Here is a 288,358-nt window from a genome sequence, read left to right on the forward strand (position 1 = left end):
TTTCTATGAATTTTAAAATCATTACAATGGTCACCAACCTACCCCAAATTGGTGACCACTTCCTTCCCAATTTTCCATCTAGGGTTATGGACTTGAAGCACCATAAGAAGAAACTACTTTAGTGGGGTGAGTCAGTTAAGAATGTCCAAAGGTAAGGAGTGGTGTTAAAATCTCTACCAATGCCATGTGATGTTGTTGCTAAATTCTTGATCAATTATATCACTTGTGAAGGATGCTAAAAGTATGTATTTTCCCACCATTCCTACCTCATGTTACACTTATTCTATGGTGTTCTTGTTAATATTTTTTATTATCTATTCTACTCCTTGTAGTGGTCCTATGATTAGCATAATCAAGGTCATGTTGATTCTCTAGTTTACCACAAGTTAATTAAGCTGATTATTGACTATAACATTCATTTGGCTCAACCTATTCTAGAGTGGTATGCTTTTGTCAACCAAACTAATAAAAAAACCCTAAACTCCTTGTCACTGATAATACCCTTGAAGCCAATTCTTCTAAGAAATGGAATTCATAATCTCCATCTTTTCTAGGCCCAAAGAAATGTAAAGTCCTAAAACCCAATATTCCTAAAAATAAAATGGGAAATGAAAACCAAAACCCCATCCCACATCCTATGATTACTTGTCTAAAATAGAAAACACCTAATAGGTTACAAATATTAGCTAAAGTAGTTGGGTCTATATGAGATATGAAAATTTTGGGTACAAAGAAACCTTAGACAAAGAATGACCAACTTTTAAGAAATTGAGAAGCCAACAACATAAGAAAAAAATGCAACAACACCAAAAAGAAGACTTTATGAATAAGGATCTAATTTAAAGATAATAAGAGGCACCTAAATATTCAAAAAAATCTTTGGAACAAAGAGTCGACGAAGAAATTGAAGACAATGAGAATACTACTCAGTTTTGTGAAGAAATTGGCGAAGAGATTAGGGAAGAGGCTCAACAAATTAATATGAATACTTAGGTTACTGAAGATGAGGGCATTCCAAAAAATCAACAAGAGAATCCTATGATTGAAAAATTATAGGAATATGCTCAACAAAAAATAGAGGAGGTATGCTATGCTTCACTTGTGGGAAATACTCAAAAATATGAGGATATATTGAAGGAACATCTAACCACCAATACTAATATGATTGTTAACAAAGATACACAAATTGAGCATCCTCTTCATGAATCCACTCTTGCATTTTTTAATCTCAGTGGCCATATACACCTTCCTAGTTTTACAGTTCAAACTGATTTCAATCCAATTGCTATAGGAATTAGTGGACGTTATGGAGTTCCTGAAGCAAAATAGGGTATTCCACTTCTCTCTAATACATAGTTATGGAGGATTGTCACTCAACTCCAACAATCCAATCAATAGCTATAGTTGCAATTACAACCATTTTTTTTCTTAAAATAGGGTGGCCACTAATACAACTCAAGCTAAAGAGAATACAAAGATACTAAATTTCAATCCTATTGGGTCCAGCTTATCACCTCATTAACATGAGGACATGCAAATTAGTTAGGCTAGGGGGAATGATGGGTTTGCAATTGTGCTTTGTTCTTGTACATTTTCTATGCATATTTTCCTTGATTTAAGCTTTTCCCAATCCCTACAATGCCATTAATCATTACATAAAATAATATATTTAATAAAGTTTTAGGGTATGGAATATTTCCTGAAAAAGTAAATGATTAAAGTAGAAATAATGATATCTTGATTTATTTTTCTATTGGAATGAATAGATATGGGACCAGTCAAGCAATAAACCCTCAAGCATGAGTAAATGTATAGTTGGGGACCATTGTTTTGTTATTACATTTTGAGAAAATAGTTTTGTAAATTTTTAAACAAAATGATTAAGACCTCATGTTTGATTATGTTTTGTTAAATACTTGAGGCCAGTGGCCAAACCAAATTATTTATTTATCTATATTTAGGAAAGAGTCCATTAGCCATAATATTCTAGTTGTTTGATTAGCTAGATGTTTTGAGGCTATATAAACAATTATGTAATTACAAGATGGGGAACCAAAAAAAGGAATATATTAAATTATGTTGAAATCATATGATTACTTTTGGTTGATGAAGTAAATCTTCTATAGAAGTTTGTGTTTATTTCTTACCTATACTATAGGAAGGACCCCCTCTAGGAAACGTGGTGAGATTGTGTTACTAAGTTATGTGTCCATTTACATTTTAGTTTGTTGAGTGATTGGTTTTCATGAATGCATGATTATAAACTAGTGTAAGCACAAGTTAAGTTTGGAATTGAATGGCATCTTTTATTGTAGAAGTAATTTTAATTAGTGTTCTTAGACTTCAATTTCACATCTCCTTGTTCTGCTTTATTCATAGTTACATACTATGTAAAATCCATCTACCACTTTCCATTCTTTTCCATACTCTATTTGTTGGCTCTATTGCAAATCAATCAACCTTCTATCACAAACTCTCACCCACCTTACCAAATTGTCAATTTTTTGGTGCATTTCCTCATAATATCATTTGAGTTCCTATTGCAAATCATTTCCTGAATCACTTCTTGTCACCATTCAATTTGCAAATTATTAAACTAAAGTCCTGACACCTAAAATGTTATTCAATTATATCTTTTAAAGAATATGAGTGTATTAATTAAATTTTGATTACTTTATGAATGATTTGAGCATGAGTAAGAATAATAATATTTCCTAATTTTATAGGATAATGTTATGATTTTATGTAATGTATGATTTCAATAAATGAACTTATAATTTCATGGACATAAATATAAGGATTTGATCTGTAGAATGCTTAATTTAAATTTTATTGTCTCTTATGATTTGCATTTCATTCCCACTTAACATGTTATCTTCATCCCTTTGGTAAATTACTTAACATTGATAGTAGTAAACTAAATGTTAAAAATAAGACCAAATCTTAAGTTAATTTGAAACACAATCTTACCCAACAAAAAGTATCACATGGGAGATATTGAGCCTATCAAGAATCTATTACATTTGTATAGTGTGTCGGTCCATGTTAGAGGACTTGGTCCTTGTTAGAAGCCTCAACCCTATTAGGAGTTGCTATATATTATAAATACAAAATGTATGCTAGATAATCCCACAGTCCAAACATGGAATATCCAATATAGTTTCTTAATACAAAGAGATTGATCCAAAAACCTCTTTACACTATTGTTGATATCTTCATTATCTGATACTACCTTTTTTCTTACAAAATTCACATTCCTCTAATAAAACATCAAATATTTCACATCACATAATAATATACATCATCATCACAACTTTTCATTCACAATCTTTCCTTTATACCTTTGTAATTATTATATTATTGTTTAGTTGTCCTTCATGCATTATTACACTTCACAAAATACATTATTGTGTTTCATTGTCTTACGGTTAACATCTAGGATCTCATCCTTAATTAGTTAAGTAATTAATTTAAAATAAAATAAAATTCCTTAACCCAAAATATCCAATTACTTGTTATGCTTTCTTCTACTTGTATACTATTGTAACTAGTAAACTATCCATAAGTCATTTCACATTGTTTGTAGTAACCTTTAGGCTTGAACATGTCATCCTTGTTGTCTTAGGTATTCATATCCAAATTTTCATGTGTTGATGTTTCCTCAATAGATTGTGCTAATCAAAGCTATTGGAAATGTAACAATAGATAGGTGAGTAAGAGGTGTTAGGTAGAGTGAATCAGGAACCATTTAATTCTTTCCTCTTAGATTACTTTTTCCTTTATTTTAGATTGTCTAATCTATTTTCATACATGAACATAAATAAATAAAGAAATCAACACCATAACACTTTGATACAATATCTAGTAATCCAAAAATGCTCCAAGGAGAAGGTAAAAATGGGGTGGGGATGACACCTATAATCCTTCACTACTGTAGTAGTAAATTTTTACAATTAACACTTACAATTGATCACTTATTGTGATCTAGTCTATTAGGAATATAAAGGACCACTAGGTCTACCTTGTGAAAGGATTATACAATACAATGAAGTATGTACTCTATTAGGAGATTTTATAAAATGACTACTAGGTCCACTTCGTTAGAGGATTTACACCATGCACTTGTTAGGATGCAACCATCAGGGTGATACTTATTTATAGACTAATTTGTTGATATAGATCCTTTGAAGATTTTAATTACCTGACTATGATAGATGTGACTTTTCTCTACCCTTTATATTTCTTGGTAGCTTGCTAAATAATCTTCTCTATCTTCTTCTTTTATTACATTTTCTCTTTCTCCACTTGCTTGCATCATTGAAAACACATTATATATTTCTTATAGAACCATCAAATCAATATTTTCATTTCAACTCAACTTAAAATAAGAGGTATTCATTCAATAATCAAATTACATCTTTAGGTCATCTTATGCTAATGCTTAGATTAAACTATGCACTCAAGTGACATGTTGATGCTCAGGCGATACAATGAACTTCAATAATACTCTAGCACTAATGTAATAATGGATGCTTAGTTCATCATAAATACTCTATGATAATTTCTTTCTTGATTCAAACTATTGATTTTCTTTACACTACTAACTTATTTTACACTATGATGCCTCTTTCATATGATGGTGTTTGGTCAATACTGGGAACTAGGATACTCGATTTACTCAAGCTACACTAAAATATGTTGACTGAAGGAAAGGTTGGTCGCATTGTTAACTAATCTTTCTAAATGACTAAGAGTTTTTTCACTAATTGATGATATGTCTTTCCATAGGGTCAACAATCTCCCCCTTTGGCATTAGTGACAAAAACACTTATCATACATGATTTTATCATTAATCCAAAAACTCTTAATCAAAAATTTTAGTCAAACTCCCCATTTCCATATGCTTGGGTCTGGAACTTGGTTTGGACTAAAAATATGAGGCTTGGTTAGAACTTAATGAATTTTAGTTTTTCATAATTATTTTTGTTCATCTGTACATCTACTTTATATAATTTCTCTTTTCAAATACATATACATATACATAGATGTTCCCCCTATACATTTTCCTCTACATGTTCCCCCTTCTTTTTCTTACAAATGCCAAAAAGACATCTTGACAAGGTTATAAAAAAATGATTGAGGAAATCATGATGCACCTTCAAAATTAGGGACATAGTTCTATCCCACTTTTCTTGCAATACCTTCAAAATGTGTAGTTCAATCTGAATTTCCATTGATAATTCCATCATGAGATATTGAGAGGTTTGTGTCATGTACCAATTTCTTTGGATGTGCAAGATGTTTCTTCTTTACATCCATGTGGAGAAGCACCATACTCTAAATATCTATTAGTGATGCTTTAATCTTGGCTTCTTTCCTTAGTAATTCAACCTATAAATCTATTCAAAATGATTGGAGATGGTAATCGATCAAGTGCCAATTTACTAGCACTATTCTTCAAGTCCTCAACAATCTTGGCTAGTTTGTCCTTTATTTCCTTGGTGAAATTTGATGTATCACAAAATTTTGCAAATAAAGATAGAAAATTATTTACAACACCTTCTAATGTAGAAATAAGAGTTGACAATTCCACTTGATCAATGGCAAATTTCTTGGTTACATTTTCTAAAACTTTATTACTAGAATTTATTTCTACCATTTGTAGAAGTTTTTCCTAATCATCTAAATCTTTATTGAACTTATATACAATATTGATCAATTGTTCAATGATAGGGAATTTTTTGTTTTCCTCAACTGAAATCACATAAAAAAATATGGACCCTTGATGTCTTCAATAACCTTTCCTCTATCTCTTTTTTCCTTGTGTCTCTAAGTTACTGAGCCCTTTTCCTCCATAACTTTCTCAAAATCTCCATTTTTTCAACAAATAGATTACATTGATCCTAGTTTGGAATCCCAGTCTCTTTATAAAAGTCAATCTCTTTGGTAATCTTTTCTTTTATGTTGCCCTTGGCACTCAAAGAAAGTATAGTTTATTTTCCTTTTCCCTCATCCTCCTTTTCACCACTCGGTTGATTCTTTCTTTTTTCTTTGTTTCTTTCGTCAACCATATTCTCATCCTTATTTGATTTTTTATTAGTTATGATTTTCCTAGAGGTAGTTAGAGTTTTTTCTTCCATTTCTACTTGGGTGGATGTGGAACTTTCTTTCTCCTTCTCTTTAACATATGTTTTCTCTACACTCAATAGAACAGTGACTTGATTTGGAGAGTTAGGTAGGGAAGATATTACCTCAATTGCCTAAATTTTTGAATCTGATTTGTGAGCTGCATCTTTACCTTCCTTATTCTCTTTCTCAAAAATAGTTATCCCAAAAAAATTTGTGGATTGAACAACTTCTTCTATTTTATTTCACAAAATTTTAAAAGATTTGAATCTAGGAGTTTTATTGTTTTGATGCTTGGTCATGGCATCCTTGATTTCTTCTTTAGTAAAATGTTGCATGGAAATTTTCAATTTTTGTTTTGTGATGTCTCTTTCTATTTTGACAACATTTTTCATCTATGTGTCACTTCCTTAAGTAAGTCTTCTGGAGCTTAGATTTTTAATTCATTTGCATCATATTTACATTTGTCCATCTGCTCAACCAAAACATCTTCTATTTTTTATTGTTTCTCCTTTCTCTTGGATTAATATTTGAAGTATTTGTATCTAGACATGTCACTTTCTTCCCTTATATTTAAAAATTATTTCTCAAATGATGGTGGGGGATTCTTTTGTTTGATGCTCTGAGCTTCTTGTTCCTCATCATCATCTTGGAGCCTTAGTTTTCTCCCTTGTCTCTTGGAAGTAATAATCAAAAGAGTAACTTCCTTCTTAGGATTAAATTTCTTTGATGTGGGTATGTGCAAGATCATGGTGTGCCAGAAAGTGGCAATTTGAAAAAATTTGTAGTTTTGAAATATCTCAAACCATTCCAAGATCTATTCCATTTTTTTCCCCACCCACCCTAATACTAAATGAAAATGATTAATATCTTTATAAGGTCTACTATATCTTTTGATACCAAACCTATTTGTTCAACTTTAAAAAAATTCTTAAAATGTGCTTTTGGCCTATTTTTATGTGATTTTTACTTCAAACATGTAGCTAACGACTTTTTTTCACGAAAATTTGATGAAATGAAAAGGGTTTCTTAAGAATGTTCTTATCTTTCCATAAATGTAAAGTTTTTCAAATTATGAGTTTAGTAAGTAATTATTACTTATTTTCTAATGGAGTTACGTATAAAGTGTTGACTAACACACTACTTGAAAAATAACTATAACTTTCAAATGGTACAACATTTTTAAAATCCAAAAGACACATCACATTTAATGTTTCTTCTATTATAAGGGAAAAAAATGAAAATTTGAACTTTGTAGAGTTTTGAATTAGTAAAGGTGCTCAAACATGAGAGTTTTTAATTCCAAAAATACTAAAGTCAAAAATTAATTAATTATTATTTATTTAGAATAAAAATACTCAAAAATATGTGTCACATCTAGGCATAAGTCTACTACTTATATCTAGAATATTATTAAAAAATATTATCATTTAATTTTGAAGGTGGTCAAACATACATGTACTGAAATTTTTGTAATATTGCATTAAAATTCAAAATTTTGACCAATCAATTTTTTTTTTTTTTTTGAGATAAGTCTTAGTAGTTTAGAAACTAGATTCAATTTTCTAGATATTATTTTCTCTCAACTTTTTGATATAAAGTTAATAACAAGAAGAAAATTGCACATCAAGTTGACATAACCTTGATTTTCTAATTTTTTATTGCCACTTAAGAGCATAGTTTGGTTGACCATGATCTTGTACATAACCATGTTGCCTTGATCATTACTTCTCCCTTCTTCCACATATTCTTCCTCCTCTTCTTCTTCATCCTCTCCTTTTCCCTCGATGAGAATAAGAGGGTCTTTCTTCTTGTCAAAATTCTTTTAAATATTTTCCATTATTTTCTTTCCTCTCTTTTGTATTTCAGGATTCTCTATTTCTAGAGATATTATGGTTTTGGCCTCTTCATAGGTGCTAAAGTAAGTGACCTTAGGATCAACTAGATCATTCAATAGAGTCTTAATTGTGTCCCTAGTACCACCAATATTTACTTCATAGCTCAATGGTTTTACCCATGTAATGGTAGGTCTAATTACTTGATCATGAGTTTTGTCATAGTCAACTAGGAAGAAAATATCTTGTTCATGCTGGTCTACCAATTGTTGATCAATCCTATATCTATTCACCATATTTTCTTTAAAATTCTCAAATTATGCATCCATAATTCCTTCAAAATTTTCTCCTGAATAATTGATGAATTCATTGATCTAATAAAATGATAAGTCTATCCTTTATCCAGACCACATTTCTCTTAGAACGAAAGAACTTTTGCACATAGAAAAATAAGCATACCAGTAAAGATTAAAACTTACAAACATTCTTATTTGATACCTATATGCTCTCCATGTTCTTTCTTAATTGAATCAGTTGTAACTCGACCAGGTCCATAGACAAATTATTCTTCACAAATTTGTATGCTAGGTCAACCGCCTCATAGGGTATACTGTTAGGTGTGCTTGAGTTGTAGATTTTGTGATAAATTTCATGGATCCCAAACATTATTTCCATGTTTGTAGCATAATTCAACTTCATTCCACTACCATCCCATTCTGCTAGGGTTTTCTTTGCAAGCTCTCCTTGAGCTATGGCTTTGGTGGTTCTTGATCTATCCCACATAGGGTAACCCATGACTCAATGCATCATCTTCTTTGTGATCTTCATTGGTTGCTCAAGACAAAAGGAAATATCATGAACCCTACTCAAAATGTATCTAATCCACTTAATTTGGAAATTTTATGGTATATGCAGTGCATGAGTGAAACCCTTAACTTCCAAATGTCTATGTTCATATTTCAACACTCCATCCTCACACATTGCACCAAATGCTTCATTTAACTTGAAAGAACCCAATTCCTAAATCATGTAATGCTAAAATGACCTAATATCATGAATTAATATAACCTATTGAGAGATGATTGAGTGAACTCCCATGGGGTATTTTTCCTTAGCAATTGTAGGATAAATCTTGAACTTTAATGCATCACAAACCACATTCTTCACCAACATATCAGAACCCTTCTTCTCCTTCATGCTAGAGATGGATGCCATTTTTCTTTGTGAATGAAGAAGTTTAGTGGAAGATAACCTTCCCAAATTATGCTACTAAAATTTTCCTCAAGAACCTACTCTTAATTACCTGGGCTTCAAAATTGCTTTCCTCAAATTGATCTCTAAATTCATAGTGAGAAAATAAACCCTTTACTTCATCTTTTATTTAAATTTTTATAAATAAAAAAAATCAACTTTTCGAGCCTAAGAAATGCTTTGTAATTGGTAGGTGAGATGATTTGGTTAGGTCTTTGAACTTGAGCTCTGCATGAACTATCCATCATGAAGCTCGATTACAACTAGTTTCCAATCTGACTTAACATGGTAATTCTTGATAGCTCAACTATTATTAAGGTTCTTTAACTTGGTTAAACTTAGTTTCTCTCACTTGACATTGAGCATGTCTTAATATGTAGATTTGGAATATCCTTTCTTACTTATCTAGAACTAATGTAGGATCAGCTTTGGATTCATAATTCCATCCATCTCTATATATGCTTAGTTGGATGTGGATGTTTCACCTCGCTCATTAGTTTTGATCATAGTAGCTCCATTGTCTTGCCTTGTGTTTTCCTCTCATTTTCTTACCCATTTTATAATCATCTAAGTGATCTCTTCAACCATTTTTTCCCTCCATTTTCTTCACCATAATTTTTTGTAGCTTGATTCATATAGTTTTTTCCAAACAACCAACCTTTTTGCATACATAACATCTCACATTAGCATGTCTTTTCCTGAAGTGAATTTTGGTATAATTTTCTCCAATATGGTCATATTCTCCACATAGATGACATCTTCCCCATTATTTTTAGTGCCAACCAATAAATTCTCTTTGGCTGGTTTCATTGTGCTGATTATTTAGATTCCATTGTTTTGATGTATATTCAAAAGCTTTGTGACCATGCTTGTGACATGTAAAATATTTTCCTAAATAAAATTTTATATGATTATGCATACATTTTCCTTGTGTCCATATGATACAGAGGAAAAGGGTAATGGAATTTTTACACAAGATGGGTTATTCAAATTTTGGTTTACAAACCCACAACTTCTTAAAGTGCTTAAATGGATTTAAGAGACTAAACCCAACCAAGGTGATTCTAAACACAAACCAATGATGTATTTGGTTAATTTTATGTATATAATGATATATTAAAGTGATTTAAAACTTTATTGACCTATCTCCCACTCACAAAGGAAAAAAAACTCCAAATGGGCTTTATGAGGCCTACAAATCAGCATTTAGTCTTTTTTGTCTTCAAACACAAAACTTTCCCAAAAGACATGGAAAATTAAAACCATATTAAAACACCATATTTTCCATTTTATAACATAACTTAAGCTCAAGTATTGGTCTTTTGGACTAAATAAGAGTATTCAGCCTGTATACTTGCAAATACACTCAAAACTTGGTGATTTTACAAAGGAACTACCATTTAGACATATCCCCAAAGTCTCAACTATTGGAAAGTATCAATAAATATTCCAAAACCTCTAAATCTAATAGGAATTAGACCCAAAACATGTACAACACCAAAAGCCCTAATTTGGTTGCTTCAAACCCTTAATCTATGGTTTTCTCCAATCTCACTCTTCCAAACCTTTCCAAGATCAATTGGTGATTTATTCACCATTAAATACACCATATAAAACTATTCCAATCATAAAAGTATTGTTTCATTGAGCCCAAACCCTTGCTGCTATACTTGTGTTATTAACTTTCAATGGAAAATGTCGTGCTACAGCCTGTGATCACACTTTACATTTAATCTTCTATAAGTTTTATGTTAGATTCATATGATACAAGGTTAGTTATCATAATTCAATGGATTCTGCACCTTTGAGTTTATGGAATGGTTATTAGTTATAAGAAAAACTTCAAAACAAAGGAAGGAAAGCTTGGAAAATTAGTCTAATCTGCTAGAAGTGCAAGTACACTTATGTAAAATGACTCTCAAACCCTCTAAAACGTGTAACTAAGCCTTCAAATAAACTATTGAAAATTACAACACTATTCTATTTTTACATCTCAATCCAAAGAAGAAGTATTAATGCTAAAACAATGGATTTGTTGATCCAAACATGTATTTCATTGAGTCTCAAGATTGTTCATACACTCTAGGCTTCCTTTCTTGTACAATGAAATTCCAATTACAAATAGGAATCAAAAAATAAATTCCCCAACCTATTATAACTATTTTGAGGGATTATTTAAGTGGTTTAAGAACTAAAACTCCATTTCCCTCGTAAATGACCACTAGTCATTATGGATTGAACATATCAACTCTTAAACCATGGAAATGAACTAAAAATTATTAAATATGATTCCTAAATAAGGATTTCATCCTTTTAGCACCCCAATAGAATTTTAAAACTCCTAAATTCACCTATAGACTTATCCTTAACCTTTTAGGCCTAATATGCCATGTTTTGGCAATTACATTCAATATGTGCACCAAGTGCATTATTACAAGTTATTCTATCTACCATGGATAAAATTATTACATCAAATGGCTTGATAGTCATGTTACAATATTGAAAAGACCTTATAGACCTTGTATCACCTTCAAACTCATTAGTCACCTAAGTGAGCCTTCTTGTCTTCAAGAGGTGCCCTGCACCATACTCCCAAGGATCAAAATAATCCTCAAGTTCTTTGATATTTATTGTGTGTATTTCACATGGAAATTATATATCCTCCTAGATGAATACTTATTCCTTCATCTCAAGTTCTTGATCTCATGCTAGGTGTTCAACCATTTATCATTGGCTTCTAGGTCTCCACCTTGATCTTTCATAAGGTCATCAATATAATACCCCTACAAACCTACAACAAAAGGATTAGAAAAAAAATCCATGAAACTTCTTGAACTAAAATATATATTTTTTTTATTCCTTCTTCCATTAAATTATTCTCATCTTCTAAGATTTCCATTCTTGGAAAAAATTTAGTCATTATGGTCTCCTCGTGATCATTAATTGTTGTTGCTTGTACCATGGCATCTTCAATTGACCCTACCATTACTTTCTCATCATATTATTTCCCTATTCTTAGGTTCTCTATTTCTAATCCTCCTTTGCATTTCCATTCTTCCTCTAATTCTTTCAATCTATCCCACAAATCTATCTCTTTCTTAGGTCCTTGTAGACTCATTGTTCCATCTTCTTCAACAACTTGTTCTACTTCACAATAATCCTTTAGAACCTTTATATCAGTAGGTTCTCTTAGAAACGTCTCCTTTATTAGCCTCTTAATGGGCCAAACAACCTTTCTTGTCATCTTCATGTGCCAACTAGTGGCCTTCTTTACAATCTTTGTCTCCAAGAGCCTCAACTCTTCATCTTGTTATGGATTCTCTATCTCTAAGACCTATACTGACTCATATTCTTAATGTCATTCTTCTAGGCATTTGACCACTCCATGGTTCACCTTCAAGATTTTTTCAAAAGCCTGCTCTCCCATCTTCATAAGGATTCTTTATTTTATCACATCCTCCAAAGGGAATATGACTACCCCAACTTGTATTACCTTGTCATTACCATGGCTCCCATCATTGTTTTCAACATCTTGCTTTGCTATAACATTATCTACCTCCCCATGAATCTTTGTCTCTTGTGACTCCATCTTTTCCAAGTACTTCTACAAACTTATTGATTTCATTCTTATCTCCTTCTCTTGTCCTTCCCATGGGAAATCTTGTTCTTTTTATTCAACCTCTAGGATATTCATCTATTCCATGTCTTTCCTTATCACTTCAAGATGCTTCTACTCCAAGGTATCTTCCTTTTGTATCTCTACAAACTTTTCATCTTAAAATTCCTTTTGCCTTAGGAATCCAACCCTGTCAAACATACTAGTGTTCCAAGCCACCTTCCATGTTTCTTGATATTCACTCAATCATTTCAAGGCTTTCATTTTTCCATCATCCATGAAATGGTAGTTATTCTCTACTCCATCATGTAGGTTACGCCTCTCCACTTGCTTGTCCTCCCAAGGATCAAAAGACAATCCACTATAGGTATAATATCACAAAAAATGACATCCTCATATGATCTAATATTGAAATGGACATATGTCTTCTCTCTCACATCAATATTATCCTCACTATTTAGCCCTTGTGCCCTATAAGATGTACTATTTACCACTCTTTCTAGATTCCACTTGTTAACCATCTCAAGTGAAACAAGATTTGGGAATGAACCATTTGAAATAATAACATTGCAAATTTTACCTCTAAATCTACCTTATGTATTGAATATTAGATAGATCTAATTGTACCTTGTATCCTCAATGATTTAATGGACAAGTGTGATGTGGTCCAACTAAGTCCACAAAGGTAAGAATGTGTAAGGGAAAGACAATGTTCCCCAAACCCACATAACAACAACTATCTACTCTACCACTCCAACACCCCCCCAATGGCTATGGTGGATGTATTTAACTTACCTAAAATAGTTTTAAGAGGTTTCAATTGGTTTTATATCCCCAACACAATCCTTGCACTCAAATCCTTCAAAATTTCCTAGTAGGCTAGGTTTCTAGGGAGAAAGATAACAAGTTTTCTCCAAACTTTTTTAAAGGACTCTAAAAAAAAAATTCTTTTTAGATACCCATTTCCATCTTCTTCAACATATATAAAATCTAGTAAAGGTTGTTTTGGACCATCAACTAGATCCCCAAACTAGGCACCCTTTTTAGGCATAAAATAGGGTGATTTTACAAAGAAAGCATATGTTTCCCATAGTTCCAAAGCTTCAAGATTTTAAAAATCCTCCAAAATTTTCCCAATCAAAGGAAAATCAAATCAATTTGACTCCCTGAGCTCAAAAAATAAGAAACCCCTAGTTTAGCCTCTTACAAACCATCAAATCTAGGGCTTTCACAATGTGTGACCTCCCAAGACAATATCAACGAACTGAAGATTTATTCACCATGTCCAAGGTATATTCATATGATATCTACTGTAAAATACCTCTCTCTAATTGATAGATCTATGATTGCCACACTCTAGGCATGCATTTCATGCACCTACAACTGCCAAAAACTCGTTAGAAGCCTCCATTTATACAAAATATTGCTCAATTATTGTTAGAATATCTATTTACATCAAAATATAGGATCATTACATGTGGATCAGTTCCTAAATCCATGGAAGGAACAAATGCTCTCTAAATAACCAAAACTTGCACAATTTGTTGCAAAAGTTGCTTGCAATCAACACTATTGGCCAAATGATCTTCTACTTGACATAAAGCACTAGATAATGGTTAGATATAATTTAAATGGATTCAAAACACCAAAATATAAATGATAAAAAAATCCAAACAAAAAATCCAATGTAAAAGTGCTCAAAAATGAAGTTTTGATTGCATTCCAATTGCCAAATCTGTACAACGCTGATGGAATCTATACAATACCTTCAATATGATGATCCAATGCCATTACTAGGATATATAGGATGAAATTCAACTTTCCCAATCATATTCCATATGTTGGAATCCATAACAAAGGTTAAAACACCCAAATATTGATTTTCCCTCATAATCTAGTATACAACCATTAGGATTCAAAATTTGAGTTTTAAAACCTTATTAATTTGTTTGAACTCATACTTTATTGCTTTATACCACTTAGGAATTATTCTAATCCCCCCCCTAGGACCTATTTTATCCCTCTAACCAATCTATATCCCTTGTTAGCACTATTGGCCACCCATACATCATTTTATGCCTAAATCCTTTATTAGGATCTTTAGGAGTTTTCATGTTAACATTAAATTGTTCATTACATTTAACCATTATAGGATTTAATATATTTCAATCCATTTTCAAGGATATCATAGATCCTTTTCTTTTTTTTGCATCCAAGGTGTGCCTAGATTTTTTCTTAGGTGCACCTACAACATACACCCCACCTCGAAAAAGACTCTTGCCACAAGAGTGAAGGGGAGTTGTCTGCAAGCCACCCATTCTCCTAGATGAATGTGTGCAACTCTTCTTCAGAAATACTCCACTTGTGCCACATATAGTTCCTACATTCAAACTATTAGAATAAATAAAACCATCAAATTTAGGACATTTATCAGTTTCCCTCTCAATCTATCATTTCTCTCTCATTTGAGGATCCAATGAACACCAAAGAGAACCAATTAATATCCTCTTTTTCACACACCATTTTCTGCAAATCAAAACTTTTGTGATCAGCAACATGACTCTTCATCATTACCAAGGATGCCTTGTGTTTCAAATTAGGTACATTTTTTGTTTGATCTTCTATGGTGATATACTTCTTCTCACCAAAACATACAATCCTTCCTCCATCACCATTATCAATTAGTAAAGGGTTAAGGAAAATTTTTAGACCATCTTTATGCATAATGTACACATTTGCCAATCCATGATGTATAGTATCCCTAGAGTCTATTCATGACCTTCCAAGAATAATATGACAACATGTCATAGAAATCACATCACAAAGAACCCTATCAATATATGATCCTATTGAAATATCAAAAAATACTTTTCTCTCTAACAAAAATGTTTTGCTCTTCATTCACCCATGAAGCCTTATATGGTCTCTCAATGGGAAAATTTTACAATTTCAATTTTTTTGCCATCACATAAGAAACAAAATTTTCAAATGATCTAGAATAAATGATCATTTTACAAACCTTACCATGATGTAATATTTTTTCTTAAATGTGGATACTGGAGCCTTCTTTTTCTACTGCATTCTTCTCACCATCAAGGATTTTCCTTCCTTGTATGGTCCAATATTTATAACCTTGCCTTTGTCTTCCCATTATTCTTCCCCTCCTTGTGCCAAGTGAACTCTCTTCTCTAACTTCTTGTGATGATCCTCCTTCTCAAGATACCTATAGGATTGATTCCCAATACCTCTACAATTATAGAATTTTCAAGTGAATGCACCATTGTCTCTACCGTAACCAAATCTACCACTTCCTCTTTATTTTGAATCAACATTGTTGCTCTTGTCCTCATTAGCTTGTTCCCTCTCATTAGCAGATTTTCCTCCTCTGCCACCAACATTTAATATTCCTTAATAGATCTAGGGGTTCTAAGACTTAATTCATCTTGGATGTTGAATCTAAGCCCCCCCCCCCCCCCACCCCCCCACCCTAATATAGTGGTAGATCAAAAAAATGCTATAGGAACTCAGATTGTTGAAAATGCTACATGAATTTAATAAAAAAATTTATGTGTGCTTTCAATTTTAATGTTTGTAATGAAGTCCTATGTATGGTGGCATAAATGGAGTACTAATTCAATTAACTCTCTAGGTATAGCCACTTAAGACATTGTGTGTTTTATTTTTAGTTGAGTCAATTTTCTTTAAGTCAAATTTTTTGAATGTTTAATAATTGAGCCAACTAAGCATTGGAAAAATACAAGAAGGTGGTAACAGTTTTCGATTCCTTATGATTTGTAAAATGACTCTTTGTTATTTATTTGTGGATAATGTTCCATCTTCCTACATTAGAGATAGGAAAGTATTGAAAAGGTAGATTTTTGAATGTAATGAAGGTTATCGAATATAGAAAAGAGGAATAGAAAGTTTGAAGTTTCTATTTTCTGATGATTTACGAGTTGGATGTGTGATTTTTGTTTTCTTTCCAGAACTTGGGAGACTACATTCTGAGAATACACTAATGTTCTAATTCATGCATAACAATATACAATTTAATTAATTTTGAATCTCATCTAAGTTTTCAAATTTTGATTTCATTATAGAGAAGTTGATTTACTGAATTGGTGAATATAATTATATGTTATTTTTAGGGCTACGATATTCCAAGGGAGTCTTTTAAACTCTCTACAATTTGTTTTCTCAGATCACAGAGGAGTTATGTATTATATTCCTTTTGTTTTCATTGTACTTTTTTGTTCTTTCATTCGTAATCATAGCCATGTAAAATTCAATCTCTAAATTTGGTGAATATGGTCAATGTATTCACCAATATGTTTTATGTCATAGTTTTTATGAGATGATGAGAATAATTGAGCTGAACCATGAAATAATAGTTTTGGTTCATTTTTAGAATGTTATAATCAATGACTAATTCAGATTCAAGCTTAGTATTTTGCATGTAGACATAGAATGTGGATTTTTTAACATAAGTTGATATTGATTGGGGGTTAAAGTTGCAGTTAGGTAGATGTCCATTTTATATATTTGAAATTATTCAAGTCATATATATCCCAAATCAAATAGGGAGGTGGTTAACTTATATCAAATTTTATAGGGAATCGTATTTTTCTATAAGAGGTCAATGAAATTCCTGTTATAGGTCAATAAATGAATAGATATTAAGATAATCTATTAGTCTGCAATCTGAACTAAGCTGTGAATGGATCCTAAAGGTGTATGTGCCCCTTGAATAAACTTAGTTGAGTGATTTACTTCCTCCTAAGTTTTCCAAGGTGAGGCTCTGCATCATTTTTGTTATTAGAGCTAAAGAGTTTGCAAATTATGTGAAGTTACATGTTGTACATTCCTAATCAAGATTATTTAGTAGGGTTAAGAAAAATGGTGACCAATGCAAAGTTAGTTAAGAAGGTTGAGGAGAAAGAACTTCTTAAGAAAGAAAATAGAGAAATGAAGGGGATATTGGAAGAATTAGTCAGTAATTTGGAACACATGAAGAATGTGGAACTAAGAAGAAAGAAATGAAAGAAACAGAAGAAGAGGAGGAGGAAGAAGTCTTAGATGATGATGAGGATGAAGTATCTTTGATTGAGAAATCATTTTTCAAAGCTTTGAAGGCTTTGGGAGGAAAACCATCTAAGTTACCTATGTTTATAGGAAAGATGGATGTTGAATTAGTATTGGAATGGATTGAAGTTCTAGAGAATAACTTTGAATGTGATAAGATATCAAAATCACAAAAATTCATGTTGGCTAAGTCTAGAATGAAGGAAGCAACCCTTACATGGTGGAATTTTATATAAGCAGAAAGAGTAAAAGAAGAGAAGATGAAATTTGTTCATGGAGGAAGATGGTGTCTTGTTGGAATTCCTTTTAGAATAACTGGCCACGGGGGGAATCAGTTTTTCAAGGTCTAGATGTACAAATAAAGATTTTCACAATTCAATGAACCCATAAAACATTCTTAACTATGCATGCATTCATTGTGTGTTAACTAAAACTGATATATTATAATCAAATCTGTTGGCATTATGATACATTTTTTTCATTAGTTACAACACTTATTGGATTCTAAATGCTTACCGAGCTCTCACCGGAAGCCAAGCTTTACCTAGTTCTCAGTGTTTACCGAGTAATCAAGGTGAACAAAGAAGTCAGTGTTTACCGAGTAATCAAGGTGAACAAAGAAGTCAGTGTTTACCGAGTAATCAAGGTGAACAAAGAAGTCAGTGTTTACCGAGTGATCAAGGTGAACAAAGCAGCCAGTGTTTACCGAGTGTTCAAGGTAAAGAAAGGAATCAGTTTTGACCGAGTGAAGATGTACTAAGATGTAACCGAGAACTTCATGATAACCGAGCTCCTGATGTTATCAAGGAAATTAATTTTTACCGAGCTCAAACGGATATCAAGGAAACTAACTATCACCGAGTCACAAGGTTCTATCAAGTGTTTCCTTTGATCACCGAGCTACAATTCAGATAGAAGTATTCACTGAGTGACATCTCTTCTACCGAGTCTCCAGTGGTTACCGAGTTCAGAACTACTCGAAGTGTTTAGTATGGACCATGCCTTCACTTCTACCGAGTGCATGACGATGCCGAGTAACACAGTGAACGTCAAGTATCAAAAGGACACCGAGTCAGTTCAGTGAACCCGAGTTTTTACCTTGGGCCGACTTTGTATAGAGATTTGCACTTGTTGTTTTGGGCGACCTTGCATGTATTGTTTAGCCAATCTTGCATGTATTGTTTATATGGATGGTATATATATGCAATGTATTGTATCATTCAAATATAGATGTTATGGCAATGGTAATGAATGGAAATGTGAAAGTGTGAAAGTGTGAAAGTGCGAAAGAAATACATGCGTGCGAAAGTATGTGGGCTGAATTGTGAAGATATTCAGCAAGGTCAAATTTTGGATCTGAAAAGTTTTATCTATCACATCAAGGTGAATCAGAGCATAGCGGATCTTATCAGCAATCAGTTGTAATCAGATCCACTATTTCATTCTAACAGGTGAATCAGTTTTTGTAAATCCTTTAACAAGGTAGACTTAACAGTCTTTTGTAAATCTCCTAACAGAGTGCATACTTTATTGTATGTTTGGAAATCCTCTAACAAGGTGGATCTAGCAATCCTTTGTGCTCCTAACAGGGAAGATCACTAGAAGTGGTCATTGTAAGCCTTAACCGGCCAACTTCATACTGCAGTAACGAAGCTTGTGGGTTTCATCCCCACCCTAGTTTTACTTTCTATTTGGAAGGTTTCTAGGTCACCAAATCTGTGTGTTCAAGTGTTGCAAATGATTTTGTTTCATGCTTACAGTAGGTTACTTGGATGAATGGTGAATATATCAGCATATAGTTTTATTGTTTAAAATTTTAGAAGTTACTGATTCACCCCTCCCCTCTTAGTAACTTATCATATCTTGAATATTTCCAACAATTGGTATCAGAGCTATAAGGTTCTCAAGATAAAAGTTTCACAGCTTGAGCAAAGATCAAAGGAAAATGGAGATATTCAGACTTGACAAAACTATTGAGAATGAAAAGCTAGATCTGAAAATGGCCATGGCTCAACTCAATGAAGCAAAAGAGCATCTTTCACAATCCTTGAAAAGAAGAAAAGAACTTGCAAAGCAAATGAATGACCATCAGTATGTTGAAGAAAAGATTGAAGATCTCTCACCATCAAATAGTTTAGATGAAGCTGACAAAGCAATCAAAGAACTCTTAGAAAAGAATGGATCTCTGCAGGAAGAAGTAAGAAAGCTCAAAAGGGAACAAGAAATCCAGTCCATTAGGCTATGCAAAATCTTGGAGCAAAGGAACAAGGCAGCTGAAGACTTAGAGGTAAGGAATAATCAATCCTCTCAGCTTGAAAATCTTGTAACTCAATTATCTAATGCAAATGAAGAAATTATGAATCTGAGATCTGAGAATGAGAATTTGAGAAATGACTTAATTACTGAAAGACAAATCAATGCAAGCTTACAAAGTGATCTAATCTCTGAAAAACAAGTCAATGAGAGAATGGTAAAATCTCAAAAGGACATGGATCAATTGAATCTGCAAAATGAAGAAAACTTTCATAAACAAAATGGTAAAGCAGGCCTTGGATACAAGGAAGAAGGTGAATCCTCCAAACAAGGTACTCAAAAGAATCAAAAACCTACTTGCAGCAACTGTGGTAAGTTAGGTCATACATCTAACGGATGTTGGAGCAATGGAAAAGGCAAATTTAATGGAAAGTGCTACAATTGCAATCAACATGGACACAAAGCCAATGAATGCAAAAAGAAACCAAAATTTGAAGCTAAATGTCACAAATGCCAAAAGCAAGGTCATAAGGCATCACAATGCAAATTCAAATCATTTAATCCAGCTGAACAATTTGTCAAAGCAATATTTGGTTGGGACTACAACACTTGGTGCAGATGTCATTATTGTGGAGAATATGGTCATACTGGCATAAATTGTGCAAGGCATCACCTAAGAAAAAGGGATACCACTGTAAGATGTTATACATGTACAGAACTTGGTCATATATCTAAAAACTGCATGAACATAAAGAAAGTCGAGGATGAAAAGAAAATCAAAGTGGAAAATATTCGGAAGCAAATGAAGCAGCAATGGATTTCTAAGTCTACCGAGCCAGATAATTCAAGTGATGGAATGGTCACTCAAGAAGTGAGTGACTCTACCATTTCCAATTAAGACTCATCAGGATAAGATCAGGACTGTATCTACAAAGCAATATCCTAAGCAGTCCTAGAATGAAAATATGATCAAATCAGTATTTCAGATACATCAGGATCATGGTCGGTACATGACCTTACCGAGCTCAGTCAGGTGCAATAAGGCCTCTTTCACCAAGTTGCACTTACCGAGCATGGTTGTTTCTTCTCTTACCGAGTTAAGAGCGGTTTAACCTATTTTCTTTTGGTCACCGAGTTGCGAAGTTTAAGCCGAGCTAGTGGATGACAGCCTGTCGATCGCAGCTACCTCCGTACTGAACATTAATGGCAAATTTTTTCATCAAAAGGGCAAATTTCAACCTCATTTTTCACCGCGAATTCAAGATTTACAAAAACAGGGCTTTCAAGCGAATTCAAGTGAGTTGAAGAGATTTTCCAGCGAAGTATTCTTACAAAATCTTCTTACTCACCAAGCAGCAATGGCTTCCGCAAGCACCAGCAGTAGCAAGGTGAAGAAAGGATCTAAAATGCTTGTGAAGGGAACGGAATGGAAGGCACCGATGTTCAAGCTTGTTCCTGCCATCGCTGAATCACTTGACCCGCATGTAGCTCAATCACAGATTCCTCCAAAGGTACTTCTAATCAATGATATTTGTACTCATTTCAAGTGTACTATACAAGAAATAGGGACACTAGATATGGATAGCACCCTAGCCCAGTTATGCGTGGATGGAACCCTAAAACCTAAGTTCAAACATTTGGAAACCAAAGGCTTAACCCATATCCCGCATCTGCCAAGAAGTTTCCAAGTGAAATGGGTAAGGTATATCTTGAGCCGAGTACATAATGGTCAGTTGTGGTTGGAACAACCAGTTTTGATAACCAAGAAGATGATTCACAAAATCACGGGTCTCCCAATGCTCAACAAAGCCAAAACCACCAAAACCCTAGGACGGGATGAGTTACAGAAGAAAACCCAAGCTGAATGGGATGGCAGAGGTTTAAAACTCAACAATGTTTCAGATATAGAACTAAAATTTGGTATTTATGTTATTGCATACAAACTATATAGTTCCAGCAGGCTGAATAGTGTACCTTGTGAGGCTGTAGATTTGGCATATAAAATTGTAAAGAAAAATATGGAGTTTGACCTAGCTGATGTGCTATTAAAACAATTCAATAAAAACATGGAAAGCATAAGGACTGCAAAGACAAACCCTTGTAAATTTGGTTCTTTGCTAGTTTGTTTATTTTTCTATGTACAGAAATTCTTTCCATCCAAAGGTATAGTTGTATGGAGGAAAGATACTCCAATTTTGTATCAAATAAATGAATTCATAGTAGAAATGGGTATGAATTTTGACAAAGTAATGGATAATTATTTTGAAGATTTCAAGGAAAGGATGAACAACAAATTTAGAATACCTCCAAAACTTGTTGAAGAGTATAAGGATGATGTCTGTTTCATGGTTGACTGTGACAAGGTATACATACAGGCAGTTAGACCTCGAGTTGCTTGGGTGAAACCTCTTCCATATGAGGTAAATATTGATGAAACAAGGGATATCATTGAAGCACTGGTAAATGAGCCAGTAGACCCAAGGCAACGAATTTTTGGTACTTATGATGAAGCAAAGGCCAGAATTGAACTAAAAATCAAAATTCCACAGGCCATCAGCAAAGGTAAGAGGAAAGTGGCCAAACTGAAAACTGAAATGAGTCCTCTTATGGTCACCGAGGGAAAAGGTGAAGATAAATAAAGTGAAGAAGAAGAAGAAGGAGAAAAAGAATCAGAAAAAGAGCAACCGACAAAAAGGAAAGGCAAGGTAATCATTACCAAGCCCAAGAAGCAGCCTACTGCAGTATTCACTCGGAGAACGAGAAAAGGTATTCAAGAACCTGTATTGGTCAAAGCTGCACCTACATTCGAGCAAAGGCTCAAATCATTGGAAGAAGGAGCTGGCATCGCAAATTTCAAGGCATTAAGATTTGAGACAAGGACTGATGCAGAGAAAATGCAAATTGAGGAACTGGTACTTAACAAAATGGGAAAATGGAAATACTCCCCGGACCAGATTGCTCCTCATATCTCTAAAGAACTACTGGAGAGAGTACAACCAAGATGGGAGTTAGCCACCAAGACAGTAAAAGATATATATGAGCAATCCCTGAAGAATCTTCGGCCTAGTCTCACTGGAGCAGAGGTAAAATCTAAATTGAAAACCTATGAAGGTAAAATGATGATCAGATTCCACACTTGTTTGGTTTTGATCAAAGATATAGAGCATGTTGTAAATGATGCTACAAACATGTGGAAAAACATCTATCATCTACATAAGCCCAGTGTAGACCCAGTAGAAATAAAGGATGATGACAGCGGTAGCAGTAGTGATGAATCAGATAGCACTCCATCCATCACAGTTACACTAGGAGAGTTGCATGCAATGATGGAAGAGAAAGAGGAAGAAGACAAAGAGGAAGAAGCTGAAGAGGAAGATAAGGAGGATGATACGGTAAAAATTGCAGCAGCAGTTATTGCATCCCTTCCTCACTCCCCAGCCAAACCTATGACATCATCAAGGTTGGAGTCAGCTTCAGCAGGTTCATCTACACCAGATTTACCATCTACACCTACCATATCTCAACTCCAGGTATCATCAGTAGAAGTGACTACCACTTCATCTACCGAGCTGCATCCCTCTTCGACTATCGAGCTGCACCCCTTTTCATCTACCGAGTTAGCCTCCTCGACTCCATCATCATCAGTTGGTATTGCTGTAAGTTCTCAAATTTTGACAACTCAAATTTGTTCTACAATTTTGTCGCCATCTACTTTAGGCACAGTGAGCTCAGATACTATATTACCGAGTGTATCACCATTTTTGGCCAACACTCAAATTTTTGACCCTGTACATACTTCTATTGGCACTCAAACCTCAAGCATCCCAGTTTTTACTGCTAGTCCTTCTGTCTCTACTGTTGTGTCTATTCCAAAGGTCAAACCAGTCATCTCAGAAGTCAAACAAAAGCAACCATTAAGACTTATGATCACTGGAAAGGAAATTCCTGAAGACATTGACTTGGACACAGAGATAGTAATTCCAAAGATCGACTTTGATAATGCTACCATTGAAGAAATGAGGTATGCTAGTCAACTTATTGAGAAAAAGGCTACTCAGATGCAGTTAAGATTAGAAAGGGATAAGGAATATAGGATAATTGAGGAAGCCTGGAACATAATTACTGAGGCTATAGGTGTTGATGTTGATACTTCTCAACACATTTTGATTCAACTAGAAGAGGCAGTTAATAAATTCAATGAAGATGCCTCCAGACAAGAAAAGCTAATTGAGCGTGCAGAAAAGAAATTTGATAATAAGGTATTAGGGCACATTGCCCAGAACATTGCAATAAATCAGGTTGCATTAACCTCAGTTTTGGCAGATATGGAAAATTCTTTTAATAATGTAACATCTCTTTTTGCTAAGCTTTGTGATGTTACCGAGTACACTAAAGGAATAAGAGAGAAACTAAATAAAATTGATGAAGATCTGAAGGTAAGCGCATAGAACTTGAAGCTTGACCCCAGTTCAAGCTCATCTCATCACCTCAGAATCAAATTTTTGTCAGAGAAGCAGGCAAAGCTATTGAGGGAAGAGGCAAGGATCCGATCTACATTGATAGATATCCAAAACATGATCCTTCCCATCATGGATTCAATGCAGAAGCATATTGCACATTCAAAGACATTAATCCATGATAATAACTTCTCCATTGCAGATCATGTGATTGAACTTTCGGCTGAAGTTCAAATAGCTCTTTCCACTTGCAAAATTTTGCAAGAGAATTGGGATAAGACTCTCCAGCTTATTCTCCAGGTACATTCAGAGTTCATCTCTCATTTTGGTGTTTCTATATAAGTATATATATTCTTTTATTCTTTGGCATTATTGTCAAAAAGGGGGAGATTATTGTTGGATATGTATACTATGGGTGAATAAGTGTTTTCAAAAAAATTGTACAAAGGAAGAGATATACAGCTCATGTAAATAATGTATGTACATTCTATGGGGGAGTTGTATATAACAAAGCTATTCTATGGGGGAGTTGTATATAACGAAGCTATGTATATTCAGAATCAGTCATCAGCATGTCAGATAAATTTTGTCTCATAAGTGTTTTTGTCACTAATGCCAAAGGGGGAGATTGTTGGCATTATGATCATTTTTGTCATTAGTTACAACACTTATTGGATTCTGAATGCTTACCGAGCTCTCACCAGAAGCCAAGCTTTACCTAGTTCTCAGTGTTTACCGAGTAATCAAGGTGAACAAAGAAGTCAGTGTTTACCGAGTAATCAAGGTGAACAAAGAAGTCAGTGTTTACCGAGTAATCAAGGTGAACAAAGAAGTCAGTGTTTACCGAGTGATCAAGGTGAACAAAGTAGCCAGTGTTTACCGAGTGTTCAAGGTAAAGAAAGGAATCAGTTTTGACCGAATGAAGATGTACTAAGATGTAACCGAGAACTTCATGATAACCGAGCTCCTGAGGTTATCAAGGAAATTAATTTTTACCGAGCTCAGACGGATATCAAGGAAACTAACTATCACCGAGTCACAAGGTTCTATCAAGTGTTTCCTTTGATCACCGAGCTACAATTCAGATAGAAGTATTCACCGAGTGACATCTCTTCTACCGAGTCTCCAGTGGTTACCGAGTTTAGAACTACTCGAAGTGTTTAGTATGGACCATGCCTTCACTTCTACCGAGTGCATGACGATGCCGAGTAACACAGTGAACGTCGAGTATCAGAAGGACACTGAGTCAGTTCAGTGAACTCGAGTTTTTACCTTGGGCCGACTTTGTATAGAGATTTGCACTGGTTGTTTTGGCCAACCTTGCATGTATTGTTTAGCCGACCTTGCATGTATTGTTTATATGGATGGTATATATATGCAATGTATTGTATCATTCAAATATAGATGTTATGGCAATGGTAATAAATGGAAATGTGAAAGTGTGAAAGTGTGAAAGTGCGAAAGAAATACATGCGTGCGAAAGTATGTGGGCTGAATTGTGAAGATATTTAGCAAGGTCAAATTTTGGAGCAGAAAAGTTTTATCTATCACATCAAGGTGAATCAGAGCATAGTGGATCTTATCAACAATCAGTTGTAATCAGATCCACTGTTTCATTCTAACAGGTGAATCATTTTTTGTAAATCCTTTAACAAGGTAGACTTAACAGTCTTTTGTAAATCTCCTAACAGAGTGCATACTTTATTGTATGTTTGGAAATCCTCTAACAAGGTGGATCTAGCAATCCTTTGTGCTCCTAACAGGGCAGATCACCAGAAGTGGTCATTGTAAGCCTTAACTGACCAACTTCATACTGCAGTAACGAAGCTTGTGGGTTTCATCCCCACCCCAATTTTACTTTCTATTTGGAAGGTTTCTGGGTCACCAAATCTATGTGTTCAAGTGTTGCAAATGATTTTGTTTCATGCTTACAGTAGGTTACTTGGATGAATGGTGAATATATCAGCATACAGTTTTATTGTTTAAAATTTTAGAAGTTACTGATTCACCCCTCCCCTCTCAGTAACTTATCATATCTTGAATATTTCCAACACAAATCAACTTGCTGAAATGTAAAGCATGAAACACAACACATCCATCAACAAATTTGACATAATGATTTAATGTGGAACCCCAATTTGGGAAAAACCACTAGTAACATGCTACTCCTTTTTTACTCTTCTGAAGTGATGCCATATTAAAGGTTACAATACACACTTTTAAATGTGACCCGATTAAGGGATTTCGTCACCCTACAAAAAGTGAGCCTTTCTAGAGGACTTTAGGCCATTCACTTGGAATGTCACCTTGTTAAAGGATTTTCTAATGACTATTAAGTCAACCTTACTCAAAAATATTTACTCTATGTTGATACAATTGTTAGAAAGAAATAGTAGAGCTTTGATCTAATACAACTTACAACCTTACTTATAGATTAAAAATCCCTATTCAGTCCATAACTCTACTTGGCTTCCAATCTTTGTAGCTTTGATAGCTTGTTCACCCTTCAAGAATTCATCATCTTAAGCCTTCTTGTTTAGTATGCTAGTGTAGAATTCTTCACTTGGGTCACTTGATGAAGCCAAACCCCTTTTCTTCTTCTTATCAGATTTTTCACATGAAATTTTTTCTCTCACTCTTTGCTTCATCACCAAACATTCCTATATATAGGAAAGTAAAAAACTTTTCTTGCTCATTATCCATCATCAAAATTAGGGTTTTCAATGGATTAGGTAGGATACAATGTATCTACCCCATATCTTGTCTTTTATAGAAACATCTCTTAGAATCCATTTGAATTTGCCTACAAAATGGTTTATATAAGATTTTGTTCCACCAACTCATTAATCTTATCTTCCTCCTGATTCACAAGATCTAAGAAAAAAAAATTGTTGGCTTTTATTTGGTGAATCTTTAATCTTTTTCATAATGTAGCAGCTTGGCATTATCAATCTTCTAATGCTCGACACATACTACATTACCCAATATCAACTATAAAAGCACTCGACATCAACAAGTCTCAACATCAACTAAAAATTACTCAATATCTACTAGCTTACTTGGCATCCACTAGAATTTTCTTTCACTTAGCACCAACTAAATTTTTGCTCAGCTTGAACTAACTTTTCTCAGCACCTACTATCTACTTGGTTAAGCTTGGTAAACAAACTTTGTTGAACTTTATTCTTCTGAACTTTCTAAGTGTAGCCAGTCATTTTGTAACCTCAAGTAGATCATCAATACACTATTTTGTCACTATCTTGACTAAATCTTATATTTCAATACATAATCATAACTCAACCTTTTCCTCTAGGTACTTTTGGTACATCTTGTTTATCAAATCCTCCACATCAATCAACCAAGTGATAGTACTTAAAACATATAAGAAATTGTCTTATGAACATGTAATAGGTTTGACATCAATGATAAAAAAATAATTGAAATGCATATTCCTCTTCAGCAATCATTCTAATCAAATGATCTTTTCAATCAGATATCAACAATCTCCCTCTTTGGCATTGATGGCAATCCAAATTGATCAACCTACCAAACAAATGATGAACATCTTGTTCCATCAAACTGACTAGGTTGAAACAGTAAGCCAATACCAAAAATAAAACTTGTATTTGAAATTTCCTTGAGATTTCTTCCTCTATTAGCAGCTCCCTCTTCTAATTAGGTTACAAAATATAACTCCCTCTTTTCTAATCTTTCCTATTCTAATTTCTTTCTACTTTCTCCCTCTTTCTTTCTTTTAGTCTTCTAATCTTCTGATGATGTACTCTCTCCATTGTTTCTCTTGCACTTGATTAGTTTAATGTACCTCCTCCCTCTTTGAAAGCAATGCCAAAGACATATACTCAACACTTGGCATCATTAATATATGTAGATATAGGCTTTTGTAGGTTCTTCAATTTTCTTCCTCTGTCACCTTGCTTGTGATTAATTTGTAATTCCAGTTCTGTAATTACTTTAGGCAATTCCTAAAGTAAGATCCATTACATCAATTTGTATGAAATGAATGTATGCTTGTTTGATACAGGGTACTCCTTTTGTCTTTTAGATAGCCTTTGATAGGGGTATCACCCCTAGTTTACCTCTTAGATACCCATAAGCATCCTTAGGTAATGCTTTTCTAAAGATATTAGCAATTTTCTCCTTTATGTTAATATATTCCATCTTCACCTCTTTATCTTGAACCAATTCCCTTACATAATGATACTTGATTGCAATGTGCTTTGTCTTTGTATGCATCACATGATTCTTTGATGTATTGATATCACTTGTGTTATCACAATAAAGTGTCACTAGTTCTACAATTTCTTCCTTCATTCCCTAAAGTGTTTGTTTGATCCATACAATGTTTTTCTAGTTAATAGCATAAGTAACATACTCTACTTCAATAGTAGATTGGGAAGTACAACTCTGCTTCTTGTTAATCCTTGTAACAAGTCTTTTGCCTAAGAGGAATGCTCCTCCACTAGTGCTCTTTCTATTATCACTATTTCCAGCCCAATCAACATTAGTGTAGGCTTTTAGTTCAAACTTTTCATTCTTCTTATAGTATAAACCAAATTTTTTTGTTCCTTTGAAGTATCTCATTATCCTTTTCATAGCCATCAAGTGATTCTCTCTAGGATTAGCAAAGAATCTTGCAACTATCCCCACAACTAATGCAATATTAGGTCTATTGTGTGCTACATATTGAAAATTTCCCAATCATGGATCTATATAATGTTTTATTTACCTTAGTTGAATCATCATTCTTTGATAGCTTGAGTGCTATCACCATAGGTGTACTTACTGGTTTTGAATCTTCTAGTCTAAATGTCTTCAATATCTCTTTGACATATTTTGACCGAGTGATATATACACCATATTTCATCTGAAATACTTTTAATCCCATAAAGAATTTGATCTAACCAAACATTGACATTTAAATTCTTGCTTCATCTAATTTGCAAAATTCTTACACAAAGCATCTTGTCCCACAAATATGATATCATCAATAAATATTTCAGATAACAGTAGACCTTTTTCTTTACCTATCTTCATGTACAAATTGTTGTTATCATCTGTGATTTCAAACCTAATCTTAACAAGAGAAGTATGAAGTCTCTCATACCATGATTTTGGTGCTTGTTTCAATCCATATATGGCTTCATGTAGTCTACATACCAAGTTTTTATTATTTTTATCAACAAAACTTTCTGGCTGTTCTATGTAGACTTCTTCTTCTAATATCCCATTCAAAAATGCAAACTTAACATCCATTTGATAAACTTTGAAACCTTTGTATGTAGCATAAGAAAGCAAAATTCTAATTCCTTCCATTCTTACAACAGGGCCAAATGTTTTGCTATAGTCAATTCCTTCTTGTGCATACCCTTTGCAAACTAGTTTTTCTTTGTTTCTTGTCACTTCACCATTCTCATCTAACTTATTTCTAAATACACATTTTGTACCAATCACATTCTTGTCTTCTAGTCTAGGAACTAGACTCCAAGTCTTGTTCTTTTCTATTTGTTGAATTTCTACTTCCATAGCCTTGTACCAATTATCATCTTCCAATGCATCCTTCATTATCTTAGGTTCCTTCATGTTTAACAAACATGATTCACTTCTCAATCTATATCTTGTCATTGGCCTTGCATCTTTATCTCCAATGATTTGATATGTAGAATGATGTCTTTTGACATATTTGGATAGTCTAGGTTCAGTTCTTGTAACTACACTCTATCTCTCAGCTTCACTATCACTATGTTCTTCTCTGTCAGGTGTTTCAGCACCTCTTTCATGTGTTCTAATCTCAGAGTTAGATTGTGCATTTTCCTCATTCTACAACTTGGCATCTAAATGCAACTCGACATTCACAGGTTGTGACTCAACAAGTGTTGAGACTTTCTAATGGTTTGTAGCATGATTTGTGGCATCTTCTTTAGCAGGAATTCCTTCATAATAGTATACAAATGATTTGTACACTTCTAGTTCTTTTTTAGGTTTAGCCTCTTGTACTTTTGTAAACTCATTAAAATTCACATTTGTACTTTCCACAATTTTGTTAGTGTTAATATTTAAACACTTGTAAGCTTTACTTCTTGTGGAGTAACCAAGGAATATATAGGTCTTCTTTGCTTTTTGCATCAAAATTTTAACTTCTAACATCTTTAATAATATAGCATTTGCTTCCAAACACCTTAAAGTATTTCACATTAGGTGGATATCCGTAGCATAGTTCAAAAAGTTTTGAATGAGTACCTTTCTTGACTTGCACATGGTTCAAGGTGTATATAGCAGTACTTATAGATTTTCTCTAGTATTTCAAAGAAACATTCTTCTCCATCATGAGTGTTCTGGCATAGTCTATTATAGATCTATTTCTTCTTTTAACAATTCTATTTTGTGGAAGGGTCCTAGGTGCAAATGTTTGTCTTTTGATTCCTCTATCATTACGAAATATCTCAAACTCATTTGAAGAAAATTGTCCTCCTCTATCTAATCTCAAGCATTTTAGACTCTAACCTATTTCTTTTTCAACTCTTGTCAAGTACCAGTTAAATATTTGAAAAGCATCTAATTTTTGTTTTAGAAACATGACTGCCATTATCTTAGAGTAAATATCAACAAATAGCATTATATACTTATCTCCTTTGTAGCTTTATAATTCAATAGGTCCAAACAAGTCAGTATGAACAATTTCAAGTATTTCCTTAGAGGTATAAGCTTTACTTTTAATGCTTGACTTTGTCATCTTGCCTAGTTGACATTGTTTGAACATTATATTTTCTAGTTTCTTCAACTTAGGCAAACCTCTAACTCTTTTCATGTTACTAATACTAATTAGATTATCAAAATTAACATGACATAATCTCTTCTACCAAAGCCATAAATTATCAAATTTTTCAATAAGACAAATAACATCTTCTATATCTAGATAGAATAGATTACTTCTAGTTTGATCACCTTTTCTAATCAAGTTTGTATTTGTGTCATGTATCTTGGTAGACTTATTTTTCAAATTCAATTTTGCATCCCAAATTATTCAATTGTGACACACTGAACAAGTTATAATTCAATCCTTCAACATAATAAGCATTGTCACATGAAATCTTGTCTATTAGTTTGATAGATCCTTTTCGTTTTATCAAACATGGTGCATCATTACCAAATCTTACACTATTTCCATCATAATAGGTTAAGGTAATGAACTTACTTTTGTCTCTAGTTATGTAATGTGAGCATCCACTACCAATGATCCATTTATCATTCTTGTTCACACAAGTCATAAGTGTAGTTGCCTCATCCTCATCAGATTCATCATTCATTGCAACATATACCAGTTCATCATCATTTTCATCAGAGTCATGTTCATCAACAATGTAGCATGACTTCTTGCTTGTCTCTATAGTCTCTTCCATCATCTTCTCTTTTGTTTTTGTGCTTGTTTCCATCTTTGTATTTCTTATTCTATGTACATCTTGTAGCAATATGACCAACTTCATTGCAATTGAAACAAATGATAGGTAACTTACATTTGAACTTTCCTTTTCCTCTATGAAATCTTCTAGCCAACAATGCTTCCAATTTTTTAATGTCTTCCTCATTTGTGTTACTATCACTAGATGAATATTTTATCTTTCTTTTCTTCTTCTTTTGCTTTACCTCCTTAGAATCCTTCAATAAAAATTTTTCTTTGAAAGCTAATTCAATACTCTCTAGTCCATAGATGTCAAAATTAGATAGCTCAAAAGTAGTGAGTCTTCCTACTAGACCTTCAAGGGTTAGATCATTTCCTAGTATACATCTTAACTCTTGGATTGCAGATACTCTAATGGCATATACAGGTAACAATGTCCTCAAGACTTTACTTAGCACAGTATCATCATCTAATTTACTAGTAACATTTTTTATTGCACTAACAACTTCTTTTATTCTGGAAACATATTGAGCAATATTCTCACCTTCTTCCATTCTCATGTCATTAAACTTACCTTTGAGGCTCTTTGACTTGGCTCTTTGAACATTTTTGTCTCCTCCATAGATGGTGTAGGACATCTTGCATTTTATTTGCATTGTTAAGGCCTTTGATATCATCAAATTTAGCATAGCTTAGGGTAGAGGCAATCTCCAACATTGCTTGATTGTGTTCTTTCTTTTTCTTCATATCTTCAGTAGTTAGGGCTCCCACTAGATTAGCATGCTCTACTGCAATGCAATATTGTGCATAATCTTCAAGTCCTCCAAGGTGTAGCTTCATCAAACTTTTCCATGCAAGAAAGCTATCTCTATTGAGCTTGGATGCCTCTCTTTTTGACATCTTGATCTTTGTGTTTCTAGTAGCTTAAAGCTAATACTCTTAAGCAGATGGCTCTTATACCAATTGTTGGAATTATTTCTAGAATAATTGAGAGGGGAGGTGAATTAGTTATTCAAGGTATAAATGTACAAATAAAAAATTTCACAATTCAATGAACCCATAAAACATTCTTAACTATGCATGCATTCATTGTGTGTTAACTAAAACTGATATGTTATTGTCAAATCAACTTGCAGAAATGTAAAGTATGAAACACAACACATCCATCAACACATTTGACACAATGATTTAATGTGGAAACCCAATTTAGAAAAAACCACCAGCAACATGCTACTTCTTTTTCACTCTTCTGAAGTGATGCCCTATTAAAGGCCAAACCTATTAAAGGTTATAATACACATTGTTAAATGTGACCTGGTTAAGGGATTTCAACCACCCTACTAAAAGTGAGCCTTGTTAGAGGACTTTAGGCCATTCACTTGGAATGCCACCTTGTTAAAGGATTTTTCCAATGATTGTTAAGTCAACCTTACTCGAATGGATTTATCTTATGCTGATCAAATTGTTAGATAATAATAGCAAAGATTTGATCTAATACAACTTACAACCTTACTTGTAGATTATAGATCTCTATTTAGTCCTCATCTCTTATTGGCTTCCAATATTTGCAGCTCTGATAGCTTGTTCGCCCTTCAATCATTGATCCTCTTAAGCCTTGTTGCTTAGTACACCATTGCACAATTCTTCAATTGGGTCACTTGATGAAGCAAAACCCCTTTTCTTCTCCTTATCAAATTTTTGCATCAAACTCTCTCTCTCTCTCTCTCTCTCTCTCTCTCTCTCTCTCTCTCTCTCTCTCTCTGTCTGTCTCTGCTTCATGATCAAACATTCCTATATATGGGAAATTAGAACATTTTTTTGGCTCATTATTCATCATCAAAATTAGGGTTTTCAATGGATTAGGTAGGATACAATGTATCTACCCCATATCTTGTCTTTTTTAGAAACTTCTCTTAGAATCCTTTTAAATTCACCTCAAATGAATTATATAAGATTCTATGACACCAGCTCATCGATCTTATCTTCCTCTTGATCCACAAGTTCCAAGAAAACAAACTTGTTGGCTTTTATTTTGCAAATCTTTGATTTTTTCATAATGCAACAACTTGACATTATCAATCTTCTGATGCTTGACACATACTACGTTACTCAGCATGAATTGTATAATCACTTGGCATCAACTAGATTTTACTAGTGCTCGAAATCAACTAAAAATTACTCAACATCTACTAACTTTCTCAGTATCCACTAGAATTTTCTTTCACTTAGCTCCAACTAACTTTTTTCTCAACTTGAACTAACTTTTCTCATCACCTGGTGTCTACTTGGTCAAGCTTGGAAAATGAACTTTGTTTAACTTTATTCTTCTAAACTTTCTAAGTGTAGCCAATCATTTTGAAACCTCAAGTAGATCATAAATACATTATGTTATCACCATCTTAACTGATTCTTGTACTTCAATACATAATCACAACTCAACTTTTCCTCTAGGTACTTTTGTTACATCCTATTGATCAAATCCTCCTCATCAATTAACTAAGTGATAGTACTTGAAACATATAAGTAATTATCTTACTATAATGTAGCAGGTTTTACATTAGTGACAAAACAATAATTGAAACACATAGTCTTCTTTAGTAATCTTTCTAGTCAAATGATCTTTTTAATCAGATATCTGACATGTCTATGATAAGAGAGACGTATCTCCCTAAAGATTATGAAGTACACTTACATCATAAAAGGAAGAATCTTACACAAAGAGATATGGATATCTATACTTATACAAAGGAATTTCAAAAGTTGGGTTTAAGATCAAAATTTGTAGTACTTGAGAGTATCAAGGTAGCAAGATAACTAAATGGTTTAAGGATGAACATATAAGAGGAGTTCAAGTTGTTTACGCCTAAAAAAAATAGCTAAGTATAATCAACTAGCTTTGAAATTGGAGGAGAAAATTAAGTGGAGACAAGAGAATAACAAGAAAGGTAGAGGAAGGCAACCATTTAGAGGAAGAGGCATCTTTAGAGGAAGAAACTCAAATTTTCAACCCCAAATGGAGACATTTAATGAAGTAACCAAGTTTGATAATTTCAAAGGAAGCTTTAGAGGTAGAAGGCCAAATTTCAGAGGAAGATCACTAGGAAGAATGAATGGAAAAATAAGATGTTACAATTGTAACTTAGAAGGTCACATGGCACATAAATGTCCAACAAAGAAAAGCTCTAGTACTTGTGCAAAGAGGAGAATACACTTAACAGAAGAAGCTAATTTGCAAGATGATTCATAAACTTATGGTTATCTAGAAAGGGGAGAAACACTTATTATGAGAAGAACACTATTGAAGATGCCTATAAAAGCACAACCACCACAAAGGAAGTCCATTTTTAGAACTACATGTAAGTCTAGAGGAAAGGTTTTCAAGGTATTGGTAGATTCTCATTCTACAAAGAATTTTGTAGCCTTGAAATGTTGGAGAAGTTAAAGTTATCAAGAACACCACATCTATATCCTTACCAAGTTTCTTGGATGAATAAAGGACAACAAATTATAGCGGAAGAGCAAGATTGGGTTGAATTTTAGATTGGAGCATATAAAGATAGATTATTGTTTGAAATTGTTAATATGGATGCATGCCATTTACTTTTTGGTAGACCATGGAAATATGATCTCAAGGCACATCGTGATGAAGTGAAGAGTACATATACCATTACAAAGAATAGAAAAGTCATAGAATTAATACCTCTAATTAAACCAAGTCAAGAAGAAATAAAAGCTACAGAAGCTAAGATCATGGTAATGGGTAAGAAAGAATTTTTGAAATAAGTTAAAGAAAATAAGTGTCCACTATTTGCATTAATTCTAGTACTCAAAGATAAATTATAAAGTGATGTTGAAAATCAGATTGAGGAAAAAAATAGAAATGGAACATTAAAACTTAAAGGTGGAAGTGATAGAAAAGAAGAAGCAAAAGGTAGCAAAAAAGGTTAAACCAATTCTAGATAAGTACAAGGAAATCATAGCTGATGGAATACCAAGAAGTCTTCTACCTATGAGATAAATGACAAGGAAAATTGAAGAGTTACTTGAAACTAGTTTAATTGGAAATAGTCTAAGCCCATGTGCAATACCTTTAGTCCTAGCACCAAAGAAAGAAGGAACATGGAGATTATGCATAGATTCAAGAGAATCAAAATAGATCACTATAAGGTATATATTTCCAATGCCTAGAATAGAAAATTTACTTTATTGTTTGTGTAAGGCAAGATATTTTTCAAAAATTGATTTAAAAAGTGGATATCATCAAATAACAGTTAGGCTAGGAGATGAATGGAAAACAACATTCCACAAATGGAAGGTAATGCCATTTGGATTTTTTAATGCTCCTAGTACATTTATGAGACTTATGAATGAAGTTCTCAAAGATTTTATAGGGAAGTTTGTGATAGTATATCTAGATGACATTTTAGTTTTGAGTGACACAAAAGAGGAGCATTTGAAACACTTAGATTTAGTATTGAGGAGGCTACAAGAACAAAAGTTGATGATTAATTTTGAGAAATATAGTTTTATGCAAGAGGAGCTAGCATACCTTGGATTTGTAATCTCAAAAAGAACACTCAAGATGGATCTAGATAAGGTAAGTGCAATTATTTCATGGCCAATTCCTAAAACTATTGTAGTGGTTAGAAGTTTCCATGATTTAGCCACTTTCTATAGAAATTTCAGTTTGATTTGTGCACCTATTTTTAATACCATAAAATGAGAGTAGAAATGTAATTTTTTTTGGATAGAAAAAGCTAGTGAAGCCTTTGAACTTCTTAAGAAGAAAGTAGCCCAACAACCAGTCCTTGTATTTCCTAATTTTGGTAAAGTCTTTCAAATAGAATGTGATGCCAAAAACGTAGCAATAGGAGGTGTAATTTGTCAAGAGGCTAGACCTATAGCTTTCTTTAGTGAGAAAATTAATGAATCTAAACAGAAATATTCTTCATATGATTTAGAAATATATGCTTCAATTGGAAATGGAGGCACTATTTTCTTCCCAAAGAATTCATTGTATACATAGATAACCAAGTCCTTAGTTTCGTAAATAGTCAAGAGAAATTGAATCATATGCATATGAAATGGGTGGAGACATTGCAAGCATTCACTTTTTCTATTAAGAACAAAAATAGAGTTGCAAATAAGGTTGCTAATGCATTAAGTAGAAGAACTTTGACTATGTCACAAATTCAGTTGGAAACTACATGAATTTTGAATTTGAAAGATAGGTATGTTAGTGATTCTAATTTCAAAGAGATTTATCAATCATGTACTAATCTAGATGATAGATACAATCATGAGTATACTGATTTTCTAATTGAAGAAATTTTAGTCTGAGATGAAATAGAGGCATATGATACTTCCCTCTATAGTAGAGTAGTACAAGGATGCGATATGCTTTATGGTAGAAATTGACAACACTACATGGAAGCAATAATTCCCAGAGTTAAATTTATAGAACCTATAGGATAAGATGAACATAGAGCTCATAGAAGGGTATGCATAGAGTTCCCTAGATGGGGTACATATGAGGAGAAGATAAGAATAGTTCATTTAAGACTATAAAATAAAGAAAGAAAGAAAAAGGTTGAGAAAGAGATAGATTCTATTCTTAAGAAATTAGGCATGTCAAGGGAAGAATAAAATGAGATTAAAGGTATTGCACTAGAGATGAAGGATAGTGGACAAACTAAAATGTTGGAAGCAACTACCATTGTAGTTGCATGTCATTCAAAGGGTGTGATAGTAGCACAACCATATGCAAAAAGCCCAATTGCACCATATGTAGTAGTTGCACCAATGCAACCAATTAGATCAAGGAGTGATCAACATAGAAGTTAGCCAGAGGTTGAATCATCTATTGTGCAAAGGAAATTAAAGAGATTGGTAAAGGTGAAGAATGAACTAGCATTGGCAACCAAGAAAATAGTCAAGAAGACCACCAATGAACCTAGAAAGAGAAGAAGAACAATGCAAGTTAGTGATTTTGAGGAATCAAAGGATGAAACTAAAGATAGACTAGTAGTCATGGATGTGCAAGAAGGAAGAACAATAGCTAGAAAAAAAGCATGGAAGCTAAAGTTAGAAAACCTTAACATGCAAATTATTAATGATGATAATTATGTATAGAGGAATATATATTATGATTTGTATAGTAATATGGATAGAAGGTAGTTAGAAAGTTCCATTGTAAGGAACATGATTTTGAGGAATAAAAGATTTAAGAATATACAGAATAAAATACTAGAGGACTTGTATAATAGGCTTATAAATAAGAAAAGGAGAATATTAGAGGAAGATATGAATATGAGGATCACAATGATAAATAAACTATGTGATGTTGATTATGAGGAATGAGATATAATTTTGAAGGGTATTGAGTGCTAGGTAAGGAACAAAATAAGATCAATTATTCTCATGGGAAGCAACTATGAAGATGTTAGGAAAGAAAATGATAAGGCAGTTGTAAAATATATGACTATAGTGCCTAAGGTGAGTGTGCAATCTCAACCTAAGAATCCAATATATGTACAAGCACATACACCTTCTGGATAAGAGAAAGAAGAAAAGAAGACACAACAGGCATCCTCACTACCTCACATTGTTATGGGTACTAATTCCATGCAAGTGGATAGAACACACATAACTATGAATTCAAAGGAGAATCCTTTTGTAGCATTTGGCCAATCTATTGTTGGCAATATTACTACTTACCCTAGCTCTAACAATGAGGAGGATGTAAAGAAGAAAGAGGAAGAGGCAATAAAGAAGGAAAGGATTCAAAGAGAAAAGATAAAGAAGAAAATTAAAGAAGAAGAAGAAAGGAAGAAAGTAGAAGAGGAACAAAAAAGAGAGAAGAAGAATATAAGAAAATAGTTGAGGAAGAAGTAAGGAAAGAAGCATAAAGGTTAGCTAAAGAAAAGAAGAAGACTGAGGAAGAGATGAAGAGCACAAAACTAAAAGTAGTTCAAATCCTTTTAGCAACAACTCTAGTAACAGCAATAATAGCATCAAAAACCAATCTATCGATGACAACAATAGTGACCTTAGATGATGAACATCATAAAGGCTTGATAAGAGCATTGAGTAAATTGTTTGTGAAGAACAAATCTGTAAGTCTTTAAAGAAGACATTAACTAAAGTCTTGAACAAAATGAAGATGATAATTACTACAACTATAGCTATTCTAGAATTATAGTTGAAGGCTATGGAATTGTTGAAAACCATTGATAAGGAATTCACAACTTTAGTAGAAGTAGCTTTAACACAAGCTTAGGAAAAACATGATGCACCACTATTTAACATAGTGTGCACTAATATGAGAAATGATTTGAGGTACTTGATGGAAATATCAAAGGATTAAAAGAGAATATTGATGAAGGGAAAAGACTATATAGACAATGTGCACAATCACACAAGTACCTTAAAGACTTTGAGAGTTAGATTAAAGGTAAGCTGAGTGAACTTCAAATACTTTTTGTCAAGTTACAATTTCTAGAATCTAGAATTGAAGACTATGGAACACAAGTGGAGAAGATACATGATATGATTAGAAACTTGGAATCTAATAAAGAGAAAGTAGAAAGGAAATCCTCTAGTATTAGAGAAAATTTTTCATCAAAAGTCAGCATTTTGTAGAGGCAACTTGAGGAATGTCTCACAGATAAGGCTTCCTATGACAAGTTTTCCGAAACTAACTTGAGTACAATTGAAGTGGCATCCTATGCACTTTTTGCACTAATCAATATCTCATAGACAATGAAGAAGAAGTAGAAGAAAGAGATAGAAAGACTAAAGGTTGTGTACATAGATTGTTTTTCCATAATAATAGGTTGATCAGTAACAGATCTAAGTTTTATGGATAAAGTTTTTGAAACCTTTGCCATTGATGTCAAAAGGGTAGTATTATGTAGATATTTTTTAGTAAAGGAAAATTGTATAGATGTATATGTAAGGGGGAACTTATGTATGTATTAGTTTAAAGGAGTGATCAGATAGTTTTCCTATATGTTACCATCAATGCCAAAGAGGGAGATCATTGGCAATATGGTCAGATTGATGTCTTAATAGTTGTCAGTTATGGAAACAAACATTTAGCATTTTATTTATGCATTTTGAGTTAGAAAATTGTATGTGTTAGATAGTTTGAAAAAGAATAGTGAATAGATGTTAAGTGTAGGATGACTCATCGAGAGTTATCTCATGTGTAGTTGATAGAAGCTTTATTAAAATGTCATGATGATGTGTACTAGTGTGCAAGTATGTATGGACAATATAGTATGAGATATGGTTAAAATACTAGTCCAAGTATTTTATAGTGTGGAACAGAGCATAGAATAGAATTGGACTGTACGACTTCAAGAATTATTTTAGTTATGAAATAATTACTAAGTTGTGATGATTTGACTATGTGGATATTAATCTATAAGTTATTTTATTATGTCAAGAATGTTAACACATGAAGGCTGAGTGAGCATAGTTTTGTAAATATGAGTGGTATAAGTAAAAATCGTATCTTGCGAAGATAAGTGTGCTATCTATGATAGACCAGAAAGTGTTATATGATGTGGACTATTTTATAGAGATCTTGAGAGAATTTCAAGCCTTATGTGATGCAAATTCTAATGTATGATCAGGACATACGTGCAAAGTACAATAGAAAACAAGTATTGTACGTATATCTATTCTTGGGAATAACTAAATTGTATAATTGCACGTTAGGACAGTGGGCTTTTCTTGCATAGATTTTATTTGTTCTACCAACTCCTAATAGGGCTAAAGAAACTCCTAATATGGTTGAGGCTTCTAACATGGCCTAGTCCTTGAACAAGAACTCAAGACACTATATGTACTTCATAGACTCCTAATGGGGTCAATATCCTTAACATGATCCTATTGTTTAGTGAATCATCTAGTGGGTATCATCCCCAATAGGGTTTTCCCTTGGCCAGGATTTCTCTTATTAAAAAATAATCATGTTATGAATTATCTATGTCCATGGTTATATTTATTGTTCAACATTGTTGGTTTACTATCATATGAAAGTTATAAAGTAATTAATAGTATTCAGCTATGGGAAAAATTTTATAGAATATTGATTCACCTACCTCTCAGTATTATCTATTTCTAACAAGGAGTTTCTAATCATTAAGTTGTCTTTGCAAGGATAGGTGCTAGAAGTAGTCTCTCCAAGTTTGAGTTGTGGTGATGCTCATGTTAGAACATGCATGCCAAGTGTATTGTAGTCTTCTTAATTTGATAATACATTATGCAAGTTTTGGAGGATGGGTTTTTTCTTCTATTAGAGCTTTCCCATGATAATCACTATGTCATGTGTTTATTGTTATTTTTATTGTTCTTTTATTTGTTCCTTTTAATATTTGTGATACTTACAATGAAATTTGGATAGTTCATCTCTTAAGATTAGTGTAGGAAGCATTTCTGCATATCATTTCTTCCTTACATCTAATATTAGAGCCTAGCTAGTTTTTGTTCTATTTTTTGGGTATAGGGTTTTTGGAGCTAATCAAGATTTGAGTGGGAGCTTATGTAGAGTATTTCATTTCTATATTATAGGATTGAAAAGATGGCACACATTTCAAGGAGAATTAATGTTGAAAAATTTTATGGTGCAAGCTTTGATATGTAGAAGCTAAAGATGGAAGATCTATTAATTGATTGAGATATATGGGATATGATTGATGATAATAAGAAGAGGCCCAAAGATCCAACTTTAGTTACACAATATAATGTGATAGAAACTAAAGATAAAGGTCTCATCAGATAATGTCTTGTAGACACAATTATGTGTAACGCCCCGCTAAGGGATCCAAAAGAATTAACCTAAAGTTTCACTAAGTTTGCTAAACACATTTTTTTTTTTTTTTTTTTTTTTAAAGTAAGAAAGTATGAGATACACATCAAACAAGTAGTAGCGGAAGCAATAACATGTAATCATCGACAAACATACATTGCAAGTTACATTTCTTAAAGATCCCATGACGTTGAGTCACGTTTAAATTTAATTAATTCTAAGTCTAACAACTATCACATACATAGAAAAGAATAATCAGAAACTCCAATGTCCATAATATACATTTGTTCCGAATGCTCCTTGGCAAATTAATTCGAAATGCTCATTCATCCACTGTACATGTCACAGGGTATGAAAGGCTTAAAAGAATATACATATGTAAAGATCAAGATACAACATCCTCAAATCCATGATACAAAGTACAGTAAAAATATATGAAACTATTCACCATACATGATACATCCATACATCCATAATGATAAAACATCTATCATAACATCTAACCATCCATCATACTAATCCAAGAACATAGTGTAGGTAAATGTCAATCACGAAATCTCCAGCCACGGTGACCACGGAACGGATCTCAATGGTAAGAGTAAAAGCACTACCACCCGACCGCGTGAAACCTAAATGGTCCACTCCCACCGCGCTGAGGAGATAGTCTCAAGTCCCAAATAGGATAACAAAACCTATAATCATAAATATTCTCTAAGTCCAGGAAATCCTATAAGTATGCTAACTCAAGGGTTCCTAAAAAGATCGACATCTATATCCCAGAGGTACCACAAGACACGTAGGAAACCTAATATGCAAGCGGGAAAGTGTCATCGCAAAAGTCATGTAGAAGTTACCCGAGCAATCCCTTAGGAATCTCAGGTCCCTACTGATCCTGCGGCCACTAGTATCCTCTCGTACTAACGAGGCATACTATGGAATGCAAGGTCGTAACCAAGCGTCCAATCTACCCCATCCTAGTCTGTACTAGCACTCATGGCATGGGAGAGAACATACAATTATCTTGTTAGGTTCATTTTCTCTCATTTAGTGTAAATGTTTTCACTTATTAAAAATGACTTACAATGGGTTTCTCAAGGCAGCCTCTTAGGGCTCCGACCCCCATTGCAAGCCACTTCCCGACTCTACACATAGATAACCTACCCTAGCTCATGAATCAAAGAATCATAATAAAACCATCTCAGTCCTATGCGAGCAACTGAAAATATCATAAAAAGATAATCCACAAAATATATCAGTTCTTCATGAGCAACAGATAACATCAAAGTAATCAAGTAATCACGACAGTTCTCTATCAGCAACTGGAGGCATCAATGATAAGTCACAAAATCCAATGGTTCTCTAATGAGCAATCCAGAAAGTAATACAAGTATAACTGATCGAGACTCAGAAATGGTTATCAAATATAACTGATCGAGACTCAAAAATGGTTAAGTTAGGTATTCTCAAATACATACATCTCAGCTTCACACAAGGAACTGGAAAGCAATCACAAACAGTAAACACAATAATGTCATAGAGCACTTCATCACATTACCATGGTCAGGTTAAGAAAGATCGAGACCAAATCATCAAGACATCACGTTCACAAACCCCGAGCCTCTGGTAACAACCTGAACTGGTCAACGCTAAACCAACCCCAAAACATTCAAAGTACAAAGTCAACATCAAAGTCTCAGAGATTGGATCTGAAAGTATATTATTTAAATTAAGGTAAGGTTTGTGTTTTAGTTCAATGTCGAATTCAAGTAACAAAGTTTTCACAACTACCCTTTTTCGAATAACCCAGTTCTATAATAATTTACATTAAATCAGTATCCAATTTTATAATTTAGTCAAATAACATTCCTTATTAATTAACTTAATTAAACTAATTTTAATTAAATTAATTAATATTTATTAGATCTAATTAATTATTTTAATCCAACCAATAATTGTTAATTTATTAATATTTAAACAAAATTATTAATAAATTACAATTTACAACTATAACAATGCAATTAATATTTATTTATTAAATATTAAAAAAATTTAATATATTATAAAAATTAAATATATTATAATTTTTATTATTTAAATTTTTTAATTAAATAAAATTCTTTTTTTTAATAATAAAAAAAATATATAAAAAAAAAAATTTTAAAAAACCGAATTCCCAACGTTTATAGCCCCTCGGCTTTGGCCGCAGGCCTGCGGTCGCAGGGCCTGCGGTGGCAGGTACTCTGTACCTGCCGTCGTAGTACCTGCGACGCAGGTACTGTCGGCCTGCGCCGACAGTGGGGGCGGGTACGGGGTACTTCCCTCCCCCCCACTAATATTAATATATACTTTTTTTTTTTTAATATATTTTTTTTATATGATTTTATTTTATTCGAAATAAAATAAGTTTTTATTAAAAATTAATTTTGTTTAATTTTTAATACAAAACAATTTCTTCCAAAAGATAATTATGTAAAATATAAATATATATATTTATATATATATTTATTTATTTATTTTTATTTTATTTTATTTTTTTATCTAGAACTTTTCAATATCATTAAAACAAAACCCTTATTAAATTAGATCTTAATTTCTAAATCAAGAAAACAATGGTTCAAATTAATTCATCCAGTCTCCATGGATACAAAAATTATTGACGAATAATTAATAACTTCACAAGATTTGAAAGCTTAAAACTTTTATCACAGAGAATTTAGATCTACAAACCCTAGACACGAAGAAGACAGGAAGGGATAATTGCATATTTAATGGATAAAAAACACAAGACCCTACCTGATCCTGATGCTATTATGCAACCTCCAGAAAACTGTATGCGAATTCGCTCCTCTCAATAACCTTCCCCTTCAAGACTTTCTTCGTATCAGCCTTCTGAAATTTGCTTCCAAAAATTGTCTTCCTCCCAAAAATTCTCGTCCAAATTCGTATCCTCAAAAAAAATGAACCCCCAAAGTTGTGATAAGCAAATTCTCCTCAATTCGGGGCACTAATTGTGCGTTTACCCGAGAAGACTCTTTGCACAACTCAGTTAACTCAAATTAACTTTTATTATCTTTTCTAATTCTTTTGCATTCAACTTTCATGCACAATAAGTTGAATGTTTAAATAACTTTATTTAAAATTTCACTTGACTTCAATTCTTAATTAATTTATTACTTTAAATCTTATGTGCACTTTTAAGAAATTAAAATAACATTATTAATTTTTATAATTTAATCTTTTAATTTAATTCTTATATTTAACTCATGATTAGATCATGCGATCTAGAATTCTTAATAAATTTATATCTTTCAACTTTTTAATTTATTTTAGAACTTAATTGATAACATATTTAATTAATTTAAATAACAATAATATTTAGCATTTATTTAAAAATGAACTCCAAATATATTATTATTAAATTAAATAAATATTATCCTGTTCTAAATATATCTTAAACTTTAATTTCCAACTTTAATTCTTTTATTTAATTAATTAATTAATTAATTAAATATAAAGATATCATAATTAATTCCTTATTAAATTAAATCATTAATTAGTCTTTTTAATTAGACTTAATTAATAGAAAATACACCAAGGACTCATAAAGCAACATACAAAAACCCATCATAGAAAAATACATACCAAATCAAACACAAGGGTTATAATCACCAAATTACATCATTTGATGCATTCGGAGGGTACTTAACTCAGATACTTGTCCTAATTATCAATTAGGACAATTGGCTAAAGGGTTTAGGATTTGGACTTAAGAGTTTATATCCCCTCTCTTACCATTGAGACAGTGCGATAGGGTACGCTCATCCTGACAATTCAGGGAAGTCGATACCCGGTACCTGCAACCTGCATAAAATCCATGCATGTACAAACACAATATTCTAAGCTAAACAGGCAATGGCAGAAAGTGGTGCATCATGTAGATCCCGACTAGCAGGTGACTACGACTCCCTTCCTTAACCATATCAGAAACACCATACATAAATAAAACAGCACGCACACCATACACATGCAGTATGGGGTAAGTATCCATAAGAAACACATGGAATAATGAACCATCTAACTAATTATCATCGATAACTGAAACCATTGAATAATCATCATACATGCATGAAATATAGAGTACCAAGTAATCTCATCATATAATAAGCTGAGTGTAAACATCATCTGATAATCTCTAAAATAATAATACTACTCATCAAACATAAATTGGCTTAAAGGAGTTTGGCAATCATATCATAAATGTAGCTCGAAAAAAAAATGTAAACTAGGGGCAGGCACTACATCCACCCCCCCTAGACTTAGGCTTACTCCTAGATGCCTATAAACAAATAGGGATATAAATCCCGTAATCTAGATGCATCCTCCCATGTAGCTGAAGAGTCATCAGTAGGGTCCCATTGGACCCTTACCTGCTCTATGGTTCGACCCCTGAGGGTCAACTCCCGCTGCTCCTGAATACGTATTGGCTCCAAAGCCAGCTGCCCGTCCTCTACCTGTAAAGCATTCCAATCAAGAATATGTACAACATCAGGAATATACTGTCTAAGTACTGAAACATGGAAAACATCGTGAATGCGAGCAAGGCTGGGCGGTAAAGCAAGATGATAGGCAACTGGACCAATCCTCTCAAGAATATCGAATGGTCCCACAAAGCGAGGTGCTAGCTTCGAGCCCTTTCCATAACGGATCGGACTCTTCCATGGACGCACTCTCAAGAAAACCTTCTCTCCCACAGAAAACTGCTTATCTGACCTATGAGCATCAGCATACTTCTTCTGCCTATCCTGTGCCGTTGTCAAGTGCTCTCGGATAAGCACCACCTGTTGCTCCATGTCACGAAGCATCTCGGGGCCCAACAGGATGCGATCCTCAAGGCTATCCCAACTCAAAGGTGTACGACAAGGGCGTCCATATAAGGCTTGGAAAGGTGCCATGCCAATAGAACTGTGATACTCATTGTTGTAAGCAAACTCCACTAGGTAGAGATAGTCCTCCCAATGGGTCTGCCTATCCATCACGTACATCCTCAACATATCCTCGAGAACCTGATTCACTCTCTCTGTCTGCCCATCTGTCTCTGGGTGATATGCTGAACTGAAGTTCAACTGCGCTCCAAGATCATGCTGTAGTGATGTCCAAAATGCGGAAGTGAAAACATGATCCCTATCCGAAATGATCTTTCAGGGAATACCATGTAGTCTCACAATGTCACGCATGAAGACATTAGCCACTGAAGCTGCAGTGTAGGAAGACCTGATTGGTGCAAAATGTGCCACCTTGGTCAACCGATCAACGGTGACCATGATAGCATCATGACGACGAAGAGTCATAGGTAATCCTACTATGAAATCCATAGAGATGATGTCCCACTTCCATGAAGGAACGAGATTCGGTTGCAAAAGTCCTGCCGGATGCTGGTGTTCTGCCTTGACTCTCTGACACTCAAGACATCTAGCCACAAAATCAGCAATGTCGCGCTTCATCCCGGACCAATAGAATAAACGTCGCAAATTTGCATGCATCTTCTTGACACCTGGATGTGCCGAGTAAGGTGCACGATGGGCCTCTGATAGGATCAATATGCGAAGCTCATCCAGTAGCGGCACATAGATCCTTCCTGAAAGTCTCAAAAGGCCATCTGACTCTAGGACATAGCCTGAAAAATTACCCTCCAAGGATCTCCCTGAATTGATCTCACTGCACACCTCCAGATACCATGAATCAGTGGGGAGTGCCTGAAGTATCTGACATCTCAAATCGACACTAAGAGTCATAGATGATATCACATGTTTCCTGCGACTCAAAGCATCAGCTACAACATTCTCCTTCCCCTGGATATACTTCACCTCAAAGTCATACTCGCACAAAAACTCCATCCAACGCCTTTGCCTAGCATTCAGATTAGGCTGCGTGAATATGTACTGAAGACTACGATGATCGCTATGTAGTTCAAATCTGTGTCCCAACAAGAAATGTCTCCATCTCACTAAGGCATGAACTACTGCTGCTAACTCAAGGTCATGTGTAGGATAATTCAACTCATGATCCTTGAGTTTGCGTGACTCATATGCAATCACTCGACCATTTTGCATTAGAACTGCTCCAATACCCTCGAGGGAAGCATCTGTACACACCATGAACTCACCTTCTGGATTAGGTACAGCTAAGATCGGTGCACTGGTCAGAAGCTCTTTGAGTTTCTGAAATGCTTCTACACACTTTTCTGTCCAAAGAAACTTCTTTCCTTTCCTCTGAAGGGAGGTAATAGGGTGTGCTATTCTGGAGAAGTTTTGAACAAATCTGTGATAATACCCAGCTAGACCCATGAAACTATGAATCTCTGACACAGTAGTGGGTGCAGGCCAATCTACTATTGCCTGGATCTTCGCAGGGCCTACAGAGATACCTTCGCCTGAAATAACGTGTCCCAAATACTGTATCTCTGATTGAAAGAAATCACACTTTGCCGCATTGGCATAAAGTTGATTATCTCTCAAGCACTGCAAAACTAAACTCAAATGTTCCTCATGTTCCTTTTGGGACTTAGAATATATCAGAATATCATCGAGGAACACAAGAACAAATCTATCAAGATAGGAACGGAACACCCTATTCATTAAGCACATGAAAACTGATGGAGCGTTTGTCAGCCCAAAGGGTACCACTGTGAACTCATAATGCCCGTAGCGAGTTCGGAAGGCGGTCTTATGAATATCAGCCTCCTTGATGCGAAGTTGATGGTATCCTGACTTAAGATCAATCTTAGAGAACACTGTAGCTCCCTTGATCTGATCAAATAAATCATCAATCCTTGGTAAAGGATACCTGTTCTTTATTGTCACCTTATTCAGTTGTCTGTAATCGATGCAAAGGCGCAAAGAACCATCCTTCTTCTTCACAAAGAGCACTGGAGCTCCCCATGGTGATACACTAGGTCGAATACTACCCTTGGCCAAAAGTTCCTCTAACTGCAAACGCAACTCACTTAGCTCCTGAGTGGTCATACGGTAAGGAGCTCTAGAGATAGGTTCCGCTCCTGGAGTGAGCTCAATGCTAAAATCAATGTCTCTCTTCGGAGGCATGCCTGGAATCTCACTCGGAAAGACATCAACATACTCCTGTAAAATAGGGTGATCTAGGGTCTTCCTTGTAGATTCTTCCTCATCAAGCTCATTTACCGAAATGGAAAATACCTGACACCCCTTACGAAAGCTTCGCTTAAGTTGCATAGCAGAGATCATCCGTAGGGATATAGGCCTCGGTATCCCCACAATCTCCACATCCTTCCCTTGGTCATCCTGACACAAAATGGTCTTCTTTCTGCAGTCAATACTAGCCCTATGAGAGCCAAGCCAATCCATACCTAAGACCACATCGTAGGAGCCAAGAGGAATAACTCGAAAATCGACTGAAGTCTCAAACCCTCCTATGCTAAGTCCACACTTGTGAACTACCGAATCTGTGGAAACTTTAGCACCTGAGGCTAGTTCCACTTGCCAACCATGGTCTTGCTTAACCGACTCCAGCTTACACTTATCAACTAGAGATGGAGAAATGAAAGAATCTGTAGCACCTAAATCAAATAATACAGAGAGAGGTGTACCTCGGATAGCTCCGGTAGTCTCAACTATTGTCCCCTGATGGTCTGCCTGACGGTGATCCACCACTGCAAATACTCTATGAGATCCACCTGTATTTCCAACTGTAGGCTCAGATGCTGCTGGCCTGGGTCCTGAATACTGAGATGCTCGCTGTGGGCAGTATGCTGCAATATGACCAATCTGTCCACACGAATAACATCCCGTGCCTCTGCCAGATCCTCTCCCTATAGGTGGTGCATTCGACCGCTGGTGGCTACCCCTGCTAGCAAAAGACTGGTTGCTCTGTGCAGGCCGAGATTGCTGATTCTGCCTATTACGTTGAGCATTGCGATTGATCCTAGGGTTGGATCCACCGCCACCACTCTGTGCCTGAGGGTAAAATCCCTTATGCTGCTGAGGCTACTGCTAAGAATGCTGATGAGAATGTGGCTGAGAATACTGATTCCTCCTAGGGAAGGGAGGCTTCCTGATTCCACCGGAATTGTGGTTGCCCTTAGGTCCTGCTATAGTAGGCGCTCCCAAAAATCCTCCTTGCCCAAAGTTGACACTCTGCTCTACCAGGATAGCTCGATGTACCGCATCCTTGAGGGTCTTAGGTTCAAATACCTTAACACCCCCAATAAAACGGTTGTTCAAGCCTCGAATGAAATGTTGTGCCAACTGTGCTGGGTTGTCACTGAATCCCGAAAAAGGCATGAGCTCATAGAACTTGCACTCATACTCTACAACGGTCATAGTGAACTGTCTCAAGTTATGGAACTCATTTTCTCTATGCTGCTTCCATTCCTCTGGTAGGAATCACTCATGAAAACTCTCCAAGAAAATCTCCCAAGTGACACTACCTATGTCAATGCCCAACTTTTTCTCCTCAATAGTCCACCAGGTGGCTCCAAATAACTCTAGATTGGTAATGGCAAACCTCGCTTTGACATTACTGTCAAAGTCCTGCATAGCAAAAATCCTGTCAAGGGCAATAATCCACTGCTCAGCTACATACCTAGAACCTTGCCCATTAAAGGGTTTGATCTTGGACCTCTGAAGATCCTTCATCTGAGAAGATACTATGAATCTATGTCGGTCCTTCTGAGGACTCCTAGATCTGCGTCTATGCTCATGTCCAACCTGGTGTGCTCTATCCTGCTCAAGAACAGGAGGTAAGCGATCAATAAGGGTCCGCATCATTTGCCTCAGATCAACCTCCTTAGAGTCGGCATGTCCCTCATCGTGGTTCTCTTCCTGATGCTCACTGACATGCTCTTCCCTATTCTCTTCCTGAATGGGGCTCTCATGGATAGACTCATGAACACTAACATCTCTGCCTCATCCATGACCTCTGCCACGGCCAAGGCTACGGCCCCTAACGGAAGATCTCGTCCCAGATACCATCCTACAATAATATCCAAGACACAAGATGCTAAAATAACCATGAAACATTCTACTAAAATACATAGATAAAAGACACATGTTTTGCAAACAAGATATTTTCAATTTTCAGTTTACCTATAATTTCAGTTTAAGTATAATTTCAGTTTTGAAGTTTTGAGTGTTGAAGTATGAATAAAATAGGTAACTAATAGTTTATATACAGTTTCAGTTCAACTAGCTTCAAGTCTTAGTTTAAGGTTTGCATTTTTATTAAACTAGTTAACACTAGTGGCGTTCCAATATACCCAAAGCTCCCAATGTAGAAACTTGGGCTCTGATACCAGATGTAACGCCCCGCCAAGGGATCCAAAAGAATTAACCTAAAGTTTCACTAAGTTTGCTAAACATGTTTTTTTTTTTTTTTTTTTTTTTTAAAGTAAGAAAGTATGACATACACATCAAACAAGTAGTAGCGGAAGCAATAACATGTAATCATCGACAAACATACATTGCAAGTTACATTTCTTAAAGATTCCATGACGTTGAGTCATGTTTAAATTTAATTAATTCTAAGTCTAACAACTATCACATACATAGAAAAGAATAATCAGAAACTCCAATGTCCATAATATACATTTGTTCCGAATGCTCCTTGGCAAATTAATTTGGAATGCTCATTCATCCACTGTACATGTCACAGGGTATGAAAGGCTTAAAAGAATATACATATGTAAAGATCAAGATACAACATCCTCAAATCCATGATACAAAGTACAGTAAAAATATATGAAACTATTCACCATACATGATACATCCATACATCCATGATGATAAAACATCTATCATAACATCTAACCATCCATCATACTAATCCAAGAACATAGTGTAGGTAAATGTCAATCACGAAATCTCCAGCCACGGTGACCACGGAACGGATCTCAATGGTAAGAGTAAAAGCACTACCGCCCGACCGCGTGAAACCTAAATGGTCCACTCCCACCGTGCTGAGGAGATAGTCTCAAGTCCCAAATAGGATAACAAAACCTATAATCATAAATATTCTCTAAGTCCAGGAAATCCTATAAGTATGCTAACTCAAGGGTTCCTAAAAAGATCGACATCTATATCCCAGAGGTACCACAAGACATGTAGGAAACCTAATATGCAAGCGGGAAAGTGTCATCGCAAAAGTCATGTAGAAGTTACCCGAGCAATCCCTTAGGAATCCCGGGTCCCTACTGATCCTGCGGCCACTAGTATCCTCTCGTACTGACGAGGCATACTATGGAATGCAAGGTCGTAACCAAGCGTCCTCTCTACCCCATCCTAGTCTGTACTAGCACTCATGGCATGGGAGAGAACATACAATTATCTTGTTAGGTTCATTTTCTCTCATTTAGTGTAAATGTTTTCACTTATTAAAAATGACTTACAATGGGTTTCTCAAGGTAGCCTCTTAGGGCTCCGACCCCCATTGCAAGCCACTTCCCGACTCTACACATAGATAACCTACCCTAGCTCATGAATCAAAGAATCATAATAAAACCATCTCAGTCCTATGCGAGCAACTGAAAATATCATAAAAAGATAATCCACAAAATATATCAGTTCTTCATGAGCAACAGATAACATCAAAGTAATCAAGTAATCACAACAGTTCTCTATCAGCAACTGGAGGCATCAATGATAAGTCACAAAATCCAATGGTTCTCTAATGAGCAATCCAGAAAGTAATACAAGTATAACTGATCGAGACTCAGAAATGGTTATCAAATATAACTGATCGAGACTCAAAAATGGTTAAGTTAGGTATTCTCAAATACATACATCTCAGCTTCACACAAGGAACTGGAAAGCAATCACAAACAGTAAACACAATCATGTCATAGAGCACTTCATCACATTACCATGGTCAGGTTAAGAAAGATTGAGACCAAATCATCAAGACATCACGTTCACAAACCCCGAGCCTCTGGTAACAACCTGAACTGGTCAACGCTAAACCAACCCCAAAACATTCAAAGTACAAAGTCAACATCAAAGTCTCAGAGATTGGATCTGAAAGTATATTATTTAAATTAAGGTAAGGTTTGTGTTTTATTTCAATGTCGAATTCAAGTAACAAAGTTTTCACAACTACCCTTTTTCGAATAACCCAGTTCTATAATAATTTACATTAAATCAGTATCTAATTTTATAATTTAGTCAAATAACATTCCTTATTAATTAACTTAATTAAACTAATTTTAATTAAATTAATTAATATTTATTAGATCTAATTAATTATTTTAATCCAACCAATAATTGTTAATTTATTAATATTTAAACAAAATTATTAATAAATTACAATTTACAACTATAACAATGCAATTAATATTTATTTGTTAAATATTAAAAAAATTTAATATATTATAAAAATTAAATATATTATAATTTTTATTATTTAAAATTTTTAATTAAATAAAATTCATTTTTTTAATAATAAAAAAAAAATATAAAAAAAAAAATTTTTAAAAACCGAATTCCCAACGTTTATAGCCCGTCGGCTTTGGCCGCAGGCCTGCGGTCGTAGGGCCTGCGGTGGCAGGTACTCTGTACCTGCCGTCGCAGTACCTGCGATGTAGGTACTGTCGGCCTGTGCCGACAGTGGGGGCAGGTACGGGGTACTTCCCTCCCCCCACTAATATTAATATATACTTTTTTTTTTTTATATATATTTTTTATATGATTTTATTTTATTCGAAATAAAATAAGTTTTTATTAAAAATTAATTTTGTTTAATTTTTAATACAAAACAATTTCTTCCAAAAGATAATTATGTAAAATATAAATACATATATTTATATATATTTATTTATTTATTTTTATTTTATTTTATTTTTTTATCTAGAACTTTTGAATATCATTAAAACAAAACCCTTATTAAATTAGATCTTAATTTCTAAATCAAGAAAACAATGGTTCAAATTAATTCATCCAGTCTCCATGGATACAAAAATTATTGACGAATAATTAATAACTTCACAAGATTTGAAAGCTTAAAATTTTTATCACAGAGAATTCAGATCTACAAACCCCAGACACGAAGAAGACAGGAAGGGATAATTGCATATTTAATGGATAAAAAACACAAGACCCTACCTGATCCTGATGCTATTATGCAACCTCCAAAAAACTGTATGCGAATTCGCTCCTCTCAATAACCTTCCCCTTCAAGACTTTCTTCGTATCAGCCTTCTGAAATTTGCTTCCAAAAATTGTCTTCCTCCCAAAAATTCTCGTCCAAATTCGTATCCTCAAAAAAAATGAACCCCCAAAGTTGTGATAAGCAAATTCTCCTCAATTCAGGGCACTAATTGTGCGTTTACCCGAGAAGACTCTTTGCACAACTCAGTTAACTCAAATTAACTTTTATTATCTTTTCTAATTCTTTTGCATTCAACTTTCATGCACAATAAGTTGAATGTTTAAATAACTTTATTTAAAATTTCACTTGACTTCAATTCTTAATTAATTTATTACTTTAAATCTTATGTGCACTTTTAAGAAATTAAAATAACATTATTAATTTTTATAATTTAATCTTTTAATTTAATTCTTATATTTAACTCATGATTAGATCATGCGATCTAGAATTCTTAATAAATTTATATCTTTCAACTTTTTAATTTATTTTAGAACTTAATTGATAACATATTTAATTAATTTAAATAACAATAATATTTAGCATTTATTTAAAAATGAACTCCAAATATATTATTATTAAATTAAATTAATATTATCCTGTTCTAAATATATCTTAAACTTTAATTTCCAACTTTAATTCTTTTATTTAATTAATTAATTAATTAATTAACTATAAAGATATCATAATTAATTCCTTATTAAATTAAATCATTAATTAGTCTTTTTAATTAGACTTAATTAATAGAAAATACACCAAGGAATCATAAAGCAACATACGAAAACCCATCATAGAAAAATACATACCAAATCAAACACAAGGGTTATAATCACCAAATTACATCATTTGATGCATTCGGAGGGTACTTAACTCAGATACTTGTCCTAATTATCAATTAGGACAATTGGCTAAAGGGTTTAGGATTTGGACTTAAGAGTTTATCTCTCCTCTCTTACCATTGAGACAGTGCGATAGGGTACGCTCATCCTGACAATTCAGGGAAGTCGATACCCGGTACCTGCAACCTACATAAAATCCATGCATGTACAAACACAATATTCTAAGCTAAACAGGCAATGGCAGAAAGTGGTGCATCGTGTAGATCCCGACTAGCAGGTGACTACGACTCCCTTCTTTAACCATATCAGAAACACCATACATAAATAAAATAGCACGCACACCATACACATGCAGTATGGGGTAAGTATCCATAAGAAACACATGGAATAATGAACCATCTAACTAATTATCATCGATAACTGAAACCATTGAATAATCATCATACATGCATGAAATATAGAGTACCAAGTAATCTCATCATATAATAAGCTGAGTGTAAACATCATCTGATAATCTCTAAAATAATAATACTACTCATCAAACATAAATTGGCTTAAAGGAGTTTGGCAGTCATATCATAAATGTAGCTCGAAAAAAAAATGTAAACTAGGGGCAGGCACTACATTATGATAAATATCAATGAAAAATCTATTGCAGAGAAGTTTTGGAAGAATCTATTTTAGATCTATCAAGAGAAATCACTTGTGAACAAGAATTTTTTAAGGAAGAAATTATATTCGTTGAGAATTGAAGAAGGTGGAAAAAATTTTGATCAGCTGGAAAGCTTTATTATGATGGTGAATCCATTGACCTCAGTTGGGTTGCCAATAGAAGGAGAAGAAAGGTGCCAAATATTTCTATATATTTTGTTCGACTCATGGGACAACCTTGTGATGGCCATAAGGAGTAGTTTAGTTCTCTTAAAGATGTAGTATGTCACTAGTTATCTACTTTTGGAGAAGATAAGAAGGAAGGTCTCTCAAAATCCAAAAAAAACTATGAATATTTTAGGAAGACCAAAAGAAAGAGGCAAGAATGAAAAGAAGTATGGTTTTTTATAAGTCCAAGACTAAGGAGAGATCAAAATCTCCTGGCAATTTCAAGGTAATCTATTGGAATTGTGGAAAACCTAATAAATTCTTAAAGGACTACAAAGAGGAAAATTCCAAGAAGAAGGAGAAGTAAGATTATGATTCTGAGACATAGAAAGAAGATGGATGTTCATTTAACATGTGGGTAAAAGTACAAAGTTGTGTCACCTTTCAAGCTGACTTATCAAAACAATTGAATTTGAGTATTTCTATCTAAAAATCAATTTTTCTCAAACATATGATCTAGATAAATTCATTCTAGATAAGTCTCACACTTTTCCAATTGGAAATGTCTATTAAATACTTGTTTTATACTAGTTTGTATCCAATTACTAAAGAAATTAAATTATCTCAAAAAAGTGGTATTTCAATAAATCTTACTATTTTTTATGATATTTTTTTTAATAACATATAAACACCATTTTATAGAGCTCAAACTCAAGAATATTCTCATATAGATTTTATAGTGTTTTAATTAGATGTAGTAAATTGTAATTAAAAAATTCTAATAGTACATATTCTAACATACAAAAAAAAAGCCTTTTTTGAGAAAGAAAAAAATATTAAATCATATAAAATAAATTAAAAATTATATGACATTCTATAGGAGATAGTCCTCTTCTAGAATATATAATTTTTCTTCTAGTTAGAATAGATTTGTTTTCAAAAATGTGGTGGCAGATGAAAATTATCAATTTTAGGTGAGTTGAAATTTGAATCATTATAAAAGAGAAAATCTAGGTCTAAAGTTGATTTTTATTTTTGAATATTCTAGCTAACTATGTTATCTATAACATAATCTGAGATCAAAGGGAAATAAGTTTATTTCCATATAGTTTTGTGGTGCAAACTAGACACCTAATTTTCAACATTTTTTATCTGCTAAAAAATTATCTATAAAAACTAGGAAAATATTTCAATTCTTATTTAAAATAATTTTAAAAAAATTATAATCCTAAACTTCATCTATTTCTACACATTTCATTAGTTTACTTCATTTTCAAATTCAAAACAATCATACTAGTTTTATGTCATTGAAAGTGAATATTTCTTGGCAACTCATGCATGTGACAGTGCATAGTTAATAAACTCAGGTGCATCTTTCCACATAACTCCTAATAGAAACTAGTTTAGTAAGTATAATTTTTTTGTTGGTGGTATAGTTTATTTGGGTGATAACTTAGTTCCTTATATTTGTGCCTATGGAAGTATTCATGCGAGACTTTATGATGGCATAATTAGAATACTTGACAATGCCTTGCATATCCCTGAACTAGCAAAAAAATTGTAATATGGTAGCAAATTAATAGATGTGGATGAGCATGTAAAATTTTCTAAAGTATTTGTGAAAATAGTGAGAGGTGTTATGGTGATAGCTAGAGGATGTAGATTGGGTACATTGTACTAACTTGATGCATGCATAATTAAGTGCAATAGTGTTTCTAATAATATTGTGACAATGATCATTTTTAAGAAAAGGAGAGGGTTTGTCCTTCAATAGATGGTCATGGTTTTTGTGTACCCAAGGGTTCCATATCCATCAAATCAAAGTCATATAGAGAGGTCCATGTTATGGGTATGTGCAAGATCATGGTGTGCCAAAAAGTGGCGATGTGAAAAAAATAGAGTTTTAAGACGTCTAAAAGTGCTTCAAAATCTGCTCTAACTTTTTTTCACCTATCCAACTACCAAACCTAGAAAGTAAGGCCTGAGTTATATTAGATATCTGATAAAAAATGATATATTAGTATAACATAATATTATAATAATAATACTATAATACAATTATATTACTATTATATTATAATAGTATAATATATTATGTAATATAATATAATATAATAATAATATTATTATATTATAATAGTATAATATATTATAAATAATAATAATATAATATAAAATATAATATAATATATTATTGTAATAATATAATAATTATATATTACTATAACATAATATTATTATTATAATATAATAATTATAATTAAAACTATAATATAATAACATTATTACTATATTATAATAGTATAATATATTATGTAATATTATATAATATAATATTATTATTATAATCTTCACTGATTCTTTCCCAGTTGACCTTGTTGAATCAATTTTAATAAAATAGTATAGTGGCTTGCCACTTTTGCTTTAAAAAATAATAATTTATTATTATAATATAATAATAATAATTATACTATAATATAATATAATAATAATAAAAGTAATATATTATAATATAATATATAATATATCTAGTATTAGCAGAATATTTTGATATTGTATCGGATATTCAATATTGTATCAGATATTTGATATTATATCGAATAAAATATTTTTAAAAAATGACAGACCCGCAGGCTATATTTGGCTTATTTCAACACTAGTATTCAAGGGCATGGATCGAATATTGGATTTTAAATCAAATATTAGATATAAAGGTTTTTAAAATTTTTTTAATCATTTTTAATGTAAATTCAATAGATTTTATCATGGTTTTGTTAGTTTTTGTTGAATCTAGGGTTTTTTTGAAAAAAATTGTTAAAATTAAAGTTTTTTAAATATATATTACATTTTGCAATTCAATAGGAATGGTTGATCAAAATGATGACACTAAGGTAGGGAATAATATTCCTCATAAACCCCCACCAAATGATCCAATGCCCCCACAAAACCATCCACCAAATGATCCTCTACCCCCTCAAAACCCTCCTCAAATCAAAGATTTGATAAATGAAAATCTCATTGAATTGAGGGGTTTGCGAAGAACATATAATAATGTACCCATATTGGCTCCTATGTTATCCATGTTAAATACCATAGTGGATAACATTGAAACCCTTACAAACCAACAAAATGTCGCTTTTCGTACATAAATGACACCATACGTGCAAACTTTTGGGATCATTGGTGGATGATTTTGATATCCCTCCACATAGCAATTTAGATTTGCCATTTTATTTCCTTACAAAATTATGTGTAGAATTTGTGTTGAAACTTAAAGTGAACTATTGGAACATGAAGCCCAACATGGGTGTAGGACGAGGAGCTCCTTAGGATAGACCCTCTTTCTAGCGAAAGAAAGCTGGCGCCTTTGTAGCCCCCATTGATATCTCCCACCCTCCTCGAGTGCAACATCCTAATATTATGGCAGAGGCTAGCTCTCAGACCATTAGAACCATTCATAGGTTGAGTAGCCTAATGATATCTTAGGCTAGGTCAGTCCTGCCTCCTCGTGTTGATGATGTTGGGGCCATTTCATGCTTGGCTAGCTCATCACATGTTTGTGTTCCTCACACTTGCATTGTGTGCAATAATCTTTGCATGGGTCCCATAGGTGATCTTCCTAAGTATCATTTTGTATTAGATGAGCATACACCAAACACATGCACAGAGGCTACAAACCCTAATGTGAGAGAGGAGGGGAATGCAGAGGCATGGACTCCTTCGGTGTCGGTACATGTATACATTTTTTTGTTATGACATATATGATTTAAAGTTAATTTTTATAATAGAGTAATTTTAATTTCTAAGCCATACTGACTTATATATGTATGTGATCTTCATTCGTGTTTAGTTGATGACCAAGGAGGAGCTCAAATAGATAGATGATGCCACACTCTCAGCCATTTCATTTGGCCTTGAGACATCTATGGTACATTATGTTGTGTTCGCATTATTTTTTCTATTTGATATTGTAGCATATATGGTTGCTAATATTTCTTTTATCTTGCAGGTACCACCAGTCCCAGGGGGACAAAGTGCAGGGGATGAGCTAGCACGCATTGAAAAAGGAAATGTAATTAGGTTCTTTCTATTTGATTAAATATCGATGCATTATTGTAAAATGTTTGTGGTAATGAAATTTAATTACATTCAATATTGTATGTAGGGCTTGGCTACTAGCAATGAGCCTGTACAGATTTTGTGTTGTAGATGATTAGGCATTTCCATTCGCACTGAGAGCCCGATTGTATGTATAAGTATCATTATTTTTTATTTTCCTTATATTCATAAATAAATTCAAAATTTATTTCTATGATATTAAAAATGACTATTTTGTATCTAATAGGAGACTCCTAGTGCAGATGAGGTCCGATGGGAGAGTTATGTAGATCTGATGATGCAACCACTCTATCTCGAGGAGGAGCCTACAATAGCATCTTGTAGTTTGAATTCATGATTAAATATGTTATAAATTTAACATGCTATGAATTATAATGTTATAGTTTAATTTGTAGATTCATTTGACAAATTTATTTGAACATACATAGCCCACAATTAGCAAGGTACAAGCATTGTTGAGGGCATACAAGAAGACTTTTGACTAGCGCAGGAGGTTGGTGAGAGAGGTATTTATTATGAAATTTTAATAGTATAAATCTTCATTACAAAAAATATCATTATGCATTTGAGCAATTCAATGTTAGATACAAAGAATCATATAAATTTAGTAGTTTAACTTTGGGTTTTCCTTTTTTGTTTATGTAGGAGGCATTCGATCCACCTAGTGCAGTGAAGAGGCTACATTTTGATCATCCACCAGCACCCTAGGATAGTGTAGTTGTCATAAGATGCATCATGAGACATTTTGAAATGGAATATGCCACATTGTATACAGAACCATTGATGTTATACACATTTTGATGGCATGATCAGCCATATTTTGTATATGGATCTATGTATTTTGATATATATTTGAATACTTTGTCTATGGATATATGATCTTGATATATATTTGTGTAAAATTTTCTCTTTGGATACATGTATTTTGATATATATATTTTTCATTTATGTGCACAATGATATACATATTAATTTAGTATCTAGTATTGTTCAATTTATCATAGATCATGTGTATTGTTCATGTTTATGGAATATCATTAATTTTGAGTATGTTTGATGCAAGAGCATCCAGAGGTATAAGGGCAATCCTGTGTCACCCAAAAAACTGTACTTAGACTTAGTTTTTGTTTCATGTCTTTACATTTTTGGATACCCATTTGGGTCAAATAAAGGTTCCAACTCTGACAGTTCAACTATCAGTGTGCTAGAAAATCCCAAAAAAATAGGAGCATGCAATTTGGCCATCATTTTGGTGACCTAGAAGGTGTGAATTGGCCAGATGAATGTAATTGTGATTTAGAGCATTCTAGAAAAATAATCAGGTCAAAAGGCCCCACGACTTGAAAGTTATTACAGTTTTTCGAGTTTTGGAGACCTCTTAAGAATGCTTCAAAGTCAGGTTAGGGGCATTAAATGACCTCGAAAAGGGCCAAAAAATGGGGGACAAGCATATCTTGTCCATAGGGCTATAGAGCGCTTTGAGAGCTTTTCAAAAATGTAAACGGTTCGTCAATCGAAGCTACGGTTCAAAAGTTATGCCTCCTGGAAGTTCGATTACCATTTCTGGATTCTTCTAGATTTGCACCGACTTCTAACGCAGCTTTCAGAACCTTCTATTTGGTTGTTGGATGCCCACTAGCACTTTCTAGAATGTACTCCTAGTCCTTAACCCTCCGGGGTCTATTTAAGGAGATTTCTGGCATTGTAAAAGGTAGTTTGGAGTGGAGTTTGAGAGGAGGTACTAAAAGGAGAAATTATCTCCAGATTTATGCTATTGTAAGCCCTTAGGGCATGTTTTGAAGTTTATTTTCTCTACACTATTTGTACTAGCTTATTTACTCAGTTAATATAATTTTCCCTTTCTGTTGGTTCCATTCTGTTCTTGGGTTGTGTCCCCATCAAGTGGTATCAGAGAAGGTTTTCCTAAGTGTGTAGACAGAGCGCCGACTGTGAGGCAGTTTGCACCAGGACTGTGTGGTTATCGGCTCGAGTTAGAAGATGCCTCCACGAAGAGAGCGTGGTGGAAGGGCTAGATCTATTAATCTTGAGGAGGTTAGACCCCTCCAAAGGCAGGTGCAGGCATTGCAAGAGGAGCTCCATAGAGGAGCAAATGTTGCCGCTGGTGACAACAGTGAGGATGAAAATGAAGAAGAAGTAATGGGACTAGAAGAGGAATTTGACGGGGAAGTTTTGAATCATGCAGAGGAAAGGCTTTTTGGAGCCATTACTAAGTTTGGGAAAAGACCCACAATTGAAGTGGGTGTATTTTCAGGAAATCTGAAACCAGATGAGTTGATCGATTGGATCAATGAACTGGAAGAATACTTTGAGTATGAGGATATCAGGGACCCCGACAGGGTTAAGTTTGTAAAGGCCAAACTAAAAGGCCATGCCAAAATTTTGTGGCAAGAAGTTCAATTGGAAAGAAATAGAAGAGGAAAGGAGAAGATCGCAAGATGGGATTGCATGGTGGAAAAATTGAAGAAGCAGTTCATTCCTGTGGACTACGAGTTGGATCTATTTAAGAAGATGCATGCATTAAAGCAAGTAGGAAGATCAGTCCGAGAATATACAGAGGAGTTTTACCAACTCTTGATTAGAGTGGGACATGCAAAAGAAAATAAGGAGAAGGTTTCTCATTATATCAATGGGTTGCGACCTAGCATCCAGGAGGAATTAAGCCTGGTAAGAATGACCAGCGTTGAAGAGGCATACCAATTTGCCCTACAAGTTGAAGAGAAGTTGAATAAGAGGTTTGAAGGAAGACAAAGAGGGTGTGGTCAAGGAGGAAGGGGAAGCAGTAGATCATCTGGAGGCTGCAATAAAAATCAAAAGAAAAATGAAGATGAGGGTACTAGCAGGAACCAAAGGAATGAGGGTTTCAACCACTCCCGTGATCAAGACTTTGGAAATCAGAGAGGAAGAGGTAGGGGACATGGACAAGGAAGAGGAGGCTTTCATGGTACCTATTTCCATTGCAATGAAGAAGGTCATCCTGTCTTTGAATGCCCTCAATGACAAGGAAGGATAGATAGGAGAACTGAGGGCCAAGCTAGGGTTGCTCATGTGGATGAGAATGCATAATCATCACATTCAGAGGATGCAGAAAGAGGAGAGACCTTGGTAAATGAAAGAGTCCTACTAAGCGGTGAGAATGAACCAGGAAAATGGAGGAGTTTGTTTTGTACCAGATGCAAGTGTGAGGACAAATGTTGTGATGTGATCATTGATGGTGGTAGCACTGATAACTTGGTATCAGAAGAGATGGTCTCTAAGCTGAAGCTCAAGAGGGAGAAACATCCCCAGCCCTATCGAATTTCTTGGTTAAAAGATGATCATAAGGTCCTGGTAAGTGAACAATGTTTAGTAAAATTCAAAATTGGGAGTTACCATGATGAAGTTCTCTGTGATGTTATTTCGATGGATGTTTGCCAACTATTGTTGGGTAGACCATGGCAGTTTGATAGACATGCAATACATGACGGACATGCAAACACATACTCTCTGACAAAGGATGGAGTTCGTCACAAGTTGAAGCCCACGAAAAAGGAAGGTGAAAAGGTATGTAGCAGTGTTAGGATTTGTCTTGTTGATGGAAGGAAGTTTTTAGATGGCATGAAACATCAACATATGTGCTATGCTTTGATTCCTAGGAAAGATAAAGAAGGTAGTAGTGAAATACCATTTGAAGTTTCAGATTTACTAGGGGAGTTTGGAGATATTATCTCTGATAATGTTCCAGATGGATTGCCACTAGTAAGACAAATCAGTCATCAGATAGATCTGATTCTAGAAGCTAGTTTTCCTAACAAGGCTGCTTACAGGATGACTCCTACTGAAACAAAGGAGCTAAATAGGCAGGTTCAGGAGCTATTGAGGAAGGGCTTGATTTGAGAGAGCCTGAGTCCATGTGCAGTACCTGCAGTACTTGCACCAAAGAAGGATGGAGAGTGGAGGATGTGTATAGATTCCCGAGCTATAAATAGGATAACAATCAAGTACCAATTTCCTTTGCCAAGAATGGATGATCTTATGGACTACTTGAGTGGAGCTCAGTACTTCAGAAAGATAGATCTAAAGAGTGACTATCATCAGACACGGATTTGAGAAGGAGATGAGTGGAAAATAGCCTTGAAGACCAAGGAGGGTCTTTATGAGTGGTTAGTCATGCCCTTTGGATTGATGAATGCCCCAAGCACCTTCATGCGGCTCATGAATGAGGTACTTAAGAAGTTCTTGGGAAAATTTGTTATTGTCTATTTAGATGATATTTTAATTTTCAGCAAGACTTTGGAAGAACATTTACTGCATATTCATAGTGTCCTTGAAAGGCTAAGGGAAGAGAAACTGTTAATTAATCTAAAGAAGTGTGTCTTTGCAAAAAGGGAGTTAGTCTATTTGGGGTTTTTTATATCACCCGAAGGTCTCAAAATGGATCCAGAGAAGGTAAAAGCCATCTTGGAATGGCCTACTCCAAGGTCTACTACTGAGGTAAGATCATTTCATGGTCTAGTTAGTTTTTATAGGAAGTTTATTAAGAATTTTAGTGGCATAAGTGCACCCCTAACTGATACAATAAGAGGGGATAGAAAAGAGTTCAAATGGACTGCAACAGCTGCGAGAAGTTTTGAATTGCTGAAGAAGAAGGTGACAGAACAGCCTGTGTTGGCACTTCCAGATTTTAGAAAGGTTTTCCAAGTGAATTGTGATGCTAGTGGCAGTGCTATTGGGGCTGTATTAAGCCAAGAAGGTAAGCCTATTGCATATTTTAGTGAAAAATTGAATGATGCAAAGAAGAAGTATTCTGTTTATGATCAAGAGTTCTATGCAATAGTTCAGGCCTTAAAGAAATGGAGGCATTATTTATTTCCAAAGGAGTTTGTTTTGTATACTGATCATTAGGCATTACAGTACCTAAATAGCCAAGGTAAATTGAATCAAAGGCATATGAAGTGGGTAGAATTCTTGCAGAGTTATACATTAGTGTTGAAGCATAGAAATGGAAAATCTAATAGGGTTGCAGATGCACTAAGTAGGAGACAGTCATTGCTTACAGTAATGCAGGTTGAAGTAGTTGGGTTTGATGAACTCAAGAATTTGTACCCCAAGGATCCTGATTTTGTTGAAGCATGGAAAGCTTGTAAAGAACCTGTTGCTATAGATAGAACCAAGTGGTTAGACTATTTGATTCAGGATGACATGTTGTTCAAGGGTAGTCAATTGTACATTCCAAGGAGTTCCATGAGGGAAAATCTGATTAAGGAGAAACATAGTAGAGGGATGGCAGGACATTTTGGTCGAGATAAGACCATTTCCATTCTTAGAGAACATTATTTTTGGCCTCAAATTTCATAGGATGTGAAGAAGTTTGTACAGAGTTGCCAGGTTTGTCAAGTTGCCAAGGGGTTTAGTCACAATACTAGCCTATATCAGCCATTGCCTATTCCATCAAGGCCATGGGAGGACATAAGTATGGGTTTTGTTCTTGGATTACCAAGGACAGAAAGGGGTAATGAATCAGTATTCGTGGTGGTTGATAGGTTCTCCAAAATGGAACATTTCATTCCATGCCACAAAACTCATGATGCTATCCATATTGCAGACTTGTTTTTCAAAGAGGTGGTAAGACTACATGGTCTTCCAAGGAGTATAGTTTCGGATAGAGATACTAAATTTGTAGGGTATTTCTGGAGGACATTGTGGAAGAAGTTGAGAATAGACCTAAAATTCAGTTCCACGCATCACTTGCAGACTGATGGTCAAACAGAAGTGGTAAATAGAAGTTTGGGAAATTTGCTAAGATGTTTAGTTGGGGATAAGCCAGAGGGATGGGATTTGATTCTACCATAGGCAGAGTTTTCTTATAATAACTCTATAAATAGGAGTATTGGAAAATCACTATTCCAAATTGTATATGGGAGTAGCCCAAGGACTGCACCAGAATTGAGAAAGATAGAACAAGGGGAGAGGGCAAGTGCTGAAGCAGAAGAATTTGCTGAACATATCAAGCATCTACATGAGGAGGTTCAAGCACACATTACCAAGATGAATCAAGAGTATAAAGCTAGGGCTGATCAAAGGAGAAGACATAAGGAATTCCAAGTAGGGGATCTAGTCATGGTGCACTTACGAAAAGAAATATTTCCAGCTGGTACTTACAATAAACTGAAAAATGAAGAAATTTGGCCCTTGCAAAATTTTGATGAAACATGACTCAAGAAATGCATATGAAGTGGAGCTGCCAGATGGTATTCACATTTCTCCCATTTTCAACATTGCAAATTTAATAGAGTATCATGATGATGGTGCAGATGATGAGCTCGTGTTGGAGCCATGTCCAATTCCTGCTTCTAAGAAGGAGGAGATAGAAGACATTTTAGATCATCATGTGGGTAGGAGTACCAGAAACAAGCAGTATGAAGAGTACCTTGGAGACTCCTCAATATAGGGTGGCTATGGATGATGGATGGTCTCTATGGATGGAACAAGGGTGTCACTGTGGTTCACCTGCCCACCTAGAGCTAATGGTGCTGACAATTCTATTCCAAGATTAGTGGTTTCAAAGTTATGCTCTGGTGCACCTATGAACTGAGGCACACTACGAGTTTTTGCATCAAATGAGATCACTGTGCCAAATGCAAACATAATGTGATATCTTTAAAATGAGATAGGTTATTTTCAGCATCAACATCATCATACTATAGAATTTGACATTTCATTGATAGTCCTCACTAGCTCCAAGTTATGACCCTTGGAAGATCGACCTCGAAATGCGCTTAGAGCACCTTGGAGACTCCTCGGTAAGAGGTTGCCGCAGATGATAGATCATCTCCATGGATAGAACGAGGGTGTCACTAGGATTCACTCACCCACTTTGAGCTAATGGTGTTGATGATTTGATGCCAAGATTAGCAGTTTCAAAGTTATGCTCTGGTGCACCTATGAAATAAAGCACACTGCAAGTTTTGGCATTGAGCGAGATCACTGTGCCAAATCCAAATGGAATGTGATCTCTCAAAAATGAGATAGGTTATTTTAGGTATTAGCATCACTGTCCTATATAATTTTACATTTCATTGATAGTCCTCATGAACTTTGAGTTGTGACCCTTGGAAGATTGACCTCGAAACACACTTAAAGCACCTTGGAGACTCCTCAATAAGGGTTGGCTACGGATAATGGATGCTCTCTGTGGATAGAAAAAGGGTGTCACTAAGGTCCACCCACCCACCCAAAGCTAAGGGTGCTAATGATTTGATGCCAAGATTAGCAGTTTCAAAGTTACACTCTGGTGCACCTATGAATTGAGGCACACTACAAGTTTTGGCATCGAGTGAGATCGCTGTGCCGAATCCAAATGGAATGTGATCTCTCAAAAATGAGATAGGTTATTTTAGGTATCATAATCACCATCCTATAGAATTTTATGTTTCATTGATATCTCTCATGAGCTACGAGTTATTACCCTCGAAAGATTGACCTGAAAACATACTTAGAGCACCTTGGAGACTCTTCGATATGGGGTGGCTTCGGATGATGAATGATCTTCGTGGTTAAAAAAAGGGTGTCACTAGGATTCACCTAACCACCAAAAGCTAATGGTGCTGATGATTCAATATCAAAATCAACAGTTTCAATGTTATGCTCTAGTGCACCTATGAACTGAGGCACACTACGAGTTTTGACATCGAGGGAGATAGTTGTGTTGAATCCAAATGGAATGTGATCTCTCGAATATGAGATAGGTTATTTTATGTATCAACATCACCATCTTGTAGAATTTGATATTTCATCTATAGTCCTCACGAGCTTCGAGTTATGACCCTCAGAAGATTGACCTCGAAATGCACTTAGAGCACCTTTGAGACTCCTTGGTACAGGGTGGCTGTAGACGATGGATGGTCTACGTGGATTGAAAAATTGTGTGACTAGGGTTCACCCACCTACCCAAAGCTAATGCACTAAAAATTTGATGCCAAGATTAGTAGTTTCAAAGTTACACTTTGGTGCACCTATGAATTGAGGCACATTATGAGTTTTGGCATCGAGCAAGATTACTGTGCCAAATCTAAATGGAATGTGATTTCTCAAAAATGAAAAAAGTTATTTTAGGTATCAACATCACCATCTAGTATAATTCAACATTTCATCGATAGCCCTCATGAGCTTTGAGTTATGACCCTCGGAAGATTGACCTCGAAACACACTTACAACACCTTGGAGACTCCTCGGTATGAGGTGGCCATGGATGATGGATGATCTCTATGGAAAAAAAGAGGGTATGACTAAGGTTCAATAGGTCACCTAGAGCTAATGGTGCTGACGATTTGATGCCAAGATCAGGGGTTTCAAAGTTATGCTCTAGTGCACCTATGAACTGAGGCACACTATGAGTTTTGGCATCAAGCAAGATCACTATATTGAATCCAAATGGAATGTGATCTCTAAAAAATGAGATGGGTTATTTTAGGTAACCATCTTGTAGAATTCAACATTTCATCAATAGCCCTTACGAGCTTCGAGTTATGACCCTTGGAAGATCAACCTCAAAATGCACTTATAGCACCTTGGAGACTCCTTGGTACGGGGTGGCCACGGACAATGGATGATCTTTGTCGCCAAAATAAGGGTGTCACTAGGGTTCACCCATCTACCTAGAGCTAATGGTGTAGATTATTCGATGCTAAGATCAACGGTTTCAGAGTTATGCTCTGGTGGACCTATGAGCTAAGGCACACTGTGAGTTTTGGAATTGAGCGAGATCACTATGTCGAATCCAAAAAAAATGTGATCTCTCAAAAATGAGATAGGTTATTTTAGGTATTAGAATCACTATCTTATAGAATTCAACATTTAATTGATAGCCCTTATGAGCTTTGAGTTCTGACCCTCAGAAGATAGACCTCGAAATGCACTTAGAGCACCTTGGAGACTCCTCGGTATTGGGTGGCCATAAATGATGAATGGTCTCTATGGCCAAAACAAAGGTGTCACTAGGGTTCACCCACCCACCCAAAGCTAATGGCACTAATAGTTTGATGCCAAGATTAGTGGTTTCAAAGTTACGTTGTGGGGCACCTATGAACTGCGACACACTGCAAGTTTTGGCATCGAACGAGATCGTTGTGATGAATCCAAAAAAAATGTGATCTCTCAAAAATTAGATAGGTTACTTTAGGTATTAGCATCTCCATCTTGTAGAATTTGGCATTTGATTGATAACCCTCATGAGCTTTGAGTTATGACCCTCACAAGATCGACCTCGAAATGCACTAGGAGCACCTTGGGGACTCCTTTATATGGGGTGGCCACGGATGAAGGATGGTCTTTATGGAAAAAATAAGGGTGTCACTAGGGTTCACCCACCCACTTAGAGCTAATGGCACTGACGATTTGATGCCAAGATTAGTGGTTTCAGAGTTATGCTCTAGTGTAACTATGAACTGAGGCACGCTATGAGTTTTGGCATCGAGCAAGATCTCTGTGCCAAATCCAAATGGAATGTGATATCTTAAAAATGAGATAGGTCATTTTTAGGTATCAACATCACCATCCTATAGAAGTTGATGTTTAATTGATAGTGCTCATGAGCCTTGAGTTACAACCCTCAGAAGATCGACCTCAAAATGCACTTAGAGCACCTTGGAGACTCCTCGATATGGGGTGGCTGCAGACGATAGAGAGTCTTTGTGGCCGAAACAAGGTTGTCACTAGGATTCACCTGCCCACCTAGAGCTAATGGCACTGATGATTTGATGCCAATATTAGTAGTTTTAGAGTTACGCTCTGGTGCACCTATGAATTGAGGCACACTATGAGTTTTGGCATCAAGTGAAATCACTATTCTAAATCCAAATGGAATGTGATCTTTCAAAAATGAGATAGGTTATTTTAGGTATTATCATCACTATATTTTAGAATTTGATGTTTCATCGATAGCCCTCATGAGCTTTGAGTTATGACCCTCATAAGATTGACCTCAAAATATATTTAGAGCACTTTGGAGACTCCTCGGTATGGGGTGGCAACGGATGATGGATGCTCTCCATGGACAAAAAAAGGGTGTCACTAGGGTCCAACCACCCACCCAAAGCTAATCACACTAACAATTTGGTGCCAAGATTAGCGGTTTCAGAGTTATGCTCCGGTGCACCTATGAATTGAGGTACATTTCAAGTTTTGGCATCGAGCAAGATCGTTATGCCGAATCCAAATGGATTGTGATATTTCAAAAATGAGATAGGTTATTTTAGGTATCAGCATCACCATCCTATAGAATTTGACATTTTATCAATAGCCCTCACGAGATCTGAGTTATGACCCTCAAAAGATCGACCTCAAAATGCACTTAGAGCACCTTGGAGACTCCTCGGTACAGGGTGGTCGTGGATGATGGATGGTCTCTATGGCTGAAAAAAGGGTGTCACTAGGGTTCACCCACCCACCTAGAGCTAATGAAACTGATGATTTGATGCCAAGATCAATGGTTTTAGAGTTACACTCTAGTGCACCTATGAACTGAGGCACACTACAAGTTTTGGCATCGAGCGAGATCATTGTGTTAAATCCAAATAGAATGTGATCTCTCAAAAATGAGATATTTTATTTTATTTATTAGCATCACCATCCTATAGAATTTGACATTTAATTGATAGCCCTCATGAGCTCTGAGTTATGACCCTCAAAAGATTGACCTCGAAATGCACTTAGAGCACCTTGGAGACTCCTTGGTACGGGGTGGCCGTGGACGATGGATGGTCTTCATGACCAAAATAAGGGTGTCACTAGGGTCCACCTGCCCACTCAAAGCTAATGGTGCTGACAATTCGATGCCAAGATCAGTAGTTTTAGAGTTATGCTCTAGTGCACCTATGAACTGAGGCACACAGTGAGTTTTGGCATCGAACGAGATCGCTGTGCCAAATCCAAACAAAATGTGATCTCTCAAAAATGAGATAGTTTATTTTACATATCAAGATCACCATAATTTAGAATTTGACATTTAAACAATAGCCCTCATGAGCTCCAAGTTATGACCCTCGAAAGATCGACCTCAAAATGCACTTTGTTCACCTTGGAGACTCCTCAGTATAGGGTAGCTATAGATGTTGGATGATCTCTGTGGCCAAAACAAGGGTATCACTAGGGTTCACCTACCTACTCAAAGCTAATGGTGCCGATGATTCAATGTGAAGATCAATGATTTTAGAGTTACACTCTGGTGCACCTATGAACTGAGGCACACTACGAATTTTGGCATTGAGCGAGATCAGTGTGCCAAATCCAAATGGAATGTGATATCTTGAAAATGAGATAGGTTATTTTAGGTATCAAGATCACCATCGTATAGAATTTGACATTTCATCGATAGCCCTTACTAGCTCTGAGTTATGATCCTCGAAAGATCAACTTCAAAATGCACTTAGAGCACCTTAGACACATTCCATGACTAAACCATGGAAACTAATATCTCATGTCTAAAATATAGAGACTAATAAGTATGAATCTAATCCTTAAGTAGTCTAGTCAATTCAATATTATATTATAGATCTCTTTAGATGGGTGTATAGATCTCTTTAGGTGGGTGTCTTCATGTTGGAGTGCTTGAGATAGGTTGTTTTTGGTCAATCATCTTGCATGGTGGAGATCTCCCCTCTAAAGGGTGGGAAGTGTTCCTAAGAGTAAAAATCTTATAGAAAGTTTATAAAAATTGAAAAACCACCTCTTTATAAAATTAATATATCACAATGATGTAAAAGAGATAATCATGGGAAAAATTGAATTGATCTTTTCTTTTCAAGTACTAAATTATATCATGTAATTTAAATCACTAATCATAAATAAAAATAGAATAATTCAATTTTTTTGCATGTATTTGGATGTGTATGTGTTATTTTGAATAACTTGTCTTTTTCATTATTACAAAAACCATGATATACAAAAAACTTCACATTTTACATCATAATGCATCATAAATCATAGGAATTCTCCTCAACACCCCCCCAAACTCTTCATGAGGTACCTACATTCCAATATTGTAAAAAAATTAGTAACTTATTGTATTAAACAAGATAATCAGTGGTTCACTGAATCATTTTGAAGAAAATAACATAAGAAGTAAATATACCTAGTCAAGTGTTCCAGTAGGGTCCTCTCTCTATTTTAGGCTCTCCAATAGGGCTTCATGATCAACATTAGTAATAGTAAAAAGTTCTTTTACTTTTGGTATTCCTTGATGCTTCAACAACTTTACATTTTTTTCTATAATAAGATGTGAATATATGAGAATTATTTGTGCTACTAATAGTCTTTGAATTTTGGAATTTCATTCCTTCTAAGAATGTATGTCCCCAGCCATGTTCCAATGACAACCATTGAACCAGTAGGATATGTGAATCCATCATCATCTATGATCAGTTGTTCTTGTTTTTGTTTACCTATTACACAACTTGCTAACCAATAATCAGATTTCTCATCATTCCCTTGTGGTACAACCAATGCAAAGACATCTTCTAGCTGAAGTAGACCTAATAGATGGTTATGATCAAGTGAACTTTCCATGTCATCATTTTTGATTAAGGGTATGATAGACAATGGAGTAAGATAATGTGGAGACCATGTGTCCACCCACTCACTCAACTCATAGTGATCCCAACCACACTGAAAACAACTAGGACAAAAGCAAGCTAGCTGTCATGTCCAAATGGTCCATGTACTAGAATCAAAGCTCTAGAATGAATGCATTTTTTATGAGTTTCTCACTATAGTACAATATGATCTATCACCTATGGACCCTTCCTCAACCAACCAAAAGAAATTTCATACTAGTGAATCAAGAGGCCCCCTATGATAATGTTAAACTACACAATTCAACAATGCTATGAGCATCAAAAAGCTTTGCTACTAAAATCTTCAGTTGCTCCTTCACTAGAGCTCTCTTCACACATGCCCTTGCTCCATCATGTTTCGCTTTTCCATGGCTGGACTCAAAAAACTCCAAATATGAGGCACCCCACTCTCTACATGCATCCTACACAACCAATAAAACATGCGAGCATTCTTGAATTGACCTATACAGTTATCTAACCAAATGATATGTCTATCCATAGCAATTGCATGCTCATGTAAGAAATCAAAATAATTCTCGAAACAATGTTGCACAAACATGTGAGAGTGAGATCTATCATCACTCATATAAAAATGATACTCTCTAATAATCTTTCAATTATCTTCTACACTATCAAGAGAATGTCTATATGTTATGTGAATGAAAATAACAATATGAATGGATTTGTAATATTGAGATTGTGTCTCATTTTGAGGTTGCAATGTGTAGTTCTCAGCAAAATCAACAACTGATATAATAGTGCCAATGCGAAAAGTCTCCTTACACATTCTAAATTGTTGATCCAACCACTGAGATCTATGACTATTTCTTACGTACTTGTAGAAAAGATTTTCCTTGAAACCTAAAATAAAACTAGCCATGATATCTTTTCCAACCAGTTCACATCTAGAGCTCTCACCCTCACTCTTCAATGTGTATTTCACCATTTCATATGCTTTTTTTTTTCACTATTGCCTTTCCATGATCTTGTTCACACCCCTCATGGAAATATGTGTCAAACTTGGATAAGCTGCCACATTCTGAAGACTTCTTGTTTAAGCAAGCATTTCTATAAAAGAAACAACCATCAACTCTACAACATAAAAGTTGATCTAGCAAGTCTCTTGATGATTTTTATAGCCCACTAGCACCACAATCCTCCAACATTTCTTTACTATGCAAAGTAGAACAAATGGAGTGTAATAGTTTATGGTGCATAGAACACTCAACATGATATTTGCAACAACATGTATTTCAAATTTTGAGTGGCACACAATAAAATGGCATCAAAGATTCAAAAGCCCTTTGTGATATATGCAGACTTGGATGACTCTCTCTAAATTGTTTGAATAACATAGTTTGACTTACCTCCAAATAATGTTTAGGATGTGGTGTGTGGTCTCTGATGCCAATTCTCAACTTTAACTTGTCTATAGCATTGGGTGATACTCATGAGCTAGAGTGCCAAAATTGTGTAATTTCTTCATTCACATCATTAGATAGCTTCTTATCAAAATGTGGAATTCTCCCACCAAATGCCCATATTTCATTTTGAAGAGCATCATCAATTTTCTCTCGTCAACTAAGTGCTCTTCTCAAAGTAGTACAATTTCAATTCAAATCAATATAGTTTGCCTCATATATCAACTCTTTCTCAAATGATGACTTACCAAAAAGGTTGTAATAACCCTTTGAGCAGCTCTATTATCCTTCTCCCTTCTATTTTTTCCAATGCTATTTAGAGAACTAAAAAGATTCTTCACAATAATGACATTTCTTTCCAAATTTTTATTGACATGAATCTTCAATTTGGAAAGCATAGGTCTCATCTTTTGCATCTTTAATAAGTGCATGAAAAGTTCACATTGCTCCACCACTGTCTTGTTGCCAAAAAACATCTTATATAGTCTCGAAGCCCATAATTGAATGGTTCTTTTTTATTTTTTCCCTTCCAAATTGGTAATAATCATTTCATCAATTTCAATTATCCATTTTGGTGTTCTAGAACCTTTGTGTCAATTATAATTAGGAGATATGTAAGGTTCTTGTGCATTAGGTTCCTCTATATTGTCATGTTCAGCATGGTCAACTATGCAATTTACATTATGACTTGGTAGCATTTCGTCCTCAAAATTTTCATTCTCTAAATTTTCAATTTTGGCATTATCATTTTCAGTTGGTACATTTTCATTCCCCAACTATACATATTCATTATCTGACTCTATGATTTTACCTACAACTAATTCATCATCAACTTGAGTGACATTTAACATACTTTGTCTTTTCCTTCAATGTTCTATTTTGTCCCTTTCCATATATGCAACAATGTCTTCATTGGATACCTCCTTTTTGTGTTTAGACTTTTGACAGCTACTACTCCCCATTCAAATGACAATATTGGATACCTAGGGTTATATTATAAAACTTTTTTCGATTGGTTGGGCCCCAAAATGTGACTTTTTTAAAAACCAATGAAAAAGACCCCCAAAAAGTGATGTTGGCGGGTTTGCAGTGAAAACAAACATTTGGGGAGATCATGCCAGTATATCGAATCTTTGATATGATATTAGATATCCAATTTCATATAAATCAGATATCCGATATCCGTCCAAAAAAAAATTGGAGGGAAAAATGAAATTGTGGGTTATCATATAATTGGAGTTTGTGAGTTATAAGTTATTTCAGTTATATGACTATGTAAAGATATAATATTATATAATATATAATATATAATAATATATTATGTAATTATTATTATAATCTATTAATATCATATATATCATTATATTATATTATTATTATTTTTACTATATTTTTATGAAATATAATAACATAATATATTATATATATGTTATTAATATATATTATTATTATTATCATCAATAAATTATAATTTATAATATATTATTATTATTATTATGACTTATGTTATTAATATATAATAATATATTATGTTATTTTTATCATAATCTATAAATATAATATATATTAATATATATGTCCCTAGGGGTCCTAGGACTCCTAGGGAGATATTACAATCGTTCATATGGGTCAAACGGGGTCATAGGATGACCTATGACCCCCTTCGACACATTTCATGATGACATATTTCCTTAGGGGTCCTAGGACCCCTAGGGACATATTATAATCATTCATATGGGTTGAAAACCCTATGACCCCTTTCGATCCATTCCATAACAACATATATCCCTAGGGGTCCTAGGGGTCCTAGGACCCCTAGGGACATATTAGAATAATTCATATGGTTTGAAGGGGGTCATAGGGTGAACTATGACTCTTTTTTACCCATTCCATGATGACATATATCCCTAGCAGTCCTAGCACACCTAGGGACATATTAGAATCGTTCATATGGGTCGAAGGGGGTCATAGGGTGACCTATGAGCCCCTTCAACCCATTCCATGATAACATATGTCCCTAGGGGTCCTAAGACCCCTAAGAAAATATTAGAATCATTCATATGGGTCGAAGGCGATCATAGAATGACCTATGACCCCCTTCGACACATTTCATGCTGACATATGTCCTTAGGGGTCTTAGGACCCCTAAGGACATATTAGAATCGTTCATATGGGTTGAAGGGGGTCAGAGGGTGACCTATGATCCCTTTCAACTCATTCCATAATGACTTATGTCCCTAGGGATCCTAGGACCCCTAGAGACATATTAAAATCATTCATATGGGTCAAAGGGGGTCATAGGGTGACCGATGACAACCTTTCAACACATTCCATGATGACATATGTCCTTAGGGGTCCTAGGACCCCTAGAGACATATTAGAGTCATTCATATGGTTCAACCCATTCCATGATTACATATGTCCCTAGGGATCCTACGACCCCTAGCAACATATTAGAATCATTCATATGGGTTGAAGGGGGTAATAGGTCGACCAGTTCTATGACAACATATGTCCTTAGGAGTTCTAAGACTTCTAGGGACATATTAGAACCATTTGTAACAGTCGAATGGGGTCATAGGGTGACCTATGAACCCCTTCCACCAATTACATAATGAAATATGTCTCTAAGGGTCCTAGGATAGCTAGGGACATATTAGAATAGTTCATATGGGTTGAGGGGGGTCATAGGGTTACCTATGACCCCCTTCCATCCATTACATGATGACATATGTCCCTAGGGTTCCTAAGACCCCTAGGGACATATTAGAATTGTTCATATGGGTTTAAGGGGGTGGCAAGGTGACCTATGACCCCCTTTGACACATTCCATGATGACATATGTCCCTACGAGTCCTAAGACCAATAGGGACATATTAGAATTATTCATATGGGTTGAAGGGGGTCATAGGGTGACCTATGATCCCCTTTGACACATTTCATGACAAGATATGTCCCTAGGGGTCCTAGGACCCCTAGGGATATATTAGAATCATTCATATGGGTCGAAGGGGGTCATAGGGTGACATATGACCCCCTTCAAAATATTATATGATGACATATGTACCTAGGGGACCTAGAACCCATAGGCACATATTAGAATTATGAACATTTTTGACCCATTCGATAGACATATTATAATTATTCATATGGGTCAAAGGGGGTCATAGGGTGATCTATGACAACCTTCGACACATTCCATGATGACATATGTCCCTAGGGGTCCTATGACCCCTAGGGACATATTAGAATGGTTCAAATGGGTCGAAGGGGGTCATAGGTCACCTTACGACCCATTCCATGATGACATATGTCCCTAGGGGTCCTAGGACCACTAGGGACATATTAGAATCATTCATATGGGCAGAAGGGGGTCATAGGCCTTTCCACCCAATACATGATGACATATGTCCCTACTGGTCCTAGGACCCCTAGGGACATATTAGAATCATTAATATGGGTCAAAGGGGGTGATAGGGTGGCCTAGACCCCCTTCCACCCATTACATGATGACATATGTCCATAGGGGTCCTAAGATCCCTACGAACATATTAAAATCGTTCATATGGGTTGATGGCGGTCATAGGGTGACCTATGACCGCCTTCCATTTATTACATGACAAAATATGTCCGTAGTGGTCTTATAACTCTTAGGGACATATTTGAATCATTCATATGGGTTTAAGGGGGTCTTAAGGTGACTTATGATCCCCTTCGACACATTCCATGATGACATATGTCCCTAGGGGTCCTAGGACCCCTAGTGACATATTAGAATCATTCATATGGGTCAAAGGGGGTCATAGGCCCTTCAACACATTCCATGATGACATATGTCCATAAGTGTCCTAGGACTCCTAGGGACATATTCGAATCTTTTATATGGGCAGAAGAGGGTCATAGGGTGACCTATGATCCCTTTCAATCCATTCCATGAGGACATATGTCCCTAGGGATCATAGGATCCCTAAGGATATATTAAAATCATTCATATGGGTCGAAGGGGGTCATAGGGTGACCTATAACCCGTTTCCACCCATTACATGATAGGGTATAAAGGGGTCATAGGTCACCCTATGAACCCCTTTGACCTATATGAATGATTCTAATATGTCTCGAGGGGTCCTAGGACCCCTTGAGATATATTAGAATTGTTCATATGGGTCGAAGGGGTTCATAGCATGACATATGACCCCCTTCAACACATTCTATGATGATATATGTCCCTACAGTTCTTATGATGGCTAGGGACATATTAGAATCAATCATATGGGTCGAAGGGGGTCATAGGGTGACCTACGACCCCTTTTGATACATTCTATGATGAGATATGTCCCTAGGGGTCCTAAGACCCCTAGGGACATATTAGAATCATTCATTTGGGTTGAAGGGGGTCATAGAGTGACCTATGACCCCCTTCAACACATTCCATAATGACATATGTCTGTAGGGTTCCTAGGACCCCTAGAGACATATTCGAATCATTCATATGTGTCGAGGGGGGTCATAGGGTGACCTATGACTCCTTTTGACCTATTCCATGATGACATATGTTGCTAGGGGTCCTAGGACCCCTAGGTACATATTAGAATTGTTCATATAGGTTGAAGGGGGTCATAGGGTCACCTATGACCCCTTTCGACACATTCCATGATGACATATGTCCCTAGGGGTCCTAGGACCCCTAGGGACATATTAGAATCATTCATATGGGTCAAAGGGGGTCATACGGTGACCTATGACCTCTTTTGATGCATTCCATGATGACATATATCCTTAGGGGTCCTAGACCCTCTAGGGACATATTAGAATTGTTCATATGGGTCGAAGGGGGTCATATAACCACCTTTGACACATTCCATGATGACATATGTGCTTAGTGGTCCTATGATCCATAAGGACATATTAGAATCATTCATATGGGTCAAAGGGAGTCATAGGGTGGCCTATGACCCCCTTCCACCCATTACATGATGACATGTGTTGCTAGGGGTCCTAGGACCCCTATGGACATATTAGAATCATTCATATGGGTTGAAGGGGCTCATAGGGTGACCTATGACCCCTTTCGACCCATTTCATGATGACATATGTCCTTAGAGGTTGTAGGACCCATAGTTACATATTAGAATCGTTCATATGGGTTGAACCATATGACCCCCTTGCACCCATTACATGACAACATATGTCCCGAGGTGTCCTAAGACCCCTAAGGACATATTAGAATCATTCATATGGATTGAAGGGGGTCATAGGGTGACCTCTGACCCCCTTTAACCCATTACATGACTACATATGTCCCTATGGGTCCTAGGACCCCTAGGGACATATTAGAATTGTTCATATCAGTCCAAGGGGGTCATAGGGTGACCTATTACCCCCTTCAACACATTTCATGACAACATATGTCTTTATGGGTTCTAGGACCCCTAGGGACATATTAAAATTGTTCATATGGGTCAAAGAGGATCGTAAAGTGACCTATGACTACCTTCGACACATTCCATGATGACATATGTCCCTAAGGATCCTAGGACCCCTAGGGACATATTAGAATCATTCATATGGGTTAAATGGGGTCATAGGGTGACCTATGACCCCTTTCGACCCATTACATGATGACATATGTCCCTAGGGGTCCTAGGACCCCTAGGGACATATTAGAATCTTTCATATCCTATGACCCCTTTCGACACATTCCATCACGAAATATGATATTAGAATCGTTCATATGGGTCGAAGGAGGTCATAGGGTGACCTATAACCCCTCTTGACCGATTCCATGACAACATATGTCCCTAGGGGTCCTATGACCCCTAAGGACATATTAAAATCATACATATGGGTAGAAGGGGCTCTTAAGATGACCTATGACCCTGTTTGACACATTCTATGATGAAATATGTCCTTAGGAGTCTTAGGAGCCCTAGGGACATTTTAAAATTGTTCATATGGGTTGAAGGAGGTCATAGGGTGACCTATGACCCCTTTCGACCCATTCAATGATTACATATGTTCCTAGGGGTCCTAGGACCCCTAGGAACATATTAGAATCATTAATATGGGTCGAAGGGGGTCAAAGGTCCTTCCACCCATTACATGACGACATATGTTCCTAGGGTTCCTAGGACCCCTAAGGACATATCAAAATTGTTCGTATGGGTCAAAGGGGGTCATAGGGTGACATATGACCCCCTTCAACCCATTCCACAATGATAGATGACCTAGAGGTCCTAGGACCCCTTGGGACAAATTAGGATCATTCATATGGGTGAAAGGGTGTCATAGGGTTACTTATGACCCCCTTCAACACATTCCTTGATGACATATGTCCCTAGGAGTCCTAGGACCCCTAGGGACATATTAGAATTGTTCATATGGGTCAAGGTGACCTATGACCCTTTTTCACCCATTACATGACAACATATGTCCCTAGTGTTCCTAGGACCTGTAAGGACATATTAGAATCATTCATATGGGTTGAAGGGGTTCATAGGGTGACCTAAGACCCCTAGGGACCCATTGGGAATGCAACGAAAGGGGTCACTAGGGGCCGTAGGGATGTATCTTGTCATGAAATGCGTCGAAATGATGCATTTTATGAAAATATTATATTTAATAATCATATATGTTATTAGATTATAGATTTAATAATAATAATAACCATATAAATTATTATATATAATAATTTAGTCATATAATACTACTATATATATTTAATAATAATATATATCATATATATCACTATATTATATTTAGTTATAATAATAATAACTATATTTATAACTATATTATATTCAATAATAATAGTCATACATATTACTATAATATAATAATATATAATAATAATAATATTAATGTCCACAGTTTCCCAAAATAAATTTCCCTCTACAATATTGTAAAGTTTCCCTCTTAAATTTATTACCTCTTAAATTTCTCTCCCTCCAAATTTAAAATTGGAAAAAATCCGCCTTCTCAAATTTTCCTCCAAATTGGTTTGTAAATTTGAAATTAGATATCTAATTAGGCCCGGTATTTACCAAGTGTATTTGGTCAACCCAAAAAATGTGTTTGAGAAGAGTTTAAGTGACACTCAGACTTTGGGTAGCCAACTTACAATGTTATTTTGATCAAAATTGAAAGAAACAAAAAGGGTTTTTTTATATCACTCTTGAGATTTCATCGATATAATTGCTATCAAATTCTGAGTTAAATAAGTATTTATTAGTTAATTTTCAATGAAGATATTTGTAAAGTGCTAATTGACATACCGGTTGAAAAATAGTTATAACTTTCAAACGGTATAACATTTTTAAAATCTAAAAGTTGTGTCACATTCTATGCTTCACCTAGTATAAGAAAAATAAAAATAAAATTAAACTTAGTAAAATTTTCTATTAGTTAAGGTTGTCAGACATAGGAGTTTTTCTTTTGGAAAAGTTTTAATAGAAAATTCATATTTAATTATTTATTTGGAATAAAAATACCCAAAAATATACACCACATCTAGGCATGAGTCTACTTTTTATATCTATAATTATATTAAAAAAATATTATCATTTAATTTTGATGAAGGTGGTCAGGCACACACGTACTTTTTATTTTTGCCCTGAAATTTTCGTAGTACTACATTCAAATCCCAACTTTTGACCTATCAAATTTTTATTTTTATTTTCCAGATAAGGCTTAGTAGTTTATAAACTACATTCAATTTCTTATAGATTATTTTCTTACAACTTTTTAATATAAAGTCCATAACTACTTGAAAATTATGTGTCAAGTTGTCATAACCCTAATTTGCTAATTTTTCATTGCCACTTAAGGCCATAGTTTGGTACACCATGATCCTGCACATACCCTTATGGTACCAAAGACTCACTCACATAGGTGAGAAGGATCTACAGACCTTAAAACATAAAAACTTTGTTGATGGGTTGAATGGTTATAATCTTGAGTTTGATTTGTGTGAACATTGTATCCATGGCAAAAAGAACCACATCTAGTTTTACTCTAATTCTCATAAGTCCTCATGTATTTGGGATCTAATCCATTCAGATGTATTTGGTCAAATTGATTTTCATTCTATTATTTGATCATTATTATGTTTCTTTCATTGATTATTTTAGTAGAAGAACATGGGTTTATTTTCCTAAGAGTAAATATTATTTTTTTAGTAATTCCAAAGAATTTAAAGCAATGGTTGAGTTGGAAACTAGAAAGAACATAAATTTTTTGAGAACTAGTAATGGTGGTATATTTTTCTCGAATTTTTTTGATGCATTTTGTAAAGATTGTGATATCAAAAGATAGAATAAAATTCCATATTCTCCACAGTAGAATGAAGTTGCAAAAAGAATGAACATGAGCTTGATGGAGAAGTCTAGGAGTATGTTTAGTGGATCTTGACAAGAATAAAAGCTATGGGCTGAAGTTGTAGCCACTTCTTGCTACTTGATAAATAGGTCTCCTACATCAACTCTTATTGATAATATGCTAAAAGAAGCATGGTCGGGACATTGTAATCTTTCAGTTAGACATCTAAGAGTTTTTGGTTATGAGGCATGTATTCATGTGCCAAAAGGGAAATAGGAAAAATTGGATATATTTATGGTTTGAAAGAATACTAGCTTGATGAAACTATTGAACAAAAGCAATTTCTTTCTAAAAGTGTTATTTTTAGAGAAACTAATCATTCTTCTATTATAGTGCAACGACAAGAAATAGAAGAAAAATATGTGATTCAACTTGCTACTACACTTGAGAAAGTTAAGTCAAGGCCCTTAGAAAGACAACAAGATGAGGAGAGCTATACTAGTTTAGGATCATTAGAGGAAGAGGGAGAACCTAAAACTAACGCTAATCCTAAACCCAATCTTTCTCAAAGTTGTAGTAGATAGAGGAAACTACTAGAAAGGTATGAATATTATCTTGATAGTTCAAGTTGTATATTTTCTTTGAATGCTAATATTTCTAAACTAAGCTCTGCATAAGGGCCTCTTAGTATGAATAATTCAAAGTCCTCCAAAATAGCTATGGATGGAGAGAGGAAACCTCTTGAGAGGAATGACACATGAGACCTTGTACCATTGCCAAAAATATAGAAGCCTATTGGTAGCAAATAGGTGTTCAAAATTAAGATGGTTTTAGATGAAAGTGTTGAGAAGTATAAAGCACATTTAGTCATACAAGGTTACTCCCAGGTTGTAGAAATTGATTGTGGTGAACTTTTTTTTTGCTATAGAAAAATCAACATTCATTCAATATTTACTTTCTATTACAATAACTTATGATCTAGAAGTTAAATAAATGAATGTTAAAATAGCTTTTCTTAAAGGAGATTTGGAGGAAGAAATTTATATGACATAGCCAGAGAATTATGTGGTGAAAGGTAAAAATCATTTATTTTTGTAAGTTGAAGAAATACTTGTATTAGAGTTCTTATTGGTAAGCAACATATCTAATGGGTTTAAACCTAGTGCCAGGAAGCATAACACATAGACAATCTTAAGGATCAGTTAAATCCTATATTCAAAAAGGCTAAATCTTAGCTTTGGGACAACATTAATGGAGTCCTTAGGACTCACTTCACATTAGGCTCTGCAAGAACAAGGCACACAAGCCTTAGGGATTGATCTTATTTACTTGATATTCTTCTCTTCAACACTATAACCTATAGAAGAAATGGTTAGTGTTTTTCTATGATTTTCTTATAAACTTCCTAATCATAGTAGCTAATTATAATTAAAAGGAAAGGGAAAAAAAAGTATTGACTAACAATTCTAGTTCATCATTACATAAAATGGTAAATTGGTTGTTTATAATTTGTGTATTCAACAACTATATGAATCATTAGTTTGCAACTTAAAAATTGATGACTGGTGTCTTATCCATTGTTATATAGAGTCAAAATCAATAGCTTAGACTTATTTATTCAACTTGTAACTAAATTAGTCAACAATAAGCTCTAACTTTCATTCTTATCATATCTTTCTTATAAACTGTAAATCTTATCACTTATAGAAAGCAATTACTTAATGGTTTGAATTAACAACAATTAGTAAGAGATACACAATTCATTCAAACTGAAACAAACTTGTTCATTTCAATCTCAAGATCAAAATTATATAAAGAAGGAGACAAAACTCAAAGACATGAATATATAGAGAATTTCTTCTTGTATCAATTTCCTTTAAACTTTTTTACAATACAACAAAGAATCAAAAGTAACTTAGAAATTTGATAACTAATATATGATATTTACTATACTCTGGAGTATACAAAACTGATTACATTCAGATAATTACCAAAATTGGACAAACTAAAAAATAGGTCATATAATCATGAAAATTTCTACAAACTCTTGAACTCTACTCTACATCTTGGAAATCCTTATCTAGAGGATTGCAACAAGCTTCAAATGGGAGGGCAAGTGTCAAAACTATACAATCAAAATAAAAAGGAAAAACCTTTCAAAAAGTTACATTAATACATTTGTTGCAGTTGGAGAATAGATAGGAAAGTGGGTGCATAAAATAAATGTCATTTATGGAAAGACCCCTTTCTTTAACTTTTGTTTCCTCTTTGATTTCCTTCTGTCTTCTCGTAATAGATTCATAGTTTTCTCTGTCTAATCATGCTCCTAGGATGGTAGTGTTACAAGGTAGGGTTGTCATTACACCAAAAGATTGACCTGTCAATACCCGATACAACAACTAGATTTATAGGAAATAGGAGGCAATTAAGTTGTTTCATGATTCTCAAAAGGAAACATTGGTTGTTAGTCCAACAATCCTCCCCTTAGTGTTACCCAAGGAGATTTGAAACTATGACTAAGCTCTGATACCACTTGTTACAAGCTAGAGTTATCATCACACTTAAAGATTGACTTATCAATGCCTGATACAACCACTGGACTTATAGAACACAAGAGGTGGTTAAGCCATGTCATGAATATCGAAGGGGAAATTTGGCAGTTAGTCCAATAGATAGAGTTTTGATGTTTGCAATCAAATCCCAAATAACTAAATCTAATTCTACCTTTGGTCAACTAGCATCCATTACTGCATTTAATTCTTCTACACATTTATTCCACTTAGAATCAATAATAGTCTTCACTTGTCTAGAGACTTTACTCATATCTAATTCAAATCTAAAATGAAAATCAACTAAATCATATACAACACTTATATTAATCTCACTATTATAATATGCCAAAAACCTTGGATGCCTCAAAACATCTTCAAAAGAAGAAGACCATTCCTACCATTCCTTAAGATCTCCATTACTATCTATTATACTAGGATTGAAACTTCATATTCCCACAACAATCAAATTTATTTTTCCTTATATTAATTGCAACTTTTTTGTGAAAAAACCATGCAACTCCCTTACCCTATTTATCATCTTTCTGGTATTAATGATTACCATCTTTGGAAAATCCTTTTTCTAGGGTAGAAGAGGGACTAGATTATCAAATAATTGAGCATAGGGACCCCAAGTTGTGAATAGATGGATAGAAGGTCTAATGCCTTTGAGCATTTGTATTAATCTCCTTATAAGCTTATGTAGTTGTTTTGCACAATAAAAGGTCTAATGCCTCTGAGCATTTGTGTTCGTCTCCCTATAGGCTTATGTAGTTTTTTTGCATAATTTGTGAAAGAATTTGTAAGCCACCAATTTTGTGCATAAGGAGATTTTGCATTGTGTTTATCTCCACCTCCTTAGCACCATCCCATTCATCAGTATCCATATGTTGGGCCTCTCCTACAATGTTAACCTTAGCTTTAGTCCAAATTTCACTATCCTTTACCTTTGTAATAGGTCTAGTTACAACCCTTAGGCTACTTATTTCTTCTTCCATGTTAGCAATTTTGTTTTCAAAGACATAAGTCCTTCTCAACTGCTTTTCATATTTTTACCTTGCATTAGTGGATATACTATAGATTGTGTATAATTGTTCTTGCAATGTATCCATTTTCCTTTTCCCCATTAATGATGTTGTATTCACCAAATTGTTGATTCGGTCACTAGATACAGTAGAAAAATTTCAAAAAATTAGATTTCCCTAGGGGGACTCCTTTATTTCCATATGAGTTGGTTCATCATCATCTAGATTCATGCTCCAAAATTCCATTTTTTTGTTGTCTATGTTGAATCCATAGCCTTGCAACTCACCAATGATATTAGTTTCTTCAAAAGAAACTAATCTTTCTTGTTTCCTTATCTAATCCAACATAAAAGAGGAACTAAGTTCCCAACCAAGAAAGAGCAAAATTCCACTTCTTGTCACTAATTGTCTTACCTCCTCAATTGTGAAATTCTCACTATTGGGATCATAATCTTGCAACCTTTGTACTAGTTCTATAATTTTCTTAGGCAAATCCCTAGGTTACAACTATAGGGAAAGTTCATTATGTTTTACCTTATAAAGGAATGACTTAAATTAATCATAATTTACAAATTTTCATCCTTAGTGAACTCTTTAGACTAGATTATTCTTTTGTCCAACATTTGGATTTGTAATTCAGTCATGTTGGGGACTTTTTCATGCTCACCTACCTATTTGACTAGAAAATTGTGACTAATTGTATCAAGAATTTTCATCCTTGAGGCATAATTTGCACTGACTTTCCTTTGACCTTGTCATGGATATGAATCATTTTTTTTTCCTTGAGCCCATGAAGAGCTCTCTGGTTGGTCATCTTAAACCTCTACAATTATAACATCCTCCTATTAAGGAGGTGGTGTTTTTGCTCTATCTCTCAATTCTATAGGGAATTGAGTCATTAGCTCATCAAAATTATCTAGGCACTTATTGTATCTATCAAGGTATAGCACATAATGATGAAAACCCTTGAATGATGCATCTGTAGCCTTCATGGATTCTTCTATCCTCATTATTGTCTTCCGATTCAGATTCCTCTCCCTACACACCTCTTTTTGTAGACAGATCATAATGTGATCTTCTTCCCATAATGGTTTGTTGTTAGGAAGGGTGTACTTCCTCATTTATTTAAGAGAAGCCCTCACAAAATTATTTGGATCATACATCCTAGCTAGGGAAAATGGAAGCTTGAATTTAGCTAAACACTGATCTATTTCTTCAATGGCATCTTTTCCTATTAGAAAAATACCTATTTTAGTGTTTTTGGGTACAAAAGAGCCTTTCCTGATAGCAGGGCCTAGATACTCTTTGTTCATCATTAGTGATTGCTAGAAGAATTCTAACTAGCCTAGTCCTTCAGGGATATACCTAGGTAATATATGAGAAGGCTTAGGAAAATTGAACACTCTTATAATTGATAAGTTTTCAAATTTTAAAAAACTAGCCCAATCATGGCTAAGTATCATATCCTCATTTGGGCAAGTAGATGGTCTAATTAACATTCTTACCCCTCTAGGTACTCTTTCATTTGTATCTATTAAAATATTCATTTGGAAATTAAAAATCATTATAGAAAGAAATAATACCAGCATAGGGATAAAACCTTTGCCAAAAGTAAGTCCATAATTGCATAGGCAAGGTTTCTCCATTCTCCTCAGTATCCTTGATGAAGTCTAGACTAATGTTCCCTATATCCATGAAAAGGATGATATGCATCAATAATGAATAATGGAAAAACTTGAATTTTTCCATGTTGCCTTTTTGAGCTACCTCAATTTCCTCATGCATTCTATCAATGAAGTATTCCACAAAATCATAATAGTTATTATGATTTGGATCTTGGATATCCAAAGCTATGATATACTCATAACCTAGGACATTCATGGTACCATTAACTCCTAGTACCTCCTTAAACCCAAATATGGTGTATTTGAATTTTTTTAGAAGAATTATAATGCCATTGGTTCCCCTACCTTCTTGGGAAACTCTCCCTTTTGTTTCTTTGATTCAGGAATGTGCCTCCTCATGATAGTTCTAGTGTTCAAACTTTTGGAATTCTTGAAGGTTTCATTCATTTTTTCCTCAATTTTATTTGTGAAGAGCCCTCCTGCATCAATTTTTTTAGTAAAGGTCTCCCTATCCAATCTATAAAGTATACTCATATCCTTTCTGTGAAAGGCCTTGTTAGTCAGATTATAAGACTTAATCAATGCTATCACCCAATCAACATGAATTATCACCTATGACATTATTAGTTTTTCCATGTTCCTAATCCATGGGTTATAGATTGGAGACTTTACAAACCTATTTTGATAAAAATAGTAGAATAACTCATTCCCATTAGTCATAGGCACAATGGCATCCCTATAGAAAGAGTATACATCTTTCAAGACATGAGCATTTAGATTTTGAGCATGTGAGGTCCTTGGGAGAAAATTCACCCACTCTTCTACATATAAAATTGCCAACTTTGGCTTTCCTTTCACTGTGGCGTTTGGAAATCCTCCCACATAAACCAATGCTATAATATTTCCTTCCTCTTGTGCCATGATCTTTGTAACTAAACTTTTTGGAATAATTATCTATTAATACTAGCTTCGAGAACTCTAAAAATTCCTTCAAAGTTTTAGCACTCAAATTCTTGTTCTTGACTTATGCAAAATACTATAACTAAGGAATTAGTTGCGTCAATGTTTTAATGGATATAAAAATTTAGAGGAGCATATATGTATCTTAATGTCAGCATTTGTGGGAAATCTCAAGCTTTCCAAAAATGCAAAGCCATGACATGTACAACTAGCCATTTGATTATTTTATGGATCTTTTTGACAAGGAATAATCTCTAAAATCATAATGGGGTTCCAATAGTCACTTTTCACTCATTATTTCCTCCTTATGACCCAACATCTTTAGCTGACATCTTACCTTTTTTTGCTACTTTGTAGTCTATTCTCTACTATTTACAACTAATCGTATGATTAAGTGACCATACAGTATGATCCTTCATTTTGATTCAATAATGTAGTCTCCACCTAATGTTAGCATCGAAACCTAACATCAGTAACCATGAGATCACCTTCAATTCATGATGTCATGGCATTGCACATAGTTAAACATTTTAAAAAATTTCTCTTACAACTTACCAACTCTTACATTTAGCTTCAACCTTTATTGCATTGCATGGTTGTAGCCAAACTTCCTTTTATTTTTACTGACTATGCAACCAAGTGACCAAACCCTTCTAACTATCTTTTTTGGGTCACTAAGTAAATAATCCTGATCCCCATTGGTGATGTGATTGGGCAGACAAACACTTATGTATCTTTTGTAACAATGATCTCTAGGTCACCACTGGCTTCTTTTACCAGTTAGGTAACATCACAACTATTTCCTTCAAAACTTTTTCTATTTCATGGTTAACCATGGACCTTTATTAATTAGATGCCCAACCAAGTGATCAAACCAATCTCCTAGTCACATCCACACTTTGATAAAATACTTTTTTAGGGTAGCTGCTAGATCAAGGTAACCTTAACTACCTTGCTCATTCACTGTTAGAAAAAGACTTTACCATTGACCCACTATGACAAAGAGATCAAAGGTCAATCTTGACTTTGCTAGGTCACACACTTTTTTGTTGTAGTTTGATTAGGGTCCTTGACCATACGACTAACTATAGTCACATTGTCACACATTTAAAACAAAAGATATAAAGTAAACTACCACTCTTAGGTATTTGAAAAATTAAAAAGAAAAGTGGCAAACCTAAAAACAAGGTTATTCTTAGGGTAAAGCATAATCATGAAAATATCAAAGAAACCCTAGGTACTTGGCACAAATAATAAATCCCAAAATAAGGTTTTTAGCCAAGAGATGAAAGCATACTTTGATTAATTTAATTTTCTCAAAGGTTTAGACAAATTGATGACATAACTTGGGCAAAAAGACCTATTGGAAATGATAGCCAATAATTTCTATGGTTTAAAACAAATTCCTAGGATGTAATACTCTAAGTTTGGTACATATGTGTTGAGTTTGGGATTTGATCACTCTAAATTTGATCACTCTATGTATCTCAAGTCTGATGGTGATCATTTACTATTTATTGCCTTATATGTTGATGATATGTTATTTATTGGAAAAGGAAAAGGTTTGAATATAGTAATAAAATCTTAGCTCTCAACAAAGTTTAAAATGAAAAATCTTGGTGTAGTAAGGCACATTCTAGGAATGGAGATTACAAGAGATAGACAAAATGGAAAGATTTGGCTAGGCCAGAGTAAGTATGATGGTACTATTCAAAGAAGAATCAATATGAAATATTGTATACCATTGAGTGTTCTTGTTACTATGTGAATTAAGCTTTCTATCTTAAAATGTCCTACATCCCCATTGGAGATGGAAGAGATGATTTAAGTACCATACTAGAGTGTTGTTTGAAGTTTGATATATGCTATGGTTTGTACAAGAAAGAAATTTCCAAAGTAGTTGGATTACTTTCTCATTACATGTATATTCTAGGAAGAGTACATTGGGATATAGTAAAAAGACTTTTCAAATGTTGAAGTTGATGAAAGATCATCCCCACAACTCCCAAGAGTCACTTGCATGGAAACACCTATCACAGAAAGAGAGAAGAAAAAGCTATCGAGACTGGAATTTCTAGATCCCTAGATGAGATATTCTTGATGAGAAAATAGAGAAATTGCTATTATCAAAAGTGAATGAATAAAATTACAAAGAGATTAATCGTTACAAAAGAGATCAAAACCCTAAAATGTAAAACCTAGGTTGCATGATAATACTTAATAAAAGAATTAATTATTATATGCCCAAAGTTTAGCTTAAGTAAACTAGAGGTAATAAGTGAGTTAATAATTAAACCAAAATGATTTAATAAATAAGGAAATGTTTCATTACTCTAACACCCCACTTAAGATAAGGTTAGGGGGTAGATGAAAACCTAGAAACTACCACTAAAAGTAGATTTGGGTTTTGAAAACAAAGCTTGATGAGGTATCCAAGAACAACCAAATTTCCAAAAAGAGGAGAAATAGATAAAACTACATGGGAAAAATCCTACTTCAAAAGATATGGGAAGAATGTTGAATGAAATAGTGAAGGATTAGGGATGCCTCCAAACTAGAAAATCTCTTGAAGCATGAAGTTGAAAACATTGCTAAACTGTTGATCTGAAGAACCTCCATTGTATGCAACATGATCATGTAGAGAAGATTAAGTCTAAATAGATTATTAATCAAAGATGGAAGGTATCTTCATGGCCTCCAAAGCTAGGAATGAAAGAATTTTTATATGGTAAATGATCCATCTCATTGAAATGCATTGGTATGCAAACACTACAATCACCTAGTATGTAGGATCAAATAATAAATACATAGCTTACTCCATCGAAGCAAGAAATTAATAGAACCAACATAACCACCATATTATGCTAAGAGGTAAGACTTGAATACTGAAAATGAATGCAATATCTCTTGTAAAAAGAATAACTTGGAACAGCGAGAGTACAAAAGAAGTACAAACGCTTATAATGATATGAGTCATCAACACATCACAAGGCTAATGTCATGGAAGGAACATTCACTTGACAAAGGAAGGAGGTAAATATGGTCAGCATGAAACCCCTCAAGGAACTTTATAATGTAGTGTAAGTGCAACAAAATAAAAAGATGTCCAAGATCCTGAAATGCATTAGAGTGACACTTTATTTGAGTGTGTTTGCAAAAATACTTCAAAAGGATGCCAACAAAGATCAAAAGAGAAATAAGGATGATACAAGAGATAATATAATGCATGAAAAATCATTTGAAGTAACAAAATTGATCTTCAGACCTAAAACAACCAAAATATCCACTAGAATACAAAAAATAGGAAATTGAATAGGATGTTCTTGGAGCAGAATATGGAAAATAGAATATCTCAAGATATGTCTCTTGGAGTGAAAAATATAATCTCTAACTTTGATTGCATAAAATGGAAAACAAATAGCTTTAAAACTCTAGATAATTTGCACAATCATGACAAGCTCAGAATTAGCTTTATGGCAATATCTTGTTTGTGGAAAATAGAGTATAGATGAACTAGTTACAATTGAAAAACTACAAGTAGGTCAAAAGAGAGTCGAAAGGGAAAAATAAAAAATCACTTCCTCAAGACTGTTTCCAATAACCTTGGGAAGCGTACCCAATAGTAATATAAATTACCTCAAGAAGCATGCAAGTTTATACCAAAAGCTATCTCAGGAAGTGTGTAGGTTCTGTAAAAATTACCTTGAGAAGCACAATAGTTTTGTACTATAAACTATCTCAATTTCCATGCAAAAAACATCATTTTTTGTACTAGAAACCTCAATTTATGTGTCAAAAAATAAGAGTTTTTATGTAAAAAAATAAGATTTTTAATGGAAAAAAATATCAATTCTTGTGCCATAAAACCTCAATTTCTATGCCAAAAAATCATAAATTCACCACGTTGAGAAATGTGCCCAATCTGGGAGCAATAATTTTTTTGCATTTGATTGTCTGAATTGGACAAATTTTATATAAAAATATAGGCTTTTGGGTGCTCTAAGCTCAACGGTGAGGTCCCTTTGGGCTCAAAATGCACCAAAAAAGGTGAGCCCCTAGATTCAATACAAAAAACTATGAAAAATGAAACCCTTTGAAAGAAAAAACCTAGATTTGAAATCCAAGCCAAACCCCTAAATAAACAGAACATGGCGTAAACATCTAGAGCTCTAATACCATGTTGAAGTTGATGAAAGATTAACCCCACATCTCCCAAGAATCACCTATGTGAAAATACTGGCACAAAAAGAGAAAAACAAAAGCTATGGAGGTTGGAATTCTAAAATCTACAGATGAAACATTCTTGATGAGCAAAAGAAGAAATTGCTATTACTAAAAGTGAATGAATAAAATTACAAAGAGAACAATCGTTATAAAGGAAGTCACCACCCTAAAAGGTAAAAGCTAGGTTGCATGATAATAATTAATAAAAGAATTAATTATTATATGCCCAAAGTTTAGCTTAGGTAAACTAGAGGTAACAAGTGACCTAATAATTAAATTAAATTAATTTAATTAATAAGAAAATACTTCAATACTCAAACATAGATAATTGTGAGGTGCCTCAGATTACTCTATATATATTTTCATGGAGTTAGGAATGAACATTCGTTGGGTATTGAAAACTATGTGGATTCATACTAGTCTATATATATTGATAGAAGAAGATCCTCTAGTTCATATGTGTTTACATTATTTGATGGGGAAATCAATTTGATGAGCAAGTGCTAGGTTGTGGTTACTTTGTCCACTACAAAGGAAGAGTATATGTTAACTACTCATGCCTACAAGGAAGCCATCTATATGAAGAGATTTTTTTCATATATAGACTTCAAACAGGTTCTAGTGACACATTATAGTGATAGTTAGAGTGCAACTTTCCTAGTGAAGAACCCAAGTTTTCATTCCAAGACAAATGATATTGATTAACAATATCATTTTGTGAGATACATGGTTGAGGATGGGAAGGTGAAGTGGGAGAATGTAGAAACTTTGGAAAATTTTGTCAATGCATTAACTAAGCCCATGAACATAGAGAATTTCAGGTGGTGTCAAAAGTCTATGGACCTATTGACGAATAGCAATTAAGTTGATGATAGTTTGGATCCCCTAAATCTTACAAGGTGTTTGACCTATGGGAGAATGTTGGGAAATGTATCTCAACCTTGAAATTCTTTTTCCAAATAAGTGTAAAATTTTTTGTTAGCAATGTTCCCATGTTTATGAATAGGAAAAAGGTGTATGAGTTGTTAAAAATGTGCTCTATCCATTACAGATTATAGGAGGTCCATTTTTAGAGTAGGAATGACTCATTTAATGACTTTTACAAGGGTCTAAACAAGTGAAAAAAGTTTTGGACATGAATACTATTTTGGCTTGGTTATTTTCCCATCATGGAAATACAAATGTCAAGAATGGGAAACACTTGGCATGGTAGTTTAGCCCATGGTTTTTAAGCACCACTAGTGGTTTCCAAGTTTTAAAATCACTATGTAAGGAGGGCTTATGAAGGATTTTATAATTGTTGAGTTTTTTTTGCAAGGATGGGTGCTAGAAGTAATCTCTCTGAGTTTGACTTGTGGTGATGCTCTAGTAAGAACTTGGATTGCAAGTGTATTGTATCCTTCTTGTTTTGATAATACTTTATGCAAGTTTGAGAGCATAGGGTTTTTCTCCTAGAAGGGTTTCCACACAATAATCATTGTATTATGTGTTCATTTTTATTTTTATTGTTTTTTCATGGATTCATTGAAATCTTTGTACACTTAAGTTGAAATCTGCAAAGTTATCCTCTAAAGATTAGTGTAGGAACCATTTCCACATACCTTTGTTTCTTACAAATATATAGAGTGAATTGTCATGCTAGTAGACCCTTGCACCTCCCCTCAGAGAGTTGTAGCTAGGAAATGCTCTACCCATGCTATGATATATGGTTTTTCACCATTCAAGACAAAATTGATAAAAACTAAATAAAATTCAAAGAAGAAATGGTAATCATTTGATAAAGCACCTAACTTGTACACCTTGTTCATTGGAACTCTCATAGAAAATGTACACTCCAGTAAAATGTTTTGGTGGATTTATATGATATAAGATCTATGATTGGATAGAGAAGAGCTTAGAGTTCAATTCAGTCGACTCCACCAAACTAACTATAGTAGATATGTTAGTTTATCAAGCAATGTATGAGTGGAATACTTGTAGAAGTTTACAATTTTAACTAACTTAAAGAATAGAGAATTCTTTACCAGAATGTTTGACATACATACCATCTCATGAAATTAGGTTTATTATTCAACTTTCTTTATTATTTTAGACCAAGTATTTTTCCACATATGCATAATACTTAAGTTAGGAGAATGATAAAACACATTGATCCAATCAAGTAACAAAAAACTAAGAGTAGAAGAAAACAACAGTCATTTTCCATGGTATCTAATGTGGAACACATTTTATATTTTAACTTATCTATTATTATGATTAAGGGAATTTTTTAAAAGAAATGTTGCGCACAACAAACTATTAAAAGGATGGGAAGATGTGAAGTTCTAGGTGAACAAATCTATAAGCTTATAATAAGTGGGTGTTGAGATAGTCGCAAATGCAAATGAGCTTGAGAAAGAGGAAGGAGACCCTTAATGTAACTCGTTAGCAAAAAGTTACAAGTTTCAATTTTTTTAAAAAAATTATTAATGTAAATTGTCATTTCTATTCAAGGTTAAGAAATTACCTATTTTTGCATGAAGTTTTGAGGTTAATTAACCTCTCCCAAAATGCATAAAAGGAAGTTAGTTATTAAGCCTAAGAGGAGTTATCTATGTGGAAAAACTGATAAATACAAGGTGATTTGTAATGTAACAAGGGAGAGAACTTTTTAAAAGGGGAATCTCTTGTGAAATATAGAGGAGCTTTTCAATAAATCATGTTCTCATATTATGTAAAGTTTTTTGGGTTTGTAATTTCTTATAAATAATAAAGGATGCATTTATTCATAGGTTCAAATGTCTTAAGGAATTATAATTGCTAATTTATCATATGCTAAATTAGTATCTCCTTTATGCATTTGTGTGAGTTATGTAATTGATGCAAAGAAAAACATTCATCTCTTTGTATCTTGATGTGAATGCACTAGGATAGTTTATCTTTCCATATGTTAGGGTCTACTATCTAATCTTTTTCATTACCACATGTGCTAAAAAATCCTTCTAGATTATTATCTTTTAGGAATCAAATTTGGTGTTCAAATGTATATCTTTTTGGTTTCTAATTATTTTTTATCCTATTTAGTTTCATGTTCTATCCTTCCGTACTTTTAGCTGAAAAGTACACCAAAAAAATACACCCATCTTGTGTGGGAGCTACCCCTCTAAAATGTAGAAGAATATTTTAATATGGTAGTGATAAATTATAGTCTATCCTACTATTGGCACATTTGTAATTATTCATAGGGAAAACATCCTCATCTAAAGAAAACATTCATAGTAAAAATGATTTTTAGATACTTGAAGGCTACACCCAATTTTGGGTTATGGTTTGATAGAACAAATGACTTTACCCTATGTGCATATATTGATGTGGATTGGGTAGGCAATATGGATGATATAAAGAGTAAAGGTGGTGGAGAATTTTTGTCATGATGAAGATTGTTTTCTTGGCTAAGTAAGAAACAAGATTTCATTTCACAGTGCATAGCAAAACTAGAGCATATAGTAGTAGTGAACAATTGCAATCAGATTATGTGGATGAAGTAGATGTTAAAGAATATTGGACTTGAGACTATAAACCTTGTTTTCACAAATTTTGATAATAGAAGTATGGTGAGTATGTTTAAGAATCCTATGTTACATCATAATACAAAGAACATATATTAAGTATCATGTTTTGAGATAGATAGTTGCAAAGAAAGAGATCACACTATAATAAATGAGTACAAAGGAGTAGATAACAAACATATTTACAAACCCTTTCTTGAGGGATACATTTAAGTATTTGAGAGGTATGCTTGAGGTTATGCCCTTGCCTACTCCTAAATAAATGATGAAGTGATTGGATCAGTCCAATGGTATAGAGAATGATTGGTTATATGGATAGAATGTTGATGCTTCATCTATTGGAGAGTATCTATGTTAGAGTTATGTCACATGAAGGACTCTTGATAGCTAGTCTTTAACAATATCTTTGGAAACTTGAGTTTGATGAAGACATTTTGGTAGAATATTGACATAATGATTCATTTGTTATTGATGTCAATTAGGGAGAAGATGTACATGAAACACATCTCATGGTACATTATAGGAGAGAAAATGTGCACATCCAATGGAGAAACTATTGATGCCAACAAGGAAATATATCTATGGGTGATAACAATACTTATGAAGAGTTGTTCCTGATACTTAGATTTGATTAATGAAGAGGATTTAAAAAGAGAGAGTATAGTATCAGAGTTGTATGTTTAGTATTCTTGGACATTAGATATTTTTCATCTATATTGTTGTCAATGCCAAAGGGGGTGATTGTTATCATAAATGCTGGTGATATTACTATGAGGGAGTATTCTAGAATTGTTGGAGCATTTGGGAGACTACTAGTATGATCATATATTAAATTCATGGCATTGTTTGTTATTGAAGCCAACATACTAAAGACTGATAGAGCAACAAATAGTGTTTGAGATCACAAGGTTCAAGGATGGAAGATGAGGTCAAGCACAATTGAAGAAATATTATAGAGTGTCTTGGTGTCATGGGTAAGAGAACATGCACAAAATCAAAGACTGGTGTTAGTTATTTGAAATTTACAAAAAATAATATATAGACATGGTGTAATGACCCTTACCAAAAAAAACCTCTAAAAATCACCAATTCTAAAGTATGGGATTTTGTCAAACACTTGGCATGCAATTTGAACTATAGTGTTGAAGAATGAAACTGAATATGTACTATGGAAATTCCATCAAATAGTTGGCAAAAAAATAACTATACTACTGGAAAGTAAGGACTGAATATGGACAAAGTGTTGAGCAACAAATCCACTCAACTTACGAATGCAAATTAGTACCGATATATTCACTCAACAAAGATATAGATTCTTTTACAATAGGTTTGTAACTTCTAGACCAAAAATTTGGCACACAAAATTCTACTTTACAAATCACTTACGCAGTTGGGTACAATTTCAACAACTTAATCTAGAAATCTTCATGACATATGGACAACACATGAAATCTTAATGCCAATAACATGTACAACTGTGATTGATTATTTCAATCCCTTTTAGCAAATGCTGATACAACATGTACCTATAGCAGCAACTTAATGCAATCTTATGCAACAATGAATAACTAATTTTACAATGCTTGGAAGACTAAATTTGCATGCCAACGAATACCTCAAATGCAACTACAATGATTATAACAGACTTGTTGTGTGTAACAACCAGAAATGCAAACCCAAAATTAACAAGAAACCTATTATATTGTTGGAAGCCACCAAGAACAAGTCCATCTTCTTATCTCCAACTATGATTCTAATTTAATCCGCTAGGACTAGAGAATAACACCCAAAACTCCAATGCAGGTCAAAAAAGAGACTTTACATGGGAAAGAGTGAAACTCAAGCATCTTACTATAGCAATTTTACTATTCACTAGTTACTGTAGTGCGATACTATTCACGCAGGTACTGTTCACACAAATACTGTAGTAGCAGATGAAAAAAAACTTGCAATCTACTCTTAAAACTTTGAATAATTTGTTAATAATCTCTCCCAACAAGAATTCCAATTTGTCCCAACAATCAACCCTCCAAAACTGAAGTAAAAACCTCCTTAAGATATTGAATTAAACTCCTCAAAATAAATCCGATATCAGATTTGCAATGAATCTTCTTGTGGAGCCCTCCAATTGAATAATGATGCAATCCTTCACCAAAAAGAACTCCAAAATATCAAATCTCAGTCTGAAACTCAATAAAGCTCAACATGAAATGGTTGAATACCACTTCCAATGTGCAACCCTTCAGAAGGTCTTTCACTTCCTTAGTTATGCAATCTCTTGAGAGGTATTGTTCTCAAGGATTTTGTTGAATATTTGCAGACCTAGATGGTGCCACAAATGCTCATAGAGACAAGTCAGTAGAACCATCAAATCAAGTCCGTCCATATGAGAGGCCAAGCCCTCTATTTATTCACTTTTCTAAGAAGTTACTAAGAACTTCTAGAAGCATCCATTATAAAATCCCATTATAATGCACTTTTATAATTAAATAACATTATAAAATAAAAAGTGCAATCTCAACTTAGAATTATAACATGTAGTCCGCGTATAAAAAGTAATGATAAAATAATATCTCCAAGAGCGTAATAAGAAATCCAATCCTCAAATAAACACCAAAAAGTCTACAAGAGTCTGTGATAGATTGATCGAACATGCAAAATGATGTCAACCAAAATGGGGACATTACACATGGTTCCGGAGAAGTGGTTTATAATTAGATTATATTTCCTAAAATATATAGAATCTGGTATGACACACTTAGATAGAGGTGGAAAACATGATGTTGATGAAATGGTTGAGTGCACAAAGCTTGAAGTTGCATGTGTGAAGATTTTTGAAGACTGTGAGTCAACAATGTTAGGTAATTTCAAAAAGATGCAATGTAATATGTATTATTTTATCTTAATATGGTACCTATCATAATTTTTGGTGTGAATAAGTATTTACTATTTACACTTAATTATGTTTACTTAGGTTAATGCATTATTTTATTATTTTGCATTATTTTATTAGTTTATTTAGGTGAGACACTTAGGATTTTGTGTACTCTTGTAGATGTACACAAGTCTAATTAAGCACATGGTGTCTACAACATGAGATTTTTCATCATTCACTAAGTTGTCATATTGATAATATAGTTATTTGTACTCCTAATTTAGCACATGTTGTCTGCACCACTGATTTGTGTGCTACACCATTGTAGGCTTATCCTCACATCATCACACTTACATTTGTGCTTAATGGAGGATAACCCATATTTGGTGGACATGTGCCTAGTTGTATGACTTATCATGATGCCAACTTCTATGCATTCTAGAAGCTCTCCAGAGGCCTTTATATATAGACACTCCTAGTGTACTCTTGATATGGCATATATGGCATATTGAATGAATATATCATCATTCTGATCATACTCTCTCTTTGGTCTATTGTTGTGCTTGTGTTTGAGTTCCTTGGTCTTGGGTGAATTTTTGCCTAAGCCAAATTCTTAAATGGTATTAGAGCTTAGGAAGATTCTCTACACATAGTCATTTGATACCATTCATGCTTCAGCACCTTGACATGAATCCAAAGAATCTGCAAAAATTAGGAGCATCTAGAGCTGGATTTGAGCTCACCGTTGTTTCTGAAATGTTGATTCGGTGAAGATCAACTATAAATTTGCCTATGCTGGGCAAAAGTTGATCATGAGGGATTTTCTTTTGCAAATTGGAACCCATAGGGCCCGATTTGCAGTTTGAGTATGGTCATTTTTGGATCTATTTAGTTGATTTTTCAAATTTGAATTATATTATTTCTCTGCAATTTTTTCCATCTGGGTATTTTCGAAAAATTATTTTGCTGTTTTCCCCAGAGATTTTTTTTGCAAAATTGGGGTGTCTAATCCTGGTTTGACAATTTTGAGTATTTATTATTGCAGGGAATATTATCATTTTGCGGGCATCTATAATTAACTACTGGCTAAATAAACCCGTGGGTTGTACACCAAATATTCCTCTAAGATTTAGCAACTGCAGCCCATAGGAAACATTTTGGCCATCTAACTACCTACCAATCCACCAATCAGATAGCTAGCACTGGCGGGCTCCTTTTATTTTGATATCCACAACCGTTTGCTTTTATAGACTATGAAATCTTTTGACCCCATGCATGTGGGACTAAAGGCACAAAAGTTGGCACATGCAAAGTGAAAACCTAACAACGATAAAAGTTTCTAGAAACATCAAAGTTTCATCTTTGCCTACCACAAAGACACTGTGCACCACACAGCACAACATAATATGCCTGTAGCGAGACACATGTTGAGTAGTCTTTGCAACATAGGCCCACAAACACTGCATCAATAGCCACATGACATTCCCCTACAAGATATGCATTGACATCACAGTGACCCACCTGCATAGTCACTGCCTATGTAGCAATCCAGTTAGATAGTGACTCAAACTAATGTAAGAAATATGTGGTTTGCCATTTTAATTCCACACATTATACCATCATTACATAGTCAATAGTCTATGCCAGCCCTATCATTGTCCACATTTGCAAAAATCCATACAGTTCGTACAAGACATATGGCAAGCCATACATTTTTTGTGTGGTGCTAACATCATGCTAATGTCATCATAGGGCAGAAGGTTACTGACATCATCATTGCACATGCTTAAAATTGATGGTTTTTTTACTATCATTCCGAGCCAAATTAGAGCTAATGCAATGGTCGTATGACTGTCAAATTTAACACCATCCTTTGCTGATGCAACCCCTCTACAGATAGATTTTTGTTTTGGTAGTTTAACTTTGGGAGGCCATAACTCGAACAGCCCAACTCCAAATTAGGTGTAATTTTTTTGAAATTAGGTATAATTTCCTAAGATTTTCAATGATGCATCTTTTTTCTAGTTTTGGTGCATGGATTTGTTAGAATTTACATTTTTTGATGACTATACCTGCATAATCCTACATTTTTGCAACTTCAAACAGTTCATATGGGCACATATGGAGTTGAAAACAGGTTCTATTTTTTTTGAAAGTGCATTATTTTTTGTCTACTTTCCATATTTGTAGCTAAATTGTAGTGTTTTGTGGACAAAAGTGTCACTTTCAGCAATAGGACCTTTTTTTTCTTTGTAATGCTTCAAAATTGTAACACATTGTAAAGTTCCAAATTTGCAATCCATAAAGAGGTTGCAACAAGAAAAATCAGAATTGTATGAAGGCCAAAATTGGCAAGTGGCCCATTGTAATTGCACTATTGATAAAGTGCCCAAAGCATCTATTTTTGGGGAGGGTTTCTTGATTTAGTGAAAGGGGTGGGTGTTCTTGGTGTTGTGTTCTCTCTTTTCTACACTTTTCTTTCATTTTCTACATTACGGGCAACTTTAAATTTCCAAAATTAACTCCTCATAATTATGCTACATGGTCCATTAAATTGTTGTATCACTTAATGCATAATGGACCTTCACAATATGTAGATGGTACTCTTCCTAAACTAGCAGGTGATAAAGTATCAACAAGTGATATTTCAGCTTGGGTATCAATGGATAGGAAAGCCCTAGGTGATATATGTTTGGGGGTAGATGATAAGGTCATGTATCAAATTAAGAAGTGTTCTACATCCAAAGAAGCTTGGGATACCCTCAACAACCTATATGGTAAAGAGTCTGAAGAGGATGTTTTCAAAATTGAAGATAAGCTTGTCTCACTAGATCCAAAGTCATTTGATTCAATACATGATTGAATGAACTAAGGACAAAGATTATTGATTGTGGGAGTTCTATCAAAGAGGATAAATTGATCTATCTCATACATAACAAGTTGCCATTGGAATATTCCACATTTATATCTTCTTTTAACACCTCAAAGACTACATTAGGTTTTGCCTATAAGAAAGTCACTTTTGATGAATATACTAATCTATTGGATACTGAAGAAAAGAAGTTCAAATCAATGGGGATTCTCAAATCACCTCAGTCTAAAGCATTGCTATCCAACAATGAGGGTCCTCAAAATTTAGCTAGATAGTCTTCAAATAAAGGAAAGGGAAAGAAGAAGTGGAAGAACAAATTAGAGGATGTAGAAAAGAAAACACCACAATCAAATCAATAAGGCAAGTCCTCAAATTCCAACAAGGGGGATAAAAATAAGGAGAAGAAAAAGTGTGCCTATTGCAAGAAATCGGGTCATGAAGAACATGAGTGTTATCTTAAAAATATTGATGAGTTGATCAACATCAGAAAGAAACATAATGTTCCATTGCCTAATGCTTATAAGGATAAAGGATCTTCTTTAGATTCAAAAGGTAAAGGGAAAGAACTCATGGAAAATTCAAACTCTTCAAAGGAATGGATATTTGACTCAGATGCCTCATATCACATAGGTTCTTCAAAGGAGGATTTTTCTTCAATGAAGCAATCAAAGGTATTGCACATCTTTATAGGAGATGATACCAAAATGGAAGTTGAAGTGAAAAGAAACATGGAAATGGATAATGGAGAGTTTCAAAATGTTCTCTATGTTCCAAACCTAAGTTCAAATCTCCTATCAATCTACCAAATGACTCACCTTGGAGATGGACATAGAGTTGAGTTCATTCCAGACCTAGTACAGGTGCACAGTCTTAAAGATGATTCCTTGGTTGGAGTGGGGAAAATGAATCATAACAAAAGGTTGTATTATTTCTTCCATTTTGTGCCCTAGTCTCCTTTAAAGGCCTTGTTATCTCAATCAAATTCAAACATCCAATTATGGTATTAGCTGTTTGGTCATCTCGACTTTTTCTATCTTTAGCAAATTTGCACAAAATAAATGGTCAAAAGTCTACCCCAAATCAAATTTTCTAAGGGTGAATGTTCAATAGATTCAGTGGATATGCATCCAAAGGGGAAGTTATAGAAAGGGAATTCTTCAAGAGCACTAGGTGTTCTATAGATGGTTCACATGGTATTAGCAGGTCCTTTTGCATTCAGTTAGGGTTGCTACATACTAACCTTCATTGAAAAATTTTCAAGATACACTTGGGTCTTCTTTCTTCATAATGAGAATGAAGTGTTGGACAAGTTTCTAGCCTTCAAGACTCATGTAGAATGGAAACTAAGGAAAGCCATCAAAGTTCTAAGAATAGACAATGAAAGCATGTATGTGAACAAAAGACTAAAATACTTTTACAAACTCAAGGGAATTGATCTTCAAAATCTACTAGCATTCACTCCACATAAGATAGATGCTGCAGCTTTGAGAATCTGTGCTCTTAAATCTATGACAACTTGCATGATACAAGACAAGTCTCTAGATCCATCATTAGAAGTCAAAGAAAATGATAGTGCCACTCACATTCTTCATCAATCTCCTCATCCAACCTTAGATGGCAAGACTCCTTTTGAGGCATGGTGTGACAAAAAACCTATTGTGGCACACTTCAGATTCTTCATTTTCCTATATGGGCAAAGCCATCTTCTAGGGGATGAAATGCACAACTACCTTGGCCTTGTATTTTCATTGGTTACGAAGATAGTGTGAAGGCAGACAAACTATTGGATCCTAAGACACATCAATTTTTTGTGGAGAAGGATGTACTCTTTGAGGAAAGTTCACCAAGCCTGTCCTCTACTCCTCTTTGCACATCCAGAAACTAATAGTGACACCAACGATAGTGCTTCAACAAATTCAGACATGTCAGGTTCTATTGATAGTTGTAGTGAGAGGTCACTACATCAGTTCAGTCTACACACATACATTACCATAGTGATAGGTCTAGCACAACAAGCTACATCCAATCTTCTAGGTATAGGTTCAGTAATAGATTTGGGGGAAAATATTGATGATCTACCTCTTCTTCTTGATGCAATAGCTTCTTCTTCATTTGTCATGAGGGCTCCATCTAACTCTCTTGTTCATTATCTACATGATCGATCGTCATAGATTGAAGTGATTGTGGATACTTATGATCAGCAATTACAAAAGGGTTCTTCATCAGCTAGGGAGATAGATAGTTCTTTGAGATAGGTTCTTTAGCCAATTGAGTAGGTTCCAGAGACATCATTAATCCATGGGATTCTTTCCACACAAAGTGGAAGTGCCTCATTTGTACCCTTGGCATTGTTTCTTCCTAAGGGGAGGAACACCATTCTACAATCTTGGATCAACTTCTTCATAGAGCAGTCATTGGTAGGCATTCTTCTTTGGGGGGGGGAGAGCCTATTCTATCTCTCTTCCTCTTCTCATCATTCTCTTATGTATATACTAGATGTATGTCATAATGGGGGGGTCCTAATTACTCCATCCATCCATGCATCCCTATTCATCTCTCTTTTTGGGGGAGGGTTTTCCCTATGAGGTTTTCCCTCTTTCTCCACTTTATGAGAGATTGCATATCGTTATGTACATGGGTACCTAACATGGCCTTGTAGCTAGGACCCATTATGCATTTCATCCTAGATTTCATAAGCTTAAGGGCATTCCCCTAAGTTGCACTTAAGGGGGGGTGTTGGTGTAAATAAGTATTTACTATTTACACTTACTTAATTTTACTTAGGTTAATGCACTATTTTATTATTTTGCATTATTTTATTAGTTTATTTAGGTGAGATACTTAGGAGTTTGTGTACTCTCATAGGTGTACACGACTCTAGTTAAGCACATGGTGTCTACAATATAAGATTTTGCATCATTCACTGAGTTGTCATGTTGACAATATAGTTATTCGTACTCCTAATTTAGCGCATGTTGTCTACACCACTGATTTGAATGCTACACTGTTGTAGGCTTACCCTCACATCATTGCACTTACATCTATGCTTAATGGAGGATAACCCATATCTTGTGGACATGTGCCTGGTTGTATGACTTATCATAATACTGACTTCTATGTATTCTAGAAGCTCTTTAGAGGCCTTTATATATAGGCACTCCTAGTGTTTTCTTGATATGACATATATCGCATATTGAATGAATATATCATCATTTTGATCATACCTTCTCTTTGGTCTACTATTGTGCTTGTGTTTGAGTTCCTTGGTCTTGGGTGAATTCTGGCCTAAGCCAAATTCTTATAATAATTGTAAAATGAGAAATCCCCAAGGCTCACTCAATAAATTAATTTGAGAACTTTGTATAAAGGAATGTTATTTTCTTTATGATTATGGATGTACATGTGAGACAACAAAGAATCTAGGAAAACAATCTAGTCCCACAAGAGTTTTTATTTACTAATCATATTTCTCTAGAATACCTTAACATAGAAAAGAAGTTGAATAGGCACCATGTCAAGTAAGTCTCTTTCTTATAGGGATATAATTTTTCCTAAAACATAATTTTGAAAAAAAAAACTAGGTTGGTGATGCCTTTAGAAAGCATGCTATATTATTCACCACCATGAAAACAAATGTCACTTATTTTGATGTCATTAAGGATTTATATGATTGACTAATGATGATTTCTAAGATATTATATATTACTTAAAGGATTTGGTTTTCAATAAGTGAGATCATGTGGAATGTGACTATTTTATTAGGGTGGTTACCTCTTTAAAGAGAAACAACTATGTATATTAGCTAGTTCTATATGGGAAAATATTATTAGAGAACTTCATAGTAGTAGATTGGATGGGCACTATGGAAAGGACACACCAATAAACTTAGTTGAAAATAATTATTAGTGGCCAAAGATAAAGAGGGGCATCATTAAATATATGGCAAGGTCCAAAATTTTCCAAGTGGCAAAAGGGCACTCACAAAATTAGGCATATACATACCTTTACAAGTACACACCAAACCATGGAATGATTTGAGTATGGTTTTGTATTGGATCTTCCATGCACTTAGTGAGGTAGTGATTCCATTTCTATAGTTGTTGATCAATTTTTTAAAATGTTGCATATAATTGCCTTTGAAGAGACCAATGATGCAACTAGGAAAAAATAACTATTCTTCTCTGAAGTTGTTTGTTTACATGATCTTCCAAAGACCATTACATCTAATAGAGATACTAAGTTCTTGAGTCATTTCTGGAGGACTCTATGGAGTAAATTGGTGAGAATGTTACAACTCAATACTAACTATCATCCTCAAATAGATAGGAAAACATATGTAGTCAATCAAAGCTTGACAAACTTGTTGTGATGCATCAATTGTGAGAAGCCTAAATAGTAGGACTAGTCATTATCCTAGGAAGAATTTTCATATAATAGTTTTGTTAATAGATCAATAAGAAAATATCTTTTTTCTGATTATCTATATGGCAAGAACCCTTAAGGTACTACGGATCTTGTGCCACTACCATCGGGAGATGAAATTATTGATGATGGAGTAGCTTTTGTTGAGCACCTTCACCACCTCTAAAATGATGTTAGACACAAGTTACACAACAATAATTTGGAGTTGCAAGATTAGTGAAAATTCTACTCAAATACTATATATGTATATGTATATGTGTGTATGTATGTATGTATGTAGTTAGAAATGATAGTCCATCAAGATAATTGAGAGGGGGTGAGCGGTGAATCAGTTATCTAATAACTAAAACATTTATCAACATTAAACAATCTTATCCATTCAACCAAAGTAAACAACAACCATAACAAGATGCACATAAATAATTACACTAGATATGTTAACTAGGGAAACCCTTGACTAGAGAGAAAACCCTAGTGGGAATGATACCCACAAGATAATGTACTAATATAAATATTCCTTGTTAGAGGGTGGACCCTATTACATATGAGTCCCTGTTACGAGACTTTGAATTTTTATTAGAAGATTACAGTCCTTTTAGGAGTTGCGTGAACCCTGTTAGGAGTTGTAGAAGACAGAAGGACCCACTATCCAAACAGCTTCTGGGGCAAGACCATTGAACTCACTATCCAACGAAACTCTCAACTATTGCTTATAGAATAATTGTATGCTATACTTTAACTTCTATCCTCTATCCTGTCAACCAAACCAGTCACTATAAATGACCAGGTCACAAATATTGTATCCAAGTATCCAACTTCGGATCACATAGTAAAACCTTGGCAACAAAGTCTCCTTCAACTTCACTCTACTCTTCTTATCTTCACTTTTTTCTCTTTGTGCGGCTTTTAATCATTCACATTCCTCCATACATCCATACATGATAAAGGAAAATGTCCTTTCTTTATACCAATTCCATAAAACAATTCCCTCAGTTGGTTATTACACCACCTCAATTGATTATTATAGGACTACATTATGAACATGTTACACTTAGTGATAACATTTATCATCTACTTTGCAATTTGAATAAATTTTAGTACACGTAACATTATGATGAGAGAACTTAGTCACATCATCACCAACATGTCTTGTTCACATCTTTAATTTTTGCTTCTTAGAATAACAAATTTGTTAAGAGATTTAACAAGTTTACTAGAGCATGACTCTGTAAACTCTATCTTATAGCAGTCTTCACGAAAACTTGCATAACTTCTTCGAGACTTAATATCTTATGCTTCTGAAGTTAGCTACATATACTAGACACATAGTATAATCTTCATTTAACCTCACTACTGAAAGTACTCAACGATTTGTCTATACCAACTTGATCTTTACCAATGTTCTTTTGTCAAATACCACAAAAAATTGCTATGTTGACATCAATGACAAACATAGTCATGAATGTAGCATATCATCATGATAATGGTCAAATCATATCTCTACAATACTCCCCCATAGGAATATAACCAATATTCATGCTTCTAAAACACACACACACACACACACACACATTGAAGGTCACTTGGCGATGATTTACTTAAGGTATGAGAGGTTCCCTACTAGTGTATGTCATAAATTGAAATATAAAAATATTGAGCCTTGCAAACTCATCAAAAGATCAATGATAATTCTTATGAGGCCAGCTTACAAGATAACCTCAACATCTCTCATGTGTTTAATGTTGGTGATTTGTATTCATTCCATAGAGATGTTCTAGAGATAGATGATGTACAAGCAGTGGCTTGGTGAAATCACCTTGCCAACAAGAAGAATGAAATGATTGCCAAAATTCTTGACAAATAGATTACCTCCACAAGGCATGGTTAACATAATAGATACTTGATATAGAGGGATCGGTTATTATAAATAGATAGTACATGGTTATATGAGTGCACAGTAGTGCAATTAGATCCTACAAAGTTGTAGTAATTCAAAGACTGATGGGTTAGCCATGTTTCTTTTAAGAAGGGGAGAATGATGCATCAACTTTTGGGGGTTAGAACTTTTGACTTAGACCTGGATTTTCTCTCAAATTTTTATAGCAGCTTCATTAGGAGGAGTTAGGTTGTCTACCATTTGAGCCCTTCTCCATTGTGTCCAGCAAAAGAAAAATTGTCTAGGTCCCTGAAAATCCATTTAAATCTTAAAATTCTCTTTCGGTAATCTTTGTACTTTTTTTAGTTTATTTTTTGTAATAAGTTTGAATGAGTGTTTCCAAATTCAAAGTTTAGTTGGGAGGTTTAGTTGTCATAATCTAAAGAAAGTCCAATTTTATTTTCAGCTTTCTAGGAGCCAATTTCAAAAGTTAGCTAAAATGACAAATTCCATGATTTGTAAGAATTTGTCAAAAGGAATACTTTCTTGTTTTTTGTTATCTAAAAAGCTGCGAAACTGTATAAAAGGATGGTTACTGAATGAAAAATATGTGTATTTCATTTGTATTTTGTTATCTGTTTTCCTTCTACAAGAGGACTTATCTGGGTGCTACATCATTATTGTATGTTTACATAAGAAACAAAACTCTTTATTTTATGTGCCATAGTGATTATACAATACACTATATATCGTTCTCTTTTTCACATTGTTTATATTGATTGATGGAATTTAATGCAATATAATTATTTAAAATCTTATCTCCATGTTTCTCATATTAAATACAGACTATATAATTTAACATGCTCTTAAAAAGAGTTGTAGATCCCTCGTGTTACTTCCAAATCTACTGTCCACATTTCAGTTTATTAAGCTAATGCATTAGAGTTGTATCTGGTCTTTGGAGTGACTGTTTCTTCTATAAATGGAGGCATTGTCATCTTCTTTTTATATGAATAACAAAATCTCCTTTCCCTTATCTGCCGTAGCAGTCGTATTTGTGAATATTTTTGCACTCCTTTTAAAATAAATATATAAATTGCAACTTTAAGATAAATAGTAACAACTTGTTCTTTCTATTCAACTGTAATTGTTTAGCTTTCAAATTTTATGCACATATAATCTGATTATGTAGACTCCAAACTTATCTCAGATCCAGTTTAAAAAATTGGAAATATATGAACATTAAGGTTCACGGAATGTTATAAAATACATTATAAATAGGTGGACACAGCTTTCATTTACAGGGAAATGTTCAAGGAAATATATTTTGTGGGTGCCACCAAGCAGAAAGCTTCAGGTCCATCAAAATTTAATGCATTGTAATTGTTATTTGATAACACAAACGTATTCTTAAGATAACAGTTCCCACTGTTTCTTAACAACGAGACGCGTCTCGTCAGAACATTTGTTATATATCCTTCTATGATTCAGTTCCAATTATATATCGATTGCCACTCTACTATTACTAATATTAAATTTCTAGAAATAAGCCAAAATCTTAGTTTTTATAAAAGTAACAGAGTCATGATTTTTTTAATATGGAAGAGCCATTTACTGAAGTTAACCGTACAATCAAGAGTAAAGTAATTATCAAATTTTCATTTCTTTCAAAGTGTATTATAGATAGCTGTGAATCCCTTGATAAGATGCATATATGTATTCATTCATCTTCTTCATTGTCATCGAGAGACAAGGCTCAGCACTGATCACATTGTACCAAATGAAATCTATTGATTGAGCATTAATGATTAACACAAAATTTGCATTTTCATCATCCCGCATAATTGTTATGGCTGATGCCGGCCAATCTCTGGATCCTTCTCTCTTCTTGACTGCATGATTTCATAGATGATCGATTATTTTTATGTAAGCTGAGAAGAAGCCTCTCTATCTGAAACCCTCCGCCCAATTGAACCTCTCGCTTGAAATGGGAGAAATAGCTTTCAAATACGGTCACTGTCACCTGCAACCGGAATCGCATCATGAACAAAAATTCAACTTCTAGAACGTTCATTTCCTTCAATGTTAAGCCTCCCACTTTTGCAAAGTAGTCATTACTGTAATGCCTGCATTGAAAAATTTATATTCAAATTAGCAATAAGATTCACATTTGATCAGGTTGAAATACCCAATCATTGAAAACAAAAAGAAAGTTTCATAAAAAACTCACTCATCGTCAAGAAACTTGGTGGCAGCCATGACACTGGTAATGGTGAGCATGTGAATGTTGTGAGTGGTTAAGCGGAAGTTGGGATTGTTGAGAATGAGGCGATCAATATAAACATATGCCACAACAAATACCGAAGGACTGCAGCGGACATATTTGAACATCCTCTCTAAGTACTTTTGTAAGCTGATGGCAGGAACTTGTGTTGCAGAGAAGACACACAGATCATTTTCAATGGAAGTCTTCTTTCCAGAAGAGAGCATGAGCCTTTCATGACGGGCTACAAGTCTATTGAGTAGGGAGGAAAGCACTGAAATAATCCATGGGCTTGAATCGCTCTCACCACTACAAAGGTCGGAGGATGAAACGGCTGAGCATAGCACATCTGAAGTAGCTGCTTCTCTCATGTTTAACACCATTTTGATTGGGCAGCCTTTAGTCAAGCAACAGAACGGTGAATTGGCTGGGGATTGAAGTTTGGGCAATGATGTAGTGGTGATCTGTGAATCTTGGGTAGAAGAAATCATATTTATAGGTATATAAGAAAGGGAGAGAAAGTTGGAGGAGTCTTCCCTCATTTCAACATGTGCTCTTAGAAAGGGAGTTTCCTTGTGCCGAAGTGACCGACATATTGTGAATAGGATTGATTCCGATCTGCATGTGATTGTGAAGAGATTGTATCAAGTTGTTCAAAAACAACCTTCGGCGAAGGAGGTAAGGAGAGGATGAGGTGGACTTTGAGTTATCAATACGATCCACCTTGTTAACTTTAAATAAGGTTTACATGGTAATTTAGTAAAACAGCATCTCTTTTGAGAGTGCAGTTGAAAGACAATAACGTGAGTTGTAATTGTATTTTGGGTAATAAGAGTGGCATGGTTCAAATCTCGATCATCTTGTCGCCCTTGACTGTGAAAGTTTCAACGGGGGAAGGACATGTCCTATGCTTTTAGATCCACATTGTCTACACACAGCCAACCAGTACAATGTTATATCTTGTACTATAAGTTAAATAATGTTGCTGGAATTTAATTAATGTTCCGGGTGTCTAAATCATGGAGATAAGGTTTGTGACAACAATGTCAGCACTCAAACACTAATTGATCATATGTTTGCTTCTACGAATGTCGAATTGCCACACATGTCCAATGCAATGGGGAGGAAGGGTTAACATATTAATCATTAGGGTTTAAGAGTTAGGTTAGATATTCTGAGTGTGTAGATGGAAGGTGATCTGCACCAGGCAGTATTGTGGTTGTTTTGTATTCTTGGTATGAAGTTTGTGGTTGCATATTGGTGCCAATTCGCTTAGCTGCAGGGGGTGGACATGAAGTTCTACCAAAGGCCATAGGAGATGGTCTTGTGTGTCGCCAATAGATTGGGGAGAGAGGCATGATGGACACCTAGGTGAGGGACAAAGGTTGTGATGTAGTATGAAGGAGTGGACTAAGGAATGGGAAGCACCATGGAGGTGACCAACATAACTCCATAGATGGGAGTTGGTTGATAGTGAAAAAAGGAATCAGTAGAGGTGTCGATGCGAGTGACAAGGCACATATTTGTCTTTCACCTCATTTCCATTGGGACATGGAAATATTTGAAGTCCGGCAATATGGTGCAAGGGCACCACCTTACCCTTAGAATTCATATTATTGTAATGGGTCATCTATTAAGGTTTTCTCAATAATGTTTTCATGTCACCTCTAAGAAGATTGAATTGGGTAAATTGTATTAAAAACGAATCCAAAAGTAAAAAGATTCTTATACTTTTCATAGCCAAATGAAAATGGTAATGTAACCAATCCGAAGATAGTTGTAAAATAGTTTGTAAACTATTAAGATAGTCTTTAAAAGACATCTCATAATGTAATGGAGTGACCATAGAAGAGAATCAGTAAGGGTGAAAAGATAATAGTTTGATAGAGAGTGAGTGAATAGAAGGAAATGTAAATGGCTCTCTAGCGGCAGCCAAAGAGCCATCCATTTTGTAATCTGTAGATGGTTATATGTAGTGAAAATATGTGTTGTTTTTAATGGTGATTTAGTTTTTTTTATCAATTCTTGTTAGGTTCCCTATGCTTTTGGTTTAGTACGATGTCTTTTATCGTAAAGTTTGTGATTGTTCTCCATCAGATTGGTATTAGAGCTCAAAAGATATCGTGGTTGTTTTGTATTCTTGGTAAGAAGTTTGTGGTTACAAATTGGTGCCGGTTCGCTCAGCTGCAGGGGGTGGACATGAAGGTCTACCAAAGGCCATAGGAGATGGTCTTGTGTGTCGCCAATAGACTGGGGAGAGAAGCATGATCAACTCCTAGGTGAGGGATAGAGGTTGTGATGTAGCATGGAGGAGTGGACTGAGGAATGGGAAGCACCATGGAGGCGACCAACATAACTCCATAGACGAGAGTTGGTTGATAGTGAAAAAAGGAACTAGCAGAGGTGTCGATGCGAGTGACAAGGCACATATTTTTCTTTCACCTCATTTCCATTGGGACATGGAAATATTTGAAGTCTCGCAGTATGGTGCAAGGGCACCACCTTACCCTTAGAATTCATATTATTGTAATGGGTCATCTATTAAGTTTTTTTGAATAATGTTTTCATGTCACCTCTAAGAAGATTGAATTGGTTAAATTATATTAAAAACGAATCCAAAAGTAAAAGAATTCTTATACTTTTCATAGCCAAACAAAAATGCAAATGTAACCAATCCGAAGATAGTTGTAAAACGGTTTGTAAACCGTTAAGATAGTCTTTAAAAGACATCTCATAATGTAATGGAGGGACCAGGTAAAAAGATAATAGTTTGATAGAGAGTGAGTGAATAGAAGGAAATGTAAATGGCTCTCTGGCATTTTGTAATCTGCAAATGATTATATGTAGTGAAAATATGTGTTGTTTTTAACAGTGATTCAGTTTTCTTATTGATTCTTGTTAGGTTCCCTATGCTTTTGGTTCGGTACGGTGTTTTTTATCGTAAAGTTTTTGATTGCTCTGCATCATGAAGTGACCGACATATTGTAGTGGCCTTTTTGTTAGGGATCCGATTCATAGCTAGCTGTGAATAGTTTGTCCTATTGAAAGAGAGGCAACTTCCAAGACAATGTCTGGAATCGGATTCATTAAATAATGGGAGTTGTCATTGAATTTTCCGTATTCACAGTGTTGTGAAGGACAAGGTTCAAGCTTCAATGATCCAGTTATCGCCCTCCACTATGAAGGCTAAAACTTTTTAAAGATACGCAATGTCTAAACACGCCCAAAAAGTGAGGTATTATATAACAAGACTTAGTGTTTCAGGATTCCAAATGTTGGAGGTTAGGTTTGTCACAACGAGTTCATAATATGTTTGCTCGAACGTGGAATTGCGATGCATGTTAAACGGGAAAGGTTTTAATACATTGGTATAAAAAGAGACTATTCAAAAAAAAAATTTAAAAAATCTATTTTTATTATTATTTAAGAAATATAATTTATTTATTTTTTCAATTTTAATTATTAAAATTTATAATCTATTAGTATAAAATGAAGGTATGAAAAAGAGAATTACGAGCTTACTAAATATATAGAAAATAAATTAATATAAATTCATAAATTTAACTAATTAAATATATAGAAGATTTAACTTCTGCACTACAACTCCTTATATAATTTTCTATACCCCAGAGGGCCCTTGCTGCCCCCCCGCCCCCCCCCCAAAAAAAAAGATTTGGCGCAAGCCTGTCCATATCTGTTTATAGTCTTATATATGAAATCACAAGACACCCCTATGGAGGTAGGGTCTGGTCTCATGTTGGACTCTTCTAGGTTGCCTGGCATTTCTAATGATCTAGCCTTCTAGCACCAGCCCCCCTCCCCATCCCTAGGGTACCTTTTGTTGATGTGGGCTCCAAGGAAATCACAATCCCAAAGTCAGATTGGAAAGGGGTTGGACCATGGGTTCTAAGGTATGTACAGAACATGGGGAACAACCAAAAGTAGTATCGCAACTGTAAGGGCTTGAGATTCACTACCAGACTTGGTGTTTGACTCAATATCCTCTAGGCTCTCTCTGAGTCTGGTTGGCAAGTTTGTACCTTTTAGACCTAATGTGGATATGGTCTAGAAATGGAGTTAAGCTAAATGGAGGTTGGTGGGATTTCTCTTTCTTCTTAGCTTGACAACCAAAGCTAATAGAAACACAGGTTTGGTAGGCTCTTGGCACTATGCTAAGCACCTTTTATCGATAGCACAATGGAAGCCAAGATTTAATCCAAACCTTGACCTACACAAGCTTGCCCTTGTCTAGATCTGATTGCTAGGACTCCCCTTGGAAATTTGAGATGAGAAATCTTTCAAATGGATTGGGGATTCTTTTGGGTACTTTATTAAACCTGACATCAGCACCAATATCAAAGCTAGATTGGGTTTCACTAGATTCTATGTGAATGTAATGGTGAATAAACCTTAGCCAACCTTAGTGGCTCTAAAATTGAAATAGGTTACTTGGTCTCAACCCATCTTTTATGATAATAGCATCCCTTTCGACTAGAAATGTGATATGTTCAAGCACTCAATTGTTGATTGTAAAATCTCCCTTAATAATGAGAAGTTAAAGGAAAAGTCTCCTCCCCTAGAGTGGTTGAAGTTAACTGCTCAACGAAAACCATGACAAGGTGTTAGAATAATGTTGAGTCACCTACGACCCTTGGGAAGGTTTTAGATATGGATTTGAAGTCCCCTTAACCTATGGTAGGCAAAGAGTCTCTAGAATGAGGAAGAAAGGTTGGCCAAGGAAATTGAGCGGTAGATATCCCTTGATGCCTAGATAAATAACCAACTTAAGGATAAGGAGAATCACTTGGATGTATTGGCTGCTAGGATCTTGAAGCTCATTGAGAAAGGTGGAACATGTCTTGAAGAAGGGGAGATTCCCTCAATGCAGACTATTGTGGTTATATCTCAAGTGGTGGGTGTAGAGAATACTTTCATGGGACTATTGGAAGAGGTTGAGAACACTCAATTGACTTTGGACCCTTTCCAAAACCCCTCCAGAAGGAAAAATAAATTTTCCCCACTTGAGCGATAACCTAGTGGTTTTCATCCCATGTATTGTTGAGGTTCATTCACTAGACCTGCCCTCCTATTGAGCTCACAACAGGTGGTGGATACCCTGGATAGTAATGCTAGATGGACTATACCTAGAAGAAAATTGAGACATGCTAGAAAGGTACATTTTGGTCTAACTATGAAAGCTCGAGACCTCTAGCCAAGACCCTTCACCAAAAGAAGGAAGTGAGGCATTTAGTGCAGGGCAAGCAAAAGACCTTAGAGGAGATACAAAAAAAAATGAAGATTATTTCTTGGAATGTGAGGGGGTTCAATAGCCCCAGGAAGCATAATTAAGTCAACCAAAAGATCTTTGAATTGAAAGCTAATATTATTCCTTTGTAGGAGGTTAAAATGATAACTCAAATATTTTCTAAAGTTGTTGAGTATGTTTGCTTGGGTGCTAAATTATCTTACATCATTACTATTGGGGCATCAATGGGGGGGGCATAGCTACTCTTTGGAACCTTAACAATGTTATGGGTAAGGAGATCCATCTAAATCCCCATTTTACTATTGTTGGTTTTGTTTCCAAAACCCATAGATGAAATATATTTAATTTCTATGCCCTTAATACTCATAATGAGAGAATTAAGATATGGGAGGACACGATTGATACATTGAACTCAAGGAGGAGTGAAAATATGTTGTAAACGAGGGATTTTAATAACCCTGTTTATCCCTTGGATGAAATGGGAGGCCTAGAAGAATTCTCTGAAATTATGTATTATTTGGTAGATTTTTTGGGGTGAAATGACCTCCTTGATATTGATATCCAGGGAGTCCCCTTTACCTAGTCAAGCATTAGAATGGAGAATAATCTTATCTAGGTTAGATTAGATGGTGCTTTAATCCTTGCTAATTGGGACATTCTCTCGAGTACCACCCTAATAGCTTATCCTAGGACAATATATGATCATCCCATGCTTTTCTTTTCTTGGAGGCTAACTCAAAAGGTCAAAAGAAGACCTTTTAGATATAAACTAATGTGTCACCTACACTTGGAGCTGAAAGATTATATCTCCCAATGGTGGAATCTCCTAGTTCAGAGTTCAAAAATGCTATGCATTGCTATTAAGTTAGAAAGTATATTTTTGGCAATCATTTTACACAAGGTCAATGACAGGAATCCATTGCACAATTCCTCTCTTGAAAAGCTAATCTTTTTGGGATCAACTCTAAGGTTTAGTATTTGTCTTGCGATGTACCAAAATCAACTCAGTTGAAGATAAATGTGATTGTTCATGAGGAGGCCTTTGCTAGTTCTAATTTAAATTCAAAATGAAGTAAATCTGTTTTCTATCAGAAAATCACACACAAAAGAACAATATTTTTGTATTTTCTATTTTTTTAATGAATGCAATTTTAACAGTGTAATTAAAATGAGTTCCTGTTCCAACAAGGGGTTAGCAAAGAAAATAATGAAAATGAAAGCAAATAACATGAAATTGAAATAACTTGAAATTGAAATCCTAAACGGACATAAGCTATAGAAAACAACATGCTAGGAGTTAAACTTTTGAAGATATCGATAGGAAATAAATGAAAACAGGAGCAACACTTCCTAGAATCCATTGATGCAATCATCGATTGGAAGTTTCAATAACCGAATGATGTTTCACCCTTCATCAAAATCCCAAGGCCATGAAAAATGTGCTCATGTGAGACAAAGAGTTATGTAGGAAAAATTTGTGATCTCTCCTCAAGCTAGATATGTTAGTGGAATTTGTAAATCTATAGCAAACACTAGAACTAAAAGATCACACAACTAGAAACAATGCAATAAACATTTGGCTCAATCATAATCTCATGAATAAAATCAACAAAATTATGACACATTCAGCCAAGAATCACTACACTCCAAATGAGAGCACCAAAAGCATATTTTATTGTATAATAACGGTAGCCTTTGTTACATTTTACAATGGTGTATTTATAAGAAATTGTCTCCTCAATTTGTTTTGAGAGTGAGAGATTTCTTCATGCAATAAAATGCTTTAAAAATATTAAAACAAACTAAATATATATAGACTAACACTTAATCTAGTGCTTAGAGGGACTCAATTCATATTGTATTCATTAATTGGATAGATGAGCCCTTTACATGTCAAAAATATAGAAAGCATGAGAGAGAAAGTAGGAGAAAGCCATTGGTTGAAGTGGAAGTGCATGGAGGTGCCAAAAATAGAAGCTAGTCCTTCACTAGGCATGTGTCAAAGTTAAACTACTATCAGAATGTGCTCTCGAAGCATGGAAGGTGCTATTTTTGGAACTAGTGTTGGGACTAAAGATGGAGTAACTAAGAGGGGGGGTGAATCAGTTACTACAAAAACTAATCTGCAAATCCTTTAGATGTCTAAATAACTAGTTACTATTGATACTTGATAAATATTAAAAAATATGCTACAACTCTGTAACTTAACTTGTTACTGATCTTCAAGCATTTATGCATGCAATAAACACAAGAGACACCAGATTTAATGTAGAAACTCAATATGAAAAAAACCACCAAGTAACTAGTTACCAATTTTTCACTCTTTTGAAGTGTACCCTGTTACTAGCCAACCCTGTTAAAGGTTACAATACATATTGTTAGGTGTGACCCTGTTAGAGGATTTAATCACCCTATTAGGAGTGGCCTTGTTAGAGATCTTTAGAACAATTCAACTGAATTGTCACCTTACATTAGAGGATTTAAAAAATGGCTGTTAAACCAACTCTGTTAAGAGATTTGAAATCACTGCTTCAATGATTAGCAAGTAACAATGAATTGACCTAAATAGGATGCAACTAAATTTGCTAATTACAGCTCTCTATTCTACATCATTAGATCCTTCTTGATCAAATATGGCTTTGCTACTCCTCAATGATCTCTGATCATCCATCAAATTCACTTTCACAATAATCAGTCTTCCTCCTCATTCATATTACATTAAATCCATCACTTACACTTAGAATTCACAACTTGACTTCTCATATATACCATTTAGATTATCAAGTTGGCTCATTCATAAGTTACATTTATCAATAAACTATACATCAGTTGGCTACATATATTACTTTAAACAAATAAACGTTATTTCATAAATCAATGAAATCCTTCATTGTTGACCCTGCTCGGTAAATATTGCTTCAGAAATAATTTCCTAAGCTAACCGACTTGACTTGGTTAACATTGCAACATCTACAAAATCCTTTGGTTGTCGAGTTAACTCGGTAAGGACTAAATTCCTTCACTGTCTGTGAGAGCTCAGTAAGAACTATTTCTACCATATTTTCCTTTGATGACCAAGTGAGCTTAGTAACAACTAAATTTCTTTTTTTAACCTTGAAAGCTCGGTAACAACTATCTGCTCGGTAGACACTATAAACCTTCTTTACTGACCTTCTAAACTCAGTAGGTTCTGCCTTTTGCCTTGCTAACCATCTGAGCTCGATAGAATCTGTCTGCTGACTAATATGACATTTGTGTGACATCAAAGACAACACACAATTGAACAATTGTATCCAACAATCTCCCTCTTTGGCATTGATGGCAACACAATATGTCATAGCAGAATACAATTTGAAAATAGGTCTATACTGACAGAATACTTCACCCTCTTCTTCAAATACAATAATCTCCCTCTTTCATAATAATCTCTCCCTCTTACAAAAACTCTTATTATTTTTGCAAATCTCATAAAGATATGATAGTATACTCTCCCTCTTTGACAACACATGCCAAAGACAACACCAATCAAATGAATAGCATTGTACCCTATGTATTGATTCATATGCAATGTCTTCATTGGTTTGCTGCATCAACTTCAATTCTATTCATGTTGATGCATCACTTAAATTGTATTTTAGTGAGCTTCAGATAGGGGAATGATCCCTAACTTACCTCTTAGATACAAGAATGCATCCTTAGGTAAAGGGTTTGTGAATATGTTAGCAATTTGTTCCTTTATATGGACATATTTCAATCTAATTTCCTTTTATTGTACCAATTCTCTAACAAAGTGATACTTTATAGCAATATGCGTGGTCTTTGAATGCATCATTGGATTCTTGGATATATTAATTGAACTTGTGTTGTCACAAAACATAACAACAGGTTCTTTGATTTCTTGCTTCATACCTTCCAATAATTTTTTGAACCACACAACGTTTGAGCAGTTTACTACTGCTACAACATATTTAGCCTTTGCTATGGACTGGGATGTACAATTATAATTTTTACTTGTCCAAGAAACCAACCTCTTTCCAAGAAAGAAAGCTTCTCCACTTGTACTCTTTCTATCATCAACATTCCCTACCCAATCTGCATCAGTGAACACTTTTAAATCCAAATTTCCTCCAAGTTTATACCATAATCCATAATCTTTAGTTCCTTTTAAGTATTTCATGATTCTTTTGATTGCCATCATGTGATTTTCTTTTGGTTTTGCTAAGAATCTTGTTACAATTCCTACTGCAAGAGCAATGTCTGGTCTTGTGTGAACCACATATTGCAATTTGCCAATCATAGATCTATACAATTTCTGATCTACTTCCTTTGATTCATCATCCTTGGTAAGTTTAAATCTAGTACACATAGGAGTTCCAACTAGTTTGTAGTCTTCCATACCAAACTTTTTTAGTATCTCTTTGATGTATTTAGATTGAGTGATGTAGATACCATTATTACTCAGATGAATTTGAAGACCAACAAAGAATTTGATTTCTCCAAATATTGACATTTCAAATTCTTTGTTCATTTGTTCTAAAAATTCTTTGCAAAGATCATCATTTCCTATGAACAAAGTATCATCTACAAATATTTTTGCCAAAACAATCTTATTATCTGGTCCTTCCTTTATGTACAAACTACTATTGTCATTAGTTCTTTGAAAATCAATCTGAATAAGATAGTTATGCAGTCTTTCATACCATGCTCTAGATGCTTGCTTCAAACCATACAATGCTTTATGCAATTTGCAGACCATGTCCTTTCTATCTAGATCAACAAAACTTTCAAGTTGTTCAATGTAAACCTCTTTATCCAATATTCCATTGAGAAATTCTGATTTGACATCAATATGATAAACTTTGAATCCTTTGTATGCAGCATATGCTATTAAAGTTTTGACACCTTTCAATCTTGCAACAGGAGCAAACATTTCTCCATAGTCTACACCTTCTTCTTGAGAGTATCCTTTGCATACTAGTCTAGCATTGTTTCTTGTCACCTTACCATTTTCATTTAACTTGTTTCTTAATACTCACTTAGTTCCAATCACATTATTGTCTTTGGGTCTAGGTACAAAATTCCATGATTTGTTTTTCTCTATCTATTCTATCTCTTCATTCATAGCTTCAATCCAACTTTCATTGCCTAGTTCATCTTTGACACTTTTAGGTTCAAAATCAGCAAGTAAACAAGTTCTTTTGAACTTAGTTCTTGTCATTTTTTCTTTTGATTTATCTCTAATGATATGATCTGGTGCATGATGCTTCCTGACATACTTGGCTAACACAAGCTCCTTTCCTTTTAAGTGACTTGCATTGTTATCCTTCTATGCTTCAACTTATGGTTCTGATTTCAGTTGCTTGGGCTCGGTAGATGTTGATACGGTAGCTTCTATTTGCAACTCAAGTTCTTGCAACTTGGTAGGTATTAGCTCAATTTGAACTTCCTACGACTTGGTTACTGAAGATTTGGGAGTTGAAGATTTCAGATTGACAGGTGTATTTGGCATTGTATCAGGTTCAATGTAAACAAATCTCCTATAATCTTCAAGTTCCCTTTTGTTTTCTTCTTCAGTTCTTTCTACAAACTCATCAACTTTCACATGTGCACTTTCTATGACTTTGTGAGTAGATAAATTCAAACATCTATATGCTTTACTTTTGCAAGAGTATCCCAAAAATATTCCTTCATCACCTTTTACATCAAATTTACCTTTTCTAGATTCTTTGCTTCCAAATACTTTTAGGTAACTTACATTGAGTTTGTGGCCATACCATAACTCATAGGGGGTTTTGAATGAGTCCTTTTTCAGTTGTACTCGATTCAAGGTATGAACTACAGTGCTGATAGTTTCCTTCTAGTATTTGATAGAAATGTTCTTCTCAATCATTAAGGTTCTTGCATAGTCCATGATAGATCTGTTCCATCTTTTTGCTATTCTATTTTGTTCAGGAGTTCCAAGTGCTGAAACCTATCTTTTGATTCCCCTTTCAATGCAAAATTTGTTGAACTCATGTGAAATGAATTCGCCACCTCTATTAGACCTTAAGCATTTCAATCTTTTGCCTGTTTCCTTTTCTACTCTGGCCAAATACTATTTGAACTTTTCAAATGCTTATGATTTCTTTCTCAGTTACATGATAGTCATCATTCTTGAATAATCATCAACAAAAAGAATGGAATTTTTTTCACTAATATAGCTTTCAATGCCAATAGGTCCACACAAACTAGTATGCACAATTTATGGAATTTCTTTAGATTGATAGTTCTTGCTTTTAAAGCTAGTCTTTCCCATTTTGCCAATTTGACAATTCTTGTGTAAACCAATCTTAGTTTTCTTTATGTGAGGAATGCCTCTTACTTTCTTGAATTTACTTATTTTTACCAAGTTGCCAAAGTGTACATGACATAAAATCCTATGCCATAACCAAATTTCTTCAATTTGAGCAATAAAACATGAACATTCACCAAGTTCAAGATAAAATATTTTACCTTTTGTTTGAGTGCCTAATCCAATTAGCTTACCTTTTCCATTCAGCAGTCTTGCTTTTCCATGCATGAATTTGACTTTAAAACCATTATTGAGTAGTTGTGCCACACTCAACAAATTTTTCTTTAGTCCTTCTACCCAATATGCATTATCACATACAAGTTCCCTTGTCAGTGAGATTCTTCCTTTTCCTTTTATACAACAAAGTTCATTGTTACCAAATCTTACACTACCACCATCATAGTCTTCAAAATGTTCAAACTTAGTTTTATCACCAGACATGTAATGAGAACAACCACTATCTATAATACATGTATCATTTGTTCTCATATGAGAAATGAGTGTCATTTCTTCATCATTATCAGACTCATCTTTTACAACAATGTAAACAATTTCATCTTCTTCTTCATCATTGGAATCTTTAGCCATGAAACATGTTTTCTTACCTTTATCCTTGAATGATTTGAAGTCTTTCTTTCCATTGTACTTGTGACCTTTCTTCTCATCCTTGTTCTTCTTATTTGGGCACCTAGCAGCAATATGTCCAATTTCTTCACAAGAAAAATAGATTAGAGGAACCTTACCTTTGTATTTTCCTTTGCCTCTTGAATATTTCCTTGCTAGTAGAGCTTCAGCAACCTTAGGATCACTATCTGAACTCTATTTTGATTCTTCATCACTATTTGACTAAGGATCTTTTATCTTCTTTCCTTTTTCTTTGAGTGAAAGCTTGGCTTCAAATGTTGATTCAATGTTCTTGGTAGCTGGAACATAATTATCATAGTTGTCTAGCTTGAATGCAGTCAATCTTCCAACTATGGGCTCTAAATTTATCTTATGATTTGCTTCACATCTTGTTTCTTGAATTGCAAAGACTCTAATTGCATAAATAGAAAGTAGACTTCTAAGAACTTTACTTATAACTATATCTTCCTTGATATCTCCTCCAGATGCTTTGATTGCACTAACACATGCTTTAACTCTTTCAACATATTTTGCAATGTTTTCATCTTCTCTCATCCTCATTTGAACAAATGTCCTCTCAAACTTTCTACTTTGGCTCTTCTCACATTATCATCTCCTCTATAGATCTCTTTTAGCTTGTTCCACATTTCAAAGGTAGTTTTGCAATCCTTGATGTCATTAAATTCTTCATAACTTAGAGTAGATGCTATATCTATCATCATTGTTGTGAGTCTTCTTTTCAGCAATATCATTGATAGATAATGTACGAGCAAGGTCTGTATATTTTTTATCAAGATACTTCTGTCTTGAATCACCAATAGAAGCCAAATGAAGTCTCATCAATCCCTGCCATGCTGAGAAGTTGTCCTTGTTAAGTCTTAGAATTTCCCTCTTGTAAAACATCTTGATCTTTAGCTTAGATCTTTGAAATCTTTTTCTGAAAGCACCAAGAGGTCTGATACCAATTGTTGGGACTAAAGATGGAGTAACTGAGAGGGGGGGTGAATTAGTTACTACAAAAACTAATCCGTAGATCCCTTAGATGTCTAAATAACTAGTTACTGCTGATACTTGGTAAACATAAAAAAATATGTTGTAACTCGGTAAATTAACTTGTTACTAAACTTCAAGCATTCATGCATGCAATAAATACAAGAGACACCAAATTTAACGTGGAAACCCAATATGGGAAAAACCACCAAATAACTAGTTATCAATTTTTCACTCTTCTAAAGTAAGCCATGTTAGGAGCCAACCAGGCTGTTAAAAGTTACAATACACATTGTTAGATGTGACCCTGATAGAGGATTTAATCACCCTATTAGGAGTGACCTTGTCAGAAGTCTTTAGAACAATTCAACTGAACTGTCACCTTGTTAGAGGATTTACAAAATGGCTATTAAACCAACTCTATTAAGAGATTTGAAATCACTACTACAATGATTAGAAAGTAACAATGAATTGACTTGAATAGGATGCAACTGAATTTTCTAGTTACAACTCTCTATTATGCATCATTACATCCTTCTTGATCAAATATGGCTTTGCTGCTCCTCAATTATTTTTCGTCATCCATCAAATTCCCTTTCACAATAATTAGTCTTCCTCCTCATTCATATTACATCATATCCATCACTTACACTTAGAATTGACAACTTGATTCTCATATATACAATTTAGATTATCAAATCGGCTCATTCATAAGTTACATTTATCAATAAACCATACATCATTCAGCTATAGATTAAACAAATAAATGTTATTTCATAAATCAATGAAATCCTTCATTGGTCGACCCTGCTTGGCAAATACTGCTTCAAAAATAATTTTTTGAGTTAACCGTCTTAACTCGATTAACATTGCAACATCTACAAAATCCTTTGGTAGCTGAATTAACTCGATAAGGACTGAATTCCTTCACTATCTGTGAGAGCTCAGTAAGAACTATTTCTACCATATTTCCCTTTGATGACTGAGTGAGCTCGGTAACAACTAAATTTCTTGTTTTAACCTTGAAAGCTCGATCACAACTATCTTCTTGATAGACACTGTAAACCTTCTTTACTAACCTTCTAAACTCGGCAGGTTCTGCCTTTTGCCTTGCTAACCATCTGAGCTCAGTAGACTCTATCTGCTAACTAATATGATGCTTGTGTGACATCAAAGACAACACATAATTGAATAATTGTATCCAACAACTGGCAATTAACTGTCAGCACACTACAAAATTATAGAGCTGCGAACCTATGTACCTGTGGACCTATAGACCGACATGAAAATGCAGAGCTGCTGAGCTATAGACCTATGGACCTTGACTGGGTGAAAAAATCAAAATTTTACTGAGTATCAAAATTGAAATTATGGCATCTGGGTTTTGTTCTTCTTTATCCCAAAACTACGTTTGGATGTTTGCCCTTGAATTTCTCTATCATCTCAATAATTTTAGCCTCATCTAGAAGATCTAAAGCATCATATTTATCCTTCACCTTTTGTCTGTAGTTGTCCATCTCAATTAGAGTCTCTACAAAGTCTCCAAGTTTGGTGTCCAACTATAATAGGGATTCTTCTATTCTAAAGGCTTGTCTAATATCTTCATCACTAGATGCTTCCTCTAATGTCTTCTTGAAATTCTCTACTACTACCTCAACTGGAAATAACTTCTTTTGTTCTTCATCTTCAAAAATGTCCATGCATGCATCACTATACAACTTTTTTGCTTCCAAAATTTTCTCTTAGGCTTGTTCCTTGAGCCAATGGATCTCCTTGTGTAATTTTTCTATCACTTTATTTCCATTTTCTATCTTCTCTATGCAATCATCAATTATGTCTAGGTCTTCTCTAGTATATACATCAATCAAAGTGCAATACCTTTTCTCTTTTATAACTTGAATCTGCAAATCCTTGCTTTATACCCATATCTCATCCATGATACTAAAGTCCTACCTCAAAATTTCTATGATCTTATTCACATTCTCCCACGTAGCATGTAGTAACTTCAAATTCCTTGTGACTGTGGTAACACCTCTATCCTCAAGGGTTTCTTTCCATTCCTAAAAAGCTCTCAAAAATGGATTGAGCTATACACCTTCCCCTTCTCTAAGAATGATATTTAGAGTCTGCTTAGGGTGCTCAAGATCAAGAGGACCAACAACTTTAGCTAGATATCCCATTAGGATCTCAACTTGCCTCCGAAGTGTTCAGAGTTTAATCTCATCTTATTCCATGTGCTTGAGAACCTCTTTGACTCCCATAGTCATCATCCGTCAAGCTAAATCCTATGTAGGACTTCCTAACATAACATCCTTTACTTCATAATCCTCAAGACTAACAGCTTCTATATCTATACCTTCAGGAGAGAGAGCCACTTGTGCAAATAAATCATGGTTTTGCATTGTGGTGACAAATGCTAATGGTGTTGCATCATGTAATGGAGACTTAGGTTTATTCAAGATCTCTGCAATATCATAAATATCATCCTCTAAAGCATGGAACTGAGGCTTAGCACTTCTTATTATCAACTTTCAGAACCATCTCAAGATGTGTTTATCTATGACCATGGCTATAGATGATGAAGGGGTGTGTTCAACTACATCCTTCCCTTTATCACTCTTGCTTGGAGTTGTCCCCTATTGTGAGGACTCTCCTTCTTTAGCTTTATTTTTTGTAGATCCTATAGCCTACTCCTCAACATTTTGGGAAGGTTGTTGCACATATTGTACCATCTGTCCCTCCTTTGACACTTTATTAGTAGCCCTCGGCTCTAGTTGCTCTTGTGGTGAGGTTTCCTTTTGAACTTGTTCCTCTTCTAAACTTGGAGGTGGGGGAGTTACTAAACCCTTACCTACCACTGTAATCTATGGCGGAGATGGAGGAGTAAGATCAGGACCTTGTGTATCTAGTGGCATTTGCATCCAGTCTTCCTTTTGTAGTTCACTTGTAGGGGTGTCTCTAATCTTATCTCCAACCAAATCTATACCCATGAGCATGAAATAAAAATATGTTATGCAAAAAACATCCTCACCTCCTTCCCTTTGCTCATTCACCCAGTGCTACACTTCATCTTCGAAAGAAAAGAGTTCTAATGGCTCTACTTGGGTAGATGGCGGGCTACTCAAAGAACTCTTTCTTCTTTCTAAGTCTATAGCTTTCGCTAACTGAGTTCTTCTTTGTGGAGGTACCCGTTCCTCCTCTTCTAATTCTATTTCTTCCTTATCTTCTTCTTCCTCCAAAATAGTCTCAAGAATAGATGGATTAGGTACTAGTCTTCTACTGATCCTTTTCCTTTTCTTCATCATAATCTTGATCCTCTTATGTTTCTTGGGGATGGAAGGAGAAGGGGGCTCTTCGTGTACAAGAGGAATGGAGACTTCTAGAATTTCTCCCTCTTCTAGTCGGCTTGACACAATAGGAGGCAATTGAGGTTCATCCTAGATTTGAGTAGCTATAATACATTGGGACTCTTTTGAGATCTATTCACGCTGTTGGGAAGACACATGTTCTGCAATCTACTGTATCTGAATCCTCTAAGTAGAGGTTCTCTTCCTCTTTCCCTTCCAATATCCAACTAGATGATCAAGCTGGTAGACTATCTCTGGCCTAATAAGAGACTAGAGCACAAAGATAGGAACTATGACTTTCCTTCCTTTACCCCTTTCTGGATGAGCATGTGCATGGAAAATTACAGTATCAGGAATTGGATCAAGTGGAAAAGGTTTCTTGATTCAATCCTTTGTCATTATAATGGCATTTCTCGCTCGATGATCAATGCCATATCCTTCCTCTCTATCAACCTTTGAATTTAGAATTGATCTTTCATTGACTTTATCTATGTTGAATAGGGGATCTAGTAATTCTTTAGATTCTTGTAGCATTATCTCATCAAGAATATTCAAATGGAGAGCCTTTTTTTATAGATACAAAGTCATCCTACAATAGTCCGTGATGCAGACATCGTAGTCATTTATGGTATTCATTCAATGATCTTCAATGACATCCTCATGATGGAAGTCCTTTCCTACCTAGCTTTCCATATTACCAACATTGTCAAAGTATGGCCAAGAGTTGTATTCTTCAAGATGATAGTTCTCCCATTCCCACTCGAAGGTCAAAATATCTTGTTTCTGCTTCACCTGATACAACCCAATGACTAATGGCCATTCCCAGTAGGGTCTCCATTGCCTCTTTATCTTCTCATATGCCAACTCAATTCTCCTATAGATCTCCAATAGTACCATCTTGTCACTTGGGTATCTTGGGAGCTTCTTAGGATTGAAGGATGCAACACCTACCTAAAGATATGTGAATGTCTTGAACTGGATGAAGTAGGCTCTGATAGCTGTGATATATGCTTTGGCTTCATCAGATAACCTCTTACTATAGTCTCCCTCAATGAATTGAATGATTGCAAAGATAAACACATCATTCACAATTCTATATTCCTTGCTCTATGTTGAGAGCTTCTTCTTCAGCAATTGAGGGTAGACTATGTATGGCTAGGCATTGGGTCCTACACAATGTCTTTCCTGTACAACTTAGGATAGTTTGTTTCCCTTCTTGCAAGTAGGTACACCATATAAAAATTCATGCAAAACTTCTTCTTGTCCTTCACCATGCTTAGTTGCTCACACAAGTTTTCACTTAGTGTGATGGCCCAATCTAGTGGTATCCTTGCATGCTTGATGGTTTCAATAAAGTTGACCATAAATGTAGTAAGATGACCTTCTATAGGTAAGCCCATGACTCTACTCAGGAGAATGATAAGAGTATCTGATGTCATCTTTCATGTATCCCTGAGTTATATCCATTTTGTTGGTTATCTTTCCTTGAGGAGGCTTCTCAATGAGGTATGAGGAATGTATGATGTCAATGGCCTCTTGCTAATGCTCCCTATACCATCTTTTAGTTGGTTCATAGGAGAGTTGGATAAACTGATCTTCTCTAGGAAGATGGAAGACTCTCTCAATGTTATCAGGTCATAGATCCAACACTACTTCTCCAGTGACACTCTTAACTACCCTTTCATCAGGAATAAAATGCTGAGATAGGGTCATGATTAATTTAGCTAACTGTACAGTCCCTAGATGTGACATTGCATTCACTAATTTAGAATGAATCAATGTAGATATCATGGTTAAACTCTTTGTTAAATTGTTACAAACTCTCAGACTTCTCCCAAGTTTGTGTGTCTGAGATTGGTATCCCCAATCTTAGCGTAATCATCATGGAGCCTCGACTTCAAAGGTACACCCTAGAACTTGAAAACTATGGGTTTGAGTGCTACTCTGGATGTGGACACCATTTGATCACATTACCTACACATTACAAGAAAAGCTTTCATTAGTCACAAAATAGCGTAAAAGCAAAAACATAAGTAAAAAAAAAAAAAAAAGGTTCCCCTTTGGGGATTTATTTAGTTCTATATTTGAAATTTTTATTTTTTTAATTTAAAAAAAAACATTTTATGAATTTAAAAAAAAATTAAAAATATTTTGCAAAATAAAATTTAAAAAAAACAAAATATGGCGCGTTTATAGTGATGTCGCGCAAGCACATCATGTGGGTTGCAAGGATAGTGCCATGTGGGCATCGTGGGGGTGCCACCACGGGATCATGGCTAGAGGTAGAGTCACGTAGGTGTCATTGCATGAGTGCACCCAAAGGTAGCACTATGTGGGTATTGTTGTATGTGAGCATGCCCAAAGGAAACACCATGTGGGTTCCACCATGTGCAAGCATGCCCAAAGGAAAAACTACACGAGCACTATAGTGCATGAGCACACCTTGAGGGTGTCATGCGGGTGTCACTAAGTGAGCACACCCGAAGGGTGTACCGTGTGCACACACCCAAAAAGGGTGCTACGTGGGCGCCACCATGTGAGTGTGCCCAAAGGATGCAGTGTGGGCATGGTATTACTAGCATGCGGGGGGAAGGCTTACCCTTGCTCCACCAAATGATAAAAAACATTTGAGAAAAAATGAGAGAAGAATGGGGTTTTATAGCCCCACGCCAGGTCAAGGTGCATGGCACACCTTAGCACACGCATCGATGCATGGCACACACTCTGCCCACATGTGCAAGTAAAGCTATTATTTTATTATTATTATTATTTAAAAAAAAAAATTAATTAAATTTTTTTTTTTTCAAATTTGCATTTCAACTTTTTGAGTTTTCTAATGTGTTTATTTTTTCAATTTCTAATTAAAAATTTTTTTTTTGTGTTTTTTCAATTTTTTACTCTAAAATTCTAACTTTTAACCAAATTTTCTTCTCCTGACTCTCAAACTGTGAGTCTGGGAGTCAAAAAAGTAGGGGGTTCCCATTCCTAGTGAGGAATGGGGTGTGTGTTGTGGATACCAAAACAAATAGCCCAAAAAAAAAAGAATAAATGACCAAGGCATTTCTTCATTAGCAAACATTCTTCTGACATGTGTCAAACACCAACCAAACTTTGAATGTCTCTGGCATCTTTCAGATGACTCTTCAATCAAAATATCAGAATTTGAAACCTTCAAGCTCAATGTGTGTGTTGTGTATTAATTCCCTTTAATGTGTTAGGATGTAGTCAATCAAAGTTTTCTAACTTCTCAAAGAAATCTTCCACTCCTCCCAACTCCATCATTTGGAATCTCGAAGAAGGTTTTTTATCAATCAGTTTGAGGACTCTTTGCAAGATGCCATGTTCTTTTAATTTCTAGCCTTTTGAACAACTACTCCATGTCATACAAAACATTACTTTTGATGAGACAATGCTTTGAATACAAGATACTTTGTTTTGAGAATGTATCTTTTTCCATTTTACATCTTTAGAATCCTTCAGACTTAACAATATATTTTCTCTCTTTTTTCTTTTTTCTTTTTTCTAATAAATTTTGTATCTTGACTACGCTTAGAGTATGTGGTTAGAACATTGGTGTCATTTCTCAGATTTGATCTCTTGTCAACATCCCTTGCATTCCTTTTTTAGAACTTTTGGGAAACTCTCATGCGAAATCAATGATCTTAGCAACCTTTCGAGGAGACCCCTCCTGTTTGAACTAGTTGAAATTTGGATCATCTCTTGTTATCTTTGACTTCAATTCAACAACACCAAAAATAATCAAATCTTTAATTTTGCAAAGTGTTGAGAACTTGTTGGTCTAGTCCTCTGATTTCCAGATTGAAAATCTTCTATTTGCACAAGAAATATCCATTACTTGGTTGGTATAAGGCACACAATCCTCCAAATGTTTTGACAAAGAATTACCTCTTCTTGAAACTAGAACCAAAGAGTGGTTAGTGAAATCTTTGAGAAAATCTCAAGTACACCTTAACTCCTAAGACTGATACAACTTTGAAAGGAAACACACGACTGAAAATGAACACACAACATGAAAACAAACACACTTGTAGAAATAAAAATTCTAAGCTAAATGCAGAAAGAGAATCTAACTAATTTTTTAATTTATTCTTTTATTTCTTTTAGGCATCAAATACTGTTTCAAAAACTTCCCATTTATAGGTAAAGGAAGAAATTCTCCTCGTAAGGAACTAAGCCTAAAATTGTTTTCTCCCAAATTTTTTTTGATTTGATAAGGGATTTTCTGCAAGAATTGAAACTTGGTATGGCTGCTTGGATTTTCTTTTGCCTTATCCCAAAGTAGGAAAAGGTCAGAAATCCTGAATGATTTGATTGTGGCCCTTTTGTTGAACCATCTTTTCCCAACAGCCTGATGTTTAGCCATATGCTCCAACATAGCTATCCATTTTTTATCCATCTCTAAGAGATTCATCAATCTGATTTGTACTTTGTCAGCATCTTCAGCATAGCCACTCATGAATTTCAAAATTGAAATTCTGCGATTAAGTGGGAACACTAGTTCTTGCCCGTAAACAAGAAAATATGGAGAAGTCCCCAAGGCATTTTTGACTCTTAATCGATCTATGCCTAGGGCATATTTGAGTTGTGTATGTTAATCCCTAGGATTCTCCTTCAATAATCATTTTATTACCATGATCAAGTTCTTGTTTGTAGATTTTTCTACCTCATTTCCTTGTGGGTAGTAGTTTGAAGAGAACTTGATAATGACTTTGTTTTCAAATTCCCATTGGGTCAAGAGTGCAGGTGTGAAAGTAGATCCGTTATCACACACAAGGGCAAATGGTATTCTGAATCTAGTAACAATGTGTTCTTCTAAAAAGTCTGTCACCACCTTTGCAGTGCAATTTTTGAATGTTTCTGCTTATGTCCATTGTGTGTAGTAATTAGTAGCTATGATAATAAATGCATGTCCATTTGATGATGGTGGGTTGACTAGACCAATGAAATCTAGCCGTCACTTTACAAAGGGTGATATTTTGTACACAGGTTGTAAGGACATTGCTAGATTCCTTTCTCTGTTGGCATTGGTTTGACAGATATGACAAGAGCATACATGCTCAAAAGTGTCTTTGAATATTGAGGGCCAAAAATAACTTGATCTTAGAATCATGTGGGTCATTGATTCTGCCAAACCATGTCCTATATCATAGTTATCATTGAAGTGTTCCAAGACTTCTTTTTCTTCTTCACGACCTAAACATTTTAGATAAATCCCTTCATAGTTTCTCTTGTACAACTTGTTGTCATGCAACATATAAGATTCACACTTAATTTTAAGTCCCCTACATTGTGAACTGTTCATCCACTTTTGGCATTAGCCTTGTAGGATATAAATAAAAAATATATTGATACCAAACATCTGTCACCACTCCTTGATTAATACCAACTTGCAATACAACCATCTTCTTATGATCATCCTCATTCATTTCATCATCAAACTTGAATTCCTTTTCATTTCCATCTTGGTTATTAACTATCATTTTTGACAACCCTTGAGCTCTAACTAATCTCATAGATTGAATTTTGAGATCAAATTCTTGAAGTATGGCCATCCACTTTCCTCTCCTTTCACCAAGTTCATTCTGCATCAAAAGCATCTTTACTACTGGATCAGGTACAAGTGCATACACCTTACTTTTGAGTATTTAGTGATGAAACTTCTTTACTACCTTGATCAATGCAAAAGATTGTTTATCAAGGTTTGAATAACTCAGCTCTACATTCTTGAAACGATAACTCATAAAAGTGATTGGTCTCCCACTTCCTTCTCTATTTTTTGTGTCAAGATCCCTAAACAAGAATTTTCAAAAGCAAAGAAATAGATCTTGAAAGGTAACTCATAATCTGGACTCACCAAAATTGGGGCAGCTGAAATGGCAACTTTGATATCTTCAAATGATTTCTTTATTTCTGGAGACCACTATATTTTAGCTCCCTTCTTGAGTAAATCATTAAGAGGACAAACTATCTCTGCAAATCCACTTATGAATTGTCGCACAAATTTTATCTTTCTAAATAAAGACTTCAATTCCTTTCGACTATGTGGAGGGGCTAACTTCATAATAGATTCCACACTATCTTGATCAATAGAGATTCTAGCTTCAAAAATAAGATGTCCCAAGAGCTTTCCTTTAGTACTGCCAAATAAACATTTCTTGGGATTGAGAGATATTCCATATTTATGACACCTATTGAATACCTAACTTAGATCAGCAATGTGAGTACTTTGATCTTTTGAAAAGGTAGTTGAGTCATCCATGTAAATAACTATGCATCTATTAATCAATCCTGTGAAAACTTCATTCATCGCTCATTGAGATGTAGCTCCCACATTAATTAGTCCAAAGGGCATCCTTCTATAGGAAAAAGTTCCCCACTTCATTGTGAGAGTCGTCTTTAGCCTATCTTCTTTGTCAACCATCACCTGATTATATCCCGAGTAACCATCCAAGAATGACATCATTTTTGAACCATTTACAATTTTTAATACCTCATCCAGAGAGGGTAGAGGATAGTTATCCTTCTGAGATGCTAGATTCAAGTTATGAAAGTCAACACAAAGACAAATCTCTCCTATCTTCTTCCATACGAGAACCAAAATTTCCACCCATGTGGAATGGTAGATAGGAAATATAATCTTAGCATCCAGTAACTTCTTTACTTCTTTCATGATCAGTGGTTCAATGAGAGGATTTACCGATCTTTGTCTTTGTCAGAATGGCTTGACATCGGCCTTCAGTGGAATGTCATGTGTGATAATATTAGGATCATAAGTCTTCAGCTCTTCATAGCTCCAAACAATGACATCTTTATACTCAGTGAGTAATTTGAGCTTGTCATCCCTTTCCTGTGAGTTGAATTCTTTTCTTATTTGTACCATTCTTGGCTCTTCATCAATACCCAATTTGTATGAGTCACATTCTTCGATTCCCTTTTCTTGAGTTTCCCTTCTAATGAGTGTTGATTCATCACGATCAAAGATGCATTCAAGTTCAACCATTCCTTTTGGAATAGTGTTAGCTTTTAAATTCAGAATCCCATCTTCACCTTCAAGTCCATCATCTTCAAGTCTTTCATTTGGTGTATCATCAATTTCTTGTCTCTCAAAATGGTGACTACACATGATAAATTCAAGTATATGTTGATCATCTTGAAAGACATGAAAGCTTGTGATATTATCAAGGATTGATGGAACAATAACCAATTCTACTAAAAATATTTTCAACTTAGTTCTTTCAACTGGTTGCAATGCACTAATTGATATGGTGAGAGCATCCACTACCATGTTCTTTCTTCTTGGAATGGACATGATGTTTAAGGCTTCAAAGTCATCCAATATATCCTATACCCTTTTCCTATAAGCAAGTAATCTTTTTTCGTTGCAAGAGTATATGGATTTTACTTGTCATATGACCAATTGGAAATCCCCTTCAATTTTAAGAGTTGTGACTCATTTCTTCAGTGCAAAGAGGAGTCCTTAGATTAATGCCTCATATTATACAACATTGTTAGTGCATCTAAACTGTAACCAATACATGGCATAGAAATACCTACCTTTTAGGTTGACCAATTCAATACCTACACCAACTCCTATCTTGCACCTAGAACCATCGAAGTGGATTGTCTAAATTGCATTTTCCTTGGGTTTCCTAACTGTATGCTTATTTTTCCTTAACTTGTCTTTCACTTGAACCTTGTATGATTGTTTCTTAGGAACCCATTATAACTTTCCTGTTGTAGGACTTGATGAGTCTCCTTAGTAATCCGTAGATAGAGGAAGTGTGTGTTTTTCTTTTTTATCTTGAATTTTTGCTATTAGCTCTTTGATTTCCTCAAATTTAAGTTCTGGATGAATGACTACTGAAGTCCATCCTTTACCTTTCACATATCATTTTCTTCTTTGGACTTTGATCATCCCTGGAGGAGGAGAAGGCAAACCTCCACCATCAGAAGAGGTATCACTATATGACACATTTAGATCTTCACTTTCTTGTTTAGTATTTTCAACAAGGTGGGATGAGTTCACAAAATTTTGACTTTTTATGAGTTCATCTATTGAGTTCTTTGTATCTTTGTTTTCCATCATGTGTGTTTGTACTTTCACTACTGCTTCTTGGCATGAAGAACAATCGAATTCAAAGTGTCTAACTTTGTGCAACTGACAAAATCCTAGAAGGAGGAGAATGCTGGGATCAACTTCTTCTCCTAAACATTGTAAAATAGTCACTATACTATCCATGAATTGTGTCACAATTTCACTTTTGAGCATTGGCACCTTAGGTTCTCCTTTCTGATCTTGAGGTGTATTGTTTGGAACCATCTCCAATACCATCACTTTGTATGAACCCAAATCTGATTGTAAGAATGCTATCTCATTCCAAGAATTGTAATCTGTGATCATTGTTTTCAATTTGGGCTGAGCATTTATCTTGATTTGATTGTTCAATCCTTTCCATGGCAACCACAATTGAGTGAAGTTTGTAGAAAACTATCCTCTTAGACATTTTTTCCATTCTTTGCTCAGAAGTAATCCATATGTTTTTGGGATGTCAACCACATGTATATCAATAACATCTTGAATTCAAGGGTCAATTGTTAACTATATCCACACATCTTTCAATACTCCAATGAATTTCACCTCTATTTTACCCAACTATATCACCACTTGATTAGAGGGTTGAGGACTAACTCCTAGCCTTTGAGCTATTGATAATGGAGTTATGTTACATGAAGCTCCTAAATCAATGAGGTAATTGTGAAGGTTCTTCCCATATATCTTGATGGTAAGAAAAAATAGGGGTACCTCAACTTTATCTTTGAACATAGTGGGCATCACTTCTATAGCACTTACTTGTTGCAGCACTATCTTTTGAGGGACAACATTTGTATTGTGGGAAACCTTTGTATTATCCAATGTCTTCATGAGCGCTTCTCTTTGTTGTGGATGATTCTATAATATGTCAAATATGGACATATTGGCTTTAGTTTTCTTTAAATCTTCTATTGCATTGTACTTTTTAGTGGACAAAGTGAGGTGCTTCAGTATTGTTGGTACATTAACTGGGTTTTGATACTATTCTCCTCCTTGCATTGGTTTTACCGATGGTAGATTGTTACTTACTCTTGGATCAGGAGGAGTTGGTTGCAACCCTGGAGGGATCCCATCTGTCAAAGGATCCTTTCTATTTCTAAGATTGTATGTATTTTGATTGACATTTCGAATTGAAAACATCTCATCATGTTGAAGGTCTAGTTCTTGACTAAACGTGAGTGTGAACTCCTCATTTTCTAGTTGTTCCACTTGTGGATTCTGTGTAGAATCATAAGATTCCAATAGCATAGCATTGAATTGAATAGGAGAAGGATTTTCATTTACTTGTGATTTTTTATTCACCTCTTGACTACCATTTTAGTACATACCATCATTGTTAGGCACATTTTGGATATTATCATACTAATTGATATCAACATATTGAATGTTGTTGTTGTTGTTGTTGTTGTTATCAGTAGGAATGCTTCCATTATTCCGTCGAGTGTTCCATTGTTGATTTTTCCTTTGGAAGCCATTATTGTGATCAAAAGGATTGAAGTTGTTTCCTCTACCATTGTTTCCTACATTGTTCTTGTTATTCCCATTGAAGTTCCTATTGTAATTCTAATAAAAATTATTGTTGTAGGGGCTAGTATTATTTCTTTGGAAGCTATTATTTTTTCCTTGTGACAATCTAAGACATATCAACTCATTGTTCATTTGTGACATAGTCTTCTTCATTTGACCAACTTTTGAAATAAGATTGTAATCCATTTCCATAGGAACCATTGCTTTCTATTCAAAGAAAGCTATTTTTGGAGGCTTATACCCTGGATATGTTATTGCTTGAGTTTTTGGAGTGGGTGGCTACTGTAATAGAACTGGAACTGGCTAGGCATAGTAGGTTCTCCCATGGGGTGTATTGGTATTATAGGGACTGCTTGTGCTGTAAGAATCATTCCTCCTCCATTAAGATTGGCTTGCTTTGTGAACATGATCACTTTTGCAAAGACTTTATCCAATGTGTCAATATTTTCTACAGAAAGTCTTCTTAGAAAGATCATAGTAAGAGGGTCCATAGCATTCAAATAAATTTGAATAGCAACTTCAACTAGTATGGTGTATAGCAATTCCAACTTGTGGTAGGCCATATGAAAGCAATGGTTGAAGTGGGAGATTGTCTCAATTGGGTCCCTTTTGATTGATATGAATTGTTGATGTATCATAGCTGGATTGATGAATCTTTTGAATTGTTTCAAGAACAATTTTTCAAATGTATCCCAATCTCCAATACATCTGGGTGGCAAATTAACGTACCAATTGAAGGCCATTTCTCCCAAAGAGTAGGGAAATAAAGGAAGGACCACATCCTCATTAGCAACTTTCTTTTGGTTGCAAATCTACTTGAATATCTTGACATGATCTTCAATAGTTTGAGTCTCACCATAGATGAATCTTGGGATTCTTAGGGAGGTCATAGAGTGCACCTCTCAAGTTTATTGCTGAGTCTATAGAATTTGCAAAAAAGGCCATTGGAGGGTTTGATGGACCCAATGTTGGTTGTTGAGGAGTAGCTATTGGAGTATGTGGTGGTCCACTAGGTAGTTGGAGTGGAGGTGGAGTTGAAGAAGATGATGAAAGCTTAAATGGGAGTGGCTAGACTTGGGATGTTCCCTTGTCACTACGTGGTTTGCAGAAGTGGGTAAGCTCAAGAAACTCATGTGCACTTGGCATAGACCTTAATGCTCATTGAGGTAGGGATTTGGGATCAATATCCTCCAGCTTGCATCAACTCTTAGAAAAAGTGCACCTCTATAGAAGTACACTTTCTCACTATTCTAAATTTTGCATACTACAAAGTTTTACGCAGCTACACACCTGTGAATCTATAGACCTAGGAACCTGCATAGTTGTGGACCTATGGAACTACAGAGCTGTGGACCTAAATTTTTCAAAAACTTAGGAAATTTTATGAGCTTTTGTGAAGTGCAGATTATTATAGAAGTGCAAAATTCAGAAACTTTAACAAATTTTCTTCCTTTCCAAGAGTCAAAGGGGGCCCTCCTTCTATCACCACTTCTATTGGGCAGTCATTTTACATGAGGCCAACAACAAGAATCCATTGTGCAATTCCTCTCTTAAAAAGCTAATATTTTTGGGATCAAATCCAAGGTTCAATATTTGTCTTGGGACGTACCAAAATCTGCTCAGTTGAAGATAAATGTGATTGTTCACGAGGAGGCCTTTGCTAGTTCTGATTTAAACTTAGAATGAAGTAAATCTATTTTCTATCTCAAAATCACGTACAAAAGAACAATATTTTCTATTTTCTATTTTTTTAATGAATGCAATTTTAATAGTGCAACTAAAATGAGTTTCTATTCTAACAAGGGATTAGCAAAGCAAATAACGAAACTGAAAGAAAATAACATGAAATTGAAATAACTTGAAATTGAAATCCTAAATAGGCATAAGCTATAGAAAAAAACATGCTACAAGTTAAACTTGCAAAGAAATCAGTAGGAAACCAATGAAAATAGGAGCAACAATTCCTAGAATCCATTGATGCAATCGTCAATGAGAAGTTTCAATAACTGAATGATGTTTTAGCCTTCATCAAATTGAAAGGCCAAGGAAAGTGCACTCATGTGAGACAAAGAGTTATGTAGACACATTTTTTGATCTCTCCTCAAGCTAGATACAACAGTGGAATTCATAAATCTATAGTAAACACCAAAACTAAAAGATCAGACAACTAGAAACAATGCAATAAACCTTTAGCTCAATCACAATCTTGTGAATAAAATCCAAAAACATATGACACATTCAAGCAAGAATCACTACACTCCAAATGCGAGCACGAAAAGCATAATTGTATTGCATAATAATAGTGGCCTTTGTTACATTTTACAATGGGGTATTTATAATAAATTGTCTCATCAATTTGTGTTAAGAGTGAGAGATGTCTTCATGCAATAAAATGCTTTTAAAACATTAAAAAAAACTAAATATATACAAATTAACAATTAATCTGGTGCTTAGAAGGATTCCATCCATATTTTATTCCTTAGTTGGACACATGAGCCCTTTACATGTCAAAAATAGAAAAAGCATGAGAGAGAAAGTAGGAGGAAGCCATCAGTCAAAGTGGAAGTGCATGGAGGTACAAAAATAGAATCCAGTCCTTCCCTAGGGTTTGTATCGAAGTTAAACTACCATCAAAATGTGCTCCCGATGCATGGAAGGTGCTATTTTTGGAACTGGCAGTTAACTGTCGGTGCACTACAAGATTATAGAGCTAAAAACCTATGGAACTATGGGCCTATGGAGCTATGGACCTGTGCACCTCAATTGGGTGAAAAACTCAAAATTTTACTGAGTGTCAGAATTGAAATTCTGGCATCTGTGTTTTGTTCTTCTTCATCCCAAAACTATGTGTGGATGTTTTGCCTTGAATTTATTTATCATATTAGTAATTTTAGCCACATCTAGAAGATATAAAACCTCATATTTATCTTTAAATTTTTGTCTATAGTTGTCCTCCTCAATTCAAGTCTCTACAAAGTCTCTAAGTTTGGTGTCCAACTTTAACAGGGCTTCTTCTATCCTTAAGGCTTGTCTGATATCTTCATCACTAGATGCTTCCTCTAATGTATTCTTGAAATTCTCTACTACTACCTCAACTGGAAATATCTTCTCTCATTCTTCATCTTCAAAAATTTCCAAGCATGCATCATTGTACAAATTTTTTGCTTCCAAAATTCACTCTCAAACTTTTTCCTTGAGCCAATGGATCTCCTCATGTAATCTTTCCATCAATCTACTTCCATCTACTATCTTCTCTATCTAATCATCAATCATGTCTAGATCTTCTCTAGTATATAAATCAATCAAATTCTACACTTTTATGGCTTGTAGAGTCTGCAAATCCTTGCTCCATACTTGTACCTCATCCATGATACTGAAATCTTGCCTCAAAATTCCTACGATCTTATTCAAATTCTCTTGTGTACCATGCAGTAACTTCAAATTCCCTATTATTGTGGTAACACCTCTATCCTCAAGGCTTTCTCACCATTCTTGATAAGCTCTAAAAAATGGATTGAGTAATACACCTTCCCCTTCTCTAAGAATTGTATTTAGAGTCTGCTCGGGGCATTCAGAATCAAGAGGACCAACAATTTCAGCTAGATATCCCTTTAGGATCTCAGCTTTCCTTTGAAGTGTTTAGAGTTCAATCTCATCTTGTTCCATGTGCCTAAGAACCTCTTTGATTCCAATAGTCATCATCTATCAGGTTGAATCCCATGTAGGCCTTCCTAACATAACATCCTTTACTTCATAATCCTGAAGATGAATGGCTTTTGCATCTGTACCTTCAGTAGGGAGAGCCACTTGTGCAAATAAATTCTAGTTTTGCATGGTGGTGACAAATGCTAATGGTGTTGCATCATGTAATGGAGACTCGAGTTTATTCAAGATCTTTGCAATATCACAAATATCATCCTTTGAAGTACATAACTAAGGCTTAGCACTTCTCATTATCTCCTTTTAGAACCATCTTGGGTTGTGTTTCTCTATGAGCTTTGCTCTGGATGATGAAGGGGTGTGTTTAACTACATCCTTATCTTTATCACTCTTTCTTTGAGTCATCTCCTATTGTGGGAACTCTCCTTCTATAGCTTCAGTCTCCATAGATCATGTAGCCTACTTCTCAACATCTTGGGAAGGTTGTTGTGCATACTCTACCATCTGTCCCTCCTTTGACGCTTCATCAATAACTTGTTCCTCTTCTAAACTCAGAGGTGGGGGAGTTACTAAATCCTTATCTACCAATATAATCTATGGTGGAGATGGAGGAGTAAGATCAGGACCCTGTGTATCTGGCAACTTCTGCATCCATTCTTCCTATTGGAGTTCACTTTTAGGCATTTCTCTAATCATATCTCCAACCAACTCTATACCCACGGGCATGAAATCAAAATCCATAATGCAGAAAACATCCTCACCTCCTTCCCTTTGCTCATTCACCTAGTGCTACACTTCATCTTCCAAAGAAGAGAGTTCTAATGGTTCTACTTGGGTAGTTTGCAGGGTACTCATAGCACTCTTTCTTCTTTCTCACTTTGCAACTTTCGCTAATCGAGTTCTTCTTTGTAGAGATACCTATTCCTCCTCCTCTTCTGATTCTATTTCTTCCTCATCTTCTTTTTCCTCCAGAATAGTTTTAGGAATAGATGGATTCGGTACTAGTCTTCTACTAATCCTTTTCCTTTTCTTCATCTTAATCTTGATCCTTTTATGTTTCTTGGGGATGAAAGGAGAAGGGGGCTCTTCTTGCACAGGAGGAATGGAGGCTTCTAGAATTTCTCCCCTTTCTAGTTGGCTTGATACAACAGGAGGCAACTGAGGTTCATCTTTGATTTGAGTAGCTCCAATACCTTGGGACTCTTGTGAGCTCTATTCATACTGCTGGGAAGGCACATGTTTTACAACCTATTCTATTTGAATCCTCTGAGGAGAGCTTCTGTTCCTCTTTCCCTTCCTTTTTGGAGGGTGATAATATCCAACTGGGCAATCAAGCAGGTGGTCTATCTCTAGCCTAATAGGAGATTGGAGCACAAAGATAGGAACTGTGACTTTCCTTCCTTTACCCCTTTTTGGCGAGCATGTGAATGGAAGATTACAGTATCAGGAATTGGATCAAGTGGAAAAGGTTTCTTGATCCAATCCTTTGTCATTCTAATGATGATGATTAATGTCATCTCCTTCCTCTCTATCAACCTCTACATTTAGAATGGGTCTTTCACCAACTTTATCTATGTTGAATAGGGGATCCAGTAATTCTTTAGAGTCTTGTAGCCTTATCTCATCAGGGATATTCAAATAGAGAGCCTTTTCTATTAGACACAAAGTCATCCTACAATAGTCCTTGATGTGAACATCGTAGTCATTTGTGGAATTCATCCAATGATCTTCAATGGCATCCTCATGATGGAATTCATTTCCTACCAGGCTTTCCACTTTATCAACATTGTCAAAGTATGGCCAAGGAGAGTTGTATTCTTCAAGAGGATAGTTCTCCCATTCCCACTTGAAGGTCAAAATATGCTATTTTTGCTCCATGTGATATGGCCCAATGACTAATGGCCATTCCCAGTAGAGTCTCCATTCCCTATTTATCTTCTCACAAGCTAACTCAATTTACCTAGAGATCTCCAATAGTACCAAGTTGTCACTTGGGTATCTTGGGAGCTTCTTAGGATTGATGGATGCACCACCTACCCGAATATGTGAATGTCTTGAACTAGATGACATAGGCTCTGAGAGCTATGATCTATGCTTTGGCTTCATTGGATAACCTCTTCCCATAGTCTCCCTCAATAAATCAAATGATCACAAAGATAAACATATCATTCAAAATTCTATACTCCTTGCTCTGTGTTGAGGGCTTGTTCTTCACCAACTGAAGGTAGACTATGTATGGCCAAGCATTTTGGTTCTACATACTGCCTTTCTTGTGTTAGAATCTGAAAAGATTAATAACCCAGAAAACTAGTGCAAAGAGTAAATATCTAAACTATGAATGCAAATGATACAAAATCAAAATAGCATCATAGAGTTAGTCTCCAAGAGAGTAATGAAAATGATGGAAGCAAAATAGCATTAAGAGGATGCAAAAATAAGAGATGCAAATACAAGCCAGGTAGCATGCTTATATAGGCTAGGAAGAGGGAGGAGGTGGCAACACCAACCAATGAGGAGCAACCATCTATCAGACTAAAGATAGCAAAGTATCTTCCCAAGATAGCTAATGGATGCTCACATGTAGGAAGATGACACCTCACAACCATTCACCTAATAAGACATGCTTTATTAACCTAAGTGAGATTATTAAAAGTGTAGGAAAAACCTAGCAAAATAGGAAAAATAAAAAACTACACTAACACCCCCCCATAAGTGAAGCTTAGGTGGATGTAGAAATGGGTCCCGGCAAGTCAAGCCTGATGAGGTACCCATGTACATAAAATTCCCCCAAAAGAGAGAGAAAAGAGACTCCCCAAAGAAAATTAGGACTCCAAGTGAGAGGAAGAGGCCCCCCCAAAAGATGTAGCATCCTGCACCTCCAGCAAAGCTTGCAAATTTTGTCCGATAGATCCACTTACATTGAACAATTTTTCTTCCCTTAGAAAAATGGACAAGATCCCAAGTGTGGTTCCTCATCAAGGAACTATACTCTTCCTGCATAGCTGTATCCCACTCAAAAATACCAGAAGCCTCATGAAAGGACTGTGGATTTGAGGCAGTAGCAATGAAGATATGTTGAGCATCCTGGAATTGTGAACGAGTCTGCTTAGTGTCTGATGGATCCCCAACCCAATCACCTACAAATTGCAAGGTCTGTCTAGCCCAAAGTGGACCAGAAGATGGAGAATCTAGAGGAGAATCATCAACCTGTGAATGATGACTAGGAGAGGAAGGAGGTGAGTCCTCTGAATCACTCTCTGCATCAAAAGTGGAGGTAGAAGACTGCTCAAGTGAATCTGACCGATCAGAAGATCTATCATGTATTCCAAGTGACTCCAATGTTAAAGTAGAAGGTAACCCTGTGACCATGCTCTGTTGGTTAAGCTGATGCAAGTAGTGGAAGTTAAGATGGCCAAACTGCTCATGCCATAATCTGCTCACATCATTAGAGTGAGTGAGAAAAACAGTCAAAGGAGGATCAGGAACAAGGTGAGAAAACATATAGAGTCTTGACTGATGATCTGCTCTCCCAACTGCAATTGTAGAATCATTGTGCAACTCACGTATCTCCACTGAATCAGGAGTGAACTCAACCCGCTTGCCTAAACCTGTGTGAGTGATCTGGTGTATCGATTGGAGATTAGTTGACAATGAGGGTACATAAGGAACATCATGGAATGTACCATCCCCCACATCAACAGGCCCTCTTCCACACACCTCAACAAGAGTGTTATCACCCATCAAAATAGAAGGCATAGTACACGGCTCCAAGGATGCAAGTTCTTCCTTAGATGAAGTCATTTGGTGTGAAGCACCCGAATCAAGAACCCAAGTGGATGGTGAGGAAGCAACTGCAAAAAGGGCCTTGCCCTTTCCTTTCCCCTTGCTGTTTTCTTTTTCCTTGTTAGACCCTTCATTAGAACTTTGTTTGATAGACTCAGGAACACTGATATTATTCTTCTCAAGAATGTATGTCAAGTGATCAAGTTGTTTCTGCAAACATTTATGTTCATTATGACCAGGTCTTTTACAATAAGCACATTTGACCTTTTCTTTCTTAGGCTTATCGCCCTTGGAAGATGGTGTATCAATAGTTGCTTTTGAAGAAACCGGCATCTGATCCTTCTTCTCCTCGCTATTCTTTTGTTTCTTGTCTTTACTATTGTTGTTACTACTTTGTCCTTGTTGTTCTTTTGTGCCTTGATTGGCAGCCAAGGCATGTGACTTAGAGGACTTAAGAATGCCCATCTGTATTAGCTTGTCTTGTTCTCGAGTGAGATTGACAGCAAAATCATCTAAAGATGGCATGGTGAATTGAGTACCAAGTGCACCCTTAGTAGCATAAAAGGTAGAGACAAACACAGAATATTCTGAACTTAGCTTAGAGAGAATACTAAGAATCAGTTGTTCATCTTTCTTTTCAATTCCACATTGTTTTAACTGCAGCCTTAGTGATTTCAATTTGGTGAAGAAATCTTGGATTGTGTTGAAATTGCCTGGACTCAAACTAATTAATTAATTTTCCAACATATGACCCCTCATTGAATCTTGTGTGCCAAATAATGTTTCTAGCTTTGTCCATACTTCATTTTGTGTATCCAAAGATTCAATGTGAAATAGAAAGTCAGGAGAAACAGACAAACACAATGCTCCATATGCCTCATCACATTTTTTAAACAACTTAGGCTTGTCTTCATCTTTAGCAGGTTCAGTTTCAAGTCCCATAGTTATCCTATTTAATCCAGCTTTCTTTAAGTGAATTATCATGTGTGATTTCCACTCAAAGTAATTGTATGGAGTTAGGATGGGCATATTTGTTTGATCCATGATGAAGGAATGCAAAGAAATGCTACAAGGAAGATAATCCAGCCACGACAATGCCCCCCCCCCCCCCTCTTTATTCAATCAAAGAACCCCCCCCAAATAAATATTATTTGGCACTTTATTTTAGTGCATTTACAACTACCACTAGAAAGAGATACTTAGTGGTCTTGATTTCAATGCATTACAAACCCTCATGAAGAGTATATGCTAAAAGTGAAACTTGGGCACAATAATCAAGGAAACAAATAGCATCACTGCGATCTACTCAAAAAATCATGCACTTTCAAAAAAAGAATCGCCTCGATACGAGGTCATATGAGAAAGTTATGATCCTCTGAAGTTTCCGAAACGAGAACTGTGCACAGTCACGGCTGAGAATCTGCAATTTCTGAAGAATTCATGCATGAAAATCAAAAATTAACTCCACTAGTGGATAGAGCACAAAAAAATAGCCAAGTTCATAACAAGAATTATCAAAATCGGAGTCCGTATGAGCAAGAATGAGACATTTGAAAACTGCATTCAAATCTGCGGCTGCCAACGGAGAGGGGTATGGCTGTAGCTTTGCATGCTCGATTATGAAAAATATACAGCTTGCATGCTAAATCTAAAAGATACCCAGATGGTTTTTCGGAGCTGCGAACAAAACCCAGAAAGCATTTTTCTTGCTAATGAACAAAAGATGTTGTTGTAGTGTAAATCAGACGCCTTTAATAGTAAAAAACGGCTCCAGAAATCAGAAAACGACCCCAGCAACCAAAATATGACATGCAAATGCTGGAACCTACAAAACTGATTGAAAACTCCAAATATGCAAGTTGGTTGTCAAATTTGATATTGAAAGCCCAGAGAAAAACTGTTTTTGTCAAAACTTTTTTGATTCTCAGGATCATCCAAAGATGCAAGAGAAGAGCATACTTTTTTTTTTCAAAAAAATACAATAAAGTTTATTTGCCCCCCCCTTAATCTCTCAAATAAGGAAACTAAAATCTACTCTTGCACATAGAAAAGCTCTGATACCATGTTAGAATCTGAAAAGATTAATAACTCAGAAAACTAGTGCAAAGAGTAAATATCTAAACTATGAATGCAAATGATACAAAATCAAAATAGCATCATAGAGTTAGTCTCCAAGAGAGTAATGCAAATGCTGGAAGCAAAATAGCATTAAGAGGATGCAAAAATAAGAGATGCAAATACAAGCTAGGTAGCATGCTTATATAGGCTAGGAAGAGGGAGGAGGTGGCAACACCAACCAATGAGGAGCAACCATCTATCAGACTAAAGATAGCAAAGTATCTTCCCAAGATAGCTAATGGATGCTCACATGTAGGAAGATGACACCTCACAACCATTCACCTAATAAGACATGCTTTATTAACCTAAGCGAGATTATTAAAAGTGTAGAAAAAACCTAGCAAAATAGGAAAAATAAAAAACTACACTGACATCTTGTACAACCTAGGATAGTTCGTTGCCCTTTCTGTAGGTAGGTACACCATATAAAAAGTTATATAAAACTTATTCTTGTCCTTCACCATCCTCAGTTGCTCACACGAGTTTTCACTTAGTGTGGTGGCCTGGTCTAGTGGTATTCTTGCATGCTTGATGGTTTCAATGAAGTTGACCATAAATGTAGTAAGATGACTTGCTGTAGGTAAGCCATGACTCTACTCAGGAGAATGATAGAGAATCTGATGTCATCCTTCATGTATCCTTGAATCATATCCACTTTTCTAGTTATCTTTCCTTGAGGAAGCTTCTCAATGAGGTATGAGGAATGTATGATGTCAATGGCCTCTTGCTGATGCTCCCTATACCATCTTTCAGTTGCTTCATAGGAGAGTTAGATGAACTGATTTGTTCTAGGAAGATGGAAGACCCTCTCAATGTTATTAGGTCATAGATCCAACACCACTTCTCTGATGACACTCTTAACTACCCTTTCATCAGGAACAAAATGCCAAGATAGGGTCATGATTAATTCAGCTGACTGTACAATCCCTAGATGTGACATTGCATTCACTAATCTAGAACAGATCAATGAAGACATCATGGTTGACCTCTTTATCAGGTTGTTGAAAACTGTTAGGAATTCTCCCAAGTCTATGTGTTAGAGATCAGTATCCTTGATCTCAACATTATCATCATGGAGCCTTTACTTCAAAGGTACACCCTAAAACTTGAGAACTATAGGTTTGGGTGTTGCTCCGAATGTGGATGCCATTTGATCACATTACCTTCACATTGCGAGAAAAGTGTTTATTAGTCACAAAATAGCGTAAAAGAAAAAACATAAGTAAAAAAAAAAAATGTCCCCCTTCGAGGATTTATTTATTTCTATATTTGAAATTTTTATTTAAACTTATATTTTATTTTATTTTTAATTTATTTTTTTTTTTTTTAAAAAAATTATACTTAAAAAAAAAAATTAAAACATTTTGCAAAATAAAATATGAAAAAATAGAATAGGGTGTGCTTATAGTGATGTCCCATGGGTGCATGATGTGGGCTGCAAGGGTAGCACCATGCGGGAGCCATCACGTGCACATGTCCAAAGGGATGTTGCATGGGTGTCGTCATGCAATCACTTTGAAAGGTAGTGCCATGCAGGCACCGTCATGCATGAGCACACCCAAAGGCTATGTTGCGTAGGCACCACTATGCATGAGCATGACTAGAGGGCATCGTGCAAGCACCACCACTAGTGACTATGCCTAGAGGGCGCCACACTGGTGTCACCTACTGAGTGCACCCGAAGGGCACAATGCATGTGCCCAAAAGGGGGGTTACATGGGTACAACCACATGAGCATGCTCAAAGGGCACTGCATAGGCCTAGTATTACTAGCACACGAGGGGTGAAGGCTTACCCTTGCCCCATCGAATGATAAAAAAAAAATTGAGAAAAAATGAGAGAAGGATGGGGTTTTATAGCCCCGTGTTGGGCCGGGGGTGCACGACACACACTCCACCCATGCATGCGCATGAAGCTACTATTTATTATTATTATTTATTTATTTTTTTCAATTTCTAATTTTTTTTGTGATTTTTAAATTTTCTTATTGTTTTATGTTATTTCAATTTTCCTCTAAAATTCTAACTTTTAACAAAATTTTCTTTTCTCGACTCTCGAACTATGAGTTGGGGAGTCAAAAAAGTAGGGGTTCCCCATTCCTAGTTAGGATGGGGTGTGTTTCGTGGACACCACAATAGTATACAAAATGAGGTTAGAGGGTGGATTAAATTGTCATTTGGTAACATTTTTAAAGAAAAGAGGGAGACTAAAAGAAGATTGGAGACCCTACAAAATAATATGGTCAGACGTAATTTATCTTATGAAGCTCAAAAGATGAATTGGGTGGTCATGCCCAATGCAAGATGATGTTAGGGAGGGAGGAAATTTTTTGGAAACAATGTTCAAGGGTTCAATTGCAACAGAGGGTGAAAAAATACTAATTTTGTCCATAAGTTAGCTTGAAAAAGATAAAAGAGGAATATCATAAGCAAGCTAGTGATATCATTGGCCATGAATTGTTGAATGAGGAAGAGATGGATGGATGAGCATCAAACTACTTTAAGGAAATTTACAATTCTCTCTATTCAAACATAGTTATCAATACTCTAGCATCATTATTACGGCTTGTGAACCTAGTGATTGATGAACAAATAAATAAGGACCTAACTAGAAAAGCTACAAAAGAGGAAGTTACAAAAGTTTTTTCTTTCTATGGGCCTGTATAAAGCCTTGGGACCAGATGGATTTCCCCTAGTGTTCTTCCAAGAGTTTTGGGAAATTTTCAAGTATGATTTTACCCATGCTACTTGACATTTTTTTAGAATGGGAAAGTTGCCGAAAGAACTTAACTAGTCCTTAATTGTTCTAATACCAAAAATTGATGAATTGAAGCAACTGGGGGAATTTAGACCTATATTTCTATGAAAACATGATTTATAAGATGGGTAGCCATATTAAACCCCTGTTAGATAAATTCATTGGCCCCTATCAAAATGGGTTTGTCCCAAGCAAACATATTCTGGGTGTGGTGATTACTGCCCATGAGGTTATTCACTCCATGGAGAAATGCAAGAAGCCAAGTATGGCTCTAAAACTTGATATTTATAAGGCATATGATATGTTGATGAGGGAGTATTTAATTGAAATTCTCATCAAGACAAGATTTTAAGAAAAAAAATTATGAATAGTTAAGGAAGCAGTCAACACAATCCAATTTTCTATTTTGTTGAATGACTACCTAGGAAGATTTTTCATGTGTAGTCAAGGTCTTTGACAAGGGGACCCCCTATCACCTTACTTATTCATCATTATTTCATAGATGTTCGGAAGAAACTTAATGGCTTCAACCCATTAGGGTAAAATCAAAGGCATAAGACCTACCTCCTCTCTCCCATCATAGGTGCTACAATAGTTTGTTGATGGTACTTTCCTTTATGGTATCTCTTTGATCCATGAAGTAAAGGCATTGAAAATTTTACTTGATCAGTATGATAAGGTTTTAGGGCAATCAATAAACTATCAATAAAGAAAAGTGTACTTCTTCAACATGGAAAGGGACCTTAGGTAGAAAGTGATCGAAATAATGGAGTGTCAAGAAAATGATTTACTGGACACCTATCTTGGTTTCCTACTCATGATTAAGGGGATAATATCATAGTACTAGAATGGGTTGGTCAATCCTATACAGAGAAAGGTTGCAGACTAGAAAGGAAAGATCTTGATTAATGTGGGGAAACTCCAACTCCTCTCAACATCCCTATAGGGTATCCCAATGTACTTTCTATCCCTTTTTAAACTCCCAAGTAGATATAAGGACATTATTGAGAATATTGAAGGAATTTCCTATGGTTTGGGAAAAAGGAGAAGATAAGTTTAAGTCTTGTTAACTATTGTTAAATATAAAACATATGGATGAATAGGATTTAGAATAATGCACATGAAAGAGACCCCAAACCAAACTTTTACACATACAAATTAATTGTAAGGGGATGGGATGTAAATATGGAAGTACTAATATTGAAATGAAGAAAAAAAAGAACTTACCTCCAAAAAAGAACCTGCTAAAAACCCTATCAAATAGTGTTAGAAATTGTTGACTTACACATTTCTGAACTAAAGTTGTGAGATCTACAAAACCTAATAATATTTTTCTTTTCTGAGCCAAGTCAACCTTGACCCAAAGTTGGGGTAAGATCTTACCCTAGGGTACAATCTTACACCAAATAGTTAACCTTGACTTGTATTGCTCTAAGGGGAATTATGTTTGTGGATCCTAAAAGTTTGACAAAAAGGGTATCCAGATCTGCATTGATATTCACTGTCTCGCACCTCTATCTACAATAAAAAGGGTTTTACTATTTGGATGAGGGGTTTTCCTTGGCCAAACCTTGATTTGGAATCAATCTTAATAATGAAATTGAAGTAGAGAATGATAGCAAGTAGTAGAAGTAGATCTATCAACAAATCTATGATAATCAATAGATATGCAATTGTATTTGAAATGTAAACAAGTATATTGATATGAAAGCTTAGACTCAGTAATGTAAATCAAAAGCATAAATATAAATCAAAACCTCCATGATTGTATGATTGAAATCCATCTTGAGGGAAGAAGGAATAGATCTTGAAGATGAACAAAGGATCTTGAAGGAAGATCACACCACCATGATCGATAGATCTAGGGTTTGAATGATGAATCTTGAATGCTTGAACCAAATCCCTTAAAAGTCTTAAATACTTGAATCCTTGATCTTCAATGGAAAACTTGAATTCTTAAATGGGTGATTTCTTGCTCACTTGATTTTCTTGCTTGAATTTTCTTGGAAGAAAACTTGATCTCAAAACTAGATTACTTAATTGTGAAAAGTAGATATGACAATGAGAGAGGAAGGCTTCCTTTTATACTAGTCTAGGGCACAAAATTCTAGAGAGGTTGACATAGGAGAATTAAATTCAAATTAAGCCTTAACCCCTAGAAATTTTCCTAGATTAAATATGTAATTTGAGTGTGTACCATTCCAAAGCCTGAAACAACCAAACCGAAAGTAGGAAGACAAACTTTTGAATTTCTCCTCGTATCCGACAAACTTTTTGATGAAAAGGGGGACCTAGGTCAAGTTCATTATCGACCTTAACCTAAGTCAAGGTTGAGGTTGACTTTGACATGGGTCAAGGTCAAGGTTAACCTTGACCTAGGTGTTTAGAACCTTTGGAAAATGAGCCAAAAGGGAAAAATAATGCTTGTAGAGGCCCAAGTAGAGCCCTAAAGAGGCACAAAAGATGGGAATGGGGTAGAAAAGAGGAGAAACTTGATGAAAGCCCAAAACATCCCCTAAGGAGGGATGCACATTCTTAACATGGAAGTTCTTGCATTTTAGGATGATACATTAAGGCCCCACTTTAGAAAGAGTATGGAAATTGAACATGCCCATGGTAAGGGAGAAGAAAGATCCAAGTGGATTCACAAAAGGATAGAATAATACTTAGTTAGTGACATGAGCCACCAAGCCAAGGATCCTAACTCAACATACACACATGAGGGTGTCAAAAAAAAGAAAAAAAAAAAGCTAAAAGACACAAAAATAGGGGTTAGTACTAAAACAAACCCAAATAACCTAGTAAAGGAAATCTTACTAAGAAATGCTTCCTGTACTAATATCATATCTAGAAAGCTATCATAAAATAAAAAATGATTATATATGAAAGACAAGATAAACACTATAAATAACATAGCTTTATGATCCAATGCTACTATTATGAAAGAAAAAAGAGAGATAGAAAAAGAAGGTAAAGTGATTATCTGGCTAAGTGAGATGCTCACCTTACCGTAAATCACCAAGGAAGCAGAGCCCAATAGGTGGCCAAACCTGATAGTTCATTTGTAAACTATACTTTGAAATTGTAATGCATCTTTTAATAGCTTCTAGAATATTGATAGATCCACCTTCTTGTAAGACTATGAATATAAAATGCGTATCTCTTTAGGATTTTGCAACTTATGTGCATTACCTTCCATGAATTTAGCATATTGAAAATTTGAAAAATGTGTCTTTCTTTAGGATTTAGCAACTTGTGTGTGTTACCTTTAGAGGATTTAGCATATAAATAAAAAACTATAGTAGAAAGTAGACCCTATATATACCCCCCCTCCCCCCCTTATCATGACTATCTATTAGTCATGATAAGGAAGAGAAAGAGGATACCTAGTTCACAATGCTAGGAGATATCTTGTTAACAAAAATGTACACTATGTTCTTAGTGAAGGATATTGACCCCTACATCCAAGAGTATAGATAATCATGAAAATAATATGTCACATATGGAAAAATGATCCTCAAATAGAAAATTATCTTATCAACAAAACCCTATCGTAGAGGAGTGCTTTAGATAAAATATCATCTTTCAAAGATAAGCCAAGTAGGAACAAAGATTCAATCATCAAGTCCCCTACAAATAAGAGAAAGAGGAATCTTTGATTAAGAGAAATGACTCTAACATCAAAGCAAGGGTAAGAGTTTATAAAGAACATAATTTTAAAAATAAAGAAGAAGTGATGAGCTAGGACAACAACCTCTCATAAAAAAAGAATATCCATAGTCAAAACATCAATCATTATAATGAAATAATGTTGTAGGATAAATAAATGCCACTAAACTAAGGAAAGTAGATCCCTAGACAAAGCAAGAAAGAAGAACCTTGTCCCCTAGGGATGAAGACAAGGGATACCTTTGTAAAAAAAATGGTTTTAGAAAATATATCTAAAATAATAAAAGAAAACTATGGATGATTATTAACATAACACAAAACCATAGGAATAAGTTATAGAAAGGATAACCAATTAAACTCAAAAAAAAAAACATAATGGATTTTAGAGAGTTGAAAAATATACCTCTTTTCCCCTACAGAAGAGAAAAGAGGAGAAATGATCTATTTTATAGAAGAATAAGGAGTAAAATTATGGATAAATCTCAAAGGGGAATTTTTTTTTCTCTTCCCTTTAATATCATGTTATGGATCGAATAAGAAGGGGAAGGAAATTAAAATAATTCTTTCACATCTACATCATAAACTATAGTTTGAACCCCATCATAAGTGTGGGAAGAACTAGGAATAGTAGATGGAGAATTGGGAATATGAATATTAGGAATTGGAATATGAAGGATAGGATTAGGATTAGGAACTAGATTAGGAAGAATATGATTAGGAAGAGCTTAAGAATTGGCGAGAATGGAAGATACAAATGAAGGAACACTTTGAACCATAGTTGGCAGAGCATTGGAATAGGTAAAAGGGATACTATGGTAAGAAGATCATGAGGTAGGTAAAGACACTGATAGAATACCCATAGGAAGATATGAAAGAGATGTAAGCACTATATGAGGAGTGCAGCTAGGAATTCTAGGTAAAGGAATCGAAGAATGTTCCACACTAGTGATAGGAGGACTAAATCCAAAATCTTGAAATTCTTCAATTAAAGGTTTGATACCACACAAGAGATTAACACCTTGATCACTATCACAAAGAACTTTCTTAAAGGTCTTTATCATTTAAATAGAATTTTGAGGATATAACATTCTAGGTGCATCGATATTGTAAATAGTGGAACATGAAGGTTACCATGAACACACCCTATGGTAAAGATCAATTGAAGAGGTTGCAGAGGAAGATGAAATAGGAATAGGATCAATGGATATTTCATTTGAAAAATTTTCATCCTCACTTCCATGCACCTCATTAAGGGATCTAACCTTTCTCGTAATAAAAGCCTCATCAAAGTCTTCAAAATAAAAATCATTCATGTTGAACAAAAAGTAACACAGAAAGCATGAAAAATGTAAATATGTTTGAAATATAAACACAAGAGTATAATATAAATCTTTTTTTTTTAAAAGTAAAATATCTAACACAAGATGCAAATATAACACCACAAAGAAAGAGTTTCCATAAATGGGTTCACCAAAATGTAAAATATAAACTATATGGATGAATAGGATTTAGAATAATGCACATGAAAGAGACCCTAAACCCATAATTTATACATACAAATGAATTGTAAAGGAATGAAACATAAATATGGAAATTCTAATATTGAAATGAAGAAATGAAAGTACTTACCTCTGAAAAAGAACCTGACAAAAGCTTGTCAAATATAAAAAGCTGGTTGTTTTTGTACTCTTGAACCAAAACTGTGACATCTACAAAACCCATAAATATTTTTCTTTTCTTAGTTAGGTAAACCTTGAACCAAAGCCAGGGTAAGATGTTACCCTAGGGTACAATCTTACCCCAAAATGTTGACCTTGATCTACATTGCTCTGATGGAAATTTTGTTTGTGAATCTTGAAAGTTCAGCGAAAAGGATATCCAAATTTGCACTAATATTTACTATCCCGCACTTGTATATGCAAGAAAAAGGATTGTTTTATTTGGATGAGGGTTTTTCCTTGGTAAAACCTCGGTTTGGAATCAAACTTAATAATAGAATTAAAATAGTGAATTCTATCAAGTGGTAGAAGTAGATATATTGATGAAGCTATGATATTCAATAGATATGCAATTGTATTTGAAATGTAAAAAGATTATTGATATGAAAGATTGGACTCAATAATGTAAATCAAAACCTCCATGATTGTATTATTGAATTCCACCTTGAGGGAAGATTGAATAGATCTTGAAGATGAACAAAGGATCTTGAAGGAAGATCATACCACCACGATCGATAGATCTAGGGTTTGAATGATAAATCTTGAATGCTTGAACAAAATCCCTTCAAAGGCTTGAATACTTAAATCCTTGATCTTCTATAAAAAAATTGAATTCCTAAATGGATGATTTCTTGCTCACTTGATTTTATTTCTTGAATTTTCTTGGAAGAAAACTTGATCTCAAAATTTTATTACTTGATCATGAAAAGTGGATATGAAAATGAGAGAGGAAGGCTTCCTTTTATACTAGTATAGTGCACGAACATCTAGAGAGGTCAAAATAGGAGAATTAAATTCCAATAAAGACTTAACCCCTAGAAATGGACCTAGATTAAATATGATTTGAGGGTTTACCATTCCAAAGCCTGAAACAACCAACCTAGAAGTGGGAAGACAAACTTTTTAGCTTCTCCCCACATCTGGCAAAATTTATGATGAAAAGGGGGACCTGGGTCAAGGTCAAGGTTGAATTTGACCTAAATCAAGGTTGAGGTTGACTTTGACCTAGGTCAAGGTAAAGGTTGACCTTGACCTAGGGGTTTAGGACCCTAGGAAAATGAGCTAGAAGAGAAAAATAGTGCATGGGGAGGCCCAAATAGAGCCCCAAATAAGCATAGAAGATGGGAAGGGGGTAGAGAAAAGGGGACAACTTGATGAAAGCCAAATAAAAACACTAAGGAGGCCTAGACATTAATAAGATGGAAGTACTTCCATTTCAAGAAGATACAACTATGACAAAGTGTGCAACCCCAAGCCACTTAGCAGTTTGAACATTAGAAGGATTGGTAATTTGAATAGTCCTATTATCTAAGGTGAGATGGAGATTTTTGAACACCTCGAGTAATTGGTTCACTATTATTCATGCTAAATACTTAAGGGGAGAGTTGTTCCACTATCATCTCTATAGTAGTAGTCTTTCCCCAAGGCCAAAAATTTGGAATAACATATTACACACCATTAACTTTTGAAGAAGGATATAAAATGGACTGTGTTAGGGTATGGAGAAATCATTGGTGTCTAGGAGGACCACTGGTTTGATGAAGGGCCCCTTACTTACTCAGTGTTCCAACCTACTAGGAAGTATTGCTTCAACCATTTTGGAGGTCTGGTATGGAACTAAAGCACCCCTGATAACCAATGGAAGAGATTACACATTCATGACAATCCTATGGAGACCAGATTGCTCAAAGAACTACAAGAAACTAGATTGAAAAATCTCATATCCCCATCGCCCCTATGGAAAATTTCTTAGTCTAGAGCTTGGCCCCCACAAGAGAATTTACTATTAAATCTACTTACACCTGTTGTGTTGAGGGAGGTGATGCACTAAAGGATTAGAAGCATTTATGGCATCTATGGATCCTACCTAAAATTTATTTTTTCTAGTGGATGATTTTTCATCGGAGCATCCTCACCATTGGTAATCTCCAAGAAGAAAAGGCTTCTCTCTAAATGGGAGGTTTAGTGGTGCTTTAACAAAGAACTAAATCAGTTTGTGGATTGGAAAGGCCCATCCCACCCCCCATTTCTAAGATCCATTTGGAAGATCAACCCCCTTTTGTGTGTTGGAAAATTTGGAAGGAACAAAATAATCAAATCTTTCATAGCAAGTTATCCCCCACATTGGTGGTTGTGATTTAGTTGATGAAAATTTTGAAGGAATGTAGTGATATCTAGGATTGGAAACCTCCATCGCACCCCTCAAGTGAATATGAAACTAAATGGGCCAACTCATGGGACCTTAGCTAGAGGATGGCATAATTTGAAAATTCCAAAATCAATGCCAAATGTAACATTATGTGGCAACCTCCCCCTGCTTCATGGATGAAGGAAAACTTTGATGGATCTTCCATTGAGGGAAATATTGTGGCTTGTGGGGTTACATGTGATGAAATGGGAAGGCTTGTTGTTTCTTATGTGGGAAGTTGTCAAAGAGGATCAAATAATAAAGCATAAGCCTTGGCCCTTCTATGGGGCATAAATATTGTGAAAGAAAGAAGAATAGAAAGGTTAGCTATTGAAGGAGATTCTATTTTAATTATTAAAGATGTAAAAGGTGATGGAAATATAAATTGGAAGACTAAATCAATTATCCAAGAAATCTATTCCTTGATAAATAAACTTCAGGAGGTTATGATGGGCCATGTCTATCGGGAAGGAAATAATGTGGTTGATGACTTGGATAAGATAAGACATGATTTTAATGGGATGCAAAGGGGGATGATGTTAGCTAGATCCCACTAGCCAGCCATCTTCACGTGGAAAGTAAAAGAAAACATATCGATGTGGTATGTAGGGTTATAACAGGTGAAAAGTCTTCATTGGCCCAAGAGGGAAATATCCATTATGGGTTAAATTTCATAATGATATTAATGAAAGGGAGGGTTTTAATATTATTATCCTTTATGGCATGCCCAATACAAACATTTATAATGAAGGTGAAAAGAAAATTTGTAGGGATCTTGTTAGAGGAAAGAAGTCACGATGGATGGGCACAGTAAAATATAATAAGTACAACTTTCCAGTGCATCATAAAATCGAATGGTGGTACACCTGGCATTCCTTGAGAGTTATTGGGAAGGTACCCTTCATATGAGAAAACATAGGGTGGTGTTTGGAAACTATGATACCTTGTCATCATAATACGATGATCAATTATGATAATAAGGCCATTTAGAGGGATGAAGTCTCAAAAATCTCCCTTATTCAAGCTCCTACCTACAACAGGGGTATGTCAATGGATACAGAGGGTTTTGTGAAATTGAGCTTGGGGAAGAAGCCACAGGTGGCAACTCTAACTCCATTGAGTTGGATAAGATTGAGGACTACATTAGGGACAATGAAGCAAGATGGGTTTATTTGAGGGAAGGAGGCCATTTTCCCTTCATGGAGTGTATTGAAGGATTTGATGAGCATGCATCCATGCAATTTGTGGACTCTTGGGCTAAAAAAATGTTGAGTATTAATGGGATTTATTTTGAAATCATAGAGGAACTCATTGTGAATATGGGTACCCTATCTCTTGAATGAATGAGTTGGTGTAAGAAACCCAGAGTGTCGAATGAGGCAAGCTTGAGGAAATTCTTCTTCTCCAAGGAGCAACCAGTGTGCATTCATGGTGGAATTTTAGAGAGGATCTTCCTAAGCCCTAGGATTTTGTTTTCTATTCTACATCATGCTCAAGGATCACTTCCAAGCGCTTTAATATTAAAACTTTTCCATTTTAAACCATTATAAAAATCATGATTTAATCACCTCTCCACATCTCATTCTACATTCTATGGAAGATGGTATTTTTAACATTTGGAAGTAGAGGGATAAAGTGAGACCCTTTTACATTTTTCACCAATCCTTCATGTTCAAGCTCTACAAATTCCACCAAGCCCTTAACCCACCCCTAATTGTGAATGCCCTAGCCATTTATACCCCTTGGGTCTCCAACAACCTGAGCCCTGGGTTGGCCTTGAAAAATTTAGTAAATAATTCCCCTGGTATTGAGAAGTATATTAGTGTCATTGACATGGATACTAATATTCGTAGAAGTAATAAAGCTACTAGGAGTCAAGCAAGAGGCTCAAAATGGAAACATTTAGAACCCCGCCCAAAAAGGATGTCAGCTCTGAATCCACGTAGGTGGAGATCAAACCTACTAGGCAGAGGAAAATGAAAATGATGCACCCTAGCTTTGAGAGTAAAGATAAGCCTAGTGCATCCCATATTTATGATACCCTTTGAAGGTAACCCTTACATGTATAAGAGATTGGTTGGTGATATCACTTCCCCTATGAAGAATGTAGAGGGTGGTGGGGGGAAGGCAAAGCCCCACCCCCCATGAGAAGAATAAAAGTAATAACAAGATGAATAGGTAGGAGAAATGCCTATATGAACTTGTGGATAACTAGGAGATCCTGCATAGAAAATTTGACACCCTTGCTAAGTACACCACTAAGATAATGCATTCGGCAGCCACAACTTTGTATCTTCTAAAGATCAATAATGAGGAGAAGGATGTAGGAAAAGAAAGTGAAGCCACTCACTCTCTCTACAAATTTCGATAGGATGATTGGTTTAAAACTCTCTTGGAAAAACATGTAATGGAGGAGGAAGACATGACTATTAAGAATGACCCAGAAGAAAAAGAAGAGAGCTAGCCCTTGTGCTTTTATTTTAAAGTTTTTGATATTATTTAGTCAAAGTTGGGTCTCCCTTTTGGGCAAAAAGTGGAAGTGTTTTTCTTATTTTTGAAATTTTTGGTCCATTGATGCCAAAATTTGAGGCATTTAGAGATTGAAGATAAAAAAAAATCAGAAATGAAGATTGTAGTGCTTGAAATCTTTTTTTGAATATGCAATGTATTTCTATACCCATATGATGTATTTTGTTTTTGGTATGGAGCTTTTTAAACCACTTTTCAAAATGTCCATTTCAAGACCATACCACACTCATCTACATACACCATAATTTGACACAAACAAATAAAATTTTGTAAACTCTTTTAAAGGTAGTTACCTAACACACCAAAGATTGATGAAAATATTTTTTCTTAATTTTTAACTAATTTTTTTTTAGTAATTTCTAATTGGCTATAAAGGTAAATTCTAAAAGCTCTCATATACAAACACCATATTTGGATCAAAATTTCACTTTTTTCAATTTTTTTTTTCTTTTAAGTTCAAAAGAATTATATGTAGATTGATGGTATATACATTAATTTAAGAAAACCCATAAAATAAAAAAGTTATTAAATTTTTATTGAGCCTACTTATTTTACATTTAGGTACCACATTTGTTTAAAAAATAATGCAAAAATAGTAAATAAAATCATAAAACTATAAAATCTATATTTCTAAAATCAAGACAATGATAACTCTAATAGGTTTTTGTTTCATAAAAAAAATTGACCGGAAGACCCTCTAAAAACTATGGCTAAGTCTGAATTTGTCAGTTTAATGCCATAGCCAAATCTTGAGAGGTCAAGGCATGGGCTTGGTCTCACCAAGCCTATCCCAAACCAAAGTCTGAGGTGGGAGAAAAAATCCCACCCCATGTTGTAAGAAACAAGTACTCATTTTTTGAAATTCAAAAAATGGATGCCCATTATGAAAAAGTATTTTCAATGTTTAAAACACATTTTAAATCCCAAAAAATAAAAAATAAATTAAATTTTTAGAAACAAGCACCCATTTTTAAAAAATTATTTAAATGGGTACCTATATTTTATTTTTTTTAAATTCAAAATTTGTATTTTTTCAAAAATGGGAACCCCTTTTTTGAAAATTAAAAATGGGCATCCAATTTTTTTTTTACAAGTGCTTGTTTAACATTTGAAATTTGGATCGGGCACCCAAGCCTAATATGGATGCCCATTTTTTAAAAATTGGGTGCCCATTTCTAGAAGAGCATTATCTCAGTTCGTGAACTTCTGTAGAATTGAGACTCATCTTTCTGCACTTACCCTAATCTTATAATTTAAAATAAAAATAAATAGAAAAGAGGAACAATAATAATAAATTGCACATTTATTGTATTATCAAAATTAAACTTAGAATAGATGTCTCTAGGAAAGTAGAGATTTCTAAGTCAACAAGTCAAGTCAAGAGATTTGTTGATCCCTAAATCTTATTTGTAGCTCTTGTATTATGTAAATAAAAAGTACGATGTACTCTTCTAGACATAGAGATATAGATATAGGTACATCTATATCTATATCTATATATAATCAAGATCAAAGAAAATATTATTAAAAGAGAGAGTTATTTAATTTTTTAAAAAAGGAATTACATTTGAGATAAGTAAGAGATTTTATAGACAACAAGAAAAATTATAATCTTTTCATCTAGTTTTTAAATCAAACTATCTACCTATGGGTGCGAATGTTTCATTATAATCAACTCCATATTTTTGTTCAAAACCTTTAGCTATTAATCTTGCCTAATATTTTTCAACCTCTCCATTTACATTAATTTTATAGACCCATTTTACACCTATGCATTATTTGTCCATAGGAAAATAAACTAGCTCCCACATGTAATTTTCCCAATATAATGTATTTCATCACTCATTGCATTAATGCATTATTTTTTATTAATTACATACTCAAAATGCATACGATCTTGAATAAATAGACTATAATTTGATTATGAATTTATCCTATATTCTTGAACATAAATATCTTACAAACTTGTAGTCTTATTGCTTCCATGCCTTGATCTCAATTGTGCAATTATAGGACTTAAGTCATTATTTACATGTGTACTTGATAATTCTCCTTTCTTATCTCTCATTTGTTTGTTATCTCCTTGTGGGCTTTTTGATTGATCTTTTTTATTTTCTTCATCTTTTTCTTATTGATCATCAAATGATATTATTCGAGTATCAACAATTATCTTATCTATAGTTGCATCCCTAGATCATTGTTCTTTGAATCCAACATCTCTAATCACAATTAATTTCTTAATTTTAGGATTAAATAACTTGGAAGCCTTAGATTATTCATTATAATCACTAAATATATATTTTTCACTTTTATCATCTTATTAATTCCTTACTTTTTTAGGAACATGTGCATGTGAAATATATTCAAATACTCTTAAATGTGAAACACAATGATGCTTACCACTCCATGCTTGTTGTGGAATAATGTTTCTTATAATATTTTTTGGACTCCTATTCAAGATATAAATAGCACAAGTTCTACTTCATCAAAATATTTATTAGGTAAGATTTATTATGTAAATTCTTACCTTTCAACATCATTCTTTCCATCTCCATTATTATTTGATTCTTTCCTTATGCAACACCATTTTGCTGAGTTGTGTAACTTGTAATTAATTTCTTATTTAATCTATGGTACTTGCAATAATCCAAAATTTCATTTGACTTGTATTCACCTCCTTGATTTGATCTCAAAATTGAATTGTTGTTCATGTCAGGTTTGAATTGCTCTCACCATTACACAAGTTAGAGCATGAATATATTACCACACATCTAAAGCATTTGCTTCTCTCATGTCTAATGTCATTCTAATTAGGATGCTTCTTCTCAAGTAATGCAACACTCAATTGGGATAGGTTTTTACAGAATGATGTAGTGGTGAGCTATAAATCTTGGGTACAAGAAATCATATTTTAGGTATACAAAGTTGAAAAATAAGAAAGGAATAGAAAATTTGAGGTGTCTATCATCATTTAAACATATCCTCTTAGAAGAGAGTTTATTTGTGTCAAAGTGACCAACATATTGTAATTAGGGATTTATTTTGATGTCCATGTTTAGAGATTGCATCAAGTTAAAAATCTATCCTTTAGTAAAGGAGGTAGAAAGAGGATGAATTGCACTTGCAATTATCAATAGGATCCATCTGTTAACTTTAAGTTAGGCTTACATGGTAATTTATTAAAATTGTTGGATATAGGATTCCATTTGAGAGTGCAATTGAAAGACAATGTAGCATGTACCTTTAAATGTTAGGAATTAGACTAATTAAATAACATGAGTTGCCACTGTATTTTGGGTGCTTAAAATGATAATGTTCAAATACCAATCATCTCATTGCCCTCTACAATGAAGGTTCAACTAGGGAGGGACATGTCATATGCTTTATTATCCACATTCATTATATCTTATACTATAAGATAAATAATGTTTATGGAGTCTAAATGTTGGAGATTATGATTTTGATTAATGATCCCTAAGTCATGTTGTATATTATTGTCAAACACTTTGTCATTCACAAGGTAGGGTTGTTCAATCATTATTGTGATCAAGCCATTGTATATAGACCAAGTAAAGTATTAAAGACTTGTATATATTCCAAGTTATGTGTTGAGAAGTAATTAATGTTGAGCAAGCTAAAGGTCACCAATTGCTTTGGTGATTGCCAAGTTTGTTGGGGACATTGTTTGACACCGAGTGATATAGAGGCCGAGTAATTTAGTATATGTTGAGAATAATTAAGGCCAATGGACAATATGATGAAATAGTTTATGTTGAGTTTCAACATGGTGTGAGTGTTGAGTAACATAGTTTCACATTTTTTTTTTTATTGACACATAATCTAAGGTAGGCTTTTTTTATTGAGCTTGAAGAATTTTTTGAAGATCAAGGAGGTAATCAAGGAGATCATTATGCATCAATTGGAAGATCATTAATCCCTATGTGAGACAATCTGGACCAATCCAAAAATTGCAAGGAATAACTAGTAAAAGAAATGAATGTAGATCATTGATTAGGATATAGAAGGTTCACCTGAACAACTATTTAGGGAGGGTCTATGATTGAGTTCACATATTTGAGCATGTATAAATGAAGTGTCTTCTTTCATGCAAATTTTTGGAGGTGAATCATAGTATTAAAGACATAAGAGACCAAGCAATGTAGTGAATAGTTTTATGTAGAGAAAAAGAAGATAAATCATAGTAAGGTGATATTACATTGCATAGAGGAGAATCAGGAGATTTTATATTAGCATTATAAGGGCCTACTAAAGGATAAGGTACTGAGAATTCTAATAGGTGTTTTAGGGTTAGAATTGTTGATCTCTAATCCTATATTTCTAATTAGTATGCAAAAACTTATCATTTGCAATTCATTTACTAGGCAAGATTACAAGGTCATCACTATGATCGAGTTATCTAGTAAGGTCTGAGCATATAACACTTATACTAAATGAGATAGTGATTGTCAAGCATTCAATAGAGACCGAGTAGATATGTGATCTGAGGAAAATAGTATGAGCCAACGAATTTAGTGAAGACCAAGTATATTGAAAATTTATCAAGAACCGATCAAATAGTTATATAGAAGTTGAGTAACATCATGAAGGCTTATGCATGACCAAGCATTAGAGCATTCAAGTGTTGAGTAATTTAGTTTTAATATTCAAGAGTTTTCAATGTCACAAACTCATAAGTAAATCATTTTGGATGACATTTCAATGACATTTAATATTTGTAGACTTAGCTCAGATGTTGATTACACATCATTGAAAAAGGTAATGATCCTTATGTGTACAATTCAATTGATCATAAAAAGGGATATAAATGATAAAATATGATGAAGTTTAAACTATTGATCAAGATCTAGAAACTTGATTGAAAATTTATTGAAAGAGGATTCTAACCCTAGAATTGTATGCATGTATGAGAGAGAAGATGTGTAAGGAATGAATGTGCATGTGAAGGAGGTAAATGATGTTTTAGAGATAGATTCAATAGAGACAAATTAGAGTAGTGAAGAAATGAACAAAGATATAAAATTCAAAGAATCATATTAGAGATATAGGAAAGAGGAGACCTAAGATCAACTTGCAGAGAAAATCAAGGATCAGCTACTAAATCACTTATTTGTAATTGATATAGGAAAAATCTCCTGACAGAGTGGTTCTAACAAGTCTATGTAAATCTCCTAACAAAGTCCTTACTTTATTGTGAGTGTAAAATACTTTAAAAACATGAGACCTCATAGTCTCTTAATCTTGTAACAAGGTAGACCCCTCACAAGGTAGATCATATTTTATGATCAAACATTGTAACCTTAATAGGTTAACTTGATTGCTGTAGTAGTGAAGATTTATGATTTTCATCCCCGCCCCAGTTTTAACTTCATCTTGAAGTGTTTTTGGCTAACCAAATCATTATGTTATGTGTTGAATTTTTATGGATGTGATATGTGTCATTTATGTTTTAGTATTATAGTTTTATTGATAAATTTGTGAGATAAATTAGGTATGAATTAATGGAATTGGTTTTGAAGTCAAAAATCCCCCTCCCCCTCCCCCCTGCGTCTTAGTATCTTGTTTCCCATATACTTATTCCAACAATTGGTATCAGAGCTCAGTTCTCTTGTCAGGAAACCTAATAACTTGAGAGGATAAGATCATGGAAATGGAAGTGTATGAGTTTGGAAAGATCTTGAGAATTAGATGATTGAAATCTAGATTAGGTTGCAACAATTGGAAACAACAAAAGAAGAGTTAAGAAAATCTAGTGGTTTCTAGTGTTCAAAATATATCATCTAATAGGGATAGAATCTAGATGAATGAAGCCAGATAGAGACTAAAGAGAGCATGATGATGATGTTAGAAAGTGTGTGAAGCCTGAGGTCATATGTTGCAAAAGTTGTGGAGAGTGTGATCCAAAAGTAGTTATGAAAAAGATGCATTGTAGCATGTTATCTTAATGAGTTCCTAGTGTAATTAATTGGGAAAGATCAAGGCCAACTAAATAAATTATTTTGAGGACTTGGTATAAAGGGAGAATTGTTTTCTTAGTTGTAGGTATGTAAGAAAGTGAATTGTGATGCAAGTTTGCAAATCTAGTATTGAGATCTAAGAAGTGATTTTTTATTGTAGAGACATGGTAAGAGGACATAACATGTATTGAGTTGTTGGGATAACTTAAAGAAACCCCTCCCGAAAAAAAATGCCTAAAATTCTACTGAATCCAACATTTTGTGGGTAGCAAAATTTTAATGTCAAGGGAAATTTTTTGTTCCATGTAGGGAAATAAAATATTATATGTTGGCAATTTTTTTCTTTCCTTAGCAAAAAATATTTTAAATGTGGCAACACAAATTTTCTTGATGACTAATAAATAAATGATGGCTATTTTTTCCCTTGCCAAAAATGAATTAATAATGTCAGAGGCGAATTACTTATTTTGTAAGAAAATGAACAATAATGGTCTTGACTAATCTTTAGTGGTAAACTGAAAAATTATTTAATATGAAAGTGAATTTGCACGTGTATTGGCTAGTGAGTGTATTGAGCACTAAGTAGTCACTTCAAGTTGTGTACTATCTTAGGTCTATTATTAATAATGTCATTATGTCAGTGTCATCATTACCAAGTTTTCTACCATCACTTTCATATCATTAATACAATAGTTTTATTGATCATTGATTAATTAGAGATCAACAACAAAAGATGCATTTCAGGGCTAATTGCTTGAAAAGACCTAGAGTCACATAAAATTCTGTGGAATGGAGACATATCAAAAGTTTTGTACATAAAACATTAACTAGAATGTAGTGAACATCACATCAAGATTAAAATAATAAATGTAGTACTGACAACTTTACAATTATTACATTCCATTTACAGCCACCTTGATAGGCACTCTAACTGTCTAACATTAATGCAAGTACATTTTGCACAGTTGAAAATTGATAGGAATATGAAATAATAAGATATCAAAGATCATGAATGTTGAACAATTTAATGCAACTACCATTAAATGGGTAAAAGCACCAACCTCTGTCACACTTTTGTAAACAAAAAAGGCTAACAAAAGTATAACTATTCACCTTCAATGACATAAATTTGGTATTATTATTTTGAACTTGAAAATGAAGTAAACTAATAAATTGTGTAGAAAGTGATGAATTTTAGGATTATAATTTTTAATAATTATTTTGAATAAGAATTGATATAGTTTCCTAATTTTTATAGATAATTTTTTAGTTGCTAAAAAATGTTGAAAATTAGGGGTGTAGTTCCCACTAAAAAACTATATGAAAATAAAATTATTTCCCTTTCATCTTAGACTATGTTATCAATAACATATATAGGTAGAAAAATAAAAAATAAAAATTGGCTTTAGACCTATATTTTCTCTTTTATAATGATTCAAATTTTAACTCACCTGAAATTGATAGTTTTCATCTCCCACCAAATTTTTCAAAACAAATCTATTCTAACTAGGAGAAAAATTACACATTCTAAAATATGAATCCCTCCTCTAGAACATCATATATTTTTTATTTTTTTCATATGATTTAATATTTTGTACTTCCTCAAAATTTATATCTTTTCAAGTGTTAAAATATGTTCTTGTAGATTTTTTTGATTACAATAGACTATGTCTAATTAAAACACTATAAACTCTATACGAGAATATTCTTGACTCAAAGCTCTATAAAATGGTGTTTACTGTTGGATGCAAAAAATTAATTGTGTGTTGTCTTTGATGGTACACAAATTTCATATTAGTTGACAGACAATGCATACCAAGCTCACTTGGTTAGTGAAAATAGTTTTCCTTATCTATTGAGCATTCACTAGTTTACTCTGAACAGATGACAATGTCTACCAAGTTTACTCAAGCATCAAAGGAATTGAGGCAGAAAAGAGTGTTGGCCGAGCTCACTCAGTTAACAAAGGGATTTAAGTTGGATAGAGTTAGTGTTCACCGAGTTCTCTTAGTTGCTGAAGGATTTCTACAAGTTCATAGTGTTAACCAAGCCTCTATTGGTTAACACATGAAATCATCCTAAGGTCAGCTCTCGAAGGATTTTTCTTGTTTTGGCATATGAAACTTAATTAATTTATGTATTAATTCTAGCTGACTATGATGATTAATATTAGTTATTGTAATTTGAATTTGGACCAACTTGACAATCTGGAAGGTAGAAATAAAAGGTCAAGTTGAGATCTCGTGCATGTGTGTGTGTGTGCAAGTATGTTGATTGAATTGAAATGAAAGTGAGGGAGCAAACTTGAAGGATAAACAAGTATCCTTGTGGAGCGAAAAAGTAATATTTGATTAGGAAGCATCAAGTTTCATCAGAATAGAGATCTAGATTCAGAAATTTAGTTGCATCACAATCAAGTCATTTCATTGTTATTCTCTAACTATTGTAGCAGTGATCTAAAATATCTTAACAAAGTAGGTTTATAACTAGTTGTAAATCCTCTAACAAGGTGGAAATTCCATTGAATTGTTTGAAGACTTCTTGTAAGGCCACTCCTAGTAGGGTGATCATATCCTCTAACAAAGTCACACTTAATAGTGTGTTTTGCAGCCTTTAACAGGGTTGGCTCCTAACAAGGCTCAGTTCAGAAGAGTAAAAAATAGTAACTAGTTACATTGGTGGTTTATCCCAAATTGGGTTTCCAAGTTAAATCATGGTATCTCATGTGTTCATGTTATTTCTATTATGCTTCCAAGATTAATTACCATTAATTTTTTAAAGAACTGCTAAAACTAATTCACACTCCACATTTACTGAGTTACAACATTTTTCTATGTGTTTACTAAGTAAAAACAACAATCAATTTTCTCAATCAAATTTTATTGTTGACATCCAAGGGATCTGGGGTTTATTTTAGTTGTAATTGATTCACCCCCCTCTCAGTTAATCCTTCTATATTTCCAACAGTTGACATGTTATTAAAAAAAATCATAAAAAATAGTAAGTGTTATTACAAATGCCACTTTTAAGAAATAATTGTATTTCTTTAATAATTGGATACAGACTAGTGTAAAACATGCATTTAATAGACACTTCCAATTGGAAAAGTGTGAGACCATATATCAGTTAGCTAGAATGAATTTATCTAGATCATATGTTTGAACAAAAATGAGTTTTAGATGGAAATACTCAAATTCAGTCGTTCTAATAATTGGCCTAAAAGGTGAGATAGCTTTGTACTTTTACTCAAATAACCTCTTCAATTCCTCTTTGATTATCATTTCTTGAATTCTTGAATCTGAATTTGGTTTGTAGAGCTTCTTAGTCATGGACATGCCAATTTTCTTGAAATGCACTATAATGGATCTACAAAAGCCCTTTTTGGGCATGATTCCTAACGATGTCCTAGCCATGGTTTGGAAGGAAGATTCCCAAGGTCATTTTATCAGCCATGCTTTATTCATGGTCCTCAGCCATGAATTCTTAAGAAATGATAAGAGGTATGGTGTGTCCACAGATATGACCTCCTACTTCCACACATCTCTTCTTGACCTTGGAGACAATCAAGTAGACATTTTAATGCTTCTGCCGAACATTTTTAGAAGACATCATCAAAATTCTTGTATTGGTCGAGAAGGTATCGAAGCCAGGTATTGGCATCCCTTTTGCAAACGTACAATGCTTCTGTACAATGCTCCATATGCCTTGCCCTTTAGTGTAAATTATGAAATAGTAAAACCATGTTAATTTAATTAGCTAGGAAGAGGGAGGAGGTGGCAACACCAACCAATGAGGAGCAACCATCTATCAGACTAAAGATAGCAAAGTATCTTCCCAAGATAGCTAATGGATGCTCACATGTAGGAAGGTGAAACCTCACAACCATTCACCTAATAAGACATGCTTTATTAACCTAAGTGAGATTATTAAAAGTGTAGGAAAAACCTAGCAAAATAGGAAAAATAAAAAACTACACTAACACCCCCCCATAAGCGAAGCTTAGGTGGATGCTAACCTAGCAAAGCTATAAAAGCAGGAAAATGGGTCCTGGCAACAAGGTCTGATCAGGTACCCAATACAAGAAAAAGAACTAGATGAAGGAAACTAAGCCTCCAACCTAGGAAATTTCTCGAAGAGAGGAACAAGAAAAGAGCATGAAGCATCTCCAAAGCATGAAGCTGCAAACACTATCAGAAGAAACTGTTGGAACCCCCATTGAAATAGTGCATGACCAGGTAGAGAAGACAAAGTCTGAAGAGCTGATCAATCGAAGAGGTGACCTCCAAAGGTAGGAATGAATGAGTGCCTATAGAGTAGATGAACCATCTCACTGAAATGCATAGGTGCCTAGCCACTACATTCTCCTAGTACATAGGAACAAAAATTGAATACGTAGATCACTCACCTGAACCAAAGAAGCAATAGAGCCAACAGGTGAACCCCCCAATAATGTTGAACAGGGAGAGGGGTGACAATAACACTGAAATGCAATGCCAAAAATATCTGCAAGAAGAAGAATCAGGAACACCAATAGTGCAATAGAAGTACAAGCATAGGATAAAGAGTGGTGTCACTGACACACTGCATGGGCTAATGTCATGGAAGAAAAATTCACTTGAAAAATGTGGATGAGCACAAAATGGCAAAACATCATGACCCCCCATGGCACTTTATAACTGAGTGCAAGTACAAACAAACACAAGGTGTACAAGATCCCAGATATGCAAAAGTAGGCACTTTATCTTAGTGCGTTTATAGAAAAAGGAATGCAATAGAATAGAAGCATACAATGCTAAGAAGTCAGAAAGAAGAGTGAGCCAAAAGAATAGAAGAAGAGATTCCAGGACCTATAGAATCCAAGTAATCCGCCAGAGTGCGAAAGTGCAAAACTTGAAGGAGAAAGAACCTGGAGCAGAATCTGGATAAAAGACCTCTGCAACTGAATAACTCATAGAACCAGCTTTCCAACGATATCTGGCGAGCCCAAAAAAGAGTTTGAATAAGCAAGACATGACTCCCAGAAGGCAAAATAGAACATCTCGGTTTGATAGCCAAAATAGGCAACCGAATTGTAGTAAAAATCAAAAAAACCTATACCATCATCTCCGTCTTAGAACCACTTTTTGACGCATTTTTTGGATCGAAAAAATACGTTCGTATGCTCAAGTTACGGAAGAAAAACTGACAGGGCCTCCTCATGAAGAGCATATGCTAAAAGTGAAACTTGGGCACAATAATCAAGGAAACAAATAGCACCACTGCGATCTACTAAAAAAATCATGCACTTTCAAAAAAAGAATCGCCTTGATACGAGGTTGTATGAGAAAGTTATGATCCTCCGAAGTTTCCAAAATGAGAACTGTGCACAGTCATGGCTAAGAATATGCATTTTTTGAAGAATTCATGCGTGAAAATAAAAAAAAAAACTCCACTAGTGGATAGAGCACAAAAAAGTAGCCAAGTTCATAACAAGAATCATCAAAATCGGAGTCCATACGAGCAAGAATGAGACATTTGAAAACTGCATTCAAATCTGCGACTGCCAATGGAGAGGGGTATGGCTGTAGCTTTGCATGCTCGATTCTAAAAAATATACAGCTTGCATACAAAATCTAAAAGATACCTAGATGGTTTTTCGGGGCTGCGAACAAAACTCAAAATGCATTTTTCTTGCCGATGTACAGAAGATGTTGCTGTAGTGTAAATCAAATGCCTTTAACAGTAAAAAACGGCTCCAAAAATCAAAAAATGACCCCAACAACCAGAATATGACATGAAAATGCTGGATCAACTTCTTAAGTCCATCAATGGCATGCTAGAACCTGCAAAACTCATTGAAAACTCCAAATATGCAAGTTGGTTGTCAGATTTGAGATTGAAACCCCAAAGAAAAACTATTTTTGTCAAAACTTTTCTGAATCTTAGGATCATCCAAAGATGCAAGAGAAGAGCATACTTCATTTTTCAAAAAACTACAATAAAGTTTACTTGCCCCCCCCCCCCCCCCCCCAAATCTCTCAAATAAGGAAACTAAAATATACTCTTGCACATAGAAAAGCTCTGATACCATGTTAGAATCTGAAAAAGATTAATAACCCAGAAAACTAGTGCAAAGAATAAATATCTAAACTATGAATGCAAATGATACAAAATTAAAATAGCATCATAGAGTTAGTCTCCAAGAGAGTAATGCAAATGCCAGAAGCAAAATAGAATTAAAAAGATGCAAAAACAAGAGATCCAAATACAAGCTAGGTAGCATGCTTATATAGGCTAGGAAGAGGGAGGAGGTGGCAACACCAACCAATGAGGAGCAACCATCTATCAGACTAAAGATAGCAAAGTATCTTCCCAAGATAGCTAATGGATGCTCACATGTAGGAAGCTGACACCTCACAACCATTCACCTAATAAGACATGCTTTATTAACCTAAGCGAGATTATTAAAAGTGTAGGAAAAACCTAGCAAAATAAGAAAAATAAAAAACTACACTAGCACTATAGGCTACAACTAAGGTTTGAAACTGTGACTCATCACACAACTCATTAAAATAGTGCACCTAGTGAGATGTGTCCACAAAATGACTTTTTAAGCATTTGACCAAAGCTTAATCTAAAAGTATCTAATAATTAAATTTAAAATTATTATTTGTTGTTAATAGAATATTTTATAAATATATGAAATGTAACATATATGTAACTTAAATAGACCAAATAGTTATTATTCATCACAAATATTTGTTATATATAACTTTTAAAGATAACACAAAATGACAAATACTTCAACAAAAAGAATTATTTGTTGTTATAAAAATAACACATTATTATATAAAATAAAACCTATAACCAATATTAAGGGACCATTAATTGAACTCTATAGGTTTTTGACAATCTCACACATTTCATAAGAAAATACAAATCAAATATTATTATTCACCTTTTATATTTGTGATGAGACATATTATTGATATGATTTTCTCTATGTATATACATTTCTACCCCAATAGTTGTACACATAATAGTAGTATTTGTACACTAAGATATCAATGTTTATTTAATTGAGCATATTATGTTTTGAGTGACACACATATATGAAATAGCTATGATATTTTGATTTTTATTTGAGAGAAAAAGTTATTTATTTCACTTATTAATAAGTTCATAAATTTATTTTTTCTATACCATTTATAAGTTTTCATATGTTCAAGTATTGGTATATTTTTTCAATGTTTGGATTTATTTATATGTACAAATAGATCAATTAATTATAATATATAGTAAAATTGTGTTGAAAGATTTGATTCTATGTTCATGAGAGGGTGATCGATTATTGGACCTCACTCAACTATTGGATCCTCTCCCCTAAATTATAATTTAAATAATTAATATTAGTTATATGAAATGCTCAATGATTAACGATTTGATCTAGACTATTCAAGGAATGATAGATCAATGACTACTACTCTATTTTGGTTCAAATTTTAAAAGATTGAAGTTAAATTCTATTTCTACCTGAAATTAGGACATGTGTAGTTGAAGATTCTTCATTATAGGTTATAGTTATGTCTGACTCCCAACTCCTAACCATTTACTTAAAGAAAGATTGATGACCTGATGACTTGAGATGAATTTTGGACCAATTTGGGGAATGTTTTCCCATGTGCCTTGATTCATCTAGAATTGTGACATGTCTATTCATTACAAAACTTGATTAAGTGTCAAGACTCAATTAATAATAATAATGATTAGTCTTTTAAAAAAATTATTACTTAATCTCGATTCGATGATTGTTAAGTAAAAGATAGATCAATGGCCCAAGACAAATTTTAGGTAAATTTTGGAAATGCTATCGTTGTTGTCAAGAAACATCTAGAATTGTGACATGTGTCCTTGGCAAGTGTCATGATTCTGGATGACTCTTGACAAAAATGATAGCATTCAACAAATTGACCCAAAAATCATATTGATTATTAATTTCAATTTTTATTAATTTATTTATTTAAAATGAAAAAATGAAAAAATTCAAATGTATATTAATAAATAAATTTTTACTTTTTATTATTATAGTTATGTATATATTATTGGGTCTCTATATCTTTTACATGTACATTGTACATAGTATTAGTAAAGTACATAAAACCATTAATTACTTAATACTTACATTTTAACTTTTAACTATTAACCTTTTATGTTTTTAGAGTACATATGAAGTTCAGAGTTCTTCAAGTTGAGATTTTGATATGATAAAGTTTTGAAATTTCAACTTTTCAAAGACTAACTGAATTCCATTTTGTGTTCCGAAGACTGAAAGTGTGAAACTTGAGTATCACAAGTAAACACCAATTATCTAAGTATTTTCTACCAGTATTGTCAAATCTTGATTCTCAATTCTAGGTTTTTTTTGTTTTCTTTTTTTTAGTGCAATTTGTAGTAATAGAAATCTTGATTCTTATTGTCTTTGGTTTACACATTACAATTTTTTTTAAATAGGGCTTGAAGAAGAATTTTGTGTAATAACTAGTAGCAAGCATGAGAAAGAAAAAAAGTCAAAAACCTCCAGTATGAGTGCAAGTATAGAGGAAAAGAAAGACATTATAGAACTCAAGGAAGTGCTACAAACCCTAAATTTTATTGATGAATGTCATGATATTTTTTTATCTTGTTATCCATGGAGATATGGGAATCATGGGAATCAGACATTCATCGTTTAATAAGTGGTAATATCCATAAAAGAGGAGAAATTATTACAAATATAATAAAAGTATTCATGCACACACAAATAAACTAGCTACTTTGGTTACTAGATTAGAAAATTTCACTGTACCTAAAGTATTCCCTTGCCCTAAAATTGTAATGCTATACACTTCGAATTATGGTGAAAATAGAAAGGCAATTATAAACCAAAACACTCAAGAGAAAATTTTATCCATAAATGAGAGTGAATTTTTCACTCTATTAGACCTAGGGGTAGGGTTTAAATTAGAAAGCTTTAATGAGTGCATTGACTTGGATAAACTAGCACAAGCATATGACAAACTCGATAGAGTTTTTCAAGATTCATATATTAAGGGTTTAATAAACTTAGAGTCATCTATTAGTGTTAAATATTATTATACTAGAAATAGACCATAAGCCTCCTTATTAGTATGATATTTTTGTACCATGAGTTCAGAATACTATTTCTTTATTATCATTTTGTCTCTGATTGGACAATAACAAGGAAGTGGGGGCCATTTTTCTTGAAATTATTTACAATATCCATTGTCGAGGCTAGTCAATTGAGAAGGTAGATGTAAGATATAATTTTGTTCAGTACACTATTGAATCTATGCAATAACATTTACTAATGATTTAAAAATGTACAACTATAGACAAGATGAAGACATTTAGTTTCACAAGTTACTTATGGTACCTTCATTTAGCAAAGCATCACCTAGTATTTGAGACAAAGAACAACAAGCTTGAAATTAAGGTCTATAAGTTTGATGGTAAAACCTAGAAGAAAATAGACACTCCAAGTCTAGTAAATGAGTGGACATGGGTATATGCACCAAGTTGTGGTGCCAAAAATGTGACAACTCTTTTTTATTTTTCTATTTTCAATATCGTGTATGCACTTTAAAAAAAGTGATTTTTTATAGATGGGCTGCATACCCATAGTGCATCATTTTAATCTCTATTTTTTCACATTCCTACACCAGGAGCACGTATGCAGGTTCAAGAAACAAAAGATTTTGCAATCCAGATTGCCAATATGCCTCCTTGCCAGCAAAATTTGATATCACAACATGCCCACACTGACACCATATGTGATCTTAACTTCATTTTGCATTGTTTGATATGTTTTTCATATTGTTTTGTAGCATTTTTGCAATTTTTATTTAAATTTGTTTATTTATTTGGATTTCAATTGATTTTTTATCAGGAAATGTCCATAATCAACTGGAAAATCCAAAAGAACCTCAAAACTCTCAAAAGCAAAACCCTCCCCAAGAAGAACAACAAATTCTACAACCCAAACCAATTGCAAGACCTCTGCTAGGCACACAAGAAAATATAATAAACGAAATAGAGAGGCAAAACTGAATTAGGACTCATTGCTTAGTTGAAAGAATCTAGACAAACCAATCCAATGAGGGCTCAATTGGCATCATCCATTGAATCCATTAAGACCTAGATAGCCTCAGTTAGTGGCCAGTTAGATATTTGGTGGGTTAAGAGGGATGAACAAAAAAGATTTTATGCAAATAAATTGTCATATGAAGATGTTAAAAAAAAAGAAATACCAAAAGGTAGAATATGTGCATTATTTAGAAAACCTAGTGAGCAAAATACTATTAGAGAGGGTACTAAACAGTTCCCCATCCATTGATACATACACGATGCTATTAGAAATAATTTTTGGGATAGATGGTGGATGGTTTTTGATGCCCTTCCTTGCAACAATCACAAGGTCCCCATGTATTTTTGAAGAAATTATATTGTGAGTTTTTCCTTGGGGAGATCCCCAATTATTTTGATATATTAGACTCCTAGGGTAGAGGTGGGGGGTCATCATTTGAGAGGCCGAGAGCATGTCATGACCCTAATGTAGTTAGGGAACCTGTGGTCAAGCCATAGCATAAGCATGTGACTATTCCTTCACTTTTGAAGGAACATGTAGAGGCCAACGTTGTAGGGACCATTAATGCTTTTATGTAGACCCTTATCCATTCCATGAGCCCATTAGTTGAGGGGGAGCCCTCTATGAATCGGGGTCAATTGTGCACTTCATGCGGATCCCTATGCACATTTGGCACTCATGCTGGAGATGGTGCGGATGATGGGCTCATCACTGATCAATACTTGAACGAAACATTTGGCATTGACACACAGGTAAGTTAAAATTATAATTTACTAATTTGATCACATTTCATATATATAGTGAATGATTAATTAATTAGCATCTATTGACATTGTTCAAAATTCAGGGTCAGAGTGTTGCTGGGCCTAGCAATGATCCTCCAACATTTTTTGTCCCCTCCACAAGTCCAAGGGTATGTATCGATTGAATCATTTAAATTAATACATATATTTATTAAGTCATCATATTAAGGATTGACAAAAAGAATTATGCATGTGCTTCAGTTGTCTATTGGACCATCAACCTTTATTACGGACTCGGAGCATAGACATCATACAAGCTATGTACAGGTACATTTGTTTCATGTTAATTTAATTCATTTGATTATATTTGTTTCATGTTTCATGTTACATGTAACATGTATTGTATGACATGTAGCTCATGACATCGGACACCCCTCCTCATCTTTGACAGTCTATTGATTGTGGAGTGGCCGCAGCTATGGCTAGCTCATAGCCATTAACTGAGGTATGAAATAATTTTCTTCATTTTAGTTTTTTTTTATAATAGTTAGTCTCAAAATTTCTAATCTTATTTAGAAGTGATTATATTTATTGAATTGTTATAGGGTCTCATCATGCCTAATCATCCATAAGCCTTCGAGGTGGACTTACAGAGTGACTACTTGATGTCGATAAGAAAATAATTGATTTTGTGTGTACATATATTTGATTTCAACGTATAATAAATATTGATTCATATCTACTTTGTTTGTATCAGCTTGATTTAGATAAGGGCCTCAACAAGAGGATGAGAAAACATGTCATGACGATCCTGTCATCTCCACTGTCTCCCTCCACATGACGACATAAGGTGTCGAGAGATTTGTTTCCTTTACCTTGTGGGAAGGAAAAGATATAGTTGATCTAGACATGTATATATAGGCATCAGTGGACATATTCGATACACATTTGATGTATATGACATTTTATATTTGATGTATGATATTTATTTGATGTATGACATTATTCGAGTTATGACATTATTGGTTAATATATGATATGTTTTTTCATATACAACATTATTGGTGATCATAATATATTATGTTTTTGTTAATGTACATGAAATTATTGGTTATCATTTTATATTATATGTTTATTCATGTATGAAATTAAATTAAATATGTTCGTGTATGACATTAAATTAGATATGTGCATTTATGACATTAAATTATATATATTTATGTATGATATTAAATTCAATACCTAATATGTTCAAAACTTTGAAAACACATCACTCTCCATCCTCCCTACTCTCTATCCTCCCTACTCTCTCTCTCTCTCCCATCCCCTACACACTCTCTCCCCCCTCTCCCATCCTCTACTCTCTCTCCCTCTCCCTCTTCCTCTCCCACTACCTACTTTGTCTACCTCTCTCACCGTCTCTCCTCTCTAATCCCCTACTCTTTAGATATCTCACACACACTCCCATCCTCCCTCTCCCACTTCCTACTATCTCTCTCTCCCCCATCCCCCTACTCTCTCCCATCCCCTACTCTCTCTCACACTCTCTCACATCTACTACTCTCTCCCCCCCCTCTCCCATCCCTTAAACTCTCTCTTTTATGCATACACACTCCCATCCCCCCTCCCTCTCACCCTCTCCCATTGCCTACTATCTCCCTCTCAAATTCTCTCTCTCCCTCTCTACTCTCTCTCTCTCTCTCTCTCTCTCTCTCTCCCCCATTCCTTGCTCTTACTCTCTCTCTCTCTAATCCCCAACACTCTCTCACACTCTCTCCCATGCCCTACTCTCTCTCACACTCTCTCCCATCCCCTACTCTCTCACACACTCTCTCCCATCCTTCTACTCTGTCTCTCTCATCCCATACTCTCTCTCTCTCTACCACCTCCTACTCTCTCTCACATTCTTTCCCATCTATTTACTCTATCTCTCCCATACCATACTCTCTCTCTACCACCCCCTACTCTCTCTCACACTCTCACACTCTCTCCCATACCCTACTCTCTCTCTTTCATAGACACACACACACACACACACACTCTCATCCCCCCTCTCTCTTCTCTCCCATCCCCTACTCTATAGATTTGTCACACACAATCCCATCCCCCTCTCTCTATCTCCCTCTCCCTACTCTCTCTCACACTCTCTCTCATCCCCTACTCTCTCTCTCACTCTCTCCCATCCCCTACTCTCTCTCTCTCTCTCTCCCTCTCTCTCCCCCATCCCATTCTCTCTCTCAGCCACCTCCTCTCTCTCTCTCTCCCCCATCCCATTCTCTCTCTCAGCCACCTCCTACTCTCTCTCACACTATCTCCCATCCCCTACTCTCTCTTACACACACTCCCATCTGCCCTTCTCTCCCTCTCCCACCACTTAGTCTCCCATCTCTCTCTCTCTCTCTCTCTCTCTCTCTCTCTCTCTCTCTCTCTCTCTCTCTCCCTCTCTCAGGCTACTCTCTCTTTCCCCTCTCCCATCCCCTAAACTCTCTCTTTTTTAGATACATACTTCCATCCCCCTCTCTCTCTCCCCTCTCCCATCCCTTACTCTCTAGATCTCTCACATGCACTCCCATACCTTTCTCTCCTCCTCTCCCACTCCCTCTCCCACCACCCACTATCCATCTCTCTCAAGTTCTCTCTCTCTCCCCCTCTCTACTCTCTCTCTCTCTCTCCCATCCCCTACTCTTACTCTCTCTCTCCCATTCCCAACTCTCTCTCACACTCTCTCTCCCATCTTTTCACTCTGTCTCTCCCATCTTGTACTCTCTCTCTCTCTCTCTCTCTCTCTCTCTCTCTCTCTCTCTCTCTCTCTCTCTCTCTCTCTCTCTCTCTCTCTCCCATCCTTTCACTTCATCTCTCCCATTTTGTACTCTATCTTTACCACCCCCTACTCTCTCTCACACTGTCACACTCTCTCTCTCTTTCAAACACACACACACACAATCCCATGCCCCCCTCTCTCTCTCTTCTCTCCCATCCCCTACTCTCTAGATTTGTCACACAGACTCCCATCCCCCTCTCTCTATCTCCCTCTCCCTACTCTCTCTCACACTCTCTCCCATCCTCTACTCTCTCTCACACACTCTCACATCCTTTACTCTCACTCTCTCCCTCTCCCACCACCTACTCTCTATCCTCCATCCCCTACTCTCTCTCCCCTCTCCCATCCCCTACTTTCTCTCTTTCATGGACACACACACTCTTATCCTACCACTCTCTTCTCTCCCACCCCCTATTCTCTAGATGTGTCACACACACTCCCATCCCCCTATCTCTCTCCCTCTCCCACTCCTACTGCCTACTATCTCTCTCTCAAGTTCTCTCTCTCTCTCTCTCTCTCTCTCTCTCTCTCTCTCTCTCTCTCTCTCTCTCTCTCTCTCTCTTACTCTCACTCTCTCTCCCATCCCCTACTCTCTCTCACACTCTACCATCCCCTAATCTCTCTCTCTCTCCCCCATCCCATATGAGCTCTCTCTACCACCACATACTCTCTCTCACACTCTAACACTCTCTCCCATCCCCTACTCTATCTCTCTTACACACATTCCCATTCCCCCTCTCTCTCTCCCTCTCCCACTCCCTCTCCCACTACCCACTCTCTCTCCCCCATCGCCTACTCTCTCTCTCTCCCCTTTCACATCCCCTACTCTGTCTCTCTTTCATAGATACACACACACTCCCATCCCCCCCTCTCTCTCCTCTCCCATCCCCTACTCTCTAGATTTGTCACACACACTCCCATCCCCCCTCTCTCTCCCTCCCCCACTCTCTCTTGCACTGCCTATTATCTCTCTCTAAAGTACTCTCTCTCCCTCTCTATTTTCTCTCTCCCATCCCCTACTCTCACTCTCTCTTCCATCCCCTACTCTCTCTCACACTCTCTCCCATCCTCTCTCTCTCTCTCTCTCTCTCACCCCCATCTCATACGAGCTCTCTCTACCACCTCCTACTCTCTCTCAAACTTTGACACTCTCTCCCATCCCCTACTCTATCTCTCTTATACACAATCCCATTGCCTCCCTCTCTCTCTCTCTCGCACTACCTATTTCTCCCATCTCCTACTCTATCTCTCTTACACACTTCTATTCCCCCTCTCTCTCCCTCCCACTCCCTCTCCCACCACCTACTATCTCTCTCTCTCTCTCTATCTCACTCCCTCTTTGCCACCCTACTCTCTCTCATACTCTCTCCCATCCCCTAATTTCTCTCTTACACACACACTCCCATCGCCCCCCTCTCTGCCTCTCCCACTCCCTTTACCATTGCCTACTCTCTTTCTCTCCCATCCCCTACTCTCTCTATCTCTCTCTCCCCTCTCTCACTCCCTACTCTCTCTCTTTCGCACACAAATCCATCCCCCCTCTCTCCTCTCCCATCCCCTACTTTTTCTCTCACTCTCTCTCCCTCTCCCATTGCCTACTCTCTCTCTCTCTCTCTCTCTCTCTCTCTCTCTCTCTCTCTCTCTCTCTCTCTCTCTCTCTCTCATTCTCACTCTCACTCTCACTCTCTCTCACTCTCACTCTCACTCTCACACTATCTCTCACTCTCACTCTCTCCCTCTCTACTCTCTCTCTCTACTACGTCCTACTCTCTCTCTCATTTTGACACTCTCTCCTATCCCCTACTCTCTCTCTCTTTCTCTCTTACACACATTTCCATCCCCCCTCTCTCTCCCTCTCCCATCACCTACTCTATCTTCCATCTCCTACTCTCTCTCTCTCTCTCGAGCTACTCTGTCTTTCCCCTCTCCCATTCCCTACTCTCTCTCTTTTACACACATGCACTCCCATCCTCCTTTCTCTTTCTCTTCCTCTCCCACTTTGTCTCCCACCACGTACTCTCTCTCCCCCATCCTCTACTCCCAATCTCTCTCTCCCAACTTGTAATCCCTCTCACACTTCCTCTCTCTCTCATCCCCTACTTTCAATCTCTCTCCCCCATCCCATACTCTCTCTTTGCCAACCCTACTCTATCTCACACTTCCTCTCTCTCCCATCCCCTACTCTCTTTGCCACCCCTACTCTCCCATCTTGTACTCTCTCTGCCACCCCTACTCTTTCTTATTTCCTCTCTCCCATCCCCTACTTTCTCTCTCTCTCTCACACATAGCCATTCCCTCACCCCCCACCACCCCACCCCCCATCTAGCTCTCTCTTGCTCTTGGGTTGCAATTTAGGTCTCAATCATGTGTGCACACTATAACGTGCACACTCTATTGAGAATTTAAATGCTTCTAATAGTGCATGCATGCTATAGGGTGCACACACTATTGAAAGATTTGTATTAAAATAGAGCATAAGGCTTGGTTTTGCCTTGGAGATCCAACCCAAAGGTTTGGAGTTTATAAACATGTCTAAGATGTGTTTTCCAGCAAACATACCAAAAATGATTGATTTTTCTTGTGTTCTCCCCTTCAAGATTCCTCATGGTTGGGTATCAATAAGATCAGGTTACATAGCATTATAGGTCTTTGTGTTAACTATCTAACCATATAATTTATTTTCAATTTGAACTATTTCAAGCCTTTCATCTATAATTTCTTTTGAATGTATGTTCATTTTTTTTCAAAAACCACCATGTACTAATTGGGTTATAGATTTTAGCTCATTCATCAAATTTTGCAAAAACTTAGTTTTTTAGAAACTAGACTCCATTCTACACACTTTGAAAAAAAAAAAGTTTTGATTTTAGATTAGTTTTCAATTATTTCTAGGGGGAGCACATAGATATTTCACATTTTTGGGATGTGTCTAGTTAAAAAATTTATTATAAAAAAGTACACATTATAAAATTACCCGAAAAATATAGGATAAACTACATAGTGTTAAGTAACTTTTGACAAGAGTGATTAAAGAATTTCAAAAAAAAAGTTAAAATTTTAGGGGGGCCACAGTTTGTACTATGTTATGTTATTTTGGAATAAACAGTACCACTTTTTGTGGCCCCCTTTTTTGAGGACCTAAAACTAAACCATTTTGGAAAAAAAAATAGTAGTTTAGAAACTAGATTCAAAGGATTGCGACTTTTGTTTTTGTCATATTTCAAAATTTTGAGCGTAAGTATCTTCAAATTCTTGTTGAAGTTCAAAATTTGCAGATTTCAGGAAAAAGGTGTCCACTTATACCCCCCTTTTGGCACCACAACTTGGTGCACTCACCCACATATAAGATGAGGATGATATCTAAAAAATAATAACTACAACCATTTTATAGACTTCTTTTTAGCACGTATTTACCAAAAAATCATAGGCACTTCAATGCCTAGATTGTCTATGTCTTGTAAAGATTGTATTCAACTAGGAAGTCATATTCAATTGGTTGACTGGTTCTTCATGGAAGAGTACACTATTTTAAGGTTTTATGATTTAGCAATTAAACTATGCAAACTTCTAATGCATATTATAGAAAGGGTTTTTAGATTCGAATATGTATGATAGATGGAGAGTGTAGATGAACTTTTCACTAGACAACAAAAGAAAATGATATTTCCTTCCTTGTGTTTCACAATTGGAGGCCTCACATTTGAGAGAAAGGCTTTCAAAGTGGAAAATGAATTGGTAACTAGTTTTGGCTTTGATTTTGTTAGTCACTGGAATTATGATCCACTAAACATAATAAAAATGAGACTTATTGCCAATGGGAACTTTGCAAGCAAATATCAACATTAGGAGATGCCATTGATAGAAAAGTTAAAAAACATGGATTTGTAGGATGAGGTTAAGAAAGAGATGGAGAAACATGCAACAAAGTATAATATTTCAATGCAAGAATTGTCATCCAAAATTATGACATTCCACATATCAGAGTCACACAAGTCAAAGCCTCTAACATACTTAAATTTCCACAAGAAAGCATCTCAACCTTCTAGGAGTTCCATGTCAAAAGAAATTAAAGAGGCATGCATATCTAAATTTTGTTGTCAAACCAAGATGACTAATTTTTGGAAAATGAGGCAAAATTTAGGTGAACCAAAGAGCTCAATGGGTTTTGAGATAATTGAGAAGGATGAAAATTTTACCAATTATTTGAATAAAGAGCATCCAACTATACTATATGATTTTGGTAGTTGTACTGAAAGTGAGATATTCAAAGATAGAAGGACCTTGAGTCTGATGGAGAAATTCAAGGTATTTAGTTTTTTGGATCAACTAGGGATAGACATATTATTAAACTTCAAATGAGTGATTCTATTAAACAAGCATATAATAAAGGGGAAACTATGATACAAAAATGGGTTATGCAGGTATAGGCCCCATCGGTGCAAGTGGTGAAGCAATTTGAAATCTAGTTCCAATACCAAACCCACCCAAAAGAGGAAGTAAACTAATCATTGGACTCTTCAATGAGATTGAAGATGATTCATCTAAAAAGGGCAAAAAACATTATACTTCTAGTTTTTAAGGTCATCCCAACACAATATTTGTTAAATCTTCAAAGCTAGTTGTAGTTGATCCCACTCACACTAGCACTAGCACTAGAGTGGATGAAACTTGCGTAAAAAAGAAAATAGTCATGAAAATTACAATGCAAGCAATTTTAGTGGTTACTTAACCAATGTATGCATGAGTAGCTTCTGTACAAAACCCTGAAAATAGTCTTGAAACACTACGATTTGGAATTGGCCATCTTCAGTATGTTGGCAATCCTCAAAATACAATTTTAGGTGGAGTAAGTTTAACTAGACTTGAAGGATAATACAACAATACAACTAATAAATTCACCTTTCAAACACTCAATTGTGTCAGTAAACCCAGATTTTAGTTTAAAGGAGTTTGCATCAAAGTTTAATTAGACAAGAAAAAGAAATAGGCAAATTTGAAGACATTGAAAAGTGATGCAATTGTTGAGCATGTAATAACCTGCCAAGGGATCCAAAGATTTAACCTAGAATTTCACTAAAAGTTTGATAGAATTTTTTTTTAAAAATACATGAAAGTAAAACCATATACATCATACACATGATAACAGAAGCAATAACATCATTCAACTGAAAGTAAACATAACATACATACATAACAGATTACATTCTCAAGGATCCCTTAACGTTGAGTTACATCTAAACTAACTATTAATGATTCCATCAGGTAGTACATCCACATAAAATAATAATGAAAAGTCCAATGTTCATAAATTAAATTTTTGATTGCTCAATCATGCACTGTACATGCCACAGGGTATGAAAGGCTTAAAAGAATATACATATGTGAAATAAACTACATCATCATACTAACTCTAATCCATGATGCAATAAAGTAAATGAAACCACAAACCATACATGATACATCATCATAACCATAAATCATCAAACATAATTAACTAAGTGCACAATTCCTCCCAACCGTAAATAGCATCATTAGACCATCATGGATCCTATCCATCCCTCCATGTGTAATATGCCAAATCACCAAAGAGTTCATCGATATTAACATAGTAGGAATGTCACTCCTAAATCATACTACATCATATGCAGAAAGTAATCTAACATGCGAAGTAAAGCATAAGATAACATCATCTAACATATGCAAATCCTCAATGTAAGAAACATACCAGTAAATACATCCAGCATAGGGTATATCATCTATCATAATGATCCAACAACAGAATGAAGATAAATACCAACCAAGAATTCTCCAAACACGGTGTCTATAGATGGATCTCAAATGGTAAGAGTGAAAAAGCACTACCACCCGACTGCGTGGAACCTAAATGGTCCACTCCCATCATGTTGAGGAAATAATCTCAAGTCCCAAATAGGATATCAAACCATATAAAACAAGATAAAAAATCACAAGTACTCCCTAAGTCCAAGAATCCTAGAAGTATACTAACTCAAAGGTTCCAATCACAAAATGACATCTAATCCCAAAGGCACAACAAAGACATGTAGGAAGCCTACTATGCAAGCGAGAAAGTGTCATCACATGGATCACGCTAGAGTTACCTTGGTAGTCTCTCAATAGACCTCATCCCCCTAGTGATCCATGTGCAGCCACTAGTATCCTCTCATACTGACGAGGCATACTACAGAATGCAAGGTCGCAACCAAGCATTCTCTCTACTCCCATCCTAGTCTGTACTAGCACTCTAGGCATGGGCAAGGACATACAATTATCTTATTAGGCTCATTTAATCTCCATTTATTGTAAATGTTTTCACTTATTAAAACAACTTACAATGAGTTACCTTGGCAGCCACTTAGGGCCTCGACCCCCATTGCAAGCCACTTCTCGAAACTACAAGTAGATAACCTACCCTAAGTTCATGGAATCATAAATCAAAAAATCACCACAGTCCTATACAAGCGACTAGAAAAAAAACCAAAAGAATAATCCATAATAAGAGCATTAAATCTCCATAAGCACATGAAAAGCATCCATAGGTAATCATGACCACAACAGCTCTCTATTGGGAACTGAAGGTATCACTGATAATCAAAAGTATCCATTGGTTCTCAATAACCAAAATATATCTCAAAATCATACTGATTGAAGACTCCAAAATGGTTGAGTGAAAACATGTCACAACATGACATAATCAAGAAATAAATCAACATTTCAGTCCCATCATGGTGACTGGAATGTAACCCAAGGATAACTGATCGATGACTCAAAAATAGTTAAGTCAAGTGTCTCAGATGCATATAACTCAGCTTCACTCAAGAAGACTAATGAGCAATAACAATCAGTAAATACAAACATCTCATAGAGCATGCCATCACATTACCATGGTTGGGTTTATAAAGATCGAAATTCAAGACATCATCATGACATCACAATCATAACCCTCGAGCTTTTGGTAGACGTCCTATAACTGGTCAACACTAGTCAAACCAAAAACCAAATCAGATAGCATAGAGAAAATGCAATGCAAGCACATGTTTTGATTTGCTAGAATTACATAGTTGAATTGAGTATGGACGTTTCAATTTCTGTTTGCAAGTATACTTCAAGTATATAAGATTAATCATTTGACCTACAAGTCAACTCGTTAGTTCCCTCGATAACATTATCCTTCCATTATTTAAAATTACATTCTAAGAATAACTGAAGGATATATATTAACTCATTACACTAATCTTCATTGTCCCTTAATTAAAATTATTCTCTTTATTAATTAATCTTAATCAATTAATAATGAACATAGGTATGTCTCCTTATCACTCTAACAATACTTAATCAAAACTTAACTGAATATTACTAAAATTTAGGTCTCTTAATTTAATCGTTATAATAATTAAATCATCACTAATAACCATTAAAATATCTGAAGTCATTATTCAAGTCATTAGAATAAGACTTATCAACTTCGATGTAAATACTTTACAACTTCGCTAAAAGAATCGATATTAGCATATCAATTAAAAATTTATTAGATAACTTAATTATTAATTAAATTTAATTAACTCTAAGTAATTAATTTAATTAATAATTACATATCCATATCAATGACCCAATTAATAACTAGCCATAATTTGTAAGTTAAAGGCCAACCATAATCCAATTCTCTAATATTAATAATGACTTGTTATTAAATAATAACAAGTTATATTGGGAATCTTATTAATAAATCTATAATGACCACATTCGTCATTCTTTTCAATGAATACTAATATTTCCTTAACAAATTTGTATTATCGATAATCATTTCATCTAAAATAATCTTTATTGATGTCAACTATATAATTGCCAACTTCGTCCACTCCATTCATGACTCAATATTTAGATAACTCCATTACCCAATTAATCTTAATTTATAATGCATCTAAAATTAAGTTAATTAGCAACTATATAACTAATTATCAAGTTAATCATTATTAAACTTCAATCAACTAATTTCTAATCAAAAGAATATCTTCTTTCTTTTAATATTAATTAACTTTTTAAATTAATAATTTTTATTAACTTTGTTAATAGTATAGTTATATTTTATTACACATTAATATATGTTAAATTATATATATATATATATATATATATATATATATATATATATATATATATATATATATATAGATTGATACTCTAATAACATTTAAACAATGTAATAAAATAAAGAATAATCTTTGAAGCAATTATAATATCGCTGCACCGAATAATAATGCCGCCGGCTTAATAAGTTGTGCGACCTTTAAATGAATCCATCCATGTCAAGCGATATCAAATCGCTTTTGGCTTAAAAGCCATACTTATAAAATCATGGCCATGCGGTAGTAAACAGGTCCGTCGCGAGTACCCTGTGGTACGCAGGTACCCTGCAACTATGGTACCCACTGGTGCATGAAAATGGAGGGGGGATACGGGGGGTATATCCCATCTTGCCCACAAATATGTATACATTTTTTTTTAATTTTATATTACAATGTTATTAAAAATGGTTTCCACCATTGCGATTCGCCATATTAATACATATTTCTACTACGATTTTAAACAAATATATACATATATGTATATATATACATGTAGTTTGCTATAAGATATTAATGAAATTTTTAATAAACATATATATATATATATATATATATATATATATATATATATATATATATATATATATATATATATATATATATATATATATATATATATATATATATATATATATATATATATATATATATATATATATATATATATATATATGCGCAAATTTTTATATATCTAAAAGAGAACATATATATAACTTTTAAATAAAAAGGGTTTTCTAATTCTTTAAATTAAGAATTTTCCCTTTAATTGTTCTCTAACTATACCCATTAATCTATCTAATAGGTTTGCCTATAAATTTTAACTTAGAATTCTTCATTAAAACACAAACCCTTGTCTAATCAAATCCTCGATTCTATCACAATTCAAACCCAAACTTGATTTAAAACTAATTTCTTTCCTAACTGAAACTAGGGTTTATCCTACTTGAACTCTCTATTGATTTCTTCGCACAAGGAGAGAATCAACATGCAAATCTGAAATAATCAAGACTAACAAGATTACTGAGAGGGGAGGGGTGAATTAGTAACTCTAAAACTTTAAATCAATTTAGCATAATAACATATTCACCATTCATCCATCTAGTCTACTGTATGCATGAAAAGAGAAACATTCATAACACATGAACACACTAATTTGGTGACCCAGAAACCTTCCAATTAGAAAGTGAAATTGCGGTGGGTTGATGCCCACAAAACTTCAATACTGCAATATAAAGTTGGCCTATTAAGGCTTACAATGATCACTTCTGATGATCTACGTTGTTAGGAGCAAGTAGAATTGCTAGATCCACCTTGTTAGAGGATTTGAAAACAAACAATGAAGTATGCACTCTGTTAGGAGATTTACAAAAGACTGTTAAGTCTACCCTGTTAAAGGATTTACAAACTGATTCACCTATTAGGATGAAGCAGTGGGTCTGGTTACAACTTATTTCTAATAAGATCATTTATGCACTGATCACCCGATGTGATAGATATAACTTTTTTGCATCTATGTTGACCTTGCTGTATTCCTATGTTCTGCTATTCATTCGCTTTTACTCTTCTCAAAATATTGCAATACAAAACCATACAACAATACACAATTTTTTTCATATTTTACAAATGATATAATACATTACATATATACCATTCCAATATTTACACTAGCATGGTCGGCCAAACACAAGTGAACAAAATATTACTGAGTCGGCTAGATAGTAGAAAACTCGGGTTCCTCAAACTGAATCGGTGACCTTCTGATACTTGGCATCCACTACAATACACTGCATCATCATGCACTCGATAAGAGTAGAGGCACGATCCATATTAATCACTCTAAGTAGTTTGGAACTCGGTAACCATTGGTGACTTGGTGAATATTGTGTCACTCGGTAAAAACTGAATCCATTGATAACCTTCTTCACTTGGTAAACATTGATTCCTTCGTTTACCTTGATCACTCGTAAACACTAAATCCTTCATTTACCTTGATCACTCGGTAAATACTAAGTCCTTTTTTTACCTTGATCACTTGGTAAACACTAAGTCCTTTGTTTACCTTGATCACTCGGTAAACACTGATCTCAACTGATGACTCGATGAACACTGAGAACTTGGTAAACACTGTTGAACTTCCCATTTGCTCGGTGACCACTGTTCAGCATGGTATGAACTATTCTACTTGGTAACCACTACTGAATGCTCAGTATGAGCTGTAGACTGAGTGATGATCTCAATAAGCATTCAAAATCGAATAAGTGTTGTAACTAATGACAAATATATCATAATTCCAACAATCTCCCCCTTTGGCATTAGTGACAAAAACACTTATGAGCCAAAACTTATATACAACATTTGACATAGTGACGTCTGATTCTACTGAATATACATGGCTTCCTTACATATAACTCCCCCATACAATATACACAAGGTATTTACATGAGTTATATGACTTTTATTCACAGTATCTCTTTGTCCCTTTTTGTACATTTATCTCACCAATATCTCTTTCTGAGTATCTCTTTCTCCCCCTTTTTAACAATAATTCCAAAGAATAAAATAATGTATTTACATAGAGACACCAAAATGTGAGATAAACTCAGAATGTACCTTGAGAATGAGTTGCAGAGTCTTATCCAAATTCTCTTTCAAGATTTTTCATGTGGATAGAGCTACTTGAACTTCTGTAGAAAGTCCAATCACATGGTCTGCAACAGAGAAATTGTTGTCATGGAACAATGTTTTGGAGTATGCAATATGTTTCTGCATTGTGTCCATGATAGGAAGAATCATGTTCTGGATATCTAGCAGTGTAGATCGAATCCTTCATTCTTCTTTAAGCAACTCTGCCTGCTTCTCTAACAAAAAATTGATCTTGAGGTGATGAGATGAGCTTGAACAGGGGTCAAGATTCAACTTTTGTGCACTTGCCTTCAGATCCTCATCTATCTTATTCAATTACTCTCTTATCTCCTTAGTATACTCGGTAACATCAAAAAGCTTAGCAAAAAGAGATGTTACATTATTAAAATAATTTTCAATGTTGGCCAAAACTGTGGTTAATTCAACCTATTTTATTGCTATATGCTGAGCAATGTGCTCAAGCACCTTATTATCAAACTTCTTTTCTACCTTCTCCATCAACTTTTCTTGACCAGAGATATCCTCATTGAATTTATTAACTGCCTCTTCTAATTGTAACAAAATGTACTGAGAAGTATCAACATCAACACCTATAGCCTAAGTAATAATATTCTTTTCTCCTTCAATAATATTAAACTCTCTATCTCTCTCATTCCTTAGTTGTTTCTACTTTTCCTTTAGCTCTATATGCTGACTAAGAAGTCTTAGTTCATCAACTGAAGGAGTATCCATATCTATCTTGGGAATGACAATTTCATTATCCAAGTTTACATCCTCATCCAATGTCTTTCCTGTAAGCAAAAATTTTAATGGAGTCTTTGGTTTTTCTATTGTGTTAACATCTTTGCCTTTGAAACCAAAGACAATGGTTGATGAGGCTAGACTGACTGTCAAAATTGGAATAGGACCAACTAAAGGAAGACTAAGAGAGGTGCAAACTGTGAGAAAAATTGATGTTCCCATATCCAAAACTGATGTACAAATTGGAATATTTGCAATAGAAGAGCTGACTGGAGCAAAAATTGGACCCAATGTGGCTGGGGATGACAAAATTGAAGTGAAAATTGGAAAAATTACTGTACATACTGTAGGAGGAATTGATACACCTAATGTAGTGACTACTGCAGTGGATGACTCGGTGACTAAAGATATTTCCTGATGCTTGGTAGACAAAGAAGTGATCTTCAGCTCGGTAGATGAAGTACTTGATACTTCAATTGTAGATACTTGGAGCTAAGAGGCGACTAGAGGAGTTTGAGCTATTGATGTCTCTATGGTTGTCACAATCTTGCTCAAAGAACCTATCTCCATAGATTTAACAATTTTAGGTGGAGAGTGAGGAAGGGAGGCAATGACAGCTATTGCAATTTTAATTGGATCATCCTCCTCCTCAACTGCTTCTTCCTCATTTTCTTCTTCTTCCTTCTCCTTCATTAATTGCTAGAGATCTTCATCAGTTACATCCATGGTGATAGAGTTATCACCATCCACATCCTCTTCATCATTACTGTCATCATCCTTGATTTCCATAGGTTCATCACTTGGCTTATGTAGTTTATAAGTATCATTCCAAACATTAGTTGCATTCTTAACAACTAGTTCAATATTCTTTAACAATATGACACATGTATTGAATCTCATATTCATTCTTCCTTGCTGATCCTTCATTTCCTTTTTGGTTTCTGCATCTATCAGGCTAGGTACTAGTTCTCTCAATTTCTGTTCAAAAATGTCTCTAATAGTTTCCTCAGTGTTCTCCCATCTTACCTTTATTTTATCAAACAATATTGCAGGAATTTGGGAGAAAATTTGGTTTGGGGAGAATTTCCAACTTCCCAACTTCTCCATTACCAGATCTTCAATTTCCATTTGCTCAGCAGGAGTCCTAGATTCATATTTTAAGGCTTTAAAGTTGTTGATTCCTACACCAATCCTTAGTTGTTTTAGCCTATTTGCAAATGTGAGAGGAGGCTTGTTAAACACAACTTCACTTTCCTTATTGCTTTTCCTTGTTCTCCTTGTAAATACTACCTAAGGTTTGGTAATGATTACCCTACCTTTCTTCTTCACAAGCTCTGCCTCCTTTTTTGATTCCTCTCTTTCAGATTCTTCTTCTTCTACATCTTCATCTTTACCTTCGGTAAGCATAAGAGGGCCGGTGTCAGTTTTTAGCTTAGCAATTTTCCTCTTTCCTTTGTTAATTGCCTGAGGCAGCTTGATTTCAAGTTCAATTCTTGCTTTTGCCTCATCATAGGTACCGAATGCTGGAATATTGGGAATAGCTGGCTCATTCATCAATGCCTCAATAATATCTCTTGCTTCATCAATATTCAACTCATAAGGCAATGGTTTTACCCATGCCACTCAGGGTATGACTGCCTATATATACACTTTTTCACAGTCAATCATGAAGCATACATCATCTTTATAGTCCTCAACAAGCTTAAGGGGAATTCTAAACCTACTGTTCATCCTCTCTTTGAAATCCTCAAAGTATTTATCCATAACCTTATCAAAATTTACACCCATTTCTACAATAAACTCATTTATTTGATACAAAACTGGAACATCTTTTCTCCATACAACTGTACCTTTAGAAGGGAAAAACTTTTGTACATAGAAAAATAAACAAACTAAAAAAGAACCAAATTTACAAGGGTTGTTCATTGAAGTCCTTATGCTATCCATATTTTTGTTAAATTGTTTCAACAGTACATCTGCCAGGTTGAATTCCATATTCTTCTTCACAACTTTATATGCTAAGTCCACAGCTTCACAGAGCGCACTATTCAATCTGCTAGAACTATACATCTTATATGCAATTAAATGAATTCCAAATCTTAGCTCTATATCTGATACATTGTTAAGTTTCAGTCCTCTACCATCCCATTCAGCTAGGGTTAACTTCTGAAGTTCATCCCAACTTAGGGTTTTAGTGGTTTTGGATTTGCTTAACATAGGTAAACCCATGATCTTATGAATCATCTTTTTTGTTATTAGGAAAGGTTTCTCTAACCACAACTGACCATTATGCACATGGCTTAAAATGTATCTTATCCATTTCATTTGAAAGTTCCTTGGCAAGTGTAGGATATGGGTCAAACCTTTGGTTTCCAGATGCTTGTGCTCGGGTTTGAGGGTTCCATCCACACATAACTTGGCTAGGGCACTATCCATTTCTAATGTACCAATTTCCTAAATATTGCACTTAAAATGAGTACAAATATCATTAACAAGGAGTACCTTTGGTGGAATTCATGATTGAGCTCCATGCGGGTCGAGTGATTTAGCTATGGTGGGAACGAGCTTGAAGTTAGGTGCTTTCCATTCGACTCCCTTCACAAGCATTTCAGAGCCCCTCTTCGCCTTGCTGCTGATGGTGCTCGTGGATGCCATTAGTGCTCAGTGAGTGAACGATTTCATAAAAAAAATTCTTTGCTGGAAAATTACTTCAAATCGCTTGAACTCACTTGTGTGCTCTTGGAAATCTCTTTGCCTTATATATTCTAAATTCACGGTGAAAAATGAGATCAAATTCTACCTTTTTTGATGAAAATTTTGCCATTAATTCTCAGGTACAAAGGTAGCTGAGATGACCTAGGGTTTGTTAGATAGTCACTGACTTACTTGATAAACCTTGAAACTTGGTGAACAAACAAAACCTTTCATATTCTGGACCTAGCTCAGTTAAGTCTGAGACCAACCTTGCTCGGTAGATGCATCACAGTGAACTATGTCTTGTATCTGAAATACTGATTTGTCATTTGCACTCCTTCATTCTGGAACTACTTATGATATGGCTTGAAGACGTAGTCCCTGATCTTCCTTGATGAGTCTAATTAGAAATGGTGGAGTCACCCACTTCTTGAGTGACATTGCCATCATTTGAACTTTCTGGTTTGGTAGATTTAGAAATTCTCTATTGTCTCATTTGTTTTCGAATGTTTTCAGCTCTGGCTTTCTTTTCATCTTCAACTCTTCCTATGTTCATGCAATTCTTGGATATATGACCAAGTTTGGTACATGTATAACATCTTATGGTAGTATCTTTCTTCCTTAGGTGATGCTTTGTACAGTTTACTCCAATGTGTCCATATTCTCCACAATAGTGACATCTACACCAAGTATTGTAGTCCCAACCAAATAATGCTTTGACAATTTGTTCTGCTGGATTGAATGATTTAGATCTGCACTCAGATGCCTTGTGACCTTGTTTCTTGCATTTGTGACATTTTCCTTCAAATTTTGGTTTCTCTATGCATTCATTGGCTTTGTGACCATGTTGATTGCAATTGTAGCATTTACCATTGAATTTTCCTTTACCATTGCTCCAAAATTTGTTAGATGTATGACCTATCTTGCCACAGTGATTGCAAGTAGGTCTTTGATTCTTTTGGGCACCTTGTTTGGAAGATTCACCTTCTTCATTGTATCCAAGGCCTGGTTTACCTTTTTGTCTATGAAGATTCTGCTCATTTTGCTAATTCAATTGATCCACATTTGTTTGAGATTTTATCATCCTTTCAGTGACTTTCTTTTCAACTCTTAAGTCATTTTCCAAAATTTCATTGATTTGTCTTTCAGATGTTAGGTCACTTTGTAAGCTTTCAGTGATTTGTCTTTCAACATTTAGATCATTCCTTATTCTTTCATTTTGTGCTTTGAGAATTATGATTTCTTCATTTGCATTAGAAAGTTGATCTATAAGATCCTCATACTGAAGGGATTGATTTTGAATTTCATTGTTCCTTCCTTCTATCTCATCTTGCATCATGTTCCTTTGGTCCAAAATCTCACATAACCTTGTTGGTTGAATCTCTTGTTCTCTTCTTAGCATTCTTACTTCTTCTTGCAGAGATCCATTTTTCTCTAAGAGTTCTTTGATTGCATTGTTTTCTTCATTAGCTTCATTTGAACTGCTTGATGGTAAAAGGTCGTCAATCTTTTCTTCAACATACTGATGATCATTCATTTGTCTTGCAAGTTCCTTTCTTCTTTTTAGAGATTGAGAAAGATGCTGCTTTGCTTCTTTGAGTTGAGCCATGGCCATTTCCTAATCTAGCTTTTCATTCTCAATAGATTTGTCAAGTCTGAATATCTCCTTTGTCCTTGATCTTCGCTCAAGCTGTCAAACTTTATCCTGAGAACCACAATGCTCTGATACCAATTGTTGGAAATAATCAAGACTAACAAGGTTACTAAGAGGGGAGGGGTGAATCAGTAACTCTAAAACTTTAAATCAATTCAGCATACTAACATATTCACCATTCATCCATCTAGTCTACTGTATGCATGAAAAGAGAGACATTCATAACACATGAACACACTGATTTGGTGACCTAGAAACCTTCCAATTAGAAAGTAAAATTGAGGTGGGGATGATGCCCACAAAACTTCAATACTGCAATATAAAGTTGGCCTGTTAAGGCTTACAATGATCACTTCTGGTGATCTACCCTATTAGGAGCAAGTAGGATTGCTAGATCCACCTTGTTAGAGGATTTATAAACATACAATGAAGTATGCACTCTGTTAGGAGATTTAAAAAAGACTTTTAAGTCTACCCTGTTAAAGGATTTACAAACAGATTCACCTGTTAGGATGAAGCAGTGGATCTGGTTACAATAGATTGCTGATAAGATCCTTTATGCACTAATCACATGATGTGATAGATATAACTTTTTTTCATCTATGTTGACCTTGCTGTATTCCTCTATTCTGCTACTGATTTTCTTTTACTTTTCTCAAAATATTGCAATACAACACTATACAATGATACACAACATTTTTTCATATTTTACAAATGATATAATACATTACATATATACCATTCCAATATTTACACTGGCATGGTCAGCCAAACACAAGTGAACAAAAAATTACTAAGTCAGCCAGATAGTAGAAAACTCGGGTTCCTCAAACTAGCTCGGTGACCTTTTGATACTCGGCATCCACTACAATACACTGCATCATCATGCACTCGGTAAGAGTAGAGACATGGTCCATATTAATCACTCTAAGTAGTTTGGAACTTGGTAACCATCGGTGACTCAGTGAATATTGTGTCACTCAGTAAAAATTGAATCCATTGATAACCTTCTTCACTTGGTAAACATCGATTCTTTTGTTTACCTTGACCACTCGGTAAACACTAAATCCTTCGTTTACCTTAATCACTCGGTAAATACTAAGTCCTTCATTTACCTTTATCACTCGATAAATACTAAGTCCTTCGTTTACCTTGATCAGTCGGTAAACACTAATTTCAACTGATGACTCAGTGAACACTAAGAACTTGGTAAACACTGTTGAACTTCCCATTTGCTCGGTGACCACTGTTCAGCATGGTATGAATTGTTCTACTTGGTAACCACTACTGAATGCTCGGTATGAACTATAGACTGAGTGATGAGCTCGGTAAGCATTCAAAATCGAATAAGTGTTGTAACTAATGAAAAATATATCATAATTCCAACACATTCATCACAAGAATTGTCCAAGCAGTCATCTAGCAAACACAATGAAGACATGAAGAGAAAGCATGCAAAAAGGGAATATGCAAAAATCATGAGTGCACCTGGATACTGATGCTAATTCTCTTCTCCTTAGAATCTGCAGAGCAAACTCCTTCCTTCTCCCACGTTCTCAATCCTCCAACCACGCTCCAAAATGCTCTCTCTAAGCTTCTAAGAGTGCCTCATTATAAAGAACTCTCAGGAAGCACCTAGAATGTCTCTAGAAACAACTAGAAGGTGTTGACAACTAAGCATGGGTCTTTTCCAACCTTTTAGATGAGTCATAAGGTTGTAGACACCATGTGCTTAATTTGTGTGCTAACTCCTGTGTTGTTGACAACACGTGCATAATTAGAGTGCAACCTCCTGTGTTGTCTACATGACAATTCTTGAGAATTCACAAACTCCTAAATATTAAAATAATGCACATTAATTTATTTAATATTCACTTTACTCTTTTCAATTTAATTTATTAATTTTTAAATCTCATGCACTAACTTTAATAACTCCAGTTGTTTTATCTTAATATATTTATATTTTAATCACATGCACACATCATGTAATCTAGAATCTTTTAATAATTTTAATATCTTTTCCACTATTAAATTTATTTTTAAAACTTAATTGCTAAAATATTTATTAACTTAAATAAATATGATCACATTCTAACTTTAAAATTATAACTTTTATCTTCAAATTTAATTAATTTTATAATTAATTAAATAAAATAAATATTAAAATACCATATTAATTTTTCATTAAATTAAACCATTAATTAAATCTTTTAATTAGGCTTAATTAATTGAAAATACACCAAAGACTCATAAAATAAAATACAAAAAACCCACTATAGAAAAACACATACAAAATCAAACCAACTATCATGAATTATGTTATTTGACACATTCAGAGGGTACTCAACTCAGATACTTGTCCTAATTTCCAATTAGGACAAATGGCTTAAAGGGTTGGGATTTGGACTTGAGAATTTATCTCCCCTCTTACCATTGAGATAATGCGATAGGGTATGCTCATCCTGGCAATTCAGGAAAGTCGATACCAGGTACCTGCATCTTACATAAAAACCATGCATGTACATACAATATATATATATATATTCTAAGCTAAACATGCAATGGTAGGAAGTGGTGCATCGTGTAGATCCCGACTAGCAGGTGACTACGACTCCCTTCCTTAACCACATCAAAAATGCCATCCAAGAACAAACACACACACCATACAAATGCAAGTATGGGGTAAGTATCCATAAGAAAACACATGTGATAATAAACCATCTAATCTAATCATCATCAATAACTAAAAATAATGTAATAATCATCATGCATACATGAAATGTAGAGTCTAAGTAATCTCATCACATATCAACTGAATCTATAGCACAATATCTGATAGTCTCAAAACAATGCTGCTAACCATCAACACAAAACTAGCCCTAAAAGAGTTTGACAATGATAACAAAATGTGACCTAGGGGCAGGCACTATAGAGCATCACGGATCTACTAAAAATATATTTGCAACATATGACCCAAACACTAAAATGATGAACTTCATGTCTATTATGCATCTAGCTAGAGATAATAATCTACTAGAAAATGTAATAATTGTAATGATGTACAAGTTACTAGTCTTCAAATGAATTTCACATAAGTGAAAAATATTGACAAAATCAATACATCAAAAGAGAGAAACAAAATAGTCAACTCTACACTCCAAAAAGTGAAGAGGGAAACCAAAAGGCTTACAAAGCGAATAGAAAAGTTACATGTAGACCTTGATACTATAAAGGCCAAGGAGAAAGTAATAGACAATAGGTTCAAAGAATTGAAAAATAGGATATTAAGAATTCTTCTTCTATAGAGGCAATTGTCTAGCAAGAAAAGATGAATGAACAAATGAAAAATTTGACTAAAGAATTAAATGAGTTAAAAATAATAATTCAACATGAAAAAGCCTCTACTACATAGTTGTTCAAGTCTATAGAGAGTAGTGCACAGGTCAACAATAAATTGAAAAATGACCTCGACTCTGTTATTAAGAAAAATAATAATTTGAAGATTGAATTGAAAAATGAACATAAAAAGAAGGAGTCTAAGGCAAGGATAATTGATAATTTTCAAAAGGAATTGAGAAATGGGAAGCTAAAAGAGGAGTCTAGTGCAAACACAATCCATAATTTGAAGAAGCAATTGGAGATTATGAAGAAAAAAGATGAGTCAACTACAAAAGAAAATTCTTGATTTGAAGAAGGAATTGGAGAATTTGAAGAAAATAGAGTCTATTGCTATTGCAAGTAGTAACACAGTCCACCATATGGAGAAGGAATTAGAGAATGGAAAGGAAAAAGAGGAGTCAATTGCAAAGAAATCTTGGATTTGAATAAGGAATTGGAGAACATGAAGAAAGAGGAGTCTACTCAAACATTCCATGATTTGAAGAAGGAATTGGACAATGCGAAGAAAAAGGAGGAGTCCATTGTGAAGACAATCCATGATTTGAAAAGGAAACTTGAGGATAAGAAGAAAAAAGAGGTAACTACTACACAGATAATCCAAGTTTTGAAGAAGAAATTGGAGGATGAGAGGAAGAAAGAAAATAATTCATAGGGCAACCAGAGGAAATATAAAAAAAGAGTGAAATAAAGATGTTTAGAATGAAGAATAAGATGGAGAATGTAATTGCACAAAATATTTGTAATGAAATCTTCTAAAGACTATCATGTCAAGGACACCATAATAAACATAGTTAAGCTTATCAAACAAGAAAATTGGGACAAAATAATGAAGAATAATCATAGTTTGTTTGAATGGCTTGATTTAAATAGTAATCTCAGAATTGTCTTTGAAAATGTAAAAAAATATGTTGAGCGTAAAAGAAGTATCTTCACCAATTCCTTAAAAAATCTTGCTAATTTTTTTAAAATAAATTATAGAGATCCAGTGATAGGGATTTGGCAAACCAAGGAACAAACAACTACTTGGATGCCTCTATAATGACCTCTATTGTCTGTCACAACTGTCAACATTTAATGGAAATGGATGAAACTCCCAAATCTACTTTCAGAGACTTGATGAAGAAGAATCACAACATACTAAACTTGCTAAATGTTGGATTACCAAATCTAGCTTACTCAGAGGTAAAATACATTAGAAAAGAATATTACATGGAAAAGTTGCACAACACCATGAATTCTGATTTAGGAAACTTATGCAAGGAAAGCACTCCAGAAAGAATTGCATGTTGCATCAAACTACTATCAACAATGAATGTAGTTATAGATAAATTCCTATATTTATGTAAAAATATCTCTTTGAAGTATTCATTGTTGACGAGGAACTTACAACTATTTAGCTACAACCTCAAAGAAATAGAGCTTCCAAATGATATAGAATGGAGCACCCTAAAGAACATCATTGGAGTTGGGTCATCTTCTCAAACTGTTACTGTTAGTGTTAGTGATAGTCATATAGCTGATAGCACTAAGAAGTAACAATTTAGTAAGTGATAGTACTATAATCATTTTGTTACTTTTTTCTCTTTAATTTCAAATTTTGGATTTAATTTCAACTTTTTTTAATGTTAATTTTTATAGGAGTCAAGAGCCAGCATATTAGGAGAGTTGGATAGCCAAGCATTGGCATACTATTACTACACAAAGAAAATGGAAAAAATCTCCCTACTACTTGAAAAAATTATACAATTGGCAATGTGATTGTACACACATAATGTATTATGTAGTAATAGTCTGATTATATATACAATTACAAACTTACCTACAACTATTATTTCTCCCTTATATCCATAAAAGGGAATTCAAGGTCATTTGACATTGAGTCATTTGCAAAGGGTTGTAATTGTTAAATGTATTATGTTATAGGCTAATTATAAATTATAAATCATAATAATTTTTTTTTTTTAAAGCTTATTTTGTTAAATGCATTATGTTACAATTTCTTAAAGAAACTAGAGTTAATGAAAATCTCAAGTTCAACATGTTTAAAATAATATAATCAATGAAAATCTTAACATGTAAGTTTGTAACATTAATATGTTTAAAAAAAATTAAGCATCTTTAAAAGGACAATGAATGAAGGCTATAAATTAACTTCTACAAACATGATTAATTAGTCGATAGAGTCTTAGACTAGAGCTTCTAGCCTACTACTTGATTCAAGAAAAAGTTAGAACTTGAAGTTGAGAAGCTACAATAGTTGCCACTCCAAGTGGATAGGCTCAACATCACTATCATCATAATCCTCCTCATTTATTGCATTTAATATTTCATTGTTCATTGTTTTTTCTTCAGATTCACTATCAGTGTCAGTATGCATACCAAATTCAACACCATCTTCATTGCTTCCAATATCAACATATGAACCACTACCACTACTACTTCCACTATCACCACCATTGCCACTACCGTTGCCACTGCCACTTGGGTTTGAAATGTTGGCCATCCCTCTTTTTCTACATTTGTGTCTCCAAATGCTAATAGCCATATCATAATGAAAACTATCTACCTCACACCTAGAATCATAGAGCCTCAAACAATTATCCAAATTTTTGTCTAATTTGTTTCTAACCTTTGACTTCAAGAAGCTCAAAGTACTGAAAACTATCTCATCCTCCACTGAACCCAATATTATTGTCAAACATGAATTGGTAAGCTTAAAATATTCTAGTATTGACTCTCAAAACTGATTTCTCTAACCAAGCTTTTTCCAAAGCTTTGTTACCACTCCCTCTTCATTTGGATTCTCCATAAGATCATATTGTTTCCTCATTATGTTTGCAAAAGAATATGATTGACCTCTCAGTAGAGATTCATATAAAATTCCATTTCTAGTTACTCCATTGATTAATTTAGGTTTGCTAAAATGTTGAATCAAAGTCATTTTCCTTCTTCAAAAATCAGTCAAACAGTTTAGAAACCAATATAGAGGAAAAACAATAGACATTGCTTCGAGCAATTCCTCTGGAGGGAATCTAAATCTAATTTGTGGTGAAAGATTGTAGTAAACTCACTAGATAGAGTTAAGAAAAAATTCCTTGATCTTCTTGAAGTGTTCACTTGTAACATATGAAAGTACCTTCTCTGGTTTTGATTCTACTTCACTTCTTGCTTTGATGGGGTTAGAATTAGGGTCAATGTAGGCATAGTACTGCATTGGTATGCCAACTCCATGTACCCTAGTACATACCTCATCATTTGCACCAATATGTAAAAACCTCCTAGGATTGTTCAAATCTATGATTTCTATCCACTTTGCAAAAATTGATTAATCTAATGATAGTAATCAATATAGAGTATCTAGGCTATTACATGTCATTTCACATAGCTTATTATATTCTACATTGTACTTAGCTCTTTTTTGAACCTTTTTTATAATATTTCTCATGTCCTATAGCATGGGGATAATAGCTGCTAAAGTTAAGAGTATCTTAACATTAGTTAGATTTAAATATAGCTGAGGGAATTTGTCTTGCATAGAGTGGATTTGTCCAAGAAATGATGGATATTTAGAGAATACTCCATGAGCTATTCCATCCAAAGAGATCCATCTAGTATCATTGTCTTTAAGAAGCTTTCTCCCATCAGTAAGTCCTTGAGAAAAGTGTCAAAATTCTCAGACTCATTTTAGACTTTGACAAAAGTATTGGTAAATATCTTTAATTAAAGATTCCACTTTACTTACACAACCAAAATCACTGATAATTCCAAAAGCTAGATTCATTTGATGGGCCATGCAATGAATGGGAATAGCATAGGGTGCCAAATCATTCTTGATATTTTTCTAAAGAACACCTTTATGACCTTGCATAATCGAAGCTCCATCCACTCCAACACATACCAAATATTTGGAAATATCCATATTATCCAAACCTTCACATTCAATTTGAGTACTCTTTAATAAATCATATAAATTTTCAGCTATCGTACTACAATTCAATTTAGCAATAGATAGTAGAAAGGGTTGATGACAAAGATCATTTACAATATAAACATGCATGTACACCCAGGAAGTATTATTAATTGATGTAACTTCATTTAAAGATAATCCAATGAAATTTTAGTGTTTTTTTCTCCTTCATATCTTCTTTTTCAACCTATGCAAGACAATTAGCCCATTTCCACCCATTGTTTACTGAGCGGTGACTGTTCAAATAGTTTCAAACTTTAAAAAAGTACAATAAAGTAGTAATTGAAGGGTAGTCCATCATAGGATGCCCTCTACTTTAAATATAAAAGACCACTCTTAATTGAACCACTTTTTTCATATTTTTCCCTTCCATTGTTTTCCTAATGAAATCTTCAATGAAACCTTTTATTGCAGAATGCCTTCTGCCATAATTGCTTCTGTAACTCGTATATTTTGGAATTATTGATATGAAAATATTTTTTCTTTATTTTCCAAGTTAGCATTAATTTTTCAAGTCCATCTATAGTTTCCTTTTTTAAAACTTTATCGACATTCTTTTCTATGGTATCAAGTTTAAACTGCAACCTCTTCTCGTTCTTTGTTATCTTTATGAAAATCTTACATCTACATTCTATAGGAGGCTCATCATTAATTAAATTGGCCACTGGTTCAATGATCTAGTACTTCTCCACCCATTCTAATTGAAAATTCCTTTTGGATAGATCCCAACAAGATTGATTTTTTTTAATTCCAATTTTCTTTGCTACTTTTGTGCATGAACATGATTTATGGAATCACTTTGTGTTTTCTCACCTAACAGGTCATTAATTAACTCCAAGTATATAATAGATTAGTTTGTGATTCCCAACTTAGGGGAAGTGCCTCCAAATCATGTTCAAGTTTGTCCTAGACTAAGATATTCAATATGGTCTTCAACTTGTGATGAATCTCCTTTTTCAATAAGCACTAGAGATTTAACTTGTGAATCTTGTAGGTTGACAACATTTCCACTACCAAAATATGTAGATATGGTTCTACATTTTTTTAATGGTGGCATATCTTAGCTTTCAAAGATCCTACTAGAACCCCTATTACACATTGCAAACCAATAAAGGCTACAAAAAATAAATCAACTTAGTTATTGAACAAAAGACTCAATAGTGATGAGTCAAAGATCGTGAACAGTGATAGTAGACTACTTAGACTACATATAATAAAAATAATATGATTCATTCTCATAAAAAGGTTACAAATGCTATAGTACTATAGTCTATGGTACTACCCAATAAAATTTGCAAACATATCTTAGCATGTGAGATGTCTAGACACTAGTGGACACTAGATAGTAAAACTAAAAAAATAACCTATACCATTACCCCTATCCTATAAAAAATAAATTAAAAATCACTTACCTTTTATGAAAACCATGGTCCATGAGTCAATGGGCAGTGCACTCAACACTTGGAAACTTTGGCAACAATAAGAAATGCTTGTCTCTAGACTAGAAAAAAGTGAATTGTGTAGAATAATTATATCTTATAGTCCAATCTAGGTTGGCAAATTATGTGGGATTAACCAGAGAGAATGTCAAATGTAGGAAAAATGCACCATCCTATGCAAGCCCACAATAGGAAACAATTCACTAAATGGAGCTGGTGGTCGACACACATCGAGAAAATGGTAGGTAATACCAAACCCAAGGAAAAATCATTTGGTTGTAGTAATGGTGAAAGAACGTGGTCCAATAAGAAACAACATGAAAAGGATTGCAAAAATTTTAAAATAAATGTATATTACATTGCTGATTGGAACAATATTTTTGACCAATATTTTTGACCAAGCATGCGATAACTAATGGGTAACTACCATGGGCATTGGACCCAAATCTGATCAATATCTGGCAACAGGATTAACTTGCGTTACATGCGCTATTTTCCAAATGACGATCAACCCATGAGACAATATCACCAAAAGGTGAAGATTCACCACTAAAGTAATATTTGTTTAGTTGCTAACATCAGTTGCATTTCTATTGTTCTGAAAGGAATAATACATAGAACACTTGGATAATGAGTTTGGTGGTCTTCCCCCTAAATTGGTTTGGACAGTGGGTTCTTCTACTTTCTACAGCTCATAATAGTGTTGGCATAACTCCTAATAGGGATGGAATCTCCTAACAGGGATTCAAATTCTCCTAACAAAGATTTAGTCTCCTTACAGAGACTGGTATATACTAAATATATTTCATAGGCTCCTAATAGATTCCATGCTCTTACATTAAATATTTATATTAGTACATCATTTTTTGGGTACCATCTCCAATGGAGTTTTCCCTTTGATCAAGGGTTTTCCTAGTTAACAAATCTAGTGTTATTATGCATGTGTATCTTCTTATGGTTGTTTTTTATATTGAGCACATGTTTTAAGTTTAATAATGTTTATAAAGGTGTATTGATTAGATAGTTGATTCACCCCCCACCAGTTATCCTATTTGGCTTTACTTTCTAACAAGAAATATCATCATATAAAAAACAAGTAGACATTAAGAATAGGTATAAATCTTACATCTCAAATAACAATGTTATCAAGTTGTCCTTAAGTCAAATAACAACAAAACATAAGTTTTCTTAGACCCATAACCAATGATTGCATTAGATGTTACAAGACTTTGAAAGCATATATTAAATTTTAACAAAGTCCATAAAACCTTCACATCTCAAAGAAGAACAATCTTCCAAACAAACAAGCTTAAAAATGGTACGATGACTTTCATGCTTGTATCTAGTTACTTTGGGGTACAAGTTTATTTTATAATTGTACGAAAATACACAATATCTAGTTGAAACGGAATATCGAGAATGCCAAAGTCTCTTAAGTTTTATTAATGAAACAATGGTATGATTTTTTTTGCAGAGCTACAAACTAATTTTCTTAATAAAAGCATTATTGATAGTTACTTATGTTGAAGAATGAGGAAATATTATTATTGTATTTTCAGTATTCTAGACTATTGTAATAACTTGTAATTAATTAGTGATTAATGTTCTTTTACTTCAACAAAAGTATTTTTATTTGTATGGTCAGTTTTTATTTTTATAAAGCATATATGTGAATTTTTTAATTTCTTAAGTCATTAGAATTATTTTAATTCAATTTGGTTGGCTAATATATTTGAGTGTTATAGGAGCACTACCAATATTATGAGGCAATATTCTAGAATGCTATTACATATTAAAATATATGCAAGTTTTAATTTTTAGGTCAATTATCTTTCTTCTAGTTGTAGGTTCTAGTCATCAAATAATTTGTTTTTTTATATCCAACTATTTCATCCTATTATTCTAGGATGCTCTTATATATTAATATATGTAAACTTCATTTCTTTTAGATTAATTATCTCTCTTCCAGTTTTAGGTTCTAGTCACCTTAATTTATATTTATATTTTTAACTATTTCATCTTATTTAGATTTATTTCATTTTTAAATGTATTTTTAATTTAATGAATTCTTGTCATCATAAATAATTATGTATCAACAAGAGCTCTAGTTGAGCCAGTCTCTGCCTTATGTGATCATTAGAAAGAAGATAAAATAGACAGAGGTTTTATTTATAACATATATTAAAATCTATAAACTATTCAATTTTAAATATTTGATCTTCTTTATATTGTTTTATGGTACTAAAAATATATTATCAAAATATTAAAATTCTTTTAAAATGTCATTACAAATCATATTTACTTAAAAACTATTAGTATTTTATTTATATCTAATAATAAAAGTTATAATATTTTCTCACATTATATACAATAAAATCATTTATTTGTATATTACATGAATTATGATTTAATAGTCATCTTATATATGTTAAAAAGTAATTTTTTAAATATATGATTTATTTATAAAATTATTTAAAATATTATTAACCAATGATATATTATATTGTATATTTTATTAATCTTAAGTTCTATATTGATTAAACTTTTAAAATATTAAAAAAGAAATAAAAATTGAAAGACAAAAATAAAATTTAAAAATATTTGCACAAAAACATTGACCATAAATATTGGTGATAATTACTATTGATGTGTAAATTATATCTCACAAAAATGATTGCTCGGATGACTAAAAATTGCAAAGAATTATGCAAGTTTATAATATTCTAAACTAGCAATCGCACTTTTATGTACAATGAGTACACCGAAGAAGTATGGGAGATCAACTTAGTTTGTCCTTTTCAATATCTCTCTAAACCTCTTTATATCTTGTAATCTATGTATCAATCTATCTCACCATCTTTATCTATTTTTCTCTCATCCTCTTTTTGTCTCCCTTTGTATCACCCAAGATCTCTTTCTATCTTTACCTCTTGATCTATCTACCCTCTATTCCTAGACACATATTCACCCCCCCCCCCCCGCCCGCCCCCAGCTCTCTCTCTCTCTCTCTCTCTCTCTCTCTCTCTCTCTCTCTCTCTCTCTCTCTCGCACACATGCACGCACATGCGCGCGCGCATGCGCACACACACACACACACACAAAATGTCCTTTTTTGGTAAACAATTTAAATACACTCAAAAAATTAGACCTATATGACTATATTTAGATTTTTATAAATTAATTATAAGTGTATCAATCAAATAATAATAATATATCTTTATCTTATTTAGTATCAATAGTAGTAATAATTATTTTAGGGGATTTATAATATATATATTTTTACTTAAAAATAGAATCTACAGAAAAGCTCTTAAATTACTCATATGATTGTCATCTAGTATTAGATAATATTATATAATTGGTCCATACAATATATATTACATCAAGTATGGTCTCTTCTTGATTCAATCTATGAATGTTACATCATGCATTCTTATAGAGAAGCCAATCTTTTAGTTGATTGTTTGGCTAATTTGGGTACTGACAGGGTTTATATTAACTCTTTAGTTTCCCCACTTAACCTCCTTGATCTCCCCAACTTGGTTAATATTGGACAAAAGAATATGTTTAGAATAAGGTTGAGTCCTTCTCATATTTAATTTGATAGTAAATCACAACTTCTCTATGATTTCACATGTTTTTTCTTATATGGATCTTACTTGTTCTTTTGAGATATTGTATGCAGGTCAGGGTCTTCGATTGCACTTGCATTAGATGGCTTTCTAATATCATGGTCTCAATTGGAGCTTTGGATGTAGATCATTGATGGTAATCTTTATGAAATTTTTTGGCTAGGCTCTTCATTTTGTCTTTGGCACCAAACAATGAATTGTAGTCATATGACTTTTGGGCTCTTTGTAATCACTATATTCTCAATTTGGAAATCTCTAGGAAAAGATTCATTAGTGTTGATAGATACTCTCTCTTGATGCATTATTTCTTCTTCAACATCCCTTTTGTATTAGAAAAATGACCAGAGTTTTTATTTTCTAGTTCTTTTCTCCAGGAGCTATTTTGAACAAGTTATTATTAATATAAATATAATGTTTTGCTAAAAAGTTAAAAATTTATTTATAAAAGAAACTTATTACCCAATACCACTTATTATTCTTTTGAAATCAATTATCATTTAATATTATACATTTTTAACACACATTAGCATTTATCAATTACTTCCAAAATTGTGTGGTTCTTCTAGATGTTTAAAATAGATTCTAGCTACAATAGAATGCATAAATGCCCATACAAGTAGATAAGATTGGTATGTAGTGGCTCTCTCACAATTCAAGGAAAGTTTATGAATAAATAACTTACATCAAAAGAGGAATTCTAATTGCATCATGCATAAGTATTGCACAAGTATGACCATGAAATTGATATAGTTTGAGGTTGATGAATGTGTATGCAAGATGTGGAAGTGCATACATCATGGAAGTGCACATAATAGATTTTACCAAGAATCATTCTAAATATTTGAATTAATAAGCACTTTAAAATATAAATTAGCATTGCAAGCTTGCTTTTTTCATACAATAGCTATTATTCAAATAGATTTTGTCATCCCATGCCCTAAAGAACAAGTTATTTAATTTTGAAAAGAAACAAATAGACCTTGATATTGAAAATGTATAAAAAATAATCTAGTTGTAAACACATTAGAAGGAATCCTACAAATTCTATCTAAACCAAATTGGAATTTTATATTTAAGTAATTAGTTTTTTTAATAGTTTAATATCTAAACTTAACCAAAACTTGAATTAAGAAAAATGATAATATATTTTTCTACCTATTGACTATACATTTTTTGGAATAATGTTTATTTATTTAGTTGTAGGAATGCATTTAATGCATACTTTAAAACTTTCTACTTACCTCATGAAGTCTTTTTCTTGAGTAATATGTAAATTTAAAAATATATAGAAATCTCTAGAATGCTTCCTTTCTTGAAGCTTCTCAAGAAGTCTCTAGAAATATGTATAAGCTTTATAAATAGAGTATTCCTCTCAGTTGTAAATGCCTGAACAAAAATTATAGTACTTCAATAATAAAGTTTGTAGCTTTGATATATTCCGTCTTATTTTTCTACTATTCTTTAAGCTATGTTTTTACTCTTTGTGCTATTATTTTCAATTAGTTTAACATGGTATCAGAGCATATTACGATTCATAGGCTATGTTATTTTTGTCATTAAGTGAAAGTTTGACTTGTTTGCAGATCTTAAGTTCTTTAATGACCAAATTGCTAGTTCTAAAGAAATTTTCCTAGAAAAGAGAAATGTTGCTGTGAAAAACTAGTAGAAGTCTGATTTAATAAAATGATTGGCCCAATTGGAAGAAAGAACAAGCATTGTTTTGGAGTAGCCAGCTCATAGATGATTCCTATTGTCTTATGAAAAGATCCACTTTTGTGAAGAAGGTAGCGAAGTGTTGGTAGAACACATTGAAGTCTATGGAAAAAGTTTGTTTACTTTCAAGCCATAGGTTAAGGAGATCCTATCACCATCAAAAGCTTATGGAGATTGCTTGAATTGTTGAAAGGAGAAAGCTAATTGTTCTCTACCATAAGTTGACCCATGTGAGGCACAATTAAAGAATTTATGTCAAATTTGAGTGGGAAGCTACAACTATCATTCACTCAAGTGCAAAGGAAAGAAGAAAAGGTATGACATAAAAAAATTCATAATTATTGTTAAAAGAAGAGAAGATTGTAGCCAGAGAAAGGTGTTAAGAAGATAGGTTCAACATATTATGGGGAATTTGTAAGAATATGTGAAAGAAAAATAGATGTATGAAGTCAAGTAGGGTTTGCTTAAGATGTTTGGAAATTTAATAAAGAAAATTCTAGAAGTAGTAAGGCATTTAAAAGTTTCTAAAAGAAAGTGTGCAAAGTGTGTCAAATTGTTGATTGCAATTGGAAAACAAGGCAAAAGAGTGTTAAAGGTAAATGAAAATTTAATTTTTGAGATAGAGAATTTAGAAGAAGAATTGATATAGGTGAAGAAAGAAAATATAAGTTTAATTTGAAAAAAGAGTTTTTTGCAAGAATAATTGACAAAGTTAAAGAATGAAATGAGTGTAGAAAGATGTAACATTGTAGATCAGATTAATGTTTATATAGAAGAAAATGGAGAATTAGAACAAAAATTAAAGATGTTTGATGATATTAAGAAAACAAATGATGAATTAGAGGACAAAATGAAGAGATTAAAAGAAGAGAATGACTTGTTAAAAGATAAACTAAATCAATCAGTTACTGATAGAGATACGCATGTGGAGATAATTAATTAGTATGTGATCTTTCATGTAGTACATAAGATTTGGAAGATTTTGAATCATCACTTGATAAATGTGTTTTTAAAGAACAAAAGGATAATGTGTTCACAAATAATATTAGTTCTGATGATAAGAATTTTTGTTAGAATATAATGAAGAAAAAAGGTAAAGGATTGAGAAAACATTAACAAGGAATCATAGAATCTATTCTACCAATAATGAGACCAAAGTATGAAGGGATAGGATATACAATAGATGAAAGAAATGATGTTATTGGTTCAAGAAAATTTGTTCAAAGTAAACAATATATGTAATGTCCAAATTGTAATAGGAAAGGACACATGAAAGACAAGTGTTGAGATCTACATCCATGTAATATTTGTGGTCTAAAGAGTCATAGTGAAAAAATATGTTGGAATAGAGAGTGTTAAAATATCTCTATGGAGAAGTGCTTAAAAATGGATTTTGGATGGAGCTATGGATCAAGTTGGAAAATCATTAGTATGATCAAATGTTTATTTAAGTACAAATTTTCAACTATAAGCAATAATAAAAATCCATCAAAGTGTAAATTCTGAAGGCATACAAATGGTTTAAGAAAATAAAAATAATTCTCCTGTAAGACTTCCATGAAGAATGAGATTTCATAAAGGAGAAAATCCTAAAAATATTTTCCCTATCATTGAAAATTGTGCCAAGTCTTTGAAGCATTTGTGGTAAAACCACTTTCTTGGTTGAAAAATTTAAAGAAAAAGGAAATTGTGTTATTTGAAAAATTCGAAATGGTTATGGGTGAACCAGTTAAAAACCCAAAGCTTAATGACAAAGTGATAGTGATAAAGGGAACGAAAATCTTATGTTGTAAATGGGTACCTAAGAAGGCTTAATGTTGGGACCCATGTCATATTTGATAAATTTATCCCACATATAGATCCATTAGTGGTAGAAATTAAGGGACAGTGTTGGAATAATGTTTATATATTCATTGATGCATACTCCCAAACTTTCTACTTACCTCATGAAGTTTCCTTCTTGAGAAATATGTAAATTTAAAAATATATAGAAATCTCTAGAATGCTTCCTTTCTTGAAGCTTCTCAAGAAGTCTCTAGAAATCTGTATAAGCTCTATAAATAAAGCATTCCTCTCAACTATAAATGCATGAATAAAAATTATAGTACTTCAATAATAAAGTGTGCATCTTTGATATATTTAGTCTTGTTTTGCTGCTCTATTTTTTAGCACTATTTTTACTCTTTGTGTTGTTTTTAATTAGTTTAACAACATTTGATTAATTCTATTTTTATCATTATTTTAAACCACACTTATTTAATTTACAAAGAAAAGTAAAATCATTTTATACTACTCATTTAGAAGAGTGACATGTAAAACCAAATTATTGATATTTAACTAATAGAAAAGATAATATATAAATAGATTGCCATGAGAATTATTCTCATTTTTTAACCATTGTCCATTTGAGAAGAATTTCTTAAAATTGGTCTTACTATCTCCATGATGGTCCCAAGCTAGAAATCCATTGAATTATATCCTAGTTTTGTTATAATCATCTTGATCAATAAATAAAGTGGAAGCTACGGCTCAACATTTAGGCAACCTGACTTAATCGACATAGCCATGAAAATACTATTATCCATTAGCATTAAATATGCCCATGCTCAATAAGAAAATACAAATACGATGAGCATCACTTTCTCTACTAATTTTTATACATCAATCATCACAAAGCCTATGTAAAAACATCTTGTAGATCAAGTCTACAATGCTAGTAAAATGCAAAATCCATAAGACAAGATTAGCATGCATTTGAATATTTACAAGTTAATGATGAACTTGATGTATGAATTATAGTTTAACAAAACCCTAACACCATGAGTGGTAGCAATACATGAATGCCAAATAAAATGGTAGTAGAAGCATTTCATGATAAGAGACCGATAGTGGAGTAAATCTCAAGTTACTAGGAAGAGTCTTTTTCCTCTTGATGAGTACTACATAGAAAACACATGAAATGGTTGTTGTGGGTTTCATGTTGACCAAAAAAATTTGACAAAAATGCTTCCTCAACAATATATAAGCATATCCTTATTTTTATTGAAACAAGGAAAGGTTACAAAGAATAAAAGCTATACGAGGTAGTTGGAAGAGAGATACATTGTTTAAATTTTTTTACTACAATATAACTCTAACAAAATAAGAAACAGATGGCATTACATTGAGAGAACATGATGAAACACTTTGCAAATATCCATATGCACGTTACTTTGAAGCTGATTCACTTGGTTTTATATTGTCATAGCTGGGCCATGGCTGACAGATTCCTAATAGATAAATCTAATATCTGAGAGGGGTATGCACCAAGTTGTGGTGCCAAAAGGAGGGTATAAGTGGACACCTTTTTTTTGAAATCATCTATTTATGAACTTCAACAAGAATTTGAAGATAGTTACACTCAAAATTTTAAGATGTGACAAAAACAAAAGTGGTAGTCCTTTGAATCTAATTTCTAAACTACTAATTTTTTTCAAAATGGTTTAGTTTTAGGTCCTCAAAAAAGGGGGCCACAGAAAGTGGTACTATTTATTTTAAAAAATATAACACAGTAAAAAGTGTGGCCAACCTAAAATTTTAAATTTATTAATCGCTCTAGTCAAAAGTTACCTAACACTATATAGTTTATCCCAGATTTTTCAAGGAATTTTATAATGTGTATTTTTTTAATGAATTTTTTAATTAGACAAATCTGAAAAATGTGAAATATCTATGTGCTCCCCCTAGAAATGATTGAAAACTAATCTAAAATCAAAACTTCTATTTTTCAAATTGTCTAGAATGGAGTCTAGTTTCTAAAAAACTAAGTTGCTGCAAAATTTGATGAATGAGCTAAAATCTATAGCCCAATTAGTACATCTTGGTTTTTGACAAAAAATGGACATACATTCAAAAGAGATTATAGTTGAAAGGCTTGAAATAGTTCAAATAAAAAATAAATTATATGGTTAAATAGCTAACACAGAGACCTACAATGTCATGTAACCTGATTTTATTGATGCTCAACCAGAAGGAAACCTGAAGAAGAGCACACAAGAAAAATCAATCATTTTTTGTATGTTTGTAGAAAAACACATCTTAGACTAGTTTATAGACTCAAAAACTTTGGGCTAGATCCCCAAGGAAAAACCAATCCTTAGGCTTGGTAAAATGCAAAGTTTTAAATATCACGTGCACCCTATAGCACATGCTCACTATAGCACACACTCACTAGTTAAAGATTTTAAAAATTTGTGTCTTAATAGCTCATGCATGCTTTAGTGCGTAGACACTATTAAGACTTAAATAGTGCATAAAGAGGGAAGGAGAGAGGCAGAGAGAGAGAGAGAGAGAGAGAGAGAGAGAGAGAGAGAGAGAGAGAGAGAGAGAGAGAGAGAGAGAGAGAGAGAGAGTAGGTAGTGAGAGATGGAGTGGGAGAGAGAGAGGAGGATGGAATTGTGTGAGAGAGAGAGAGAGTAGGAGATGGGAGAGAGAGAGAGAGAGAGAGAGAGAGAGAGAGTAGGTAGTGGGAGAGGGAGAGAGGGGATGACAATGTGTGTGAGAGATCTAGAGAGTAGGGGATGGGAGAGAAGAGAGAGAGGGGGGATGCGAGTGTGTGTGTCTATGAAAGAGAGAGTAGGGGATGAGAGAGGGGGGAGAAAGAGAGTAGGGGATGGAAGAGAGAGAGAGAGAGAGAGAGAGAGAGAGAGAGAGAGTAGGTCGTGGGAGAGGGAGAGAGAGGGGGGATGGGAGTGTGTGTAAGAGAGAGATTAGGGGATGGGAGAGAGAGAGTAGGTAGTGGGAGAGGGAGTGGGAGAGGGGGAGAGAGGGGGGGGATGGGAATGTGTGTTAGAGAGAGAAAGTAGGGAATGGGAGAGAGTGTGTGAGAGAGTAGGGGGTGGCAGAGAGAGAGTAGAGAGGGAGAGAGTGAGAGTGAGAGTGAGAGAGAGAGTGAGAGTGAGAGAGAGTAGGTGATCAAAGAGGGAGTGGGAGAGGGAGATCAAGTGAGACAAAGAGTAGGGGATGGGAGGGAGAGAGAAAGAGAGGGGGATGGGTGTGTGTGTGTGTTTGATAGAGAGAGTTGGGGATGGGAGAGAGAGAGTAGCTGGTGGGAGAGGGTGTGGGAGAGGGAGAGAGAAGGGGGATGGGAGTGTGTGTAAGAGAGAGTAGGGGATGAGAGAGAGTGTGAGAGTGTGAGAGAGAGTAGGGGTGGTAGAGAGATAGTAGGGGGTGTGAGAGAGAGAACGAGAGTAGGGGATGGGAGAGAGAGAGAGAGTAGAGAGGGAGAGAGTATAGGGGGAGAGGGAGAGAGAGGGGGAGGATGGGAGTGTGTGAGAGATCTAGAGAATAGGGGATGGGAGAGGAGAGAGAGAGAGAGAGAGAGAGAGAGAGAGAGAGGGGGATGGAAGTGTGCGCATGTGTGTGAAAGAGAGAGAATAGGGGATGGGAGAGGGGAGAGAGAGAGTAGTGGATGGAAGAGAGATAGTAGGTAGTGGGAGAGGGAGAGAGGGGAGATGAAATTTGTGTAAGAAAGAGAGAGAGAGAGAGAGAGAGAGAGAGAGAGAGAGAGAGAGAGAGAGAGTAAGGGGTGGGAGAGAGTGTGAGAGTGTGAGAGAGAGTAGGGGGTGGTAGAGAGAGAGTATGAGATGGGAGAGAGAGAGTAGAGAGGGAGAGAGAGATAGTAGGTAGTGGGAGGGGGAGTGGGAGAGGGAGAGAGGCGGGATGGAAGTGTGTGAGAGAGATTGAGAGAGTAGGGGATGGGAGAGGAGAGAGAGAGGGGGGAGGGGAGTGTGTGTTTGTTAAAGAGAGAGAGTATGGGATGGGAGAGGGGAGAGAGAGAGTGTGAGAGAGAGAGTGGGTGGTGGGAGAGGGAGTGGGAGAGGAAGAGAAAGAGAGAGAGGAAGATGAGAGTGTGTGAATGAGAGAGAGAGAGAGAGAGAGAGAGTAGGTGGTGGGAGAAGGAGAGAGAGGGGGGATGGGAGTGTGTGTAAGAGAGAGAGAGAGAGAGAGAGAGAGAGAGAGAGAGAGAGAGAGAGTAGGGGATGGGATAGAAGAGAGGGTGAGAGAGAGTAGGGAATGGGGGAGAGAGAGAGAGTAGGCAGTGGGAGAGGGAGTAGGAGAGGGAGAGCAAGAGAGAGAGTAGAGGATGAGAGAGGAGAGAGTGAGAGAGTAGGGGATGGGAGAGCAGAGAGAGGGAGAGAGTAGGATAGGGAGAGCAAGAGAGAGAGTAGGGGATGGGAGAGGAGAGAGAGCGAGAGAGAGTAGGGTATGGGAGAGGAGAGACAGTGAGAAAGAGTAGGGGATGGGGGAGGAGAGAGAGTAGGGGATCAGAGAACAGAGTAGGGAGAGAGAGAGATTAGGGGATGGGAGAGAGGAGATAGAGAGTAGAGAATGGGAGAGAGAGAGAGTAGGTAGTGGGAGAGGGAGAGAGAGCTAGGGGATGGGAGTGTGTGAGAGAGGGAGAGTAGGGGATAGGAGAGGAGAGAGGGTGAGAGAGAGTAGGGGATGGGAGAGAGATAATAGGCAGTGGGAGAAGGGGGTAGAGAGAGAGAGAGAGAGAGAGAGAGAGAGAGAGAGAGAGAGGACATAGGGGATGGGAGAAGAGAGAGAGAGAGAGAAGGGAAAGAGAGAAGGGGATAGGAGAGGGGAGAGAGAGTATAGGGGATAGGAGAAAGAGAGTAGGGGATGGGAGAGGGAGAGAGAAATGGGAGGGATGGGAGTGTGAGAGAGAGGGTGTAGGGGATGAGAGAGAGAGTAGGTGGTGGGAGAGGGAGAGAAAGAGAGAGGAGAGAGTAGGGGATGAGAGAGGAGGGAGAGCGAGAGAGAGAGAGTAGGGGATGGGAGAGGAGAGAGAGCGAGAGAGAGTAGGGGATGGTAGAGAGAATGTGAGAGAGTAGGTGGTGGGAGAGGGAGAATGAGAGAGAGAGTAGGGGATGGGAGAGGGGAGAGAGAGAGAGAGAGAGAGAGAGTAGGGAATGGGAGAGGAGAGAGAGAGCGAGAGATAGTAGGGAATGGGAGAGGAGAGAGAGTAGGAGATGGGGGATGGTGGGATAGGGAGAGATGGTTCTTCACATAGTTGCGTACGTGAAATAGTGCAAATGCACTAGATGAAAACACCAAAAAATAGTCATAAAGCAAGTTTGGGTCCCTACTGATCCATATTCTACTTTTTGTCTATTTTGTATTCTATTGTTCCAATAGGAAACACAGGTTTCAAGCTATTCAAAGTTAGCAAACACTATTTGAAGGATTTTTGAAGATTCTTTCATTCTATTTGAAGCTAGAAAACACCAAATTCAATCATTGGATACACTATTTGAATGCTTTTTGAATATTCTTTCTATCAAAAAGGTTAGTGCAGTCCTTTTTAAATATTCATTGTTGTTATATAGAGACAAATTTGACTATAATTTGACATGTTGTTTAATATATAGCGAGTTCATTGAAATTTGTATGTTTGAATGAATTGTTATTTGGAAATGGTTATAAATTTGGCAAGCTGTTTAATATATATTGTGTATTCATTAAAATAATTATAATTTTATATGTATTTGAATGATTTTTAATTTACAAATTGCAAGTAATTCAGATGTTTGAATAATTTGACATATAAAAATCATCATCATGCCAAGGAAGAAACCAAAAACTCAAACAATGAGAGAGAGCGAGATTTGGTAATTAAAAGAGATAAAATGAAACTACTATGTGAACAAAGAAAATTGCAAAGAAATAATGAAAATTTGACTTTCAAAGATGAACAAGAACTACCAATACAAAGAAACAAAGATGAAGAATTAGAAAGACAAAGAGAACAAATGAGACTATTACACTCAAAAAGACAATTGAATTGTGAAGCTACACCATCTTCCAATGTTGGAGTCGAATCATCATCTCATGTTGAAGATATGCTAATTTGTAGATCTGATGATGTACACACTCCATCATGTCATGTTGAAGGCGCAACATCAATATATTAAATAGGTGATATTCCATCTTTTGCATCTTATTGCCAAGCAACATCATCTTTGATTAAAGGTACGCAAATCACTCAACCTTATGTTCATGTTGAAAATGTTGAGGGAATGGAAGAGATTATAATACATTCTAGAATTCATTTTAGAAGACCAAAATATTTGATTGACATTGATACTAACATTTTAAAATCAATGTCTGACAAGATTAGCAAGCGTACTTGTCAAAGAAAAGTTAATCATATGTGGAGATTATTCTTTGAAAAATTAAATATTGCAAGTCAATGCCAATTATTTGTTAAAATGATGAGAAATTTAAAATTTAGGCCTATCATGAAGATTCTTGGGCTAAGAATGATGGAAAATTCAAATGAAAAAAGCGTTGTAAAGAATCTAATGAGTGCTTCTGACAAAGTAGGCTCTAAATCATGCACCAAAGATACTAATATCATAAGGCACATACTTACATCAACAATAGTAAGTATCCAAATGAAGAAAGTTTGACTCATGATAAAGACAAGCAAAACATTGAAAATCGGTAGAGTTACTCTAAGGAGAGTCATGCTAAGGTGTGAGAGATTTGAAGAATCAACAAAAAATGAGTTATGGACATTTAGCAGTAGACTACCACAAAAGGATAAAGAAATTAGTGAAGCTTTGAAATCATTGATCAAAGATTTTTGGACAAATAATACACGTGTTCCCCTAAACAAAGAGATGTTGTTAGCAAGAGGATTGGTAGCCAAAATTGCGACCCACATGCGAAACATTTTTTGGACTCAACTCAGACACATTTTTTTGCAAAATTTATTGGTATGTATCCTCAAATTCAAATAAGTCAAAGATTTTTTGATATGGGTAAATCTTTTTATGTGAAGATAAATCACACATGCACAACTTGTTGTTGTAGGATAAACATTGAATTTTCTAACCATTTTGATGTTTTTAGGCATATATGTGTGTTTTTGCATTCTAAGTTTATTTTTCAGGATTGTGACATGAATGAGCCACCTAGATCTTTAAGGGAATTCATATCCAACATTTGATGTGAAATAGTGGATGCCCAACAATTTTACAAGACATCATGCTTGGATGATACATGCTTATTTTGTGGTTCTTTGCAACTTTTATCAACTTGTGAACATATGGATAGTACACATGCAATTGGAAATGAAATCATAGATTATAGAGAATATAAGATAGTGACATTAATCTAAAAGATGGGAAATGGGGTAAAAGATGTGATTTAGATTATAGAAAATGTAAGATAGTGACATTAATCTAAAAGATGGGAAATGGGGTAAAAGATGTGATTTAGTCATTGAAAAGATTCTAGTGTATGAGCTCATGAAGATTTTTTGTGAAAATATTATTCACAAGTATTCAAGGCATACACATAGAGCTCAATGGCTAGATTTTTAATTAAAGTTGTGCAAGGATATGTTTCCACTGGATACCATTGTTTTAGCTGTAGACTTTGTAGAGAACTACACATTACAACCACAAAATGAGGTGCAAAAAAAGTATTATACTTCTCAACAGGTTTCCATATTTGTTTACATAACATTCATGCATTCACCTACAAGTACAGAGAATTATAGGAAGATTTTGAGGGAGTACCATTTTTACATTAGCGATAATTGATCACATTGTATGGATTTTGTATATGGTTGTTTTCAACTATTTTATGGAGATTTGGCTAATAGGGGCATACCATATCATCAGCACATTATTTGGTCAGACAATTGTGCATCTCAATTCAAGAATGCACGGATGTTCTATTGGTTGAGCAAGATGCACAGGTTGTCTAGAATTCAATATACGTGGAATTTCATAAAGGCTAGTCATGGAAAGGGAGAGCATGATAGTGTAGGCGCATGCATCAAAAGAGCCTTAGCTCATGAAGAACTAAAGTACAAAGATGGAGCAATATTGATAGATGCAAAATTCATCATCTAGTGGTGTAATGCTACGATGGCTCCATGTAAGGAAGGTAAGTCTATGATTCACATATTTTTTTGGATGATAGAAAATACTAACATTGCACCATATGAGGATTGTTGCACACTAATAGGATCAAGTGAGTTGTACTCTTTTAGAAGCTTTGATGCAGGTTCATGGAGTATCCACACACAAAAAATGTCATCCTATTGTCTATCATGTGCAGAGGAAAATTGGGATGACTATGAGTTGATTGAATGGGTGGACAAATGGGATATATGAGTTTTGGACCCAATTGACACCTATCATCCCCCACAAGCACTGGAAATGGTAGAGATGGATTCATCCATTGACTTTGACTACTTGTCTGATCTAGTGTAACCTAGTAATATATATATATACATATATATATCTTTGTAATTTCAATATTTAACTTTATACCTTTTACCTAAGTATTTTTTGAATTAATGACCACATTTTGTACATTTATCACTGTTGGGCATGTTTTTTCTATTATTGCACCTAAAGACAATGAAGAAGCGATAGATTATTATTTTTTATGTTGTGTCCTAGCCAAACAAAAATTGGATCACTTGGTTATAGATGGTGAAGGTTTAGAGTACCATATCAGTGCGGTGGTTGTACAATCGGCACATGGCTTAGACAATATTCTATGAAGAACCCTAACTTGTGGTTATTTGAGGATTGGCAAACAACGAGGAAGATTATTCATTATTCAAACCTTGTTGTTGCATCAAATGTCCACTTGATAAAATATGGTGGAAAACCACATAATAAGACTCTTTGGAAAGTTTGCGAGTCAAACCACAAGGCAATATTTGAGACATTAAAATGTAGAGTAGATCTAGTTGGTTCATTATTAGATTGAATAGGGAGAGGGGGAGAGAGAGAGAATAGTTTTTTATGGTCACCTTGAATCATTGATGCAAGTGGTAGGTTACTAATAATGAAGGTTGGGAGAGTACAACCCACAAGGACACCTAAACAAAGTTTGAAAGCCCAAACAAGGCCCAAAACCTCGCACTTGCACCTTGACAACAATAGAGGCTTAACATATGAAACCTACTCTAGACATCAAACCATGAACATAGACTTAAGGCATGTTTTTATTATATTAGCAGGGGCATATGGACTAAATTTGAAGGCCTCAAACTGAGAAAAAGTCATAGTTCCTTCATTAACCTCTTAGATTCCTAGTAGCCCAAGAAGAAAGGTTATGGCTTGCAACTTAGTAAATGTTGAATGGAACTAAAAAATAACCACCAAGACACCTCCTACTTCTGGTATACTATAAAATTCCAAAGTGCTAACATTGCATACACAAAAATGCTGCATTAACCTATGGGGACAACAATTAAGGCTAAAGGGTTGATTAGGCCACTATTGCAAAGGAAGTACTATTTAGGCATGTGCTAGAACCACCAAACCAATTGGAAATGTTGAGGAATGTTTCAAATAGCCTAAATCCCAAGTTTGAGGCTTTGGAAATGAGTTTTAAGGTCTTAAGTGTTGACTGTAGCAAAATAGTGAGTTAGTGCATTTATGCTACATGCACCTAGGGCATCATCTTTCTCCCTTGTACCTACATTTCCACAACTAAAACCACAAAAATCTCAAAGATCAATAATAATACAAGGACTCCACCAAAGGTCATAAAATTCCTATTGTGGAATCTCAAGTTATAATGTGATTTCCACCAAAATCCTTGGAACCCTTAAATTTGGGGCTATCGGCACTAAAATAGGAATAACTTGAATTCTACAACATTTCAAGACCTCAAACTAGTTTCATTATAAAGGTAACTCAAATATGCATCTAACCATACCAAGCTTTGACAACCTATTCATTCATATAGGTTCGTACCATGTAGAAAGACATCCCAGAATGCAACAAAATAGTTTATATTTTATTGATTTCAAAGAAAAATCCTACATTATACCTTCCACCTGCCTAAAAGGGCTATATGAAGGTTTTCAACAACTGATCCAACCAAATTTGAAAGGTTGTGACCATTGGGGGAATGATTATAAATATTTTTTCTTAGTTATGCAAAAAGTCGCAAAGTTGCACAACAACTTTTGCAACTTTTATTGCAATTTTGCATTTTTGTGCCTAAAAGGCATTTTAACTATGTAAATGAGTCCTAATTGACTCAATACAACTATTAGACCATAGATGACAAGCATATGCATTCAAAATACAAAAATTGTGCTCTTGTGACCTCATTGAGCAACGGGCTTATAAAATACCCAATATTACTAATGGACCACACAAAAGGGTTAATGGAAAATCTAGGAGTCTAAAATCATGACCTTATTGTAAACATGGAAAGAAAACTAGAAAGAGGTCATAAATGACCCAAACAACTTGATTACATGATTTCATAAGAAGGGTGCTCCTGCACCAATCATAGGGCCCTCACCTTTTCATTTTTGTTGTGTTATGCTCCAACTAAGCCTTGTCACTAGTACATTTGACCCCATTTTTAGACCAAAATTTTTTACCATCTATTAAAATATTTTAGATTGGTTGGAATATGGAAGGGAAACTGTCTTTTTAAAAAAAATCCATGCTTGTTTTGGTCAAAATTTTGACCAGCATGAGCTGAACATGTTAAAAAGAAAAAGGGTTTTGGCCAATTTCATTGTTTTGTTTAATGTCCATGGGAGCTATACAAGCAATTTAGGAGAAGAGGTGGCAATCAAGGAAGAGGCAAGGAATCAAGGTTGAACCATTTGGTAAATCCACATTTCCTAATATAGACAATATTTGATTAATAGTTGTGGGATGATATCAGTTTATCTGCCTAGAAACAAGTTGGTTTTTCTTTATGCGGCAAGAAGAATGATGCACAACATTGATGGTAGATTGCGAATAGTATTTGAACAGTCATGGGTATGTGTAGGATCATGGTGTGCCAAAAAGTAGTGATTTGAAAAATCCATAGTTCTGAAATATCTCAAACTATTTCAAAATCTATTCCAACTTTTTTCCCACCCACCTTGATACTAAATGAAAACGATTAATATCTTTATAAATTCTACTATATCTTTTGATACCAAACCTATATGGTCAACTTTAAAAACATATTAAAAAAGTGTTTTTGGCCAATTTTTTTGTGATTTTTACTTTAAATGTGTAGTTGACGACTTTTATTTCACCAAAATTTGATGAAATGAAAAAGTTTTCTTAAGAATGTTCTTATCTTTCCATAAATGTAATGTTTGTCAAATTATGAGTTTAGTATGTAATTATTACTTATTTTCTAATGGAGTTACATATAAAGTGCTAACTAACACACTATTTGAAAAACAACTATAATTTTCAAATGATACAACATTTTTTAAATCCAAAAGATGCATCCCATTCTATGTTTCTTCTACTATATGGAAAAAAATGAAAAATTAAATTTTGCAGAGTTTTAAATTAGTTAAGGTGGTCAGACATGAGAGATTTTTTTATTCCAAAAATACTAAAGTCAAAAATTAATTATTTATTATTTATTTAGAATAAAAATACTCAAAAATATGTGTCACATCCAAGCATGAGTCTACTACTTATATCGAGAATATTATTAAAAAAAATTATCATTTGGTTTTGATTAAGGTGGTTAGACATACGTCTACTTCTTATTTTTATTCAGAAATTTTTGTAATATTGCATTAAAATTTAAAATTTTGACCAATCAATTTTTATTTTTTTGAGATAAGTACTAGTAGTTTAGAAACTAGATTCAATTTGCTAGAGATTCTTTTCTCTCAACTTTTTGATATAAAGTTAATAACAAGTAGAAAATTTCATGTCAAGTTGACATAACCCTGATTTTCTAATTTTTTATTGCTACTTAAGAGTATAGTTTAGTTGACCATGATCCTGCACATACCCTCATATTTGATACCATTGTATGGTTATGAGCTCAACAATATTTGGTGGCCTTCTTAATCCATGTTTAATCTTCTTTGTGGATTTTACAAACTCTGTTTCATTGGTTTAGCTTCTTGTTGTGCTTTATGTAAAGAAATTCCATAATTTCTTTACACTATAGGAAATTCTGGAACAAGCAACATTTATCACCATACTCCTATAAGTATGAATTCTCGTCAGTTGTTATATGCAATCTCTAGGGGATAATGTTCCATGCATTATCTATTTGTCTTTGTCTGAACCATCTCAAGGCACAAGCTAGTTAAGGATCAATCACAATCTATGTGTGTTGTTATCCATGATTTTCAAAATGACAACTATATTATCAAAAAAGTTGGGAGCTATATAATAGATATCATATCCGAGTTCATTCCACAGTAATATCTTTAATGATGAAATTTGTATTAAACAAAAAATTAAACACTTTGATGAGTACATCTATTTAGTAAAAATTATGAAATATTATATTTGATGGAGTTAGAGAAACCCAGAAGAGATTTGTAAGTGTGAAGGGTATTATGAGATTGCATGAGAAGTTAAATGTTAATTTACACCAAGCCTTTGATCACTATATAAACAACTTGGTAGAAACAAAAGTCTTATTCTAAAGATTCCAATTGGTGATCTAGAGATAGTGGTTGAATCTACATTTGAAGGGGATTAGATGTTGAGCAATCAATGCAATGGAGATCACTATATAAACAACTTGGTAGAAACAAAAGCCTTATTCTAAAGATTCCAGTTGGTGATATAGAGATAGTGGTTGAATCTACATTTGAAGGGGATTAGATGTTGAGCAATCAATGCAATGGAGAAGAAATCATTAGAACTGGAAATTGAATCAAATCATTTTATTGACGTCAGGATGTTGATAGATAGTGACAAAGTGCGTCTCTAATCTTTTTCATGCCCATCAAGAAGGAAATCTGGTTGTTGGTCATCTTTCTAATCTAAAGGTTAATGTCTCTGGCAGGGAGGGTTTTAGGGGCCATAGGCTTTTTCTTCTCCTAGTTAGGCATAAAAACCGTACTAGAGGATTATAAAGTGGGGTTTGGAAAAATGGGGGCCATCTCAACCCCAAAGTCCTTCCCCTCTTATTTTAGTTTTTCCTTTTGGGATTTGCACAGTTTTGTCTATTGTGCTTCAAACTCTCACTTTAGCCATGACACCTTGTCATGTTTTAGTTTGGTTTCGTTCAATTCAATGTTGGGTTTGATTACGTTCTCAACTTTGAAGTGAATAATTTTCATTGAACGTAACTTCTCTATTTTTATCTATCTTTTATTAAACCCAACTCTTACTTTAGTTTCTCTTATTTGTGAGGCGTTTGGATCAATTCTTGCCTCATCTACATTGTAGAAAGTTGCAGTCCATAATATGGCTTCTAATGCATTGCATTGTATGTTCTATATGTTATTTTGAATGGATCAGTAAGGGTTAGAACCTGCTATTATGTCTTGGGTGCTTTACCCTTGAACTAGAGTAATTTTATTTTGCATGGACTAATTATAATTCAAACAAAGGACCTCCAGTGTATACTGGGGTGCTCTTCCTACTGAACTATTAGCTGGCTACCTTTCAACTATATATTTCTTTTGCTCCATAGATTTCTTATGATGATTGAGGCGGAGCTCATTTTCTTCAACAGATAAACATAGTCCTGTCTTTGAACAAGCTGATTAATGATGATTGATGCATGAAGCTATAATTGAGAAAAAATCTTTGAGATAAACAAGCTGATTGATGATGATTGAGATCTTTCGATTGAATTCCAAGGCACTAGGGAGAGCTGAGTGGATTAGGTTAAAGAAATGCAAGTGCTAAAGGGTTGAGAATTTCTAAGCGATGATGACAAGTTGATGATGCTATACAGACTATTTTAATGGGAGATGTCTCAAAGGGAAGCCCAATTATGTCTATTTAGTTTGATAATAAAAATTGCCAATGGCAGACACAACACTTATCTAGCTTGATCTATGCTATAAGATTAGTAGGAAATGTAGAGACAACACTTATCTAGTTTGATCTATGCTATAAGATTAGCAGGAAATGCTTGAAGCACACAAATTGTTTGACAAAATGCTATGATGTAGTGGCTATACTGACTTTAAATATAATCACTGTGCAAAGAGACCCAGGTGATTTTTAAGCTAATGTCATTGTCAATTCAAACATAACAAACCTCTCTAGCATCCCGCCACTGCATGCTAAATGGAATGCTTGAGATCAGGAAGTGTACCCGTAGTTTGTTTAGTTTGATAGTAAATTCTATCCTGTATTCAGATTCCAGAGCACACTATGCAGGTTTTATTGATGTTTTCTTGGCTGACATGCCTTAGATTTATTGGCCAACTGCAGTTTCCTGAATTTTTTTTTACCTACTTAGCACAAGAAATATTACTTTGTTACTACGACTTCATTGATGTAGGATAACTGTTCATGGAATATGCTCTTAGCATTTGTTTGCTCTAGTTTCTTAGTTTCCATGTAATTTCGTTATTAAACATCTTGCCTTCACTTTTTCTTAATTGACAAAAGCAATCGCAGGAAATACCCCAAAACAAGTGGCATTTACAAGATGTTAAAAACCAAAGATTTAATAGTAATATTTCTGTTCTAATAGTAAGAGAAGAATGCAAGAGTTCTTTTTGGAAACTCAGTTTTCTGAGTTTTTTTATCGATATTTGAGATCACACTGGGTTATCAATATTTGAACTATTTTAATTAGAATTAGGAACAAAGTGATGTTGGATCATTGAATGCGATCTAAAGCATTGATAACGTAAATCTCGCACAATTGTTTTCTAAGAAGAATTGTTATATTCTTATGAATTGTAGAAAGCTCATGTCTGCAAATAATAGTAGAGATTGTGAAATGATCCTAAGAAAATAGCCTAGTAACAAGAAGAAATTGTGTTCATTCTTCAGTGATGGGGTTCCGAAGTTGACCCCCATCTTGAAAGCCAATCCATGGATCATTTGATCCATGAATATATTGTAGGTTTCCTATTATCAATTTTCCTTAATTTTCCTCTGTCATTAAACTATATTGCATGGTTGGTGATTGTTTTATTTTGATATCAAGGTTTTCTTGATCATTCTCTAGTTTCTGTAGCTTCTCCTTAATCTTGAACATCTGTTGTGGAAGTTTTGTGTTGGCATTTGGAGATCCTTACACTAGGCAAATTGGACCCTCAAAGGAGTATATTGGAGTAAAATCTTTATATAACTCTAGAGGAGTATTAATGTTAGAAAACAACACTGTGTCTATTTTTCACATATGGGTATGTGCAGGATCATAATGTCCGAAAAAGTGGCGATTTGAAAAATTTGTAGTTTTGAAATATCTCAAACCATTTCAAACTCTATTTCAACTTTTTACCCACCCACCTTGATACTAAATGAAAAAATTTAATACATTTATAAAGTGTACTATTTCTTTTGATACCAAACCTATATGGTCAACTTTTAAAACATCCTAAAAATGTGCTTTTGGCCTATTTTTATGTGATTTTTACTTCAAACATGTAGCTAACAACTTTTTTTTTTTACCAAAATTTGATGAAATGAAAAGGGTTTCTTAAGAATGTTCTTATCTTTCTATAAATGTAAAGTTTGTCAAATTATGAGTTTAGTAAGTAATTATTACTTATTTTCTAATGGAGTTACGTATAAAATGTTGACTAACACACAACTTGAAAAATAACTATAACTTTCAAATGGTACAACATTTTTTAAATCCAAACGATGCAACACATTCTATGTTTCTTCTACTATAAGAAAAAAAAATGAAAAATTGAATTTCATAGAGTTTTGAATTAGTTAAGGTGGTCAGACACAAGAGTTCTTTTATTCCAAAAATACTAAAGTCAAAAATTAATTAATTATTATTTATTTAAAATAAAAAAATTCAAAAATATGTGTCACATACAGGCATGAGTCTACTACTTATATCTAGAATATTATTAAAAAATATGATTATTTAATTTTGATTAAGGTGGCCAGACATATGTCTACTTCTTATTTTTGTTCTAAATTTTTCGTAATATTGCATTAAAATTCAAAATTTTGACCAATCATTTTTTATTTTTTTAAGATAAGTCCTAGAAATTGAGAAACTAGATTCAATTTTCTATAGATTCTTTTCTCTCAACTTTTTGATAGAAAGTTAATAACAAGTAGAAAATTACATGTCAAGTTGACATAACCCTAATTTTTATTTTTATTTTATTGCCACTTAAGAGTATAGTTTGGTTGACCATGATTTGCACATACCCATATGTTTCAAAATAAGTTTCTTAAATGATTCAAAAACTACTTTTTGTGAAGTATGAAGACCAAGAATAACTTTATTTATGAGTCTCGATATCATTCTATGTAGTAGAAAAAACCATTTTAATAATCTTCCAGCCCCAGAAAATGCCATTTAATGTTTCATGACAATGATATATGGGATACCAAATGGGAATGGTTAATAAAACTTAGATGTGGTCTCCAATAGGAATCTTGTGATGGATTAGCTTCCAGACAACCATTTGTGACATAGCATCAACTTTAGATTCACATAGGGCTATTTGAAGGTCTTTAACTTAATCTCTCTAAATTTGAACCTCCACTTAGCATCAAGTTTGTCTTCTAATGATTGCTTAGGAAAAGATCTCCCATGTAGACACTTAATAAGAAGCTAGTCAAATCATGGTTAGAATAACTCATTAACGATGTTGGTAAGCAAGTGCTAATCAACCAAATCTACAATTTCTACCATAGCTATTTTGAGTCATAATTAGTCATTAACAATGTTGGTGATCGGAATCTAGCTCCTCCTCAAACAGATTGGAAGGATTTCATAGATCTTTGAGTTGTTGGATTCCATTCTTGGAAAGGTGCTCACCTTTTAGGAAGGGATTGAAAGTAAGAGGATGATCATTACCTATAACCAGAACTAGTCTAATTCATTGGACAGAAGAGGTGGGGAAGCTGAGTCCATTTTACTAAGATGACATATTCGTCCATTGTCCAGGAAATTTATTGTCCCACCTTATACTATTTAAGGTTTCCATCTACCTTATGTATTATTTTATGCAGTTATGCACATACTTACATAGGTTCCTACAGACTACAACTATATTTCTTCTACAATGTTAGCAATTTTGATGTAGGATAAGGCTACAAGAACCGATATATACTTCTTCTTTTATGTCACCTTCTTACAAATTGCTCCTTTGCAAATGAGGACCCCCTCTTTTTCCAAGTAGCTTACAGCCCATTTGACGGTGGGAATACGAGTGGAATAGGCATATGTAAATTCTTAAAAAAGTACAATTGTAAGGTACAAAGTGCAACTCTATAACCTTTTCTAGCATCATCCCTATCTTAATCCTATATCCAAATAATGAAGCACATTATGTCTTTGTGTAAAAATGGGAGATATAGTAATTTTAAAAAGGTAAGAAGATTGATAAAAGATAGAGGAATAAAAAAGCTACCTAGATGCAGCTGGATTGAAATCTGTAAAATGGTCCATTATTTTGATATAGGGCTAAGATTGCCCACAAACATATGAGAGTATGCAAAGTTGGAAATTTATCTTGCAACATGAAGACAATGGATATATTAGTCTTTTAGCTATTCATTGCCTTTTTTTTGGTTAAAATGATTAGAAATCTTCTACTTTTTTTTTAGTTCCTCAAATTCTTTTGTAGTTTCACAGTTTAGCTTGTTACGAAGATATTCTTGGTAGCATTTCAATGGCCAGTTGTTAATGATTGATGCATTTCTATGTGTCTTCTATGTGTTTTTATTGTGTCTTCTATGTGTTTGTATTGTTTATTTAAATTTAAGAAACCTTATTATCTGGTATAGGAAATAAATTTTTGGCATCTTATAATGGCTATCAGGATGAAGGATCATCTTTTTGCAAACATGTTGAAGGGGAAAATTATGCTTTGCCCAACCTACCAAAATCTATTAATGAGCCTGCTCTTGAGAATAATAAGTTGAAAGATATGTTTGGTATTCATCCATTCTATATTATCAGAGGTATCAATATATATATTTTGTATTCAATTCCTTGCTAGTTCAAAATGATTTATTTCTGTGCATGCAATATAATTTTTTTCAATAGTGTTAGAATTTTAGCTAACTAGTTGTATTTTTATAATTGTATATCCCCATGCTTTATGTTACATTGATCTTTATGTTTGACAAGAACTAAATTGCATATTTCTGTAGATTAAAAGTTGTATTCCAGTTTACAAAATTTGCAGTCCTAATCATATACTTAATATCATATTATCTTGTCAATTATGATACCTTTTTTAGGTGTCCATGTGAATTAAAGGGCCAATTTTGAATTATCAGCACCAACGACCAACACGAATGGCTTACATATATTATGTGCCATGCAACTTAAGAAACCAAACAAGCTATTTTATATTCACTTTCTTAATTGGATGCATGCTTTTATCCTGATTTATTTGTAGTTTGAAAGCCAAATCTACAAGGTGTACATTTCGTAAGAATATAGAGCTAAAATTTGAACAATTTGTATTGCATTTCAATCCTATTAGAGGGTAGTCTAGGAGTAGGTAAAACAAGCTTGGTTACTACCCTTGCAAATTCCTCACAACACAATCTAGTGAGAATTAATCTTTCTGAACAAGCAAGTATACTCATTTTAAGATCCAGTAGAAAAGGGATGTTATGTTGTTTTCTTAATTTGATTGAGTGAGAGAATAAAAAAGTTCTTTTGTTTTTGAGAAATTTAAAAGTTGTAAGTTAATAGAACCACAAAAGTTTTCATGAAAGATAATCTAGAACTTATGAATCTATGAGCTATACTCAAGTGTTGTTTTCAAATCTTGGTAGCTCACATATGCCTTATAAAATAGGATTACTAGATGGCTTGGAAAAGATGGAAGGTGGAAAATTGTTGTGGGAAACAAGGAAGATTGACATCTTAATGGGAAGGCCCTTCTTTACACAACCAAAGATTTTGTTCACTGGACCAAAAAGAAGCACCCTCTCCATTCCTCTAAGAAGATAGGAATGTGGGAGTGTTTGTTCATTGGGTCTTGTTGGAAGTTGTTAAAACTTTCATTTTATAGAAGTTGAACTCACTAAAACCCACTTTTTAAACACCCAACAAAGCAATACAACAAATGACACACTGATCACATAGTAACATCCAATATTGATGTAAGCAACTTAGGATTGCCACCCTGATCCCATTGCTACTCCTATTTCAAATTCATAAGGAAGAAGAATGCTTATAACTCTTATTGGTCATTATAATTTTTATCTTTATTTTGAGATACCATGTTTATAGCACTATCATTTGAAAAAAGAAAGTCAATTTTGAACAAAAATAAGACATACACACATAAAATAGAAAAGTTTTTTACTTGATAGCACTAGCTAAATACTGTTGAAAAGCATAGTAAAGGCTAGCAAGATCTTTCTATTAGTTGGCCTGACACTAGAAACTAAAATTATAGACCCTTGATGGATCTTTCTGAGCTGTCTAGAATTGCTAAAATCTCAAACAATCCTTGATTTGTACCATTTAAAGTAAATTTATGAAAAATTATTAAGTTTTTGTAACTCAAATTATTAATCATAGAAACCTGATTAGGATTGTAGCTTCCTTATATAGTCCTCAAACTTTAATAAGAATCTTGCTAAAAAATTTGCAGTCATCTAGAAATTATAGGCAAATCTTTAAAAACTAGAGTTTAGATCCACTTTTGCCCAAATTGTAGCTTTGATACCACTCGATATGATCCACACATAATATGAAAATAATGAATGATATAAATCAAATGATAGATCTCACACAACATAGTAGAGGTTTGTGTGTCAAAATACCCTATTAATCGATATATGTAAAATAGAGTAAACCCTTGAGGTAGGGTAGCACCATACAATACTCCTTATGGAACAAAAAATTGTGGAATTAAACATTGTTTGGTAAATATATACTACTAGATGGATAGTTACTGAAAGATCTATAGTAATAAAATAGAACTGTGCTAAATGGCCATCATCTCCTATTTCCTAATGCTTGTTAGTATGGTTTTAAATGCAGATAGATTTTTGTGAACTGTACCTCATAGTATGTTGGTTGAATGTAGGTAGCAATTGGGGAAGGGTCAAAATTTGATGATAGAGTTGTAGTGTATATTCATGTTGATGGAGAGAAAATCATGATCGAAAGCTATATGCATGGAAGCTACGAGTAGTTTGGGCTAGATTTAGTATTCAAAAAAGATTTAAAAATCTCTCATACTTCAAAGTTTGCTAGCATTTTTTGATGTGGATATACAACATTCATTCATGAGGACAATGAATATCCTTAGAAAGTTAATTTGTGTGAGTTCTTTTACATAATTAAAATTATTTATAAATTTTATATGCAATACTTTGTATTACACATAAGTACTTTATTTGGGCTTGATGCTTGAACTGTTTTAGATCTATATAGACACTTTCATCTAACGTGATCTTAATCTTTTTATATTATAAAAAACTTCCTTAACTTGTTATTTCTTCTCGCTGAGCACATTTGGAAGCCTGCATGGAGATGATGAAGGTACTTTACCAGCCTACATGTTTGTGTAAAGTCATTTGCTTTTTTTTTTTTTTCTAAGTTTGACATATGTTAGTGTTACCAATGTGGATGATGAGTCAAAATTAGAAGATGAAGTGTTGCTAGTAGTTGTAATGGCAAAAGAGAATGGAGGTGAGTTTTTGCTTTGTCTTACCTTTACAACTTAGATGATTATATAGTTCATTTTTTCTTTGTATTTACTTTAAAATTTTTAATAAGGATTTTTTTAGGAATCTTTCTCTAGGAAAAAGATTTGTGAAAGTTGAGAAGGCTGAGAAGACTGAATCTATGTCTATACCAAAAAATCCAATAAACCAGCAACCAAAGGGAAGTTAGAGAAACCAAAACAGGCAGCCAAAGTTGAAGAGGAAGATGATTCTGATGATTATTCTGATGATTATGAAGATGAGGTTTGTGATTTATATTTTGAATTGCATGTGGAATTTCCTTATTAGGGTGGTAAGGCAATTTGTAGATGTGGCTACTTTTTTTACTTCTATCTATTTCTCACTTTTTCCATATCATTTGGAAACTAGTTTTCTAGGGTTAGAAGGTAACATGTAGATGTGTGGTTGCTTTTTAATTTCTCACAGGATGCCAAATCATTTGTCAAATCTTCTATGTTATTTTTAAATTTATTCTTTGTATGCAATAGGATATGAAAGACATTAGTGATGATGATGATGATGATGATGATGATGATGATGATGAAGATGAAGACAGTGATCATGATGAAGATGAAGAAGACGAGTCTGATGAGGAAACTCCAAAGGTAAGACTATGTTTGTTTGGCTATAGCACATCCTATCTTTAAAGATCTTGATTTATTCATTTAGAAGTGGATCATTTCATAGGCACTCACTAGAAAGAAGAGGCCAATTCGAAATTTAGCTACTAAGACACTAGTATCTGAAAAGAAGGCCAAGTTTGCTACACCTGACAGTCATAAACCAGGATAGGTATATAACTATATTTATTAAATTTTCTAAATACTTATTCATTGTGTTTTAAGACTGGGTTTTAGCTGATCATGCTCATATTCAGAAATGGTGGTACATGTACAGATTTTTTTTCTCTTTGTGATTTCAACACTATGTATGAGTGGCATTCTTTGGGGAGGAAGACCACCATTTACCTTGTTTTTGTGGGGAACTAGATACTTGAATTCTTTGAGTTTGTATAACTTAGGTAAAACTAAATATTAAAGCAACAAAGTTTTCATGATACTTAATTTACTTAATAATCCTATGCTTGTGATAGAAAGTTCTTGTGGTGATATGCTAATTGCACATCCAAGATCGTATATTTTTAGGTTTCATAGGTTACAATTCTTCTATGCAATTTTCCAGAATTAGAGGCATATAGTAAAGTTAGATTTTCCTTTCCAACTCATGGAAAGTTCATGCTATTGAAGGATATCAGGTTCATAAAAAGCACTTCATCAATGAAATACTTGATAGACATACCTTTTCTACATTTTAAAGCATTGATTATGTTAACATTCTTGTGAAATTTGCAACATTGGTTTTGGGATCATAACCAATAGTACACATTTCACAAGAGTTTTTTGTAAGTTGGAAACCTCCAAATATGAGAGAAGACTTTTTTGGTAATAAATGATATGAGCAAATTATATTTGAAAACTAAATTAGTGTTCTATGTTAGCTACAATGGGAAGTTGTAGCTAGTAGAAACAATTTCAGTCTATGTATTTGAACATGTTGTTTAAGAGTTCAAAATAATGTTTTTTTGTTAGAGTAACCTAAATATTTAGTATTATGTATCATCTTCACATTTTTCTATTGCTTTTCTCTAAGTTCAAAAAACTATAATGTCATCTCAAGCTTCAAAATTGGCAGTAGATGATTGTGCAGCTTTTATGGATCTTGTTGAGGTGCTACTTTTAAAGCATTCAAACAAGTTCATATGCTTAAATTATTTTAAATTTTTTGACCTCTTGATCTAGATAAATGATTCTTTATATAAGATCACTGCCTTTTCTATCTAAAGATGAAATATGTGACTTAGCAAAACCTTTAATATCAGTAGTGTTTACTTGAAATTACTAAATGATGCTAACAATTTTCTCAATCATCTCTAGAGTTGCAAAATCCACACAATCAAAATAACTCTTAAAAGTAAGATTGGTTTTTATGCTATTTGTGACATTTTTTGTGTGAATTTCAAATATGGGCAGCATTTATAGTCATTTCTTGCTAGTATCTTGAGATTTATATAGCTGGCACTCTTTTTTCTTTGTCACTCATCTTTGGAGGTTTGTCAACTTGAAACCATAGTAGTTAAGTGTGTCCATTCATCTATACCAAAACTATCAGAAGAGTTGTTATTAGAATTCTTTGAATGACTTCATGTACTAGGAGAACAATTAGAGTTTGCCAAGATAGGGTATATGCTTGAGGTCAAGTTGAGAATTACATACCAAGTTCTAGTCTAAATGTGAGTTGAGTTAGTTGGTAGGAAATACCACTTTCATTATTAAAATGTGTATCAATCATACTCTGCATAGAAAACATATATAAGAATCCCATCAATTAGACTTTTAGTAGAGGTTAAATTGGAACACAATTGATCATCTTTTTTGTTAATTGTTCTTGATTGTAATACCTACATTAAGAGACTTGAAATTCTTGACTTTAAACTTTTAGGTTAAGGTTTGGCCTTATGACCTACCTTACAAGACTTGAAATTCTTGATTTTAAACTTCTAGGTTAAGCTAATAAGATATGGCCTTATGACCTTCTTATGCATTGCAATCAATATTGATATCAATATCCTACCTTACAAGACTTGAAATTTTTGATAGGGATTGTCCCACTCTCCCCATATTTTTTATCTCCTAAATGATTTCCTTTTAGCCTATAACTTGTTGTGTATAGTTGTCGAGTTCGCTTATTGTATCAGGTATATTAATGAAGAAGCATATTAGTTACTATTGGTGTTTAAGACAGTTTGATTAGTTACTGTCTGTGCTTTTCAGGCATTCTATAAAATAGTTCACATGCCTTAAATATGATTTGACATTTTGCATGCATCCTGCACTCTCTCATCAGGCTGATGATGGATTACAAAGAGTAATTTGAAATGATGATGCTAGAAACCACACATAATCAAATCCAAAATGAACTTGCATTACAAATGGATTGTGGAAATCTGATATTGTTAATTTTACATGCATGTCTACCAGGACAAAAATAGCTTAAACATATACATTTATATGTTTAAGTTGTGATTGTCCTGGTAGACATGCATGTAAAATTAACAATATCAGATTTCTACAATCCATTTGCAATGCAAGTTCATTTGGATTTGATTGTGTGTGCTATATATGTTTAAGTTGTGATTATCCTAGTAGACATGCATGTAAAATTAACAATATCATATTTCCACAATCCATTTGTAATGCAAGTTCGTTTTGGATTTAATTGTGTGTGGTTTCTAGCATCATTGTTTTAGATCACTCTCTGTAATCCATCATCAGCTAGATGAGAGAGTGTAGGATGCATGCAAAATGTCAAATCATACTCAATGCATGTGAACTATTTTATAAAATGCCTGAAAAAAATTTACACCTAGGTGTAGGTCAAAATTTTGACTAATGCCTAGGTCTTTTTTACCAGCATTGGTCAAATTTTTTACCAATGCCTGGGTGTTTTCTACCATCATTGGTCAAAATTTTGACCAATACCTGGGTGTTTTCTATCAATAGTTTTTAACCGAGCATTGGTCAAAATTTTGACCACTACCTAGTAGAACTTGCACCATGGCCCTGAGAGGTTTTTGACCAATAGATTGGTCCAAATTTTGGCCTGAAAATTTTTGACCAATTGGTTTGTCCAAATTTTGACCAACCTAGGTCAAAATTTTGACCAATAATGGTCAAAAATTGAGCTCAAATGTACTAGTGTGTAAGCAGGATAAGCATTATTGGACCTAGGTGTGGTGGTTAGGGTATTGGATGTCATTTAATGTCCTTAGAAGAGCCACTATTTTGGCCTAAAAATGAAGGCATACATTGCCATAGGGAAATGAGTAAACTAAGGGATGAGTCGTTAACTTAGGGAAGGGTCCCTAGCATGAAATTGCTAAGGGATAGCCTAAATAACAAGTTAGAAGTGTTAAGACTTGAGCAAGCAAGAAAAATCCAAAAGTTTCTATATTGCAATTTTACAATTTTTGCAAAATGCTGATTTTGCAAGAAATTATGGATTTTTCTTTTAAAACTTGAAGGAGGCCAATGCAAACCATAGGGATGAAGGGAAAAGACCTAGGAGGAGATATAAAGAAGTTCCAAACCCTAAAATGAGAGAAGTTAATATCATTGTGTACGGTCAGCATGCTATAGCATGATATTTGAAGGCAAAATGATGCAACAAGCTAAGATAGTGGGCTTCAATATAAAATAAGTTTTAGAAATTTTAGTGGTTTAGGCACTTGTGCCTATCAAAAATCTAAATGCTCCAAGGAAATGACCTAAAACTTGTCATAATTTGCATATGCTTAGTTAGCACTAAATAATACAAGTTAGTTTTTTCATCCCATGAATATTTGGCCCTAAATTATTTGAAATAGTGATGCTGAGTGAATAAATTTATTGATTCTTTGGCATATCAAAACAAGCTGAGTTTAGATTCTCAAGAATGAACAAACTTGCAAACATGAAGAGTTTTATTGCTGCATTTCACCAATCTCACTGTGTCTGTCCATACACTCAATTCTCACATATATAAAAGCTTCAAAATAATTTCTCCAAACTATTTCAACCAACTCTCATTAGTTGGGTTTAAGGTTTAATGCTTTAAAAAAATAACAACTCCAACTTCCCTCTAAATCCTAAACTAGCCATTGGATTTTGAAAATTCAAATTTTCAACATACAATTTATTGAATTCTTTTAAACAAAAAGACAACTAACTTACTCATTTTGATCTTTTATTTTCATTAAACTTTCCTAGACCCTAAACATTCCAATTTAAACCAAGGACTCTATTGGTCCTCCTTACAAAGAAAATTTGGTCCCTTTATGACTTTTAACAATTTCTAGGATTTGCAGAATCAAACAGCCATTATAGGCTTTAATATTTCCCAATTAATCTTCCTTATCCTCTGATTGTACTAACAAGGTACTAATGGTTAGGGTACTAACAAGGTAGGTTGGGAGAGATCAACCACAAGAACACCTTCACAAGGTTTGAAAGCCCATACAAGGTTGAAGAGCCCACACTTGCACCTTAATCACCGAAATTGCTTAATGCATGAAACTTATTACCAACATCAAATCATGAAACGAAACTTAGAAAATATTGTTATTACACCAGCAAGGTCATGTTTATTGGATTTGAGGACTCCAAAATAAAAATAATGCATAGTTCCTTCAATACTCCCCTGGATTGCTAGTAGCCCAAGAAAGTGGATTAAGGCCTGCAACTTGAAAAATTAGGATTGGAATAATGAAACTAACCACCCAACAATTGTTATTTCTAATGTACTTCAATATCTCTAAGTGATAAGACCCTATCATCAATGATACTACCCAAACACTTGAAATTAGCAATTAGGCCTAAAGGCTAATTAGGGCAATTTTTCAAAGGAAGTAGCAATTAAACACATGGTAAAAGCTTTAGACTAACTAGGTTAGATGGAAAAAATCTCAAATAGCTTAAGTCTGGAGTTACAAGTCTTAGGAACAAGTTTTGGAGTCACAAAATGCTACTATAGTAGGACTATGTGCTGATGCATACAAGATATATGCAACTAGGGCATCGCCTTTCTCCATTGTCCTTGCATATGAAAACCTGAAACCAAAATAATTTCAAAGTGTATTAGAAGTACAAGGATTCCACTAGAGGCCATAAATTTCCTATGGTGGAATCTAGAGTTATAACCTGGTTTCTTTCAAAACCATACAAACCCTCAAAATATGGGTTGTTTGCACAAAAATAGGTATAACTTGAGTTTTGCAAAGTCTCAAAACCTCAAACTAGTTGCATTAGAATGGTGATTCAAGCATGTATCCAACCATACTAGGCACAAATCACTGTAAACTGTGTCTTCATGTAGGGTTTTTCCATATTATGTTCAATTTACAGTTTGAAGGACCACTAGCTTTTTCAATGGAAAAATGTTGTAACTATATATCAGTGTTGTTTGGACACAATAAAATCACTTTATCTATTGTATACAGACCTTAATAGGTCTAAGGTGTGTTTGCATTCCATTCCATGGTCATTGTTCTCTTTTCATTCATGTTTGGGGGTATGTTCCTGGTGCAGAGCACTGAGGCACTTAGTTTATATTTTGGCTTTCATGTTTTTTTTAACCTACTTAGGCTAGAATAAACAAACCCTAGATGAGAAGTTCATGGTTGTCAAAGAAAGACACTATTTTCTATGCTTAAGGCAATTTATGCAATTTATAAGCAAAACTTGCTCATTCGGAAAATTTAGGATTTTTAATTTTTTTGGTCAAGAAATCGTATGATCAGTTGTTTTTAGTTGATTTTAGTATGTTGGAACCTTTTCCAAGTCCAAGAAGTGGAATCAAGTGAAAAAATGTAAAAATTACACTTTTTGTGCAAAGTTGCATTGTTGAAAGTTGTAAAAGTTGTTCAAATTTACAACTTAGTGGGAAATAGATTATAACTTTTAAAATATTGGTTACAACCATTAAAGTAGACATAGGGGATATATATACCCTATTTTTAAGGTCTTGAGGACATTAATGTATGGATTGGAAGAAGATGCAAAGAAAAAATTTAGTTTTGGAGTAATTTTTACTGTTGTTTGCATGTTGCACAAAATGTATAGACTTTTAGACTAGATGTCATGGATTTTTGAGATAGATATTTGAATTAGCTTTCTTTTTCTTCTGGCCTCATCATTCCATGTGTTTTCTAACTCATGTTATTGCATTTTTAGTGAAACTAGGTTTTTAGGACAACATTTTAGTGCACACAAAAAAAATGGGCCTCTAATTGCAATTTCCTTGGTTGAAATTGCATGGCCACTTGGAAAATGGTAGTTAGTAGGATCCTTTTTAAGATTCCAGAGTTTCAAAACTAGAGGATGTGTTTTGTGATTTTTCCAATCAAGCCCTAGGTCAAGTACCATGAAGGATTTGACCTCTTGTAGCATGTTGATTTGTGAATGGCAGGAGTTTGGGAAATGTTGAAGGGACAAGCATTTGGAAATAAGTTATTTTAGTGTTTCCAAACCTTCTTGAGCATTGAGTTAATTTTCATGATCTCATTTCCTACTAGTTGCTTCGTATTTAACAAGTCATCTACTTGACTAGGACATGTTTGGGAACTATCAATCTCCATTTAAACTCAAGTCTCCATTTGAAGGTGGCAATGAAATTTTTGTTGCTCTATTGAGATCATTAATATATTTTGATGAGAGCTTTGAGCGATCATGCCCAGCTTGAGTATCCCTGCTTCCCAAGTCTTATAAATACAAGGCCATTAATGAATAGACATTTCTAATTGAAACATATGTGGTGCTGGAATGAAGTATGTGACTAGATTCTTTGCCTACTAATGAGCCAATTTGAGGCTTCACTTCACATTGCTTCGTGGATGATTCTATAGCACTTGTTACTTCTCTATTTGAAAATTTTGTGTCTGTGTACATGTGCACTCTTTTCCAATAGCTATAGGTTTTGTCTCTTCATCCAGAGTAATTGGCATACCCTAGATGACACTAAGATAACCATTTTCTTCTAAAATGTCCTTTTCTCTCATATTAATCTCTCTATTAATCAGGTTTTCTATGTCTTTTTATATTCAATAGATGTAGCTTCAATTCCTCTCTCTCTCTCTCTCTCTCTCTCTCTCTCTCTCTCTCTCTCTCTCTCTCTCTCTCTCTCTCTCTCTCTTGTGTGTGTGTGTGTGTGTGTGTGTATATCTTGCTCATATCTCTCTCATTGTTCATCATGGGGATCAAACTATCTATTTCATCTCGTTGAGTGCTCAAACATTCTCGGGCATGCCAAACTAAAACATCCCTAAGAGTCACTAAATGCCATAGGGAAGAAATCTTTGATGAGGCATATCTTGAATCTCATGTGAGGTATGGATGAGATTCTAACTACTATAAGACCATGTTGTAGAGACCTACAATAACATCTCTCTCTTTTTGGAGATCTTACTCCATTTTGATTTTGTGAGCCATCTGGGGTGATGCTGAAACTTGTAGTGTTTACCAATACAAATTTGCCAACTACCAAATCTCTCTTACCATTCATCGTGGGATCGAACTATCTATTCCGTTAGCTCCAAGTGGTCAGATAAACCATATCCCCAAGCTTGTTTTGTCTCATTGACTTCTCAAACATTCTTGGGCACATCGAACCGAAACGTCCCTAAGAGTAACTAAATGTCATAAGCCAGTGATCTTTGACAAGACATATCTCAGAGCTCGTGCAAGGTATGAATGTAATTATAGGTGCTATAGGACCATGTTGGGGAGACCTACCATAAATTATCTCTCTTTTTGGAGATCTTATTCTATTTTGATTTTTTGATGCCTTCTCGGGTGATGTTGAAACTTGTAGTGTTGGCCAGTACAAAGTCGCTAACTACCAAATCTCCCTCACCATTTGTTATGGGATTGAACTATCTATTTTGTTAGCTCTAGGTGGCTAGGAAAACCCTAGCCCCAAGCTTTTCCTATCATATTGAGTGCTTGAACATACTCGGGCATGCCAAACTAAAATGTCCCTAAGAGTCACTGAATGCTATAGGGTAGTGATCTTTGACGAGGCATATGTTGGATTTTGTGTGAGGTATGGATGCAATCTTGGGTGCTATAGAACTATGTTGTAGAGACCTACAATAACCTTTGGAGATCTTACTCTATTTTGATTTTATGGCGCCATCTCGAGTGATGCTGAAACTCGTAGTATTGGCTAGTACAAAGTTGTCAAATCTTGAATCTCCCTCATCGTTCATCATGGGATCAAACTATCTATTCTATTAGCTTCACGTGGCTAGCTAAACCATAGCCCCAAGCTTGCCCCATCTTGTTGAGTGCTAGAACATTCTCGGGCACGTCAAACCAAAATGTCCCTAAGAGTCACTAAATGTCATAGGAAAATGATCTTTAACATGGCATATCTCAAAGCTTGTGCAAGGTATGGATGCAATTTTGATTACTATAGGACCATGTTGTGGAAGATCTACAATAACCTCTCTCAATTTTTTGAGTTCTTACTCCCTTTTGATTTTGCGATGCCATCTGTGGTGTTGCTAAAACTCATAGTGTTGGCCAGTACAAAGCTGCCAACTGCAAAATCTCCCTCACCGTTCATTGTGGGATCAAACTATATATTCTATTAGCTCCAAGTGGCTAGTTAAACCTTAGTCCCAAGCTCATCTCATCCTATTAAGTGCTCAAAAATTCTTGGGCACACCAAACCAAAATGTCCCTAAGAGTCACTAAATCTCATAAGGTAGCAATCTTTGGTGAGGCATATCTTAGAGCTCGTGCAAGGTATGGATGCAATTCTAAGTGCTATAAGACCATGTTATGGAGACCTACAATAACCTCTTTCACTTTTTGGAGATATTACTCCATTTTGATTTTGCGATGCCATCTCAAGTGATGCTGAAACTCATAGTGTTGGCCAATACAAAGTTGCCAACTACCAAATCTCCCTCATCTTTCATCCTGGCATTGAACTATCTATTCCATTAGCTCTAAGTGACTGGGTAAAACTTAGCCCTAATCTCATCCCATACCATTGATCTCTAGAATGTTCTTGGGCATGCCACACCAAAATGTCCCTAAGAGTCATTTAATGTCATAGGGTAGTGATCTTTGACGGGGCATATCTCAAAGCTTGTGCAAGGTATGGATGTAATTTTAGGTGCTATAGGACCATGTTACAGAGAGCTACAATAACCTCTCTTTCTTTTTGGAGATCTTAGTCTGTTTTGATTTTGTGATGCCATCTTAGGTGATGCTGACACTCATAGTGTTGGCCAGTACAAAGTTGCCAACTGCCAAATCTCCCTCACCATTCATCATGAGATCAAATTGTCTATTCCATTAGCTTTGGGTGGCCAGGTAAACCCTAGCCCCAAGCTTTTCTCATCCTGTTGAGTGCTCAAATGTTCTTGCACATGCCAAACATAAATTTCCCTAAGAGTCACTAAATGTCATAGGGTAGTGATCTTTGATGGGGCATATCTTAGAGCTTGTGAAAGGTATGGATGTGATTCTAGGTGCTAAGGACCATGTTATAGAGACCTACAATAACCTCTCTCACTTTTTGAAGATCTTACTCCATTTTGATTTTGCGATGCCATATCGGGTGATGCTGAAAATCGTAGTGTTGGCCAATACAAAGTTACCAACTACCAAATCTCCCTCATCATTTTTCGTGGGATTGAACTATCTATCTTGTTAGTTCTGAGTGGGTAGTTAAACCCTAGCCCCAAGATCCTCCTATCTTGTTGAGTGCTCAAACATTCTCGGGACCGTCAAACCAAAATGTCCCTAAGAGTCACTAAATGCCATAAGGTAGCGATCTTTGACATGGCATATCTTAGAGCTCATGCAAGGTATGTATGTAGTTTTGGGTGCTATAGGACTATGTTACAAAGACCTACAATAACCTCTCTCACTTTTTGCAAATCTTACTCTATTTTGATTTTGTGATGCCATCTTGGGTGATGTTGAAACTTGTAGTGTTGGCCAGTACAAAGTTGTGAACTACAAAATCTCCCTCATCATTCATTGTGGGATTGAACTGTCTATTCCTTTAGCTTTAGGTGATCAAGTAAATTCTAGTTCCAAGCTCTTCCCATTATGTTCAACACTTGAACATTCTCGGGCACGCCAAACTGAAACGTTGCCAAAATTCTAGGTGCTATAGGACTGTGTTATAGATACCTCTAATAACCTCTCACTTTTTGGCGATCTTAATCCATTTTGATTTTGTGATGCCATCTCGGGTGATGCTGAAACTCGTAGTGTTGGCCAGTACAAAGTTTGTAACTGCCAAATATCCCTCACCATTTTTCATGGGATCAAGCTATCTATTCTATTAGCTCTAGGTGGCTAGGTAAACCCTAACCCCAAGCTCATCCCATTCCATTGAATGCTCAAACATTCTCGGGCATGCTGAACTAAAATGTCCCTAAGAGTTTTTAAATGTCATAGGGTAGCGATCTTTGATAGGGCATATTTCAGAGCTTGTGCAAGCTATGGATATGATTTTGAGCACTATTGGACTATATTGCGGAGAATTACAATACACTCTCTCACTTTTTGGAGATCATATTCCATTTTGATTTTGCGACGCCATCTCAGGTGATGTTGAAACTTGTAGTGTTGGCCAATACAAAGTTGCTAACTGCCAAATCTCCATCACCATTTGTTGTGGGATCAAATTGTCTATTTCATTAGCTCCAGGTGGCTAGGTAAATCCTAGCCCCAAGATCATCTTGTATCGTTGAGTGCTCAAACATTCTCGAGCATGCCGATCTGAATGGTCCCTAAGAGTCACTAAATGCCATATGGTAGTGATCTCTGATGGGGCATATCTCAGAGCTCATGTGAGGTACATATGCAATTTTGGGTGCTATAGGTCTGTGTTGTGGAGACTTATAATAAAATCTCTTACTTTTTGGAGATATTAATCTATTTTGATTTTGTGACACCATCTCAGGTGATGTTGAAACTTGTAGTGTTGGCCAGTACAAAGTTGACAATTGCTAAATCTCCCTCACTGTTCATCGTGGGATTAAACTGCCTATTTCGTTAGCTTTTAGTGGTTGGATAAATACTAGTCCCAAGCTCCTTCCATCCTGTTGTATGCTCAAACATTCTCAGGCATGCCAAACTTAATTGTCCCTAAGAGTCACTAAATGCCATAGAGTAATAATCTTTGATGGGCCATAGCTTGGAGCTTGTGCAATGTATGGATGTGATTCCAAGTGCTATAGGACCATGTTGTCAAGACCTAAAATAACATCTCTCACTTTTTTGTGATCTTACTCTATTTTGATTTTGCAATACCATCTTGGGTGATTTTGAACTTGTAGTGTTGGCTAGTACAAAATTGCCAACTGTCAAATCTCTCTCACCTTTCATCGTGGGATCAAACTATCTATTCTATTAACTCCAATTGTATAGGTAAATGCTAGACCCAAGCTCCTCCCATACCATTGAGTATTCAAATGTTCTCAGGCATGCCAAATTGAATCATCCCTTAGAGTCACTAAATGTTATGGCAATGATCTTTGACTGTGGCAACTAGATATGTCATCTCATCCAATGATGGAGACTCGTGATAGAAGGTAAAGGGGTGATCATGCACATCATTTTGAAAATGTTATTTTTTATGATAATAAGGTAATCCTTGTTTGTAAGGTCAAGGAACTTGAGGTCACCTATAAACCCAAATTGCCTTAGTCCTAACGATTTTCCCTTTTTTGTTGTTTTTGTCAATAAGTTGACTCAATAAGTGTTTTGAGAGTCATTAAACCTTATATAACTGCATGTTATGATTGAATGGAGTTAGTGGAAGATGTTAATGATCTTTTTACTTGCCTTAATAGTCATTTCATGGGTTTGAAACATAATCACTTCCCTTTGTGAAGAGTCTAAAAATCAGCAAATTACATGTTGTTACAAAGAAAATACAGTCATAGGATGTTGGAAGATTGTTTTCATTCATAGGATGTTGAAGAATATCCTGGAAGGATGGAATAGATGATAGACTAAAGTTTATGAGATAGTTATTAGGTATTTCTTGAAGTGGCTAAGATGTTATTTTGAAGCAAGAAGTTGATTATGATCCATTTCTCAAATTTTCTCATTCTTCCCTTATTGCTTCCCAAGTCTTAAATAGGGAAAGTGATCAAGTAGTTTTGTGATGTTGGGTAGAATTTTGTTCAATATTGTAACCAAGTTGGAAAGAGTCTTTGAAGATACTTACGAAGGTGGGAAAGGTAGTTTTCCTTAAAAGTGTTCTTGCTGGGAATCCACTAGCTTTTGGTGTGAGCACTCTGCATCATTTTGGATGCAATTTACATTAAAATGAAATACATGAAATGCAATTAAAACATAAATAATATTAAAAAGATATATATTATGATAACCAATAATGTCGTACATGAACAACATGTAATTTACAAGGTTGCATGGGGACGAGGGTACTTTGGGTGCTTAGGATACTAGTACGGGTACAAGTACAACTATTTTTTTATAATAAGGGATGGGGGTACTTGGGTATGTCAAAATTTATTTTTAATTATACTTTTATATTTATAGAAAACCTGAATTTATGAGTCATGACAATGATTTTTCAAATCAAGAACAGTGATAAAGTTTACAAATGTAATGTATTGTTTTCAGTTTTAGATTTGTTATATGTTTGTAATAATAATTTATGATAAATTTTTAGATGCATAACATAGAAGGAAAAATTTAAACATGAACAAGAAGATCATAAACCATATGACAATGACATAAATTGCAAATGATAAATTTTTGGCTTTAACAATGATAAAGTTTATTGTTGATCAATATTGTATCAAAGTTTCAAACTGATTAGGTATTGAATTGAGGTTGATAAAAAATAATAGAGAAAAAAAACTTTGAACCTGAACAAGATCATAAATCATATGACGATGACATATTGGAAATGATAAACTTGTGATTGAACAATGATAAAGTTTATTGTTAATCAATATTCTATCAAAGTTTCAAAATAATTAGGTATTGAATTAAGCTTGATAAAAAATGAGATGATACACAAACAAAAAATTGAAAGAAAAAAAATCATAAATCTCAAACAAGGTCCTTAGCTATAATGCTCTTCACCATGTACCTGGTACTTGGGTACATGGGTACAAGTACCTATGCAAACTTGATAATATATTATGATAACCAATAATGTCATACATGAACGAATATATTAGATCATGATAACCAATAATATCATAAGTGTAATAATGTCATGCATCAAATATATGTCATACATCAAATATAAAATGTTATATACACATCAAATGTATATTGAATATGTCCACTGACATAAAATCCAACATATATGTACACTGATGCCTATACATTTGTTTCTATCAACTATATCTTCTCCTTCCTACAAGGGGAAGGAAACAAATCCCTAGAGTTCTTTAGTCATCATGTGGAGGGAGATGATGGGGATGATGGGGTCTTCCTCACATGCTCACTCATCCTCTTGTTTAGGCTCTTCTCTAATTAGAGCTGATACAAAAAAAAAAAGAGATATGAATCAATAATTATTATACATTAAAATTAAATATATGTACACACAAAATTAATTATTTTCTTACCACCATGAAATAGTCACTCTATACATCCACCTAAAAGGCTTACAGATGATCGGGTGTAACAAGGCCCTATAACAATTCAATCAATATAATCACTTATAAATATAACATTATAAATTTCAATACTAAATATTATAAACAACAACTAAAACCAATAAAATTCTTTCATACCTCAATTAATGGCTCTAAACTAGCCATCACTACAGCAACTCCATGATCGATGGACTACCGAAGATGAGGAGCTATCTCAGATGTCAAGAGTTGCATGTCATACAATAAAAGTTACATGAAACATGAAACAAATATAATCAAACAAATTAAATTAACATAAAACAAATGTACCTATATGAAGCTTGTATCACGCTTAGGCTCAAAGTCCCTAGTGAATGTCGATGGTCCAGTAGAGAACTGATGCACATCCATAAATTTTTTTTTCAATACTTCATATGATTACTTAATAAATATATGTATTAATTTAAATTATTAAATTGGTACATACCTCTAGACTCATTGACGAGACAAAAAATTGGGCTAAGGGATCTCTACTAGGGCTGCCAACACTCTTACCCTAAATTTTGAACAATGTCAATACATGCTAATTAATTAGTTATTCAGTATACATACAAAATGTGATCAAATTAGTTTATTATAATTGTAATTTACCTATGTGTCAATGCCAAATGTCTCATTTAGGAACTAATCAGTGACTAGCCCATCATCCATACTATCTCTAGCATGACTGCCAAATGTGCATAAAGATCCACATGATGTGCACATGTGAACATGATGCACAGAAGGTTCCTCCTCAACTAATGGACTCCTAAATTAAATGAGGGTTTGCGTCAAAGCATTAATAGTCCCTCAAGTGTTGGCCTCTACATGTTCCTTCACAACTAAAGGAATAATCTCATGCTCACCCTATGGCTTGACAATAGGTGCCCTAACTACATTAGGTCACAATGTGCCCCCAAACTTTCAAATGATGACCCTCCACCTCTACCCTAAGATTCTAATATATCAAAATAATTGGGGATCTCCCCAAGGAAAAATTCACAATACAATTTCTTTAAGAAATACATTGGAACCTCATGATTATTGCAGGGAGGGGTATCAAAGACCATCCACCATCTATCCCAAAAATTATTTCTAATACCATCATGTATGCACCAATGGATGGGGAACCTTTTAGTTGTCTCTCTAATAATATTTTGTTCACCAAGCTTTTTAAACAATGCACAAATGCTACCTTTTGCTATTTTTTTTTTTTACATCTTGATATGATAATTTGTTTGTATAATATATTCTTTGTTCATCCCTCTTAACACACCAAATATCCAAATAACTACTAACAAAAGCTACATTGGTCATAATGGACTCGAGGGAGGATGCCAGTTGTGCTCTCATTGGATTGGTTTTTCCACAAGCTTTCAACCTACAAATGAGTGCTTCTAATTTATTTTTTTCTCTTTTTATTTCACTCATTATGTTGTCTTGTGTATTAGGAGGAGGTCTTCCAATTGGTGTAGGTTGTGAAATTTCTTGCTCTTGTTGTAGAGGGTTTTAATTTTCATCTTGTGGAGGGTTTTTGTTTGGATGGCTTTTATTTGGATCTTGTGGAGGGTTTTGGTTTTGATCTTTTTGGTGATTTGGTAGTTCATTATCCACATTTCCTAATAAGAAACCAATTGCAAGCTAAATAAATAAATAAATTTAAAGTAAAATTGAAAAAAACCTATAAAATAATGCAAAAAAAAGAGTAGAAAACATATGACGTGATCTCAATCTTGAGCTTCAATGTCAAGGAGGCATTTTGGGGAGGCATCAATTCCTTCAACTCATGTACATGTTGTGAGGAGGAAATCCTTGCAAAATCAAATGGAAATGAAATGGGTGATGGGTTTGCAACCCATTTGTAAAAAAAACTATTTTAAAAAATGTGCACATGCTATGGCTTGGGTAGCCCAAGCTATAGTGCATACATACTTTTAAAAACTAAAAAAAAATGAGGTGTCATGTTTTTGGCACCACAACTTGGTGCACACACCCAAACAACAAAAGAGTAGCCTAAAAAACTATATTAGAGTACAATATTAAGATGTCCCTTTCCTACAAATAAGTTCTTGAAAAAAATTTAAAGAAGCTAATGTTGGATAATGTTGTCCTTGATGTCACACAAATGTCATATCAGTCATTAGTATCAAGTTCACCAAGCTCAGACAATCTGCAATGCAATTTATAGTACCAACCGAGCTCACTCGGTCATCAAAGAAAATGTGGAAGAAAGTGTTAACCAAGATAACTCAGTCAATGAAGGAAATGTGAAAAGCCAGTATTAACTGAGCTTCACTTGGTCTCCAAAGGTTAGTTTCCACCAAGCTCACTCGATCATCAAATGAATTATGGAAAAGTCAATAAAGGTTAGTTTCCACCGAGTTCACTAGGTCATCAAATGAATTATGGAAAAGTCAGTGTTAACCGAGCTTCACTCAGTTTCCAAAGGTTAGTTTCCACCGAGCTAACTCGGTTATCTCAGGAAACTCAGTAATTACCAAATTCTCCCAGTGATTGATGGTTTGTCACAAAGTTTGCTGTATCAACCGAGCTCAGTTGGTTAACACAGGAATTATTTTCTGAACAAAGTTCACCGTCCAGGGTCGGCCAGTACAGGGATTTGCTAATCAATTACTTCTAGCCGACTATTGTAATTATTTGTTTTAGTCAATAATTTGAGCCAACTAAGATAATCTGAAAGGTATATATGGTCATTCAAGTTATGAATTAAAGTGTGTGATTATGAAAAAGTTATGAATGAAAATTATAGTATGAAGAGGCGAATGTTGAGAAAAGTCTGATGGAGGATCAGATGTGTTAAAGGAGCTACAAATTTGTATTTGATCAGTAAGGATCCAATCAAGCATAACAGAGATCTGCAATCAGCAAAGATAAGTTGCACATTATATTAGGTCATTTCATTGTTGCTTTCTAACTATTGTAGTAGTGTATTCAAAATCTCTTAATAGAGTTGGTTTAATAGCCATTCAATAAATCCTCTAACAAGGTGACAGTTCAATTGAATTGTTCTAAAGGCCTCTAGCAAGGCCACTCCTAATAGGGTGATTAAATCCTTTAACAGGGTCACACCTAATAGTGTGTTTTTGTAACCTTTAATAGGGTTGGCTCCTAATAGGGCTCACTTCAGAAGAGTGAAAAAAGTTACATTGGTGGTTTTTCCCATATTGGATTTCCACGTTAAAACTAGTGTCTCTTGTGTTCTTAATTGCTAAATTACTTTGTGCATGATATGATATCAGTTCTTAATATTTATCATTTGCTGCATTATCAAGTTTCAACATTTTATTAATCAGTTCAAAGGTGTATTCAAACATCTTAGGGACTGCCGAAAGTTTTTGTAGTAACTGATTCACTCCCTCCCCCTCTTAGTTACTCTATTCTCATTTTCAACAATTGGTATCAGAGCTTTTGGTGCTTGAAAGAAAAGATTTCAAGGATCTAAGCCTAAGATCAAGATGTCTTACAAAAGAGAAATTCCAAAACTCAATAGAGATAACTTCTCTGCATGGCAAGGATTGATGAGACTTCATCTGGCTACTGTTGGTGATACTGGACTAAAATACCTTGAAGAAAAATATGAAGAGCCTCCTGACACATTGTCTATCAATGAAATTGCTGAAAAGAAGACTCACAACAATATGATGATAGACATAGCATCCACTCTCAGTTATGAAGAATTTGATGACATTAAGGACTGTGGAACAAGCTAAAAGAAATCTACGGAGGAGATGATAATGTAAGAAGAGCAAAAGCAGAAATTCTAAGAGGACAATTTGATCAAATGAGGATGAAAGAAGATGAAAACATTGTAAAATATGTTGAAAGAGTTAAAGCATGTGTGAGTGTAATCAGAGCATCTAGAGGTGATATCAAAGGAGAAACAGTTATAAGCAAAGTTCTCAGAACCTTGCTTCCTATTTATGCAATTAGAGTTTCTGCAATTCAGGAAAGAAGGTGTGAAGCTAATCATCAGATAAATATTGAGGCCATAGTTGGAAGACTAACTGCATTTGAACTAGATAACTTTGACAACTATGTTCCAGCCTCCAAAAAAATTGAATCCGCATTTCAAGCCAAGCTCTCACTCAAAGGGAAAAACAAAAAGGAGAAGGAATCTCAGTCAGAAAGTGAAGATGAATCAAGACAAAGTTCAGACAGTGATCTCGAAGTGATTGAAGCTCTACTAGCAAGAAAATACTCTAGAAGTAGAGGAAAATACAAAGGTAAAGTACCTCTAATCTATTTTTCTTGTGAATAAATTGGTCATATTGCAGCAAGGTGTCCAAACAAGCAAAACAATGATGAAAAGAAAGATTACAAATGGAATGGCAAGAAAGACTTCAAAACATCCAAGAACAAAGGTAAGAAATCATGCTTCATGGCTGAAAATTCTAAAGATTCTGATAATAGTGAGGACGAAATTGTTTATATTGCCATTAAAGATGATTCTAACAGTGATGAGGAAGATAAAATGGCACTTGTCTCTCATGTAAGTAAGAATGATACATGGATTATAGACAGTGGTTGCTCACACCATATGACTGGTGATAAAACTAAGTTTGATCAGTTTGAAGACTATGATGGTGGCAGTGTAAGGTTTGGTAATAATGAACCTTGTTCCATAAAAGGAAGAGGAAGAATCTGTCTAACCAAAGAACTTGTATGTAATAATGCCTATTGGGTTGAAGGTCTTAAACATAATTTGCTAAGTGTGGCACAGTTACTCAATACTGGATTCAAGGTGGAATTCATGCATGGAAAAGAAAGACTATTGAATGAGCAAGGAAAGATGATAGGATCTAGCACCCAAACTAAAGGTAACTTGTTCTATCTAGAACTTGGTGAATGCTCATGTTTTATTGCTCAAATTGAAGAAAGTTGGTTATGGCATAAAAGGTTGTGTCATGTCAATTTTGATAATCTGGTAAAAATAAGCAAATTCAAAAAGGTAAGAGGCATTCCTAACATTAAGAAACCTGAGGTTGGACTATGCAAGAATTGTCAGATTGGTAAAATGGGAAAGACTAGTTTTAAAAGTAAGAACTATCAGTCTGGAGATATATTGGAAATTGTGCATACTGATTTATGTGGACCCATTGGAATAGAAAGCTATACTAGAGAAAAAAATTTCATTCTTTTTGTTGATGACTACTCAAGAATGATGACTGTCATGTATCTAAGGAACAAATCAGAAGAATTTGAGAAATTCAAATGGTATTTAGCAAGAGTAGAAAAAGAAACAGGAAAAAGACTAAAATACTTAAGGTCAGATAGAGGTGGTGAATTCATCTCACATGAATTCAACAACTTCTGCATTGAAAAAGGTATTAAAAGACAGGTCTCAGCACCAGGAACTCCTAAACAAAATGGAATAGCTGAAAGAAGAAACAGATCTATCATGGATTGCACAAGAACCTTGATGATAGAAAAGAAGGTTGCTATCAAATACTAGAAGGAAGCCATCAGCACTGCAGTTCATACCTTAAACTGAGTACAGTTGAAGACAGACACATTTAAAACTCCCTATGAATTATGGTATGGCTACAAACCCAATGTAAGTTATCTAAAAGTATTTGGAAGAAAATGTTATATTTTGAATGAATCAAGAAAAGGAAAATTTGATGTAAAAGGTGATGAAAGAATATTTTTAGGATATTCTTGCAAAAGCAAAGCATATAGATATTTAAATCTATCCACTCACAAAGTTATAGAAAGTGCACATGTGAAAGTTGATGAGTTTGTAGAAAAATCTAAAAAAGAAAACAAAAGGGTACCTGAAGATTACAGAAGATTTGTTTACATTGAACCAGATACTATACCAAGCATATCGTTCACTCAAGAATCCTCAACTCCCGAGTCATCATTAACCAAGCTACAAAATGTTCAAACTGAGCCACAGCAACATTCAGACACTACTGAGCAAGTATCTACTGAGTCTAAAGCACTTGAGCCTATTCTTACCGAACCAAAATAGCCTGAACATGAAATTGCAGCATAAGGAGATAGCATTGAAACTCATTTAAGAGGCAAAGAACCTATATTAGCTAAATATGTCAGAAGGCATCATGCACTAGATCAGATCATTGGAGACAAGTCTGAAGGAACCTTGATAGGAAGAAAACTGAAAAATACTTGTTTACTTGCTGATTTTGAACCTAGAAGCATTAAAGATGCATTAACAAATGATAGTTGGATTGAGGCAATGAACGAGGAAATAGAACAGATAGAAAAGAACAAGACATGGACTATAATACCCAGGCCTAAAAATAAGAATGTGATTGAAACCAAGTGGGTATTTAGAAACAAGTTGACTGAAGATGGTAAAGTATCCAGAAACAAAGCCAGATTGGTATGCAAAGGATAGTCTCAAGAAGAAGGCATAGATTATGGAGAAACCTTTGCTCCTATTGCAAGATTGGAAGGAGTCAGAACCTTACTTTCATATGCTACTCACAAAGGATTCAGAGTTTATCAGATGGATGTCAAGTCAGCATTCCTTAATGGAATATTGGATGAAGAGGTTTACATTGAACAACCTAAAGGCTTTGTTAATCCAAATAAAAGGGACATGGTATGCAAATTACACAAGGCATTGTATGGTCTAAAACAAGCCCCTAGAGCATGATATGAAAGATTGCATAACTATCTTATTTAGATTGGTTTTCAAAGAACTAACGATAATAGTAGCTTGCATATAAAAGAAGGACCAGATAATAAGATTGTCTTGGCAGAAATATTTGTAGATGATACTGTTTTCACAGGGCATGATGATCTTTGCAAAAAAATTTCAGAACAAATGAACAAGGAATTTGAAATGTCTATGTTTGGTGAAATAAAATTCTTGGTTGGTCTTCAAATTCAACAAAATAAGAATGGCATCTACATCAGTCAATCAAAATACATCAAGGAGATATTGAAAAAGTTTGGTATGGAGGACTGTAAACCTGTTGGAACTCCAATGTGTACTGGATTGGAACTTACCAAAGATGATGAATCCAAAGAGGTAGATCAAACATTATATAGATCTATGATTGGAAAATTGCAATATGTAGTTCATACTAGGCTAGATATTGCCCTTGCAGTTGGTATTGTTGCAAGATTTTCAGCAAAGCCAAGAGAAACTCACTTGATGGAAATCAAAAGAATAATGAGATATTTGAAAGGAACTAAAGATTATGGCTTATGGTTCAAATTTGGAGGTAATTTGGATTTGAAAGTTTTTATTGATGCTGAATGGGTAGGAAACCTTGATGACAAAAAAATCACAAGTGGAGGAACATTCTTTCTTGGAAAAAGATTGGTTTCTTGGACAAGCAAAAAGCAGAATTGTACATCCCAATCTACAGCAGAGGCATAGTATGTTGCTGCAGTAGTAAACTGTTCAAATATTGTTTGGTTTAAGTAGTTATTACAAGGAATGAAGATGGAAATCAAAGAACCAATTGTCATGTTCTATGACAATACTAGTGCAATCAACATATCTAAGAATCTAGTAATGCATTCCAAGACCAAGCATATTGCAATAAAATATCATTTTGTTAGAGAGTTGGTACAAGACAAGGAGATCAGATTGGAATATGTCCATACAAAAGAACAAATTGCTGACATATTCACAAAGCCTTTACCTAAGGATGCATTTTTGTATCTAAGAGGTAAGTTAGGGGTCATTCGCCTATCTGAAATCCACTAGAAATAAGTTTCTAGTAATGCATCAACGCATATAGGATTGAAGATCTATATGTTGATGCAGCTTCATTAGAAATCATTGCATATGAATCAGTACTAAAGGTACATTATAAATCACTTAACTTCTAATGTCTTTGGCATATGTTGTCAAAGAGGGAGAGATTTTACTGTCATATCCTTCTAAAATTTGTGAAGTTTTTAAAAGTTTGCCATGAAGTCCCTTAACAGAGGGAGACTATTGAAAGAGGGAAAAGTTTGTTATCTTGTTGAACAAAGAGGGAGAAGTTTGTTATCTTGTTGAACTTGTTTTCAAATTTTCATTTCTGTTATGACATGTTGTGTTGCCATCAATGCCAAAGAGGGATATTGTTGGATAATGTTGTCCTTGATGTCACACAAATGTCATATCAGTCATTAGTCTCAAGTTCACCAAGCTCAGACAGTTTGCAATGCAATTTATAGTACCAACCGAGCTCACTTGATCATCAAACGAAATGTGGAAGACAATGTTAACAAAGATAACTTGATCAATGAAGGAAATGTGAAAAGCCAGTATTAACCGAGCTTCACTCGGTCTCCAAAGGTTAGTTTCCATCGAGCTCACTCGGTCATCAAATGAATTATGGAAAAGTCAGTAAAGGTTAGTTTCCACCGAGTTCACTTGGTCATCAAATGAATTATGGAAAAGTCAGTGTTAACTGAGCTTCACTCAGTTTCCAAAGGTTAGTTTCCACCGAGCTCACTCGGTTATCTCAAGAAACTCAGTAATTACCGAATTCTCTCGGTGATTGATGGTTTGTCACAAAGTTTGTTGTATCAACCAAGCTCAATCGGTTAACACAGGAATTATTTTCTGAAAAAAGTTCACCGTGCAGGGTCGGCCAGTATAGGGATTTGCTAATCAATTACTTCTAGCCGACTATTGTAATTTTTTGTTTTAGTCAGTAATTTGAGCCGACTAAGATAATCTAAAAGGTATATATGGTCATTCAAGTTATGAATTAAAGTGTGTGATTATGAAAAAGTTATGAATGCGAATTATAGTATGAAGAGGCGAATGTTGAGAAAATTCTGATGGAGGATCAGATGTGTTAAAGGAGCTGCAAAGTTGTATTTGATCAGTAAAGATCCAGTCAAGCATAACAGAGATCTGCAATCAGCAATGATAAGTTGGACATTATATCAGGTCATTTCATTATTGCTTTCTAACCATTGTAACAATGTATTCAAAATCTCTTAACAGAGTTTGTTTAACAAACATTCAATAAATGCTCTAACAAGGTGACAGTTCAGTTGAATTGTTTTAAAGACCTCTAGCAAGGCCACTCCTAACAGGGTGACTGAATCCTTTAATAGCGTCACACCTAATAGTGTGTTTTTGTAACCTTTAACAGGGTTGGCTCCTAACAGGGCTCACTTCAGAAGAGTGAAAAAAGTTACATTGGTAGTTTTTCCCATATTGGGTTTCCACGTTAAAACTGGTGTCTCTTGTGTTCTTAATTGCTAAATTACTTTGTGCATGATATCATATCAGTTCTTAATATTTATCATTTGCTACATTATCAAGTTTCAACATTTTATTAATCAGTTCAAAGGTATATTCAGACATCTTAGGGATTGCGGAAAGTTTTTGTAGTAACAAATTCACCCCCTCCCCCTCTCAATTACTCTATTTTCATTTCCAACAGCTAATGTGTGTGGAATAATTTCCTACACTAATCTTTGAGGGGATGATTATGTGAATCCAACTAACTATTGCAAAGATCTCAAGAAATGCATAATAATGTAATTAATATAACAATGAATGCATAACACAATGATTACTGTGGGGAAAACCTTCCAAGAGAAAAACCACACCCTCCAAAACCCACACAATGTATTCTCAAATATAGAATATTACAATACACTTTCAATACAAGTTCTTATAGGAGTGCATCACCACAACTTGAACTTAGACTTAGACTCAGAGAGATTCCTTCTAGCACTAGTCTTCCAAACTAAACTTGATGATTCAAATACCTCCCCAAGCCCTCCTTTTATAGTGATTTGCAACTTGAAAACCATTTGTGGTGTTACAAAACCATGGGAAAAACAACCATGTCACATGTTACCCACTTTTAATTTGTAACTCCAAGAATACCATTTTTGTCCATAATTTTCTCCTCTAGTTTAGACCCCATAAAAGTCATATAGTAAGTTGTTTACCCTCAAAAAATAGCCCTTCTACATTTTTCTAGAGACTAGACACATTTTTAACAACTCATACACCTTTTTCCAACTCATAAACATGTGGGAAACTACCACAAAAAAATTTCTAAAATAATTCTAGAGTTTTCAAGAAAAAGCTTGCAAGGTGAGACACAATTCTCAATATTCTCCCACTTTTCAAACACCTTGCAAGAGTTAGCGGATCCATAGTGTCATGGACTTAATTGCTAGGGTTTGAAAGGCCCATAGACTCTGAACACCATCTAAACTTCTTTGTGCTCATGGGCTTAGTTAATGCGTCAACAACATTCACCAAAGTCTCCACTATTTCCAGTTTCACTTTGTTGTCATTGACCATATCTCTCACAAAATGATATTGTACATCAATGTGCTTGGTCCTAGCATGATATGTTGGGTTCTTTGCTAGGCAGATTGCACTCTAAATTTCACTATAAATTGTCACTACACCCTATTTGAACTCTATATCAAAACACAGTCTCTTAAACCAAATGGCTTCCTTGCAGGCATGAGTAGTTGCCATATACTTGGCCTCTATAGTGGATAAAGCAATCATAGCTTGTCATTTTCTCATCCAACTAATTGCACCACTGAATAATGTAAACACATATGCACTGGTGGATCTTCTTCTATCAACATCACCAACATATTTTGAATCCATGTAGCCTTGAATATCCAACAAATGCTCATATCCCATTCCACAAAAACATATAGAGTACTCTGAGATACCCAGCAAGTATCTGAAAACTCTTTTTATCGCATCCCAATGTGTTCTTACTAGATTAGACATATAATGGGAATGTACTCCCACTACTTGGGCAATGTCTGGTCTTGTATAGATCATAGCATACATCACACTTCCAACAACACTCTAATACGGTATTCAACTCATCTCCTCCATCTCCAATGGGGTGAAGGACACTATGAGCTAGAAAGCTTTGTTCCTATAGTAATAGAAACACTCAATGGTCTAGAATCCTACATATTGAATCTTATTAGAATATTACCAACATAATTACTCTGGCCTAGCCAAAGCTTTTTGTTTTATCTATCTCTTATAATCTTGATTCCCAACATGTACCTTGTTGTACCAAGATCTTTTATTTCAAACTTTGCTAAGAGCTGAGATTTTAATTCTGAAATTAAACCTTTTCCTTTCCTAATAAAGAACATGTCATCAACATATAAGGCAATAACAAGGAAATAATCACCATCAGACTTGTAGTATATACAGTGATCAGATTTGGATAGCACAAATCCCAAACTCAATACATATGTATCAAACTTCTGGTACAACATCATAGGACTTTGTTTTAAACCATACAAGGATTTCTTTAATTTATAAACCAAATGACTTTTTCCTTTCACCACAAAGTGCTTTGGTTGTGTCATATAAATTTCTTCCTCCAAATCTCCATGAAGGAAAGTTGTCTTCACATTCATTTGGTCAACTTCTAGATCATAAGCTGCTACAATAAAGAGTAAAAATTGAATTGATGTCATTTTTGCTACAGGAGAAAAAATTTCACCATAATCAATTCCTACAACTTGGGAGTAACCTTTTGCAACCAATTTTGCTTTATACTTCTCAATGCTTCCATTTGAAAAACCATTTACAACCAATAGACTTTCATCCTTTAGGCAATGGTACAAGGTCCCATGTTTCATTCCTCTTAAGAGTTATCATCTCTTCTTTCATGACTATCTTCCAGGACTTTGAATCATTCATATCAAGAGCCTCTCCTATAGATGTTGATTCATCAATATTAGTATTCAAAGCAAATATACACCTCCAATTATTAGGAGAATATCCATACCTTTCTCATGCTTTCCTCTATCTACTAGACTGTCAAACAAGATCTATTTCAAGTTCAAGTTTAGGTTCTCCCTCTTCCTTTATGGATTTAGAACTCATGGAGGTCTCTTCAAAAACTTGTCTTTCTAAGGGCCTTGATTCAACTTTCTCAAGTGTAGCATGAAGTTGAATCATATCTTTTTTTAAAAAAAAATTGTTCTGGTTTAACTATTATAGAAGGCTTAGTTTCTCTAAAAATAACAATTCTGGAGTAAAATACCTTTTGTGTAATAAGATCCAAAAGCTTGTATCCTTTCACACCATAACTATATCCAATGAAGATACATTTGGCAGATCTTTGTTATCAAATTTTGTCTACTTCTCCTTTGGTACATGACCATATGCCTCACAACTAAAAACTCTTTGATGTCTAAGTGAAGGTTTGTGGCCCAACCATGCTTCCATTGGTGTCTTATCAGCAAGAGTTGTTGTAGGAAACTTATTTATCGGGTAGCAGGTAGTGGCTATAGCTTTGGCCCAAAAAATTTGTTCCAGTTTAGCTCCACTCAGCATACTCCTAGCCTTCTCCATCAAGGTCTTGTTCATTCTTTATGCAACTCTATTCTGTTGTGGAGAATACCTAGTTGTCTTCTCTCTTTTAATACCAAAATCTTTTAAAAATGTGTCAAAATAATTGGAGCAATATTCACTACCATTATCATTTTTCAAATGCTTTATCTTCTTTCCAGTTTGCAACTCAACCATTGCTTTAAATTCTTTAAAATGACTGAAAACTTCAAATTTACTTCTAAGAAAATAAACCCATGTTCTTCTACTTAAATCATCAATGATAAAAACATATAAACTGATCTACCAATAGAAGGAACATCAACTAGACCAAATACATCTAAATGGATTAGATAAACAAATACATTAGGACTTATGAGAGCTTAAGTAAAATTGAACATGGTTTTTTATACCATAGATATAATTCTCACAAAAATCTAAATCAAGATTCCAGTCATTCAACCCATCAACAAGGTTTTTATTCTTTAAGGTTCATAGAAATTTATTACCTATGTGACTGAGTCTCTAGTACTATAACATAGTCTTCTCTATAGGTAACTTTGATTTAGTAGATAGAGCACCCTTGGGTACCCAAAAAAAATGACCATTTGTTGAAAGAGAAACCCTTTTCTTCTCCAACAAAGTAGTCCTCTTCACAATCTTATTAGAAGCACTATTGCACTCAATCGTGTGTGCATCATGCTGGTACAATGTACCCAACTTGCTTCCTCTTGCTATTACCAAAGCACCTCTCGCCATTTTCACACCTACATATATTAGTTTACTAATAGATAAAAAATTCCTCACTAGTCCTGGGATATGCAAGACACCATCAAATCTTCCAATTCTACCATCATAAAATTTCACACGTATACTTCCATGACCAACAATATCAAGAACTAAGTTCTCGCCCAAATACAACTTACCAACATCAAACTTTTCATATTTACTAAACCAATTTCTATGAGGAGTCATGTGAAAAGATGCACCTAAGTTTATCAACTATGAATTATTATCTACATGAGTGGCCAAGGCTATGATAAAAGTATCTCCACCTTCCTTCTTAGACTCAGAATCAGAATCTTACTTCTTCTTCTTTTCCTTTTCCTCTTTTTAGTCCTTTTGGAAGTGTCTAGGTTTTCCACAACTCCAACAAATCACTTTGGACTTACTACAATATTTTGATCTCCCCTTATTCTTGGACTTAGAATGGACATGTTGCTTCTCATTCTTGCATCTTTCCTTTGGTAATTCTTGAACAATGAAAGTCTCTTTGGCATTTAGAGAGACCTTTCTTCTCATCTCTTTAGAAATTAGAGAACCAATAATGTCTTCCATCTTCAAGACAACTAGAGTGCTCCCTATGGCCATGACAAGGCTATCCCATGAGTCTAGCAATGAACATAGAAATATTTGGCACCTTTCTTCTTCATCCATCCACACCCCAACTAAGGTCAACTGAGTCACCAACATATTAAAAATTTCAAGATGCTTAGAAATATGTCCACCTCCTTCCATTCTCAAGGAATACAACTTCTTACTCAAGAAAATCTTGTTCACAAGTGATTTCTCTTGATAGATCTCACTTAGTTTCTTCCAAAGCATTTTTGAGGTAGGTTCTTCATGGACATTAATCAATATAGGGTCTACAAGACACAATCTAATGAGACTTTTAGCTTTTTTGTCTCTCACATCATACTCTACCACTGAAGTTGGATCTATAGTCCTGAGCTTTTTTTCATTGACTACATCCTATATAACCTGATCAATCAATAGATCTTCCATGTTTAGATTCCACATTTCAAAGTTTGTTCCAAAAAACTTCTCTACATCAATCCTGCAACATAGAAATGAAAACCTCTACACAAGCTCCCACTCAATCCTTGATTAGCTCAAAAAAACCTATACCCAAAAAATAGAACCAAAACTAGCCAGGCTTTGAGCCACTTGTAAGGAAGATAAGGTGCATGAAATCACTTCCTACACTAATCTTTGAGGGGATGATTATGACATTTCAACTAACTATTACAGAGATCTCAAGAAATGCATAATAACATAATAAAAATAATAATGAATGCATAGCACAATGACTACTATGGGGAAACCCTTCAGGGAGAAAAACCCCACCCTCCAAAACCCACATAATGTATTCTCAAATCTGGAAGATTACAATACACTTGTAATGCAAGTTCTTACAGGAGTGCATCACCACAACTCAAACTCAGACTTGAACTGAAAGAGACTCCTTCTAGCATCAGTCTTGCAAACTAAACTTGACAATTCAAACATCTCCCCAAGACCTACTTTTATAGTGATTTGCCACTTAGAAACCATTTGTAGTTTTACAAAACCATGGGCCAAACAATCATGCCACATTTTACCCACTTGTAATTTATAACTCCAAGAATACCATTTTGGTCCATAATTTTGTCCTCTAGTTTAGATCCCCATAAAATTCATATAATGAGTTGTTTACACTCAAAAAATAGCCCTTCTCCATTGTTCTAGAGACTAGACCCATTTTTATTAACTCATACACCTTTTTCCAATTCATAAACATGTGAAAAACTACCGCAAACAAATTCTAGAGCTCTCCAAAAAAATCTTGCAAGTTTGAGACACAATTCTCAACAAAAATAGCATTGCATCTAGCCTTCCAAATATGTCTTAAGATAACTTTCCTAATAGAATAAGAAATAAAATCATTATGAAGGCCAATGCCAAGGAGAGCTTCCTTCCAATTCCATTTATGGTGAAAAATAACTAAAAAGTGTTTAAACATAACATTCCATTATTTTTTAACAAAGGGGCAGTCCCAAAATATATATGCTTCATATCTTCAATATGAAAACAAAAGGGGTTCCTAATTGGTTGCACTATAATGTATTTTAATTCATCACCAACAGGTAATTTTTGGTGTAAAAACTTCTAGGCCATCAATTGTGTATCTGCATTAGCTTTGGATTTCCAAACTTGTGCACCCATGTTGATCCATGTTTTCACACTAAATTTGCATTTCCATTTCTGATTGAGATAGGGGAGGATAAAACCAATGGGGTAAGGAATGCAAATATTCTTTCTTAAGAGGAAGATTTTTAAAATGAGATGAAGAGAACCATTTCCAATCTTTAAAAAAATTGCATTCTCTTGGAGGTCAGATTTTAATGGATAACTCAAGTAGAACTAATGAATACACAAATATGATAAATGGTTTGTACTTGTTATCTAGAGAAAATTGATTTTTAATCTTCATCCATTAAGTCCACTTGAAAATACTAAATTCCCAAATGTCCTTAAATTTTCTCACACCTTTCTTGAACAAATAAGTGGCATGCTTTGGAAAATAAATAACAAGGGGTTGATTGTGGTACTGAAGTAGCATGTTCCACCAAATGGATGACAAAGCAAAGATGAAACCATGCTACAAAGGTGAATCATTCCACTAAAGAAAATGACAAACATGTTGCCAAGCCTTCCAAATGGATTGCAGGCAAAAGGATGCCTTAATTTTAAAAATAGGAGCCATGATGATTTTGTCAAGCCACTTGATTGTCTTCCATTTTTTATTTATAGCAGCCTACAACACTCGGTTACGAAAAAGAATTTTCCATGGTTTATCTCCTTTAGCAACTTCCAATATTTATTTTGCAGCAAGGAAAACTCCTTGAGTCTTAAGGTTAATAATTCCCAACCCACCCCTATGCCTTGGTTGAATGGAATGCTACCAAGAAGCACCAATAAATCCATCATTTTCATCCCATTTAAACCAAAGAAATTTTTGAATAAGTTTTTTCAACTCTTCATATTTCCTCTTTGATAGCATCCAACATGATGAGTAGTAAACATGGGAAGCAATGAAAATTGTATTTACAACTTGTATTTTCTCTACTAAACATTAAGAATCTATTGTTCCAATTGAATATTTTCTCTTTAACTCACCCAGAATGTTGGTGCTAGAAGCATAGCCATTTCTGGGCATAGCCTGTAACAATTGTATTCCATGAGTAAGATCTGGCTTCAATCCCAGTAGTTGCATTCAATTTTAAAGCTTGAAGGCTTCATCAAGAATAAATAAAGTTTCATATATCAAATTCCTCTGTGAATTTTCATTGTGGACATCTATTGGGATGTATATAGCATTAACAATGTGAGATATTTAATTGTGAGGAAGCTCATGGCCTTGAAACAACTTGGGATGGGACATTGAGATTCAATACAAAGATCATGAACACCTTTAAATAATACACTTCCACATATAGCCTTCTGATATTTTCCAAAAATAACAGTGAAACAACTAATAAATTTGTGCAATATCTACAAAGTTAAATCTGTACATAGATTGTTTGGACATTGACCATTTTCTGAGCATTGCATTGTATTTTCATGTTGGTTGTATGTATGACAGTGACCTCTCTATCTAGGTAAAACACAACTATTGTGGTATTGAAAATGATGAAGGGTGAGGATCATCCTCATGGTCATCATTCATTCAAACAAAATTTGGAGTATTTATTTTACATTTCAAGTCATTCACTTCATATTGGGAATGTCTGCAGTGTAATAAATATAGGCAAGCATGATTATTTCATTTGACCTTTAAGACAAAATTTCCTATATTTATTTTTTATTGATTTTGCCACATTCTTTTGGTGTTTAGCTAAAACAATTAAAATTATTGGAAAGTTACCTAATAAATCCACATTTATCCTTTTATCATTATTTTTCTAATTTTCACAATTTAGAAAAGGGAAATAACCCTCAACCAATAACAAATGAGAAACTATACTTGAAAATATATTTTAAAAATAATCTCTATCAAAACTTTAGATTTTTAAATTTGTTTCTCATGCAACTCTATTGAAAACATTAGTTGGACTAATAAGAATTTTCCTATAAGAAGAAGAAAAGATTAATTTAAATGTAGAAAGTGAACATTTCCGTTTTTATTAAAAATAAAATGAAAATAAAAAATCAAATGAAAATATGATTATATTTACATTGAAAAGAACATGAAAAGAGTCCCATAGGCTGGTTGGTCTCCTCAATGTCATTAAAATGCCTTCATTCATTCATTCATTAGAATGATAAATTGCTTAAGGAACAATTAGTTAGTTGTTGGGTGTACATGTGAAGCCCAACAATATTTCATTTATTATTTACATTTATTATTTTTTCCCTCCAAATTTTTGTCTCTTCATTTCTCTTGAGACTCTATATATGTATTGGAGGTTCATTATTTTGCATTGTATTCGAAGTGCTAAAGCTACAACTAGGTTGTAAAGTTTAGACTTTAACATTAACAAGAAATCCTTCCTACAGAGTGAACGTAGCTACAATTTGTGGTGAACCATGATAAAATCCTATGTTTGTTTTTTTCTTCTTTCTTGTTGTTATGTTCTTTCTTAGTTTGCACTATTAACGAACTTCACAATTGGTATCAAAGCTTGGCATAGATGTTGGTGTTTTAAAATTTGGATTCATGGAAGATTTGCGAGTGTAGAAATTCTTAGGACATAATTTTAGTTTGTGGAATGTTTAGATGCATTTGTTTCTAGTCAAGCAAGACTTAGTAGTAGAAAATAATGGAAAAGAAAAGAAATTGGTTGCAATGACAGATGAAGACTGGGATAAAACTAATGAGAAAGAAAAGGTGACAATCTTTCTTTCTTTATCATAAAATGTTTTATTCAATGTTCACAATGAATCTATGACCAAGGAAGTTTGGGATAAAATTCAAAGTATGTAAGAAACAGCCTCAACAAAAAACAAAATATTCATTATGAAGAAGCTCTACAGGCTGAAAATGAAGGATGGGACTATGATGTCAAATCACATAAATTATTTGAACACTTTATTATGTCAAGCAACCTTGGTGGGCATGACACAAGATGATGAATCTAAAGCTATCATCTTATTGTGTTCATTACCTGACAATTGGGATCCTATTGTTACAAGAATTAATATTTCTAACTCCTCAAAGACCAAGTTGGTCTATAATGAAGTAATGTATGTATCACCTAATCATGTAGTGTAATATTAAATACTAACTATTAACGAAAGCATATTCAAAACTAAATCAATTAGCCCTTATGATAGGATGAGGTTATCACCAAAAGGAAGGCAAACCAAGAATAGTAAGCTCCTTGGGTGTAACCTATGATGATGGAGATATGTCCTTGATGGATAGGGGATGTATGCTCACATTGTGCTTAAGCTTCCAATAGGCAAGTTTTTTTTACCAAGTGTGTAGATGGTGGAGGGTTTTAAAAATGGAGGTGTGGATGGATTTTAGCATGGTGATGGTATAAAAATGTTTGTGATATAGTGGTCAATGGGGCATTATAAGTTTGTATGATAGTTGATTATGGATTGTGAGAGGGAAGGGTTTTATTTATAGGCCAAGGGGTGGAGAGATAGAGGTTCAAGATGCAAGGATGAAAGAATTGTGAGGAAGGGCTAAGATGCTTTGAAAGGGAAGCACACAAATTGTGTTTGTTTGGAGCCAATAGGGGAGTGACACTTGTCACAAGGAGGATGAGTGTGAGTGGATAGGATAATGGTTGGTCAAAGGGAGTAATGAGGGAGGAAGAGTGTGGAAGAGGGATCTAAGAGGTATTTAATGGCATGTAAGAGCCATAAATGGTCTTGGATAGGGTTGGAAGAGGATACAGGAGACTCTTTGACTTTTGCTTGGGTTAGAAAATCTTAACCCTTTCTTAAAGTTGTGCACATGTTTAGGAGGGGGATTAGGCTTAGTTTAAGAAGGGGGTTAGGGGGAAAGTGGCTTAGCCTTGATGGGATGGGTTAGTTAGGTGGCTAAGTGAGGTTAATATGGGTGAATAGGTTGGATTAGGGGTAAAGGTAGGGTTTAGGGATATTTTAAGGGTTTGGATGGTTTACTAAATGATTTATTTAATAAATGGGGGATGTGTGATTAAATTAAATAGATTTGAGGATTTATTTAATTTAATAGAGGAATAGGGTTTTAATTGATAATTTGATTTTAGGTTATCATTTGAATTTATCAGTTGGACTATAGTGAATTAAATTAATTACTTAACTAGCGAATGATAATTAATTAATTAAATAATAAATATTTAATCAATAATGTCCTAGGAGATGACTAAATAGGATTACCTAGTAGCGTAATCAAATTTAGGTGTCTACATTTTGCTGCTCTTTGACATAGTGTTGGAACAAAAATATTTTTAAATAAGTTTGAATGTAAATGACACAAAGAAGACTTTTAAATCAACATGGTTGCCCTAGTCTTGAGTAGAAGAGAAGAGAATGGACTAAATGATGTTGCCTCAAGAAGGTTGTAGGGAGAGAAGGCTAGGCCTAATAGCTTCTTGAAAAGTACAACAATCTAAGGTGAGCAGAAGGACTGAGAGTAGCTGAGAGAGGGGATTTAAGGAAACTTATACTGTTGCTAGGGGAGAATGATACAAAAGAAAACGTTATGCGCAAGGATAACCAATGGGTAGGAACACTAGTTACAAGGGGAGGGGGAGGGTGATTGGTTGTTCTAAATTGAACCTAGGGAAGTGATTTGGAAGATGGTAGGGTTGGGAAGATTATTATTATAGGATTATAATTGGGGATGGCTAAGATTATGAGTGATGTAGGAGCTATGATTATGATTGATGTAGGAGATATGATTATGATTGATGCAAGAGCAATGATTATGATAGGGATAAAACTAGCAGATCATGATTGTAAGACTGATTGGATGGGATGCCTAGATAGGATGGGATGTTTTGATAGGATGGGATGTTTGGATAGGATGGAATGTGTTGATAAGATGGGATGCTTAGATATGATGGGATGTTTGGATAGGATGGAAGTGTGAAGTAATCTATTGAAGCTTGAATGTGGGGGTGTCCCAAAGGGGATCACCACCATATAGGTGAGAACTTATTTTGATATAGGAATATTGGAGATATTCCAACGTTACTATGAACATCAAGGCCTTTACACCAATATTAAATAGGATTGATTCAAATCAAACATGCAAGGATTGCCCCAACATCACACATGAATCCTAGAGGAATCATAGTGGAAATGATACTAGGTAATCCACAAGCAAATGATATTTCACAAGTGCACCATGTAACCACAAGTGATCACATTTTTGTAATATGCAAGGGTCATATCTAATTGACTTGAAAGGAAAAAAAGAAGACTAAAGTGACCTGATCAAAACCTTGCCCTCGAATTGCCCCATTTGCAACACACCATGATATAAAAGATCCTGATGACCTTGAGGAGGGAACAACTTAAATTGCTTGGAAGAGATACTTTAAGAACCAAATTTGAAATCCCTAAAAGAAAATAAATCAAAAGAAAATGTAAATCCATTAAAAAGTTACCCTTTTTCCAAAGAGATCAGTAGGACTAGATACTGATAGACCAAGATTTGATGAGAGAAAGGATGCATCCTAAAAGGATATATTGGTAATATCAAGGACTAGGATGAGCTAGGCAATCAAAAAAATTAAGACACCATTTTGATGACAAGGGATCTCGTATGAGGATTCACTAGAGGACCTAACTAGGAGAACTACAACTTATAATCAAACATGAACTGACATGAAGAGATGAGAGATATACAATGGTACCAAGCTAAGAACTAACATGTAAGGAATATACATCTGATAGACCAAAGTATTTACAAGTGATTACTATACAAAATCCTCAGCATGATAGAATAGTAGCAAGAAAGATAAAGATGAGAAGATGGTGGATAATAAGATTAGGATGAGGAGATAGAGGGAAAGCTTAGGATAAGGAGAAGGAGGAAATGAAAATATTAGGATGGGAAGATAGTGGGTTGAGGATGGATAAGGGAATGATATACCTGAAGATAAGGAATGAGGGGGATGCATCCCAATGATGATGAGTAGGGTGTGACCAAGGCTAGCAACAAATTTGGGCAGAAGATTAAGAAGGTGATTGGCTGAGTTGAAAGATGTGCAATGGGATGGTGCAATGGATGGTAGATTTCTAGGAGCATTAGGATATGCATGTATGACATTAGAGTATATGTGGATAGCCTAGAGCTAGATACCAATGACAAGGGGTGTACAAGGTGATGGAAAGACAAAGAGATGGTGAGAAGTGCAAGGATAGAAGGAAAGGGTACAACTGGTGGAAGGTTTGATAGAGGAATGTGACAAAAGATAGGGATTGGGCGATGAATAGTTTTGGTGTATGAGTAGATGAAAATAAGACTAGAATGGGGGGATGGAAATGTGGATATGACACGATCTCCAAGGAATATAGTGTCCCTAGTTATATGTTATTCAAGAGGAGGTTTTATAAGGGGTGGGATAGGATGGAACATTGGTCAACAAGAGGATGAGGGAGATAGATGGAAGAGAGGGGGAGTTTTTTATGAGGGGCTTGCTAGGATAGAGGGTTGGATGATAAGAGGATATCAAGGTAGAGGGGAGATAGGAGAGGAAAGGTGAATGAGTAGGGAAGATAGGGGATAATTGGAGAATAGGGATGATGGAGGGATTACATGGACGAAAGAATGGGTGGATAAAGGATACGTGGATACAAACTTTGATGGGAAATGGATGTCAAAAAGGATGACCAGAATCATGTATTTGGTGGTGGACTTTATTTGTATCAAGATCCAAAGGAGGATGGTAGGTGAAATGGATAAGATGTGGTTGGTATGGTGGGATGAGATGGGTATGGTGGGTGATGGAACATGCCCCCAAGTGTTGAAAGCATTTGGATGGAGAGATTCCACATGAAATCCATTTGCCAAGTTTTCATCATGGTACTTGTCCAAGGTGCTTGAATGGCCAAGTTTTCACAATTGGATGGTCTTTTTTTTTTTTTTTTTACTTTATTAGCTTTTTTGGCTTTTTTGTGCATAGATGTTGGTAGGATGGGTGGAAAATGATTAGATTAAAATGTGTGGAATGGGGGGTGGGATTTAGTAGATAATGGATGGGAACACATAAGACTTGTGGGTAAATGGAAAGATCATCATTGGCACACACCTTGAGAGGTGATGAAGTAGCAGGAAAGATGGTGTTGGATGAGGTTAAGGAGAAAATGGAGGAAAATAAATAGAAGGACTAATAGTAAAGTTGGAAGATGGAGGATTGGAAATCTAGGATATGAAGTAGATAGACTAATAGTGGATTGGGGGGATGACGGATGTATATATATGGAGATTTGGATAAAGTATGAATGGTTGAGGCTTTTTGAGTAGTGGGAATGTATGCCAATTAATATTTTTCTTTCAGACACATATCTTTTATGAGCATCCTAGGTATCCACATGATTTTTGACTTTTGTAGCTTGGGAATTTGTGGCCTCTTGACTTTTTCTTTGATTTGGATAAAAAATTTCTCTTCTAGAACATGTATTTTAGAAGGGACATGTTGATACTTATATTTTTATAGATTTTTGGATTTATTGTTTTTTATTTTGGCATCAAATTTGCTTCTATTAGCGATGGTATGAGAACAAGAGCATGGGGGATATGGAGGGATTACGGATGGAGTGATAGGGTTTGAAGATTGGAAGGGATTCAAGGATGAGTGCCTTAGATGATCTAGCTTGTGGATTTGAGGGGATGGAATGGTGGATTAGAATACAAGGTATGGATGCATATAATTTCCCAAAATGGATGGAGGGAGATATTGACCTAAAAAATATGGAAGCGAGGAAGGAGTAGGTCCCAAAATAGATGGAGGAGATAAAGGATTCATATTAGGTAGATAAGGACCCAAAATGGATGGAAATGGTATGGGGTTTAGATAAGGGATATATGGACCCAAAATGTAGGGTTGGAAATAACTAGTAGGATAAGGGCCCAAAATAGATGTCAAACAAGATGGATAGGAACTTTGGGGTGAAGATGGGAAGACTTGTGACCATGTAGGGATAGAAGGGATACCAACATCTATAGATACACTTTTATTTATTTCTTCAATATGATGTTCATTATTTGGAACACAAGATGTGAGTCCATTACTAGCTGGAAGGAGCTGAAGCTTTGGTTACGATAGTTAGTTCTTCTTCTATGGATCTATCATCATTGATTATAAGGTATGTATGATCATGAAGTAGAGGGGATGGAAGGATAGGATCTTGATTTGGGTAGGTTGATGGGAATGGATCTTGAGATGGAGTACTTATGATGGTAGGATTAATATATGGAGGGGATGGTGACTGCTCTTTGGATGGAGTGAATGGTGAAAAAGGATCATGTAGGGCAATAAGTGAGATGGTAGGATCATCTTTTGTGTCATTGGATAATTTAACATGCTTTTGGACAAGATCTTGATAGGATTGGATTGGGGTTGATGATGTGATAGGAGATGCATGGATGGTTTCTTTTAGTGGGGTATATGGATGGGTAGGAGATTCTTCAATCGGGATGAGCTGTGGGGGGAGGGAATCATTAGATTTATTACATAGGAGTTGGGTAATGCTAGAAGGAGGGGATGTGGATGGGATTTGGAGGGATTCGATGGATGGGAGGTAGGATATGGAAGGAGTTTGATAAGTGGGGTGGATGAAATAAGGATGATAGCGATAGGATGATGTAAGAGGAATGATGGGTGGAGCAGATGGATTTTCTTTGGGTTTCCTTGTAAAATTCTTTGGAGATATGTGTGTTGGAATGGAAAGAGTAATGGGATTAGGGTGATGTATTGTATAAATAGGGTTCGTTGGAGGATTTGGAAAGGGGTTTGGAAGATATTGAGATGGTGGATTTGGACTAGGGATGTAGTCACTAGAGTTGTTTTGGAATGGTGGAGACTAGGATATGAAGGTGGAGAAAGATGGAGATATAAATGATGTACAAGGGGAATATGCGGGAAGAATATAGGAAGGAGGTGTGTATGAGGACAATAATGGATTTCCCTTGTCAAATGCATGGTAAGTAGTACTAATGGATATGCATAGAGGAATGATGGAGTAGGGTATGTGCAAGATCATGATCAACCAAACTATGCTCTTAAGTGGCAATAAAAAAATTAGAAAATAAAGGTTATGTCAACTTGATATGTAATTTTCTACTTGTTATTAACTTTATATCAAAAATTTGAGAGAAAAGAATCTCTAGCAAATTGAATCTAGTTTCTAAACTCTCAAAAAAATAAAAATTGATTGATCAAAATTTTGAATTTTAATGCAATTTACAAAATATTTAGAACAAAAATAAGAAGTAGACGTATGTTTGACCACCTTAATCAAAATCAAATTATAATACTTTTTAATAATATTCTAGATATAATTAGTAGACTTATGCCTAGATGTGACACAAATTTTTGAGTATTTTTATTCTAAATAAATAATAAATAATTAATTTTTGACTTTAGTAATTTTAGAATTAAAAACTCTTGTGTCTGACCACCTTAACTAATTAAAAACTCTACAAAATTCAAATTTTCATTTTTTTCCCTTATGAAAAAACATAGAATGTGATGCATCTTTTAGATTTAAAAAATGTTGTACCATTTTAAAGTTATAGTTATTTTTCAAGTAGTGTGTCAATCAACACTTTATACGTAACTCCATTAGAAAAGAAGTAATAATTACTTACTAAACTCATAATTTGACAAACCTTACATTTATGAAAAGATAAGAACAGTCTTAAGAAACCCTTTTCATTTCATCAATTTTTGGTGAAAAAAAAGTCATCAACTACATGTTTGAAGTAAAAATCACATAAAAATAGGCTAAAAGCACATTTTTAGGATATTTTTAAAGTTGACCATATAGGTTTGGTATCCAAAGATATAGTAGACCTTACAAAGATATTAATTGTTTTCATTTATTATCAAGGTGGGTAGGAAAAAAGTTGGAATAGGTTTTTAAATGGTTTGAGATATTTTAGAACTACATATTTTTCAAATCACCACTTTTTGGCACACCATGATCTTGCACATACCTAGTAGTTGGGAGGAATGTTTGCATTTTGGAGGATGTTGGGAGCAATATCTCTAAGGCTTTCAATATACCTGTAGTATTCGACAAGATCATCATCATCATTGGAATAGGATGGAGTGGGAGAAAAGGTGGGATGACCAAACTCATCATAATAGGATTGTGACATTATGTTTTGGGGATGAAAGATGAATATGAAAATGTAGATTAGGATAAATTGGTAAGCTTAGATTTGGATTTGGATTAAGCTCATGATAGGAGGAAAGTCTAACTCCAAAGGATATGGAAATGAGGTGGGGAATGACTAAGAAGACTTAGCTATCTCAGGATAAGGAAGACTTGATGGAAGACTAGAATGACATAAGAGAGGATGTGATTAGGATGATAATGTTGTGCAAGTATTGGATGAATCTCTAATGAGGAAGTGACTATGCTAAGTATGCCTTTCATTTGGGTTGAATGATTTACCACTATATAAAGCAAAGAAAACTAGAATAAGATTTGTTGTGAATGAACTTGCTAACAACCATCTCAAAGGACATATATGTGATTTCTTTAGCTAAAAACACTCAAGCACATCAAACACATCAATAACCCTATAAGATTTTACTAGGATATAAAAGCTCAACTAGGGTATCCTCGATATACACAAGGTATGTGAGGCCCAAATATGTAGATGAAAGAAAATAATGTCACACAATTGGTAGGAGACAATAACCAAAATTTCCACCTTCACTTCCCAAAGTTATAAAGTTCTTTGGTGCTTAGCCAAGAGTGACAAGATTATGTTTCCACGAGAGGTGTCTTTTGATTCACCTCCTGATATTTATACTCTGCCAGAATGCTAGAGTTGAGGTCATCCCAAGGGGTGATGAAATCCCCAAGTATGCCTCCTAAAAAGTGCAAAACAAGACCACATAAGTGATCTTGGGTTTAAAAGAAACTTGTTCATTTTCAATTGATGATTTAGATTTTGTATTCTACTATTTCAAGACATGCATGTTTAAGCATGAAGATTCATTTCCAACTTGACAACGTTGTCAACAAAATAAAGATTGAAATCAACATATGTATATCGAGTGTTGTTAACATGAGAAATTCAATAAGGAAAGAGTCAACTAATCGTTTCATTTCTACATTCAAGAGTGAGTGATTTCTTTTTAAGCCCCAAAGTTGAAGTGTGAGGTATAGCAATGATTATTTGATCCTTGGCATTCAAAATTATGTTTATTGCTTTAATCAAGCACTCCAATGAAAAACGTGATTTTAGTCCATAGAATTCAAGATTGATTTGACCAACATTCATTCAATGAAATATTTTTAAATATTCAAGTTCATTCTAAGAAAAACCTACAAAAAAAAACATGGTTAGGTTTTCAAGATGCTCCAATTTGCAATGCTACAAAAAAAAATCAATTTGATTAGTCACCCAAAAATTTCCAAAATAGAAGCTTGACTATGGGACAAAAAATTTAACATTTTTTGTTCTTTTTGATAGGCATAAAAATGCTTACAAAAACACCTATCCTACAAAACCACCAAAAGTTAAAATGTGATTTATACAAAAAAAATTGTTTTTTTTTTAAAACAGTGTTCCTACAAGTCAAATAATGATCCCATACATAGCAATGCATTCACATAGTGCAGGATCATGGTATAGACACTGGTGAAAACAACAAAAAAGTGGTCCATGAGAAAAATACTCACAATGTGATCCCGCAAGTTTATGGAAAGCATTCTCGTGAGTAAAACTCACATTCTTGTGGGAGGATTGATCAACAAGAATGATAGGGAGGGGTTTTACTATCATGTGGTGGTGGGGTTTAACAAAAAATATGATCCTACCCTCACGGGTTCACATTCCTACTAGTAAAAGATCGTGATTTAGCGGCTGCCGGGTCATGATTTTGTAGCTGCAAGATGAGGAATACAAGCTATTCATAAGGTGTTTTAATAAGATTTTGATTGGATGGCTAAGAGCATGCTTCCTAGTTGTGGATTTTGGTACCTACAAAGAATATTAAGAAACTAACTACATATCGAAACAAGCACAATATGTTAGTTTGGTTAGTTAATAAATAAGAAAAAAGACATGATTATGGTGACCCAAATTTGGGGTCCCACCAAGCATGCCAAAATGTATCACCTAATATAGTACTACAATATTGAATACTAACTATTAATGAAAATATATGCAAAACTAAAGAAGTTAACACTTATGATAGGACAAGGTTATCACCAAAAGGAAGGAAAACCAAGAATGGTAAGCTCTTTGGGTGTAACCTATGATGACGTAGATATGTTCCTCATGGATAGAGGATGTATGCTCACATTGCGCTCAAGCTTTTAATGGGTAGGAAATTTTACCAAGTGTGTAGATGGGTGAGGGTTTTAAAAATGGACGTGTGGATGGATTTCACCATGGTGATAGTGTAAAAATAGTTGTGATGTAGTGAACAGTGGGACAAGATTGTGTTTGTTTGGCACCAATAGGGAAGTGACACTTGCCACAAGGAGGATGAGTGTGAAGGGATGGGATAATGGTTGGTCAAAGGGAGTAATGAGGGAGGAAGAGTGTGGAAGGGGATGTAAGAGGTATTTAAAGGCATGTAAGAGGCATTAATGGCATGTAAGAGCCATAAATGCTCTTGGATAGGGATGGAAGAGGATAAGGGAGAATTTTTGGCTTTTTCTTAGGTTAGCAAGTCTTAACCCTTGCTTAAAGTTGTGCACATGTTTAGGAGGGGGATTAGACTTAGTTTACGAAGGGGGTTAGGGGGCAAGTGGCTTAGCTTTGATGGGATGGGTTAGTTAGGTGGCTAAGTGAGGTTAATATGGGTGAAGGGGTTGGATTATGGGTAAAGGTAGGGTTTAAGGATGTTTTAAGGGTTTGGATGGTTTATTAAATGATTTATTTAATAAATGGGGGATGTGGGATTAAATAAAATAGATTTGAGGATTTATTTAATTTAATAGAGGAATAGGGTTTTAATTGATAATTTAATTTTGGGTTATCATTTGATTTATCAATTGGACTATAGTTAATTTAATTAATTAATTAACTAGGGGATGATGATTAATTAATTAAATAATAAATATTTAATCAATAATGTCCTAGGAGATGACTAAATAATATTACCTAGTAGTGTAATCAAATTTAGGTGTCTATAATGGCAAGTCTACTTAGTGAGGATATGTGGAGAAGCAACAAGGAATCCTCATCTGGTGAAGCCTTGATGGCGGTTACCATCAAAAATAGAAGAAGAAGAAAAAATATATGTAGAAATAATCATCATATAAGATCAAAATCGGCTAGATACTTGAATTCAAAGGACAAGAGAGCAGTAGACTGCTGGTTTTGTAGCAAAAGTGGTCATGTGCAAAAGGATTGTAGAGGTTATAAAAGAGCACAAGAACGAGTGTAGGAAAGTGAAGCCAACATCATCTGTGAAAAGGATGATAGTGTACTAATTTTATCGAAAACCAAGACTACTTCAGCCTCATGGGTTTTGGATTTTGGCACATCATTTCATGCCTCTTTATGTATAGAATACTTCTTGAATTATCAAGAACGTAAGTTTAGTGAAGTATATTTGGGTGATAATAAAGCATGTGAAATAATAGGCAAAGGGGATATTTTATTATACTTGAAAGGAGGTGTTAAATGGCTTTTAAAAGATGTGTTTCATGTTCCAAAACCAAAGTGAAATTTGATTTCTATATGTCAACTATATGTACAAGGTTTTGTCACTTCTCTAACTAATTCATGGAAACCCACAAAAGGATCCATGTTGGTTGCAAAAGGAGACAAGATTGGTAGCTTATATATTGCAGAAAATATTGGTAAAGTAGGGGCTTCCATGACAGTTGAAGATAGCAATTCAAAATTAATGCATCAAAGGCTTGATCACATGAGTAAAGAGGGCATTGTTGTTATGCATAAAAGAGAGCAATTACTAGGGCTGAAATCAGTTGACTTACAATTTTGTGAACAATGTCTCTATGGAAAATAGAAGTAGGTTAACTTCTTGAGGACCGGACATGAAAATAAAGTTACTCCTTTGGCACTTATCTATTCTGATGTGTTCAGAGCCACCCAAGAAAGCTCTATTGGATTAGCAAACTTCTTCCTCACTTTCCTTGATGATTGCACAAGAAAGGTATGGATTTACATATTGCATAAGAAATCTGATGTTTTCAATAAGTTTAATTTTTTTAAGGCTTTAGTTGAGAATTAGATTGATCACAAAATAAAGTACTTGCAAATGGTCAACAACGGAGAATTTTTCTCATTGGAGTTTGATTCATTTTGTGTGGATAATGGCATCCATAGAATTGAGATTGTTCCATTTACCTTACAAGAAAATGGAGTAGCAGAGAGGATGAATAGAACAATCCTTTTGTAATCTCATTGTATGCTTTCTAATATTAGTTTAGGCAAGGAGTTTTGGGAAGAGGCATGTAAAACAATAGTATACTTAATCAACCAAAGTCCCTCTTCTCGTTTGGACTTTGGCATACCAAAGGAAGAATGGATGGGAAAGAAAATATCATATTCTCACATCCATGTGTTTGGATGCAAAGCTTATGTACATGTTCCAAAGGAAAAAAGGAAGCTTGATCCAAAATAAAAAAGAGGCATATTTGTGGGGAATTGTGAACACCAATTTGGTTTTAGAATTTGGGATCCAGTTGGGAAGAAAGTTATCAGAAGTAGACATGTCATCTTCAACGAGAAGGTATTTTTGGCTCTCAACATAGGAGAAAAATCTATGAGTATATCCCTTTCTCCATTTTTGATGATAATAATGTTGATAGAAATCAGAGCAATGTTTCTTCGAATGCTCTATCTAAGATTTTGGTTCTAGCTCCTACCCCTCTTTCCTCCTTGTCTACAAGTATGTGAAATCCATATGATGAACATGGTGAACAAAATTCAAATTATCATAGTTAGAGTGATAACACCTCATCCTCAAGTCCAAATCAAAATAGAGAAGATAACTCTTTTTTTGAGTATAGAGACATTGAAAAATATATTAATCAAGGCACACTCCCTACTGATACACTTGGTCATAGGCACACTACTTCTAAAGATCCTTGCACTAGAAATGTTGGCACATTTGGTTAATACTCCAAAGACCATGATATACTCAATGCTTGGTGTTAGGAAACTATAGAGGATCATGGGCATGGTTCCATATTTCACCATGATGCACACAATGCTGAAGTATCTCCACCTTCACATTCTGTCAGACCATCCCATGAGGATTTTACAATTGAGAACACCACTCAACACATTGACTCTGGCCCTTAGACTGGTCACATAGGAGTAATAGTTGGTAGATAGGAGCTCACCCATGGCTCATGCATCCTTGATATTAATCAGTGGGATGTAATAACAATAGACAGGGACTTGAATAAACTAGGTGATATTCCCATATCACATGGCTTGCATGAACTAAGCACGTGGTGTAATCGCACTAGTCAACAACTCACCCATAAGCTTGAGCTGGTAGCCAGAACAACAAAGAGGTGTATTCAATCTATTGTTCATCCACACTACACGTAAACAATTTTCACACAAGAGTATCCCCTACCTTTCTCTTGCTCCCAATCTTGTGCTCTTATTCATGCCACTAAGCTTACCAAGATAGAGTAGTTAGTATAGTCCAATCTTGAGCATCATATAGGTCACCATGTAGAAAGAGCTCAATCTAAAAATACGCAAAGTGACTCACACAATAGTGATTCAATTATGGGAATGGAGAAAAAAAATAATAATCACTATAATTGAACCTCTTCAAAGGGTAGTGATTTTGAACTCCAAACACAAAAACTCCCAAGATAAAGAAGAGGGACATTCTGACCATAATGATAATGCTAAGGGATGGAGAAAGTCAACCAGCCAAAGAAGGCTTCTTGCCAAATTCTCTAATTATGAACTATTATATTCCAAAAAAGAACAACCAGAATATTTTCTTTCAGACCAAGTTGAACCAACAATGCATGAAGAGATGGATTCTCTATTACAAAAAAAACTTGGGATTTGATTCTTTTTCCACCAAATTAGAAACCACTCAAAAATTGATGGATTTATCGGTTGAAAGATGAAGGAAAAAATCAAAAGCATTACAAAGCCAGGCTGATTGTTAAAGGTTTTAATCAATAGAAGGGCATATATTTCAATGAAATCTTCTCACCCATGGTCAAGATGACTACAATACGAGCTATTCTTTGTTTAGTTGCTGCCCATGATCTTGAACTTGAATAGCTGGATGTAAAAATGACATTTCTCCATCATGATATAAATGAAGAAATCTAGGGATTCATTAAACGTGGTAAAGAAAACTTATATTGCAGATTGAGGAAGAGCTTGCATGGTCTCAAGCAAGCTCCAAGGTATTGATATCTCAAGTTTGATCGGTTCATGACTGAAAATAACTTCATTCGATGTGAATCTGATCCATGTGTCTACTACAAGAAGTTACCTAATGGTTCCTTTGTTCTTTTATTTCTTTATGTTGATGACATCCTTACATTATCGGTTCATCTATGCAGCTAATTTCATAATTGAAAGAAAAGTTGTAATAAAGGTTTTCCATGAAGGACTTAGGGGCAGTGAAATAGATACTTGGCATGGACATTATCTGTGATAGACACAAGAGTGAAATAAAGCTTTCTTAAGAACACTATGTTCTCAAGGTATTAGAAAGATTTGGCATGGTGGATGCCAAACCAGTCATCACTCCTCTTGTTGATCATTTCAGATTATCTTCACCCATGTGTCCCAAGATTCAAGAAGAACAAAACTACATGAAGAACATCTCATATTCTTCAGTAGTGTGTAGTCTTATATATGCAATGGTTTGCACTCGTCCAGATATCACCCAAGTTGTTGGGGTTGTTAGTAGATTTATGAGTAATCTGGGTAAACAATATTGGGATGTGGTTAAGTGGATCTTGAGATATCTTAAGGGTACTCCTAATTTTTTATTGTGTTTTAGTGGCAAAGACACTTCACTCAGAGGTTATACTGATTCAGATCTAGCTAGAAATTTAGATAATAGAAGATCTACTACTGGTTATGTATTTACCTTTGCTAGAGCAATGATCAATCAGGGATCAAAGTTGCAACAAGTGGTCTCCCTTTCCACTACTATGGTTGAATACATTGCTCTCACTGAAGGAGAAAAATAGTTGATTTGGTTGCAATTTCTATTTGGTGATTTTGATTGTCCTCAACAAGAATCATCCTTGTTTTGTAATAGTAAAAGTACCACTGACTTAGCCAAAAATACAGTGTTTCATAGCAAGACTAAGCATATTGAGGTATGTATCATTTCATTCAAAGTAAACTTGATGAGGGAAAACTTTAGGTCTTGAAGATTAATACCAAGGAGAAACCAGTTGATGCATTCACAAAGGTTGTTCCACGAGAGAAGTTTGAGTTCTATCAAGCTTCTCTTGGCATTGTAAAGAAATAACAATAGGGGATTTAGGGGAGACTCATACATTACAATAGTTGGAGTTCAAGTGGGGGTTTGTTATGTGTACATGTGAAGTGCAATAGTCTTTCATTTGTTATTTATATTTATTATTGTTTCTGTCAAATTGTTTGTCACTTCATTTCTCTTGGGACTTTATATATATGTATATATATGTATGTATGTATGTATGTATTTGAGGTTCATTATTTTGCATTGTATTTGAAGAGCTAAAGCTACAACTATGATGTAAAGTTCAGACTTTAACATTAATAAGAGATCTTCCCTATAGTGTGAACATAGCCACAATTTATGATGAACCCTGATAAAATCGTGTATTTGTGTTTTTCTTCTTTCTTGTTGTTCTATTCATTCTCAGTTTGCACTTTCAGCAAACAGCAAACTTCACATGAGTGACACAAACCGTTTTCATTACTAAAACATATTAGTAGTAGAAGATTTTATGGAAAAACATATGAAGAAAAGTTAATGTTTATCCAGATAATATAGACTTTACATTGTCCAAATTTTACTATGGTTTTCTCTAAATTTCATTTAGAAAATCTTCGCTGGTGGGAAATGTAGCAAAGTACTAAAATTTACAGTTGTCTAAAATTTTAACACATGTTATTACAAGAGAGTTTCCGACATGTTATAGTCATGGCATTTCTATTAAGGATCCGATTCATACCTAGCTATGAATATTTTGTCTTATTAAATGAGAGGCAACTTCCTTCTCAATGCTGTAAGATAATGTTGTCACTAAATAATGTGAGTTGTCATTGAATTTTGCGTACTCACACTGTTGTGAAGGACAAGGTTCAAGATTCAATGAGCTTGTCGCCCTGCACTGTGAAGGCTGAAACTGGTGAAAGTTTTTTAGGATCTGGAATGTCTTAACACAGCCAAGCAGTGCAGTATTATATGACAATTAGTGTTTCATGATTCTAAATGTTGGAGATTAGGTCTGTCACAACAAGTTGATGATATGTTTGTAGGAATGAGCGAGGAATTGCCTCTCATGTTAAATGGGAATATTTTGAATACATGTGGTACGATGAGTAGGGAATCTATTTTTATTATGATTAGGAATATTATTTATTTTTCAATTTTTATTATTATAATTTATAATTTATTAGTATAAAATGAAAGTATGAAAAGGAGAATTATGAACTTAGAAAATACATAGAAAATAAATTAGTAAAAATTCATTTATTCGACAAACTAAATATAAAGGGAAAAGAAAGATCATGATAAATGAAGACAAGATTAACAATATAATGAGCATAAAATATAGAAGATATTTTGTATAATTAATATTATTTTATTAAATGCTATGATAAGAATAAGGTGAAAAAATGAAAGAACACAATGGACAAAAGTGTTGATCCTTTAGTCATGTTGTCTATTGATGTCAAACATTTAGTCATTTACAAGGCAAGGTTGGGACCAGTCATCACAGCGACCAAGTCATCCCATATAGGCCGACTATTACAAGAAGGACTTGTACATATTCAATTTTTCAGTTATTGCTGAGCAAGTATATGATCACTGGGTACTCTTATACATGTCAAGCGAGATAGAAGTTAGTAGTAGCCAAGTTATATAGAGTTCTAGTTTATGTTGAGTCATACAGTATGTGCCAAGCATATAGAGGCCTAAGGACAACATGAAGATTAGTTATGACCAAGCATCAGGGTAAGCATCTATCGAGTGAGCCTTTTTGACATGTTTTTTTGGAATTGCAAAAATGCCAAGGTAAACAATTTTTTAGTAAGTTATTGCATGTTTTAATGATCATGGAGTAATTGAATGAATTGATTATGCATTTGGCATGGATCTTTAGTCCCTATGCAAGGTGATTAACCAATCAAAAGAATGGAAGGTATAAGTGGAGAAAGAGATGAATCTAGATCATTGATCTTGATCTAGAAGCTTAATCAGATTAATATTTAAGGAAGATCTAAAATCTATCTTTGTGTGGTATGTGCATATGCAAGGTTTGGATGGCTGAAGCAATATTTGAAGGTCAAACAAGGCAGAGTGACCGAAAAGAGATATGAAGAGCAAAACATAGTTATATCGAATCAGAGAGAGGATCAAAGAATGAAAAGAGAAGATCCGTAATCAAGAACTAGAGTGTGAACTAAAGGATCATGTGCTAATATGTTTTAGCAAAGTGAATCAATGTCAATCTCTTAAGAAAGTGATCTTAATAGTCCTATGTAAACATCGTAATAGAGTGCTTACTTTTTTTGAAGTTCCAAATCCTTCAATCAAGGTAGAGTGAATAAATCTCATAAGCTTTTAATAGAGAAAACCCCTCACAGGGTAAATCATCATAAGTAATCAAATTTGTAGCCCTAATAGGTGAACTCTGATATTGTAGTAGTGGATATTTGTGTGTGTCATTCCTGCCCTGATTGTACCTTCACCTTGGAAGGTTTCTAGGTTACCAAATCTTTTGTGTTATGTATTGATCATTTACTATCATGTACATGGATGTTATTAGCTAGATCTAGTATATCATTATAGTGAATAGTTAATGTGATTTGTGATTTATGAAACAAGGATTAGTGGTGAAAGATATCAGTTTGATAATTGTTGAAAGGATAAAAGTTTTATAGATCCCAAATCACCACTCCCTCCCCCCCCCCCACCCCCCCCCCGTCTCTTACTATCTATCTTCCCAATAGACTTCCAAAAATTGCTATCAAATCTTTGTCCTCATAGTAGAAGTCTAATCACTTGAGAGTCAAGATCTTCGAAATAGAGGCCTAAAAAATGGGAAAGATCTTTTAGAATCAGAAGATTGAGATACAACTTAAATATTGCATCAACTTAAATCATCAACTGACAGGATCCTTAAAGAAATGGAAGGATTTGCTAATCATTTAGAATGATACTCAATATCAAGAAGACACTCTAGGTCAACTTGATAATAGAGATTCCAGGGAAATTAATATAGTAAAAGAAGATCTATTGTAGAAGAGAAACACATTGAATGAGGAGGTAAGAGTGCTAAAGAGAGAATGTGAAAGCCAGTTAGTAAGATTGTGTGAAGTGACTGAACATTAAAAGAAAGGTAAAGAGGACATGATTCATATGTCTACAAGACTTGATACAAATAGCAATGAAGTGTAAAGGCTTACTCAAAATTAGTTGGACATGGCTAATAGACTGCTCCTTACAATGAAGATTGTAATAGGAGGGATGTGGAAATTGCAAATCTGAAATTTGAGAATGAGCATCTGAAGAATGAACTAAAACATGAGAAGGAAGTCGTTGAAGGATTGAACAAACCTAAAGAAGATATGAGATACTATGAAGAAATGATTAGATCACTGAGAAGACCCCGTTACACACTTGGACTAGACTATAATGAGCACCTCTCATCTACTAAGGAAGGTGAATCATCAAAGAGTGGAGAACAAAGAGATGAAAAGTCAAAAAAAAACCTACATGCTATCATTATGCAAAGCCAGGCCATACAAAAAAAATCTATAGAAGCAAAATTGGTAAGAAAAATCCTATGTCCAAATTTACTATTAATTTATTTAACAACAAGAAGGAAGGGCTTTAAACACATGAGTGTAGATCAAAGGCCAACAATACACTAGTGGCACCTAGATTTGAAGGATATTCTTACAACTGTCAAAAGTATGCACATGGAGTGTAAGAGCACAGATCAAAAGAAAAACCTAATTGGACACATAAGAATCTAAGAAGTTTACCTAAGAAAGGAAATGAAATCAATTGGGATTACAACACATGGTACAATTGTTGGTTATACGGTGAGTGTGGCCATGTTGCAACAAATTTTATTAGGGCACATTTCAGAGGTAAATTCAAGAGTTTGATAAATAGAAATTTAGTTTGTTATAATTGTCACAAGCTTGGACATGTAAGAAAGATTTGTAGGACCTAAGCACCAGCATCAAGAAATGAACAAAACAAAGGTGAATAGATGGTTGAACAAAAGAAGAACTAGTTGTAATTTCATTGTGATTAGACAAAATCTCTCCAATGGTTGATGAAGTTGTTACTACTCCTTGGGTGAATAGGATCTTTTTTGAAGAAGCATTCAGAGCATGAAAAATATGTTTACTAACAAGTCTATAAGCACTAGCAATTATATAAGCACTTCAGGTCTGACATTTTTGGTCAGTGGTCCTTTCTTCCTTATTTTGATCCACTGGTGTGGTTATTAGTGAGGATGTAGATAGTGACATTCATAATTATTGTGGAAAATGGAAGCATAAAATTCAAAAAATTAATTTCTCTAACGTAAATTATTTGGGAAGAAATAATACACGTTAAAAAATACAAAATAGAATAAAACAAGAGATGTTATACTAATTTAGGAGACACTAATTATGTGGTAAAACCTTAAAAAATCATCAAAGAAACATCTCATTAACAATTTACAAGTAACAATGGGATATTCCATTACTATATTTAAAACATCAAAAGCAACATGGATATATACTAGGAAAAACTTCTAGTAACAACTATATAGAAGGAACATTTTTTTTTGAACTTTCTTTAGCATAGAAAAATTAACTTTATTCTTTTGAAAAAATTAGCAATTTCCTTTCAAAAATAAAAGATTTTTTCTTTCTAAAATTTAAGACACAATTTCTTGAAATTTTTTATTTCCTTATTTTATTATTTTATAACTCACTATATTGTTGTCACAATCTAACAACAATGATGTTGTTTCTCATTGGGATATAATGGTGGGAGAAAGTTTGTCCTCTATTTTGTAGATTGTTTTAATTTGTATGACTATTTTATAATTTTCCTGATGTTTAAGTGGGGTTTTAAAACAATTTATTTTATATTTCGATGTAATGCAGCATTCATGGTTTTATTTAGAAAGTCCAATTGCTATATTGGAAATTTAACTCTTACAAATATATAAATTTAGAAACTTGGAGATTTGAGAGTTTTTACAAATATTTATATTTACACGGAAATGTACAAATAAATCTTTTATGTGGGCCGCAAACATAAAACTTTGAGGTCCATGAGAATTTATTGCCTTATTTATTGCATTGTATTTATTCAAAATAACTAATTTTTATAAACATATTGTCATGCCTGCATACATGAAAACAGGACTGATTGCTATTACTGTTTCAAAGTATTATTTTTGAAAATTGCAGAGAGATTAGACTGCAAGGAAGTTTCCAAATAAATATCTCTCTCTTTGATTATTTGATAGCAACTATTATTTAACAACCGGATGCACACGTCTGTCAACGCATTTCTTAATTATACATAATCCTCACACCATTGAATTCCAATTATATAGATATTGTATATTTTTCAGTTGAGTTATTTGTAGAATTAATAAGCGTTTAATTTTGTAATGTAAATTTTTTTAAATTTCTTTTAGTATTTATTTGATTCTGTTATATTTAGTACAACCAAAAGGTTAATATTTAAATAATGTATTTGATATAAGTTTAATACTAAGTTATTTATATTAAAAAAAGCTTTTAATCTTCTTTTTTTATGTAGGTATTGTCAAGTGCCTTGTATTTGTCATAAATATAAACATTTAATAATTATAATAGAAAATTGAATTGGTTTAATCATAATTTAATCTAAATTTTAATTTTTTTGACTATATTGTAAATAGGAAATTTTGAAATGTTTTATTTTTCAGTTAAGAAAAAAATTAATCCAAATAATTTCTTCACTTTAATGTTAAACTAAATGAAAAAATAATTCATAGTATGCAAATTAGGTATAAAGAGTGAGTACACATTTACCAATTAATGTTTTCATATTTTTCAATACAACTTTTCAAATTTATTTTTTAAAGAAAATTATTAAACCAAATGATTTCTTCACTTTAACATTAAACTAAATGACAAATAATCCCTAACATTAAATGGAATAAAATACTAACTATAATATTTTTGAAAAAAATAATTTATTCACTTTAACATAGTCTATAATACTAAATCAATAAAATACTAAAATAGATTGAGTATTTTGTTTCATATTTCTTAGAAATCCCTTCCTATAAGACCCAAATATATTAACCAATCAAGTTTAAGTAAAATATTTTTTATGTGTTTAAAACTTAAATAATGCACATGTATACTTTAGAAAAATCAAAATTGAAAAAAATATATAGAAAATACTAACATCTTGGTTGAAATAAGAAATATTAATTTCTAGTTAAGCATACGTTATTGCAATAGTATAGTCTACGATAAATACAATAAATGTATCATCATCTTTTTAACAAAATTTCATTATCAAAATTTCTTCTTGTTTTAGTAATTTTGAACCCCTCTTTTAATTCAAAACATCATCATGAACATGACTTTTTCCTTCTTCTCTTTGAAGTATTTTCCTTTCTTCATTTTTTCTTGGGTACTTTTCTCTTTTATCTCTTAATCCTTCATAAAAAAAACTATGGTTCATCAACAAGTATCACAACCTATTACGCACATCCCATCTATAATCAATGATAAAAATTATCTATCCATTTGATTTGAGAGGTCCTAGATAATCATCAAAGAATATAAAAATATTTTAAAATTATCCTTATCCATCTTCACTCTAATGTAGTGAAACTAATTAGAAATCATTTTTAAAGAACTCAAGTGCTCAAACATCAAATCACCACTCTTCATCCTAACTATTTATAGATTTATAAATATCATCCATCATGTCTAGATAAAGATACAATATCCACTTGTTCATGTGCATTTAAACTATGGGACACATTTCATCTCTGTATTAAGATTTTATCTTATATTTTACAGATTCCTATGTAGAACCTTATCGTTGATCATGAAACTTTAAATCACACACACACGTATGCACAAACACACGCACATGCACACACATACACACACACAATATCTATTTGTATACTTTATGTGCTTGCCATTTTCTATTATAACAAGACTTTAGTAGGTCCTTTTGTGCATTTAATATTAGTTAAAAAAATATATCTTGGTAGAAAGAATCTAAGAATATTAGACTCAAATGTCAAATGAAAAGAAGAAAAGTTATATATTTTCTTTCTACAACAATATATTAGAGAAAACATAGGAGTAAAATAAATGATTATATAGTTTTAAGTAATTAAAAAAAACTAATAATATTATAACATAATGATTTATGTGGGACAAATCCATTTGAAAAATAAACTCCTACCTTTAAGACAACTCGACGTAATATGTCATTATAGAAGTATTATAAATAGTGCCTATAAAATTCATTATCAAACACCATTTCAAAAATTACATAAATAACAAAAAAAACATAATATCTGAAAAATTAATTAGAAATATAATGTTCAAATACTAATAGTACTATATTAGGTAAAATAACCAATTCATTAGGCCGTTTGGTTGGTAGAATAGAAATAGAAAATTTGGAATACATTTTCTGTTTTCTGTTTGGTTCGTCAATTGGAATAGAGAGTAGGAATATATATTCTCATTTTGCTTCTCAAATTAGCTTATACCCATTTCAAAAATAGCTGTTATTGAAATAGCCATTCCTATTCCCAATATGCATTTCTATTCTTCATTCCTATGCAAAATGAGAATATGTAGCTAATTGATCACACCTATACAAAATGAGAGTAGCCTTCAAACTTTTAATTTCTTTCAAAAAGTAGCATATCACAATATTAAACTTATCCTGAGGATTGATACAGCTTTGCCAGTGGTGGAGATTTTCCCCAAATCATACTTGATGAAGGTTAAAAATCTAGTAGGTACACTTTAACCTTAAGAATCTCAATGGTTACTTTGGAAAAGGGTGTGATCAATTTACAGTCCCAAAAGTGATTGACATCTCTAACAAAAGGCTTGCAATTGAGGATAGAGTCGCATCCTCAAGTGAACAAAGGTCAACAACAATGGCCAGGACTGTACTTGCAGCACACAAATCCACACTAAAGATGATGCTTAATGAACTATTGGAACACTCCAGTATTAAAATTTACGGCCACTTAGAAAAAACCGATCACGATTACCCATTACTACCATCAATTTAGAATGATACAAAGTGAATCCCTTGAAAAGAGGCACATATGATTTCAGGCTCAACATTGATCACATTGCACATAATTTTCTTGTGCAGATAATGATATCTATTGATCGAACATTAATAGTTAACACAGCATTTATACTTTTAGAATTCTGCACAGTTGTTATAGCTGATGCGCAGTCTCCACTTGTTCCTCTCTTCTTGATTGCATGGTTCCATAGTTAAATAAACTTTACTAAATCAGAAGAAGTATATTTTTCTCTACTATTCGTGTAATTGATAAATTTTAACACTTACAATGACATTAATTTTCAATAGTTAATTTGGCCTCATGGAGTGTTATAAATTAAATTATAAACAGCTTTCATTTGCACGGAAATGAACAATGAAATCTGATATGTGGGGGCCGCAAACTAGAAATCTTGAGGTTCATCAGAATTTATTGCATTGCAATTATTGAAAGTGGCATCTTTTCAAAAAAAAATTTATCATGTCTGCATAGATTAGACTGCAAAGAAGTTTCCTAATAAACACCTCTCCATACTTAAAACTAAGATATTATATGCTCTCTGGTATCTTACAGATTTGAGCATGGGTGCTATTTGATAACAGAAACATATTACTAGATAAGATTCCAGCTGTTTCTTAAAAGCCGGACGCATGTCTGTCAATGCATTTGTTAAATGAATATAATACTTAAAGCATTCAATTCCAATTATTTATCATTACAGTGTAGAGTAACTTTTACTTAAATGAGGATTGCAGAAATTATTTATAGAATGGACAACATCTTAATTTGCTATGGTAAAAGTGTACTTTCTATATTAATTTAAATTGTGATATTGTTATTAAAATCAAATTGTTTAGTTTTTTGAATCAAATTTGTTAACTGATATTGAATTCAGATAGCAATATTACAATTTGACTTGTATGATACTTATCAAGTAAGGAGCATAAGGGGCATTCTAATGAATGGTTCATACAAGAACAACATTTATTCAAGGTTTTGTAGGTGGGGTTGCAAGTGGAGTGGGCTTAACCATAGAGAGAACTCCATACTTAAGTGTGCTTGAGTTGGACTTGTATTGGGATGAGAAACCTCCCAAGTCCTAATGCTTCATATATGTTAGCATCAACTAGATGCGATGAGTGCTACAAGTTCCATTCATTGTCATGAGAGATAAGTTGTTATGAACCACTATTCATGAACATTGATCAATGAGTTTGACTCAAAAAACTACATAGTTGAATCCTCATAGGAATAACACATGGTAATTTTTTTTCAATCTCTTTAAGAATTACTTTGTTTTTTAATATTTTTTTATAGAAATAATTTAGTATTAAATAGTGTACATGGTATGAGTTCAAGGTGAAGTTATTTGGGGGAAAAAGTAGTCTTATGAACAACACATCTAAAGATGTGTGTGTTGTCAAGCTACACTATAGACATGGTCACTTTTTTCATAAAACTTAATACACTCGTCATCAAAACCATTCTTATTTTTATTCCTTCTCTTTGTAGTCTTTTTCAAAATTGTTGATATTTTTGTAGTTACAACATTTTAATCTTCATATTTTTAAGGAGCTTTCGATCTCCCATGGCATTTATATCTAGACTAATGTCTATCATTATTAGGATAATTTTTCTTCCCTCGTAGTCCTCCATTATAACATAAGTCCGCCATAATAAGTTCAAGCATACTAATGTTGGATTGCATAGTGTGATCCAAATTATTGATGATAAAAAAATGTTCTAATGTTTAAATCTAGAAAACAAATCAATATATTGATGGATTCTAGAAATATGGTAGCTCTAAGTTCACCCTCTTAAATTAATTATTCAAATTATTTATCAATTTAATTCCAGAGACACTAAATTCTCATTTTCACCTCCATTAGATTCAAGAAATTTTGGAAAGAAATTCAAAAGTATTTCATCATTATCCTCATCCATCTTTACTTCAATGTAGTGCAAATATATAGAAATCATTTCATAAGTAGTCATGAGCACAAATACTAAATCACAGACCTCTATACTAATGATATATAACTAGAAACTCAGATTTATAAATATCATCCGACTTATCTATAGAGATACAATGTTC

General features: G+C 34.3%; 1 protein-coding gene across 1 annotated transcript; it reads right to left on the bottom strand.

Moving 5' to 3' along the window:
* Positions 1-109,948: 109,948 nt before the first annotated feature.
* LOC149570570 (cyclin-U2-1-like) lies at positions 109,949-110,751 on the bottom strand. Its single transcript, XM_089817923.1, has 2 exons — positions 110,348-110,751; positions 109,949-110,243 (listed from the first exon to the last, which is right to left on the bottom strand). The coding sequence occupies exons 1-2, from the start codon at positions 110,749-110,751 to the stop codon at positions 109,949-109,951; spliced, it is 699 nt and encodes a 232-aa protein (XP_089674049.1).
* Between the last annotated feature and the right edge of the window lie 177,607 nt (positions 110,752-288,358).

This window comes from Cupressus sempervirens, chromosome 3 (genome assembly GCF_028749045.1).
Source record: "Cupressus sempervirens isolate cs-2001-9-10 chromosome 3, ASM2874904v1, whole genome shotgun sequence".
NCBI lineage: Eukaryota > Viridiplantae > Streptophyta > Pinopsida > Cupressales > Cupressaceae > Cupressus > Cupressus sempervirens.

Bases quoted from the DNA above. Each gene is read 5' to 3' on its own strand.
- LOC149570570 (XM_089817923.1), bottom strand. From the start codon at position 110,751: ATGAGAGAAGCAGCTACTTCAGATGTGCTATGCTCAGCCGTTTCATCC. The intron at 110,244-110,347 runs GTGAGTTTTTTA...TTTTCAATGCAG, and splicing joins ACCAAGTTTCTTGACGATGA to GCATTACAGTAATGACTACT.